At 46.3% G+C, this 225,871-nt stretch overlaps 1 protein-coding gene across 2 annotated transcripts; it reads left to right on the top strand.

The window, feature by feature from the left end:
• The first annotated feature begins 23,268 nt into the window (after positions 1-23,268).
• On the top strand, positions 23,269-135,379 carry HMCN2 (hemicentin 2). 2 transcript variants are annotated; one of them, XM_040406461.1, is made up of 90 exons: positions 23,269-23,503; positions 41,256-41,326; positions 41,409-41,567; positions 42,413-42,535; positions 45,833-46,004; positions 46,333-46,439; positions 49,974-50,094; positions 50,661-50,924; positions 51,737-51,881; positions 52,277-52,398; positions 54,546-54,812; positions 56,862-57,003; positions 58,096-58,223; positions 58,305-58,418; positions 58,505-58,654; positions 69,932-70,123; positions 70,294-70,389; positions 70,480-70,607; positions 72,775-72,919; positions 73,407-73,519; positions 73,813-73,972; positions 75,158-75,323; positions 77,434-77,561; positions 79,644-79,916; positions 79,997-80,080; positions 80,183-80,374; positions 80,460-80,590; positions 81,062-81,209; positions 81,501-81,627; positions 84,767-84,921; positions 85,170-85,448; positions 85,933-86,214; positions 86,347-86,455; positions 86,806-86,975; positions 87,615-87,769; positions 87,980-88,076; positions 88,986-89,081; positions 89,163-89,339; positions 89,447-89,598; positions 90,038-90,161; positions 90,399-90,574; positions 91,032-91,128; positions 91,219-91,338; positions 91,489-91,644; positions 91,836-92,117; positions 92,219-92,386; positions 93,211-93,324; positions 94,717-94,800; positions 95,109-95,300; positions 97,535-97,708; positions 97,872-97,985; positions 98,167-98,306; positions 98,385-98,535; positions 98,837-99,052; positions 100,430-100,543; positions 101,528-101,715; positions 101,991-102,087; positions 103,262-103,423; positions 103,879-103,992; positions 104,225-104,424; positions 104,693-104,774; positions 104,881-105,012; positions 107,803-107,946; positions 108,080-108,239; positions 111,273-111,397; positions 111,498-111,681; positions 112,777-112,874; positions 113,221-113,499; positions 113,663-113,853; positions 114,264-114,345; positions 114,458-114,594; positions 114,726-114,867; positions 114,946-115,090; positions 115,168-115,295; positions 115,460-115,630; positions 115,717-115,887; positions 116,047-116,196; positions 116,304-116,441; positions 116,971-117,092; positions 117,501-117,738; positions 117,925-117,984; positions 118,414-118,533; positions 118,866-119,000; positions 124,607-124,720; positions 125,334-125,459; positions 131,622-131,750; positions 131,855-132,172; positions 132,571-132,690; positions 132,992-133,118; positions 134,041-135,379. In XM_040406461.1, the coding sequence occupies exons 1-90, from the start codon at positions 23,269-23,271 to the stop codon at positions 134,399-134,401; spliced, it is 13,887 nt and encodes a 4,628-aa protein (XP_040262395.1). In that variant the 3' UTR covers positions 134,402-135,379. The 2 variants fall into 2 exon arrangements, with proteins under 2 accessions (XP_040262395.1, XP_040262396.1); XM_040406462.1 differs by lacking the exon at positions 23,269-23,503 and adding an exon at positions 34,959-34,986.
• Positions 135,380-225,871: the final 90,492 nt, after the last annotated feature.

Here is a 225,871-nt window from a genome sequence, read left to right as displayed (position 1 = left end):
AGATTATACAGCCACCACTAGAGGGAGCTCACTACATACAGATTATACAGCCACCACTAGAGGGAGCTCACTACATACAGATTATACAGCCACCACTAGAGGGAGCTCACTACATACAGATTATACAGCCACCACTAGGGGGAGATCACTACATATAGATATACACAGCCACCACTAGGGGGAGCTCACTACATACAGATTATACAGTCACCACTAGAGGGAGCTCACTACATACAGATTATACAGCCACCACTAGAGGGAGCTCACTACACACAGGATTAGACAGCCACCACTAGAGGGAGCTCACTACATACAGATTATACAGCCACCACTAGAGGGAGCTCACTACATACAGATTATACAGTCACCACTAGAAGGAGCTCACTACACACAGGATTATACAGCCACCACTAGAGGGAGCTCACTACATACAGATTATACAGTCACCACTAGAGGGAGATCACTGCATACTAATAAATAATAAATCCTTCTTTGGTCAGCCTCCTTTTGCTATAATTATTTACAGATCAGGTTGACAGTTTCTGTTGCATGAGGCACCCTGAATGTTGGTACTATCACGTTATCCGAGTCAATAAACCTATTCCCCTTTAAAATCTCATGGAAAATCATTTTTAGTGTAGTATGGTATTCATGCAATGTCGATGAGTCATTATGTGCAGAAGTTGGAACTGGTAATTGTCTGCAGAAGAGATAGGTGGAATGCAATATGACAGCATGATGTACAGTGAATGTGGCGCAGTGTGGGAACGCAGCTCCAGGACGAGTGGTGCACAATTCCCATTAATCTGTCTAGTTCAGGACATCGCTGCTGATTGCTCTGGGACCCAGCATTACTGAGCTGTTTCCTCTAGGCGGCCATTTCCCTATTAAAGTGTTAATAATTCATGAGCAGAATGCACTTCTATTCCTCTGCTTCACGTGACCCGATTTTGGTGCAATGCTCCCATGTGCTGTTTGTGCAGGAGGTGTCTGCTAAGGCAGGATAGAATGTAGATGAAATGCACTAACGACCCAGCCTGCGCACAGGACCGAATCCACCATCTTAGCTTTCACTTTATTCCCTATTGTGCAACGTAAGGGGGAGTAATACCGGAGGTGTCCTCTACGTATGTAACATGCATGGCACTGGGGTCTATTCTGAGCACTATATAATGTGTAAGGGTACCTTTATATGTATCGCCCGTCACTCTTTGTAAAGATCCTTTTTTTTTTTTAATACAGAGATCCAAATTCCCTGCATAGAAGTTTCATGATCATATTCCAGCTACCTGCAGCCACCACTAGGGGGAGCTTAAGAAAAAAATAATGTTCAGGGAACAAAAAAAAAGTGTGGCTTGCAGGATCGGGTCAGGACTACTTCTGGAGCACAGGAGGCGAATGCGCTTGTGCCATCTCCTTCCATGCGCTGCTGACTCTACTTTTCTCTGCATGTCTTGTTGCCTTGTCTACGGTTTCATCAAAACGAAGCGACTAAATCTGCGTCAGTGTGAAGAAATTACGTAAAAGCGCTCGTCTGTCAGTGGTACAGTCCGCATGTGGGAAATGCTACAAAGATGCAAAGATTTTTTACCAAAAGGGAGATAAGATAAGCGGGGAGGCCGCTCTGCTCCACGGTTTGGCTTCAGAGGGAACGAGACACAATTGTACGATATTTATAAATTGTATTTTTATTTGATTGGAAGTTTATTTTATTTTTTATAAATGTTGAATAAAACACATCCGTCATCAGCACTTTCCAGCTCTCCCTCCTTTCATTGCTTTCGTGTGTATGGGATGTGATGAGGTTTGGGGGAGTGACGGAGGGAGCCCGATGGGCCATTGGCTAAGAACAACCTGTTAAGTAAATGTCTAGACTTTAATTACATGTTCTGATCAATTCTCTAATCTACAGTGAGGAACAGAAGTATTTGAACACGCTGTGATTTTGCAAGTTCTCCCACTTAGGAATCCTGGAGGGTCTGACATTCACATTGTAGGGGCATTCCCGCTCTGAGAGACAGAATAAAAATAATAAAAAACATTTCAGGAAATCCCATTGTATGATTTGTAAAGAATGTCTTTGTCTTGCTGCTGAACAGAAGTATCTGAACACCTGAGAAACAGCAAGAATTCGGGCTCTCAAAGACCTGTTACTGCGCCTTTATAAAGTCCACCTCTACTCCACCCGTCTGAGCTCTGTAAAGACCCCTGTCCACCCCACAGTCAGTCAGACGCCAACTACTACCATGGGCAAGACCAAAGAGCTGTCAGAAGACACCAGAGACAGAATGGTGGACCTCCACAAGGCTGGAAAGGGCTACGGGGCAATTGCCAAGCAGCTTGGTGAAAATAGATCAACTGTTGGAGCAATTGTTAGAAAATGGAAGAGGCTAAAGACGACTGTCAGTCTCCCTCGGACTGGGGCTCCATGCAAGATCTCACCTCGTGGGGTATCACCGATGGTAAGAAAGGTGAGGAATCAGCCCAGAACTACAAGGGAGGAGCTGGTCAATGACATGAGGAGAGCGGGGACCACAGCTTCAGAGGTCACTGTCGGTAGAACACTACGCCGTCATGGTTTCAGATCATGCATTGCACGGAAGGTTCCCCTGCTCCAGTCATCACAGGTCCAGGTCTGAAGTTTACCAATGACCATCTGGATGATCCAGAGGAGGCCGGGGAGAGAGTCATGTGGTCAGAGGAGACCAAAGGAGAACTTTTTGGTCTAAACTTCACTCATCGTGCTTGGAGGAAAAAGAAGAATGAGTTGCATCCCAAGAACACCGTCCCTACTGTGAAGCATGGGGGGGGTAACATCATGCTTTGGGGGGGGGGGGGGGCTTTTCTGCGAAGGGGACAGGACAACTGGACTGTATTAAGGAGAGGATGAATGGGGCCGTTTATTGGGAGATTTTGAGCAACAACCTCCTTCCCTCAGTCAGAGCATTGAAGATGGGTAGTGGCTGGGTCTTCCAACATGACAACGACCCGAAGCGCACAGCCAGGATAGCCAAGGAGCGGCTCCGTAAGAAGCAGATCAAGGTTCTGGAGTGGCCTAGCCCGTCTCCAGACCTAAATCCAATAGAACATCTTAGGAGGGAGCTGAAACTCCATGTTGCTCGGCAACAGCCCCGAAACCTGACAGATGTAGAGGAGATCTGTGTGGAGGAGCGGGCCAAAACCCCTGTGTGTGCAAACCTGGTCCAGAACTACAGGAGACGTCCGACCTCTGGAACTGCAGACAACGGCTTCTGGACCAAATATTAACACGGATTGTCTCAGGTGTTCAGATACTTCTGTTCAGCAGCAAGACAAAGACATTCTTTATAAATCATACAATGGGATTTCCTGAATTATTATATATTTTTTTTTATTCTGTCTCTCAGAGTAGGAATGCACCTACTGTACAATGTGAATGTCAGACCCCTCTATGATTTCTAAGTGGGAGAACTTGCAAAATCGCAGGGTGTACAAATACTTCTGTTTCTCACTGTACCTCTATAGCCGTCAGCACTCTGGTTTCATGCAGAGCTCTAAAATTGTGACTACCTGCACCCGGCAATAGGGGGAGCTTGTGAACCTCATTATACATTGAATTCAATAACACAGCATACAGTAAGCTCCTGAACTCCCCCTAGTGGCGGCTGTATATTTCTGTATGTAGTAATCTCCTGAGCTCCCTCTAGTGGTCGCTGTATATATCTGTATGTAGTAATCTCCTGAGCTCCCTCTAAGGGTGACTGTATATATCTGTATGTAGTAATCTCCTGAGCTCCCTCTAGTGGTGGCTGTATATATCTGTATGTAGTGATCTCCTGAGCTCCCTCTAGTGGCGGCTGTATATTTCAGTATGTAGTAATCTCCTGAGCTCCCTCTAGTGGTCGCTGTATATATCTGTATGTAGTAATCTCCTGAGCTCCCTCTAGTGGTGACTGTATATATCTGTATGTAGTAATCTCCTGAGCTCCCTCTAGTGGTGGCTGTATATATCTGTATGTAGTGATCTCCTGAGCTCCCTCTAGTGGTGGCTGTATATATCAGTATGTAGTAATCTCCTGAGCTCCCTCTAGTGGTGGCTGTATATATCTGTATGTAGTAATCTCCTGAGCTCCCTCTAGTGGTGGCTGTATATATCTTTATGTAGTAATCTCCTGAACCCCCCCTAGTGGTGTCTGTATATCTCTGTATGTAGTAATCTCCTGAGCTCCCTCTAGTGGTGGCTGTATATATCTGTATGCAGTAATCTCCTGAGCTCCCTCTAGTGGTGGCTGTATATATCTGTATGTAGTAATCTCCTGAGCTCCCTCTAGTGGTGGCTGTATATATGTGTATGCAGTAATCTCCTGAGCTCCCTCTAGTGGTGACTGTATATATCTGTATGTAGTAATCTCCTGAGCTCCCTCTAGTGGTGGCTGTATATATCTGTATGTAGTAATCTTCTGAGCTCCCTCTAGTGGTGGCTGTATATATCTGTATGTAGTAATCTCCTGAGCTCCCTCTAGTGGTGGCTGTATATATCTGTATGTAGTAATCTCATGAGCTCCCTCTAGTGGTGGCTGTATATATGTGTATGCAGTAATCTCCTGAGCTCCCTCTAGTGGTGGCTGTATATATCTGTATGTAGTAATCTTCTGAGCTCCCTCTAGTGGTGGCTGTATATACCTGTATGTAGTAATCTTCTGAGCTCCCTCTAGTGGTGGCTGTATATATCTGTATGTAGTAATCTCCTGAGCTCCCTCTAGTGGTGGCTGTATATATCTGTATGTAGTAATCTCCTTAGCTCCCTCTAGTGGTGGCTGTATATATCTGTATGTAGTAATCTCATGAGCTCCCTCTAGTGGTGGCTGTATATATCTGTATGTAGTAATCTCCTGAGCTCCCTCTAGTGGTGGTTGTATATATCTGTATGTAGTAATCTCCTGAGCTCCCTCTAGTGGTGGCTGTATATATCTGTATGTAGTAATCTCCTGAGCTCCCTCTAGTGGTGGCTGTATATATCTGTATGTAGTAATCTCCTGAGCTACCTCTAGTGGTGGCTGTATATATCTGTATGTAGTAATCTCATGAGCTCCCTCTAGTGGTGGCTGTATATATCTGTATGTAGTAATCTTCTGAGCTCCCTCTAGTGGTGGTTGTATATATCTGTATGTAGTAATCTTCTGAGCTCCCTCTAGTGGTGACTGTATATATCTGTATGTAGTAATCTCCTGAGCTCCCTCTAGTGGTGGCTGTATATATCTGTATGTAGTATTCTCCTGAGCTACCTCTAGTGGTGGCTGTATATATCTGTATGTAGTAATCTCCTGAGCTCCCTCTAAGGGTGACTGTATATATCTGTATGTAGTAATCTCCTGAGCTCCCTCTAGTGGTGGCTGTATATATCTGTATGTAGTGATCTCCTGAGCTCCCTCTAGTGGCGGCTGTATATTTCAGTATGTAGTAATCTCCTGAGCTCCCTCTAGTGGTCGCTGTATATATCTGTATGTAGTAATCTCCTGAGCTCCCTCTAGTGGTGACTGTATATATCTGTATGTAGTAATCTCCTGAGCTCCCTCTAGTGGTGGCTGTATATATCTGTATGCAGTAATCTCCTGAGCTCCCTCTAGTGGTGGCTGTATATATCTGTATGTAGTAATCTCCTGAGCTCCCTCTAGTGGTGGCTGTATATATGTGTATGCAGTAATCTCCTGAGCTCCCTCTAGTGGTGACTGTATATATCTGTATGTAGTAATCTCCTGAGCTCTCTCTAGTGGTGGCTGTATATATCTGTATGTAGTAATCTCCTGAGCTCTCTCTAGTGGTGGCTGTATATATCTGTATGTAGTAATCTCCTGAGCTCCCTCTAGTGGTGGCTGTATATATCTGTATGTAGTAACCTTCTGAGCTCCCTCTAGTGGTGGCTGTATATATCTGTATGTAGTAATCTCCTGAGCTCCCTCTAGTGGTGGCTGTATATATCTGTATGTAGTAATCTCATGAGCTCCCTCTAGTGGTGGCTGTATATATGTGTATGCAGTAATCTCCTGAGCTCCCTCTAGTGGTGGCTGTATATATCTGTATGTAGTAATCTTCTGAGCTCCCTCTAGTGGTGGCTGTATATATCTGTATGTAGTAATCTCCTGAGCTCCCTCTAGTGGTGGCTGTATATATCTGTATGTAGTAATCTCCTGAGCTCCCTCTAGTGGTGGCTGTATATATCTGTATGTAGTAATCTCCTGAGCTACCTCTAGTGGTGGCTGTATATATCTGTATGTAGTAATCTCATGAGCTCCCTCTAGTGGTGGCTGTATATATCTGTATGTAGTAATCTTCTGAGCTCCCTCTAGTGGTGGTTGTATATATCTGTATGTAGTAATCTTCTGAGCTCCCTCTAGTGGTGACTGTATATATCTGTATGTAGTAATCTCCTGAGCTCCCTCTAGTGGTGGCTGTATATATCTGTATGTAGTATTCTCCTGAGCTACCTCTAGTGGTGGCTGTATATATCTGTATGTAGTAATCTCATGAGCTCCCTCTAGTGGTGGCTGTATATATCTGTATGTAGTAATCTTCTGAGCTCCCTCTAGTGGTGGTTGTATATATCTGTATGTAGTAATCTTCTGAGCTCCCTCTAGTGGTGACTGTATATATCTGTATGTAGTAATCTCCTGAGCTCCCTCTAGTGGTGGCTGTATATATCTGTATGTAGTATTCTCCTGAGCTACCTCTAGTGGTGGCTGTATATATCTGTATGTAGTAATCTCCTGAGCTCCCTCTAGTGGTGGCTGTATATATCTGTATGTAGTAATCTCCTTAGCTCCCTCTAGTGGTGGCTGTATATATCTGTATGTAGTAATCTCATGAGCTCCCTCTAGTGGTGGCTGTATATATCTGTATGTAGTAATCTCCTGAGCTCCCTCTAGTGGTGGTTGTATATATCTGTATGTAGTAATCTCCTGAGCTCCCTCTAGTGGTGGCTGTATATATCTGTATGTAGTAATCTCCTGAGCTCCCTCTAGTGGTGGCTGTATATATCTGTATGTAGTAATCTCCTGAGCTCCCTCTAGTGGTGGCTGTATATATCTGTATGTAGTAATCTTCTGAGCTCCCTCTAGTGGTGGTTGTATATATCTGTATGTAGTAATCTTCTGAGCTCCCTCTAGTGGTGGCTGTATCTCTATTAACACGTCTGCATGTGTTGTCCTCACCCGTTCCACAATTGTGCGGAACCGGTGCGGAGTCATTTATTCTCTATAGGGACTGAATGGATGCGGTGAGCCCACTGTGATCTCCGCATCCGCATTTCCGGAGCGCGGCCCTGATCTTCCGGTTCGCAGCTTCGGAAAAAAATCGAGCATGTTCTATTCTTGTCTGCAATTGCGGAAAAGAATAGGCATTTCTATGGGGGTGCCGGCCAGATGTATTGCTGATCCGCAATGCACTACGGACGTGTGAATGGACCTTATATCTGTATGCAGTATTCTCCTGAGCTCCCTCTAGTGGTGGCTGTATATATCTGTATGGTAGTAATCTCCTGAGCTCCCTCTAGTGGTGACTGTATATATCTGTATGCAGTAATCTCCTGAGCTCCCCCTAGTGGTGGCTGTATATATCTGTATGTAGTAATCTCCTGAGCTCCCCCTTGTGGTGACTGTATATATCTGTATGTAGTAATCTCCTGAGCTTCCTCTTGTGGTGGCTGTATATATCTGTATGGTAGTAATCTCCTGAGCTTCCTCTTGTGGTGGTTGTATATATCTGTATGTAGTAATCTCCTGAGCTCCCCCTTGTGGTGGTTGTATATATCTGTATGTAGTAATCTCCTGAGCTCCCCCTTGTGGTGACTGTATATATCTGTATGTAGTAATCTCCTGAGCTCCCTCTAGTGGTGGCTGTATATACCTGTATGTAGTAATCTTCTGAGCTCCCTCTAGTGGTGGCTGTATATATCTGTATGTAGTAATCTTCTGAGCTCCCTCTAGTGGTGACTGTATATATCTGTATGTAGTAATCTCCTGAGCTCCCTCTAGTGGTGGTTGTATATATCTGTATGTAGTAATCTCCTGAGTTCCCTCTAGTGGTGACTGTATATATCTGTATGCAGTAATCTCCTGAGCTCCCTCTAGTGGTGACTGTATATATCTGTATGTAGTAATCTCCTGAGCTCCCTCTAGTGGTGGCTGTAAATATCTGTATGTAGTAATCTCCTGAGCTCCCTCTAGTGGTGGCTGTATATATCTGTATGTAGTAATCTCCTGAGCTCCCTCTAGTGGTGGCTGTATATATCTGTATGTAGTAATCTCCTGAGCTCCCTCTAGTGGTGGCTGTATATATCTGTATGTAGTAATCTCCTGAGCTCCCTCTAGTGGTGGCTGTATATATCTGTATGTAGTAATCTCCTGAGCTCCCTCTAGTGGTGGCTGTATATATCTGTATGTAGTAATCTCCTGAGCTCCCTCTAGTGGTGGCTTTATATATCTGTATGTAGTAATCTCCTGAGCTCCCTCTAGTGGTGGCTGTATATATCTGTATGTACAGTGCCTCGCAAAAGTATTCACCCCCCTTGACTTTTTTTGTGTTTTGGTGCCTCACAACCTGGAATTAATGGATTGTTTGAGGATTTACATCATGTAATTTACAGAACATGCCGACAACTTTGAAGGACAAAATAACAGAAAAAGTCAATGTGCAGAACTATTCACCCCCCTGAAGTTAATACTTTGTAGAGCCCCTTTTGCGGCAATCACAGCTCCAGATCGCTTTGGATAAGTCTCTGATCAGTTGCCACATCTGACCTCTGGGATTTTTGCCCATTCCTCTATGCAGAACTGCTCCAGCTCCTTCATGTTGGATGTTTCTGCTTGTGAACAGCCATCTTTACGTCTGACCAACGATTTTCTATTGGATTGAGATCTGGGCTGTGACTCGGCCATTCCAACACATTTACATGTCTCCCCTTAAACCCCTCAAGTGTTGCTGTAGCCATGTGTTTGGGGTCATTGTCCTGCTGGAAGGTGAGCCTCCGTCCTAGCCTCAGATCACGCAGGTGCAGGTTCTGCTCAAGAATATCCCTGTATTTAGCACCATCCATCTTTCCCTCAGCTCTGACCAGTTTCCCATCCCCCCAGCATGATGCTGCCACCACCATGTCTCACTGTGGGGATGGTGTTCTTTGGGTGATGTGATGTGTTAGGTTTGCGCCAGAAATAGCGTTTTCTTTGATGGACGAAAACTTCAATGTTAGTCTCCTCAGACCGGAGCCCCTTCCTCCATACATTTCGGAGTCTCCCACAGGTCTTTTCACAACCTCACAACGCACCTTTCTGTTTCTAGCTGACAGTAATGGCTTCTTCTGGCCGCTCTGCCATAAAGCCCAACTCTATGGAGCGTACGTCTTATTGTCGTCCTGTGTACAGATCCTCCAGTCTCTGCTGTGGAACTCTGCAGCTCCTCCAGGGTTAGGGTTTATTCACACGTCCATAAGTAATTTGCGGATCCGCAAAATACGGACACCTGCAATGTGCGATCCGCAATTTGCGGACCACACATCACAGACACTATAATAAAAATGCCTTTTCTTGTCCGCAATTGCGGACAAGAATATGACATGTTCTATTTTTTTTTTCAAGAACGAAATTGCGGATCCCAAAAATGAGGATGCGGATCCCGGAAATGCGGATTCGCATCTGTTCCAGCCCCATTGAAAGTAAATGGGTCCGCAAATTGCGGAACGAATGCGGACCCAAATTACGGACATGTGAATGGACCCTTACCTTAGGTCTCTGTGCTGCCTATCTGATTAATGCCCTCCATGCCCGGTCCGTCAGTTTTGGTGGGCGGCCGTCTCTTGGCAGTTTTGCTGTGGTGCCATGTTTTTTCCATTTGGTTATGATAGATTTGATGGAGCTCCTGGGGATCAGCAAAGATTGGGATATTTCTTTATAACCTAACCCTGACTTGTACTTCTCAACAACATTGTCCCTTACTTGTTTGGAGAGTTCCTCGGTCTTCATGGCAGTGTTCGGTCAGTGATGCCTCTTGCTTAGGTGTGTATATGTAATGACAGGTCATGTGACACTTAGATTGCACACAGGTGACATCTTTTCACTAATCATGTGACTTCTGAAGGTAATTGGTTGCACCAGAGCTTTTTATGGGCTTCCTAACAAAGGGGGTGAATACATACGCACAGGACAATTTTCTGTTTTCTATTTCTAAATAGTTTTATTTATATATTTTTCTCATTTCACTTCACCAACTTAGACTATTGTGTTCTGATCCATCACATAAAATTCAGATTAACCCTTTCACATCCAGCGCCGTATATGTACGGTGCTGGGCGGGTGTTTAAAGATGACGCCCACTCCGGGCGCCATAGCCGTGGGTGGCCACCTGCTTCTTCTAGCAGACACCCGCGGCTAATGTCCGCAACCGGCAGTAATGCCGATCGCGGACATTTAACCCCTCAGATGCCGTGGTCAATCCTGACCACGGCATTTGAGCGCACTAAAACCGGAAGTGCTCCCTGCACAGACATCTCCACTGCGCCTGCACCGATGACCGAGATGTCTGTGCAGGCAGCGGTCAGACATTCACTGCGCCTGCGCCGAATACAGACGTGCACGGCGCAGGTGCGAGAATTTGTCCGCTGAATCAGAGGGAGGATCATATTCCAGAGGAGATGGGCGGGCTGGAGGGACGCGCTGGGCGGCATTTTGTGTGAGTAGATCGAGCCTCTAGGTGCTGAAAAGACGCCCCCATAGCACCTAGAGGCTCATTAGCATATCAATAAAAGTTCATTTTTTAGGCAGACGGCTGCACACAAAGGTATTATAATAGCATTGTTTGGTAGAGCATAGTGTCTGATAGCTAATTATGTCAAAACGAGGTGGTAGAAATCCTTTAAGCAGCAACTTTTCCAATTTCCAATATTTATGTAATTCTCAAAACTTTTGGCCACGACTGTACATACATTACTTATCCTCCTGTAAGGGACGAGCTGTACATTCCTGAATGACCCTACAACTGTACCATCACTTCATCTATCTGTAAGATTCAGAGCAAGGATTTGCCATCATTAACCACCAGAGGGCGCTCTTACTCCACAGGGGGCCACGGAATTGTCCACTAGTCCGGGCAGCTTTTGACAATGTGCATTAAGCGTCAGATGTGAGGGATGAAATGGGGGTGATCCTAAAAAAAAACTGGAGGAATCTTTAAACTTCCACCAATTCTCCTGGCCATAATCAGCCATAGATGTAATAGCCTGCTGCTTAGTGCATACTGAGAGTTGTAGTTTCGGGTTGCTGAGAAAGACCATGGTGCCTGAGGGGACCAAAAGAAGCCTCTGCCACATAAGACGACACCAGTATTATAAATGGTATGTGGGGCCCTGGAGCTTGAGGCTGCACCACAGAGACCACCACTGTCCACCAAGAAGAGGAAGATGTTGCAGACGCTTGTTGAAATGGGATTCAGAGTGGCTCCGGCTGTACAAGTAACATGGAGCCAAGCTGCAATACCTGACACAGCCTACAGACGGGAGGGGCGCTGCTTCTGGAATAGATGCAGACCTTTTTACTGATCTCCGACAAGGTCACCCCTTTCATCTGGAGTTTCAGAAACTGATGTCATGGTAAGAAGACCCCTGAGGGCTCATCTGCAGAATTAGGGGGTCAGCCCTCCTGGCTGGAAGAATCTCCTGTGATCATCGGTATTACGTCTTTCATACATTTGTGACCTAATGAACTCTGACTCCATTCTTTGAGAAGTATCAGCGCTGTGGGGGCGACCTCCGCCTGCTGTTTTCTTCTGGTGTCCCCCCAGTTCTTCTCCGGGGTCTTCTTCACGTCAGAGTCGCCCAGTCCCTGCATCTTCCTCACTCTGTGGATCCTTAGGGCCAACTCACACCGGAGGATTGTCAGGGCAGTTATCAGTTTTGGGGTTTGTAGAGGAGCCTATCATGGTGCTGGGGGTCAGAGGTGCTCACAGTGGCGGTATCTAATGGGGAACCTGTGAGGCCGATGTAAACACATCTATAGATTAGGCCGAGGCACCGGGTAATGGGGCTGAATAGAAGCATTGGGCACCAAACTTTACAGGGGTACATGCCGCTTAGCCGTTACACACTATGTCTGACTACAACTCCCATTAGACTGTCCTAGCCAGGTGGTGTAGTCTGGCAGCAGCTGTTCCTGATGGGAGTCATTATCACACACAGATGTGCACTGGAAGATAAAGGCGTGTAACCTGACATTATGTACAGACCAAAGCCGAACCTCATTTACTGGAACTGTAAAATAAAATGACCGTCCTCCGGGTGGGAACCAATGCCGACTAATCACATGATCACCGGGTCTTAGGCGGCTGGTATTACATATACAGATCACCGGGTCTTAGGCGGCTGGTATTACATATACATATCACAGGATCACCGGGTCTTAGGCGGTCGGTATTACATATATAGATCACAAGGTCTTAGGCGGTCCGTATTACATATACAGATCACATGATCACCGGGTCTTAGGCGGTCCGGATTACATATACAGATCACATGATCACTGGGTCTTAGGCGGCTGGTATTACATATAAAGATCACATGATCACCGGGTCTTAGGCGGCTGGTATTACATATACAGATCACATGATCACCGGGTCTTAGGCGGCTGGTATTACATATACATATCACAGGATCACCGGGTCTTAGGCAGCTGGTATTACATATACAGATCACAGGATCACTGGGTCTTAGGCGGTCCGGATTACATATACAGATCACATGATCACCGGGTCTTAGGCGGTCCGGATTACATATACAGATCACATGATCACCGGGTCTTAGGCGGCTGGTATTACATATACAGATCACATGATCACCAGGTCTTAGGCGGTCGGTATTACATATACAGATCACATGATCACCGGGTCTTAGGCGGCTGGTATTACATATACATATCACAGGATCACCGGGTCTTAGGCGGCTGGTATTACATATACAGATCACAGGATCACCGGGTCTTAGGCGGCTGGTATTACATATACATATCACAGGATCACCGGGTCTTAGGCGGCTGGTATTACATATACAGATCACAGGATCACCGGGTCTTAGGCGGCTGGTATTACATATACATATCACAGGATCACCGGGTCTTAGGCGGCTAGTATTACATATACAGATCACATGATCACCGGGTCTTAGGCGGTCCGGATTACATATACAGATCACATGATCACTGGGTCTTAGGCGGCTGGTATTACATATAAAGATCACATGATCACCGGGTCTTAGGCGGCTGGTATTACATATACAGATCACATGATCACCAGGTCTTAGGCGGTCCGTATTACATATACAGATCACATGATCACCGGGTCTTAGGCGGTCCGGATTACATACACAGATCACATGATCACTGGGTCTTAGGCGGCTGGTATTACATATAAAGATCACATGATCACCGGGTCTTAGGCGGCTGGTATTACATATACAGATCACATGATCACCAGGTCTTAGGCGGTCGGTATTACATATACAGATCACATGATCACCGGGTCTTAGGCGGCTGGTATTACATATACATATCACAGGATCACCGGGTCTTAGGCGGCTGGTATTACATATACAGATCACAGGATCACCGGGTCTTAGGCGGCTGGTATTACATATACAGATCACATGATCACCAGGTCTTAGGCGGTCGGTATTACATATACAGATCACATGATCACCGGGTCTTAGGCGGCTAGTATTACATATACATATCACAGGATCACCGGGTCTTAGGCAGCTGGTATTACATATACAGATCACAGGATCACCGGGTCTTAGGCAGCTGGTATTACATATACAGATCACAGGATCACCGGGTCTTAGGCGGCTGGTATTACATATACATATCACAGGATCACCGGGTCTTAGGCGGCTGGTATTACATATATAGATCACATGATCACCGGGTCTTAGGCGGTCCGTATTACATATATAGATCACCGGGTCTTAGGCGGCTGGTATTACATATATAGATCAAATGATCACCGGGTCTTAGGCGGTCCGTATTACATATATAGATCACCGGGTCTTAGGCGGCTGGTATTACATATATAGATCACATGATCACCGGGTCTTAGGCGTTCCGTATTACATATATAGATCACATGATCACCGGGTCTTAGGCGGCTGGTATTACATATACAGAACATGATCACCGGGTCTTAGGCGGCTGGTATTACATATACAGATAACATGATCACCGGGTCTTAGGCGGCTGGTATTACATATACAGATCACATGATCACCGGGTCTTAGGCGGCTGGTATTACATATACAGATCACATGATCACCGGGTCTTAGGCGGCTGGTATTACATATACAGATCACATGATCACCAGGTCTTAGGCGGTCGGTATTACATATACAGATCACATGATCACCGGGTCTTAGGCGGCTGGTATTACATATACAGATAACATGATCACCGGGTCTTAGGCGGCTGGTATTACATATACAGATCACATGATCACCGGGTCTTAGGCGGTCCGTATTACATATACAGATCACCGGGTCTTAGGCGGCTGGTATTACATATATAGATCACATGATCACCGGGTCTTAGGCGGCTGGTATTACATATACATATCACAGGATCACCGGGTCTTAGGCGGCTGGTATTACATATACAGATCACAGGATCACCGGGTCTTAGGCGGCTGGTATTACATATACATATCACAGGATCACCGGGTCTTAGGCGGCTGGTATTACATATACAGATCACAGGATCACCGGGTCTTAGGCGGCTGGTATTACATATACAGATCACATGATCACCAGGTCTTAGGCGGTCGGTATTACATATACAGATCACATGATCACCGGGTCTTAGGCGTCTAGTATTACATATACATATCACAGGATCACCGGGTCTTAGGCAGCTGGTATTACATATACAGATCACAGGATCACCGGGTCTTAGGCAGCTGGTATTACATATACAGATCACAGGATCACCGGGTCTTAGGCGGCTGGTATTACATATACATATCACAGGATCACCGGGTCTTAGGCGGCTGGTATTACATATCTAGATCACATGATCACCGGGTCTTAGGCGGTCCGTATTACATATATAGATCACCGGGTCTTAGGCGGCTGGTATTACATATATAGATCAAATGATCACCGGGTCTTAGGCGGTCCGTATTACATATATAGATCACCGGGTCTTAGGCGGCTGGTATTACATATATAGATCACATGATCACCGGGTCTTAGGCGTTCCGTATTACATATATAGATCACATGATCACCGGGTCTTAGGCGGCTGGTATTACATATACAGAACATGATCACCGGGTCTTAGGCGGCTGGTATTACATATACAGATAACATGATCACCGGGTCTTAGGCGGCTGGTATTACATATACAGATCACATGATCACCGGGTCTTAGGCGGCTGGTATTACATATACAGATCACATGATCACCAGGTCTTAGGCGGTCGGTATTACATATACAGATCACATGATCACCGGGTCTTAGGCGGCTGGTATTACATATACAGATAACATGATCACCGGGTCTTAGGCGGCTGGTATTACATATACAGATCACATGATCACCGGGTCTTAGGCGGTCCGTATTACATATACAGATCACCGGGTCTTAGGCGGCTGGTATTACATATATAGATCACCGGGTCTTAGGTGGTCGGTATTACATATATAGATCACATGATCACCGGGTATTAGGTGGCTGGTATTACATATACAGATCACATGATCACCGGGTCTTAGGTGGTCGGTATTACATATATAGATCACATGATCACCGGGTCTTAGGCGGTTGGTATTACATATACAGATCACATGATCACCGGGTCTTAGGCGGTCGGTATTACATATACAGATCACATGATCACCAGGTCTTAGGCGGCTGGTATTACATATACAGATCACATGATCACCGGGTCTTAGGCGGCTAGTATTACATATACAGATCACATGATCACCGGGTCTTAGGCGGCTGGTATTACATATACAGATCACATGATCACCGGGTCTTAGGCGGTCCATATTACATATACAGATCACATGATCCCCGGGTCCTAGGTGGCTGGTATTACATATACAGATCACATGATCACCGGGTCTTAGGCGGCCGGTATTACATATACAGATCACATGATCACCGGGTCCTAGGCAGTCGGTATTACATATACAGATCACATGATCACTAGCCATGACCCCACAGAAGCAGGAGGAGTCCTGGGGGCAGGTCTCACGTCTTGATACTTTGGGGGGCCACATACTGAGTGCACTTGTTCCCCTGGTTCAGTTCCGTCCCGGAGACGTGTTCCCTTTAGGTGCTTTTCTAAGGTTGTGATTATTGTCTTAATATGTGAAAAATGCCATAATGAGCGTCTTCTGTTTACATCTCACAGCGCCTTATCAGGGAGACGTGATGGGAGCGGCCGCAGTGTGATAGATGGGGGGAGAGAACGCAGCCAGAGGGGGAGTCATAAAAAGAGGACTGCGGAGGGGCGCCATTACACCAGAGGGTTAATATCAAGGCTAGGCAGGCAATTAAAGCCATAAAGAAGATGCGTTTCTGGCAGATATATATCACGGTGGAGAGATCGCCCACAACCTACGCCAGCCGGGCGCTGCCCGAGCCTGAGTGTTTATGGAGGGCAGCAAAAAATATTCAGAGTATTCAGAAAATGTCTCTCATATACAGAAGCCAAGTGTCTACATGTGAACCTGAAGACCTCCAGTATCACATCTGATAGGCTTAGATACACCGGCTAGCAGACCGTATCACCTCAGTGTCTACATGTGAACCTGAAGACCTCCAGTATCACATCTGATAGGCTTAGATACACCGGCTAGCAGACCGTATCACCTCAGTGTCTACATGTGAACCTGAAGACCTCCAGTATCACACCTGATAGGCTTAGATACACCGGCTAGCAGACAGTATCACCTCAGTGTCTACATGTGAACCTGAAGACCTCCAGTATCACACCTGATAGGCTTAGATACACAGGCTAGCAGACCGTATCACCTCAGTGTCTACATGTGAGCCTGAAGACCTCCAGTATCACACCTGATAGGCTTAGATACACCGGCTAGCAGACCGTATCACCTCAGTGTCTACATGTGAACCTGAAGACCTCCAGTATCACATTTGATAGGCTTAGATACACCGGCTAGCAGACCGTATCACCTCAGTGTCTACATGTGAACCTGAAGACCTCCAGTATCACATCTGATAGGCTTAGATACACCGGCTAGCAGACCGTATCACCTCAGTGTCTACATGTGAACCTGAAGACCTCCAGTATCACACCTGATAGGCTTAGATACACCGGCTAGCAGACAGTATCACCTCAGTGTCTACATGTGAGCCTGAAGACCTCCAGTATCACACCTGATAGGCTTAGATACACAGGCTAGCAGACAGCATCACCTCAGTATCTACATGTGAACCTGAAGACCTCCAGTATCACATCTGATAGGCTTAGATACACAGGCTAGCAGACCGTATCACCTCAGTGTCTACATGTGAGCCTGAAGACCTCCAGTATCGCATCTGATAGGCTTAGATACACAGGCTAGCAGACAGTATCACCTCAGTGTCTACATGTGAGCCTGAAGACCTCCAGTATCACATCTGATAGGCTTAGATACACCGGCTAGCAGACCGTATCACCTCAGTGTCTACATGTGAGCCTGAAGACCTCCAGTATCACATCTGATAGGCTTAGATACACAGGCTAGCAGACAGTATCACCTCAGTGTCTACATGTGAACCTGAAGACCTCCAGTATCACATCTGATAGGCTTAGATACACCGGCTAGCAGACAGTATCACCTCAGTGTCTACATGTGAACCTGAAGACCCCCAGTATCACATCTGATAGGCTTAGATACACAGGCTAGCAGACAATATCACCTCAGTGTCTACATGTGAGCCTGAAGACCTCCAGTATCACATCTGATAGGCTTAGATACACCGGCTAGCAGACAGTATCACCTCAGTGTCTACATGTGAGCCTGAAGACCTCCAGTATCACATCTGATAGGCTTAGATACACAGGCTAGCAGACCGTATCACCTCAGTGTCTACATGTGAGCCTGAAGACCTCCAGTATCACATCTGATAGGCTTAGATACACAGGCTAGCAGACCGTATCACCTCAGTGTCTACATGTGAGCCTGAAGACCTCCAGTATCACATCTGATAGGCTTAGATACACCGGCTAGCAGACAGTATCACCTCAGTGTCTACATGTGAGCCTGAAGACCTCCAGTATCACATCTGATAGGCTTAGATACACAGGCTAGCAGACCGTATCACCTCAGTGTCTACATGTGAGCCTGAAGACCTCCAGTATCACATCTGATAGGCTTAGATACACAGGCTAGCAGACAGTATCACCTCAGTGTCTACATGTGAACCTGAAGACCTCCAGTATCACATCTGATAGGCTTAGATACACCGGCTAGCAGACAGTATCACCTCAGTGTCTATATGTGAGCCTGAAGACCTCCAGTATCACATCTGATAGGCTTAGATACACAGGCTAGCAGACCATATCACCTCAGTGTCTACATGTGAGCCTGAAGACCTCCAGTATCACACCTGATAGGCTTAGATACACAGGCTAGCAGACCGTATCACCTCAGTGTCTATATGTGAGCCTGAAGACCTCCAGTATCACATCTGATAGGCTTAGATACACAGGCTAGCAGACAGTATCACCTCAGTGTCTACATGTGAGCCTGAAGACCTCCAGTATCACACCTGATAGGCTTAGATACACAGGCTAGCAGACAATATCACCTCAGTGTCTACATGTGAGCCTGAAGACCTCCAGTATCACACCTGATAGGCTTAGATACACAGGCTAGCAGACAGTATCACCTGTGTCTACATGTGAGCCTGAAGACCTCCAGTATCACATCTGATAGGCTTAGATACACAGGCTAGCAGACAATATCACCTCAGTGTCTACATGTGAGCCTGAAGACCTCCAGTATCACACCTGATAGGCTTAGATACACAGGCTAGCAGACAGTATCACCTCAGTGTCTACATGTGAGCCTGAAGACCTCTAGTATCACACCTGATAGGCTTAGATACACAGGCTAGCAGACCGTATCACCTCAGTGTCTACATGTGAGCCTGAAGACCTCCAGTATCACACCTGATAGGCTTAGATACACAGGCTAGCAGACTGTATCACCTCAGTATCTACATGTGAGCCTGAAGACCTCCAGTATCACACCTGATAGGCTTAGATACACAGGCTAGCAGACAGTATCACCTCAGTGTCTACATGTGAACCTGAAGACCTCCAGTATCACACCTGATAGGCTTAGATACACAGGCTAGCAGACCATATCACCTCAGTGTCTACATGTGAGCCTGAAGACTTCTAGTATCACATCTGATAGGCTTAGATACACAGGCTAGCAGACAGTATCACCTCAGTGTCTACATGTGAGCCTGAAGACCTCCAGTATCACACCTGATAGGCTTAGATACACAGGCTAGCAGACCATATCACCTCAGTGTCTACATGTGAGCCTGAAGACCTCTAGTATCACATCTGATAGGCTTAGATACACAGGCTAGCATACAGTATCACACCTGATAGGGTTACACAGGCTAGCAGACCGTATCACCTCAGTGTCTACATGTGAGCCTGAAGACCTCCAGTATCACACCTTATAGGCTTAGATACACCGGCTAGCAGACAATATCACCTCAGTGTCTACATGTGAGCCTGAAGACCTCCAGTATCACATCTGATAGGCTTAGATACACAGGCTAGCATACAGTATCACACCTGATAGGGTTACACAGGCTAGCAGACAGCATCACCTCAGTGTCTATATGTGAGCCTGAAGACCTCCAGTATCACATCTGATAGGCTTAGATACACAGGCTAGCAGACCGTATCACCTCAGTGTCTATATGTGAGCCTGCCTGCTGCCACCAATGCCCTCAGCCTAAGGGCTCATGCACACAAATGTATTTCTGTTCTGCATCTGATCTGCATTTTGTGCAGGACGGATGTCGACCCATTCACCTAAATAGGACTGCAAAAGACGTGGACAACTCGCCGTGTCCTGTCCGCATCTGTATGTGCGTTCCGTGGCCCCGCAAAAAAATAGAACATGTCCTTTTCCTATCCATTTTATAGACAAGAATAGGACAGCTCAATAGATCCCCAAAGTGCAGACCGAAAAACAGGCTACGGTTGTGTGCAAGACATCCAGCATCACACAGGATAGGATTAGATACACAGCTCAGCAGACCGTATCACACAGTATAGGATTAGATACACAGCTCAGCAGACAGTATCACACAGGACAGTATTAGATACACAGCTCAGCAGACAGTATCACACAGGATAGGATTAGATACACAGCTCAGCAGACCGTATCACACAGTATAGGATTAGATACACAGCTCAGCAGACCGTATCACACAGGATAGGATTAGATACACAGCTCAGCAGACCGTATCACACAGGATAGGATTAGATACACAGCTCAGCAGACAGTATCACACAGGATAGGATTAGATACACAGCTCAGCAGACCGTATCACACAGGATAGGATTAGATACACAGCCCAGCAGACAGTATCACACAGGATAGGATTAGATACACAGCTCAGCAGACCGTATCACACAGTATAGGATTAGATACACAGCTCAGCAGACAGTATCACACAGGATAGGATTAGATACACAGCTCAGCAGACAGTATCACACAGGATAGGATTAGATACACAGCTCAGCAGACCGTATCACACAGGATAGGATTAGATACACAGCTCAGCAGACCGTATCACACAGGATAGGATTAGATACACAGCCCAGCAGACCGTATCACACAGGAAAGGATTAGATACACAGCCCAGCAGAGAGTATCACACAGGATAGGATTAGATACACAGCTCAGCAGACCGTATCACACAGTATAGGATTAGATACACAGCTCAGCAGACCGTATCACACAGGATAGGATTAGATACATAGCTCAGCAGACAGTATCATACAGGATAGGATTAGATACACAGCCCAGCAGACAGTATCACACAGGATAGGATTAGATACACAGCTCAGCAGACCGTATCACACATTATAGGATTAGATACACAGCTCAGCAGACCGTATCACACAGGATAGGATTAGATACACAGCTCAGCAGACAGTATCACACAGGATAGGATTAGATACACAGCTCAGCAGACAGTATCACACAGGACAGGATTAGATACACAGCTGAGCAGACAGTATCACACAGGATAGGATTAGATACACAGCTCAGCAGACAGTATCACACAGGATAGGATTAGATACACAGCTCAGCAGACAGTATCACACAGGACAGGATTAGATACACAGCTGAGCAGACAGTATCACACAGGATAGGATTAGATACACAGCTCAGCAGACAGTATCACACAGGATAGGTCAGAACGGCCACGATGATCGGCAATTCAATGAAAAGACCATCCTGCTTCTCTCAGTCCCCCCCTAAAATCTGTCAACTGGGTAAACTGTCCTCGAGTGATTTAAAGAGACATGTCTAGCAGTCAACAATCTCTCACCAAGAGGTACATTGCCCAAAAGTAGCCTCTGAGAGCCTTTTTATAGGGCAGCGGGGGAAGCACTTTTACACCCTCTTGTGGTAAGACCCAGTGTCTAGTCAGACCACACCTGTAATCAGCTACATATCTGTCTGAGATAGAACTGCAGGATGAGTTTTGCAGCAATACCCGACATCTCTATCTGGGTGCGGGAGTTTTTTTGACAATGAGCGTGTATCGGTTAAACCAGTCGGTGTAATGCGACCTCTGTAACCCACATGCAGGTAAAAACCTATTTCCACTTTTTTTCATCCCTCACACAAATCACAGCACAACCACCCTGAGATGGGCACATGAGCGGCCTGCACCATCAGGTTATAATGCATCCTACTGCGTGGCATCAACATCGAAGGTGTAATAATTCACTTTACATAAACTGCACCGAGCGCAAGTATTTATCCATTTATTACAATCAGGCGCTAATTATACGTTAGAAAAATCCTGAGGCGCAACTAATCCTCCCTAATGCGATGCCTACGCCATTCTTAATCATGTAATAGATGCAAGTTGTCACAAAGGCCGACCTACTGTGAGCGTGCGCAGCTCTGTCATTATACAGGTACAGGGGAAAGGCAGCGCAGTGTGCTACGAGAACACTACGTCTCTCGGATAATCGGATTTCGAGGCGCTTTGGCACTCCAGGCAAATAACAGAGACTAGTCAGAGACAGATACACAAGGGCATCTCTAAGAGAAGGGTAGACTGGGGGGTGGTATGCGGGGTCGGATAATGGAGGGGGCACACCACTGGAGAGCATCATCTTAAAATAAAAGATTGAGCCCCCGCTTACTTGTGGCTGGGTTACTAGGAAGAGGAAGAAGTTGCACAAAGAAAATAATTTTTTGGGGGGAAATAATAGAAGCGGGACACAATGAATCGGGAGAACACGTAGGAAGGAATTATATTTACACAGTCTGAACGTCTATAAAGCTCCTTTCATTTTTCCGTCACGGCAGCCATTCATTTCCAAGCTTAGTGATTCCCGTGTCCCAGATTGTAGCTGGTCATATGTGCTAAGCCTCGCGTCCGCACGCCTAATCCACAACCTACACTCCGTGATGTTGGCTTACGTTTCTTCTTTTCTTCAACATTTCCAAAATGGCAATTTGTTAGCAATCGATTTAGGAAGATAGCACTAGACGGGCTATGGGACGGATCCGTTTATCCCGGCGCTGTTTGCTGCAGCTTTGGATGTGAATCTGCGCTACGTGACCAGTAGAAAGACTTTGTATCATGGAAAGTTCTGTGCTCGGAAAATGAGAAGAGAGGGACCCAGGGTGCTGTAAGGAGAAGCAGGGGGGTGTCCTAGCAGGATGAGGGGCATGTTCCAAATTCACCCCCTCTCAGGTATCCAGAGACTTTGGCTTCTTCTGGGCCAGCTCTGTGCAGGAGGCGGGGAGGGGTCTCTTTGTTTGCTGTAAGGGGCTGAGCTTCTCTTTCCAAAAGTTTGTAAGAAGAAGCAGTGGGGGCAGGTTTCTCCTATAAAGCTGCACTGAGGCTGCAGGAGAAAGCACCGTATAGACTGGACATGTATGCCGCAGCTCTATAGCAGCCTGGGCACACTAAGGACACAGCACTGCAAGGACCTTCTCTGCCCCATCTGGGCACATTTCGGGTGATGGCTTCAGGACATCTGTACCTTCTACTCTTCACCCTTGCCTTGGCCCAGGTGAGCTGTGGGGAGCGTCAAGACCATGATGCCCCTTCTTTAGCCTTCGTCTTTGATGTGACCGGCTCTATGTATGACGACCTCAGACAAGTGATTGAAGGAGCCAACCGGATTTTGGAACGCACTCTGACTCGCAGGACCAAAGCCATCAGCAGCTATGTACTGGTCCCGTTCCATGACCCAGGTAAGAGTGTAACTTTAGATTTGGAGTACTACAAGTCTCAGCATATCCTATTGGAGTTTTTCTGACAGGGCGTGCTAGGAGGTTGTTGCTTCTCTTTTACCTTTCGCTGTGAATGGGTTTATGCTTTATACAGTCTACACAGTTTTCTATGGTCCTTTAGATGTCTAGCATCTCTATGAGAGAGTGACCCCCTAGGACAGGGATGGCCAACCTGTGGCTCTCCAGCTGTTGTAAAACTACAACTCCCACCATGCCCTGCTGTAGGCTGATAGCTGTAGGCAGTCTGAGCATGCTGGGAGTTGTAGTTTTGCAACAGCTGGAGAGCCTCAGGTTGGCGATCCCTGCCCTAGGAGATGCATAAGCCCCCTGCACAGAACATGCATGCATGTACAGCATGCCACATTCTGAATTATTTTTCCCTTGGTACACTGCGGCAATTAGAATTCACTACTACTATATGATTAGAGTGAGAAGATTTTAGAAGCATAAACTATGGCTGAAAGTGACCACATGGTCACCACGGCTGCAGGGATTATCTATGCCCATGCAGATTATGGATCATATCAATCAAATGAACAGAGTATCTGTGCCCAGTTTACGGGCGTTTGTATATCACACACTAAGGTTTTATGCAGCATTTTTCATCCATGCGCCATTCGCTTTTTTGCAGCAAACTGCCCCATTCATGTCTATGAGACTATGCACATCTGGATTTTTTGTTGAGTGCCCGTTCCACAAATTATAAAACATGTCCTATTCTGGTCCGTATTGTGGACACGAATAGCCCTTTCTACTGATGGAAGTGATAAAAATGCGGAGCGCACATGGAAGGCATCCATATTTTGCAGATTGTGAATCGAATTACGGACACAGCTGTGTTGATGAAGTCTTAGTGTGTGGTCATCATTACATCTGAATGGCCTGTAACTTCCAACAAACATCCTTCAGTCTATAGACCGTCCTTGGACTTATGGACTCAGATACCAGTTAAGCTTCTGCACATGTTCTCGATGTAAGATCCTAAGACGTGTGTCCTGTATTCACTGGAGAACGAAGTCTCAGATCTCAGCTTCTGGGTGAAGAATATCTGCCCTGCACGTTTTACTGGGATCACCTCTGGTTACGTGGATTCCGTTTCCACATAGGTGAAGCCACTGATGGTTCCACACATATTACCAGAGATTTCTATTGTATGGCCATGTGTAATACGCTGCAATCTACTTCTCCAACCACAGATGCAGGTCAGGGAGGGTTTTATAGAAAGACAAATAATCTGTAAATCCGCGTAAACACATGGATAACGGTGAAGTGCGTCCCTTCGTCTGACAATACAATAGTGCTGTCAGGGATGCCATAACCAATCTTGTAAAAGGGTTCCCCAATATTTAATGTTCCTAGACATGAAGGAGTCGTCACCTTGTAATGTTCAAAATTATACATTTTGAAGATTGGATTTTGAAGCTGAAATGCATATGTCGAAATAAAGGGCAGCTCCACCTCTGGGGAGCCTTTCAGATAACATTACCGCATAAAGAGCAACTCCCTAATTCCCTGAACAGCCACAGGAGCAACCTAGCAGGGTTCAAGTTCCCCTGTGACCTCATGAGCAGTATGTTTTATGACCATCTTACAGCTATCAGGGCATGCTGGGAGTTGTAGTTTTTCAACAGCTGGAGGGCTAGGAGTTTGACATCCATGATCTAGATCACTGGACTCCACGTGGTAATCTGCCAGTTGTGGTGAAACCACAACTCCCAGCATGCTCAGCACAGCTGGACCCAGTGACTTAACACATGTCACCACTGAAGTCAGTCGTTGGCTGCAGTGACCCCCAGCATGCTCAGCACAGCTGGACCCAGTGACTTCACACGAGTAATATGTGACCCCTGTGGTCAGTCATTTGCTGCCGCAGTCATGTGTCCCCCAACAAATCGGGTGTTGGCGCAGGAAGACCCGAGACCTACTGCGCTCGACAGGGAGTGATTGAGCCAGAACCCTGTGTCAGAGATCATATAATCATGATTTCCCCTGCTGGGGCAGTAAAGGTCCTTGGGGTGAAAAGCCCCTTCAAAGGGGTTATCCCAGACTATAACAGACCTTTCAGAGTGACTGACCTGTGGTGGTGATCAAACTTACCTGGTCCCTGCCACTGGGTTCAGTCTCCATCACTCCAAGGCCGGCTCTTCCTCTCCCTGCCACGCTGAAATCCTGTTGACAGTGGGGGAGGGGACATATAATCGCTACAGTAAATCACTGGCCGCAGCAGTGACCTGTTCCCATTGCGTCACCTGTGCTACATGGGGAGCAGGTCACCACAGGATGCTGACTTCACTCCGGCAGGGAGGGATGAGTCAGTCATAGAGAGATGGAGACCAACACAGTCTTGGATAACCCCTTTAAGGCTACTTTCACACTTGCAGTTTGGGCGGATCAGTCATGGGCCTGCAAAAACGGATCTGTTACAATAATACAACCGCATGCATCTGTCATGAACGGATCCGTTTGTATTATCTGTAACATAGCCAAGACGGATCCGTCATGAACTCTATTGAAAGTCAATGGGAGACGGATCCGTTTTCTATTGTACCAGATTGTGTCAGAGAAAACAGATCCGTCCCCATTGACTTACATTGTGTGCCAGGGCGGATCCATTTGGCTCAGTTTCGTCAAGTGGACAGCAAAACGCTGCCGGCCACTTCCAGAGTGGAATGGTGACTGATCGGAGGCAAACTGATGCATTCTGAGCGGATCCTTTTCCATTCAGAATGCATTAGGGCAAAACTGATCCGTTTTGGACCGCTTGTGAGAGCCCTGAACGGATCTCAGAAACGGAAAGCCAAAACGCGCGTGTGAAAGTAGCCTGAAGTCTAAAGTGTAAAATGCCGGTCTTAATAAATGCAGCGCTTACAGTTTATTCACACGACCGTGTCTGATTTTCTGCTTGCAAGAAATGGATCTGTGAAATGTTTCCGTGTACACTCGCTTTTCTTTCTCATTCCCATCAATAGCTATTCTGATCTGCAAAAACAGAGAGTACATGCAGTGAGTTTCTTGGAAGAGGTACAAGGATCAGCTGAAAAAAAAAAAGAGATGTATAAAGAGCACCACTGACTTGTATGGTCCAGGTTCCATCCGTTTTAAAAATGGAAAGCACACCGAAAAAAATTCAATAAAAAAAATCGGGTTCACATCACGGTTTAGTTTTCCGTTCTTCTGATCCGTCAGAAAGAAAACGGATCCTGTATTTTAAGCATCCGTAATGCTCAGTTTCTGTCATTTCTGTCTGAGATCAGTTATGTTAGACAGAAAAAAAAAAGTCCTGCATGTAACTGGGTATAATGGATGCTTAAAATACAGGACCTGTTTTTTATGGATCAGAAGAACGAAAAACTAAACTGTGATGTGTGAGAAATCCCCCTGCACCCTTACCACTGTCCCAGCAGCATAATGTTAGGAAATATTAGGGAATTTCCATTTAAGCAGCTTCACAAAAGGTAGACCCGTGCTTTAAGTTAGGTAGTTGCACAAACCTGCATAAATAAACCTCCACACACCGGGGGAGTGCGAATACTCAAACAGCAAATGTGCTCCACACACATCTGCCTTCTCGCACTTGTGCCCTGTGATGAGCTGCTATCATCTCGGCGTGATACAAAGTGTCAAGATCAAAGGCGGCTCATTGTGTCTGTGTGTTTTGTCACTCACTGTTTGTTCCTTTGACACGGGGGTCCTTGAATCAGCTGCGGCTCGGCCCTTTATCTCTCTGAGCGGTGACACTGCTGAGCGCACACAACATGTACACCGCCTCATTCACACACATTATGCTGCTGGGCCCCATCCAATGCTGATGATGTCCAAAGAGCTAATGGCCTCTAGCAGATTGTCGTGAAGGAGACACATATACATGCAGCGATCTCCTCCAGAGTATGGGGAGGAGTGATCGCTCTTCCCCATACGGTCTCGTTGTTTACCCAGCACGATCCATGACTGAGAAACGAATAAGCATTTCGTCTGGTCATCGGCGGTGCAATTACACCGCAAGATGGTCGCTAACGATTGTTACTGGTAACACTTGTTAGCAATAATCTGTTCAGGGCCCTTAAGGCTACATCCAAACCTGCGTTATGTCATGAAGAAAGCGGGCATCCTTGCTGGAATGCCGACAGATCCCATTATAATGCACAGGCATCCGTCAGACTCCGGATGTGTACGGCCGCTCTGCCCTAACACAGATGTGGACACAGCCGTATGCAAGCTGATCGCCCAAGGGTTAATGACGGATGTCAGAGCGGGAGATTTAAGGGGAAATATCACAGTAAATATAAAGGCTTTATATCTGGTAAGTTGTTAAAGGCGATTTCCAGTCTTAGAACAAAAATAAAAGCCTCGTGACTTTCCAACATTCCTTGTGTGTGAATTCAGCACCATTACCAAGACCTCTGCTTGTTGTCAGTGATTGATATTAAGAAAACAAACCTGGCTGACCTAATACTTCTCACAGCTGAGGATTGGTTACAGTGCATGCTGTCTAGACAATCCTCTGCGAGCCAAGAACAGAAGCAGCAGAAATATCGGCATTTTCTGATAGTTTGTTACAATGTGTCTAGGGCTGCAGCTAACAATTATTTGAATAATCGATTAGTGTCGATAATCTAATCGATTAATCGGGAAAAAACACCAAAATTACAAAACAAAGAGGTTTATATGCTTTTACTTGAAAAATTATGTTCAAAGGCCATATTAAAAAAAATTGTGGATGACACTGTTATGGGGTATCTGTGGATGGCACTGTTATGGAGGGGATCTGTGGATGGCACTGTTATGGAGGGGATCTGTGGATGGCACTGTTATGGGGGATCTGTGGATGGCACTGTTATGGGGGATCTGTGGATGGCACTGTTATGGGGGATCTGTGGATGGCACTGTTATGGGGGATCTGTGGATGGCACTGTTATGGGGGATCTGTGGATGGCACTGTTATGGGGGATCTGTGGATGACACTGTTATGGAGGGGATCTGTGGATGGCACTGTTATGGAGGGGATCTGTGGATGGCACTGTTATGGGGGATCTGTGGATGGCACTGATATGGAGGGGATCTGTGGATGGCACTGTTATGGGGGATCTGTGGATGGCACTGTTATGGGGGATCTGTGGATGGCACTGTTATGGGGGATCTGTGGATGGCACTGTTATGGGGGATCTGTGGATGGCACTGTTATGGGGGATCTGTGGATGGCACTGTTATGGGGGATCTGTGGATGGCACTGTTATGGGGGATCTGTGGATGACACTGTTATGGAGGGGATCTGTGGATGGCACTGTTATGGGGGATCTGTGGATGGCACTGATATGGAGGGGATCTGTGGATGGCACTGTTATGGGGGATCTGTGGATGGCACTGTTATGGGGGATCTGTGGATGGCACTGTTATGGGGGATCTGTGGATGGCACTGGTATGGGGGATCTGTGGATGGCACTGGTATGGGGGATCTGTGGATGGCACTGTTATGGGGGATCTGTGGATGGCACTGTTATGGGGAGGCGGATCTGGGCACTGTGCACATTATGTGTCAGATGTCAGCCTAACAAGAGCTTGGTTAACATTTATTCCTACTGATACATACACATGTATGAGCTCGGCCGACTCCAAGTGTCTGTATGTATATAATGTACAGGTCAGTGCAGGTATAATGGTCTCCCGGGGTCTGTATGTATATAATGTACAGGTCAGTGCAGGTATAATGGTCTCCCGGGGTCTGTATGTATATAATGTACAGGTCAGTGCACGTATAATGGTCTCCCGGGGTCTGTATGTATATAATGTACAGGTCAGTGCAGGTATAAGGGTCTTCTGGGGTTTGTATGTATATAATGTACAGGTCAGTGCAGGTATAATGGTCTCCCGGGGTCTGTATGTATATAATGTACAGGTCAGTGCCGGTATAATGGTCTCCCTGTGTCTGTATGTATATAATGTACAGGTCAGTGCAGGTATAATGGTCTCCCGAGGTCTGTATGTATATAATGTACAGGTCAGTGCAGGTATAATGGTCTCCTGTGGTTTGTATGTATATAATGTACAGGTCAGTGCCGGTATAATGGTCTCCCTGTGTCTGTATGTATATAATGTACAGGTCAGTGCCGGTATAATGGTCTCCCGGGGTCTGTATGTATATAATGTACAGGTCAGTGCAGGTATAATGGTCTCCCGGTGTCTGTATGTATATATAATGTACAGGTCAGAGCAGGTATAATGGTCTCCATGTATATAATGTACAGGTCAGTGCAGGTATAATGGTTTCCCTGTATATAATGTACTGGTCAGTGCCGGTATAATGTTCTCCTGGGGTCTGTATGTATATAATGTACAGGTCAGTGCAGGTATAATGGTCGCCCGGGGTCTGTATGTATATGATGTACAGGTCAGTGCAGGTATAATGGTCTCCTGGGGTCTGTATGTATATAATGTACAGGTCAGTGCAGGTATAATGGTTTCCCTGTATATAATGTACAGGTCAGTGCCGGTATAATGTTCTCCTGGGGTCTGTATGTATATAATGTACAGGTCAGTGCCGGTATAATGTTCTCCTGGGGTCTGTATGTATATAATGTACAGGTCAGTGCAGGTATAATGGTTTCACTGTATATAATGTACAGGTCAGTGCCGGTATAATGTTCTCCTGGGGTCTGTATGTATATAATGTACAGGTCAGTGCAGGTATAATGGTTTCCCTGTATATAATGTACAGGTCAGTGCCGGTATAATGGTCTCCCGGTGTCTGTATGTATATAATGTACAGGTCAGTGCAGGTATAATGGTCTCCCTGTGTCTGTATGTATATAATGTACAGGTCAGTGCAGGTATAATAGTATCCCGGGGTCTGTATGTATATAATGTACAGGTCAGTGCAGGTATAATGGTCTCCCGGGGTCTGTATGTATATAATGTACAGGTCAGTGCCGGTATAATGGTCTCCTGGGGTCTGTATGTATATAATGTACAGGTCAGTGCCGGTATAATGTTCTCCTGGGGTCTGTATGTATATAATGTACAGGTCAGTGCAGGTATAATGGTTTCCCTGTATATAATGTACAGGTCAGTGCCGGTATAATGGTCTCCCGGTGTCTGTATGTATATAATGTACAGGTCAGTGCCGGTATAATGGTCTCCCTGTGTCTGTATGTATATAATGTACAGGTCAGTGTCGGTATAATGTTCTCCTGGGGTCTGTATGTATATAATGTACAGGTCAGTGCCGGTATAATGTTCTCCTGGGGTCTGTATGTATATAATGTACAGGTCAGTGCAGGTATAATGGTTTCCCTGTATATAATGTACAGGTCAGTGCCGGTATAATGGTCTCCCGGTGTCTGTATGTATATAATGTACAGGTCAGTGCCGGTATAATGGTCTCCCTGTGTCTGTATGTATATAATGTACAGGTCAGTGCAGGTATAATGGTCTCCCTGTGTCTGTATGTATATAATGTACAGGTCAGTGCAGGTATAATGGTCTCCCGGGGTCTGTATGTATATAATGTACAGGTCAGTGCCGGTATAATGGTCTCCCGGGGTCTGTATGTATATAATGTACAGGTCAGTGCCGGTATAATGGTCTCCCGGGGTCTGTATGTATATAATGTACAGGTCAGTGCCGGTATAATGGTCTCCCGGGGTCTTCATGTATATAATGTACAGGTCAGTGCAGGTATAATGGTCTCCCGGGGTCTGTATGTATATAGTGTACAGGTCAGTGCAGGTATAATGGTCTCCTGGGGTCTGTATGTATATAATGTACAGGTCAGTGCAGGTATAATGGTCTCCCTGTGTCTGTATGTATATAATGTACAGGTCAGTGCAGGTATAATGGTCTCCCGGGGTCTGTATGTATATAATGTACAGGTCAGTGCAGGTATAATGGTCTCCCTGTGTCTGTATGTATATAATGTACAGGTCAGTGCCGGTATAATAGTCTCCCGGGGTCTGTATGTATATAATGTACAGGTCAGTGCAGGTATAATGGTCTCCCAGGGTCTGTATGTATATAATGTACAGGTCAGTGCAGGTATAATGGTCTCCCTGTGTCTGTATGTATATAATGTACAGGTCAGTGCAGGTATAATGGTCTCCCGGGGTCTGTATGTATATAATGTACAGGTCAGTGCAGGTATAATGGTCTCCCTGTGTCTGTATGTATATAATGTACAGGTCAGTGCCGGTATAATAGTCTCCCGGGGTCTGTATGTATATAATGTACAGGTCAGTGCAGGTATAATGGTCTCCCAGGGTCTGTATGTATATAATGTACAGGTCAGTGCAGGTATAATGGTCTCCCTGTGTCTGTATGTATATAATGTACAGGTCAGTGCAGGTATAATGGTCTCCCGGGGTCTGTATGTATATAATGTACAGGTCAGTGCAGGTATAATGGTCTCCCTGTGTCTGTATGTATATAATGTACAGGTCAGTGCAGGTATAATGGTCTCCCGGGGTCTGTATGTATATAATGTACAGGTCAGTGCAGGTATAATGGTCTCCCGGGGTCTGTATGTATATATAATGTACAGGTCAGTGCCGGTATAATGGTCTCCCGGGGTCTGTATGTATATAATGTACAGGTCAGTGCAGGTATAATGGTCTCCCTGTGTCTGTATGTATATAATGTACAGGTCAGTGCCGGTATAATGGTCTCCCGGGGTCTGTATGTATATCATGTACAGGTCAGTGCAGGTATAATGGTCTCCCAGGGTCTGTATGTATATAATGTACAGGTCAGTGCAGGTATAATGGTCTCCCGGGGTCTGTATGTATATAATGTACAGGTCAGTGCCGGTATAATGGTCTCCCGGGGTCTGTATGTATATCATGTACAGGTCAGTGCAGGTATAATGGTCTCCCAGGGTCTGTATGTATATAATGTACAGGTCAGTGCAGGTATAATGGTCTCCCAGGGTCTGTATGTATATAATGTACAGGGCAGTGCAGGTATAATGGTCTCCCGGGGTCTGTATGTATATAATGTACAGGTCAGTGCCGGTATAATAGTCTCCCGGGGTCTGTATGTATATAATGTACAGGGCAGTCACTTCATCCCTGTATCTGAGGTGATGTCTCACTTTCCCTCCTCGTTCTCGCCCTTTTCCTCTGCAGTTTCTCTCAGGATCCTCCTGACATCGCGTCGCCTCCACTTTTCCTCACAGATTATGGCTCACAGAGAAGCTCCGCCCCCTCCTGTCACTCACTAGTATAGAGCCTTCTGATTGGTCGGTATCCCTCACATGATCATCTTGTGGTCGGTTCCGATGCTGCTGAGGTGAAGGTTTCCATAGTTACTGGCGGCGGGAAGTTCGCCTTCTTGCTTCTTTACCAGCACATACACAGGCAGAGCAGTGAGGGCTAACACTGGTATAATGGCGGCCTGGGGTCTCTATGTAATTACCTCCCAACGTTTGATAAGTCCAAGTTTGTTGCCGTGTCTAACTCCGCCCAATGACCATGTGTATCCCCCCAGTCCCGTCCAGTCTCCTGTCCCCACACAGTCAAACCCCCTCATTGCTCCATATATTTTCCCCTCATTGCTCCCTTATAAAAGTGCTGCCCCCTTAGTGCTCCATATAATATTTCCCCCTCATAGTACTTCAGCATAGTGCCCCTCCATAATACTGCTGCCCCCTCATAATAGTGCTGCCACCTCATAAAAGTGCTTTACAAAATAATGCTGCCCCCTCATAATAGTGCTGCCCCCTCATATTAGCCCCCCTCATAACAGTGCCACCCTTTAGTGCCCTCCATAATAGTACTGCCTCTTTTGTGCCCCCCCCCCCCCCCCCCCATAATAGTGCTTCCCCCTTAGTGCCATCCTTATAAGTACTTCCCTCTTAGTGCTCCACATAATAGTGCTGCCCCCTCATAATATTGCTACCAGTCTGGTGCCCTACTCATAAAAGTGCTGCTCTCCTAGTGCCCCCCATAATAGTTCTGCTTCGTTATTGCCCCCATAATACGGTTTCCCCCATGATAGTGCCGCTCATTTATTGCCCCATAATAGTGCTGCTCCTTTAGTGCCCTCATAATAGGCACTGTATGTTAGTATTGATATGGGCACTGTATGTTAGTATTGGTATAGGCACTATATGTTAGTATTGATATGGGCACTGTATGTTAGTATTGGTATAGGCACTATATTTTAGTATTGATATGGGCACTGTATGTTAGTATTGATATGGGCACTATATGTTAGTATTGGTATAGGCACTGTATGTTAGTATTGGTATAGGCACTGTATGTTAGTATTGATATGGGCACTATATGTTAGTATGGATATGGGTGCTATATGTTAGTATTGATATGGGCACTATATGTTAGTATTGATATGGGCACTATATGTTAGTATTGATATGGGCACTATATGTTAGTATTGATATGGGCACTAGTTGTTAGTATTGATATGGGCACTATATGTTAGTATTGATATGGGCACTATATGTTAGTATTGATATGGGCACTGTATGTTAGTATTGATATGGGTACTGTATGTTAGTATTGATATGGGCACTGTATGTTAGTATTGGTATAGGCACTATATGTTAGTATTGGTATGGGCACTGTATGTTAGTATTGGTATAGGCACTGTATGTTAGTATTGATATGGGCACTAGATGTTAGTATTGATATGGGCACTGTATGTTAGTATTGGTATAGGCACTGTATGTTAGTATGGATATGGGCACTATATGTTAGTATTGATATGGGCACTATATGTTAGTATGGATATGGGCACTATATGTTAGTATTGATATGGGTACTATATGTTAGTATGGATATGGGCACTGTATATTACTATAGATATGGGTACTATATGTTAGTATTGATATGGGCACTAGATGTTAGTATTGATATGGGCACTAGTTGTTAGTATTGATATGGGCACTAGATGTTAGTATTGATATGGGTACTATATGTTAGTATTGATATGGGCACTATATGTTAGTATTGGTATAGGCACTGTATGTTAGTATTGATATGGGCACTAGATGTTAGTATTGATATGGGCATTATATGGCATCTCTATTTGTGCACAGTATATAGGGCATACACCTTATTCCCGGTGTTATTGTGGACAGACTTCCCATCTATTATTAATGTAGACAGAATGGATTTAGGAGATTAGTCTTGCTTTATTTCCTCAGCTTGGCCTCTACCTCCCACGCTGAGCGGCCGCCCTATGAGTTCACCGCTCTCACTACAGTTCCGTCCATTTCCCCTGATATTCCTGCATCCTAGAAACCAAGCCAACCCAATGCAGCTCTGGTCTCTGCTACATCTGCCGTTATAATGCTGCGTGCGGGCAGTTATCAGGAGCTGTGCCCTGACTACACAGCGGTGTGCCCTCCGTCATTGTGTGCCCCTACTGTACTGTCAGCAACCAGCTGGGAACATCGTCAGTAAGTGAACTGAATGTGTATTACATGAGACCAGGAGGTAAGAAACAGAGCGATTAGGGCGGTGTGTTCTGGATGCCTGGGAGTTGCATGATGAGCAATTGCCTATCAGAATGGTATTATCAGGACCATGTCAGCGCAGGCACATGGGCCCTATGCAGCTCAGGGCTCCTGCAAGGTCTCTAAATGATCCTCCAGTATTTGGGAAAAAATGGCTGCTTTCTTCCAGAATCAGCCGCACATCATGGTTTACATCTGGTATTGCACTTCAGCTGCATTGACATAAGGGGACTAAACTGCAATACCACCCGCAACTTGTGGACTGGGGTGGTTTGTGGATGTAAGCAACCATAAATACCCTTTTACTGAATTTACAATACCCATTCTACAGCCTGGAGCCTTATATAGCCTGTTCTGTGTGACCCCGACCATAAAGCTGTCACTGTTATGGGGGGCACTGAAGGACCCTGTACCTGATTCCCTATGTCATGCTCTGCACCCTCAGGTCCTACATTAGGCATAGCACAGGGCATCAGTATTAGCCGGACTGCTAATTCAAAGAGGTTGTCTTATCAGGGCCAGACCTTGGAGGGGTAAGGTGGTCACCCTGAGACTCGCTCCCAGCATAGTAGGGTATATGGACATTATAGAAGGGGGTCGACTACCCAGGCCTCGCTATATGAACCAGAATAATTTGGAGAGAGCAACATGCCCATGTGACTACCTCGTCTCCTCTTCATTGGAGTGGGGAGTAGAGGACCCCCTTTTCCCATTAAGTGAAACCCACAGCAGTGGACCAGCCACCGATCAGTCATTTATGGTATACTGTATATATACTGTTGATATATCATAACTACTCCATAAAATTTTATTGTGGCCATTAAAATTGTCCCCCTTAGAAATGGTAGTTCCCCTTGACTAATCCCTCTGCAGCAGGTATTCCCCTTTATATAAGGCCACATGAAGTAGAACAGCCACGTGTCCTGAATACACGGCATTTATATGTGACTCATATCTGCAGTGACGTGTGAGATGCTGCAGAAAAACCATTAGTGACTGAACACTTAGACGCGGCCTGCTAAGTGCACATTATTCTGATTTCATGGAGACGTGAGGGTGACATCGGGGGACACGGCTGTGTGACCGGACGCTGCACTGCTGGGTGACCCAGGTCCAGGGATGACGTATTCAGCCCAGGAAGAGGCGCCGTAACATGGCTTGTACCATGCTAATAATACACTAATACTAATACACCATCTGCCCAGGTGTAGTCGCTGCACCATGTAAGCGACATAGCATAGAGCCTCTATAGAGGCAGGGGTATATAGCATAGAGGCAGGGGTGTATAGCATAGAGGCAGGGGTATATAGCATAGAGCCTCTATAGAGGCAGGGGTCTATAACATAGAGACTCTATAGAGGCAGGGGTCTATATCATAGAGCCTCTATAGAGGCAGGGGTCTATAACATAGAAGCAGGGGTATATAGCATAGAACCTCTAGAGGCAGGGGTCTATACCATAGAGGCAGGGGTATATAGCATAGAGCTTCTATAGAGGCAGGGGTATATAGCATAGAACCTCTATAGAGGCAGGGGTCTTTAGCATAGAGGCACGGGTATATAGCATAGATCCTCTATAGAGGCAGGGGTATATAGCATAGAGGCAGGGGTGTATAGCATAGAGCCTCTATAGAGGCAGGGGTCTATAACATAGAGATTCTATAGAGGCAGGGGTCTATATCATAGAGCCTCTATAGAGGCAGGGGTCTATAACATAGAAGCAGGGGTATATAGCATAGAACCTCTAGAGGCAGGGGTCTATAACATAGAGGCAGGGGTCTATAACATAGAGGCAGGGGTATATAGCATAGAGCTTCTATAGAGGCAGGGGTATATAGCATAGAACCTCTATAGAGGCAGGGGTCTTTAGCATAGAGGCACGGGTATATAGCATAGATCCTCTATAGAGGCAGGGGTATATAGCATAGAGGCAGGGGTGTATAGCATAGAGCCTCTATAGATGCAAGGGTATATAGCATAGAGGCAGGGGTGTATAGCATAGAGCCTCTATAGAGGCAGGGGTCTATAACATAGAGGCAGGGGTCTATATCATAGAGCTTCTATAGAGGCAGAGGTCTATAGCATAGAGCCTCTATAGAGGCAGGGGTCTATAACATAGAAGCAGGGGTATATAGCATAGAACCTCTAGAGGCAGGGGTCTAAAACATAGAGGCAGGGGTCTATAGCATAGAGGCAGGGGTATATAGCATAGAACCTCTATAGAGGCAGGGGTCTTTAGCATAGAGGCAGGGGTATATAGCATAGAGCCTCTATAGATGCAGGGGTCTATAGCATAGAGGCAGGGGTATATAGCATAGAGGCAGGGGTCTATAACGTAGAGGCAGGGGTATATAGCATAGAGGTTCTATAGAGGCAGGGGTATATAGCATAGAGGCAGGGATATATAGCATAGAGCCTCTATAGAGGCAGGGGTCTATAACATAGAAGCAGGGGTATATAGCCTAGAACCTCTATAGAGGCAGGGGTCTTTAGCATAGAGGCAGGGGTATATAGCATAGAGCCTCTATAGATGCAGGGGTCTATAGCATAGAGGCAGGGGTATATAGCATAGAGGCAGGGGTCTATAACGTAGAGGCAGGGGTATATAGCATAGAGGTTCTATAGATGCAGGGGTCTATAGCATAGAGGCAGGGGTATATAGCATAGAGGCAGGGGTCTATAACGTAGAGGCAGGGGTATATAGCATAGAGGTTCTATAGAGGCAGGGGTATATAACATAGAGGCAGGGATATATAGCATAGAGCCTCTATAGAGGCAGGGATATATAGCATAGAGCCTCTATAGAGGCAGGGGTCTATAACATAGAGGCAGGGGTATATAGCATAGAGGCAGGGGTCTATAACATAGAGGCAGGGGTATATAGCATAGAGCCTCTATAGAGGCAGGGGTATATAGCATAGAACCTCTATAGAGGCAGGGGTATATAGCATAGAACCTCTATAGAGGCAGGATTATATAGCATAGAGCCTCTATAGAGGCAGGAGTATATAACAGAGGCAGGGGTATGTAGCATAGTCTCTATAGAGGCAGGGGTCTATAACAGAGGAAGGTGTATATAGCATAGAGCAGGGGTGCACAGCCTTTTCTGGTTGGGGGCCACATTGACAGACTGAACCAATGATGAGGGCCGAAAATAAAATTTAAAGGGGCATTACCAACTGAAATACTGTATTTATGGCCTATTGAACACAGAGTATACACAATTAATGTCTAGTTACACTTCTAGAACTCCCATCTAATGGGCAAAATACATGAAGAATGCATGTGAGCAGCCACAAGACATAGGCATACATGTCTGTTACCAGATGGTTGGGGGGCCACACGGAATGGTATCAAGGGCCGCATGTGGGCCGCAGGTTGTGCACCCCTGGCATAGAGCCTCTATAAGGCAGGGGTCTATAACATAGAGGCAGGGGTATATAGCATAGAGCCTCTATAGAGGCAGGGGTCTATAACATAGAGGCAGGGGTATATAGCATAGAACCTCTATAGAGGCAGGGGTATATAGCATAGGACCTCTATAGAGGCAGGGGTATATAGCATAGAGCCTCTATAGAGGCAGGGGTATATAGCATAGCGCCTCTATAAGGCAGGGGTCTATAACATAGAGGCAGGAGTATATAGCATTGAGCCTCTATAGAGGCAGGGGTATATAGCATAGAGCCTCTATAAGGCAGGGGTCTATAACATAGAGGCAGGAGTATATAGCATAGAGCCTCTATAGAGGCAGGGGTCTATAACATAGAGGCAGGGGTATATAGCATAGAGCCTCTATAGAGGCAGGGGTCTATAACATAGAGGCAGGGGTATATAGCATAGAGCTTCTATAGGCAGAGGTCTATAACATAGAGGCAGGGGTATATATCATAGAGCTTCTATAGAGGCAGGGGTATATAGCATAGAACCTCTATAGAGGCAGGGGTATATAGCATAGAACCTCTATAGAGGCAGGGGTATATAGCATAGAGGCAGGGGTATATAGCATAGAGCCTCTATGGAGGCAGTGGTATATAGATTATATACATAGGCAGGGGGTATATAGTACAGATTCTGTATAGATAGGGGACATATAGCATAGATCCTCTATAGAGATGTTCCTTTGCTCTGTATATTATTATTATTATTTATTATTAAAGTGCCATTCCTTCCATAGCGCTGTACATATGATAAGCGGTCACATACATAATACAGACAATTGCACTAATCATGAACAAGACGGGTTACAGACTAGTACAGAAGGAGAGAGGGCCCTGCCCGTGAGGGCTTACAATCTACATGGTATGGGAGAAGGACACAGTAGGTGCGGGTGAAGTTGGTCGTGGCGGTATAGAGGCAGCAGGGTCACTGGTTGTAGGCTTGTCTGAAGAGGTAGGTTTTCAGGTTTCTTTTTAAGGATCCCACTGTAGGTGAGAGTCTGATATGTTGGGGTAGCGAGTTCCAGAGTATGGGGGATGCACGGGAGAAATCCTGGAGGCGATTGTGGGAAGAGGCGATAAGAGGAGAGAAGGAGGTCTTGTGAGGATCGGAGAGTGCGTGTGGGGGTGTATCGGGAAAGTAGCTCAGAGATGTAGGGAGGGGACAGGTTATGGACGGCCTTGTATGTATTTGTTAGTACTTTGAATTGAATTCGCTGGGCGATGGGAAGCCAGTAAAGGGATTGGCAGAGGGGAGAGGCAGAGGAGTAATAGGGTGAGAGGTCGATTAGTCGGGCAGCAGAGTTGAGGATAGATTGGAGGGGTGTGAGAGTGCTAGATGGAAGGCCACAGAGGAGAGTGTTGCAGTATAGTCTAGGCGGGATATGATGAGGGCATGTACAAGCATTTTCGCAGATTCAAAGTCTGTATAGTCTTGTGTAGTATATTTCTTTGTGTTTTCTTAGCAGGGCCAGATCAGGGTCTGTTGGGATCTTTTGTCATTTTGCATATTTAATGGCTAAATAGTACCGTCATACAGTGCTAAATATCAAAAAGAGAGGTTGAATCCAGCTTCAGCATATAAAAAGTTTTCTTTATTCGGCTTGTAGTATAAAAATCCAACAAAATGTCACATGGAGATACACAGAAAGATTGTGACGCGTTTCGGGCTGTGGTATTGAGCCCTTCTTCAAGACAATACAAAAGTGTACTAAAAACAAATGCTTTATATACCACACAAATGGATTACTCCTCCTTCTCTGATTGATTGGAGACTGTGTCCCAGACCCAGTGCTAAATATCAGTATCATAAAGTGGCCACATGACATTTCTATATTATAACTGCATATTACTGCAACTACTAATATGTTTCATTGCATAACTGCATAAAGCATATTAGTGCCATGTAGTGGACAAATAATAATGCCATACAGCACCCAAGTAATAATCCTGTATGAATTCCTAGACCTGATTATGATGGACATGGAAGTGGAGGTCTTCTAATGTTGGGGACCACAGGGCAATGTCCTCTTTTGGCCATGTTCTCATCCAGCTTTATTGGTATCAATTCCTTCCTCGGTTTCAGACCTTTGTATTAAAAACACATATTTCATATCATTTGGCAGCCGATCTGACTATGGATTCTGATCCTGTAGGGTTCAATAAGAGTTTATTAAAACATCTGGAATGCAAATGGCAAATAAAGTTTTTACAATTTGATACAGTGTGGTAAGTGAAGGCTCCTCTGGACGGCAAGCGTGCAGGACCATTCTGCTGCTGTATGGACATGTGCACTAGAGAGGGAATCCCCTTTAACTTTAGGAACCTTGTTTAAAAGGTGTTTGCAAAGGTGACCCATAGGTGCTGTAGGTCAGACCTCATGTACATAGCGTTCCACATATAAACCCTAGAGGGAGCCTCATGATTTTTGCAAAACATTCACATACCTAGCACTGGCATGTCTGGTCTTTTCATAGAAAATCAGCTGTGCCGAATATTTACTGGAAGAAGACACCTGGAGGGCTCAAGTACATAAAATATCAGCTGAGCGTAAAGGCAGAGTTATAGGCGTACAAGAACAGCAGAGAGGACAGTGTCCTGTGGACAAACCTTCATGTGAAGGGTGCATGTAGTGGCCCTCATGGGGCTTTTACACCCGGTTTAGTAATTTTCCTCCTGTTTTTTTGCTGAGGCCGCACATTTATAAGATTTACCATCTGCACACATCGTAGAACTTGTATGTGATGTGCTCAGAAATGTTGCATTCATGTTTGTAAATTTTGGCGGCAAATTTTATTTTTCTTTGCTCTTTGCAGAGATCGGACCTGTCACCATTACAACAGACCCAGAAAAATTCAAGATGGAATTGGAGGAGCTGTACGTCCAGGTAGAGTAACAGTTTCTCTCATTATAAGAATATTGTGAGCACAAGACGGGTTAAAGCTAATCTTCTTCTTCCAAATGAGCAGGGCGGGGGCGACTGTCCCGAGATGAGCGTGGGAGCTATTAAAACAGCCGTGGAGGTCTCTCAGCCCGGCTCCTTCATCTACGTCTTCACTGACGCCCGGGCCAAGGATTTCAGGAAGAAGCAAGAGGTTCTGCAGTTACTACAGCTGAAACAGTCTCAGGTTGGTGCATATAGGTGGGCAGGCACTATTAAGTGCAGGACACAGAGATCACCTGCTCCATGTAATTGTTAAAGCAGTGGGTGTGGAACCCACAGATCTGGCTTTATCCTGGCAGTCCCCTGGTATTCACCCTTTAGCCCCTATAAATACAGGGATCTGGACTTCGGTGCAGGGGAGCAACCAGACTGCTACCTCTTGGAATAGTCTCTGTGTGATTGACAGCTGATCCACAGGCATCAGAGACATTGGTGCAGGACACATAGGGATCAGGCTACAGCATAGTCAGGGACAGGTTGAGGTCAGGGTAGCCAGAGTACGAGGGCAGGCAGCAATATGGAATTCAGGCACAGGTCAGGTCAGGCAGCAAAGGGTCAGAGTGTAGAAATCGGGCTGAAGTCAGTACACAAAGAGACAAACGGATACAGCACATCTTTGCAGGAGCTACCAATCTAGACAACCTATTGCTCAGGCACCTTCCCATAGGGGAAGGTGCCCTAAGTACCCAGAGGATGGGGTGAATTAGGGTGCTATAAGAGACAGAGCACATCCCTACAGGCACAGGGATGAGGCCTTGCTGGAAGGAAGTAGGCAGCGACGACCCTGGCAGCAGGAGCACACTGCAAGGGATTAGAGGGAGGCCTACAGATCCAGGCTGCCGGAGAGGAAGAACGGTAAGTGAAGCGGTGCCCGCCCAGGAGAGCGGCGGGCATTGGCTGCTGATGTAACAGCTATTGCCAAGTGTCTTTTAGGCTGTGACTATCTGCTGTGCAGCTGGTCCAGGTAGTGGACCATTCAGGGGCAGTCACGCTTGTGGATCAAACCTTCTTTCTACCATTGTCTTGCAGGTTGTGTTTGTGCTGACTGGAGATTGTGGTGATCGGAGCCACCCAGGGTATCGTGTATATGAAGAGATAGCAGCTACCAGCTCTGGGCAAATATTCCACTTGGACAAGCAGCAAGTTAATGAGGTGAGTCCAGCAGTGCATAGGCTTTACCATATGGTACAATACAATAAAAGTCTACTTACCTGACACCTGATGGAGCAGATATTCTGATAACCCATTACGGTGCAGAAGAGCCATGAAATTTACCTAATAATCGGAAATCCAGAGTAGCAGGGTCTTCTTCATCTTGGGTCCTCATCTCCAGGGGCTCCATGTGTTGCTAATGATGTTTGTGCATCACTGGCCATGTAGGTGCACCCATTTTCAGAGCGCCCCCATCATTTTTGTGGCAGATGCTGTGGAGCACATAGAAGCCCTGAAGACAGATGAGGATCCTGGATGATTTGGATCTTTGGAAGACATCATTCCTGCTGCCATATGACCCGCTACCAAGGATTTAGTTACATCTGTGCAGAATTTCCATTTATTATGAAGACTCCGGACTAAGTGAACACTTGTTAATTAATGCTTCGTGTTAAGACGTGCATCTAATGTAATTGTCACAGACAGATCTGCAGGGGCTGCAACGAGTTTAGATGAGCAATTAAAATCACAACTCCAAAAACAAATAAAACCTCACACCTCTGGATAGGTCATCGGTATCTGATTGTGGGGGTCCACACCTGGGACCCCCGCTGATCAGCTGTTTGGAAAAGGCATCGGTGCTGCTGTTAGCACCGCGGCCTTCTCCCTGCTCGCCGAGTACAGCGCCGTACACTGTATAGTGGCCGTGCTTGGTATTGTGCTCTGCCCCATTCACTTCTATGAGGCTGAGCTGCTCCTAGGCCACGTGAACAAGGAACGTATCGCTGCTACCTTCTCAAAGCTGATCGGTGGGGTCCCAGTTGTTGGACCCCCACCGATCAGATACTGATGACCTATCCTGAGGATAAGCCATCAGTAAAAAATCTCGGAAAACCCCTTTAAGCCAGAATGGATTCAAAAGGAATGGGAAATATATAGAATAGACATATATGGGGTCATTTATCAAACTGGTGTAAAGTAGAACTGGCTTAGTGGCCCATAGCAACCAATCAGATTCCACCTTTCATTTTCCAAAGGAGCTGTCCAAAATGAAAGGTGGAATCTGATTGGTTACTATGGGCAACTAAGCCAGTTCTACTTTACACCAGTTTGATAAATGACCCCAGTACTTCTGCTGCTGAATCCACTTCTGGCTTTTACTCCAACAACTTCATCAAAAACTGGTGCAGAATATGACCCATCACATTTCCACCTCTGGATCGGCTTGCTGACATGATGACTCTATTAGCCAAAAATGGTCTGTCCAGCCTTGAACCCCTTTTAACACCTTGATTAGCCATAATTTGAATTGCCAGCCACTCTGAACGCACTCATCCAGTCTAATTGTTCCTCACGGACACTTTCATTTCCTCTCACAATCCATACTTGTAGGTTAATTGGTTTCCATGAGACGTTAACCCTGGAGGATGACCTAGGAAAATTACATTACTAGCTCCAGCCTAAAGTGTGAATGCATCCTCTGTAAGCCTGTTTGCTGGGGATTTTGGAGGCAGAGATGTAGCAGAGCTCAGGATGTCATCATTCGCATATCTTCATAGGCCCCAGTCACCCGCAGAGTTGCTTGTAGATCTGTGAGAGAGGGGGTCCCAATCAGAACATTTGCTTGCAGATATTTCCAGTTTCAGAAACTTCTCAACATGCCAAGTGGTCTATTCAGTTTGGAAATCAGCCGTGGTCCCAGCTCATAGACTCCCTGCCATGTTATCTAGGTAGAATTCAGTTTTAACAGTCAGTCCACGGGACAGGTCGTGAAGGCAGAGGCAATGCTGCCATTCTGAATGGTCTTATTGTGTGACCGCAAGGCTTCGCTAATGTCACTGCGGCCCCATTGAAGTTTGCAAAGTCACACGACATAGGGGCTATTTTACGCTGCATCTACTTTGACCAAATGCTACAAACAGAGGCGCTTTGTGCCCCCACAACACCTCCACCCCCTCAGCCCGCCTCACATCTGTTTGCTTTTTATGACAAAAGGAAAGCTGAAGCCTGTGTGTCTCCGGCCTGCTGGCGCAGTTCGCCCATATGGCTATAATTATAGATGGTGCCCTAATTCCATCACACGGTCACAGTATAGTGCTGAGTAACCATATCCGCACCCCCTACTACGGAGCGCCACGCCATGACTTTCCTCTTTTCTTTATGTATATGAATGGAGAACACACTGTTGTTGCAAAAGTAATGGCACCCTGTGTGTTTTATTTGCTCATGATAAGCCGTCCATTTCACAATAGGACGCAGATAATTGTCAATGCTGAGCTGTGATCTCTCTACTGATGGCTGTGATCTCTCTACTGATGGCTGTGATCTCTCTACTGATGACTGTGATCTCTCTACTGATGACTGTGATCTCTCTCCCGTTGGATGTGGTCACTCGCTTGATGGCTATGGTCACTTTCTTGATGGCTGTGGTCACTCTCTTTATGGATGTGGTCTCTCTACTGATATATGTAGTCACGCCCTTGATGGCTGTGGTCACTGTCTTGATGGATGTGGTCACTGTCTTGATGGCTGTGTGGTCACTTTCTTGATTGATATGGTCACTCTCTTGATATATGTGGTCACTCTCTGGATTAATATGGTCACTCTCTGGATGTGGTCACTGTCTTGATGGCTGTGGTCACTGTTTTGATGGCTGTGGTCACTGTCTTGATGGATGTGGTCACTGTCTTGATGGATGTGGTCACTGTCTTGATGGCTGTGGTCACGGTCTTGATGGGTGTGGTCACTCTTTTGATGGGTGTGGTCACTTTTGATGGATGTGGTCACTCTCTGGATGTCTGTGGTCACTCTCTTGATGGATGTGGTCACTCTCTCTTGATGGCTGTGGTCACTCTCTCTTGATATATGTGGTCACTGTCTTGATGGGTGTGGTCACTCTCTGGATGTCTGTGGTCACTCTCTGGATGTCTGTGGTCACTCTCTGGATGTCTGTGGTCACTCTCTGGATGTCTGTGGTCACTCTCTGGATGTCTGTGGTCACTCTCTTGATGTCTGTGGTCACTCTCTTGATGGATGTGGTCACTTTCTTGATGGCTGTGGTCACTCTCTTGATGTCTGTGGTCACTCTCTTGATGTCTGTGGTCACTCTCTTGATATACGTGGTCACTCTCTTGATGGATGTGGTCACTCTTGAAGAATGTGTTCACTCTCTTCATATATGTGGTCACTCTCTTTATGACTGTGCTCTTGATGGATGTGGTCACTCTGCTGGTGCACTACATATGCTTTATTATTATTATTTAGTAGGTATTATTATAATGTTTTCTGCTTTCCCAGGTGCTGAAGTGGGTGGAGGAAGCGATCCAGGCGTCCAAGGTCCATCTATTGTCCACGGATCACGAGTCGTCAGGGGAGAGACAGTGGGAGATACCATTTGACCCAAGCCTTAAAGAGGTGACCATCTCTCTGAGCGGCCCCGAGCCCCTTATTGAGGTCACCGACCCCACTGGTGAGTCCCTTCCCCGATTCTCATTCGTGGCTTGTCTATCTTAACAGTTGAACAAAAATGCATCAAGACCTGCTTGTGTGAATAAATCCTTAGGGCTGAGGGAGGGACGATGGCAGGAATTTCTCTTTCTGATCCCTTTTCTGTATTTTATTATCCACGCTTTTCTTATCATAGTTACTTTAGAAACATAACAGTGACATTTCCTGATTGGAGGCTTCCCCCAGGGCTCCATGTTCCCGTCTGGCCTCTCCTGCTGTAATCTTCATTGTGTACTTGGCGGCTATCACTGCACAGAGACAGAACTGACCCCTAATTTCTCTCCTGGCAGGAAAAGTGCTCTCCGTTAGCCAGGGGCTGGAGGAGCTGCTCAGGATCCCTAATTCAGCTCTTGTGTTGGGACTGAAGCCGACTGTGTCTGGAATATGGGTCATTAAGGTAACGTACCCTCCACTGTGTTCCCTTGCGTGTTGCCCCCGCGCGAGAGCTCAAGAGGTCCCCATACAAGCAGGGCTAAAACAGTTGTATAGGTCATCATTACTTTATAATTTGTGTTACGTGTTTCAATTTTGCACTATTTTGTTAAGATCTCTGCTCGCTTGCAGCTGATAAAAACATGCTGTCTTTACCTCCCCTCCAGAGGTAGTCCTGCTCACACAGATGAGATCTTGTTACAATGTATCCAGTCTTGTTACAATCTATCTAGTCCGGACAGTCCTGTGAGACACATGAGCAACAAAATATTCTGTCCTCATAGTTTGGTACAATGTGTCAGTGTGTTAGGGTACAGAAGATTGTCTAGACAGAACATAAATGTATCCGCTGAGAGCAGAATGAGGTCAGGACAAAGATTTACAACCTGTTCAGCTGAACCGACCATGAAGAAATCAGGGATCTCTATGATGGCCATATGTCTCTGGTCAGCTTTAGACTAGGTCTACACGACGACAATAAGTCTTGCGACAGATAGGGCACAACTACACTGCAACATTTGTCGCGTGACATTTTGTCGCACCAATGTCGCTAGACAATCTTTCTAATGATAGTCTAAGGTGTCGCAATGCGACATGCTGCTTCTGCGACGCGACAGTCGCAGTTGCAGCATGTCGCAGTGCGACACCATAGACTATCATTAGAAAGATTGTCACGCGACATTGGTGCGACAAAATGTCACGCGACAAATGTCGTCGTGTAGACCTAGCCTTACTGCCCTGCTCATGGAAATGACCTCAGAGAAATGAGCACCTTTTTTCAAAAACATTGTCCCACATTTACCAATGTGATTTCTTTGTCATAAAATGCCCCAAAATTTGGTACATTTCTGGTGCATAATATCACACCGATTTTACACCTAATTAATAATAATCCATTGCGCCTTGACTGATGAGGGGATGTGGTTTAACAGCAAAGTGGAGGTGGAGTAGCAGAAAGGGTGTGGCTGAAGATGTGACAAATTTCACTTTTTGAGGCACAATTTTGACACAAAGGAAACCATAAATGTATCATCCAGTATGACACTATGATAAAATATGTTGAAACTTTTCACACCATTTTATGTATATTCAGCAGTTTTAGTACTAAATATAAAGAAAAGTCAGCTTAAAGGGAACCTGTCACGTTGAACATGGTGTTTGAGCTGACAGCAGCATGTTATAGAGAAGGAGGTGCTGAGCAGATTGATATATCATTTTGCAGGATCAGATTCAGTATTAGGGTGGTTTCACATCTGCGTTCTGGATTCTCTTATAGCTTTCCGTTATAACATGGTTATAACGGAAAATAACGGAATCCATAAGACGGAAGTCAAAACGGAAGACTTTAGAGGCATTCAGTTTTGATCCGTCTTAATAGAAGTCTATGGGGAAGCATAACGGATCCGTCTGGGTCCCGTTATGCAAGACAGAAAACAAAGTCCTGTCGACAGGACTTTTTTCTCAGTTCTGCATAACAGAAACCAGGCGGATCTGTTATGCTTCCCCATAGACTTCTATTAAGATGGAAAGCAAAACGGAATGCCTTTTAAAGGCTTCCGTTTTGCATTCCGTCATAATACAAGTCTATGGGCAGCATAACGGATCCGTCCTTCCGTCTTATGGATTCCGTTATTTTCCGTTATAACCATTTTATAACGGAATCTAGAACGCAGATGTGAACCCACCATAAGTTGTATTTTATTAATTAGAATTCCTGCTCATTCTGGGCTTTGAAGTCCATGAGGCGGTCCTATCAGTGACTGACAGCTATCTCTGAATACCGAGCAATAGAGGGTAGGCTGTCAATCAACGATAGGACCGCTCTTCGTGATTTCAAAGCCCAGAATGAGTAGGAATTTAAATGAATAAAATACAACTGAATCTTTACCTACAAAAACTATACATCAATCTGCTCAGCTCCTCCTGCTCTATAACATTGCATTTTCATGGGAATCTGTCGCCATGATCTTGGACTATTATCTACAGTAATACATAGTTGTACTGCACATAAGGAGTCCAGATCACAATTTTTTATTTTCCTGCCTCCCCCCAGTTACTTTGCTGTCAGGGTTTATATCTGCACTATAAAACACAGTCTGGACTTTGCTAGCATAATAGAGAGGACTCATAAGCGCATGCACAGCAGTCCTGACAATGTCTTTTAATGCAGATCTGAGTGCTGACAGCGGTTGAACAGAGGGCAGTAGAAAAATAAAAAATAGTAATCTACTGTTCATGAGGCACATTTACTAACAGACTTGCGACTATTTTAGCTGTTATATAGTCGCTATTCTCCAAAATTTAGTCGCGTGGCTGTTTTTACGCTGTATCTGATAGTGGGACCGATGCTCAATGTCAGTCGGCAGCTTGGAAAGCCGCCAAAATTGTATCTTGCCTAGGAAGTAAAGCTAATTTGCTGGAGGAAGCGTGAACGCTTCATTTACAACTAACGTCATGTAAATCACCCTTTTCATATTCTGAATAGTCCATTAAAAGAACATTCGCTTTGAAATTAGCGCTTATTAGGTAATCATTCATCTAACCCAATTTTATATTAGATTAGATTTGGGCATGATTTTTATTTAATCCAAGAATTTACAATATTTTCAGTATATAATGTTGTTCCTCCCCCCGCTGATTCTAGACTGGGGGCTGTGGAAGGTGCGAGGATCTCCTCCCTCCCGGCCGCTCCTTTGATGTCTGGAATAGCTTCAGCTTGTGACTTAGTTTATTGTTACTTGGTTTTGTTCCATTTCTCTCTGTCACTTCCCCCCAAACATTGCGAGAAGGAGCTCGTTACCCTAATGAAGCTGCACAGCGGACAGGCTTGCGTCATCTACCTCACACAGACGCGCCGAGTCTTCCCCTCATTTACCCCTCGTGCCCTTCTTCTCATTCTCTGCACTTTTTTGTTTTGCAGTTTACTTTGATTTCCTTCGTTCTGATCATTCCCGTTGATCTGCCATGTTTCTCCCTTGCTGCAATTTGTTTGCACGGCGGGAACGTAGCAGATGGGACTGATTTGGAATTTCAAGGGAAGCTTTGTTCAGATTACGACACACAGTGGACTAATAAAGTTATTCAGAACATGTTGTCTCTGAATATTTCAGTTTTTGCCTTTAAATATGAAATTACAATAATCCGGGCTCAGTGTGACACTATGGGGCACATTTACCAATCCTGGCCTAAACATAGACAGTCTGGGTGCAATCTTGTTAGTAAATTTGCCTTTAATATCCTTTTTGTATCATATGTTTTGGAAAGAGGGGTAAATAAGGGCACATTCACACATGACATGAGAATACGCCACAATAGCCTACAACAGTAAACTGATTTTTAGTGGCAGAATTTTCTACAGTAAATCTGCTGCGTGAGAATATCCCCCAGTAGGTGGCCAGTGGTTGCTGTTCCTGTACAGATGCAGGTTCAGCTTTTGAAGGAGCTGTAATTCACCAGTTTCAACAGGCTGGTCACTTATATCTTTCCATATGTGTTGCAGATCGGCAGCAGCGGGCGTCACACAGTCAGGGTCACTGGGGTCAGCACCTTGGATTTCCGTGCTGCTTTCTCCACCACAGCCATTGTAGACCCTCTGAAAGTCATTGAGCGGCCAATAAGAGGTAATGAAAATCAGGTCCTACAGACATATCATGTATAGTGCACCTCTGTGCAGGCCTAGTGCATGGTGCAGTACAAGGCGGTAATAAAAACGTAATATAAGTACAGAGAAAACCATACAATACAAGACTATACAAAGAAGACAGTGAGCCCAGTGCGACTGTAATTATCTATCAACAAGCAGAATAGTGAGCGCAGCTCTGGAGTATAATACAGGATGTAACTCAGGATCAGTACAGGATAAGTAATGTATGTACATAGTGACTGCTCCAGCAGAATAGCAAGTGCCGCTCTGGAGTATAATACATGATAGATTGCAGAATCTGAGAACTGGAAAGGCTTTTCGTCAACATTAAATGGGACAAAATATATCTCACTGTGATCCTAAGATGCAAACTTCATGTCATGAAGAATATTAACTGTTTTATTTACCCAATTACACTCATTACCTGGTAAGTAGTACCATTAGGCTAGCCCTGTATACAGAACTATTTCCTCTGCATGACGTAGTTTTCCTTGTATTAGACGCCTGTTTTATGTATTATTTCCTGCTTCATCTATTTTTCAGGAATCCCCATCTCAGCCCTCATTAACTGCTCGGGCCTCACTCCTCCGGGACATGTGAACCATCTGGACCTGCTGCGAGTGTCCGGAGAATCCTACTTCTCTCTTCCGGCAGAACGTTTACCATACAAGCGCAGCAAACAGCTATGGACGGTGCCTCTATTCCAGTCGCCCAAGGGAAGTTTCTTCATGAAAGTCAATGGAACCGACCACAATGGGTACAAGTTCCAGAGGCTCTCCAATGTGGCGTACACCAGCATCATACCGGGTGAGCCCCAAACACCAAGAAAACCTATTAAATTGGACCTGCTCCCTTACATATACAGGTGAAACTTGAAAAATTAGAATATCATGCAAAAGTCCATTTATTTCAGTAATGCAAATTAAAAGGAATTGCATTAATGCAGCTTTAAATTTGAATTTTGTGAAATGGTTGAATATTCTCGGCTCAAAGTGTCACACTCTAGTCGGCTAATTAATCCATACCCCCCTGAGCAAAGGGGACCTCAAAATTGAGACTTTGGGGTTTCATAAGCTGTAAGCCATAATCATCCAAATTATAACAAATAAAGGCTTGAAATATCTCGCTTTGCATCTAATGAGTCTCATATGTTAGTTTCACCTTTTAAGTTGCATTACTGAAATAAATAAACTTTGCACAATATTCTAATTTTTCAAGTTTCACCTGTAGATCATCCCACAAATAGAACTGTTGGCCAAACTACTAGAAAACCATAATCCATCGCAGAAATCCGAGACTGGCCCATGGGTGTCTGTTACGGTTTTACATTTTGCAGGGGCCTCATCCATGTGCAAACACCTACCACAGGTTCCAGCGGTGTTAATATGGAAACTGTGCCTAAAAGAGACATACGTCCATCCACGGCTGTATGGATGGACAGCAGCATGGATTACCATTGAGAACCATGTGGACTCCACGTGGATTTTGGTGCAGAAATAGTCACAAAATCCGCTGTGTGTACAAGCCCTAGTAACGACAGTCTGGGGGTTCATATATTTAATTTCTGCCTTTTTTCCTTTATTTAGATTATGACTTGGAAATTCTTCCCTTCTTTGCAGATGTTCCTGCAGTGACAATGGCGCCACTTATCCAGGGCTACCACCAGAGGGCGCTCACCATTACGTGCTTAGTTCTTAGTGACATTCCATTCAGAGTGCGGTTCTCCAGGGATGGGGAGAGGCTCGGCGAAGAGCTGCTCTTCGCGTAAGTATAATTTCTTATTAGTGAGGACATTGGGGTTCATTTATCTTTGTATCAGTGTTTGCATGCCAGAAAACTGGAGAGATTGCATCTGAAAAATATGACTTACAAAACATGAGTCATGTTTACATTCCATTCCATTACACCGCCTTGTAGTGCAGCATGACACTCTGGCTGTTTCTACCTTACATGTTTGCTAATGTTGCTGTGAAGGCTGGATCCATGCAAGCCAAGTTTGTCCGATTAAACTTTTCACAAGCCCATAGCAGCTGATATGTACGTCTTGGGCTTCTTCTCGCTTGATACATGGCTCCCAATGTACAGTGCATCTGGACAACCAGTGGTTTTCATAATTTGCTGTGAGACTGATTTACCTGCATGGGTTTTGTAACCATTAGGGAATCGAGCAACGCCACCTTTGAGATCACATCTGCATCCGCTCGCCATGAAGGCATTTACCAGTGTACAGCCATCAGTAATGCAGGGGCAGGATTTGCTCAGACCCAAGTGTCCATTGCAGGTAAGCAGAGAAGAATATTATTGCTTCTGTCTGGCACTGTGCAGCATGATCTTACTAGTTAATGAATGTAATTCCAGAACTGCAGTGAAGACTTACCCACACAGAGCAGTAATAGAGAGGTGGCAAGTGGCGTTCTAACTGCACATGAATAGAAACCTCAGTGACAACACCCAGAACTTATGCAATGTCAGCCTTTAGTAGTTGTCACCCAGTAACTGTCACTTCTGTGTAAGGGATCATGCACACGACCGTTGCCTGTTTTGCTTTCAGCAAATTGTGGATCTGCAAAACACGGATACAGGCCGCTGTGCATTCCGGATTTTGCGGAATGGAACGTCCGGGTCATAATACAACAGTCCTATCCTTGTCCGGAATGCGGACAAGTATAGGACATATTCTATATTTTTGAAGATGCCACGGAATTGACAAACGGATGCAAACAGTACACAGTGTGTGAGAACGGGTCTGCATCTGACCTGCAAAAGATGCGAATCGGACAAAAGATACGTTTGTGTGCATGAGCCCTAAGAAACAGTAGAATCTATATATATAAAGAAGGACGTATATATGTATGTTCCTCGAAAACTCAAAAACGCAACCATCTTTTTTAACGAAACTTAGTATACACATCCCTTGCTACCTGGAAAGAAATCTTGTGGGGGTCTCAGCTCTCTAGGACGTACCATTCCTGAGATATTCCCCAAAAATTTCCTGCATTAGCCAATACAAGCCTGCAAGTTTTTCTCTTCATAGCCCAACTTCCATACAAACGGTCACATGACCCTTATCAGCCAATAGAAGCTTGCAGGCCCTTAGTCTCCACATACACACAGTTTTACTCCAGGTTTCCATAACAACACAGCCATTTTTCTTCACTACTGTAAGTCAGCTTTAGGCTAGGGCTACACGACGACATGTGTGATGCGACAATAAGTCGCACGACACATAGGGCACAACTACACTGCTACATGTGTCGCGCGACATTGATGTCGCACGACAATTTTTATAATGATAGTCTATGGTGACATGCTGTGACTGCAATGCGACAGTCGCAGAAAAAACCATCATGGATGGATTTTTTGAAACTATTGTGTCGCAGTATGTCACATGTCGCAGTGCGACACCATAGCCTATGATTATAAAAATTGTTGCGACAAAATGTCGCACGACACATGTCGTTGTGTAGCCCTAGCATTAAAGGGGCAGGGTGCTGTGAAGGTCACTGTTAAAAGGGCGTTCACTGTGGATGTTACTGTTAAGCGGGCAGGCTGCTGTGGAGGTCGCTGTTAAAGGGCGGACACTGTGGAGGTCACTGTTAAAAGGGCGTTCACTGTGGATGTTACTGTTAAGCGGGCAGGCTGCTGTGGAGGTCACTGTTACGGCAGCAGGGCACTGTGGGGTCACTGTTAAGGCAGCAGGGTACTGTGGAGGTCACTGTTAAGGCAGCGGGGTACTGTGGAGCAGTGATGGCCAGTTCGCCGTGTTCGCCGACGAACACATGTGATCTGCCATCTTCACTCCCAAGTCCGGCGATGCAGAGGTAAGTCCTTACCTGTGCCTCAACCGCGAGCCGCTCTGAAACACATGCGGTCACCGGGAGCAGGCAGTTCCGAGAACAGCCTTCATCGGACGAACACTGCGAACTGGCCATCACTGCTCCACAGTACCCCGCTGCCTTAACAGTGACCCCACAGTACCCTACTGCCTTAACAGTGAGGTCACTGTTAAGGGGGCGGGCCCCTGAGGAGGTCACTGTCAAGGAAGTGGGGTGCTGTGAAACTCACTGTTAAAGGGGCGGGCTGCTGTGAAGGTCAAAGTTAAGTAGATGGGCTGCTGTGGAGGTCCCATTTTAAAGTGGCGGGGCACTGTGGGGGGTCAGTGTTAAGGGGTGGGGGACTGTGGAGGTCACTGTTAAAGGGGCGGGGTGCTGTAGAGGTTACTGTTATGGGGGATACTGTCGATATCTTTTAACGACACACACAAACATTAAATGGAATAGATGAAATATACCCATGAGAAGCCGTGTCCTTCGGCTAGTATACTATAAAGAGGACTAAATATATTTAGCTGTAAGGTCTATATTATATTTCATAGGTTGATTACGGGTAGTTTACGTTACTGGTATTTCTCAATGTTTTTAACTGCAGATCCCCCTCCAACGATCTCGCTCCACCCTAACATCACAGTGTCAGTCGGTGACTTGGCAGTCCTCTCCTGCCAGATCCTTGGAGATGTCCGTTTCAACCTCACCTGGCAGCACCATGGAAAAGCACTGAAAGAAGGACGGTTATGGATCCTGCCAAACTCATCCTTACAGATTCAGAATGTGCAGCCTGGTGATGCAGGGCATTACCAGTGCACTGCCAGGAACAACCATGGCTCCACCATTGCCAGCGTTTGGCTTGCTGTCCAAGGTAATCTCCTGTCATTGAGACTGTTAGGGTGCATTCATTCAACATACAAAGGATCCCTCAGGAGGCTGCGACGCTATATTTTATATGCTATACGGTTCAATGATCCTAAGACCTTAGCGTGTCTTTTGCAGCCTCTCTGACTAGTAATTTTAAAAGCTTAATCTTTATTATTCACTTCTTAAAAGGACATATAAATCTTGGGAACTAACTTAAAATTCCTCAGGGAGATCAGGGTTTGGGATCCATCTCCTTTTTATTGTATATTGCGTGTTATTTGTTCAGATTGAAACTGTCAGGGCGGTATAGCAGGTCGCCCCTCGAGTTTCTTAACTCTGCGATTATACTGTATCTCACACTATCTAAATGTAAATTCCCACTTAGGGGTCCCTACCTCTAATTCCCTGAACTAAAATCGAATCCTGCATCCCTACATGTTTCGCCATATATTTCGGCGTCTTCAGGGGATGACGTGCAGGTTTAGCTTGGGGGGGGGGGGGGGATGGGCGGTAAATGGGCTTTAAACCCTCGGTTTCTGCGGGCGGGACTTGTTCGTCCAATCACGGTATGTTCTACAGATGATGGACTCCATTCCGACCAATCCATTCTCAAGTATAGGCGCTCTCTTACCTCGTCATTCGGCCCATACTGGTGACATCATCGAGGTATTGCATATACCTCGATGATGTCACCAGTATGGGCCGAATGACGAGGTAAGAGAGCGCCTATACTTGAGACTGGATTGGTCGGAATGGAGTCCATCATCTGTAGAACATACCGTGATTGGACGAACAAGTCCCGCCCGCAGAAACCGAGGGTTTAAAGCCCATTTACCGCCCATCCCCCCCCCCCCCAAGCTAAACCTGCACGTCATCCCCTGAAGACGCCGAAATATATGGCGAAACATGTAGGGATGCAGGATTCGATTTTAGTTCAGGGAATTAGAGGTAGGGACCCCTAAGTGGGAATTTACATTTAGATAGTGTGAGATACAGTATAATCGCAGAGTTAAGAGACTCGAGGGGCGAACTGCTATACCGCCCTGACAGTTTCAATCTGAATAAATAACACGCAATATACAATAAAAAGGAGATGGATCCCAAACCCTGATCTCCCTGAGGAATTTTAAGTTAGTTCCCAAGATTTATATGTCCTTTTAAGAAGTGAATAATAAAGATTAAGCTTTTAAAATTACTAGTCAGAGAGGCTGCAAAAGACACGCTAAGGTCTTAGGATCATTGAACCTGTTGGGGTGTATTCACACAGTACAACCAAGTTTATTGTAATGATTACCTCCAAGCAAAACGGCAACATTTAATCATGGCGTGAAACACAATTTGACCAGAATATGTGTATGCACCCTTAGGTTGGCAGTAAATGTAATGCAACTTTATTTTAATTAAAGGTCTTTTTCATTGTGGAATGAAAAGTTCTGCTTCTTTTGAGTACGTCTGGACTCACATTTTCTAAGTGTGCTTGTAACACGGTGCTGAACCTATGCTTGCTGTTTATTTTGCAACTTTTTGCCTGGCTATAAGGAGTAACATGCATGCAGTTATCAGGGCAGACAGCAGATGTAACCAATTTAAGAAAAAGATGGATTTATTAATAGATGCACTCTACTTAATAAATATGGCTCATTTGAGACGGTCTATAATTCCAAACATGAAATTTGCATGAAAATTTGTGCAAATCTGCTTAAAACACTATGGTGTAAACTGCTTAGTAAACATAAGTCTTTCTGTTTAAGTTTGTTGCTTGCTTGTCACTGAATGGAAACACTCACTACATTTACTCCAAAATTTTGTGCTTACAACATAGTGCACGTCTTAAGTAAATTTGGCACAAATCTCTTACATCTCTTTTTCGCCAGGCCCCATTATCTTTACACTGAAACTTAAATGCATGTCTAAAACATATAATAAATGTGCCCCATATTTTTGAAGAGAATTCTGGTGCATTCTGCTTAGTAAATCTTCCCCAGTGTTCTTGCCGCATTGTGTCACCATAGAAAATCGATTGCATTTGGTTGAATCTGTCTTTGTCCTCCAGAGCCTCCCCATATACAGATTGAATCAAGCTCCACTCAGTTGTCTTATGGAGGAGAAGTCAGGATTCGCTGCGATGTTTCTGGGTTCCCTGAGCCCCAAATATCTTGGAAACATGGGGACATCTTCCTGAACAATTACGGCAAGTAAGTGTCGCAGAAGAGTGTCAGGCACCGGTGGGAGTATGGTGATGGGGTGCTCATAATACATATTGTGCAAGGCCAAGCTTCACGCGGCGGGGTGTCTCCACATGGAGGTGCAGAAGCATTTTGGGTGGAGATGTCCTTCTTAATATATATAGATGTTATTGCCTGGGCAGGATTTTACAGGTGAATTTACACATGGTGTCAAAACGATCTACAAAATCTGCATTTAACGTAAATTCTGCTTGCTTTCTTTTGCTGCAGAATTGCTTTTGCGCGTTTTGCAATGCACTGTAATGTGAAATTCACAAATTCGTTCACAAGACCGTGTGAAGCCCGTGCCCGTGCTATGGACCGCAAATTGCGGTCTGCAATGCACGGGCACATTCCGTGGGGCAGGCGCATGGGGATTGCAGACCCATTCACTTGAATGGGTCCGCGATCCCTCCGTTCCAGAAAAAGATAGAGCATATTCTCTCTTTTTGTGGTGCGGAGGCATGGACTGGAACCCCAGAAAGCACTCCGTAGTGTTCCGTTCCATGCTTCCGTTCCGCATCTCCGGATTTGCGGACCCATTGAAATGAATGCGTCCGCATCCGTGATGCAGAATGACAACGGAATGGTGCCCGTGTATTGCGGATCTGCAAATGCGTCCGCAATACTGGAACGGGACACCAACGGTCGTGTGAACGAGCCCTTAGGCTACATGCACACGAACAAATATGTTTTGCGGTCTGCAAATTGCGGATCCGCAAAAAGAAACGGGTACCATCCGTTTTTTTTTGTGGATCCATTGTAACAATGCCTAAAACGGACAAAAATAGGACACGTTCTATTTTTTTTGCGGGGCTACGGAATGGACATACTGATGCGTACAGCACACGGCGTGGTGTCCGCATTTTTTGCGGATCCATTAAAATGAATGGGTCCGCATCCTATCCACAAAAAAAACGGACACAGAAACAAAATACGTTTGTGTGCATTTAGCCTTATAATGATATTCCAAATCTAAAACCTGCAGCACTTATAGATTACACAGCAAATACCCCATGAATGAATCCAGCATCTGACACAAAATTTCATCTCTAAAACCAGACATACGATCATTAACGGTAACATCCTGCTGATTAAGGACCCGAGCCAAGAGGATTCTGGGAACTACAGCTGTATAGCTTCTAATGCCTTAGGGACAGATGAGCAGTCATTAACCCTGACGTACAGCGGTAAGCGTTTTGATGTCTTGTCCGTTGCGATGAGCGGACATCATGAGAGTGGTGCAGTTAACCCCTGTGTCTGCTTGACAGAACGCCCTACAGCGACTGCTGTAAAATCTACAATACAAGTGGCCATCGGGGAGGACGCCGTGCTGGAGTGTGGGACTGAAGGTCTGCCTCAGCCGCTGGTCGCATGGTACAAGGGTGAGCGCTCGCTGTCTCGTACATCATATTACTGTGGTGACAGCTGAGAGGTCTCTAATAACAGAATTATTGTGCTGCCTCCTCAGGTGACAAGGAAGTTAAAGGTCCTGTCAGTGGCTCATATGGTGGGACGCTGACTCTTCAGGAGGTGACAGCCGAGGATGCCGGGGAGTACACCTGTGTCGCTTCCAATGATGCAGGGTCATCATCAGATGTCATTAAAGTGGAAGTGGGAAGTAAGTGAGATTGGTTATGAGAAGGCGTAACTTTGCGCTATTTTCAGTGTTTATTCTTATTAAAATTGTCTTTAGTTTGGAGGCCACGCCCATGTCTTAAAGGCCACGCCCACTTATCCAGTCACTTTTCACCTTTTGAGAATAACACGAATATTCGCAGTACCCTACAAATTTACCACTTGTCCTGATTTGTGACTTTTTTTGGCCACATTTTATGCCCAAAACTGCTTAGTGAATGTGGACCATTGTGGTTCTATTGCTTTACATTGTCAAGATCTCTGCTGGCTGCCTGTGAATGAAAATACCATCTAGACCTTGTCCTGCTCAAACAGCTACGGTGTATTTACAATGTATCAGAGTAAGGATATGTTCACATTTTTTTGACATGCCTATGACCAATTTGATGTATATTTACACGAGGATCCAATAGGATTTCTATCACAGATTTGCACAAGGATTGGCCCCATGGCTTTTCCATATGGTATCTGGAAGAAGAATAACATGCTCATTCTTCTTGGTGATGATTTTTTTCTGCCTAGACTTGAAAATCCACATGCATTTTTTTTTTTTATTGCATGTAAATGCACTCAAGAGGCATGTTGGTGGCAGATCTGATCAGCGCCGCAATCCTCATTAAATACGATTTATGTGAAGTATCTTAAGCGTTGAGTTTCTGCAGCAGCGGACGCTGCTTTGTGCCGCTCATCTATGTAATATCCCCGGCTCCCTTGTACAGAACAAGGAGTATAGAGGGATCAGGACCTGCCTGCATTGGCGCCCTGTTCTCCGAGCGAGGAGGAATAAGATCCTTGAAGTGGAAGTTGCCTCCATCCCTGAATAGAGACTAATTTTTATTTCTCCGCCGGCTTTCTTCCATGGCGTATTTCCTAGCACTGCTGCCTCTCTCTAAGCTGCCAGCAAATTTCCGACTTCTTGCTCCCCTCAGGGTGCATTGAGTGCGTTCAGGCCCGGGACCCTGCACTGCTATTAAACTGCTGGTGCCTTTTTGAAAGATTTGTCTGAAGATAATTACAAGGTTCTGCTTGTGACCCTTTAACCTGAGCAATGTGGATGGTAACTGAAACAAAAGCCCTACACATTTGTCTTCTTAATACACACCCTAGGCAAGGCGTCAGCAACCCCTGACAGTCCAGCTGTTGTGAAACTACAACTCCCAGCATGCATGCTTGCCTAGCTGTACTCAAAACGCCCATAGAAGTGAATGCAGCATGCTGGGAGTTGTAGTTTCAGAACAGCTGGAGATCCGGAGATTGCTGGCCCGCTCACGATTCTCGTCTGGGCCATTAATCAGGGAGATGAAACAATCATTTCTAACCAGAGCTCGCCCTTTATATAAAGTGTATCATCCTATAATATCAAGTTCAGTAACATTCAAATATGCTTCTGTGCCTTTTTCGAGATTTCTGCTTGCTGTTAGTGAAAGGCAACATTCTTGTCACCATAAGGAACAAAGACCGCTTCCACGCTTCCGTATTATTCTGTTTTGTACAATTCGCAATAAGAATCTCATAGATGTGCATGGGATCATCCTCCAGTTTGTACAGAGATCGTCCATACTGATTCTGGAAGGAATGCCAATTCTGCCATGTTCCTCCAGATTCTGTAGGTGTGGAGCTGCTCCACCCCAGAAGCATTGCCCCGCGGTTATTGTCCGCATGGTACAGCAGCACACGTGGTGTAGGGGGCTTATACAGCTGACTATACACAGCATGAGGCCTAAAGCTTCTTCTCACAGATGAGGGTTTGCTGCAGTCGTATCCAGTCTAGACAATCTTCTGCGAGCTAATCAGCCTGCACTTCCTTACCTGCACTGATACATTGTTACAAACTATTAGGGCAGGAGGGAGATTCATTCTGCCGATTCATTCAGCTCACAGAGGATTGTCCAGACTGGATACAGTTGTAATAGACCAGCAGCTGTGAGAAGTATCAGGTCTGTACAGGATTTCAGCCTCTGAATATTAGCAATAAATGTTCCCATTCACTGACAGCAAGCAGAGATCTTGAAAATAGTTAGAAATGGAAACACAAAGTGTTTTGAAAAGTTGCAGAAGATTTCATTATGTAATCGTTAATCTTTTCAGCACCTTTAGGTCATGTTCATACAGCGGAATTATCATGTGCATTTCGGCTCATATTCTGCATCAAAGTCGACATGAAGTCTATCCAAATACTGCGTCCCATTGATTTAGTGGGGAATTTGCACAGCGGTCCACACTCTCGCAGGTTTTTAACAATAATTGATGTTAATTCTTGCGGTGGATTCTGTCCTGATACCATGGCAGCGGCCACACGTGGAGTAGCCTTCTTCAGTGCACCACGGCTTTTTCTGACTCCGCGGTCTGAACGCGCCCTTACTGTGCTGTTAGATACTTGTTTGCTCCATTTTAGAGAGTTGGACTTTATGAGTCCGTTGCTCCTCCATTCTACTTGAAGGCTGTTTTCTTCCAGTAATTGAACAATGGGGATAAAAGGAGGCAGTGATGTCACCAAAGAATGTGTCTCGCGCCCTCCATCCGTGTGTGATGTCCTAATAGCCTCCTGACAATAGCGCGAGTCTTCTGTCTCATTGCTGCGTCTCGTCCATGAGGAACAGCTGGAAAATGGTTCAGAGCCTGTAATGGAAGACTTGTAACAGCATGATGAAAGAGGAAGAGCATAGCCCCGGGGAGTCAGGCCGCAGCTTTCCAGGGCCGCTGATAGATTTATAACTTACACAGTGCAGCCAGTGATGTGGGGGTGGCGCTACTTGTCTGCTGTCAATTGCTCAGCGTCTTTTGATTCAGCTGATGGCTGTAGATGTGCTGATGCTGGTTTCCTGGTAGCACAATCTCACATATTCCTGCTGGTTCAGTTTCTGATTTCTTCCTATACACCACAGTAAACAGTTAGGCCCCTTTCACACGGGCGAGAATTCCGTGCGGGTGCAATGCGTGAGGTGAACGCATTGCACCCGCACTGAATCCGGACCCATTCACTTCAATGGGGCTGTGCACATGAGCGGTGATTTTCACTCATCACTTGTGCGTTGCGTGAAAATTGCAGCAAGCTCTATATTGTGCATTTTTCACAAAACACAGGCCCCATAGAAGTGAATGGGGCTGCGTGAAAATCACAAACATCCGCCAGCAAGTGCGGATGCGGTGCGATTTTCACGCACGGTTGTTAGGAGACGATCGGGATGGGGACCCGATCTTTATTATTTTCCCTTATAACATGGTTATAAGGGAAAATAATTGCATTCGTAATACAGAATGCATAGTACAATAGTGATGGAGGGGTTAAAAAATAAAAAACAATTAATAAACTCACCTTAATCCACTTGAACGCTCAGCCTGGCATGTCTTCTTTCTTTTTTGATGAAAAGGACCTGTGGTGACGTCACTGCGCTCATCACATGGTCCATCACCATGGTGATGGGCGCAGTAACGTCATCAAAGGTCCTTTAGCCAGGTCCTGAAGAAAGTAGAAAGAAGAGGAGATCCGCTACGCGATCAAGTGGATGTGGTGAGTTAAATTTATTATTTTTAACCCCTCAATGGACATTTTACTAAGCATTCTGTATTAAGAATGCTAAATTTTCCCTTATAACTATGTTATAAGGGAAAATAATAAAGATCGGGTCCCCATCCCGATCGTCCCCTAGCAACCATGCGTGAAAATCGCACCGCATCCGCACTTGCTTGCGATTTTCACGCAGCCCCTTTCACTTCTATGAGGCCTGCGTTGCGTGAAAAACGCACAATATAAAGCATGCTGTGATTTTCACGCAACACACAAGTGATGCGTGAAAATCACCGCTCATGTACACAGCCCCATTGAAGTGAATGGGTCCGGATTCAGTGCGGGTGCAATGCGTTCACCCATGGAATTCTCTCCCGTGTGAAAGGGTCCTTAGTTGCGAATGCAGCTCTGGCTGTGACTGAAGTGTAAGACATGATGTAGGTAACAAGATAAGGATTTTTAGAGTTGTTGATTGTGATATATAGATGTTGAGCCTGTAAGCTTGTCTTACAAAGTGCACATTTCCTTAAAGATAAGTCTCAGAGAGCTGATACCTGATAAGATCTCGGTAAATCAAAGCTTGAGACACTGTATAAAGTCTCCCGACCTTCCCACCTGCAGATGTCAGGGAAATCGCTATGCTGCAGCATCAGAGCTGTAATTTCATAGTATTCCATGCTGGTTCAGGGTCTGCCCTGAGCTTATTCTGGGAAGCATACAGTCATCTAAGGCCTCATGCACACGACCGTTGTGTGTTTTGCGGTCCGCAAATTGCAGATCCACAAAACACGGATGGCGTCCGTGTGCGTTCCGCAATTTACGGTACGGACAGCCATTGATATAACTGCCTATTCTTGTCTGCAAAATGGACAAGAATAGGACAGGTTATATTTTTTTTGCGGACCACGGAACGGAGCAACGGATGCGGACAGCACACGGAGTGCTGTCCGCATCTTTTGCGGCCCCATTGAAGTGAATGGGTCCGCGTCCAAGCCGCAAAAACTGCGGCTCGGATGTGAACCAAAACAACGGTTGTGTGCATGAGGCCTAAGGCAGAAAAAACTGCCCTCCTGCATCATAAGAGCTCAGATAAGGCGTCTGCCCACAAGCCCACTGAAATCCAATTCCAATAACATACCAGCTGAATAGTGAGTGCAGCTCTGGAGTATAATCCAGGTTTAATACAAGATAACAGTGATTTAGCTCTTTATGTAGATCAAACCTCTCTCTATATTATATTTCCAGGCTGTCGGCTGCTTCCTGTGCTCATGACACAAAACCATGGATGCCAAATGGAACGTAAACTCTGCTCGGTGATACATTGTTTCTTTCACATTAGTTTAGAAATCTCTGATCATATTCCCACCGTCCTCCGCTGCCGCTGATTTTTATTTCCCACTACCGGGCGGCTGGTCCTTATTCCCGGGAGCTTTTTCTTGCAGCCCTCCTGTTGCGGTCGTTCTCCATGTCTTGTTCTTGCTAATCTCTTCCACACACTTCATCCTTGCACTTTCCTGTTTCCTCTTCCTCCTCCTGCTGTTCGTTCTTCCAGAAATTCCTGGGTCGCTGTGTCATGATCCAGCTGCCGGACTCATGTTCTCAGACGTTGAGCTGGACAACGTCACTTTCACCCCTGGTCAATCACCGCTCCTGTGTACAGGGACCGAAGGAGTAGAAACGCCAACCTGGAAGAGAACTGCGTGGGCTAGAGGCGAAACGTAAGCCTCCTGGCCTCTACTACAAAATCTGTAACCGGCCCCCCAACTATCACATGGCTTCTGATGTGGTACTCCCTCCTGTGATAAATGCGCTTGTCTTTGTGGAATGCATGTTGTGCTCTGGCGCTGACAGATGAGCAAGCGGATCCGCTGCCTGTAAACACAAGTGCGCTCATCCAGGTGATGGCGTGACATGAGACGAGGGAGCGGGACACGGGGAAATGGCTCCTGTGCTGAAAGCTGAACCCAGGGGGTCTGCTGTCAGCACCAGGCCTGGCAATTGGGGGAAGAACAGAGGCTATATAGATATAACTGCAGGTGGCAGATTGTAGTGGACGTATCACGTTGGACACAATGCACTGGACACATTACATTTGTCAGATTGCATTGGTTAGATTGCATTGGACAGATTACATGGGTCAGGTGGCATTGGTTAGATTGCATTGGACAGATCATATTAGTCAGGTACCACTGGCTGGATTGCATTGGTCAGATAGCATTGGTCGGATTACATGGTCAGATTGCATTGGTCGGATCACATTGGACAAATTACATGGGTCAGATGGCATTGGACAGATTACATGGGTCAGATGGCATTGGTTAGATTGCATTGGACAGATTACATGGTCAGATGGCATTGGTTAGATTGCATTGGACAGATTACATGGTCAGATTGCATTGGTCGGATAGCATTGGTTGGATTACATGGACAGATTGCATTGGTCGGATCACATTGGACAGATTACATGGGTCAGATGGCATTGGTTAGTTTGCATTGGACAGATCATATTAGTCAGGTACCACTGGCTGGATTGCATTGGTCGGATAGCATTGGTCGGATTACATGGTCGGATCACATTGGTCAGATAGCATGTTAGGAGTCGTAGATTTACAAGAGACGGACGTCCGCAGGTTGGAGACCCTGGTGTACTGTATATTAATACAGTCATGTAGTGTACATTACCAGCGGCGGGATACAAGTGCTGTAGCTTTCCTTCACTTCTTGACGTGAGATTGCTCTAAAAATAATTAAGGAAAATTGAAGGAACACTTTAACACCCCCCCCATCCCCCCCCCCCCCCCACTCCTGGGCCTGTTGTCAGCAAAACTTGTGTGACGGCAGATGATGGGGGGCACCGGCACTGGATTACGATGTAACACCCGGCTGCCAACTTCTCAAGCAGTTCAGAGGGGGGTGGGGGAAGCTTTGAAGCCAGACAGGAGGAAAAGACCACTCATAGTCATTACCCGCTCTATTCATTACGACCACATCATTACCTTCAGTACAGAGGGACTGCGCCGTCCCGGGGGCACTTGTGCTTTTCCCACGCTGTATATCAGATCCATTAGTAAGGAGATATTTCCAGATTAAAGATCAATGTATGTCATCCACAGTGTCCTATACCATTCTGTCAGGGAATATAGGATTAATAAATGTGGCTGTCCTCTGAATCTGGACTCCCATGTTCAGAGCTGAGAGCTCTTGCTGGGAGGGGCACCGCCATATAATATTTGTATAATATCAGCCCCCACATGCATGCTCAGTGACTGCCCTCACCATAGCTGCTGCAAGAACCCTATGAGCAGCTTCAGATTTCAGGACAATGGGGTCCACCCTGAGCTGAGCTCCTTTCCTTCCAGAGGCCCCATGATGGTGCCAGGCACTGCCTGTATGGAACATATATGAATGGCCTTAGTGCATTACATCCAGTGATTTTTTTTTCCAGAGGTTAACATCAATTTTAGATCCACCATTTTGTGTTGATTACAGTAAATCTTTATAGACATTGGAGCAGTGTTTCTGATACACAGCTCCAAACCCCATGCATAGACAGGATAATATTCTGTCGGCCTGCACCCACCACTAGAGGGAGCTCAATATATACAGATGATACAACCACCACTAGAGGGAGCTCAATATATACAGATTATACAGCCACCACTAGAGGGAGCTCACTATATACAGATTATACAGCCACCACTAGAGGGAGCTCACTACATACAGATTATACAGTCACCACTAGAGGGAGCTCACTACATACAGATTATACAGCCACCACTAGAGGGAGCTCACTACATACAGATTATACAGTCACCACTAGAGGGAGTTTACTACATACAGATATATATAGTCACCACTAGAGGGAGCTCACTACATACAGATTATACAGCCACCACTAGAGGGAGTTTACTACATACAGATTATACAGCCACCACTAGAGGGAGCTCACTACATACAGATTATACAGCCACCACTAGAGGGAGCTCACTACATACAGATCATGCATCCACTACTAGAGGGAGTTCACTACATACAGATTATACAGTCACCACTAGAGGGAGCTCACTACATAAGGATTATACAGCCACCACTAGAGGGAGCTCACTACATACAGATTATACAGCCACCACTAGAGGGAGCTCACTACATACAGATTATACAGTCACCACTAGAGGGAGCTCACTACATACAGATTTTACAACCACCACTAGAGGGAGCTCACTACATACAGATTATACAGCCACCTCTAGATGCAGCTCACTACATACAGATTATACAGCCACCACTAGAGGGAGCTCACTACATACAGATTTTACAACCACCACTAGAGGGAGCTCACTATATACAGATTATACAGCCACCACTAGAGAGAGCTCACTACATACAGATTATACAGTCACCACTAGAGGGAGCTCACTACATACAGATTATATAGCCACCACTAGAGGGAGCTCACTACATACAGATTATACAGTCACCACTAGAGGGAGTTTACTACATACAGATATATATAGTCACCACTAGAGGGAGCTCACTACATACAGATTATACAGCCACCACTAGAGGGAGCTCACTACATACAGATTATACAGCCACCACTAGAGGCAGCTCACTACATACAGATTATACAGCCACCACTAGAGGGAGCTCACTACATACAGATTATACAGTCACCACTAGAGGGAGCTCACTACATACAGATTATACAGCCACCACTAGAGGGAGCTCACTACATACAGATTATACAGCCACCTCTAGATGCAGCTCACTACATACAGATTATACAGCCACCACTAGAGGGAGCTCACTACATACAGATTTTACAACCACCACTAGAGGGAGCTCACTACATACAGATTATACAGCCACCTCTAGATGCAGCTCACTACATACAGATTATACAGCCACCACTAGAGGGAGCTCACTACATACAGATTTTACAACCACCACTAGAGGGAGCTCACTACATACAGATTATACAGCCACCTCTAGATGCAGCTCACTACATACAGATTATACAGCAACCACTAGAGGGAGCTCACTATATACAGATTATACAGTCACCAGTAGAGGGAGCTTACTACATACAGGTTATACAGTCACCACTGGGGGGAGCTCACTACATACAGATTATACAGCCACTACTGGGGGGAGCTCACTACATACAGATTATACAGTCACCACTAGGGGGAGCTCACTACATGCAGATTATACAGCCACCACTAGAGGGAGCTCACTACATACAGATTATACAGCCACCACTAGAGGGAGCTCACTACATACAGATTATACAGCCACCACTAGAGGGAGCTCACTACATACAGATTATACAGCCACCACTAGAAGGAGCTCACTACATACAGATTATACAGCCACCACTAGAGGGAGCTCACTACATACAGATTATACAGTCACCACTAGAGGGAGCTCACTACATACAGATTATACAGCCACCACTAGAGGGAGCTCCCTACATACAGATTATACAGTCACCACTAGAGGGAGCTCACTACATACAGATTATACAGTCACCACTAGAGGGAGCTCACTACATACAGATTATACAGCCACCACTAGAGGGAGCTCACTACATACAGATTATACAGCCACCACTAGAGGGAGCTCCCTACATACAGATTATACAGTCACCACTGGGGGAGGGGGGGCTACTATATAGTGTGTTATTATTTAGTACCATATAGTAGGCCTTTAGTGGTGGCTCTATGAATATGTAGGGGATTTGGAGCTCTGTATCAAAAATGGATCTCCGACCACTATAAAGATATATTACAAATTGTTGGACTTATATATGAGGATAAACATTCCCTTCAATGTGAGAAATGAGGTAAGCGGCCACCTTCTCCGTCCAGAGCCCTCCCTATAAGATACAGACCTGAGCTGCTTTTTGCAGGAGGATTGTATCTGCCATATGTTCTGGTGAGATCTGTTTGCTGTTTGCAGCGTCTATCTGTCCGTCTGCTCAGTCTCACTGTATGACGGTCGGCGAGGCCGTATCCTTTACTCCCCGGCATCTGAGATGAATTTCATGGAACCTGTCGTCGTTGGGCAGATGCCTCAATGTACGTCATATAGCCGTGTCCCTAGCGTCCATCTGCTTCAGATTTTCATCGAGCATGCTAATGGAGGGCATGAAGCCACTGACTCTATGAGGCAGGCGAAATTACTGTAAAATTGGGACACAGTCATCATCTCGGTGGTGGATCGGGCGGCGTTGCGTTACGTTTGCATTCTTTTCAAACCATCTTTTGTTCCCTTGAAGTGGAGAGAGACGAAATTGATCAAAACCACAATAAAGACGCCGTAAATTCAGCGCGCTGTGTGAGAATACCAGCCGGACATGACTGATAACAGGGAGCAATAGATTGCACTGAACTGACAAGACTTTAGAGAGGTAAATTGGGTCCGTCCATCAACACAGCCCTTACAAGGACACACAATGACATCACCCTGACAAGAAGTGACATCACCGCGTCCATTAACATCTTAAAAGCTTGTGGTTAATGAGTTACCATCTGCCCGGACGCCATGTACCCCCCACCACCCCACCCCCAAAAAGCTGTTTCAAAGGAAAACAAGAACTTTTAGGAAACTGTAATTGCAGCATACAAATAAAATCTGATTGGTCGCAGATTTAGGCCTTTTGCACACGACCGTATGTATTTTGCGGTCCGCAAAAAACGGATCCGCAAAAAATACAGATGACGTCCGTGTGCATTTCGTATTTTGCGGAATGGAACAACTCGCCCCTAATAGAACAGTCCTATCCTTGCGGACAATAATAGGACATGTACTATTTTTTTGCGGAACGGAAATATGGACATATGGAAACGGAATGCACACGCAGTAACTTCCGTTTTTTTTTTGCAGACCCATTGAAATGAACTGTTCTGCATACGGTCCGCAAAAAATTCAGAATGGACACGGAAAAAAAATACGTTTGTGTGCATGAGCCCTTGGATTTTGATCAATGCGTTGTTGCGGATTTTGGGGGTGGATCTCCTGCGGCAGTTACATGCCTCATCCACATCAATGTCTGCCTCCTGGTCATTGATGAGGGTGGACATTGGAGCCACACAATGTCCCCATGATGGGGCTGAATACCCAGATCACGACAGGCAGTGTTGTCACCGGGACACTGGAGCATAAAGTAATGAAAAATGAATAAGGGGCCCATTTGGTAGTTTTCCTGCCCCTCCCTGGGGCTGCGGATGGCATCTATACAGTTGTTTTGCCGCAGAGCCAGGACCAATCAGGTCGAGGCGAGCTGGCGGTATCCTATATTTCCCAAAATGTAGCGGTTGGCAGCGGTATACTGGAATATGATGTCATAAAAAAGGACTTTAAGAGGTAATTTACTTAATAGAATGTGTTGTTTCCCAAAGCAACCAATCAAAGCACAGGGTTTAGCATTAAGACTAATGTAAGCTGTTCTGTGATTGGTTGCGTCCTGTGTTCCACATGTGCTATTATATTTCATAAGCCCAGAGGGTTAATAAAGGAGTAAACCGATCCGAATGTGTAGTTTGGCAAAAACCATAGTGAGTGGTCATAGATGGCAGTATGTGTGTGAGAGCGCTGCTGCGCCACCTAATGGTGAGATTAGATTACTGCAGCCATACAGTTTCCATAATGCTAAAACCATATCACAGCAGTTATATATCACGTTGTGGGATGTAAAAGCGAAATCTTTGCTGTCAGGAGAATTTCAGGTTTCTCTCTCATGTCTTGCAGCACCACCACAGTTTGTGGATTTTCCTCTGGATGCAGAAGTAGATGTCGGGGGGAGTGTGCAGCTCATTTGCAGCGCTGAGGGGATCCCCTCTCCCATCGTTTCCTGGCTCCGGCAAGATGAAGGCCCAGTGCTGCCCTCTGGAACCACAGAAATCATTGACAGCCCCGGCTCAAACACAGTCCACATGAAAGGTAAGATGAGTGACCATTGGTTCATCAGCGCATTGAAATAATTATCAAATGAGTGGAAAAATTACTTGTAAATTGCATTGCAAATATATGAGCACGGATTGTGAGGTTTCAGTACTAATGGGGTGTCCTTACAAAGCCTCCAAGCCAATGTGAATGTTTCTGTGTTCAAGTTGCTAGACCGGAGGATACCGGCGTGTACGTGTGTGAGGCCAGGAACCCCTTCGGTTGGATCCAGGCTGAGATCCTGCTCACGGTCACTGGACTCGGTCAGTAAAATCCCTATATTATAATGCCAGTTCATCAGCTGTTCCCTAAATGAAGAATTTTTATAAAACTGTCCCCTTTGTATTCAACAGTGGCCCCACAGATAGCTGTGGCCCCATCTGAGATTACTGTTCTCGAAGGAGAGCCTGTGTCCCTGCCCTGCGCCGTCACTGCTGGTAACCCCCTTCCTGTGCAGCGATGGCTGAAGGACTCTACACCTGTAAGTACGCTCATACCAGGGTGTGATTGCTGGTGTCTGCCCGGCCTGACATTCCACACGCTGCACAGTTAAAGGGAAACTCTGCTGCTCAGTAACAAGAGATATGCATGAATGACAGCATTGGAGCTTCACACTCTGGTGTTGATTCATATCTAGATGAAGGGCCATACCTGACTTCCAGCACTAGTACAGCAGGGTCAGATCATATCCAGCACCCACATCAATGTCCACATCCTGTCTGGCAGCCAATTAGGATGCAGACCTTGATCAGGGGCAGACTGGCCATAGACCTTACAGGGAAATTTCCCGGTGGGTCAATGCCCAGAGGGACTCTCAAGCACTCCTCTCTGCCACAAACCACATGCCCTCCTGAATTCAACTGCTCTGGCCCACATCTAACCTCTTATGCCCCCTTCCCCATAATCGGAGAGAACTAGAGGAGGAGGACAGAAAATGGCATCTATTGATGCCCACCACAGAAGGACAGTTTTTGGGGCAATATAGTTCTGGTGAGATGATATTTTGCAGGATGGTATTGCTGACCCCGCCTATTTGTGTTGCCCTGCCTTCTGTAAATTTGGACCCTCCTACAACATGGGGCCACTTTTTAGTATTTTTTTTTTCCAGGGCCACTTTAAATTCCCAGTCCGCCCCAGACCTTGATATAGATGGTGGTTTGGATCTACACAATGTCCCATGTAATAAAGCTTAAAGGGCTTCTGTCACCCCGCAAAAGTCATTTTTTTTTTTTTTGGATAGTTACATTCCTTATAGCGCGATATAGGAGAATATAATGGTATTACTTACTTTCATGCGGCCGTTTCTTTAGAAAACAAAGTTTTATAATATGTAAATCCGGTCTCTACCAGCAAGTAGGGCGTCTACTTGCTGGTAGCCGCAGCAGAAAACCGCCCCCTCGCCGTGTTGATTGACAGGGCCAGCCGTGATCTCCTCCTCCGGCCGGCCCTGTCAGTATTTCAAAAATCGCGCGCCTGTGTGGATTCGGCGCAGGCGCTCTGAGATGAGGAGGCTCGTCTCCTCAGAACTCCCTCAGTGCGCCTGCGCCGATGACATCACCGAAAGAGAAGACGTCATCGGCGCAGGCGCACTGAGGGAGTTCTGAGGAGACGAGCCTCCTCATCTCAGAGCGCCTGCGCCGAATGAACAGAGGCGCGCGATTTTTGAAATACTGACAGGGCCGGCCGGAGGAGGAGATCACGGCTGGCCCTGTCAATCAACACGGCGAGGGGGCGGTTTTCTGCAGCAGCTACCAGCAAGTAGACGCCCTACTTGCTGGTAGAGCCCTCATTTACATATTATAAAACTTCGTTTTCTAAAGAAACGGCCGCATGAAAGTAAGTAATACCATTATATTCTCCTATATCGCGCTATAAGGAATGTAACTATCCAACAAAAAAAAAATATGACTTTTGCGGGGTGACAGAAGCCCTTTAACTAATCAATGCACAGTGTTGTCATAGACTGTGAATTATCAAGGAGGGGAGGAACTATCAAATAAAATTCAGTTCACTTGTCCGATTCTATATTTACATTCTAGCCCCACATACATTGCTCCTCTGGGCCCTGTCACCCTGCATCAGACATTGTATCAATCATTGCAAAAGACATTGTATCGATCATTGCATCAGACGTTGTATCGATCATTGCATCAGACGTTGTATCGATCATTGCATCAGACATTGTATCGATCATTGCATCAGAAATTGTAGCGATCATTACATCACACATTGTATCGATCATTGCATCAGACGTTGTATCGATTATTACATCAGATGTTGTATCGATCATTGTATCACATGTTATCAATCATTGCATCACACGTTATCGATCATTGCATCACACATTGTATCTACATTGTATCACACATTGTATCTACATTGTATCAGACCAGAATGTATTTGGCAGGTAAAGGGTTACACTGCTTCTTTCTGGACTCCTATTATTTGCTTGTCCCAGTGAATGAAATGTCACAGAGCAGTGATGTAAACTTGCCTCCAAATTGCTCATCTGCTTCAGGTATCTACAAAGCACTCACTATCCCCCTGTCTCATCTGCGCCCGTCTTTGAAGAATAAATACAAACAGGAGGCGATGGCCGCAGCTTAAGTATTTACACATGTTGACCGTTATCTCCGCTTTCCCACCAGCTGCAGTTCTTTTGGCGTCACTCTATTGATGAAGTTGGGGGACTGCGCATAGAGCCGGCCTTGAGAGAGGATTCTGGGAGCTACATGTGCGAACTCTCCAATGCTGCAGGATCAGCTAATCACAGCATCCACCTGCAGGTCCAAAGTGAGCAGACGGCTTTTCTTTTTCATTTTTTTCCTGGGGATTATATTTTTAGTTTATTAAATAGGGATTATATTTTCATGGGCAGAGGTCGGTGTGTTTGCCTATATGTGATTTGAACGTATTCAAAGCCTAAAGAGGTTTTCTACCTGAAAATCTGATTAATAACCCAAGCTGAGATGAGGACTGGCGTGGGCTGGCTGCTCCTAGCAGGGCAGGAACAAACCAGCTGCTTTACAATAGGTCTGGCAGGCAGGGAATCCCAAGCAACCTGTTCCCTATAACTCAGGTAGGCAAGGAAGATTGGCAGACCCAGCCAAGCTTTTCTCTGTCTCCCTCTGCCACAGTAACCAGATGTTTACAGCTATATGTTACAAAGGATTATCACTTTTAACGGCAGAATATAATATTGCATCAAATAAATACAAGTTAAAGTGACACGACGGCGCAGAGCCTTCTAATGTTTTCTCTCTCATTTCCATATCCTCAGTGGCTCCAACCATTGCGCCTGGACCTACGGACTATACCACCCGAGAGGGGAGGGCTGTCACATTATCATGTAACGCCAAAGGACACCCACAACCTGTGGTGACGTGGACAAAGGTAACGTTGACAATGTTATGACTCTGAATTCTGAAGTTGTCGCAATATGTTGGAGTCGACCACACCTACGCCATTTTCTCCTTCCTTTCTGCATGCCTGGGCAAACTTGGCATCAGCTGGTACCAGATTTATTTGGGGTAGAAATTATTCCACACACGTCTGGTGACAATAGAGCAACTTGAAGACAAAGGAATATCGACCATGATGAGAGTATGCAAAACGGCTATAATGTATATAAATGTGAATATTACACTTCTGTCATCGGAGCTTCTATATGTCCTCTATATTGTCAGGGTGAAGAGGTCCTGTCTCCAGAGAACGGCCATTATCAAATAAACAGGGATGGAAGCCTCTTGATTACGCTGCCCTCTGGTGCGGACACTGGTCATTACACCTGCACAGCCACAAATCAGGTGGGGGCCACTAGCCAAGTGTCACAGCTCATAGTACACAGTAAGTGTCCCCTTCATCTACCATCTCATAACTCATTGTTAGGACTATTATTTTCTACGGGGTTAGGGTACTTTCACACTTGTGGCAGAGGATTCCGGCAGGCGATCCGGCAATCCGGACGCAAACAGATGCATTTGTCAGATAGATCCGGATCCGTCTGACAAATGCATTGCAATACCGTATCCGTCTTTCCAGAAAAACGCATCCGGCATTTATTTTTTTCCACAGATTTAAAGGTCATGCGCATGCGCGGACTGGAAAAACGGATCCGTCAATGCGGAAATTTTAATGCCGAATCTAGCACTAATACATTTCAATGGAAATTAATGCCGGCATTCCGGCAAGTGTTCAGGATTTTTGGCCGGAGAGAAAACTGCAGCATGCTGCGGTATTTTCTCCGGCCAAAAAACGTAAGAGGGACTGAACTGATGCATCCTGAACGGATCGCTCTCCATTCAGAATGCATTAGGATAAAACTGTTCAGTTTTTTTCCGGTATTGAGCCCCGAGGACGGAACTTAGTGCCGGAAAAGAAAAACGCTATTGTGAAAGTACTCTACAATTGCATTTAAGGGGATAGTTGCAGAAATATCTGAGTTAGGCCTTACACACACGACCGTAGTTCGGGTCCGCATCCGAGTCGCAATTTTTGCGGCTCGGGTGTGGACCCATTCACTTCAATGAGGCCGCAGAAGATGCAGACACACTCCATGTGCTGTCTGCATCCTTTGCCCTGTTCCGTGGCCCCGCAAAAAAAATATAGCATGTCCTATTCTTGTCTGTTTTGCGGACAAGAAAAGGCATTTCTACAATGGGCCGCCCGTTCCGTTCCGCAAATTGCGGAAGGCACACGGGCGGCTTCTGTTTTTTGTGGATCCGCGGTTTGCGGACCGCAAAAAACCGAACGGTCATGTTCATGTAGCCTTAATTTTAATTTTATTGTATGGAACTCTTCATGCTAATTATACTAATTATAATAAGGCATCAGTCATTTCCAACAAATACTTTGCTTGACAATTATTGCTTTATTTGAACAGCTCACTTTGGTGGGGGCGCTGTTACGTTGATGTCTATGGAATGTATTTGCATTAGGAGTTATGAGGAGGGGTACTGCGTGCAAAAAAATAATTTTTAACCATGTTTCTTTATACTGCTTGTAAAAATCTGCCCTGCATCTTTTATTCAGCAAAGCCCAGAATAAATGTGAATGGATCACATGACCTAGGCACCCCGATCCACGTCGTAGCCGCCTTGGGAGCAGAGATCACCTTACCGTGTGATGTGCAGGGTGTGCCTCCACCCACTGTCTCCTGGAGGAAGGACTCTTTACCCCTGCCCATAGTGTCTGCCAGGTATGCCAGGTTATAAAAGTAAACTTACCAGCAACTTATCCATCAAACTATTTCAGTCCCCACATTATGTTCTTCACTCCTTCATGTCCCCTCATAACTTCAGGTCCACACATGACTAAAAAGCTCAGGATGAATTTCAGTTCACCTGCTCACACAGCATAGCCAGTACTGCTAAAGTGGCCGTATCAACTACAGGTGACCTGAGCATTGCTATGTTGCTGCCACCTATACAACAGATGTAGCAGAGCCGAATCTGTGCACTGTGTCAAATGCAATTACGTGAAACACCACAGATTTCACAACGAGCTGCAGCAACACAATCAGCACTACTACATCTCTATAGTGAGCAGAGCCCTCTCTGTCCTCTGCCTCACCCCAGCCCTACAGAACATGTGATAAAGATGTGTATACACAGCAGCCATTGCACAAATCTCTGCGAGGTGCAGCTTTGTGTGATAACTGTGTTATCTGCCTGATGAATTCCTTTAAAGTACTGTATTTTCCTGGCTAATCTCACACTGTTCTGGGAATGCGGATCAGTGGTAAGTCACCCCCCACGCCTGCAAAATATTTATCTGTAAGTACTGTAGATAAAGGTACAGGTCCAGTATTGCAGGGGTCTACACACTGTGCCCATACCACGACCTTGCTTGAATATACCTGACATGTTCTTAATGTTGAGGTCAGCAGGCGGCTGTATGGTCATTGGATACTTAGACATGGGGTGTCCCCTGTCTCTTAGAGTATAAGGGGTTAAAAGGCCCTTAACGTTCTATAAAAAAAGATGTGTAGTGACACAATGTGATATTTTTTACCATATTCCAGTTCTCTCCGAATGCAGCAGCAGTGTAAAGTATGGAGGTTTTCATTCTGGTTGTGGCAGCGTCCTGGGTCACATATAAATAAGCTTGTACCTGCTGTCTATACTGGATGTATTAATATACATATACATTATTATAAGTTTACTGACTAAGGCCTCGTTCACACATTTGTGTTCATGATGACATCCGTGACAAGATGGTTCACCTGTGACGGATCCGTGTTTGTTCCGTGTGTCCGTTTTTTTGCTCTCTATGTGTCATCCGTATTATATAGACACTGCTAGGCTGAAAATTGGTTTCCAGTTTTCACGGACATAATCATGGACAAAATAGGACATGCTCCCGTGGTGTCACCAAAGTCCCACTGTCTGTGGAAGACCACTTATGTGTGAATACACTGTGGCTAAGTGAGGGGTCCGTGGAGACCATGGACAGCGCATGTCCATGATTCACTGACATATAAAGAATTCCTAAGGAACACAATCAGAACCTCCATGCTTTACACTCCAGGCTGCATCCAAATAGATGTATACTGCAATGTTTTAGCTTTCTTTATTGAAATGTCTAAAACCAGAATCATTCCAAAGTGGAGAATCCCTTTAATTACAGGCCCTGATTTATCAAGACCAGCATGTGCATACGGCAGTCCTGATAGAGCCTGCCTCGCTGGAGGAGGCATTTAACGTATGACCAGGCACAGGCCTCGTCATAAATGACCTGCCTCCTCCGGCAGTCTGTGCTCCAGACTGGTAGCTGGTGTAGATTTCAGTCATCATTTACACCAGTTTCTGGTGTAAATGATGATGAACGTTCCGAGGCTGATGTCCCCGTCCACACCGCGTATTGAAAACTACGAAGAGCGGCATAAAAATACCAGTTGTGACTAGATTTAGGCCTCATGCACTCGGCCGTTGCAATTTGTGGTCCCCATCTGTACGGCTGCCGCAGACGGTTCCGGACCCTTTCAACTTGAATGGGTCCGTAATCCATCCGCAAGTAAAACATGTCGCATGAAGCCTTAGTTGCCGTTGTGTTTAAAGTGTTGCAAAACCAGGTTTTGTGAGTATTTAACACCAAAAACCGAGTAGGGGGAATGAAAAATGTCCCCCTTCTTGTATCTTCTAATATATATGGCAGGATAGTATGTGGCAGATGGGACAAATGCTTGCAGTGCAATTTCCTGTAAAATAGACCTCCGTGTGTGCATAGGGCTATGGTAGAGTGTGTAGATTGCAAGCTCTGAGGGGCAGCAGTGGATGTTTTGGTAAATTTTTGCTCTCTCATTACAGACATCACTTGCTGCCTTCCTGGTCTCTCAAGGTGTCAGAGCTGCGGGTGATGGACGGCGGATATTACACCTGCCTAGCGTCCAACCTCGCAGGAAACACATCGCTCACCTACAGCCTAGAAGTGCAAGGTACAAAATGCAATTGTATAGCAATTCCTTAAAACCACGGTATTACCGCAACGCTCATCTACCAGTTCCCAGCAAACCCCTCCAGCAGAATACAGGTACTGTTTATGGCAGCCTGTATAAGATCAGTGGAGTCAGGTCACAAGGCTGTCGTGATATGGTCTGACAACTCCATTCTTTACACTGCAGGCTGAATGCTTGGAGAAAAAAAACATGACAATGCAAAATAAAAGCAGGGTAGATGCAAAAAGCTTCTGAGCCCCTTTAATATTCTGAAACATTGCAGCCCTACTGAGTGTGTGGAGGTTGGCAGGACCCCATAGGAAGCAGCTATTCTTCCTCAAGGGTCATACAGAAGCCTTGAGCTGAAGATCTAAGATCCGACCGTGCAATTATCACATTACCGCTCGGGGAGTAGGATGTTTTTACAAAGGATGAAAGTGCCAAGAAGAATAGCAGAGCTATTAAACATCTGGCCTCGACCCCCTCCACCCTCTCTTCCTCCTCACAAGTTTCAGGCATGGACTTCGCTTCCTACCGATGCTGTCACCAGACGGTTAACCCATACACCCCCGAGGCCTGGAGGCTGGGCACACAGCCACCTGTCATGGCCGACCATTGGCAGTGTGTATGCAAGGGTTAAATCTCCCCTTCACTGATATCTAGTATTATTGTAGACCGTCCCGAGAGTGGACTGCAAGACGGAAGGTCTGACGCACGCCCGAACACACTCCAGACCGAGCTGTATACAAAGAGAGGAACTGACTGAGGCAACGATAACTCCTCACCTGTCAGAATTATCTCAGCAGCGATTGTCCCTCCTATCAATACTTGAGGATTATGTCAGTGTTCAAGAAGAAGCGGCATTGTATGGAAACAATAGGAAGCGTGAAGTATCAGAAAACGGCAGAACGTCTCTTTAAATAGAAAAAAACAAACAATGTCCGCCATCGAGACGTTCTCTTCCGTCAGGTTGTTAAAAACTGCATCTGGATGATAACCACTCTAGGAGCTGTATTGGCTTCCATATTGGGTTGTCACCCAGCTTTTCCAGAAACAGACATTAGAGGATAGACGCCTATAAGCAGATGTGTCTGCAGGACTCCCGCACCGAGCTCCTGTGCAGTCCGGTATTAATAGGGTTAATTGGGGAAGGGTCCATCTCTCTCCTCACAATGACAGTGTATGGGAAGGGGTCTCCTTCACTGCCTCGGTGTATAGGAGCGCAGGCAGGTGCCCTGGAGGCGGTGTACAGACGTCTGCCCGCAGCGCCCTCGTCTCCCCGCTCTTACCCTCCCCCCTCACATCCATCTACATTCCTTAAAGTCATACAAAGCGTCAATTAAATGGCTGGACCAGTGTCACGTCGATAAAGCATAACCAGTGTGCAATGAAGTTCTGCAGCTTCCCATAGACTTTAATAGACTGTTTACAAAATGTCTGCTTGCTGTCAGTGGATAGAAACATGCCCTGACCTAATACTTCTGTTTGTTACAGTTGTGTTTAGTTCATCCTCTTCGAGGTAAACAGGATAAACCTCTCCACTTTCCAGATATTTTGTTACAATGTATCAGTGCAGGTAATGTGTCAGTCTGGAGTCCAGGCTGCTGTCCTCCAGCGATCATGAGAACTGAGGTCCGATCTGAATGGAGCGGCAGTGTGTATATGTGACCACCGCACCATTCAGACGGACAGCCGAGCGCCAGCTGCCTCAGCCCCATATAACTGAATGGAGTGGTGGTCACACGTACTCACTGCGGCTCCACTTACATGGGGGACCTCTGCCCACATGGTCCCTGGGGGTCCCGGCAGTCAGACCTCCATCAATCAGACACTGGATAGGGGATGTGTTTTCTGTGCACATCGAATCTGAGCCTTTGCTATGGTATAATTGTACAGTGACATGCGTGGCCCACAGGGTCATATTGTAGAGGATAATGGAGAGTATGTAGCATGGTATATGTTTCTTTGCAGAGGCCCTCTGTACAGTGCATTGTGCACAGAGCCTAAGCTATGACATGTCAGCACACTGACACGCAGGAGGCGTTGTGTACTATACGCTAACCGTCGCTGTTTTGCTTGTAGTTCCCCCACGTGTCCACCCTGGACCTAAGCTGCTGAAGACTCTCCTGGGACGCTTGCTGGCTCTCCCCTGTGTGGCACATGGAGACCCCATGCCCAGGCTCAGTTGGTATAAGGATGGTGTAGCTTTAAGGGTAGGAGACCAGGACTCCTTGCCGGGTCCGGACGGCACCATTAGTGTTCTCGAGGTACAGATTCTGGACTCTGGTCTGTACCGCTGTGTGGCCTTCAGCAGCGCCGGAGAAGATTCCCTGGAATTCCGTCTGGAGGTTCTAGGTAAGGGTAACCTGATAACCTGCAATATGGAGACCATACAATATGGAGCCTGCAGTAACGTGACAATGTCTTTTCTATAGAGCCACCAAATTTCAAGGAGAACTCCGACATCTTGTTGGAGCATACCACACATGCGCCAGTAATTGTGGACTGTCCTGTACAAGGTGAGAAAACTGTCTACAACTGAGGATTCATCATCATCATCATCATCATCATCATACACGTTCATTATCATTATTCATCTGGTTTTGTCCTCCACCTTCCAGGGACTCCAACTCCAATGATCCGCTGGTTAAAAAATGGAGTAGTCCTCAGCAGAAACCTGCCAGGGGTCACTCAACTGGCCAACGGTTCTCTGCTGATCGAGTCGCCCGTCCCTAATAACAGCGGCGACTACATCTGCCTGGCCACGAATGAAGCCGGCTCGGCGAGGAGGAAGACTAAACTGGTGGTGTACGGTGAGGGAGCATTTCTCTAATGGCAGCTGGATCTGTATCATCCCTGCTCTGGAATGTGATAATAATCATATCATTTACTCTTCAGCCCCACCCAGGATCCTGGAGAACGGACAAGCCCAAAACATCTCACTGATGGCCAGCCAGACCTTGATATTGGGGTGTGAAGTGAATGGGGTTCCCTTTCCTACTGTAACCTGGAAAAAAGACGACAAGATTGTAAGTGACCTAATTGCAACACGTCATGGGCAATGTCTTCTGATCGTACTGTACAACATGGCTAACTCCTCATATACCATTGTAGCTGTAGGACAGTGGGGATGTCGCCACCCGGTGGTCATACTGCAGAACTACATTCATAGATGTTGGAGAATGCATGGATGCCTCTTGTGTACACTTCAGATATAGACATACATGTACGTTTTCATACGGGACATCAGGGGAGATTTCAAAGGTGGTATAATTTATATAGGGAACACCCCAAACATACAGCATTTGCATCAAAATACATATGACCCACTTCAGAACATCCTGAAATGAATAAAGACCACACACCAGACCTCTCCTTGTTCCCATGCTTCCCACCGCTCCCAGGTGCTGCGTCCGGACACACTCAGCATCTGCGGAGTGAGAAGAAGCGCGTCGGATATTTTCTAATTGCAAGGTTGATATATTCTGCTATTTTTACAGCTCACTGAGGCTCCAGGGATCAGCCTCCAATCAACAGGCCAGTCTCTCCGATTTCACCGGATACGTAAGGAAGATTCAGGGTCATACACTTGCCGGGCCGTAAACCGCGCAGGAGAGGCTCAGCGCAACTACAATGTTATGGTGTTCGGTGAGTATTTGAAAGGTTTTGACAATGATGTGTGATCTCACTTTACGAGGAAGATGCTGCCTTCAGTGGTCATATAGAAATCAGTTTCATTTTTTTAGTATGAAGCTGTAATGGCACCTCCCGGGCTGCAGGTGGCAGTGTAGCGTAGAGGGATTTTAACATCTTCATATCTAAACCTCTATTCAGACTCAATATGAAGGCGAATCTTCCATATATCGCTAAAAACTGACGAAGAATGGCTAATAGTCCAGTGTCTGTCGTTTCATGTAATTGCGCTCTTATAATTTGCAGTCCCTCCTACGATTTATGGAGCCGGATCTCTCCAGGAGCTGACTGCAAAGGAAGGAGCAGAGGTCGAGCTTCACTGTAGGACGTCAGGGCTGCCAGTGCCCCATATGGAATGGACCAAGGACGAGCAGTAAGTGGCAGCGACAACCCCTTTCTATAGTGCCATCTGGTGGCAGTTCGGCAAAAATGCAGGCTTGTATTCACAGGGGGCAAATTACGGTTACTGATCCATTCATGGGAAGATTGCTGCCTCTCGGATTCAGGAAGGGGTAACCCTCGCACACATGCTCTACATCTGGGCCCGTTCATCATCTCGCTCAATCTCTTTCCTGGGAACCTGTTCTCACTCATCAAGGTGTCATTAACGAGGTGATAGAGACGGGTCGGATCCGTGTTATATGCTGTGTGTGCCGGCTGACATATGACCAGCGCGCTCTGCACATGTGCTTCTGACTAATGCAGGAGGAGGCCATGATCTCACCATCCATCGCTGAGCTCTTTCTTTGCCTGCGACTGACGGTCCTTACTGCAGTAAATCTACTTTTTCTTCTCCCAAAAATCAGTCTGAAATCATTTGCAATTTCCTGTTATTTCTACAGAGAGCAAAAAACTTGGAGCAAAGAAGTTTCACATGTCAAAATTTGCCATCAAAAGAGTTATTTTATTTTGAGTGCGTTTCTAAAAGGCATCCATTTATACCTATGTAGGTGCTCAGTGAGGGCCATTCAATCCCTTATGGACTAGTAGGGGCCCCGGCACCTGCTGACACTTCTGCTCTGGGGCTCTCTATGTATAACACTGGCTATGAATGTGTTTTTTGAGGCGTCTGTTGGAGCAGCAGTCAATTCTCAGGATGCTTTGCCTCTATGTAATAGGACGCGCTCACAAAGGTCCGAGCAGGAGCGGACGATCGGAGTGTTCCTGGAATGACGTAGGGACTCTGCACCTGTGGGGTCTGGCAGCTGCTGCTCGCTGGGATCTGACCCTCCTTAGAAACAGCATCATGGAGTCAAAACAGAGCGGCCCTAGGGGCCCTCCTGGCAGACACGTGTCACTAAGGGCCCCTGTATAGAAAGAGGAGTGGTTGGCCGTGCAGTGCAGGGAAGCATCTGCAACCAAGATAAATCTTCATAGGCTTGAGCTATGAACGTTCCAGATTCCCGGGTGTTAGATACAGAACACCTGAAACATAAGGGAGCCGAGCATGTGACCAGGGTGGTACCCAAAACATGGAGGCCACACCGTAATGCATCACGCCTGACTGCGGAGACTGGCACATACCTCACCAAGATTAGGTGCACCTTCAGCAGTCCATGCGCCTGGCAGAAAATCTAGACCAGCCCCTGGCTGGAGTCGTTTTCGGCAACTTTTACACCCTCGACACATGTGTTGAACATGGCGCAAAAACACCAGTGTGAAAAATATTGTCGCAAAGTCACAAAAACGGGGTTGTGCGACATTTTAACGCCAAAAACTGGGGTAAAATGTGTGTATATGACCCTCAATAGGATTAGAAACACTCCTCAGCAGACAGTATCACACAGGATAGGATTAGATACACAGCTCAGCAGACAGTATCACACAGGATAGGATTAGATACACTCCTCAGCAGACAGTATCACACAGGATAGGATTAGATACACAGCTCAGCAGACAGTATCACACAGGATAGGATTAGATACACAGCTCAGCAGGGAGTATCACACATGATAGGGTTAGATACACAGCTCAGCAGGCAGTATCACACAGGATAGGATTAGATACACAGCTCAGCAGACAGTATCACACATGATAGGATTAGATACACAGCTCAGCAGACAGTATCACACAGGATAGGATTAGATACACAGCTCAGCAGGCAGTATCACACATAATAGGATTAGATACACAGCTCAGCAGACAGTATCACACATAATAGGATTAGATACACAGCTCAGCAGACAGTATCACACATAATAGGATTAGATACACAGCTCAGCAGACAGTATCACACAGGATAGGATTAGATACACAGCTCAGCAGACAGTATAACAGGATAGGATTAGATACACAGCTCAGCAGACAGTATCACACAAGATAGGATTAGATACACAGCTCAGCAGACAGTATCACACAAGATAGGATTAGATACACAGCTCAGCAGACAGTATCACACAAGATAGGATTAGATACACAGCTCAGCAGACAGTATCACACATGATAGGATTAGATACACAGCTCAGCAGACTTTATCACACAGGATAGGATTAGATACACAGCTCAGCAGACAGTATAACACAGGATAGGATTAGATACACAGCTCAGCAGACAGTATCACACAGGATAGGATTAGATACACAGCTCAGCAGACAGTATCACACATGATAGGATTAGATACACAGCTCAGCAGACTTTATCACACAGGATAGGATTAGATACACAGCTCAGCAGACTTTATCACACAGGATAGGATTAGATACACAGCTCAGCAGACAGTATCACACAGGATAGGATTAGATACACAGCTCAGCAGACAGTATCACACATGATAGGATTAGATACACAGCTCAGCAGACAGTATCACACAGGATAGGATTAGATACACAGCTCAGCAGGGAGTATCAGACAGGATAGGATTAGATACACAGCTCAGCAGACAGTATCACACAGGATAGGATTAGATACACAGCTCAGCAGACAGTATCACACATGATAGGATTAGATACACAGCTCAGCAGACAGTATCACACATAATAGGATTAGATACACAGTTCAGCAGACAGTATCACACAGGATAGGATTAGATGCACAGCTCAGCAGACTGTATCACACATGATAGGATTAGATACACAGCTCAGCAGACAGTATCACACAGGATAGGATTAGATACACAGCTCAGCAGGGAGTATCAGACAGGATAGGATTAGATACACAGCTCAGCAGACAGTATCACACAGGATAGGATTAGATACACAGATCAGCAGACAGTATCACACAGGGTAGGATTAGATACACAGCTCAGCAGACAGTATCACACATGATAGGATTAGATACACAGTTCAGCAGACAGTATCACACAGGATAGGATTAGATGCACAGCTCAGCAGACAGTATCACACATGATTGGATTAGATGCAGTGATTTAGCAGACAGTATCACACATGATTGCTTAGATACACAAAATCAGAAGATCACTGTGCCTGGCAGTAGTCTGGTACAACCAGTCTTTGCCTACATGATGTACTTTGTATTTATTGCATGTTAATCTCCATCTGATCTCTTTGCTGCAGGCCGCTGGCACCTGGAGACTCTCAGATTCAGCTCCTTGAAGGCGGACAGGTGCTCAGAGTGAACAGCACGAAGCTGCAGCACCAGGGCAGATACCAGTGCCTGGCATTTAATCACGCAGGGCAACAAGTCAAGGGCTTCAGCCTGAAGATCCTCAGTAAGTTTCCACCAAAAACTCCTCAGTGTTAGTCTGCCACCTGCTGGACACACAGCGAATTGCATGCTGCGGTCTTCCCACAGATATAGAGGCATAAAAGTAAAACGCAGCAGAATTCAGCATCAGTCAGACCTGATAAGTGCCCGATTATCAGACTTATTCATAGAAATGTCATAGATATGTATGATAAAAATCATAGAAAAAAATGGGGCTATATTACTCAAATCTGTCTCTTGTTCCCTCCATAGCTCCCCCCACAGTCTGGTCATCCAATGAGACAACGTTAGTGGCCTCTCTGCTCCACGGCTCTGTAGAGCTGAAGTGTGAAGCAAAGGGATCTCCACCTCCAAGCATCACCTGGTTCAAGGACAAACGCCCTATTGTGTCCAGCCCCAAATCCACTTACAGGGATGGCGGAAGAAGCCTGCAGCTGAGCCGGGTCCAGATCTCTGATGCCGGGTCGTACACCTGCAGAGCCAATAACCCTGCGGGCACCGTAGAAAAGTCTTATCTGCTGGAGGTTTATGGTATGTGCATTCTCCAGAGCCTATGGAAAGGATTCTCCACTGTCAAAGCAACTGCATCCACTTTCTGATCGTGTTAGCAAACTTTCTGATATACCATGTGTTTTAATTTTTAACCCTTTTTAAGACCTCTGCTTGCTGACAGTGGATGGAATAGTTATTGTTTACATTTACAGACTAAAAACCTCTCCTGACCTAATACTTGTCACAGGGAAGATTTACTGAAGTTACAATTGTGTCTTCTGTGAGCTAAATGCATCAGCACAATTGTCTCGTTTGTTACAGCGTATCAGTGCAAATAAAATTCTCAGCTTGAGTAGCATTAGGCCTGGCTAACGCTCCCTTTCACTGACAGCAAGCAGAGATCTTGAAAATGGTAAAGAACTGAAACATATAGTCTATGAGAAAGCTGCAGAACTTTTCATTCTTCAATCATTTATTAGGTTAATTAAACTGCTCAAATGTCCTTCTCTTCCTTCCCGTTAAGTTTCCCCTCATATCGAAGGAGCAGGAGAGAAACCACTGACCATTAAGGCCACTTTGGGACGCCCTTTGGACTTGGAGTGCTCGGCCACTGGTCACCCTCCTCCCATCCTGTCCTGGCTGAAAGATGGACTTATGGTGTCTGAGAGAGATGGAGTGCAGATTAAAGATGGAGGCCGGACACTGCATTTTTCGGCACTAACAGAAAGTGCTCAGGGGGACTACACTTGCATAGCCATCAGCCTGGCTGGAGAGACCACCCTACGATACTCTGTGGATGTTCTCAGTAAGACATGGGGCTCAGACTGTGGGGGGAGGGTGTCACATCTGCACAGGGCATACACCTGCATTGACATTCCTGGAACTTTTCTATGTTGCTGTAAACTACTTTCTAACTAAGTTTCTTATGTCTTGCCAGTTCCCCCAAATGTGCAGATCGGTGACGGTTCAGGACAAGTCACTGTGACAGTAAATGACGCCCTGGATCTGTCCTGTCTTGTGACCGGACACCCAACTCCTAGAGTGTGGTGAGTGCAGGTCTCAGTGTCACCTACGCCAGTGCCAAATGTAACCTCAGTATTTCATGCCACTAAAGCTGCAGTCTCTCAGTATTCTCTGCAGTCAAAGCTATTGCTCCCTGTTATCAGTAGTTTCAGATAATATGCCCCTGAATGGTGCGGCCCGGCTAAGGTAAGGACATGCAGATTACTGCTAATTGCTGTGCCTGTACTTGCCATGGTTTCAGATTAAGGTACAGGTACAGCCCCCTAATTAGCGGTAATCTGCATCCGCACCGTGTAGAGTCTCCCTTAAACGTTGGTTCATTGACTTCTCTCTGATTCTGCCAGTAACCGATGCCATCTTTGTTCTGCCGCAGGTGGTTGAGGAATGGCTACCCGGTCGCAGATCAGGATGGACTGGAGGTATTAGATGGCGGCAGCACCTTGGCGATCCGTCTGATTCAACCAGGACATGGCGGGAGATACTTGTGCAAAGCAGAGGGTGAAGCTGGGGTGGCAGAGGCGGCCGTGGATGTGCTGGTACACAGTAAGACATCCTCATTCTCACTGGGACTCTGCTGGGGGAGCAGTATTATACAGAGTGCCATATGCACGGAGTTCCGTCCTAGGGGCTCAATACCGGAAAAGAACTGATCAGTTTTATCCCCAAGCATTCTGAATGGGGAGTAATCCGATCAGGATGTCTTCGGTTCAGTCACTTAACGGCGTTTTGGACGGAGGAAATACCGCAGCATGCTGCGTTATTATCTCCGTCCAAAATTCCGGATCAGTTGCCGGAATGCCGGATCTGGCATTATTTTACATTGAAATGTATTAGTGCCGGATCCGGCATTAAAAATACAGCAATGCCGGATCCGCCCTTGCGGTCTGCACATGCGCAGAAAGAATATATAACGGATCCATTTCTCCGGGTGACATCCGGAGAGATGGATCCGTTCTTGCAATGCATTTGTAAGACGGATCCGGATCCGTCTACAAATGCTGTCCGTTTGCATGCAGATTGCTGGATCCGGCAGGCAGTTCCGGCAACACTCTGCCGCAAGTGTGAAAGTAGCCTTAATCAGCAGGAGGTTTCGTACAATGTAATCCAAGGTCAGAGGTCTCCAGTTCATCTATTCTGTAGGTGACCATATACAGTGAACATCTGCTCCTTCTTTTATTCCAGAGCTCCCATTGGTCACTATTACTGGCGGCAGCAGCGTATCTGCAAAACTGCGGGAGCCTGTGACCCTGGAGTGTGATGTGTCAGGTACCCCACCCCCAGCAGTGACCTGGTGGAAGGACGGACTGCAGGTAGACGCACAGGGATCCAAGCTGCAGGTAAGTCTCCTGTGTGTGCCTTCTGGATACAGGCTCCCCATCTGCTGTGCATTTTTTGTCTTAAAATATTTGCAGTTTAAAGGTTGAGTCATAAAAATTCATATTCAGAGCAAACAGTTCCAGGATCCATTACTGTGACTCTTCAGCCTTGGAAATCAGATGAATCACATCCTCTGTGTGTGAACTGTAACATAAGCTGTTCTCTGACAGATCCAGGCGCTGTCCATTGATGATGAAGGTGTCTATACGTGTGTGGCTGCAAACGAGGCCGGAGAGGGAAGACGGGATGTGCTGCTGAACGTCCTGGGTGAGTGACGGACTACTGTATCACACAGGATAGGATTAGATACACAGCTCAGCAGACAGTATCACACAGGATAGGATTAGATACACAGCTAAGTAGACAGTATCACACATGATAGGATTAGATACACAGCTCAGCAGACAGTATAACACATGATAGGATTAGATACACAGCTCAGCAGACAGTATCACACATGATGGGCTCAGATACACAGCTCAGCAGACAGTATAACACATGATAGGATTAGATACACAGCTCAGCAGACAGTATTACACAGGATAGAATTAGATACACAGCTAAGTAGACAGTATCACACATGATTGGCTCAGATATACGGCTCAGCAGACAGTATAACACATGATAGGATTAAATACACAGCTCAGCAGACAGTATAACACAGGATAGGATTAGATACACAGCTCAGCAGACTGTATCACACATGATAGGATTAGATACACAGCTCAGCAGACAGTATCACACAGGATAGGAATAGATGCATAGCTCAGCAGACAGTATCACACAGGATAGGATTAGATACACAGCTCAGCAGACAGTATCACACAGGATAGGATTAGATACACAGCTCAGCAGACTGTATCACACAGGAGAGGATTAGATACACAGCTCAGCAGACTGTATCACACAGGATAGGATTAGATACACAGCTCAGCAGGCAGTATCACACAGGATAGGAATAGATGCATAGCTCAGCAGACAGTATCACACAGGATAGGATTAGATACACAGCTCAGCAGGCAGTATCACACAGGATAGGAATAGATACATAGCTCAGCAGACAGTATCGCACAGGATAGGATTAGATACACAGCTCAGCAGACAGTATCACACATAATGGGCTCAGATACACTAGCAGTTCTCATTTTCCGGTATATGTGTCCATTATTACTCCAGTGCCTCCTAATATTGAGCCTACTGATGTGAACCATACAGCGGTGGAGAACTTCCCGGCTTCCTTGGAGTGTCTGGTGTCAGGAAGTCCTTCGCCCGGTAAGCCATAGAAAATGATATAAATTAGTATATAAAGTAAATGTCAGTAGGGACTGAGAACTGACGTGTCTGTCTTGACAGTTGTGTCCTGGTACAGAATGGGGCAGCTGCTGTCTGCTATGCCTGGTATCACCCTGCTAAATGAGGGCAGGACCCTACAGATTGAGAGAGTGAGTAACTCTGAGGCTGGAGAATATGTCTGCGTGGCATCTAACTCTGCCGGCAGCAGTGAATTGCTCTACACGCTGGAGGTTCATGGTGAGTGTCTTAAGGTCAAACTGTCTGCAATGGCTTTACTTGGGGTCTGTGTCTTTCATTTGGAGGACAGTGCATCTCGCCATTTACTCTTTATTTCTTTCCTTTAGTGCCAGCCCGGATTGTATCCATGATGGAGCTGGCCACCTTCCTGGTGAACGAGCAGGTCTGGCTGGAATGTAATGCCACAGGTTTTCCAGAACCGTCTCTCATGTGGTTGAAGGATAAAGTTCCTGTCTCCACAGCAAGTGCTGGACTGCGGGTCAGTATTGATACCACTCCATAGGGGTTGCTGGGTGTCACTTCTACACGGAGGGCATCAATTTGTCCTCAATATCAACACCTAGTGGTGGAACTGTGAACTACAAGTGTAAATTAGTTTGGTATAGAACTTCTTGGGGCAGTTTTTGATGTGTTATTTTTTTCAAGCCAAAGCCAGAAGTGGCTTGGAATGGAATGAGAAATGTAAAAGAAAGGCTTATACTTCTCCTTCCTGCTGGATCCAGAGTCTGAAACACCTGCCTTAAAAAGCTGTGTTTGATACCGGCCTTAGATTAGTAGGAAAATGACTGATAAAAGAGCAATAGTCTGCAAGTACTGTGTATCTGAGCCAGTAGTTATTATAATCTGAGGTGTATAAGTAAAAGCTGCTTTGCTTCTGTCATATTTGTGGCATTGATCTTTTCTTCCTCTATCATTAGATTTTGGAGCAGGGAAGAATTCTGTCCATATCTGCAGTTCACGTGTCAGACTCTGGGATATACACCTGTGTAGCTGTGAATTCTGCAGGCGAGGACAGCCAGACCACAGATCTGCAGGTGTTCGGTAAGCATGTAGCATCACATATTACTGACTCCATAGGAGTTAAAATCAGATGATAATGAAACATAATGTATACTACCCCACGTACAGAGGCATACAAATTAGCTGGTACTTTCATATCATATTCATATCATAGGTATATTACTGTATCATGGGTCTCCTGGGGACGTAAGTCCCATATATAACCTGGACAGTCATTTCTGCTTCTGTCATTGACATTTATTAATTTCCTTTTTGCAGTGCCCCCAAGCATCCTAGGAGAAGAGTTTAATATTTCAGTCACCGTTAACCAGCTCATCAGTCTGGAATGTGAGAGCAGCGCCATCCCACCCCCAACCATCACCTGGCTGAAGGATGGACGGCCGCTCCCTAAAAGGGCAGGGATCAGAGTGACCGGGAATGGACGTTACCTGCAGGTGAGGATAAGAGTGTAGTGCTGTGCTACTGTATCACACATGATAGGATTAGGTACACAGCTCAGCAGACAGTATCACATATGGTAGGATCAGGTACAAAGGATCTGCAGACAGTATCACACATAATAGGATTAGATACACAGCTCAGCAGACAGTATCACACATAATAGGATTAGATACACAGCTCAGCAGACAGTATCACGCATAATAGGATTAGATACTTAGCTCGGCAGACAGTATCACACACTGTAGGATTATATACAGACATCTGCAGACAATATCACACATAATAAGATTATATACAGCATCTTAGCAGACGGTATCCAGATGCTAGCTTAGATACCGTGGCCCTGCCACATGCTATCCTGGTTGATCATGGTCCGTGGTGTGCTACATCTGTTATTACTGTGATCCGCATCTGACCTCTGTTATAATGTGAGTTTTCATCTCCTTGTAGATTGAGCAGTCTCAGCTGCGGGATGCGGGACGATACACCTGTGAAGCCTCCAATGACGCTGGACGCTCCGAGAAGCATTATAATGTCATCATCTGGGGTAAACACCGTACAGATGTAGATGGGAAACAGTATGCAATGGGGACAAAGTGCAATTGTTCCTATATCTTCTTATTTTTCTCTGTTCTAGTGCCTCCTAATTTCCCAGCTTCCCCAGAGTCTCCCATGTCGGTGATTGAGGGGCAGCCAATCAGCTTTGCCTGTGAGTGTCAAGGGTCTCCACCCCCAGTACTCACCTGGATGAAGAATGGTAAGTGTTGGTGCCCATGATGCAATGTTAAGGGCCACACTCTGGATGATACCGCATGCTGGTTTTATGACTTTACACCCCATTTACTACAGTGTAAAATTATGCAATGGCCAAAATGCTACAAAATCTCAATCTCCTGCATGTTTCCAGGGTTCCCCATCGAGGAAAAGGAACATGCTCAGGTTTCCGCAGGGGGAAGATTGCTGCAAATCAGCAGGGTCCAAGTGTCCAATGAAGGAGTATACAGCTGTGTGTGCAGCAATGAGGCCGGGAGCAGCCAGCGAGATTACGTCCTGGAGATCTACGGTAAGTGTCAGGGGACATTTAGCATCATCCATTCTTCTTTTCTAATAATCTCCTCCTGTTCTGTCACGACTTTGATTTCTGTAGTTTAGGTCAGTGCCACGGCAAATTAATAATCCAGACTGGATTACCAGACGAATGCTGAACCATTCATGGAAATCATTCTGTAATCCCTCTCTCATCTTCATCACCAGCTTTGCCTGTCATAGCCGGGAGCAGCCATGTACCCCAGCAGGTTTCAGCCACAAGGGGCAGCCAGATCACCCTGGAATGTATCATCAGTGGGAAGCCCACACCATCGGTGACATGGCTCAAAGATGGCTTCCCACTGGGCAGCGGACCAGACCTGATCTTGAAGAATAAAGGTCAGCAACTGACCATAACCCGCGCACAACCGCCTCATTCAGGACGCTATGTCTGTGTGGCCGTGAATGCGGCTGGACAGACAGATGTGAAATATGACCTCATGGTGCAAGGTAAGTCTCCTGTACAGCTAACGTCTGAGGAGTGGAATAACAGATGCTCCTGTCCTGCTGACGTCCACGGCTTGTTAATCTGTGTTTCTTATTCCATCCAGTTCCACCTGAACTTGCAAACTCGCTGACAGAGTCCCAGAACTTGTCAGTCATCCTGCACAGCACCATCACCCTCATCTGTGAAGCCAATGGGATCCCTCCTCCAACCATCACATGGTACAGAAATGGCGCCCCACTGACCCCACTGGGGACCACTCACGTGCAGTCAGGTAATTGTCTACTGTCTGGTGTCCACAAGCTGAAGATGTGGTTTGTGTATTGCACTGAAGGGATTATGTACATGTAGATGGCTTATGCGGCTTCTGTTGAGAAAGGCACAGACAACCTCTGCCCGACAATGGTGATGGGAGGTTAGTAATAATCTCTCAGGGAAAACAAGACACGGGCGCTGAAGTAGTCAAGTAGATGTCTCTTTATTAATTCAACAAATGAGTTTACCGTGAAACGCATCATTTGTTGGATCAATAACGAAACTTCCAAACTACTGGCTGGGGCCAGTGACTTCTTTTGCACAACTGGGGGTTATTTCTAGCCTCCCTCTCTACATCACCGATTTGGCATCTGGAAATTTCCCTGACATGGTGGCCAGCCATTCCGAGGGTCACCCGCACCACGCTCATTGTTGTTATGCCCTGTCATAACGGCACAGGGTGAGAGTCCAGTCGTAAGCCCTGCCTTTCACACTGACTTTTGCAACCTAGCAATACCACTCCATGTGGTGCCCTGGGTTGTGTTTTTTTTGTTTTTCCAGCACGTCTGTCCCACAATGGGTCCCTGAATACAGCTCTCCCTTTCCATAAGGTCTGCATTATTAGAAACCAGGGAAGGTGTGAGTCAGATTATAGGGTGGAGGTGTAGAGGTTTAGACCAATCTTTCATATCTCCTCCAGTGGATGGGTAGTGGGATCGCACTGGGCATTTTTGACCCCAAATGTCTGTATACAATGGAAGTGGCCCACTTCTATGCACACTCCTGATTGTACTACCAGTAGTGTACTTGCCTATGTAATGAATAGTATGTGTCTGCATCTAGGAGGTCGGGTCCTCAAAGTGTCACATGCACAAAGAGAAGATGGCGGAGTCTATACCTGTGTGGTCTCCAATGCAGCAGGAGAAGCCAGGAAGAAATTCAATGTCGATATCTTAGGTACGTGTCATAAAATCTGTCTGTCTGATGTCTGCAGTGCCCATAGACATGTACATGATAACTGGACCAAATTCTATGACCTAAAGATGATGAGACCAAAATACACTCCCCCTGACCTATACGATTATATACAGCTCAACAATGAAAGGAAAAGTTGTGGAATTCTGGAAATCACAGGATCTGTAGACATGTTAATGATAGAAAAAATAAATAAATTCAAAACATCTGGATTTATTCAGTTCCACGTGCAGAAATCCACACACTTCCACGTTTTGGCAGCTATCAGTGAGGTTTTTAATGGTTGTCTGAGGAATATCCTGCCACACTGAATGCATTTGGGCACGCAAATCATCAAGATCCGCTGCTAACAGCTCATTCCCGACTAATGACATCACAGATGTGCTCGATGGGAGACAGATGCGGAAATGCTGAAGGCCATGTTAGCTCATCTAGGCCATACAGGTTGCTCACAACATGAGCAACATATGGCCTCCGTGGCATTGCTCAGTGGTCTCCAGACCGATCTCTGGCTATCATTGGGTCCTAGTCACAAGCAGGACTCATCATTGCAGAGGGCAGTCCTCCATTGCCGTCTTACTGTGCACCATGATAGCCTTTGAGAGAGGTGGCCTGAGGTCAGTGGACACCTGTAGCTGGACGTCTGGCTCGTAGCCCAGTGTGATGCAGACGCCTTCTGATGGTTTGTGTAGACACCATTTGCCGCCCTAGGCTTGGGATGTGACAGTTTAACTTGCAGCAGACAATGGATCACAACACGCCATTCTTCTAATCAGACGATCCGTCCGGGCAGAGGTTCTCCTCTCTGCACCTCTTGCTGTCCTTCCAGATCGTCGTTATTCCCCCAACCACCGGGACACGCGACGTTGAACATAACTAACATCTCAGCCAAGGACCTGCTGGAGTGATAAACCAAGGTCTGTCAGTGACAAGTGGAAATAATTGGCACATCAGCTTCACACACGACCTGATCTGATTTGTGAGGTTTCATGTGGATAAAACTTTGCTTTAATCCGGCTTTTATACCCCGCCCACATGCCACAGATTGGAGCTAGGCGCTGGAAAATGTCATCATCTGCAGAGCATATCAACCTGCTACTTCCTCTATTTGCATAACTTTACAGCTTGTCCTTCTTGGTGCTGCAATTTCAATGTTGAGGAGTGTATGTCAGTGCTACCATGGCTAGCAAGACAGCTTTGACCTATGGAGAGCATAGACGATTATCTGGATGCTGTAGGGACTGTGCACCGCCAGGAAGCCTGGGGGACTGCGTGACCAATGATACTGGCTGACAGAGGAAGACAACAGCACATAGAAGTAGTGTAAGAAAGGTTATAGAAATTTGCTCCAATACTGTTCCTTATGTTTTGCAGTGCCACCCACCATAGGTGATGAAGACGACAACAATTTCCGAGTAGCAGAAGGTCGGCCCATTCGTCTTCGCTGCCGGGCTTCAGGTAATCAGGTGTTTTATTTTTTTCAATGTGATAGTAATCAGCCATGACTGAAAGGCGAGTCTTTAGCCGTCAGTAAAGTGCATGCTGCCTAGAAATTTCCTGCATCTAGGTCCATTCTCCTTCCATTGTGGTTCCCAAAAGTTTGCACAAATTTATGACAAGTTTGGACCCATTTTATGCACCATGGGGTTCAGAAACTTTTGCTCACATCCCCTACACCATTTTCTGTGTTTATTACTTCTCTGCCACTTTGGATATTACAATTGGGTGCTGACATTTGGGACTCACTGTCGTGTTTTGCATATCAGGACACCCGGTGCCCAGAATCTCCTGGTTCAGAGATTCCCAGCCAGTTCATAGCGGAGACGGCATCCTTATCTCACCGGACGGCTCTGAGTTGCTCATAGAGGCTGCCAGTGTCTTCACTGCAGGACATTACAGCTGTCTGGCGGTCAATCCTGTTGCTGAGGCGAACAAATATTTCATACTAACCGTTTTAGGTAAGTTTACATTGTGTTTGTGCGAACCTGTGGGTGTATGATGAAGACTCATTCACACAAGAGAACAGAAATGCCGAGATAAATAGGGACACAAGTAACTGATTGTATTCACCACTGGATTCTCATATATGTACACAGTGATTGCACCAGCAGAATCGTGAGTGCAGCTCTGGAGTATAATACTGGATGTAACTCAGGATGAGTACAGGATAAGTAATGTATGTACACAGTGAGTGCACCAGCAGAATAGTGAGTGCAGCTCTGGAGTATAATACAGGATGTAACTCAGGATCAGTACAGGATAAGTAATGTATGTACACAGTGACTGCACCAGCAGAATAGTGAGTGCAGCTCTGGAGTATAATACAGGATGTAACTCAGGATCAGTACAGGATAAGTAATGTATGTACACAGTGACTGCACCAGCAGAATAGTGAGTGCAGCTCTGGAGTATAATACAGGATGTAACTCAGGATCAGTACAGGATAAGTAATGTAATGTACACAGTGACTCCATCAGCAGAATAGTGAGTGCAGCTGCGGAGTATAATACAGGATGTAACTCAGGATCAGTACAGGATAAGTAATGTATGTACACAGTGACTGCACCAGCAGAATAGTGAGTGCAGCTCTGGTGTATAATACAGGATGTAACTCAGGATCAGTACAGGATAAGTAATGTATGTACACAGTGACTGCACCAGCAGAATAGTGAGTGCAGCTCTGGAGTATAATACAGGATGTAACTCAGGATCAGTACAGGATAAGTAATGTATGTACACAGTTACTGCACCAGCAGAATAGTGAGTGCAGCTCTGGAGTATTATACAGGATGTAACCCAGGATCAGTACAGGATAAGTAATGTATGTACACAGTGACTGCACCAGCAGAATAGTGAGTGCAGCTCTGGAGTATAATACAGGATGTAACTCAGGATCAGTACAGGATAAGTAATGTATGTACACAGTGACTGCACCAGCAGAATAGTGAGTGCATCTCTGGGGTATAATACAGGATGTAACTCAGGATCAGTACAGGATAAGTAATGTATGTACACAGTGACTGCACCAGCAGAATAGTGAGTGCAGCTCTGGAGTATAATACAGGATGTAACTCAGGATCAGTACAGGATAAGTAATGTAATGTACACAGTGACTCCATCAGCAGAATAGTGAGTGCAGCTCTGGAGTATAATACAGGATGTAACTCAGGATCAGTACAGGATAAGTAATGTATGTACACAGTGACTCCACCAGCAGAATAGTGAGTGCAGCTCTGGAGTATAATACAGGATGTAACTCAGGATCAGTACAGGATAAGTAATGTATGTACACAGTGACTGCACCAGCAGAATAGTGAGTTCATCTCTGGGGTATAATACAGGATGTAACTCAGGATCAGTACAGGATAAGTAATGTATGTACACAGTGATTGCACCAGCAGAATAGTGAGTGCAGCTCTGGAGTATAATACAGGATGTAACTCAGGATCAGTACAGGATAAGTAATGTATGTACACAGTGACTGCACCAGCAGAATAGTGAGTGCAGCTCTGGAGTATAATACAGGATGTAACTCAGGATCAGTACAGGATAAGTAATGTATGTACATAGTGACTGCACCAGCAGAATAGTGAGTGCAGCTCTGGAGTACAATACAGGATGTAACTCAGGATCAGTACAGGATAAGTAATGTATGTACACAGTGACTGCACCAGCAGAATAGTGAGTGCAGCTCTGGAGTATATTACAGGATGTAACTCAGGATCAGTACAGGATAAGTAATGTATATACACAGTGACTGCACCAGCAGAATAGTGAGTGCAGCTCTGGAGTATAATACAGGATGTAACTCAGGATCAGTACAGGATAAGTAATGTATGTACACAGTGACTGCACCAGCAGAATAGTGAGTGCAGCTCTGGGGTATAATACAGGATGTAACTCAGAATCAGTACAGAATAAGTAATGTTTGTACACAGTGACTGCACCAGCAGAATAGTGAGTGCAGCTCTGGGGTATAATACAGGATGTAAGTCAGGATCAGTACAGGATAAGTAAAGTATGTACAATATATACGCATATGACTCCACCTGCAGAATAGTGAGTGCAGCTCTGGAGTATATAATAATTTATATAATATAGTCCATGTCAGTATGAATGGCCCCTGATAACAAGGACTTTTTATTCCGCTTACCTGACTGTTCTCTGTTCTTCATGTCATCCTCTCACACAGTGAGCCCCACTATTTCTGGAAACCTTGATGATGGAACCAATGAAGACGTCATCGTCATTGTTAATAACCCATTGTCTCTCATCTGTGAAGCTCTGGGATTCCCAATACCTACTGTGACCTGGCTAAAAAATGGGCAACCATTCCAAGAATCTGACAACGTGAAAATGATTCCAGGTTTACACTGCATTTACTTTCTAGTGATAACATGCATCCATTTAATTCTGTATTTATGTCAGACAGTGGGGACCCCCAATCTCCACGTTATTGGGGGGCCCAGTGGTCAATCTGTATAGTGAAACAGAAAGGCTTTGCTATTTTGCATTTTTCTCTTCTACAGGAGGTCATGGTCTGCAAATCTTGAATGCCCAGAAAGAAGATGCCGGTCAGTACAGATGCCTGGTAACCAATGAGATTGGAGAAGCCGTCCGGAATTATGAAGTGAAAGTTTTCAGTGAGTTCTTACGTTACTTACCAAGAAATGGCCCAATAATGGAGGTTCTGGTTTCCCCAAGTATAGTTTGTCACCATTTACAAGACTAGGTTTATGCAGCTTTTCAGTTTCTATTCATTGACAGGAAGAAAAAAAATTTAGAATTTTTCACCACAGTGCCTAACTAATCTTCTCGCCTTAGTTCCTCCACAAATCACCAGGGAAGCCGGGGAGAGTCACGGCACCAAGGAAATAAAAACAAAGGTGAACAGCACTTTAACCCTTCAGTGCGAGTCTCGGGCGGTGCCTAAACCCATCATACACTGGTATAAGGATGGACAGGTCAGACATCTTCTTAGGTATATACCACCCCTATGTGTGCACAGTTTATATTGAACACAATGATGTTTTATGTTACAGCTGCTGGAAAGCTTTGCTACAGTGCAGATCTTAGGTGATGGACATGTCCTCCAGATCCAGCCTATCCACTTCTACGACTCCGGGCGCTATACATGTGTGGCCACAAATGTCGCAGGAGAAGATGAGAGAGAATTTACAGTGAATGTTCAGGGTTAGTTTCAGCAGCTTTATATCTTGAGGGGGTGCAATTACTTTTTCAATATAGGCTCCTCCCCTCAGTCTATATGTCACAGTTTCCTATTAATCATCTTTCTCACTCGCTTGCAGCTCATAATCTGTCTCTTCTTGTAATTCAGATCATCTTGCCCTGACTTCCTGCTGAGCTTGTGCTTATACACAGCAGCTAATCAGAACAAGTAGATCTGCAGTGTAAAGTACTGAGGAACAGAGCAGCAAGAGATGGATTTTACACTCTGACCTGTTTTCATTATTTTATGCTACTTCTCTTCTAGTGCCACCAATATTTCACAGGCCCGGGGCCCCCAGCGCTGCATTTGAAGTTGCGTACCGAGAGGATGAGGAGGAGGAGCTTACAGAACATAGGGAGGTTGTTGCCTCCAATCCCATCTCTTTATACTGTGACACGAATGCCATTCCACCCCCAACACTGACCTGGTACAAGGATGGAAAACTGGTCTCTGAATCTGATGGGACACTTGTGCTGCTAGGTAAGAGGGGCAGATACAGCAATATCTATAATGAAGGGAACTCTTGGAAAATGGCCCTGTGGTTATTCCCATCTCTGTCATGAAAGGCTGAGATGGGAAAACCCCATTTTTATACACCCTGTGAGGTAATTCTGGGTTTACATGGTGGTCCTCAATTCAGGAGCCTCATCTCGTGGTCAGAGTGGAGATCAAATACAAAGAGTGTATCATGCTCTTTCCTCTCCTGCATTATTAGGCAGTGTGAATGGTCGTTGTGCATTACTTACTTTCACCTGTGGTGGCGCTGCAGGGAAACTGAACACTTAGGCCCCTTGCAGACGAGCGTTCCTCCCGCAGCAAGTCTGCATTGCTCGAAATCACTGACCAAACACTGACGTGTGAATGAGGCATAAGGCCCCTTGCAGACGAGCGTTCCTCCCGCAGCGAGTCCACAACGCAGCTCCCGGCCTGACCTCCCAGCGCTGATGGGGGTCACATAGCATTATATTTATTTATGATGCTATGTAACCCTTACAGTTCTGGAATGTATTGGATAACACTGGCATAATGCTGCCAGTGTTATCTAATACATTCCAGAACTGTAAGGGTTACATAGCATCATAAATCAATATAATGCTATATAAATCCCGTCAGTGCAGGACCTTGTTTTCCGTCTTGCATAACGGGACCCAGACAGATCTGTTATGCTTCCCTATAGACTTCTATTAGGACGGAAAGCAAACAGAATGCCTTTTAAAGGCTTCCGTTTTGCATTCTGTCTGGGCATTCCGTTATTTTCCATAACCATGTTATAACGGAAAGCCATAACGGAATCCCTAACGCTAGTGTGAACCCACCCTTAGACAGGTCCCTGGACAATAAGCTGATCACAAAGGTGAGAACCCCTTTAATCATGGGTGGACTGAGAACTAAAAGTGGCCCCTCATGTTGTAGGCGGGTCCAAATTGACAGAAGGCAGGGCCAATATAAGTAGGCAGGGCCAATATAAGTAGGCAGGGCCAGCAATAATGTAGCGCAGCACAAAATACTGCCCCAGCAGAATCATATACACAGTGCAGCATACAATACTGCTGCCCCAGCCACAGCATTCAACTCTATCACTATCCTGATGATGGCAATAGAGTTGAAGCACTTTCTTCTGCCAGCCAGAAGCATTGCTGCTTGCATTAATTAATGCTGAGAGCATCAGATCGTTAAGTATTTAACCAGGCATCTGCCTTTAATGCATTTTGCCTGAAATTTATGGGAAATTAATCCCTGGATATCACTAGAATATAAGATGCTGGTTGCTAGGGACGTGCTGTCTGACAAGACCTTTGAAAAAGGGTCTGATTTGTATTTAATCCCCACAAATTTGCAATGATCTATTGATTTCAGATGGGCGCATTCTGCAGATCCCAGTCTCCCATGCAGAGCATGCTGGGAAATACACATGCGAGGCGACTAATGAAGCCGGAAGAGACAGATTGCATTATGAGCTTGTGGTTCTGAGTGAGTGAAATACAAATCTCCAAGTCTCTGACTGTACCTTCTCTCATTTCCAATTTATCCTATCATTTATATGATGCAATGAGGACCATGAGATGAACCTATTAATGTCCGTGTCCCATAATTACTCTTCAGCTCCGCTTACATTTCATATGTGATGGTCATGCTGTCGAGTAAGTATGTTCGTGAAGAGAGTTATCAGATATGCATTGCGTCTTTTACACATGGATATCCTTCCTGACCTGCCCTCATCTTACACCATTTGACTATGGCCTCATGCACATGGCCGTTGTTTTGGTCCGCATCCGAGCCGCTGTTTTGGCGGCTTGGATGCGGACCCATTCACTTCAATGGGGCCGCAAAAGATGTGGACAGCACTCCGTGTGCTGTCCGCTGCTCCGTTCCGTGGCCCCGCAAAAAAAATATAACATGTCCTATTCTTGTCCGCACTTTGCGGACAAGAACAGGCAGTTATATGTAAAGGCTGTCCGTGCCTTTTCGCAAATTGCGGAACGTGCACGGACGCCATCCGTGTTTTGCGGATCCGCGATTTGCGTACTGCAAAACCCACCACAGTCATGTGCATGCGGCCTATGGCATAGGTGCCTTCCTCGTGTAGGATCCTGTTTAGTCACATTCTGATTATTGCTGGACATTGGAGATCTTCCCAGCATCTAACTCCTTGAGATACTGGACCCTCAAAATACAGGAAGTTTAGTGTGAATTGGTCTCTATATGTGAGGTCCCTCTGCGCTTCCTCTTCACCCAGGCTACCATATTCTTGTCCACTTGACATTGACCACTGCTTTTGTCTAATTTGCTTTGTTGCTATTACAATACACCTGTATTTGGTGGGGGTCCATACCCGCCTTTATGGCTTAGCCTTTGCCAGTTGTTGTACGACCTGTTTTGCATCTGATATAGTTTACTCTTTTGTACAGTAAGCAAAAACAAAACCTAATAAAAACCATTAAACTTTCTCTTCAGCTCTGCCTGTTATGCTCGGAGAGGTGGACGCACTGATTCAGGAGGTCTCTGTTATATACAATGAAACAGCCGAGTTACACTGTGACGCTACAGCTATCCCCCCACCAACCATCACATGGCTAAGGAATGGACAGACCCTGACCACTGCTGACAAGTATGAAGTCCTGGAGGAGGGACGAAGGCTACAGGTACGACCAGAATACATGTTCAGAGACGAGGCTGTTACTGTAGTAGAAAGGATATGGATCTAATGACAACCTCCCAGACGTTATATACAGACTGGTTGTCAGCAGTAATAGATGTGATGTGTGTCATTTTAGCTGCCAATTTGCAGATATAATAAAGCTGAGTCTCAGTATTGTCCAGCCACACTGAGGGCATATAGAGCTGTATGTCCAGGCAGTATGTTCACAGTGTACTCCTTCCTGTGATCACACTGGTGTCTTATTTTCTGTCCTTACAGATCCACTCAGTGAAGGTGACAGATATAGACAGCTATGTGTGTGTGGCAGAGAACCCAGCTGGATTTGCGGAGCGACTCTTCACCTTGATGGTTCATGGTAAGAATGGCGCTGCAGGAGCGTCGTGTACTGTAACCGTGTACATCTGGACAGCAGAGGACATGACTGGTGGCCGCTCTTCTGCAGCTCCCAGATCTAGAGCATTTGGTTTTCTGCAAAGGGGTATCGTTAGGCCCGGGAGAATTCAGAATTCCTTTATAATAATTAGATTTTTATTTATTTATATTTTTTATTCTTTTTTATTGAAGTTTTTAGTTACAATCAATAAATCTAAATGTTAGATTTTTTTTTACAAGCCTTTTTGGCATCGTAGTCCCTTGTTCTTTTTTGTCGAATACATACATATAAATTTAACGTATAACAAATTTAAGTTATAAAACAAAAATATATATAAATATATAACAATGATATTAAGACATAGGTGTAATAAATGTACTGTTACATTTTGTGTATTATTTATATACATAATTACACATTTTATAGATGTTATTTTATAAATGTTCTAAACATTTAGGGGGTCATTTACTAAGCTGATATAAGCCCAAATTAGGCGTATTTCAGGCGCAGATGGTGGCACAACGGTTAGTTGCGCTGCTATATGCGACTTCACCCCGCTCATGCCAGGTCTAAAATTATGGGCGGGGAAGGGGACAGGCTGGCAGGCCCGTCTCATTCATCATTTTCTATGCCTGTTCTAGGCATAGAAAATGGTCTAAATGTAAGACAGCTAGGAAGCTCAGAAGCTGGCTTACATTTAGCACTGGTGCTGGATCTGTCGAAGTTGTGGAGGGGCCGGCGCCTGTTCATAACTTCAGCGGATCCACCACCAGCTCACAGAGTCAAGACCGGCGTCTAAAACTTAGGTCTTAATAAATGTGCCCCTTAGTTTCCCTAGGGTGTCTTTTAATTTTTCTACATTGTACCATTTTGTGTGTTGGAATGAAATTAAAAAGATTTCACTGACCGTTCATTCACCATTCTGAGTTATAGGAAGGTCAGGTAATTATCGAGAATTTCCAAAAAATCCACTGCTGTCTACAGCAGCCTGCAGCCGTGAGACGTATTGGGCCAGGACAGATATACAGCCTGTTGACGTTAATACTTGAGGTTTCCAGTCACTAATGGCTTACATGAAACTGAAACACAAAGTCCCTTAGAAAGTTGCAGAACTGTATCATACAATGGTTCAGCCTCATTTCTCTTGACTTTTTAGTTCCTCCCAGAATACTTGGGGCCAGAAGTGAGAACATCAGCGCTGTCCTGCATAGCTCCATCTCCCTGGTGTGCGACGTGCAGTCTCATCCATCTCCAGAGGTGACCTGGTACAAAGATGGACAGATCCTTCTCCCTGGCAAACGATTCCTCATCATGCCTGGTAATAGATTATCACATTACGTGTTGTGTTGCCATAATCACCGAACCCTCCATGCACTCAGATGCTGCTGTGGATGATGTTACCATCTGATGGGGTGCACAATATAGAGGATTTGGGCCTATTTGATACACAGATTTACAGCTGGAAATATTGCAAACCAAAGCTGTAGAATAATATAAAATGAGTTGTGTTATTGACAAGTCCTTTCCATATGCTGTATAGGGCTATATGGAAGGAATAGGGGGGGTTGACTGATCACAACCCCCTCGGTGAGCCAGGGCAGTGGCCATGTTCTGGGGGTCTTACATGCCCAGTTATTACATGCAGTGGTGCAGTCAGCTCATGTGTCCGTGTATGCTGCATCCTTCTGCCTCATTTTACTGCTTGTGTCTCTTGTTTCTAGTCTTTCTCGTAGACACTGTAGTCATATATTAATCTTCTTGTTCATTCTTCAGGGGGACAGGTCTTACAGATTGCTCGAGTTCAGCTCTCCAACCAGGGAATCTATATGTGCAAAGTGCAAAATCCAGCAGGATCTGCAGAGAAAATGATCCACCTGACGGTCTATGGTAAGTAATAGACACCGAAGCTGTATAGCCGATATAATCTCCAGTACAGAGATGGATCTGCTTATCTTCTTTGTGGAAGAGGATCGTTTAGTCCCCTTCCCAAGACATAGGGGCCACAGTGAGATTACACCCCCTGCTTTTCCAAACCTTCTCATTCATTTGTAAGATTTCTGTGATATTTATTAAATTAAACTGATCCGATAATATGTAAATGATGTGTTACTGTATCCAGCCCCTCCAAGTATCAAGCAGCCACCATCTGGGACCCAGGAGGCCACACTTCACCTTGGAGGCACCTTATCATTAGTGTGTGAGCCTGATACCGTAAGGGAGTCCACTATTACATGGTATAAAAACGGGCAACCACTCCTCGGGGGCAGCAGCGTCTTCATCCAGGACAACGGTCAGAGGCTGGAAATCCGGAACGTGCAGGTGAAGTCCTAAAGCTTACTTATATTAACATACAGATGATAAAGGTTCTGCTACTATACTACACTTTACTACAATGTCTGCTGAAGGGAGACATTGTTGTTTAGATTTAGAAGGTGACAACCGGTCATGACTCCTGTTCACACAGCTGCTGGACTTAGATGACAGTTCTAATAAATATTTGCATCTATTTGAGTCGCACATTTCTAAAACTGTTATTTTCTGCCTGAATTAAAGCAAGCAGAGATATTTATTGTTATTTATTTTTCAGGCATCAGATAAAGGACTTTACACCTGTAAGATGACCAACCTGGCCGGAGAAGCTGAGCTGAGCTACACAGTGGTCATACAAGGTGAGTGAGTGCAATGTATCATGGCTGGTATGTCCCTCCGGTCTGTGAGGTGTCTCCTGGAGATGGCACTACCTTTGACATCTGTGATTCCTCTCCTTGTTTGCAGTGCCCGCATCCATCACTCATCCACAGAATGAGACCATCCAACTGATAATCGGGAATTCCATCGTCCTGTCCTGTGAGGCTGAAGGCTCCCCAGCTCCCAGGATCACATGGTTCAAAGACGGCAAACCTCTAGGTAAATACATAAAGATGGTCAGTTATGGACTATCAAATACGGAATGCTTAGATACATCAGCTCAGCAGACACTGTCACACAAATTAGGTTTACATATAGCAGTTCAGCAGACAACACCACACATGAAAGGATTAGATACACAGCAGAGCAGACAGTATCACACATGAAAGGATTAGATACACAGCTCAGCAGACAGTATCACGCATGAAATGATTAGATACACAGCTCAACAGACAGTATCACACATGATAGGATTAGATACACAGCTCAGCAGACAGTATCACGCATAATAGGATTAGATACACAGCTCAGCAGACAGTATCACACATGAAAGGATTAGATACACAGCTCAGCAGACAGTATCACGCATGAAAGGATTAGATACACAGCTCAACAGACAGTATCACACATGATAGGATTAGATACACAGCTCAGCAGACAGTATCACGCATGAAAGGATTAGATACACAGCTCAACAGACAGTATCACGCATGAAAGGATTAGATACACAGCTCAACAGACAGTATCACACATGATAGGATTAGATACACAGCTCAGCAGACAGTATCACGCATGAAAGGATTAGATACACAGCTCAACAGACAGTATCACACATGATAGGATTAGATACACAGCAGAGCAGACAGTATCACACATGATAGGATTAGATACACAGCTCAGCAGACAGTATCACAAATGATAGGATTAGATACACAGCAGACAGTATCACACATTCAGATATAGTGGCTCAGCAAACAGCATCAGAAATGATAAGCTTAGATGCAGCAGCTCAGCAGACAGTATCACACACAATAAGATTAGATACAGTAGGTCAGCATAAATCAACATTTAGTTGTGGAAATTTTATATGTGAATAGTATTTTTTCAATCTCATCCTTTCTGCTGCTACTTTTTTCACAGTTAATTTTCTGCACGCAGCTCCACTGCAGAAAATATGCACCATATATATATATATATATATATATATATATAATATGGCTTAAAAGAGATAGGACTGCACTCCAGATAAAGTGAAAAATCAGTGGAGCTTTATTCACCCATAACTTTGGCAACTTTGCGACTAAGCAAAGTTGCCAAAGTTATGGGTGAATAAAGCTCCACTGATTTTTCACTTTATCTGGAGTGCAGTCCTATCTCTTTTAAGCCGTATTGTTGGGGTACTGCCGCTGCCCTTGTGGATTTTGCACCCGACTCTCGGTGGTGCTCCCGCTGGATTTTCTTCAATATATATAATATGTATATATGGTGCGGATTTTCTTATACATACATGGGTGGCATTACCTACTTATTACCTATACATACAATTATCCCATGGGTTGTAATTGCTCCGTATATTATTGTATAATTTCCTGCATACCGTATTTTTCGTTTTATAAGACGCACTTTTTTTCCCTCCAAAGTGGAGGGAAAAAGTCACTGCGTCTTATAAAACGAATGCGATTCAAATTAGGTGGCCATTAAACTGTTGGGTGGGCTGGCGGCTTCACTGAAGGTTTCTGCCTCCAGCCCGCGCTTCCTTTACAAGACCGCACCAGGTATGGGCAGGCTGGCGGCTTCACTTATTATGCTCCGCTGCCGCCAGCGCCCGGGACGGGAGCCCTCAGCTCCAGTAAGTAAAAGTGTCCCCTCCTCCAGCAGCCAGCCCGCACGTCCGGTGCGCACCTGGCACCGGAGTCCTCACATCCTGTAAGTGAACATTTTTCCCCCTTTCCCCTCCTCCAGCAGCCAGCCCGCACGTCCGGTGCGCACCTGGCACCGGAGTCCTCACATCCTGTAAGTGAACATTTTTCCCCCTTTCCCCTCCTCCAGCAGCCAGCCCGCACGTCTGGTGCGCACCCGGGACCGGAGCCTGCAGCTCCAGTAAGTATTATCTTCTCCGTTCTCCCCCCTCTCCCCTCCAGCTGCTGCCGGGGGCACTGACCTGAGCTCCAGGGTCCCGGTCTTCTCGTCTATGTGCTGGATGCCTGTCACACTGTGCGCTCCAGCGCCTCTGTTATTGTGCCTGCCAGCCCTGCTTCTCTCTGCTCATACATCCCCCATGTACTGCAGTGTATGAGTGGATTGCTATGGATGAGGGGGGTTATAGTATTTAATATAAACACTGTCCAGGGACTGTTCTGTAATTGGCATGTGTTTATATTAAATATGACTATAACCCCCCTAATCCATAGGAATCCACCCATGTACTGCAGTATATGAGTGGATTCCTATGGATGAGGGGGGTTATAGTCATATTTAATATAAACACATGCCAATTACAGAACAGTCCCTGTATAGTGTTTATATTTAATCTGACTATAACTCCCCTCATCCTTGAGAATACACCAATGTACAGTACATCAGTGTATTCTTTAGGATGATGGGTGTTATAATCACATAAGTGTCATCCACAGATCCCCCAAAACAGTGTCATCAACAGATCCCCTATAACAGTGTCATCCACAGATCCCCCATAACAGTGTCATCAACAGATCCCCATAACAGTGTCATCCACAGATCCCCCATAAGTGTGTCATCCACAGATCCCCTCCATAACAGTTTCATCCACAGATCCCCCATAAGTGTGTCATCCACAGACCACCAATAGTTCAAAACCCACCAAAAGCACACCTTTTGGTTGAAAATATTTTTTTTCTTATTTTCCTCCTCAAAAACCCAGGTGCGTCTTATCATCAGGTGCGTCTTATAAAGCGAAAAATACGGTATATCCTGGCACCGGGGTTTCTATAATCAGAAGGACAATGTTTTCCCTCGCTCTTTTACTTGCAGAATACGCCAGTCATTTGGGGGTGATCATAACTGGAAGCCGATTACAGATCAACCGTGTACAACCTGCACACACTGGACAATACACCTGCATAGCACAGAACCCGCTGTCTGAGTCTCACAAGGACTTTCTGATGCTGGTACAAGGTAACAACGCAATGCGATAAGTGACGTGTTCATATATCACGATGTATATTTTAAATACGCATATAACATTTACATATGTTTCTTCTTGTGATATTTTTATTATTCTTCTGCATGAATTATCTGTATTTTGCAGTGGCCCCAAGAATTCTTGGATCTGACCGGCCCAGTGAGCGGATTATCCAGGTCACACAGGAGGTAACACTCGAGTGCCAAGCTGAGGGCACACCACCACCCCAGATATTTTGGCTGAAGGATGGGAGACCCCTAGATTCCCTTGGTTTTCCAAATGTCCAGTGAGTATATTGAGTTCATCTTAAAAGGGCTGATCAGTTTTATGCATGTAAATAACTATAGTTATAAAAAAATAACTATATTATTTCTGCAAATTACCTGTTATTACTCTGCATATTTCTGCTTGCTGTCAGTGACTGCAAACGCTCTTGCTTACATTGATAGACTTCATATGATGAGCTTGTCACAATGTATCAGAGGATCAAGTAAAAATGATTATACTGTAATCTGAGGCAGAAGAGATGTGATGCTGCCGATGTGTTTGGCTCACAGGGAATTGTCTACACCAGGGGTCAGCAACCTTCGGCACTCCCTTCTCTATTCCAGTTCGCTGCTGTCTCCCTTCTCTATTCCAGTTCGCTGCTGTCTCCCTTCTCTATTCCAGTTCCCTGCTGTCTCCCTTCTCTATTACATTTCGCTGCGGTCTCCCTTCTCTATTCCAGTTCGCTGCTGTCTCCCTTCTCTATTCCAGTTCGCTGCTGTCTCCCTTCTCTATTCCAGTTCCCTGCTGTCTCCCTTCTCTATTCCAGTTCGCTGCTGTCTCCCTTCTCTATTCCAGTTCCCTGCTGTCTCCCTTCTCTATTCCAGCTCCCTGCTGTCTCCCTACTCTATTCCAGCTCGCTGCTGTCTCCCTTCTCTATTCCAGCTCGCTGCTGTCTCCCTTCTCTATTCCAGTTCGCTGCTGTCTCCCTTCTCTATTCCAGTTCGCTGCTGTCTCCCTTCTCTATTCCAGTTCCCTGCTGTCTCCCTTCTCTATTCCAGCTCGCTGCTGTCTCCCTTCTCTATTCCAGCTCGCTGCTGTCTCCCTTCTCTATTCCAGTTCTCTGCTGTCTCCCTTCTCTATTCCAGTTCGCTGCTGTCTCCCTTCTCTATTCCAGCTCGCTGCTGTCTCCCTTCTCTATTCCAGCTCGCTGCAATCTCCCTTCTCTATTCCAGCTCGCTGCTGTCTCCCTTCTCTATTCCAGTTCGCTGCTGACTCCCTTCTCTATTCCAGTTCGCTGCTGTCTCCCTTCTCTATTCCAGCTCGCTGCTGTCTCCCTTCTCTATTCCAGTTCTCTGCTGTCTCCCTTCTCTATTCTAGCTCGCTGCTGTCTCCCTTCTCTATTCCAGCTCGCTACTGTCTCCCTTCTCTATTCCAGTTCGCTGCTGTCTCCCTTCTCTATTCCAGCTCGCTGCTGTCTCCCTTCTCTATTCCAGCTCGCTGCTGTCTCCCTTCTCTATTCCAGTTCGCTGCTGTCTCCCTTCTCTATTCCAGTTCGCTGCTGTCTCCCTTCTCTATTCCAGTTCCCTGCTGTCTCCCTTCTCTATTCCAGTTCCCTGCTGTCTCCCTTCTCTATTCCAGCTCCCTGCTGTCTCCCTTCTCTATTCCAGTTCCCTGCTGTCTCCCTTCTCTATTCCAGTTCCCTGCTGTCTCCCTTCTCTATTCCAGTTCCCTGCTGTCTCCCTTCTCTATTCCAGTTCCCTGCTGTCTCCCTTCTCTATTCCAGCTCGCTGCTGTCTCCCTTCTCTATCCCAGCTCGCTGCTGTCTCCCTTCTCTATTCCAGTTTGCTGCTGTCTCCCTTCTCTATTCCAGTTCGCTGCTGTCTCTCTTCTCTATTCCAGCTCGCTGCTGTCTCCCTTCTCTATTCCAGCTCGCTGCTGTCTCCCTTCTCTATTCCAGTTCGCTGCTGTCTCCCTTCTCTATTCCAGTTCGCTGCTGTCTCCCTTCTCTATTCCAGTTCGCTGCTGTCTCCCTTCTCTATTCCAGCTCGCTGCTGTCTCCCTTCTCTATCCAGTTCGCTGCTGTCTCCCTTCTCTATTCCAGTTCGCTGCTGTCTCCCTTCTCTATTCCAGTTCCCTGCTGTCTCCCTTCTCTATTCCAGCTCGCTGCTGTCTCCCTTCTCTATTCCAGTTCGCTGCTGTCTCCCTTCTCTATTCCAGTTCGCTGCTGTCTCCCTTCTCTATTCCAGTTCGCTGCTGTCTCCCTTCTCTATTCCAGTTCCCTGCTGTCTCCCTTCTCTATTCCAGTTCCCTGCTGTCTCCCTTCTCTATTCCAGTTCCCTGCTGTCTCCCTTCTCTATTCCAGTTCCCTGCTGTCTCCCTTCTCTATTCCAGTTCCCTGCTGTCTCCCTTCTCTATTCCAGTTCGCTGCTGTCTCCCTTCTCTATTCCAGTTCGCTGCTGTCTCCCTTCTCTATTCCAGTTCCCTGCTGACTCCCTTCTCTATTCCAGTTCGCTGCTGTCTCCCTTCTCTATTCCAGTTCCCTGCTGACTCCCTTCTCTATTCCAGTTCGCTGCTGTCTCCCTTCTCTATTCTAGCTCGCTGCTGTCTCCCTTCTCTATTCCAGTTCGCTGCTGTCTCCCTTCTCTATTCCAGTTCGCTGCTGTCTCCCTTCTCTATTCCAGCTCGCTGCTGTCTCCCTTCTCTATTCCAGCTCGCTGCTGTCTCCCTTCTCTATTCCAGCTCGCTGCTGTCTCCCTTCTCTATTCCAGCTCGCTGCTGTCTCCCTTCTCTATTCCAGCTCGCTGCTGTCTCCCTTCTCTATTCCAGTTCGCTGCTGTCTCCCTTCTCTATTCCAGCTCGCTGCTGTCTCCCTTCTCTATTCCAGTTCGCTGCTGTCTCCCTTCTCTATTCCAGTTCGCTGCTGTCTCCCTTCTCTATTCCAGTTCGCTGCTGTCTCCCTTCTCTATTCCAGTTCGCTGCTGTCTCCCTTCTCTATTCCAGTTCGCTGCTGTCTCCCTTCTCTATTCCAGTTCCCTGCTGTCTCCCTTCTCTATTCCAGTTCGCTGCTGCTGTCCCATAGACGTACATCGGAGAGCAGGAAGAGAGAAGGGACGGCACGTGCACAATGTGCGCCCCGTCTCCTCATACGCCGGGTGTCAGACCGCCGCCGATCTGATATTGATGACTTATCCTGAGGATTGGTCATCAATATTAAAGCCCAGAGAACCCCTTTAAGGTTTTTACTGCTGAGCCCGACAAAGACTAATAAATCAGGTTGTTAGGACTGAGCATACACTTACTTGTTAGTTAATTATCTGCACTGCTTATCCAGGCTTTCTCCAGATGGACATTCCTTGGTCCTCACCTCCGTCAAAACCTCTGACTCGGGTCGCTATTCGTGTCTGGCTCGGAATATTGCAGGAGAAGACACACAGGTTTTCATCTTGAACGTTCTCGGTCAGTAAGATGATCGTTTATGTGGGTGCAATTATTGGGGAGAATTAGAAAATTATTTTATTTCTAAAGTCTTGTGTGTTTTTTTCCTTGGTATTTACAGCCCCCCCAGTGTTTGAATCTGGCACCAATGTCTCTGAGACTCTCAGCAGTGCGCCTGGATCACAAGTGTCCCTCGAATGCCATGCCAGTGGCTCCCTGCCCATGCAGCTGACCTGGCTGAAGGATGGAAATCTGCTGCCTGCTTCTCGCTTCCTCAGAATCTCTTCAGGAGGACGTGTTCTTCGGTTAGGAATTGCATTCGGCTGCACAATGAGGCACATATACTGTAGCAGTGATGGCTAACCTCTGGCACTCCAGCTGTGGTGACACTACGACTACCAACATGCTCCATTTATTTCTATGGAGTTCTGAGAACAGCCAAGCAAGTTTACATCTTGGGAGTCATACTTTTACCACAGCTGGAGTGGCAGAGGTTAGCCATCACAGTACTATAGTGTCTGTGCCTGTTTTTAGCTGTAAAAATGCTGTTTTAGACTTTCTTTTTTTTTTTTGGTGCGTTACTCCCCATTTTGCCTAAAAAGTGGCACTTCCATGGAAACATGTGCCTACTTTCAGCTCACTTGCATAACATTTACATACTAATTAGACAAGTCTTAGTGAATATGAACCTGTCATATTGAAAAAGAACCACCAGAAGTCAGACTAATAGCAATACGCCGAGTCTAATTCATAAAGTGCTGTGAGACTTTTAATAAATAGTAGGCAAAAGAAAGACAGGCAAGCTTGATAAATGTGCCCCAATGTCTCTACATACCAGGGTTAGGCCTCATGCATAAGAAAGCATGTATTTTGTGGTCCGCAAACTATGGATACTTGCTGTGGGCATGCTGCATTTTATTAATAGAAAAAACGGACAAGAATAGGAGATTTTCTATAATTTGCAGAATGGCCGCATAGATGCGAATGCGCATGGATGACATCCTTTATGGACCCAGAGAAATGAATGGGTCTGTGTGTGAACCACAAAAATTTGTGGATAGGACATGGACCCAAACAATGGTTGTGTGCATGAGGCCTTAGAGTGCTGTCACACACAGCTATTTGTGGCAGGTTTTGGAGCCAAAGCCGTGAGTTGGAAGTAAATGAGAAACACTGTATAAAGGGAGGTGTTAAACTTCTCTTTCCTGCTGAATCCATTTCTGACTTTGGCTCTAAAAACTGCATAAAAAGTGGCCACAAAATGCTGTGTGATAGCACCGTTACCAATGTGCACCATACAAGGATCCACAAAACTCTGCTTACATGCATGGACAGTCCACCTAAAAGCGCCATGTGTTGCATAGCCCTTTGTGATACGTAGTTTTTCTTTTCACTGGCAGGATATCCCATCTGCAGGTTTCAGATGCAGGTGTTTACACTTGTCTGGCATCTAGCCCTGCTGGAACCGCAGAGAAGAGCTTCACCCTTCTGGTAGAGTGTAAGTACTGAGCCGTGCATGTAACTGTAGATGCTGTATGTTGCCTTCAGTCTGTAGAACAGATGTGTTAGAGCGCGGCAGTCATAATTCTGCTTGATGTTATTGACTGTGCGCATGCGGGAGACTGGTTATTTCTTCCTGTATCAGAGGACTCTGTGTGCAGTGATTGATGTACTGTAAAGAAAAACTTCCAGAATGCATGCCTGGAAACGACCTAGAGCTGGCACTATTGCAGGGGCAGAGGCGAGCGGTCCAAGATACCCATTACACATCCATGACCCTATGTTTTACCAGATCTGCCATCATTCATGGCACATGTATCTCAATATTTCTATGTTATTTTCAGCGCTGCCAGTGGTGGAGCGTTCGGAGAGCACAGAGGAGGTCACTGCTATTCAAGGATCATCTGTCACATTCACTTGTGAAGCTCACGGGTCACCATTACCTTCACTGTCATGGGAGAAAAATGGCGAGCCTCTGAATCTTCAGAGTAACCTCCTGCCCAATGGGCTGGGGACCCGATTCCACCTGGAGTCCGTCCATGCTGGGGATTCTGGTCTGTACTCCTGCACAGCCCTGAATGCAGCCAGGAAGGTCAGCAAACACTTCCGTCTCATAGTGCTGGGTAAGGACATTGGAGAAACCATTACAATATCTGTTCTGGACTACATTCGTTTCTGCATCCAGCACCTTAGATGGATAATTTTGCATTGCACCCTCTGCCTTATTGTATCTGGGATGTGAATTATATAGTGCTGTGACCAGCGTTTCCATGTTCTGTATCCTAGAACCTCCAAGGATCGAGGGTCCAGCTCATCCAATAGAAGTTGCTGTTGTTGTGGATGAACCTTTGGAACTGATGTGCAATGCAATAGGGTTTCCTGCCCCAGAAATGACCTGGGAGAAAGATGGGCGCCCTTTATCACGACCAGACTTGCTTGCAAAAAACGGGACTGTCCTAAGGATCGACAGAGTGAAGGTACGAAGACCAGTGTCATTACTTCTTAGGTCATGTTTTGTGCTCCCTTAAACCCTCATGTGCAGTACCTGTGTGAGGGGTGGTCGAGGCTCAACTCTTTGCTGTACAGAAGCTAGAATTATATGACATAGAATATCTTAATGGGGGGCATGCTAGTCAGGACCTTACTACTCACTCCTCCTCTCCCCGTGCATGTGAGCGGCATTTGATTATCACACTCTAGAGCCAATGAACGGTAAAACTGTGTGAACAGTCCTGGAGGGTTGTAGTGAAGACTTTCCCATGAAAGTATCTGCATTTCACATAACATAGCTCTCTTATTACTGACCTTGTGGCATGTACCCAGATATATGGCGACACGTCCTGAGAATGTAAAGGATGTAACGATATATTGTAATATATTCCCCTAGGTTGAAGATGCTGGAATCTATGTCTGTGTGGCTACCAGCGCAGCTGGAAGAGACTCCCGGGCGACCAGGGTGCGACTGAAAGGTGAATTGTCTTGCAGTGGATTAAAATATCTTGTGCATACACAGAACACTTCCACAGGTTGTATGGGATATGTCTAATCCTTTAACTAACATGATGTCTTCCTTCTTTGCAGTTCCTCCCAGTGTCATTGGTCCCGAAGAACCCCGCTCACTCTGGGTGTCCATTGGAGGACAGATGGTCCTGGAGTGTAGGGTGGAAGGAGATCCTGTTCCAACTATTCAGTGGTTTAGAGGAGATACCCCCCTCCAGGTATAATGGAGTTGATTGATAGTAAAGGCTTTGCGTTGAGTCCTGCCATGTCCTGGGGAGCTAAGTGGGCTCATTAGGTTAGATTGTTTCTAGACATAATATAATTGATGCATTATATCCTATACTTTCAGATGGACAGACGGGTCCAGATTCTGTCTAAGGGCCGTTACATTCAGATTCACAGCCTGCAGGCCTCTGACAGTGGGGAGTACACCTGCATCGCCTCAAATCCAATAGGCACCACCAGCCTGAAGTTTATTGTGGAGATACAAAGTAAGCGATTACATTATTTGTATAGCGATGTCTTGTATGTTCGTGGTAGAGATGTTCATGTGATACTTTACATTGTAGTTGTGCCGTCCATCTTGCCTGGACCTTCTGTGGTCAGTGCCTCTGTCAACCAAACAGCCGTATTGCCGTGCTGGGCTGAGGGGCTTCCCCAACCAACCGTGACATGGAAAAAGGATGGGGGTCTGCTGTCCGTGGAGACGTCCAGGTAATGTATCCCAACCTCTGAGAGTTCTCCACCGATTGTCTCATATAATACTAAGGAGTCTTCACCTCTTCTATCAGACTGGAGTTTCTGAAAGATGGCTCCTTGCGCATCCCACAAACCCTTCTACAGGATTCTGGATATTATCTCTGTACAGTCGCTAATTCGGCAGGAATGGCTCGTCGCGGGGTAGAACTACGAGTTTACGGTAAATGAAAACCTATGTAGATGTTCCATTACTTCTACTGATCAAGGGTTTCTTCACGGTTTCCATCATAGATGGCTGCATCATTATTCCTTCACTGAAACGTAATCGTTCCTTTTCATGTCACTGGTGTGATGACGGCCATGTTGTACCTTTGCTCCTAACAGTTAATGGTGGCTTCTCAGAATGGCAGGATTGGGGACCTTGTAGCAGGACCTGTGGCCAGGGAGTACAAGAAAGAGTCCGGATGTGTAATAACCCCCCTCCAGCCAATGGAGGAAGAGCCTGCATGGGAAGAGACGTGGACGTGAGAGCCTGCAGTCTGCCACCCTGCCCAGGTGCTCCTTGGACACTGCTGAGTGGCACTTGATTGATTTACTATCTAATGCAATTTACTGATTCATTTCTTTGCCCTGTTTTTTAGTGGATGGAGGGTGGACTGGCTGGAGCAGTTGGTCGCAGTGCTCAGCACCCTGTGGTGAAGGATCCAGACAGCGCACTCGTTCCTGCTTCTCCCCTCCCCCCCAAAATGGAGGAAAAACCTGCTTTGGGAAGGACGCGGAAACAGAGACATGTTTGCTGCCACAATGTCGAGGTATCACTGTCTCTCAAGAAGTGTTGGAAGTGTGGATTTATATACATCTGGAACAGAACGTTTCCATCCACAGGCAGCAAGCCAAGATCTTGGAAATGTTAATTTTGAAACACAACATTTATCAGAAAGATTTCATGATACATTGATTGTTTTTCTCAGCTGTCGCCTCACGAGTACGGGCCAGTCTCATTGGCATTGTAAATGATCAAGATTTCGGACTCTCGTCACTCAGCGCCAACATGACGGAAAACCCACAGACCAGAGCCACCACTATCAGCAGCATCATTGAAAACATCCCGCCTTCCATAGGTATGTGCACCTTATTTCTAACTAGCCGAGCTGTGGAGACGTCCACACATTCATGCATCTGCTTTATGTGAACACCGAATGTGAGAATTCTCTATGTCACTCTCCAGGACCCCTGATGAAAGTGCTGATTTCACTGAGTGCCCCCCTCTATTGGTCTGCTGCATTCCCCTCTGATGGCACCATTAATGGTTTCAGCCTCACCAAAGGAGTCTTCAAGAAAGAATCTCAGGTGGAGTTTGCAACAGGTAAGTCATCACCCTCTGTAATTACATCTTACTAGAAGGAAACCTCTGTGTGGAGGAGTCGTGTACATTACATAGCTGTAGAATGAACGCTCATTCAGCCATTCTGGACCCCTCCATACACATACATGCTGGGTTTTGCCTCGTGTATATGTATTTTCAGTAGGGAGAGGCGAGGAAGCTGCTGCCAGACACCTGTCCTCTTCAGACTCCTTTGTCACCCTCCACCTTTATCTCCCTCATGGCTCCCCTGTCTCCCCTCCAGACTTTTTTTTGCTATCCACTTATCTTCCCTGTGAACAAAGTATCAGACATGTAGTAATCTAACAGCCCAATCTGTCTCTCCCCAGTATCTATCATCGGGGTACCCTCATATACGTTAGGTGGTTGGCCGTCCTCACATAATAAGCAGGATTGGTTGACGTTCATCTAAGTGTATGCTCTTCTTTACTACTGTCTATATTATAAAGCTTTACTTACAGAAAACCCCTGTGAGATAAGAACGTCGTTCATAATCACTTCTGTGCTTTAGGAGAACAGCTCCGCATCACTCATATAGCGCGAGGGCTGGACGCCGACGGCACCATGTGGTTCGATATTGTGATCAATGGATTTGTGCCAGAATCTCTTGCATCTTCTGATATAGTCCTTCAGGTAATGATGACATCATGAGCCCAGGATTGTGGGGGACGGGGCGCGACCAAATAGGGGGGTCTCGGCTTTTGCAGTATATTGGGTGTCATCTTATAACAAGCCGCGCACCTGTGTTGGCAGACATAATCATGACTAGAAAGTAAACTGGAATGTTTCTATTCATTGACTGTAAGCGGAAAATGGTGAGGAAAAAAACACAGTATATAAACTCCCTAAAAGCAGACAAACCCTTCAATCCATAACAAGAGGAACATATAAGCTCTGTGGAGATGTGGCCCTTAATAGGATTTAGAGCCAGGGCCCCACCCCTCTTCCCCGTGATACAAGTCCCCAGTACCAACCACTGCTGCAGTCCCACTATAACCTCCTTGGATCTAATGTACAGCCTTGTGTCTATCTCTTCCCCAGGAATTCACTGAGACCTATGTACAGACTGGAGCCGGACAGATCAACGCTTGGGCTTCACCGACCTTCACTAAGGACGGCAGTTTTCTGTCCCTTCGCTGTAACCACACAGTGGAGTACAATCCAAGCCTGGGCCGTCAGATGAAGAACACCCAGAGGCTGCACATCAACTCCATCCGATCCTCCTACCTTCCCGAACTGGAGGAACTGCAGTTTCAGCTCACGGCTTCACTTCAAGGAGGTAAATGAGCCGCTCGCTTCACTCTCCATTTTACATCGTTCTCCAGTTGAATGCAGGCTGCAGTGTAAAGAACTGAGGTTTTTATTCTGGTTGTCATGAGTCATGTCTATATGCGTCCATGTGAAAAGGGTCAGTACTGATCAGTCGTTAATACTTGTGGATCACGTCTTGTTTTTACTCTTCCAGGTTTGAATGGGGGAGCGTGTCCTGCCGGCTTTGTTCAGTCTGGAGACTCCTTCTGTACAGGTAAGGGCTTTGTATACAGAGATGTTGGGTGTTATCCTGCAATCTATCAATAGCAAGAGAGCAGTGTCTTCCCAGTGAGGGCCGCATCCATCCTGAGCATCTGGACTAATCAGGATCCACTGTTACTAACCTAAGTACTGTAAAATGTATGTAATCTAGAATTACATAGGACCTGATAGGGGACAGATTATCAGAAGTTCCAGATTATTGGACAGTCATACAATACATGAATAAAATTCACATGTGAAGGGACAGAACCTTCAAAACACAACATAAAATGACATCAGAATGAAGCGTAAAACCAATCTCTGCTTCACGGCTCCGTCCTCTGCTCATTTCCACCTTCCATTACAGTTCTGGATTATCAGACACTGAATTTTAGGAATACCTTGTAATGGAGGCATCTTAATGCTTTGCCCTCTCTCCTAGACATAGATGAGTGTGACCTCCGCCGCCCTTGCTCTCACACCTGCCAGAATATCCTGGGAGGCTTCAGCTGCTCCTGTCCCACAGGTTACACGCTGGCACTGGATAACCACAACTGCCGAGGTGAGTACCATGAGAGTTATACCTGCTGCAAACCTAATATGGCTCATGACGTTCTGTGCTTGCTGGCAGGAAATAGAAACATTCCTATTCACATACACAACATTGGTCCTGATACACTGCAATGAACCCTGCCCCTCTGTAGCTTGCACATGAGCAGAGCATGTTTTCAGTCTCTACATGTAAACAAGGCTGATATCATTCTCTGAAAGTAAGCAGAGATCTTAAACATGGACAAGAAATAAGAAACAGAAGATTATTAGAAAGATGCAGAACACTGTTTTTAATTTTTCACATTTATTTATTAATTTTTTGCACATTTTTTCTTCTTATAGATCTGGATGAATGCAGACTAGGAAGTCACCAGTGTCCCTCCGGCCAAGAATGTGTCAACACGCCCGGATCGTATCGCTGTCTTCTGCGCTGTGGACCCGGCTTTCGACCGAACGCTGAGGGGACATCCTGCGAGGGTATTAACCAGTGAAGGACAGAATTAGATTTTAGGGGGACAGCCAGCTCTAATAACAAGTGGAGGGGCTGCTGATGAAAAATAGTCTCCATTTACTACTTATGTATCTACAGGAATTATTTATTTTACTTATTTATGTAGAGCTGACATATTCCACAGCGCTGTACAGACATTCTCATCCCTTATATATCACTGACATATTCCACAGCGCTGTACAGACATTCTCATCCCTTATATATCACTGACATATTCCACAGCGCTCTACAGACATTCTCATCCCTTATATATCACTGACATATTCCACAGCGCTGTACAGACATTCTCATCCCTTATATATCACTGACATATTCCACAGTTCTGTACAGACATTCTCATCACTTATATATCACTGACATATTCCACAGCGCTGTACAGACATTCTCATCACTTATATATCACTGACATATTCCACAGCGCTGTACAGACATTCTCATCCCTTATACATCACTGACATATTCCACAGCGCTGTACAGACATTCCCATCACTTATATATCACTGATATATTCCACAGCGCTGTACAGACATTCTCATCCCTTATATATAATAAACATATTCCACAGCGCTGTACAGACATTCTCATCACTTATATATCACTGACATATTACACATCGCTGTACAGACATTCTCATCCCTTATACATCACTGACATATTCCACAGCGCTGTACAGACATTCCCATCACTTATATATCACTGACATATTCCACAGCGCTGTACAGACATTCTCATCACTTATATATCACTGACATATTCCACAGCTCTGTACAGACATTCTCATCACTTATATATCACTGACATATTCCACAGCGCTGTACAGACATTCCCATCACTTATATATCACTGACATATTCCACAGTGCTGTACAGACATTCTCATCACTTATATATCACTGACATATTCCACAGCGCTGTACAGACATTCTCATCCCTTATATATCACTGACATAATCCACAGCGCTGTACAGCTATTAGCATCACTTATATATCACTGACATATTCCACAGCGCTGTACAGACATTCTCATCCCTTATATATCACTGACATAATCCACAGCACTGTACAGACATTCTCATCAGTTATATATCACTGACATATTCCACAGCGCTGTACAGACATTCTCATCACTTATATATCACTGACATATTCCACAGCGCTGTACAGACATTCTCATCACTTATATATCACTGACATATCCCACAGCGCTGTACAGACATTCTCATCCCTTATATATAATAAACATATTCCACAGCGCTGTACAGACATTCTCATCACTTATATATCACTGACATATCCCACAGCGCTGTACAGACATTCTCATCACTTATATATCACTGACATATTCCACAGCTCTGTACAGACATTCTCATCACTTATATATCACTGACATATTCCACAGCGCTGTACAGACATTCCCATCACTTATATATCACTGACATATTCCACAGTGCTGTACAGACATTCTCATCACTTATATATCACTGACATATTCCACAGCGCTGTACAGACATTCTCATCCCTTATATATCACTGACATATCCCACAGCGCTGTACAGACATTCTCATCCCTTATATATCACTGACATATTCCACAGCTCTGTACAGACATTCTCATCCCTTATATATCACTGACATATTCCACAGCGCTGTACAGACATTCTCATCACTTCTATATCACTGACATATTCCACAGCGCTGTACAGACATTCTCATCACTTATATATCACTGACATATTCCACAGCTCTGTACAGACATTCCCATCACTTATATATCACTGACATATTCCACAGCGCTGTACAGACATTCCCATCACTTATATATCACTGACATATTCCACAGCGCTGTAAAGACATTCCCATCACTTATATATCCCTGACATATTCCACAGCGCTGTACAGACATTCTCATCACTTATATATCACTGACATATTCCACAGCGCTGTACAGACATTCTCATCACTTATATATCACTGACATATTCCACAGCGCTGTACAGACATTCTCATCACCTATATATCACTGACATATTCCACAGCGCTGTACAGACATTCTCATCACTTATATATCACTGACATATTCCACAGCGCTGTACAGACATTCTCATCACTTATATATCACTGACATATTCCACAGCGCTGTACAGACATTCTCATCCCTTATATATCACTGACATATTCCACAGCGCTGTACAGACATTCTCATCCCTTATATATCACTGACATATTTCACAGCGCTGTACAGACATTCTCATCCCTTATATATCACTGACATATTCCACAGCGCTGTACAGACATTCTCATCCCTTATATATCACTGACATATTCCACAGCGCTGTACAGACATTCTCATCCCTTATATATCACTGACATATTCCACAGCGCTGTACAGACATTCTCATCACTTATATATCACTGATATATTCCACAGCACTGTACAGACATTCTCATCACTTATATATCACTGACATATTCCACAGCGCTGTACAGACATTCTCATCACTGATATATCACTGACATATTCCACAGCGCTGTACAGACATTCTCATCACTTATATATCACTGACATATTCCACAGCGCTGTACAGACATTCTCATCACTTATATATCACTGACATATTCCACAGCGCTGTACAGACATTCTCATCCCTTATATATCACTGACATATTCCACAGCGCTGTACAGACATTCTCATCCCTTATATATCACTGACATATTCCACAGCGCTGTACAGACATTCTCATCACTTATATATCACTGATATATTCCACAGCACTGTACAGACATTCTCATCACTTATATATCACTGACATATTCCACAGCGCTGTACAGACATTCTCATCACTGATATATCACTGACATATTCCACAGCGCTGTACAGACATTCTCATCACTGATATATCACTGACATATTCCACAGCGCTGTACAGACATTCTCATCACTTATATATCACTGACATATTCCACAGCGCTGTACAGACATTCTCATCCCTTATATATCACTGACATATTCCACAGCGCTGTACAGACACTCATCCCTTATATATCACTGACATATTCCACAGCGCTGTACAGACATTCCCATCACTTATATATCACTGACATATTCCACAGCGCTGTACAGACATTCTCATCACTTATATATCACTGACATATTCCACAGCACTGTACAGACATTCTCATCACTTATATATCACTGACATATTCCACAGCGCTGTACAGACACTCATCCCTTATATATCACTGACATATTCCACAGCGCTGTACAGACATTCTCATCCCTTATATATCACTGACATATTCCACAGCGCTGTACAGACATTCTCACCACTTATATATCACTGACATAGTCCACAGCGCTGTACAGACATTCTCATCCCTTATATATCACTGACATATTCCACAGCACTGTACAGACATTCTCACCACTTATATATCACTGACATATTCCACAGCGCTGTACAGACATTCTCATCACTGATATATCACTGACATATTCCACAGCGCTGTACAGACATTCTCATCACTGATATATCACTGACATATTCCACAGCGCTGTACAGACATTCTCATCCCTTATATATCACTGACATATTCCACAGCGCTGTACAGACACTCATCCCTTATATATCACTGACATATTCCACAGCGCTGTACAGACATTCCCATCACTTATATATCACTGACATATTCCACAGCGCTGTACAGACATTCTCATCACTTATATATCACTGACATATTCCACAGCGCTGTACAGACATTCTCATCCCTTATATATCACTGACATATTCCACAGCGCTGTACAGACATTCTCACCACTTATATATCACTGACATAGTCCACAGCGCTGTACAGACATTCTCATCCCTTATATATCACTGACATATTCCACAGCACTGTACAGACATTCTCACCACTTATATATCACTGACATATTCCACAGCTCTGTACAGACATTCTCATCACTTATATATCACTGACATATTCCACAGCGCTGTACAGACATTCTCATCACTTATATATCACTGACATATTCCACAGCGCTGTACAGACATTCTCATCACTTATATATCACTGACATATTCCACAGCGCTGTACAGACATTCTCATCACTTATATATCACTGACATATTCCACAGCTCTGTACAGACATTCTCATCCCTTATATATCACTGACATATTCCACAGCGCTGTACAGACATTCTCATCCCTTATATATCACTGACATATTCCACAGCGCTGTACAGACATTCTCATCACTTATATATCATTGACATTTTCATCACTTATATAGAGCTCTCATATTCCACAAAGCTGTACAGACATTACCATTGCCCACTATCACCAGTGGGGCTCACATTCTAGATTCCCTATCAGTCTGTCTTTGGAGTGTGGGAGGAAACCAGAAAACCTGGAAGAACCCCACGCAGACACAGGGAGACTACAGACTCCATGCAGATGTTGCCCTTGGTCGGATTTGAACCTGGGACCTCAGTGCCAACCTCTGAGCCACCATGCTTCTGCTGCATGCAGGGTTGATGGCTATGAATTCTGTACCCTTCCCCCCTCTACATAGAAAAATATCAGTAGTCAAGTGTTGCTGGCAGTGAATGGAAATAATCGCTGTTCACATACATAGGCTCCTCACGTCCAGTTGATTCAGAGGCCGTTGTATCAGAGCTCTCTCTCTTGTAACAAGCCCTGTGCTTCTGTTAGACAACTTTAGCAGCTGCATGCAACTGAAAACCTGCACGGCCACGGCGGCCAGTGTCTGTATGATTTTGAAGGTATCTCTTTTTTTTATCTGCAGAATCGTGCTGCCATGGGTGGGAGAGGTTGGGTCATATGCGGCAGCAGCGTCGTCTAAATCCAGCCTCAGGATGCTATTACACATGCACAGTTCACTATTAATTGTTGGCTGCGTCTGGACATGAGATTATGTTAGCTTGCAAGTCCAGCAGTCCGCCAATTAGCAGTAAACCATGGGCGCTACTTGTGACCACTTAGGAACCTTTTACACGGGCCGAGGATTTATCAGGAATGAAGATTCCTACAAATGCTCATTCCTAATAACTCACCTGTGTAAAGGTGCCGCTGGACACCCTGCAAATGGGTAAAAACAATGGTATGTCAGGCGACCACACCTTTCCTGCAGCGCATTGCTGTATAAACAGGGGATGTGCTGCCGACAATGCACTAAGTGAATGGAGGATGAATGATCTTTATAACGGTCATTTGTCCCCCATTCATATTGTATCCAGCTGTGTGAAAGGCCCTTTTATATCGGTGCTTGTTTCTAGCTGGCATCGGCCAATGTAAGAGGACACTTACACCCATAGCACCCTTTAATTGTAAACATGAATGTTTCTGTTCACTGACAGCAAGCAGAAATCTTGAACATAGAGAGGGATTGAAGCATAAAATGGATGTGAAAGTTGCAAAACTTTAAGCTCATCTCCTATTAGTGAGAGTTAGAGTTAGTGGTGGTAAGGGCAGCATCTAAACTGGCACTGCCCTACGTATGAGTCACCACCATGTCTGATTGTGTTGTACCCTGAATTGTTCTTTCTTCTAGATGTCGACGAGTGCAGCCAATCATCTCCCTGCCAGCAGCGGTGCCTGAACACCATTGGCTCGTACCACTGTGCATGTGACCCCGGCTATGAAATGAAAGGCACCCGGTGTATAGGTGAGTGGGGTTCCTGCTTGGATCCATGACCACAGTATCCCATATGCTGTCCCCATCAGGTTTTCTGCTTTCATTGATGTAAGACTTTTTGCTTTCAGTGAATATAAACACTTTTTTATATCCACATCCTGACCCAATACTCCTCACAGCTGAGGGTTTGCTACAAATGTATCCAGTCAAGACAATCCTCTGTGAACTGCACACTTCAGCAGCACACGTATTTCTACTGTCCTTATAGTTTGCTACAATGTGTCAGGGCAGGTACAATGTTTTTTAATCTGGAGCCCAAGCTGTTTACCTCAGTCTTGACTAGACTGGATACAACTGTAACAAACCCTCAGCTGTGAGTATTCATATTCGATCAGCACAGTTTTCTGCTGTTGGATTCTGGTTGCAGTATTTTGCATTGAATTTCATATAATATCAAAATACCACTTTAGTTTTTTTCTCCTGAATCATGTTACATAGTTATATAGCGGTTTTTTTTAACATTAGTTACATAGCTTTTTTAAAAGGGCCATCAGCTTACCCGACCTGTTCGTCCTGAGAATGTAATTTGTTTATTATTATCCATGCCCATTGGGACTTAATCGTCTGCTCTCATTGCTGTCAGATATAAATGAGTGTCTTCGAGGAGTTTGCCTGCCTCAGCAACAGTGTAGAAATACCCTTGGAAGTTACCAGTGTATCGACAACTGTCCAGCGGGGACCACGCGATCAGAGTCTGGAACCTGCAATGGTGAGTGGAGGCTGTGAGAAATAACAGCAGTTTTCTTAGATGCCCTAATATTTAGTTATTATCACAGACAAAGCCCCCTAGTGTAGTACTACAGATAACAGAGGCATCGCTCTCTAGTGTAGTACTACAGATAACAGACATCGCTCTCTAGTGTAGTACTGCGGATAATAGACATCGCTCTCTAGTGTAGTACTACAGATAACAGACATCACTCTCTAGTGTAGTACTGCGGATACTCTCTAGTGTAGTACTGCGGATAACAGACATCGCTCTCTAGTGTAGTACTGCGGATAACAGACATCGCTCTCTAGTGTAGTACTACAGATAACAGACATCGCTCTCTAGTGTAGTACTGCGGATAATAGACATCGCTCTCTAGTGTAGTACTACAGATAACAGACATCGCTCTCTAGTGTAGTACTGCGGATAACAGACATCGCTCTCTAGTGTAGTACTGTGGATAATAGACATCGCTCTCTAGTGTAGTACTACAGATAACAGACATCACTCTCTAGTGTAGTACTGCGGATACTCTCTAGTGTAGTACTGCGGATAACAGACATCGCTCTCTAGTGTAGTACTGCGGATACTCTCTAGTGTAGTACTGCGGATAACAGACAATCGCTCTCTAGTGTAGTACTGCGGATAACAGACAATCGCTCTCTAGTGTAGTACTGCGGATACTCTCTAGTGTAGTACTGCGGATAACAGACATCGCTCTCTAGTGTAGTACTACAGATGACAGAGGCATCGCTCTCTAGTGTAGTACTGCGGATAACAGACATCGCTCTCTAGTGTAGTACTGCGGATACTCTCTAGTGTAGTACTGCGGATAACAGACATCGCTCTCTAGTGTAGTACTGCAGATACTCTCTAGTGTAGTACTGCGGATAACAGACATCACCCTCTAGTGTAGTACTGCGGATACTCTCTAGTGTAGTACTGCGGATAACAGACATCGCTCTCTAGTGTAGTACTGCAGATACTCTCTAGTGTAGTACTGCGGATAACAGACATCACCCTCTAGTGTAGTACTACAGATAACAGACATCGCTCTCTAGTGTAGTACTGCGGATACTCTCTAGTGTAGTACTGCGGATAACAGACATCGCTCTCTAGTGTAGTACTGCAGATACTCTCTAGTGTAGTACTGCGGATAACAGACATCACTCTCTAGTGTAGTACTACAGATAACAGACATCGCTCTCTAGTGTAGTACTACAGATAACAGACATCGCTCTCTAGTGTAGTACTGCGGATACTCTCTAGTGTAGTACTGCGGATAACAGACATCGCTCTCTAGTGTAGTACTACAGATAACAGACATCGCTCTCTAGTGTAGTACTACAGATAACAGACATCGCTCTCTAGGGTAGTACTGCGGATTACAGGCATCGCTCTCTAGTGTAGTACTACGGATAACAGACGTCGCCCTCTAGTGTAGTACTACAGATAACAGACATCGCTCTCTAGTATAGTACTGCGTATAACAGGCATCGCTCTCTAGTGTAGTACTACGGATAACAGACATCGCTCTCTAGTGTAGTACTGCGGATAACAGGCATCGCTCTCTAGTGTAGTACTGCGGATAACAGACATCGCTCTCTAGTGTAGTACTACAGATAACAGACATCGCTCTCTAGTGTAGTACTACAGATAACAGACATCACTCTCTAGTGTAGTACTGCGGATACTCTCTAGTGTAGTACTGCGGATAACAGACATCGCTCTCTAGTGTAGTACTACAGATAACAGACATCGCTCTCTAGTGTAGTACTACAGATAACAGACATCGCTCTCTAGTGTAGTACTACAGATAACAGACATTGCCCTCTAGTGTAGTACTACAGATAACAGACATCGCTCTCTAGTGTAGTACTGCGGATAACAGACATCGCTCTCTAGTGTAGTACTACAGATAACAGACATCACTCTCTAGTGTAGTACTGCGGATACTCTCTAGTGTAGTACTGCGGATAACAGACATCGCTCTCTAGTGTAGTACTACAGATGACAGACATCGGTCTCTAGTGTAGTACTGCGGATACTCTCTAGTGTAGTACTACAGATAACAGACATCGCTCTCTAGTGTAGTACTACAGATGACAGACATCGGTCTCTAGTGTAGTACTGCGGATACTCTCTAGTGTAGTACTACAGATAACAGACATCGCTCTCTAATCTAGTACTACAGATAACAGACATCGCTCTCTAGTGTAGTACTACAGATAACAGACATCGCCCTCTAGTGTAGTACTACAGATAACAGACATCGCTCTCTAGTATAGTACTGCGGATAACAGACATCGCCCTCTAGTGTAGTACTGCAGATAACAGACATCGCTCTCTAGTATAGTACTGCGGATAACAGACATCGCTCTCTAGTGTAGTACTACAGATAACAGACATCGCTCTCTAGTGTAGTACTGCGGATACTCTCTAGTGTAGTACTGCGGATAACAGACATCGCTCTCTAGTGTAGTACTACAGATGACAGGCATTGCTCTCTACTGTAGTACTGCGGATAACAGACATCGCTCTATCGCTCTCTAGTATAGTACTGCGGATAACAGGCATCGCTCTCTAGTGTAGTACTACGGATAACAGACGTCGCCCTCTAGTGTAGTACTACAGATAACAGGCATTGCTCTAGTGTAGTACTACAGATAACAGACATCGCTCTCTAGTGTAGTACTGCGGATAACAGACATCGCTCTCTAGTGTAGTACTACAGATAACAGGCATTGCTCTAGTGTAGTACTGCGGATAACAGGCATCGCTCTCTAGTGTAGTACTGCGGATAACAGACATCGCTCTCTAGTGTAGTACTACAGATAACAGACATCGCTCTCTAGTGTAGTACTGCGGATAACAGGCATCGCTCTCTAGTGTAGTACTACGGATAACAGACATCGCTCTCTAGTGTAGTACTACGGATAACAGATGTCGCTTTCTAGTGTAGTACTACAGATAACAGACATCGCTCTCTAGTATAGTACTGCGGATAACAGGCATCGCTCTCTAGTATAGTACTGCGGATAACAGGCATCGCTCTCTAGTCTAGTACTACGGATAACACAGACATCGCTCTCTAGTGTAGTACTACAGATAACAGGCATCACTCTCTAGTGTAGTACTACAGATAACAGACATTGCTTTCTAGTGTAGTACTGCAGATAACAGACATTGCTTTCTAGTGTAGTACTGCAGATAACAGACATCGCTCTCTAGTGTAATACTACTGGTAACACAGATATCGCCGTCTAGTGTAGTACTACAGAAAACAGACATCCCCTCCTAATGTAGTACTACAGATAAGACATCGCTCTCTAGTGTAGTACTATAGATAACACTGCTCTCTAGTGTAGTACTACAGATAACAGAGGCATCGCTCTCTAGTGTAGTACTACAGATAAGACATCGCTCTCTAGTGTAGTACTACAGATAAGACATCCCCTCCTAGTGTAGTACTACAGATAACCGAGGCATCGCTCTCTAGTGTAGTACTACAAATAACAGAGGCATCGCTCTCTAGTGTAGTACTACAGATAACAGACATCGCTCTCTAGTGTAGTACTACAGATAACAGACATCGCTCTCTAGTGTAGTACTACAGATAACAGACATCGCTCTCTAGTGTAGTACTACAGATAAGACATCCCCTCCTAGTGTAGTACTACAGATAACAGACATCGCTCTCTAGTGTAGTACTACAGATAACAGACATCGCTCTCTAGTGTAGTACTACAGATAACAGACATCGCTCTCTAGTGTAGTACTACAGATAACAGACATCGCTCTCTAGTGTAGTACTACAGATAACAGACATCGCTCTCTAGTGTAGTACTACAGATAACCGAGTCATCGCTCTCTAGTGTAGTACTACAAATAACAGAGGCATCGCTCTCTAGTGTAGTACTACAGATAACAGACATCGCTCTCTAGTGTAGTACTACAGATAACAGACATCACTCTCTAGTGTAGTACTACAGATAACAGACATCGCTCTCTAGTGTAGTACTACAAATAACAGAGGCATCGCTCTCTAGTGTAGTACTACAGATAACAGACATCGCTCTCTAGTGTAGTACTACAAATAACCGAGGCATCGCTCTCTAGTGTAGTACTACAAATAACCGAGGCATCGCTCTCTAGTGTAGTACTACAGATAAGACATCCCCCCTAGTGTAGTACTACAGATAAGACATCCCCTCCTAGTGTAGTACTACAGATAACAGACATCGCTCTCTAGTGTAGTACTACAGAAAACCGAGGCATCGCTCTCTAGTGTAGTACTACAGATAACAGAGGCATCGCTGTCTAGTGTAGTACTACAGATAAGACATCGCTCTCTAGAGTAATATATAGAGTGTGAACTGTGTCCTGTGAATTGCGTACTTTGTGTCGTGTAGGGTTAATTCTTCCCTGAGCCTGTGTCTGATTACCAGGTGGTCAGGGCTCTTATCACCCTGCTGTTTAGACCTGTGTGTCCTGGGGTTCAGTCTGTCTCCACGAATGCTGTGTGCAGGGTGCATGCTCCTGACCAGTGTGGTCAGCCTGGTTATTCATCAATGTCTCCATGTCCTAGGCCAATGGTGGCGTACCTATGCCACGGGTGCCAGAGGGGGCACTCAGAGCCCTCTCTATGGGCACCCGCAAAGTCTATAGTTTACCAATATGCCTTAGACCTTTCCCGCATTCTCCAGCGCAGGGCGCACTATGTACGGCACAGGCAGCGCAGGGCGCACTATGTACGGCACAGGCAGCGCAGGGCGCACTATGTACGGCACAGGCAGCGCAGGGTGCACTATGTACGGCGCAGGCAGCGCAGGGGGCACTATGTACGGCGCAGGCAGCGCAGGGCGCACTATGTACGGCGCAGGCAGCGCAGGGCGCACTATGTACGGCGCAGGCAGCGCAGGGCGCACTATGTACGGCGCAGGCAGCACTATGTACGGCGCAGGCAGCGCAGGGCGCACTATGTACGGCACAGGCAGCGCAGGGCGCACTATGTACGGCACAGGCAGCGCAGGGCGCACTATGTACGGCACAGGCAGCGCAGGGCGCACTATGTACGGCACAGGCAGCGCACTGAATGCAGGCAGGATATCCTAGCTAATGATAAAGTACATGGAAGATATACTATACTGGACTGTAGTATTCAGGGAAAATTGTTGGCACTTTACTATAAATAAGTGGGTTTTGGGTTGTAGTTTGGGCCCTCGGTCTCTATAAGGTTCACCATCACTGTCCTAGTCTGTTTGGGAACACCATGCTCCCCATTCCGCATGGGTTCCAGGCTATGTACCACGTTTCTATGTTGCTGTGTCTCAGTATGTTTTATGTTACTATGTCTTCGTTTGTCCTCATCGGTCTGCGTGCACCATGCATCAGTTCCGCATGGGTTCCTGGCAATGTTCTTATCTTTCCATGTTCGCCATGTTCCGTGTATGCTTTTTTTCATGGGTTCCTGGCTGTGGTTCTCTCCATTATCCTGTATCCTGGTCTTCTCTCTGAACAGTGTTCTGTTTTCTGTGCCTGCATTGCTGGTGCCTTGCTCCAGCATCTGTTTCCTTGCAGGTCAGCTGCCAAGTGTACCGGGACCATCCCAGGAGGTGGCGGTCCGGTTGCCCCCCTACAGCGAAGACCAGATCCCTGTATAGGGATTAAAGGGTGAAAACCAGAGGGGGGCACTGGAATAAGTCAAACCGGTCACTCTGCCCAGTGGTCACTTCTGCCAGTGATCGTACAGCGTGCTCTGCTAGGTTATCCGCTGTTCATCCTGGTTACGGTTCCTTCCGGGCCTGGTTTATTCAGATTGTTTGTTGGTGTTTTCATTTTGGCTTCCTTCCTGTGGTGTCTGTTCTGCAAGCACTGGAGATGTTCAGGGGCTCTCCTGATCGACTCTGTTGTGATGTCTCCAGGGGTTCTAGTGACCCCCGAACATGACAATATGATGACATTAATTGGCACGAATTATGGATCGATAAACAAAGCGGCGATCGTTAGCTGTAATAACCTAGCATTAGGCAATCACTCGTCTGTGTAAAGGGTCGGCTCACCTGGAGAACTTGTATGGTTGCTGCTGGTGGAGATCAGTCCAGCAATGTCCAGTATCTGCAGTCCGATGGATTGGTCACCGTTTCTCCTTTACTTTCCCAGATGTAGATGAATGTCGCGATGGGTCCCACATGTGTCGCTACAACCAGCTGTGTGAGAACACCATGGGGGGATACCGCTGCACATGTCCGCGGGGGTACAGGTCCCAGGGTGTCGGGAGACCGTGTCTAGGTAAGTCTAATGACTGGAAGGAGGGGCGGATTCTCTGAGGCCTTGGGTTTTGGAGAATGTACACAATGTCGTACTCTGAAATCTTCACTTTTCCTTGCGCCTAGATATAAATGAGTGCCAACAGGTGCCCAGACCCTGCGCGTATCAGTGCCAAAACCTAGCCGGCAGCTACAAGTGCCTGTGCCCGCCTGGCAAACAGCTTCTAGGGGATGGACGCTCATGTGCAGGACTGGAGAGGCTGGGCAATAGCTCCGGCATTGGTATCACTGGAGCCCAGTTTGAGCGACCGATAACCAATGGACGTATTCACGGGAACAATGTCTACACCTGGCTGTCCTTCAGCCAAAACGGCAACCTCATCGGCCAAAGCAGCACGGGCCGGTGCCAGACGGGATTTATCCGCAGGAACGGGGCTTGTACAGGTAAATAGAGAGATCTGTGGTAGGGCCCATGCACATGACCGTATTTATGGGTCCGCATCCGTTCCGCAATTTTGCAGACCCATTAATTTAAATGGGGCCGCAATAGATGCGGACAGCACCCGTGTGCTGTCCACATCTGCACTTCCGTTCTTGTCCTTTTCTTGTCTGTAATTGTGGACAAGAATAGGCATTTCTTCCATAGGACTGGCGATGTGCGTTCTGCAAAATGTGAAATGCACATGGGCTGGTATCCGTGTTTTGCAGATCTGCAATTTGCGCACCGCAAAACACATACAGCCGTCTGAATGGGCCCTTATTCTGAGCGATACGTAATATAATAGAAATTATTATTCATGTGGGGGGAGGTCAGGGGCTCACGTTCTGTTCCCTTTCTCCAGATATCGATGAATGCCACCAGCGGAACCCCTGCCAGCACGAATGCCGAAACACAGAGGGCAGCTACCAGTGTCTGTGCCCATCAGGGTACCGGCTGCTGCCCAACAACAGGAACTGCCAAGGTAAGTGCCAAAGAATCAGTGCAGCCCATTGCGCCAGAGCCCCATGTGTGATTATCGGAGAGAAGCCAGGAGTGCATGTAACCGGGAAAGTGATCCACAGTAGTACAGAGTATTTCAGGTAAGACGTGTACAGATCTTGTGAGAGGTCACAGACAGAGTTAAAGGATCATCCAGCAGCACAGAGTATTTCAGGAGACGTATTACATATTGCACTCCTTTCCTTCTACTTATACCTTGTTGTAAGCTGAGATGATGGATGATTAATAAGTATTGTAATCTTTACTCTGCCCTCATTCTCCAGACATTGATGAATGTGCAGAGCAGAGGATCAGCTGTGGACCCAACCAGATGTGTTTCAACACCAGAGGAGGCTACCAGTGTCTGGACACCCCCTGCCCTGCGACGTACACAAAGGGCCCCAGCCCAGGGTAAGACCCACAGCGTCTGCACAAAACTTTGCTCTGCTGCTTTACATTATGAAAAGTGACAGGCTTGCTGACTGTTTCCAATAACAGTCAGCAGAATACTGAGTGCAGCTCTGGAGTATAATACTGGATGTAACTCAGAATCCGTACAGGATAAGTAATGTATGTACACAGTGACTGCACCAGCAGAACAGTGAGTGCAGCTCTGGAGTATAATACTGGATGTAACTCAGAATCCGTACAGGATAAGTAATGTATGTACACAGTGACTGCACCAGCAGAACAGTGAGTGCAGCTCTGGAGTATAATACAGGATGTAACTCAGGATCAGTACAGAATAAGTAATGTATGTACACAGTGACTGCACCAGGAGAATAGTGAGTGCAGCTCTGGAGTATAATACAGGATGTAACTCAGGATCAGTACAGGATAAGTAATGTATGTACACAGTGACTGCACCAGCAGAACAGTGAGTGCAGCTCTGGAGTATAATACAGGATGTAACTCAGGATCAGTACAGAATAAGTAATGTATGTACACAGTGACTGCACCAGGAGAATAGTGAGTGCAGCTCTGGAGTATAATACAGGATGTAACTCAGGATCAGTAATGTATGTACACGGTGTCTGCACCAGCAGAATAGTGAGTTCAGCTCTGGGGTATAATACAGGATGTAACTATGGATCAGTACAGGATAAGTAATGTATGTACACAGTGACTGCACCAGCAGAATAGTGAGTGCAGCTCTGGAGTATAATACAGGATGTAACTCGGGATCAGTACAGCATAAGTAATGTATGTACACAGTGATTGCACCAGCAGAATAGTGAGTGCAGCTCTGGGGTATAATACAGGATGTAACTCGGGATCAGAGAGGATTAAATAATAATGGGAAATGATGAATTGTCGCTCCCTCCTCCTATAGGATCTGCTATCGCCGGTGTCTCACAGACTGCAGTTCGGGCGGCCCTTATACCTTGCAGTACAAGCTTCTGACCTTGCCTTTCGGGATACCTCCAAATCAAGATGTTGTCCGCCTCAGTGCCTTTTCCGAAGGTGGTGTGCTTCAAAACCAAACCAGCTTCACGGCCCTGGAGCAGAATTCGGGCAGCCCCTTTGCTCTCCGTGATGATGGAGGCCATGGTATCATCTACACCTTGCGCTCACTGGACACTTCAGGGATTTACCGACTAAAAGTGCAAGCGGCGTCTCATAGTGAACAGCAGGGGTTACGGTATCAGAACGTCTTCATCATTTACATCTCTGTCTCTCCATATCCTTACTGATCCCAAAGCCACAAGCTGGACAGTCAAAAACCTATTGAACTGCGACCATGGAGCCACCGTCTGAATACTCCCGACCTCCTCCATGTAAAATCTAGTAACTGACTGATGGTTTTTATTTTATATACAGTGCCAGTAGCAATAATGGGTCCTGCCCAGACTGTAAGGTGCCCGCCCTCTCCTGCCAGTCATTGAGACTATTAATATGTGCCAGTCATAGGACTGGGGGTCGGGCACCTCCCTGCAGCAGACGAGGCTGCCCTCCAATGATGGCGGGCATTTGGTGCTATTGTAAATCCTGCATTCAGACCCTTCTACACAGTGATGGAGGTAGACAGTACATGTGGAGCTCTTGATACTGCTGCTGCTGACACCCGTGCCTCTCTCAGGGAGTTTTTATGTCTTTCTGTGCACACAGCCCACCCCCCCTTTACTAGGTCGTGTCATCACTCTGTACCTGCACAGAATAGAAGGGCCCTTGTACATTTACTAATGTTGCTCTGGTTCTCTGGGGTAGCCTTCTGCAGGTACAACCGACCCAGAGGAAAGAGGGTGAGGGGATGTCTGAGGAAGACCCTTTACTTCTCATGCACCTCAAGGAAGCTGCATGGGCTGCACGCCCCATAGGAGCCCAGTGGAGAAAGGGTCCCATAACTGTCCTACAGTGTTCACCAAGCTGTGGCTCTCCAGCTGTTGTACAACTACAGCTCCCATCATTCCAATGCTTCGACAGCCTGCAAGCTATCAGGGCATGATGTCAGTTGTAGTTATGCAACAGGTGGCGAGCCACAGGTTGGAGATACCGTTATGTAGTAGGGGACTAGGCATTGCTGCAAATCAGGGAGTGGGGGCACTGGTCTATGTTATGGGGGGGGTGCAGGACAGGAATTCATTTTAGTAATTATACTAAGTGTATGAGACTTCTGGCGAATGCATTACATTATTTACTGATGGATTATTTATTTTTATGTCCCAATAAAGTATTTTATACGGTTTGTTACTGTAACGGATCTCCTGGCACCCGGGTACCTGCGTTGAGAGTGCTCCTAGTGCTCCCCGAGGACTCCAAGCACTCCGCTCTACACCAAAACCACCACAGGAACCAGGAACAGCTCTTACAAGAGCTAGTAGTTATAGCCAGGGGAGTATAGCAAATCTTCAGCGTATAGCAATCCCCAGTGTCGATCAGTTACCCAAACACCAGCCTCAACATGATGAAGGGTAAAACAAGAACTCTTTATTGAACACACAGCATTGACTTATATACACATGACATGGCAGCCAATCCTGTACAGTTTAAACACAAAACTAACCCTATTCAACAAACACAATGGCATTGTCTTTGACGCAATTAACTAACACAATGGCATTGTCTTTGACGCAATTAACTAACACAATGGCATTGTCTGTGACACAATTAACTAACACAATGGCATGGTCTGTGACGCAATTAACTAACACAATGGCATGGTCTGTGACGCAATTAACAAAATACAATTACCAAACATAATGGGCTAACTTAATCACTCACAGGCAGAAAACACACATTTTTCCCAAAACACAGAAAACACCTCAAAACCCCACATATCCCCATAATGTATACATCCATGGATAGTGTACAGCGCTATGGAATGAATGGCGCTTTAATAATAAATAATAATAATAATAATAGCTCTGATCTGGGTGAACAACATATCCAAAAATCACCCAGATCCGAGCAGGGGTTCCCGAATTCCATGGAAGTCACATTTGGCCAACCGCAAGCATGGCTTTCCTGCCCAAAACAGTTCCACAGATTTAAGCTGTGCGGCCGGTCTGTCTTCTTCTTAAAAGTTAGTGTATGGGCCATAATCCTGAGGCAAGAAGCTGGCAAACAGGCCCCTCCAAAACCCAGTGGCGAGGTTAGTTTCGCCACACATCTCCCCCTCCCAAGGAAGACTAACCAGATACCTGACCTCACGCCGGTCGGTATTTGAGTTAGTCTGGCAGTCCACCCACAACCAAATACTGGACCTGTTGAATTTGGTAGCCTGTCTCTGTCCAGTGAGTCCACCAAGGTTATGTTGGTAGCTGATACTCCCGGTCTCTGTGTTGCTCCCTGGCTTGGGGTGGAGGTTGCTTTGTGGGCAGGGATCAGCGGTACTCTGCCCTGGTGCCAGCGCTACCACGGAAGAAGCCTGGTTGGAGCCTGGTTGTTGGAGGGGGGAAACCGACTGTCTCCCCTTTGGATACCCAGCTCTGCTGCTGGAGGGGGAGACCAACTGTCTCCCCTTTGGCTAAACAGCCCTGTTGTTGGGGGACAGGACCGACTGTCCCTACCCCTGTGCTGTAAGTGCAGAGACCACGGTCCCATCTGCACTATTGTGGGGGCTTACTGTCTCCCCCTGGTAAGTTAAGCTGCCGCTGGGGAGAGGGGGTAACGAGCTCTTCTCCCATACATACTTCCAGCCGCTGGGGAGGGCGATCGACCGTCTCCGCTCCCAATACAGTATCCAGCTGCTGGGGAAAGGAGACTGGGCTCTCTATTCCCTGCTGGACACTCTGCTGCTGGGGGACAGGACCGACTGTCTCTGCCCCCTGTAACTCAGCCTGCCGCTGGGGAATGGAGACTGGGCTCCCAATTCCCTGCAGGACCGGTGGAGAGACCTCGGTCCCATCTCCACCAGCCCCCTGGGGTTCTTCCCAGTAAACCTCCACAATATCTTCCCAGCTGAAGAGGTCTGGATCCGGGTCTGTCACTCTGCTCTCCTGCTGAGCCTTCTCACTGGAGTGGAACAGCTGCTGGTAGTCCTGTTCCAGCTCCATCTCCCGGGTCACCAGGTGGACCAGGTCCTGCTCAATCTCATGAGTGTCGTCCCAGTCATACCTGCTCTCCCTCCATTCCAAGAGATCACAAAACCGGCTTGTGTAGGGCGCCCAAACTCCAGCTCTGAAAAAGTCTCCCATAACAAGCCAGGACCATCAAACTCCTCTCCCTCTGGCTTGTCATGCTCAGCTGTCCTGGGTAGGTACTGTGCCCCATACCACCAGAGCGCCTGGTAGGCATCTTCCAGCAACAGCTCCCGCCATGCTAGGAGTTCCAATTCCTTTACCCATTCCTCCCGGGGCTGCTCTCCCAGGAAGGGCATCCGCAGGGCTACTCGCTTCTGCAACTGCTGGTCTTCTGTGGAGTGTCTCGTCCCGCATATACTCCACAATACCCAGTGCCTGGTACCAGATGCCTTTGCGGACTGCATCTCGGTCATCCATGACACCCTCATCGTACTCCACTGCTGTTTCCATTCTGGTGCTGTCAGGGTCGCTGTACTGGGACATGCGTTGCCCTCAAATTATAAAATCCATGGAATGGAGTCTCCTGTAGCTGTCCTTCTGGCTGTGGGAACGATCCCGCCGCTTGCCACCAATGTAAAGGATGCTCCCAGTGCCTCCCGAGGACTCCAAGCACTCCGCTCGACACCGACACTACCACAGGAACCAGGAACAGCTCTTACAAGAGCTGGAAGTAATAGCCAGGGGAGTATACACGTATAGCAATCCCCACACATGAGACGAGGCTCTATGTTGAATGTAAAACAGGAACCCTTTATTGAACACACAAGCACTGACTTATATACACATGACATAGCAGCCAATCCTGTACAGTTTAAATACAAAACTAACCCTATTCAACAAACACAATGGCATTGTCTTTGACGCAATTAACAAACACAATGGCATTGTCTGTGACGCAATTAACAAAATACAATTACCAAAACACAATGGGCTCTGCCGTGATACAATTACCAAACATAATGGGCTAACTTAATCACTCACAGGCAGAAAACACCTCAAAACCCCACATATCCCCATAATGTATACATCCATGGATAGCTCTGATCTGGGTGAACAACATATCCAAAAATCACCCAGATCCGAGAAGGGGTTCCCGAATTCCATGTAAGTCACATTTGGCCGACCGCAAGCATGGCTTTCCTGCCCAAAACAGTTCCACAGATTTAGGCTGTGCGGACGGTCTATCTTCTTCAAAGTTAGTATATTGGCCATAATCCTGAGGCAAGAGACTGCAAACAGGCCCCTCCAAAACCCAGTGGCGAGGTTAGTTTCGCCAGAGTTACACAAATCGATGTCCATATTATTACATTGTGACTGACTCCCCCCCCCTCGAGTACCAGCTCTGTAATTTCTGGACTCCTTATACACCTACCCATTATAAGCTCTCATTCTCCCGCAGAGCTGCTTCCTACCCCAGGAAAATGAGGGTTAGCGCCACGCCGTCAGACACGTGACCACGCACTGCAGCAGTGACTCCTGGGATTAGATTTGGATGTGAATGGAGAAGAAAACACCATGTTGGTCTCAGAGAGAACTGCTTGTGGAGTCTTTCACCTCTGCTCTTTCCACCTGCAGTTGATCCCTCAGTCTCGCACACCCAGCAGAATGACCAGTCTGATTTACCATTTTCGACTCCACTTTATGGGTGGAAAATGGTCTTAAACTACACCAATAAGGGAGCCGGCGGGACCAAGCGCCTCTACATAACTTAGGTGCATCCGCCGCCAGCGTAGGGGGATTATATAAGGGGGACCGGCATATAAACAGTCTTAATAAATGACCCCCTCCGTTTTCAGGGAATGCTCCCCGGGAAAAAGGTATGCAAAGTATTTCCTGACAAACAAACCAAAGAATCTTGTAAAAGGTGAGTGACCCCACCTGTAGGGTGCCCCCACCTGTAGAGTGACCCCACCTGCAGGGTGCCCCCATCTGTAGGGTTACCCCACCTGTAGGGTGACCCCACCTGCAGAGTCACCCCACCTGTAGGGTGACCCCACCTGCAGAGTCACCCCATCTGTAGGGTGCCCCCACCTGTAGAGAGACCCCCACCTGCAGAGTCACCCCACCTGCAGAGAGACCCCCACCTGCAGAGAGACCCCCACCTGCAGAGAGACCCCCACCGGTAGACAGCGGTTTCATGGTTCTCGCCCCTCGTCAGTACACAGCAGGGGCCAGTTTGGCCGGATGAGATGCCTCAGATGCAGCTCAGGGGCTACGTGTTCTAATTTAAAAAAAAGGGGTATGGAGATGAATTTTTTGTGTCTTATGGCGGCTCACCAGTCATCCAGCACCCGGCTCCGTACTGATGAGGGGGAAAACCTGAAGCCGCGCTACAGATGGGAGAAGTCTCTGGTTTGGTCGACATGTCCCCTTCATGAAGATTGGTGCTTCTACTGCCAGCGTTGTTCTGGTCTGCAGTGACGTGAGATGCACCACCATTAGGACGCCCATCTTTCTCAGCAGGTCCATGGGCCCGAATCTGAAACCTGTGCCAGCCCCAGTTATCTGACGTTTAGGGAAAACAAGCCTTACACAAAACTGTGTGACTTATTTGCCGCCACTATGTGGTGCAGGGGGGCTTGAAAACTCTCCCCCTAAGTCTCCATATACCCCCTGGATCTTTTCAGTAAGAACCAGAAGCCCCCTAAGGCATCTGCCCCTATGTACCCGGCTTGAAGCAGCTGTTTCCAGGTGGGTTGTACTTCCTACTGGATGCCACTAGGGGGAGCTCACTGCATATTTATAGAGCTCCCTCAGTGATTACTGTCTGTGCAGTGAGTGCCCCCTAGTGGTGGCTATGATATGACAACTAAGATCTAATATATTCTAAGAACTAAAACTATACATATTAATATATATTTGACAGGGTGAGCGACATTTTGTGTTTCGTTATGGGGAGCTGGAATTATTGTAAACCTGCAAAACAATAGCAAATACCAAACAGCAATAGAAATGCTGAAGTGCAAACAATACAATAAATTCAATACAAAAAGTGAATTCTGCAGTTGATATGCATTGATTTTTTTCAGAAAAGTTTTGTAGTAGATAACATAATAAGATGCTACTAAAATTCTAGAATATTAATAATGCATATAAATCAATGATAGATTAATACATAGATTTTTTTTAAATGTTATAGACAGTGGCGTACATAGAGAAGTAAGGGCCCCATAGCAAGGATCAAACCAGGCCCCACACAGGACAGGAGGGTTTCCGCCTAAAACCCTTTCATTGATCCTTGGGCCATTTTTTTCACTTCCTCCCTTGCTAAAAGTTGTTCCTTTAGAGGATAGAGTCCTAACCAAGTTTTCACCCCCAGTAGAAGAGGGGATGATCCCAACTAAGACCGGGCCCCCTCATTCCCTGGGCCCCATAGCAGTCAGATGGTCTGCCGCTATGGTAGTTACGCCCCCGGGTTATGGGCCGTTTATCCATTTAAGCCTATGGCCTTTTCTGGAGCTCACATGGTGTTGTCTTACCAGTATGTCACCACAAGATGGCAGTGCTGTGTTACCGTCCCAGCCATTCCCCACTCTCCTGTCAGGCTGGTAAGTAGGCTCAGGAGCCCCTTGAACTTTCTCACCTTTGCCCTGTATCTGCTCTTTAACTGGAGGATGGGGGAAGTGCTGGGATCTTGGCTTCATTGCAGTTTCCAAATCTCTTCCTTGTGGTGGACTGTGTCCCTGAGGAAGAATATGCTTCTCCTCGGTCATGTAAGGAATGCAACTGATGCTGGAATGTGGTGGGGAATTCCTGATTGCACCAAGGAGCTGCTGCAGGATCCTCCGATTTCTTCTCCGCGCCTTACCTGGCCGCAATGCGGAGACATCAGAAAAACGCATCAGAGACGCCTGAGAGCGCCATAAATATTCCGGAGAAAAGACAGTACTTCACACCGCCCTATCTTATATGAAGGATGGCCTTATGCCTATCCCATGCATGCTTAACCTCCTTCACTGTATCTGCAGTTACCACTTCTGCAGGAAGGCTATTCCATGCATCCACTACTCTCTCAGTAAAGTGATACTTCCTGATATTACTGTTAACCCTTTGCCCCTCTAATTTAACACTTTGTCCTCTTGTAGCAGTTTTTCTTCCTGTAAATCTTCTCTCCTCTTTTCCCTTGTTGATTCCCTTTATGTATTTAGCAGTTTCTCTCATCTCCCCTCTATACATGTTAAGGTCCTTTAATCTTTCCTGGTAAGTTTTATCCTGCAATCCATGTACTAGTTTAGTAGCTCTTCTCTGAACTCTCTCCAAAGTATCAGTATCCTTCTGGAGATATGGTCTTCAGTACTGAGCACAATACTCCAGATGAGGTCTCACTAGTGCTCTGTAGAGCAGCATGAGCGCCCCCCTCTGTCTACTGGTAATACCTCTCCCTATACACCCCAGCATTCTGCTAGCATCTCCTGCTGCTCTATGACATGGTCTGCCTACCTTTAAGTCTTCTGAAATAATGACCCCTAAGTCCCTTTCCTCAGATACCGAGGTTAGGACTGTATCACTGATTGTATATTCTGCTCTGGGGTTTTTACGCCCCAGGTGCATTATCTTGCACTTATCGACATTACATTTTAGTTGCCAGATTTTTGACCATTCCTCTAGTTTTCCTAAGTCCTTTTCCATTTGGTGTATCCCTCCAGGAACATCAACCCTGTTACAGATCTTTGTGTCATCAGCAAAAAGACAAACCTTACCATCGAGGCCTTCTGCAATGTCGCTGATAAAGATATTAAACAATATGGGTCCCAGAACAGATCCCTGAGGTACCCCACTGGTAACAAGACCATGGTCTGAATATACTCCATGGACTACAACCCTCTGTTGTCTGTCCCTCAGCCACTGCCTGATCACTAATAGGATTAGATACAAGGCTCAGCAGACAGTATCACACAGGATTAGGATTAGATACACAGCTCAGCAGACAGTATCACACAGGATAGGATGAGATACACAGCTCAGCAGACAGTATCACACATAGTAGAATTAGATACACAGCTCAGCAGACAGTATCACACATAGTAGAATTAGATACACAGCTCAGCAGACAGTATCACACAGGATAGGATTAGATACACAGCTCAGCAGGCAGTATCACACAGGATAGGATTAGATACACAGCTCAGCAGACAGTATCACACAGGATAGGATTAGATACACAGCTCAGCAGACAGTATCACACAGGATAGGATTAGATACACAGCTCAGCAGACAGTATCACACAGGATAGGATTAGATACACAGCTCAGCAGAGAGTATCACACAGGATAGGATTAGATACACAGCTCAGCAGACAGTATCACACAGGATAGGATTAGATACACAGCTCAGCAGACAGTATCACATATACTGTTTAAATCTGTTGTTTTCCCATAAATCAATAGTACAAGAAAAAAAAAAAAAATAAACTTAGTAATTTCTATTCTTAGTAGAACTCCCTGCCCCCACTTCGTCTTGAACTGATCATTCACTCTTAATTCACTGGTAAAATCCATCTTCGAAAAGATAGAGGGGAGAAGGGATTCTGATTTCACTGAGAGATCAGGTTACAGCTGCCATGTATGTAGGGGGCGGCTGCACAGACAGAGACTCTGCTGCTTCTAGTCAGTCTTCTGTCGGACCCCAGGGCTGGATTCACAGCTACACATGGCCGCTATATAAAGTCCTCCATGCTCGGCTTCTGATTGTGGAGCAGGATCTCCTCTTCTGTAAGGGAGACATCATAGCAGCTAGCCGAGCTCAAAGCAGATGCACCATTAGATATACTGTATAGTACAGTCATATAGTGCATGTAAACCGTGCGATTCCTCGGGTACGCACATGGCAATTTATTCTGTACACATCAGATTAACGTCAACCAAATCTGAAGATGTCGTCAGGACTGGTGGCACCAGAGTCTTCCATCAGGGCATCAGAAGGCAGATTTCTTGTGGATTTCAGCATGCCCAATCCTATTCCTCCTACCACCCGAGGTGTTTCACAGCAGCTCCTGTAGAGCGCACATGCATGCTTGGCTGACTGGTAATAAACAGTGAAGAGTCAGCTTGTCTGATGCAGAATTTCGGGCCCAGACTTGGAGAACCTGTCAGACATCTGGAGGTGTTTTATAGAAGGTGTAAACTGTGAGACAGATGAAGTGTCAGCAAGAAGATTGAGAGTGACAAGCCGGTGATTACCTCACTCCTAGAGAGACAGGAGATAAGACAGAAGAGACTGCAGCTCCTCAAAGCTCCCTAATCCTCCACACTTACTAGACAGAAAACAAATGCCAGAGGAGCGCAGCTCCGGCTGTCAGATAGAAGAAAGGCTTTGAAGTTATTTTAAATACTGGAGAGCGAGATGATTGCAGAATGTTCATCTGATATATCCACTGCAAACCATATGTCTCCTGCCTCAAACCTGGGCGGGATTGGCCAAGCTCTATTCTGGTACATAGGGGCGGTATTATAGTAGTTATATTCCTGTACATAGGAGCAGTATTATAGTAGTAATATTCTGGTACATAGGAGCAGTATTATAGTAGTAATATTCTGGTACATAGGAGCAGTATTATAGTAGTTATATTCTTGTACATAGGAGGCAGTATTATAGTAGTTATATTCTTGTACATAGGAGCAGTATTATAGTAGTTATATTCTTGTACATAGGAGCAGTATTATAGTAGTTATATTCTTGTACATAGGAGCAGTATTATAGTAGTTATATTCTGGTACATAGGAGCAGTATTATAGTAGTTATATTCTGGTACAATAGGAGCGGTATTATAGTAGTAATATTCTGGTACATAGGGGCGGTATTATAGTAGTAATATTCTGGTACATAGGAGCAGTATTATAGTAGTTATATTCTTGTACATAGGAGCAGTATTATAGTAGTTATATTCTGGTACAATAGGAGCGGTATTATAGTAGTTATATTCTTGTACATAGGAGCAGTATTATAGTAGTAATATTCTGGTACATAGGAGCAGTATTATAGTAGTAATATTCTTGTACATAGGAGGCAGTATTATAGTAGTTATATTCTTGTACATAGGAGCAGTATTATAGTAGTAATATTCTGGTACATAGGAGCAGTATTATAGTAGTTATATTCTGGTACAATAGGAGCGGTATTATAGTAGTAATATTCTGGTACATAGGGGCGGTATTATAGTAGTAATATTCTGGTACATAGGAGCAGTATTATAGTAGTTATATTCTTGTACATAGGAGCAGTATTATAGTAGTTATATTCTGGTACAATAGGAGCGGTATTATAGTAGTAATATTCTGGTACATAGGGGCGGTATTATAGTAGTTATATTCTTGTACATAGAAGCAGTATTATAGTAGTTATATTCTTGTACATAGGAGCAGTATTATAGTAGTTATATTCTTGTACATAGGAGCAGTATTATAGTAGTTATATTCTTGTACATAGGAGGCAGTATTATAGTAGTTATATTCTTGTACATAGGAGCAGTATTATAGTAGTTATATTCTTGTCCATAGGGGCAGTATTATAGTAGTTATATTCTTGTACATAGGAGGAGTATTATAGTAGTTATATTCTTGTACATAGGAGCAGTATTATAGTAGTTATATTCTTGTACATAGGAGCAGTATTATAGCAGTTATATTGTACATAGAGGCAGTATTATAGTAGTTATATTCTTGTACATAGGACCAGTATTATAGTAGTTATATTCCTGTACAGAGGAGCAGTATTATAGTAGTTATATACTTGTACACAGGAGCAGTATTATAGTAGTTATATACTTGTACACATGAGCAGTATTATAATAGTTTTATCCTTGTACATAGGAGCAGTATTATAGTAGTTATATTCTTGTACATAGCAGGCAGTATTATAGTAGTTATATTCTTGTACATAGGAGGCAGTATTATAGTAGTTATATTCTTGTACATAGGAGCAGTATTATAGTAGATATATTCTTGTACATAGGAGCAGTATTATAGTAGTTATATTCTTGTACATCGGAGCAGTATTATAGTAGTTATATTCTTGTACATAGGGGCAGTATTATAGTAGTTATATTCTTGTACATAGGGGCAGTATTATAGTAGTTATATTCTTGTACATAGGAGGCAGTATTATAGTAGTTATACTCTTGTACATAGGAGCAGTATTATAGTAGTTATATTCTTGTACATAGGAGGCAGTATTATAGTAGTTATATTCTTGTACATAGGAGCAGTATTATAGTAGTTATATTCTTGTACATAGGAGGCAGTATTATAGTAGTTATATTCTTGTACATAGGAGCAGTATTATAGTAGATTTATTCTTGTACATAGGAGCAGTATTATAGTAGATTTATTCTTGTACATAGGAGCAGTATTATAGTAGTTATATTCTTGTATATAGGAGCAGTATTATAGTAGTTATATTCTTGTACATAGGAGCAGTATTATAGTAGTTATATTCTTGTACATAGGAGCAGTATTATAGTAGTTATATTCTTGTACATAGGAGCAGTATTATAGTAGTTATATTCTTGCACATAGGAGCAGTATTATAGTAGTTATATTCCTGTACATAGGAGGCAGTATTATAGTAGTTATATTCTTGTATATAGGAGCAGTATTATAGTAGTTATATTCTTGTACATAGGAGGCAGTATTATAGTAGTTATATTCTTATACATAGGAGCAGTATTATAGCAGTTATATTCTTGTACATAGGAGCAGTATTATAGTAGTTATATTCTTGTACATAGGAGCAGTATTATAGTAGTTATATTCTTGTACATAGGAGCAGTATTATAGTAGTTATATTCTTGCACATAGGAGCAGTATTATAGTAGTTATATTCCTGTACATAGGAGGCAGTATTATAGTAGTTATATTCTTGTATATAGGAGCAGTATTATAGCAGTTATATTCCTGTACATAGGAGGCAGTATTATAGTAGTTATATTCTTATACATAGGAGCTGTATTATAGTAGTTATATTCTTGTACATAGGAGCAGTATTATAGTAGTTATATTCTTGTACATAGGAGGCAGTATTATAGTAGTTATATTCCTGTACACAGGAGCAGTATTATAGCAGTTATATTCTTGTACATAGGAGCAGTATTATAGTAGTTATATTCTTGTACATAGGAGCAGTATTATAGTAGTTATATTCTTGTACATAGGAGCAGTATTATAGTAGTTATATTCTTGTACATAGGAGCAGTATTATAGTAGTTATATTCTTGTATATAGGAGCAGTATTATAGTAGTTATATTCCTGTACATAGGAGCAGTATTATAGTAGTAATATTCTGGTACATAGGAGGCAGTATTATAGTAGTTATATTCTTGTACATAGGAGCAGTATTATAGTAGTTATATTCTTGTACATAGGAGGCAGTATTATAGTAGTTATATTCTTGTACATAGGAGGCAGTATTATAGTAGTTATATTCTTGTACATAGGAGTAGTATTATACTAGTTATATTCTTGTACATAGGGGGCAGTATTATACTAGTTATATTCTTGTACATAGGAGCAGTATTATAGTAGTTATATTCTTGTACATAGGAGCAGTATTATAGTAGTTATATTCTTGTACATAGGAGCAGTATTATAGTAGTTATATTCTTGTACATAGGAGGCAGTATTATAGTAGTTATATTCTTGTACATAGGAGGCAGTATTATAGTAGTTATATTCTTGTACATAGGAGTAGTATTATACTAGTTATATTCTTGTACATAGGGGGCAGTATTATACTAGTTATATTCTTGTACATAGGAGCAGTATTATAGTAGTTATATTCCTGTACATAGGAGGCAGTATTATAGTAGTTATATTCCTGTACATAGGAGGCAGTGTTATAGTAGTTATATTCTTGTACATAGGAGCAGTATTATAGTAGTTATATTCTTGTACATAGGAGGCAGTATTATAGTAGTTATATTCTTGTACATAGGAGCAGTATTATAGTAGTTATATTCTTGTACATAGGAGCAGTATTATAGTAGTTATATTCTTGTACATAGGAGCAGTATTATAGTAGTAATATTCCTGTACATAGGAGCAGTATTATAGTAGTTATATTCTTGTACATAGGAGCAGTATTATAGTAGTTATATTATTGTACATAGGAGCAGTATTATAGTAGTTATATTCTTGTACATAGGAGCAGTATTATAATAGTTATATCCTTGTACATAGGAGCAGTATTATAGTAGTTCTATTCTTGTACATAGGAGCAGTATTATAGTAGTTATAATCTTGTACATAGGAGCAGTATTATAGTAGTTATATTCTTGTACATAGGAGGCAGTATTATAGTAGTTATATTCTTGTACATAGGAGCAGTATTATTGTAGATATATTCTTGTACATAGGAGCAGTATTATAGCAGTTATATTCTTGTACATAGGAGCAGTATTATAGTAGTTATATTCTTGTACATAGGAGCAGTATTATAGTAGTTATATTCTTGTACATAGGAGCAGTATTATAGTAGATATATTCTTGTACATAGGAGCAGTATTATAGTAGATATATTCTTGTACATAGGAGCAGTATTATAGTAGTTATATTCTTGTACATAGGAGTAGTATTATACTAGTTATATTCTTGTACATAGGGGGCAGTATTATAGTAGTTATATTCTTGTACATAGGAGCAGTATTATAGCAGTTATATTCTTGTACATAGGAGCAGTATTATAGTAGTTATATTCTTGTACATAGGAGCAGTATTATAGTAGTTATATTCTTGTACATAGGAGGCAGTATTATACTAGTTATATTCTTGTACATAGGAGCAGTATTATAGTAGTTATATTCTTGTACATAGGAGCAGTATTATAGTAGATATATTCTTGTACATAGGAGGCAGTATTATAGTAGTTATATTCTTGTACATAGGAGCAGTATTATAGTAGTTATATTCCTGTACATAGGAGCAGTATTATACTAGTTATATTCTTGTACATAGGAGCAGTATTATAGTTGTGACATTCAGGCGCTAAGTGTCAGTGCTATATAGTGGCAGCGGTCTCCTGGGATTGACATTTTTCTTCTCTTCCATTTACCTTTGTGTTGGTGAAGTTCTCTGGTGTCCTGATTAACATTCTGGAGATTTAGAACTTTTTGTGCAGTTTGATAATGAATGAGGTCGGGGAAGAGAGGAATGATTGTACATTGTAAATCCTGGAGATTTGGGATGAAGTGTTGGCTGATCTGCCATGTTCTGCAGTTTGGGATTTCATTCCTGGGTTTTTCACCTGAAGCGTTAATGTAAAGCTTTGGTTTGTAACCCCTTCCACTGTTACATTAGGGGATTGCACTATAGGCTGTTCCTTTATATGGATTATACAAATTGTATATCTCGTCATAAGCATTAAAATTATCCTCTGTGAACTAAACAAGTCATCGGCACAAATCTCTCCCATTGTCATTGTTTTATACAGTGTATCGGTGCAGGTAAAATCTAGTGCACACAATTCTGTCTGACTAGGTGTCTTTTTACAGCGCAAGTTTCCTGCCAGTAAGGAATGCGAATCGATTGATGAGCAATCATCACTGTATGTGGATGGGCAATTATTATTGGAGGAGAAGACTGCTATTGAATGCAGCGATCTCCTCCACAGTATAGGGAGCAGTGATTGCTAATGCCATCGCTCGTCCCTATACAGAAGGGCTCCTTCATGACATCCTCCTGCTCATCAGTGGAGGAGACACATTCACATGCAGCGATCTCCTCCACAGTATAGGGAGCAGTGATCACTAATGCCATCGCCCTATACAGACTTGTTTGCCGGCAGCAGATGGTGATTACACGGCACAATCTGTTGCTGGAGAATGACGATCAGATGACCCGAGCATTTCGCGCCTTCATCAGGCGGTACATTTACACCGCCAGATAATCACTAATGAGCGTTCCTATGAACATTCGGCAGCGATTATCTGACGGATTCTTGGCCCGTGTAAAGGGCCCTTAAAAGATGCACTCAATGATTTGCTTATTTGTCGGCTGAACGCTGGACGTGTTTACACGGGGCAATGACTGGGTACATACACACGGTGATTAGGAGCAATGGGGGCGTTGCCGTTACACCTAGAGGCTCTGCTCTCTCTGACAGGATCAGGTGCGATCACATTTACACTGCCTGCTCCTGTCAAAGTGCAGCAGTTGCAGAGAGAGCAGAGCCTCTAAGTGTAATGGTAACGCCCCTGTTGCTCCTAGAGGCTCATTTGCATATATTAAAGCATCACTTTTCTCAGCAGTGCGGGCAAATATGAACACGGGACCAACACGGATGTCTTCAGCTGCCGGGAGCACATGTCACAGGTCAGCCGGTGTCAGAGGGACGAATCTCAGATCCACATAACACAATGCAATGGTAACTCCCCTGTTACCTCTTTTTCCTGCTCTGCTTTGTTCTGTGTCAGTCTTCACTGTAGCTATGGCATTGTGTTCATGAATCAGGGAGTGCTATAGACATGTCCCAGATAGGTGAGTGACATCAGTAAGCAGCTGTCACCTCTGGGGCGGACAGGACACTATCGGGTGGGTCATGTGAAGAATACGCAGCGACAAGCGGAGTCCGTGATAGAAGAGTTTTTCTTGTTTCTTCTTAAGTTGTTAAACGACTTGTAGAAGAGAGAACCTGAGGTGAGAGATCAGGGAGGAAGAAGGCGCTGCATTGATTTAAAGTTCTCACCTGAAGGAGACGTTTGCAGAAAATCTATATTGTGAAACTGGCTAAAGGTCCCTGTTGACCCCAAAAAAGGAAATCTGCGGTGGACAACATGTCCAATAGAGCGCCCCTCACCCCTCACCCAAAAAAGTGCTGCTAAAAATGTGAAGTAAAAGAAGCATCGCACTTGTTGACTCTTCTGCTTATGCTGACCAGAGAAGATGCACGGTCATCTCCTCAAACACTCTGTGCTGCTGGGGACCCCATTTCTTGCACCATGTCATTATCATCCTCTGACTTCTGATAGCCTCAGCACACTCCTCTCCTGAAATCCTCTGTGCTGCTGGGGACCCTGCTCCTTCCACTATGTAACGCTCAGCCTGTGACCTCCACAAGATCAGCACACTCCTCGCCTGAAATCCTCTGTGCTGCTGGGGACCCTGCTCCTTCCACTATGTAACTCTCAGCCTGTGACCTCCACAAGATCAGCCCACTCCTCTCCTGAAATCCTCTGTGCTGCTGGGACCCTGCTCCTTCCACTATGTAACTTTCAGTCTGTGACCTCCACAAGATCAGCACACTCCTCTCCTGAAATCCTCTGTGCTGCTGGGGACCCCCGCTCCTTGCACAGTGTAAATAAAGTAATCTCCTGAAATACTCTGTGCTGCTGTAAATACTCAATAAACATATAGTCCTATATAACTAGTCCCCCCTATATGCAGGCTGCTGCCCCAGGGGACAGTTATATCTGCCATAATAAAACGCTGAGCTTCTTATTAAATTATCCTTAATAATCAGATGGAGACTTTGGAATTTCTGACACATTAAGAAGAAGATTTTTGGATTTACAAAATTTAGCCCAAATCTAATCCTATTACAACGTGAAGAGTGGGAATAAGGCGCCGGTGACGTCCCCGGACACCATGAAACGGTTAATGGCAGATAAATTCCAGGCAGAATTCTCCGGCCTATTTTCCTGAAGTCTTCGGCAGTCGGATAACAATGGCTTTTCTCTTCTGTCCTACATAAATACGGCTGGATCTTACGTGACGCAGCCTCCTTTGAAGTCCCTTCATTTAAATGCAAGAATTCTCCACGAGCTTGTGAGGCGTCCGTCCCTCCGGGAAGAATCTGTATCGATCAGCGACAGCCGAGAGTAGATGGATTAACTCTCACCCCGAACCACGTGCCTTAAATTGGGGCGAAGATGACAAAGTATCTTAAAGGGACACAAATCCTAAATTTAAACCCATGTGACCTTAAGTAATCCTATAGACGGACCCATTGTGACACTGTACCATAAGCCTGAGGAGAATGAGGGCAGTAGTAGCGAAGGCTCAGCCCACTGATGCTGCCAGAGAAATTCACCCGTCTTACGACTGCGATCAGGGGCGTCAGATCTCACAGCCCCCCCCCCCCCCCCAGTGAGACGTCTAGCAGATTTATGCCTCGTCCACTTTCGCAGACTTCTGTGCCGCAAAAATAGGAACAAGTGCTTCATAAATATGACGCTCGCTCTGGACGCCATATTTCTAAATAGGAATAATTAAAATCTTCATTTATATGGCGCCAACATATTCCGCAGCGCTTTATACGCAAAGGTTTCATGTACAAACAAAATGATACGTTACATAGCAACAAACAAGTCAACAAAAGGAATGAGGGCCCTGATGACAAGAGCTTACAATCTAAGAGGGATTACAATGACACAGAAGGTAAAAAGGGCTTGTTTTGTACAACCAGACAACTGGCACAAAACAGATAAATCTTCCCCCACAAACAGCTCTAAATTCTCCACATTATATTATAAAATTTGCCGCCCGCAGACACCACTAGGGGGAACTCAGTGCATTAGAAGGTATACAGTTACCATTGAACTGAGTGGAAGCTGTGTAATTTATTTACACTGAGCTCCACCTAGTGGGGACTGAAGGAAAATGTAGGGGATTTCTGTCAAGAACAGAAAAAGAAGTTCATGACCAAGATCCCAATCACCCCAAACTCCCCCCCCCCCCCCCCAGAAATGGCTGATAACAGGGGGCAATAGACTGTATTCTCCTGTCCTACAGTCATCCTCTCCCCTGAAATGGCTGATAACAGGGGCAATAGACTGTATTCTCCTGTCCTACAGTCATCCTCTCCCCTGAAATGACTGATAACAGGGGGCAATAGACTGTATTCTCCTGTCCTACAGTCATCCTCTCCCCTGAAATGGCTGATAACAGGAGGCAATAGACTGTATTCTCCTGTCCTACAGTCATCCTCTCCCCTGAAATGGCTGATAACAGGGGGCAATAGACTGTATTCTCCTGTCCTACAGTCATCCTCTCCCTGAAATGGCTGATAACAGGGAGCAATAGATTGTATTCTCCTGTCCTACAGTCATCCTCTCCGCTGAAATGGCTGATAACAGGGGCAATAGACTGTATTCTCCTGTCCTACAGTCATCCTCTCCCCTGAAATGGCTGATAACAGGGGGCAATAGACTGTATTCTCCTGTCCTACAGTCATCCTCTCCCCTGAAATGGCTGATAACGGGGCAATAGACTGTATTCTCCTGTCCTACAGTCATCCTCCCCCTGAAATGGCTGATAACAGGGAGCAATAGACTGTATTCTCCTGTCCTACAGTCATCCTCTCCTCTGAAATGGCTGATAACAGGGGGCAATAGACTGTATTCTCCTGTCCTACAGTCATCCTCTCCCCTGAAATGGCTGATAACAGGGAGCAATAGACTGTATTCTCCTGTCCTACAGTCATCCTCTCCCCTGAAATGGCTGATAACAGGGGGCAATAGATTGTATTCTCCTGTCCTACAGTCATCCTCTCCCCTGAAATGGCTGATAACAGGGGCAATAGACTGTATTCTCCTGTCCTACAGTCATCCTCTCCCCTGAAATGGCTGATAACAGGGGGCAATAGACTGTATTCTCCTGTCCTACAGTCATCCTCTCCCCCCCTGAAATGGCTGATAACAGGGGGCAATAGACTGTATTCTCCTGTCCTACAGTCATCCTCTCCCCCCCTGAAATGGCTGATAACAGGGGGCAATAGACTGTATTCTCCTGTCCTACAGTCATCCTCTCCCCTGAAATGGCCGATAACAGGGGGCAATAGACTGTATTCTCCTGTACTACAGTCATCCTCTCCCCTGAAATGGCTGATAACAGGGGGCAATAGACTGTATTCTCCTGTCCTACAGTCATCCTCTCCCCTGAAATGGCTGATAACAGGGAGCAATAGACTGTATTCTCCTGTCCTACAGTCATCCTCTCCCCTGAAATGGCTGATAACAGGGGCAATAGACTGTATTCTCCTGTCCTACAGTCATCCTCTCCCCTGAAATGACTGATAACAGGGGTCAATAGACTGTATTCTCCTGTCCTACAGTCATCCTCTCCCCTGAAATGGCTGATAACAGGAGCAATAGACTGTATTCTCCTGTCCTACAGTCATCCTCTCCCCTGAAATGGCTGATAACAGGGGGCAATAGACTGTATTCTCCTGTCCTACAGTCATCCTCTCCCCTGAAATGGCTGATAACAGGGGGCAATAGACTGTATTCTCCTGTCCTACAGTCATCCTCTCCCTGAAATGGCTGATAACAGGGAGCAATAGATTGTATTCTCCTGTCCTACAGTCATCCTCTCCGCTGAAATGGCTGATAACAGGGGGCAATAGACTGTATTCTCCTGTCCTACAGTCATCCTCTCCCCTGAAATGGCTGATAACAGGGGGCAATAGACTGTATTCTCCTGTCCTACAGTCATCCTCCCCCTGAAATGGCTGATAACAGGGAGCAATAGACTGTATTCTCCTGTCCTACAGTCATCCTCTCCTCTGAAATGGCTGATAACAGGGGGCAATAGACTGTATTCTCCTGTCCTACAGTCATCCTCTCCCCTGAAATGGCTGATAACAGGGAGCAATAGACTGTATTCTCCTGTCCTACAGTCATCCTCTCCCCCTGAAATGGCTGATAACAGGGGGCAATAGACTGTATTCTCCTGTCCTACAGTCATCCTCTCCCCTGAAATGGCTGATAACAGGGGGCAATAGATTGTATTCTCCTGTCCTACAGTCATCCTCTCCCCTGAAATGGCTGATAACAGGGGCAATAGACTGTATTCTCCTGTCCTACAGTCATCCTCTCCCCTGAAATGGCTGATAACAGGGGGCAATAGACTGTATTCTCCTGTCCTACAGTCATCCTCTCCCCCCCTGAAATGGCTGATAACAGGGGGCAATAGACTGTATTCTCCTGTCCTACAGTCATCCTCTCCCCTGAAATGGCTGATAACAGGGGGCAATAGACTGTATTCTCCTGTACTACAGTCATCCTCTCCCCTGAAATGGCTGATAACAGGGGGCAATAGACTGTATTCTCCTGTCCTACAGTCATCCTCTCCCCTGAAATGGCTGATAACAGGGAGCAATAGACTGTATTCTCCTGTCCTACAGTCATCCTCTCCCCTGAAATGGCTGATAACAGGGGGCAATAGACTGTATTCTCCTGTCCTACAGTCATCCTCTCCCCTGAAATAGCTGATAACAGGGAGCAATAGACTGTATTCTCCTGTCCTACAGTCATCCTCTCCCCTGAAATGGCTGATAACAGGGAGCAATAGACTGTATTCTCCTGTCCTACAGTCATCCTCTCCTCTGAAATGGCTGATAACAGGGGGCAATAGACTGTATTCTCCTGTCCTACAGTCATCCTCTCCCCTGAAATGGCTGATAACAGGGAGCAATAGATTGTATTCTCCTGTCCTACAGTCATCCTCTCCCCTGAAATGGCTGATAACAGGGAGCAATAGACTGTATTCTCCTGTCCTACAGTCATCCTCTCCCCTGGAATCGCTGATAACAGGGGGCAATAGACTGTATTCTCCTGTCCTACAGTCATCCTCTCCCCTGAAATGGCTGATAACAGGGGGCAATAGACTGTATTCTCCTGTCCTACAGTCATCCTCTCCCCTGAAATGGCTGATAACAGGAGGCAATAGACTGTATTCTCCTGTCCTACAGTCATCCTCTCCTCTGAAATGGCTGATAACAGGGAGCAATAGACTGTATTCTCCTGTCCTACAGTCATCCTCTCCCCTGAAATGGCTGATAACAGGGGGAATAGACTGTATTCTCCTGTCCTACAGTCATCCTGTCCCCTGAAATGGCTGATAACAGGGAGCAATAGACTGTATTCTCCTGTCCTACAGTCATCCTCTCCCCTGAAATGGCTGATAACAGGGGGCAATAGACTGTATTCTCCTGTCCTACAGTCATCCTCTCCCCTGAAATGGCTGATAACAGGGGGCAATAGACTGTATTCTCCTGTCCTACAGTCATCCTCTCCCCTGAAATGGCTGATAACAGGGGGCAATAGACTGTATTCTCCTGTTCTACAGTCATCCTCTCCCCTGAAATGGCTGATAACAGGGGGCAATAGACTGTATTCTCCTGTCCTACAGTCATCCTCTCCCCTGAAATGGCTGATAACAGGGGGCAATAGACTGTATTCTCCTGTCCTACAGTCATCCTCTCCCCTGAAATGGCTGATAACAGGGGGCAATAGACTGTATTCTCCTGTCCTACAGTCATCCCCTCCCCTGAAATGGCTGATAACAGGGGGCAATAGATTGTATTCTCCTGTCCTACAGTCATCCTCTCCCCTGAAATGGCTGATAACAGGGGGCAATAGACTGTATTCTCCTGTCCTACAGTCATCCTCTCCCCTGAAATGGCTGATAACAGGTGGCAATAGATTGTATTCTCCTGTCCTACAGTCATCCTCTCCCCCTGAAATGGCTGATAACAGGGGGCAATAGACTGTATTCTCCTGTCCTACAGTCATCCTCTCCCCTGAAATGGCTGATAACAGGGGGCAATAGACTGTATTCTCCTGTCCTACAGTCATCCTCTCCCCTGAAATGCCTGATAACAGGGAGCAATAGACTGTATTCTCCTGTCCTACAGTCATCCTCTCCCCTGAAATGGCTGATAACAGGGGGCAATAGACTGTATTCTCCTGTCCTACAGTCATCCTCTCCCCTGAAATGGCTGATAACAGGAGCAATAGACTGTATTCTCCTGTCCTACAGTCATCCTCTCTCCTGAAATGGCTGATAACAGGGAGCAATAGACTGTATTCTCCTGTCCTACAGTCATCCTCTCCCCTGAAATGGCTGATAACGGGGGGCAATAGATTGTATTCTCCTGTCCTACAGTCATCCTCTCCCCTGAAATGGCTGATAACAGCGGGCAATAGACTGTATTCTCCTGTCCTACAGTCATCCTCCCCCTGAAATGGCTGATAACAGGGGGCAATAGACTGTATTCTCCTGTCCTACAGTCATCCTCTCCCCTGAAATGCCTGATAACAGGGAGCAATAGACTGTATTCTCCTGTCCTACAGTCATCCTCTCCCCTGAAATGACTGATAACAGGGGGCAATAGACTGTATTCTCCTGTCCTACAGTCATCCTCTCCCCTGAAATGGCTGATAACAGGAGCAATAGACTGTATTCTCCTGTCCTACAGTCATCCTCTCCCCTGAAATGGCTGATAACAGGAGCAATAGACTGTATTCTCCTGTCCTACAGTCATCCTCTCCTCTGAAATGGCTGATAACAGGGGGCAATAGACTGTATTCTCCTGTCCTACAGTCATTCTCTCCCCTGAAATGGCTGATAACAGGGGGCAATAGACTGTATTCTCCTGTCCTACAGTCATTCTCTCCCCTGAAATGGCTGATAACAGGGGGCAATAGACTGTATTCTCCTGTCCTACAGTCATCCTCTCTCCTGAAATGGCTGATAACAGGGAGCAATAGACTGTATTCTCCTGTCCTACAGTCATCCTCTCCCCTGAAATGGCTGATAACAGGAGGCAATAGACTGTATTCTCCTGTACTACAGTCATCCTCTCCTCCCCTGAAATGGCTGATAACAGGGGGCAATAGACTGTATTCTCCTGTCCTACAGTCATCCTCTCCCCTGAAATGGCTGATAACAGGAGGCAATAGACTGTATTCTCCTGTACTACAGTCATCCTCTCCTCCCCTGAAATGGCTGATAACAGGGGGCAATAGACTGTATTCTCCTGTCCTACAGTCATCCTCTCCCCTGAAATGGCTGATAACAGGGGGCAATAGACTGTATTCTCCTGTCCTACAGTCATCCTCTCCCCTGAAATGGCTGATAACAGGGGGCAATAGACTGTATTCTCCTGTCCTACAGTCATCCTCTCCCCTGAAATGGCTGATAACAGGAGCAATAGACTGTATTCTCCTGTCCTACAGTCATCCTCTCTCCTGAAATGGCTGATAACAGGGAGCAATAGACTGTATTCTCCTGTCCTACAGTCATCCTCTCCCCTGAAATGGCTGATAACGGGGGGCAATAGATTGTATTCTCCTGTCCTACAGTCATCCTCTCCCCTGAAATGGCTGATAACAGCGGGCAATAGACTGTATTCTCCTGTCCTACAGTCATCCTCCCCCTGAAATGGCTGATAACAGGGGGCAATAGACTGTATTCTCCTGTCCTACAGTCATCCTCTCCCCTGAAATGCCTGATAACAGGGAGCAATAGACTGTATTCTCCTGTCCTACAGTCATCCTCTCCCCTGAAATGACTGATAACAGGGGGCAATAGACTGTATTCTCCTGTCCTACAGTCATCCTCTCCCCTGAAATGGCTGATAACAGGGAGCAATAGACTGTATTCTCCTGTCCTACAGTCATCCCCCCCCCTGAAATGGCTGATAACAGGGAGCAATAGACTGTATTCTCCTGTCCTACAGTCATCCTCTCCTCTGAAATGGCTGATAACAGGGGGCAATAGACTGTATTCTCCTGTCCTACAGTCATCCTCTCCCCTGAAATGGCTGATAACAGGGGGCAATAGACTGTATTCTCCTGTCCTACAGTCATCCTCTCCTCTGAAATGGCTGATAACAGGGGGCAATAGACTGTATTCTCCTGTCCTACAGTCATCCTCTCCCCTGAAATGGCTGATAACAGGGGGCAATAGACTGTATTCTCCTGTCCTACAGTCGTCCTCTCCAGAGTTTAAGCTGCCATTGGGATACATTGGGTAAGACTGTTAACCCTCGGAAGTCATTTTCTCTGTCATTGCTGACAGATGGGTGATGTTGGGACGCCCTATGTTTGGGGTGGGGGCTCTCTGCTGCGCCTATACCTCTGATCCCTCAGTTTCCACTGATGCGGTATGAATATGTATAGGACCGACAGCTCTGGCGGTGCGGATTCCTAGGAGCGATGCGTTCTCCGTGAGGTTCCTTAGCAACCATGGAAAATGTTTGGAAGGCCGAATTTCTTTTTTTTCGGTATGGTAAACAGATTTTTTTTCTGCAGTTCATTTAATCAGAGTCTTGGCGTCTGCGCTGAGTATGACCTAATTTTATTCATCATTATTTTATGTAAAGTTCAGGCGATTTTTGTTTTTTTTAAGACGAATATAAAAGGTTTAATTCTTTAAAAGTTTCCATACGGCAGACGTTTCCACGGCTTTATGAGCCCAAAATAAACTTCTCAAGCCTCTAATGGCGCATTATTAACTCCTCTGCAAATTAGTGGAAAAAGAGGGACGACTGCGTCGCGGTGAAGAGGACATTAGCCGATTACCATAGTAATTAACTCCCATTAGTCCGGGATGGCAGGGAGTAGTTAATTAAGAGATTGCCATAGTTCTAACGTGACTAACGATGTCTGTGACTTATTAGCCGCCCCTTCACTGCAGGATAAATCACTGGTTTTATAGGGGGCGAGCCCATTGTAAAATATCGGCCCCCTGGCAATAAGCATGGAGGGGCCCCCGGGGGCCATCTGATGACGGCAATCTTAGAAGCACATGCAAACAATTTCTGAAAACTGTAATACAACTCGACACTGTAGGTCATGGTGCCTAGCGGTATATACAGGCACTATACGGTACTGTATATAGAATGATAGTTCCCTGGTGGGACGGTGGTATATTCATTATTGCCATGACGCAGTGATAGGAGATCCTAGTCTATACTGACCAGTGGCATGTATAATGATTGTACTCGGTGGTACGGTATATTGCACTATATTGAATGGGGTGATCTATAAGTATATAGGGTTCACAGTCTATGATGCCCTATGACGATGTATAGTGTATTTATTCCCTGGTGGCCTAGTGTTACATTCCTCAAACAATCCCTGATACTGAGTGACATGTTCGGAGCGGTGTACCAGTGGTATCTACAATACCAAGGCCCAGATACGTTCTTTATTCCTTCAGGACTCGGTAGTCCCTGGTAGTCCATGACATGTGCAGAGCCTGGATCAGTAATACACAGGCTATAAAAACCAGTGTTATGTATAATAGAGTAACAAGGTCCAATATATATTGGCACAATGGGTTTTTGTCCCCTGGTGGCCCAGTGGTACATGCATTAAACAATCCCTGGTAGTCCTTGATATGTGCAGAGCCTGGATCCATAGTACACAGGCTATAATGACCAGAGCACTGTAATACCGGGCCCCTCCTGCCCACTGGTATGTGGCTGATTTCCCCCTGTGGTCCAGGTTTATATTCATCATCACAGATTCCCCGACTCCCTCCTGAACTCCATGACCTGATGATTTATTTTTACAGCTTCCAGTCCCTGCGGACTGACATATACAGCTTCCAGTCCCAGCGGACTGACATATACAGCTTCCAGTCCCAGCGGACTGACATATACAGCTTCTAGTCCCAGCGGACTGACATATACAGCGCCCAGTCCCAGCGGACTGACATATACAGCTTCCAGTCCCAGTGGACTGACATATACAGCTTCTAGTCCCAGCGGACTGACATATACAGCGCCCAGTCCTAGCGGACTGATATATACAGCGCTCAGTCCCAGCGGACTGACATATACAGCCTCCAGTCCCAGCGGACTGACATATACAGCACTCAGTCCCAGCGGACTGACATATACAGCTTCCAGTCCCAGCGGACTGACATATACAGCTTCCAGTCCCAGCGGACTGACATATACAGCGCTCAGTCCCTGCAGACTGACATATACAGCGCTCAGTCCCTGCAGACTGACATATACAGCGCTCAGTCCCTGCAGACTGACATATACAGCTTCCAGTCCCAGCGGACTGACATATACAGCCTCCAGTCCCAGCGGACTGACATATACAGCTTCCACTCCCAGCGGACTGACATATACAGCGCCCAGTCCCAGCGGACAGACATATACAGCGGACTGACATATACAGTTCTCAGTCCCAGCGGACTGACATATACAGCTTCCAGTCCCAGCGGACTGACATATACAGCGCTCAGTCCCAGCGGACTGACATATACAGCGCTCAGTCCCAGCAGACTGACATATACAGCGCTCAGTCCCTGCAGACTGACATATACAGCGCTCAGTCCCTGCAGACTGACATATACAGCTTCCAGTCCCAGTCAACTGACATAGTTTCCAGTCCCAGCGGACTGACATATACAGCTTCCAGTCCCAGCGGACAGACATATACAGCTTCCAGTCCCAGCGGACTGACATATACAGCGCTCAGTCCCTGCCCTGCAGACTGACATATACAGCTTCCAGTCCCAGCGGACTGACATATACAGCGCTCAGTCCCTGCCCTGCAGACTGACATATACAGCTTCCAGGCCCAGTTGACTGACATAGTTTCCAGTCACAGCGGACTGACATATACAGCTTCCAGTCCCAGCAGACTGACATATACAGCTTCCAGTCCCAGCGGACTGACATATACAGCTTCCAGTCCCAGCGGACTGACATATACAGCGCTCAGTCCCAGCGGACTGACATATACAGCGCTCAGTCCCAGCGGACTGACATATACAGCGCCCAGTCCCAGCGGACTGACATATACAGCGCTCAGTCCCAGCGGACTGACATATACAGCTTCCAGTCCCAGCGGACTGACATATACAGCTTCCAGTCCCAGCGGACTGACATATACAGCTTCCAGTCCCAGCGGACTGACATATACAGCGCTCAGTCCCAGCGGACTGACATATACAGCGCTCAGTCCCAGCGGACTGACATATACAGCGCTCAGTCCCAGCGGACTGACATATACAGCCTCCAGTCACAGCGGACTGACATATACAGCTTCCAGTCCCAGCGGACTGACATATACAGCTTCCAGTCCCAGCGGACTGACATATACAGCTTCCAGTCCCTGCAGACTGACATATACAGCTTCCAGTCCCAGCGGACTGACATATACAGCTTCCAGTCCCAGTCGACTGACATAGTTTCCAGTCCCAGCGGACTGACATATACAGCTTCCAGTCCCAGCGGACTGACATATACAGCGCTCAGTCCCTGCCCTGCAGACTGACATATACAGCTTCCAGGCCCAGTTGACTGACATAGTTTCCAGTCACAGCGGACTGACATATACAGCTTCCAGTCCCAGCAGACTGACATATACAGCTTCCAGTCCCAGCAGACTGACATATACAGCTTCCAGTCCCAGCGGACTGACATATACAGCGCTCAGTCCCAGCGGACTGACATATACAGCGCCCAGTCCCAGCGGACTGACATATACAGCGCTCAGTCCCAGCGGACTGACATATACAGCTTCCAGTCCCAGCGGACTGACATATACAGCGCTCAGTCCCTGCAGACTGACATATACAGCGCTCAGTCCCTGCAGACTGACATATACAGCGCTCAGTCCCTGCAGACTGACATATACAGCGCTCAGTCCCTGCAGACTGACATATACAGCTTCCAGTCCCAGCGGACTGACATATACAGCCTCCAGTCCCAGCGGACTGACATATACAGCTTCCAGTCCCAGCGGACTGACATATACAGCTTCCACTCCCAGCGGACTGACATATACAGCGCCCAGTCCCAGCGGACAGACATATACAGCGGACTGACATATACAGTTCTCAGTCCCAGCGGACTGACATATACAGCTTCCAGTCACAGCGGACTGACATATACAGCTTCCAGTCCCAGCGGACTGACATATACAGCTTCCAGTCCCAGCGGACTGACATATACAGCTTCCAGTCCCTGCAGACTGACATATACAGCTTCCAGTCCCAGCGGACTGACATATACAGCGCTCAGTCCCTGCAGACTGACATATACAGCTTCCAGTCCCAGTCGACTGACATAGTTTCCAGTCCCAGCGGACTGACATATACAGCTTCCAGTCCCAGCGGACTGACATATACAGCGCTCAGTCCCTGCCCTGCAGACTGACATATACAGCTTCCAGGCCCAGTTGACTGACATAGTTTCCAGTCACAGCGGACTGACATATACAGCTTCCAGTCCCAGCAGACTGACATATACAGCTTCCAGTCCCAGCAGACTGACATATACAGCTTCCAGTCCCAGCAGACTGACATATACAGCTTCCAGTCCCAGCAGACTGACATATACAGCTTCCAGTCCCAGCGGACTGACATATACAGCGCTCAGTCCCAGCGGACTGACATATACAGCGCCCAGTCCCAGCGGACTGACATATACAGCGCTCAGTCCCAGCGGACTGACATATACAGCTTCCAGTCCCAGCGGACTGACATATACAGCTTCCAGTCCCAGCGGACTGACATATACAGCGCTCAGTACCTGCAGACTGACATATACAGCTTCCAGTCCCAGTCGACTGACATAGTTTCCAGTCCCAGCGGACAGACATATACAGCTTCCAGTCCCAGCGGACTGACATATACAGCTTCCAGTCCCAGTTGACTGACATAGTTTCCAGTCACAGCGGACTGACATATACAGCTTCCAGTCCCAGCAGACTGACATATACAGCTTCCAGTCCCAGCAGACTGACATATACAGCTTCCAGTCCCAGCGGACTGACATATACAGCGCTCAGTCCCAGCGGACTGACATATACAGCGCCCAGTCCCAGCGGACTGACATATACAGCGCTCAGTCCCAGCGGACTGACATATACAGCTTCCAGTCCCAGCGGACTGACATATACAGCTTCCAGTCCCAGCGGACTGACATATACAGCTTCCAGTCCCAGCGGACTGACATATACAGCTTCCAGTCCCAGCGGACTGACATATACAGCGCTCAGTCCCAGCGGACTGACATATACAGCGCTCAGTCCCAGCGGACTGACATATACAGCGCCCAGTCCCAGCGGACTGACATATACAGCGCTCAGTCCCAGCGGACTGACATATACAGCGCTCAGTCCCAGCGGACTGACATATACAGCGCTCAGTCCCAGCGGACTGACATATACAGCGCTCAGTCCCTGCAGACTGACATATACAGCTTCCAGTCCCAGTGGACTGACATATACAGCGCTCAGTCCCAGCGGACTGACATATACAGCTTCCAGTCCCAGCGGACTGACATATACAGCTTCCAGTCCCAGCGGACTGACATATACAGCTTCCAGTCCCAGCGGACTGACATATACAGCTTCCAGTCCCAGTGGACTGACATATACAGCGCTCAGTCCCAGCGGACTGACATATACAGCTTCCAGTCCCAGCGGACTGACATATACAGCTTCCAGTCCCTGCGGACTGACATATACAGCTTCCAGTCCCAGTCGACTGACATAGTTTCCAGTCCCAGCGGACTGACATATACAGCTTCCAGTCCCAGCGGACTGACATATACAGCGCTCAGTCCCAGCGGACTGACATATACAGCTTCCAGTCCCAGCGGACTGACATATACAGCTTCCAGTCCCTGCAGACTGACATATACAGCTTCCAGTCCCAGTCGACTGACATAGTTTCCAGTCCCAGCGGACTGACATATACAGCGCTCAGTCCCTGCCCTGCAGACTGACATATACAGCTTCCAGGCCCAGTTGACTGACATAGTTTCCAGTCACAGCGGACTGACATATACAGCTTCCAGTCCCAGCAGACTGACATATACAGCTTCCAGTCCCAGCGGACTGACATATACAGCGCTCAGTCCCAGCGGACTGACATATACAGCGCCCAGTCCCAGCGGACTGACATATACAGCGCTCAGTCCCAGCGGACTGACATATACAGCTTCCAGTCCCAGCGGACTGACATATACAGCTTCCAGTCCCAGCGGACTGACATATACAGCGCTCAGTCCCAGCGGACTGACATATACAGCGCTCAGTCCCAGCGGACTGACATATACAGCGCCCAGTCCCAGCGGACTGACATATACAGCGCTCAGTCCCAGCGGACTGACATATACAGCGCTCAGTCCCAGCGGACTGACATATACAGCGCTCAGTCCCAGCGGACTGACATATACAGCGCTCAGTCCCTGCAGACTGACATATACAGCTTCCAGTCCCAGTGGACTGACATATACAGCGCTCAGTCCCAGCGGACTGACATATACAGCTTCCAGTCCCAGCGGACTGACATATACAGCTTCCAGTCCCAGCTGACTGACATATACAGCTTCCAGTCCCAGCGGACTGACATATACAGCTTCCAGTCCCAGTGGACTGACATATACAGCGCTCAGTCCCAGCGGACTGACATATACAGCTTCCAGTCCCAGCAGACTGACATATACAGCTTCCAGTCCCAGCGGACTGACATATACAGCGCTCAGTCCCAGCGGACTGACATATACAGCGCCCAGTCCCAGCGGACTGACATATACAGCGCTCAGTCCCAGCGGACTGACATATACAGCTTCCAGTCCCAGCGGACTGACATATACAGCTTCCAGTCCCAGCGGACTGACATATACAGCGCTCAGTCCCAGCGGACTGACATATACAGCGCTCAGTCCCAGCGGACTGACATATACAGCGCCCAGTCCCAGCGGACTGACATATACAGCGCTCAGTCCCAGCGGACTGACATATACAGCGCTCAGTCCCAGCGGACTGACATATACAGCGCTCAGTCCCAGCGGACTGACATATACAGCGCTCAGTCCCAGCGGACTGACATATACAGCGCTCAGTCCCTGCAGACTGACATATACAGCTTCCAGTCCCAGTGGACTGACATATACAGCGCTCAGTCCCAGCGGACTGACATATACAGCTTCCAGTCCCAGCGGACTGACATATACAGCTTCCAGTCCCAGCGGACTGACATATACAGCTTCCAGTCCCAGCGGACTGACATATACAGCTTCCAGTCCCAGCGGACTGACATATACAGCTTCCAGTCCCAGCGGACTGACATATAAAGCTTCCAGTCCCTGCGGACTGACATATACAGCTTCCAGTCCCAGCGGACTGACATATACAGCGCTCAGTCCCAGCGGACTGACATATACAGCGCTCAGTCCCAGCGGACTGACATATACAGCTTCCAGTCCCAGCGGACTGACATATACAGCTTCCAGTCCCTGTTCCTCATTGGTGCATACAGTTGTCAAATATATAATTTGCAGCCACAGAACATATAATTAGTAGTTTCCCAAATTGTAGATATTCGAGTTATTGAAGCAACATTTGCTGGACGTTCCCCGATGCCCCTGGAAGCGGTCCTGTACAGCGAGTGGCCGCGGGGCGCTTCTTTATTGTATCTAGCAATGCTCATGGCGTATTTCTTCCCAGAGCAGGATCAGCAGGACACCACCGCCGCCCTCCGCGCCTCCCAATTCATAAATTCATCACGATTTTCCCAGGATGTCATTTTTGGCAAATGATCCCCATGCATGCCTCTCGCTAATGGAGCGGTGGCATCCTGACCCCAGGAAATCCAGGGGCCAAATGAAAACACAGAGCCGGGTTCAAGGCTGGGGCTGTGAACTCCAGATTTCATGGTGGGGTCGGCCCGGGGTCGGAAGCCATTCTGTGACGAACACTCGCTTCTATTTAAATCCTTTCATGTAAAAGGGAAATGGAGAAGCAAAGTGGGAAAAGGTCACGTCGTAGAGGTCTGTGCGGTGCGCGGCCTACGGGGAGCGGCCGAAAATATTAAGGGACAATCACCGCTGAACGTGTGATGGACAGACCTGCATTTAACCCCATCAATATGGACCCGATCTGGGAGCTCAGCGAAACCTGCGGCTCCAGATGGTTTAATATTGATTTCCAAAAAAAATGTAAAAAAAGTGAGGCCGAAATTGTGACCACGACGAAAATTTGAGATGGAATCTTTTACAATTGATGCACCCTGAATATAACGCAGCGGGGTCATTAAAGGGGTTTCCCGAGATTTTTATATTGATGACCTATCTTCAGGATCGGTCATCGGTATCTGATCGGTGGGGATCTGACACCCGGGACCTCCACCGATCAGCCTCCAATGTGGCCTTCTCTTAGGTCAGTGACGAGACGGTCATCAGCATCTGATCGGTGGAGGATCTGACACCCGGGACCTCCACCGATCAGCCTCCAATGTGGCCTTCTCTCTGCTTCTCTTAGGTCAGTGACGAGACGGTCATCAGCATCTGATCGATGGGGATCTGACACCCGGGACCTCCACCGATCAGCCTCCAATGTGGCCTTCTCTTAGGTCAGTGACGAGACGGTCATCAGCATCTGATCGGTGGAGGATCTGACACCCGGGACCTCCACCGATCAGTTTCCAATGTGGCCTTCTCTTAGGTCAGTGACGAGACGGTCATCAGCATCTGATCGGTGGAGGATCTGACACCTGGGACCTCCACCGATCAGCCTCCAATGTGGCCTTCTATCTGCTTCTCTTAGGTCAGTGATGAGACGGTCATCAGTATCTGATCGGTGGGGATCTGACACCCGGGACCTCCACCGATCAGCCTCCAATGTGGCCTTCTCTCTGCTTCTCTTAGGTCAGTGACGAGACGGTCATCAGCATCTGATCGATGGAGGATCTGACACCCGGGACCTCCACCGATCAGCCTCCAATGTGGCCTTCTCTTAGGTCAGTGATGAGACGGTCATCAGCATCTGATCGGTGGAGGATCTGACACCCGGGACCTCCACCGATCAGCCTCCAATGTGGCCTTCTCTCTGCTTCTCTCAGGTCAGTGACGAGACGGTCATCGGTCATGTGGCCCAGGAGCAGCTCATAGAAAATGGGGCTGAGTGCGATTCCAAGCACGGCCACTATACAATGTGCGGCGCTGCGCTTGGTGAGCGCGGAGATGACCGCCGATGCGTTCTCCAACAGCTGATCGGTGGGGTCCCGGGTGCCAGACCCCCACTGATTGGAGGATAGTTCATCAGTTGGAAAGCTCTTTTAACCTCAAGCACTGCAGCTGTTGTGAAACTACAACTCCCAGCATGCGCCGTTCACTTCTATGGGGTTTCTGAGAACAGCCTCACAATGGCTATTGCAGACCCCGATACAGAACTTCTCTCCATTCCTGGCCCCTGAGACGCAGAAGCCACGTGTCTTCCTGTGACTTGTGGGTCACGTTTGATATGTTATAGGGCCAAGATGGGCCCCAGACTTTCCTCCGAGTCCGTCTCGCCTCCTGTCCTGCAGAGAGCGCTCTCTCCCCTCCTTCTAGAGATCGCGGGGGTCTCAGCGCTCAAAACCTTTGATACGTCCCTATAACATCAAGCACAGGGACCCTTTAAGGACCCTTTAATAAATGGATGGATATAATTCCTGCCGGACGCTGGAGTCGCTTTATATCCCATAAAGTCCTGCAGAGGATCCGGACCACCCTTAAAGGGCGCGACCACTTACCTCTGGATCTCTTCTGGGGCTTTCCTTTCTACAAAAACACATTGGTTGAACTTGATGGATTCATGCTTTTTTTTAACCGTATTAACTATGTAACGTCTGGAGGCGCTGCTACAATGATGCCTCAGGGAAGTCCGCGCCGTACGCAATGGTCAGAAGCAGTCCGGCAGGTAACCCCAGAAGTGGCGCAGCCAGGGGTGCACCTAGCCCTTCCCCTTCCCCCCAATGCCAATTTCTTAACCTAACCCCTTTGCCACAGTGAAAGCGCTCACGGCCCGTGGCCCTTCCGCTGCCGCCCTCTGCCCCCACCCGGCCTCATCGGTGGCGCAGCCGCGGTTTAGAGAAGACGCCCGTTAGATTATCTTTCGGCGACAAGCTTTCTTGCAGTCGTGATCGGCACCGATCACAGGGAAAATGGCGCTGCTGGAGGTGCGATAACTGGGAGATAATGGGACAGTCTCTTTGCTCATCAGGGGTTAATCCCGCCATGTAATGGCGGCTCCAGCGGGAGACCGTTGCTGTTTTTATTGGAGCCGTCAGATGGATGTGTTTTGCTTTCTCGTGGGCCTCTTACCGCCATGTGCTATTCATTACGGCAGATTCTTCATGTTTTCGAGCTGCACAGTTTGCTTCTTCTGTTAGGACATATTTGCCTCGCAGCCAATGATAAGTGCAGCTATTAATGGGAGCGGAGCGGCGCGGGGCACAGTCGCCCTCGCTGGACGGATCGGGTGATTGGACTTATTTAAGGCTTCGCTGGGGGAGACGCAGAACGCATTCAAGGTTGTTTTGCAGTTTTACTGTGAAGTGCATTCCTGCTGAGCCGGACCTCCTGAGACTGGGAACGCGGGGCGGCGCAGATTTAGGATGACCTGACAGGAATTTAAAGGGCATGATGGGAATGGGGAGGATTAACCCTCGCACGCCATAGAAAACTCTATCAGCTGCAGGTGATGAGATCCCTTAGAAAGTACAGTTATTCACACACAGGCCTTGCCCGTGCTGTGGACCACGGATTGCGGTCCGCAATGCACAGGCACCGACCGCGTGGCCGCCATCTGCAGATACAGACCCATTCACTTGAATGGGGTCCGCAATCCGCCCCACAAATAAATAGTGCATGCACTACTTTTCTGCGGTGGCGAGGCACAGACCGAACACCCACGGAAGCCTCTGTTCCGCACTGCACGGTATCACCCGGATTGCAGACCCATTCAAGTGAATAGGTCCGCATACGTGATACGGGGTGCAGGATGCAATATGGGCATGGCCTGGCAACGGCCATGTGTATGAGCCCTAGGGTCAACTGGCCGTACTACGACACCATAGACTATCATAGAGACATGTCGCAATGTAGTAGTATCCTTTATGTCGCCGTGTAGCCCTATAGAGTCTAATCATTCATCCTTCCTGTAATCATCTCTCTTGTGCTTATACATAGCAGATAATCTGAATAAGCAGAGCTGCAGGGTAAAGCACAGCCTCTGTAAGCGGATATCAGACTACAGCTACATTCACGCGACCGTATGAAGGAGTCCGCATCCGTTCCGCAAAATTGCGGACCCATTCATTTCTATAGGGTCGCAAAAGATGCGTACAGCACACCGCTTGTTGTCCGCATCCGTTGCTCTGTGCCGCCGCCCCGCCAAAAAAAATATAGAACATGTCCTATTCTTGTCTGCAATTGTGGACAAGAATAGGAATTTTCTATGATAGGCGGCGGCGGCATGTGCGGTCCACAAATTGCGGAACTCACATGGGCCAGTATCCGTGTTTTGCAGATCCGCAGTTTCGTGCGAATGTAGCCTACGTCAACAGACATGCAGTAGATATACCGGAGAAAACAAACAGCAGGAGGGGGTTAGATCAATTTACAGATAATTAAGATCACCGTGACAAGCCCTTCAACCTCCGAATATACTGCATAGACTTAGTACATGAGCTGGGAGAGAACCTGAGCAGGCCTAATACTTCTCACAGCGGAGGGTTTGCTACTTTAGTATCCAGTTCAGACAATCCTGTAATGTCTCCTTCCGCTCCTGATAATTTGATACAAGATTTGTTACAATGTATCCATTTTATAACACTTGTCAGTCTGGAGTCCAGAGGATTGTCTAGCCTGGATACAACTGTAACAAACCCTCAGCTGTGAGAATGATTCAATCTGTACCGGCCTTCAGCTTCTGGACATCCACAACATTTCTCTCATTAAGGCCTCATGCACACGACCGTATGTATTTTGCAGTCCGCAAAAAAAACAGATCCACCAAAAATACGGATGACGTCCGTGTGCATTCTGTATTTTGTGGAACGGAACGGCCGACCCCTAATAGAACAGTCCTGTCCTTCTCCGTAATTTGGACAATAATAGGACATATTCTATTTTTTGCAGAACAGAAATACGGACATACGGAAACGGAATGCACATGGAGTAACTTCCATATTTTTTTTGCGGACTCATTGAAGTGAATGGTTCCACATACGGTCCGCAAAAAGAAGGGAATGGACACGGAAAGAGAACACAAAAGGTCAATTTTCACCAATATGCCTGTTTCTCGAATCTGTCAAGAAAATGGTGCATTTCTTAAGTGTTTTCAGACTTGCTAAAAGGGGTGGCACTTAATGGAAAGGGGCGTGGCTTCACAGAAAAATGGGAGGGTCTAAAATGCAAAACAATGCGTCATATGGCGTGACCAGATGGTCAGTAAAGATGTCCATAAAGGATCTGCGGTTTTTTGCTCTTTGTGTGTTATCTGTATTCCATGGACACTGCTGAAAATTATTTCCCAGAGCATCTCCTACCAGTGATACGTGAAAACCACGGACCAAACATGGAGGCCATCTGTGTTGTGCCCCTGGTTTTCCATGAACGATATACTCTCAAGTGCGTTAGGATCCGTAATCACAGGCAACAAAAGGACATGTTTCCCTGGTGTCACCATAGACCCATGGTCCGTGGAAAACCATTGACAGGGGTGGGCTGGCCATAGACCTTTACAGGGGTGACAGTATATTGTGCTGCACTGCGGTATCTGGTTCTGCTGGGGCAGTATATTGTGCTGCACTGTGGTATCTGGTTCTGCTGGGGCAGTATATTGTGCTGCACTGTGGTATCTGGTTCTGCTGGGGCAGTATATTGTGCTGCGCTGTGGTATTTGGTTCTGCTGGGGCGGTAGATTGTGCTGCACTGTGGTATTTGGTTCTGCTGGGGCAGTATATTGTGCTGCACTGTGGTGTCTGGTTCTGCTGGGGCAGTATATTGTGCTGCACTGTAGTATCTGGTTCTGCTGGGGCGGTATATTGTGCTGCACTGTGGTATCTGGTTCTGCTGGGGCGGTATATTGTGCTGCACTGTGGTATTTGGTTCTGCTGGGGCGGTATATTGTGCTGCACTGTGGTATCTGGTTCTGCTGGGGCGGTATATTGTGCTGCACTGTGGTATCTGGTTCTGCTGGGGCAGTATATTGTGCTGCACTGTGGTATCTGGTTCTGCTGGGGCGGTATATTGTGCTGCGCTGTGGTATCTGGTTCTGCTGGGGCAGTATATTGTGCTGCACTGTGGTATCTGGTTCTGCTGGGGCAGTATATTGTGCTGCACTGTGGTATCTGGTTCTGCTGGGGCGGTATATTGTGCTGCACTGTGGTATCTGGTTCTGCTGGGGCGGTATATTGTGCTGCACTGTGGTATCTGGTTCTGCTGGGGCGGTATATTGTGCTGCACTGTGGTATCTGGTTCTGCTGGGGCGGTAGATTGTGCTGCACTGTGGTATCTGGTTCTGCTGGGGCGGTATATTGTGCTGCACTGTGGTATCTGGTTCTGCTGGGGCGGTAGATTGTGCTGCACTGTGGTATCTGGTTCTGCTGGGGCGGTATATTGTGCTGCACTGTGGTGTCTGGTTCTGCTGGGGCGGTATATTGTGCTGCACTGTGGTATCTGGTTCTGCTGGGGCCGTATAATGTGCTGCACTGTGGTATCTGGTTCTGCTGGGGCGGTATATTGTGCTGCACTGTGGTATCTGGTTCTGCTGGGGCGGTATATTGTGCTGCACTGTGGTATCTGGTTCTGCTGGGGCGGTATATTTTGCTGCACTGTGGTGTCTGGTTCTGCTGGGGCGGTATATTGTGCTGCACTGTGGTATCTGGTTCTGCTGGGGCAGTATATTGTGCTGCACTGTGGTATCTGGTTCTGCTGGGGCGGTATATTGTGCTGCACTGCGGTATCTGGTTCTGCTGGGGCGGTATATTGTGCTGCACTGTGGTGTCTGGTTCTGCTGTGGCGGTAGATTGTGCTGCACTGTGGTATCTGGTTCTGCTGGGGCGGTATATTGTGCTGCACTGTGGTGTCTGGTTCTGCTGGGGCGGTATATTGTGCTGCACTGTGGTATCTGGTTCTGCTGGGGCAGTATATTGTGCTGCCCTGTGGTATCTGGTTCTGCTGGGGCGGTATATTGTGCTGCACTGTGGTATCTGGTTCTGCTGGGGCAGTATATTGTGCTGCACTGTGGTATCTGGTTCTGCTGGGGCAGTATATTGTGCTGCACTGTGGTATCTGGCTCTGCTGGGGCAGTATATTGTGCTGCACTGTGGTGTCTGGTTCTGCTGGGGCGGTATATTGTGCTGCACTGTGGTGTCTGGTTCTGCTGGGGCGGTAGATTGTGCTGCACTGTGGTATTGCTGTGAATACACACATTGAAGTCAATGGATAGGTGGCCGTCTGTAGAGACTGGGGCCCCAGGCGCCTTCACAGAAATCCATGGACTTGCTGCCAAAACAACCCCATTCAGGTGAATTGAACAGATTTTTCAGTTGAAGAAATTTCTGCAACAAAATGGTGTGTGAACGCGGCCTAATGGTGAATCTGGGCCGACATGGATTCAGACGGTTGGAAGCCTCCTTTAGTCTATGATGAAGCCCTGATGGGCCGGGGCCGGGGTTGTGTTATAATTTACTACAGTTATTACTTCCTCTTACAATCGCCTTTCCGGAGAAAATGACTTACAAGGTAATTAGCGGATCCCTGTCCCGTGTGTCGCCCCCTATTGGGTGCTCCCTGGGGGTGGTGGTCAGTGGAGTGGACCCCCGCACCTCTGGATTATTTTACAGACGCTCCGTCCAGCAACTGAGCGCCAGCCCAGTAAGTCACAGACCTATGGCGGGTGGCGGGGGCAGGGTGCCTACACCAGTGGTGTAACTGGAGAGACATGGCATCATCCCAACGGTCGCCATCCACCCCCATGGCACACACGGGTGACAGGCCGCTGTTTTATTAGTCCTCAACTCCGTTCACTGATTATTATACTTAATATGTAAATTAGCCCTTTGGTGCAATGTGGGCATCACCATTGCTCTTGTTGCACCCAAGCTCACCTTATTTCTGTGGGTAGCTCCTCCCTCTCTGCTTTGATTAACAGGGCCAGGCAGTGGCTGCCCACAGAACTGAGTAGAGCTTGGGTGCGACAAGAGCAATGGCGACGCCCTCATTGCACCAAAGGCCTTATTTATAGATTAAGAAAAAGAATAATAACTCGGGAACGGAGCCTCTGATCAAGAAAATAAAAAAATAAAAACAGCGTTTCAATCAGGAGGACCACAGCTACGCGTCACTGCAGACAGCTGGGGACAGGCTCCCTTTAAGAGAGATCAGAAGAATCATGACCACGCGCCTGCCTCAGTCTTCTGCACCCAATCAAATTAAACTGCGTATCCAGCCATATCCGCTGATTCTTGTCCAGGGTAAGAGCACGGTGTGCCAAAACCCCTAAACATTAACCTACTGGATACCTGCAGCCACCACTAGGGGGAGCTCACTGCATACAGCTTATACACGGACCTCAATAACACGATGCAGGAAGCTCCTGAGCTCCCCCTACTGGTGGAGGAGGGCAGGCAGAATTGTAAAATTGAATTTTATGGCTCTGCAGGAATTGCGTTCATTAAAAATTTGGGGATTTATTTATTTTGATGTTATTTACCTAAAAAGAAAGGCGGCATAGTTCCAGGTGCCGATACTGTTCTGTGTTGTTTGGTGGCCCCTGGTAAGGGGAGCCCTTCACAGGGGGCACCATTCCCGATGCAGTGTGTAATGCCTGTACAATTCTCACACCACCGCACCATCGAAAAGCCATAATATTAAATCCAGCAATCGCGAGGTTAAACCTGACTGTCATTATAATATTATACTATTACAGTGAGCGGTGGGGAACCATTCCCAGAGTCAATCGCGATTATTCTGAATGGTGTCATACGCCACGAGACACTACAGTCTGCAAACATTGAAAAGCTGCCACGCTGTGATGTGGTAATAGCACAACAATCCACCTGTTCTCAGGCGTCTCTGTGAGACCCACACACTGCCGAATGAGGAGGGAGACGTAGCAGAGCTGACCGAGCTGAGCACATGAGCCGCACGGCTACTCCCATCTTATCTGCCATATACAAGGATGGAAGTATAAAAACACTGAGCCTGTGCCAGCTCACAAACACATTACTGCTGCACCGAAGAGGAGACTCCGTATCGTAGATGATGACAGTGATACTAATTCCTTCTGTTACTGATACTGAGAAAATTCTGAGCCCCACAGCTACAAATTCTTATCCACAGGAGCAGTATTATAGTAGTTATAGTCTTGTACATAGGAGGCAGTATTATAGTAGTTATATTCCTGTACATAGGAGGCAGTATTATAGTAGTTATATTCCTGTACATAGGAGCAGTATTATAGTAGTTATATTCTTGTACATAGGAGCAGTATTATAGTAGTTATATTCTTGTACATAGGAGGCAGTATTATAGTAGGTATATTCTTGTACATAGGAGCCGTATTATAGTAGTTATATTCTTGTACATAGGAGCAGTATTATAGTAGTTATATTCTTGTACATAGGAGCAGTATTATAGTAGTTATATTCTTGTACATAGGAGCCGTATTATAGTAGTTATATTCTTGTACATAGGAGGCAGTATTATAGTAGGTATATTCTTGTACATAGGAGGCAGTATTATAGTAGTTATATTCCTGTACATAGGAGGCAGTATTATAGTAGTTATATTCTTGTACATAGGAGCAGTATTATAGTAGTTATATTCTTGTACATAGGAGCAGTATTATAGTAGTTATATTCCTGTACATAGGAGGCGGTATTATAGCAGTTATATTCTTGTACATAGGAGCAGTATTATAGTAGTTATATTCTTGTACATAGGAGCAGTATTATAGTAGATATATTCCTGTACATAGGAGCAGTATTATAGTAGTTATATTTTTGTACATAGGAGCAGTATTATAGTAGTTATATTTTTGTACATAGGAGCAGTATTATAGTAGTTATATTCTTGTACATAGGAGGCAGTATTATAGTAGTTATATTCTTGTACATAGGAGCAGTATTATAGCAGTTATATTCTTGTACATAGGAGCAGTATTATAGCAGTTATATTCTTGTACATAGGAGGCAGTATTATAGTAGTTATATTCCTGTACATAGGAGGCAGTATTATAGTAGTTATATTCTTGTACATAGGAGCAGTATTATAGTAGTTATATTCTTGTACATAGGAGGCAGTATTATAGTAGTTATATTCTTGTATATACAGTGTCTTGAAAAAGTACTAGTGAAAAGAAAATGATACACGGTTTTTAACATTTTTAATAAAGAAAAATCTGGAAAGTGGGGCGTCCATTTGTATTCAGCGCCCTGAGTCAATACTTTGTAGGACCAGTTTTTGCTGCCAGTCCTTTGGGGTCTGTCTCTATCAGCTTTGCTCATCTAGAGGATGACATTTTTGTCCCTTCTTACTGTGCAGAAGAGCTTGCGCTCAGTCAGATTGGATGGAGAGCATCTGTGAACAGCAATGCTCAAGTCTTACCCCAGGTTCTCAATGGGATTTAGGTCTGGACTTTGGGCCATTCTAACACATGAAGATGCTTTGATCTAAACCCTTCCATTGTAGCTCTGGCTGGATGTTGAGGGTTGTTGTCCTGCTGGAAGGTGAGCCTCCGCCCCAGTCTGAAGTCTTTTGCAGCCTCTACCAGGTTTTACTCCAGGATTGCCCTGTATTTAGCTCCATCCATCTTCCCATCACCTCTGACCAGCTTCCCTGCTGAAGAAAAGCCTCCCCAGGATGATGCTGCCACCGCCATGTGCCATGATGGTGGGTTCAGGGGGATGTGCAGGGTTAGTCTTCTTCCGCATGTAGGCCAAAATGTTCAACTTTGGTCCCATCTGACCGGAGCACCTTATTCCACACGTTTGCTGTGTCCCCTCCATGGCTTGTGCCTTACTGGACTTCTTATGGCTGCTTTCAAAAATGTCTTTCTTCTCGCCACTCTTCTATAAAGTCCAGATTTGTGGAATACACGACTAATAGGACAAATTCTCCCACCGGAGCTGTGGATCTCTGCTGCTCCTCCACAGTGACCACGGGCCTCTTGGCTGCTTCTCTAATAACTGCTCTACTTGGTGGACGGCCATGTCTCGTAGGTTTGCAGTTGTGCCATACTCCTATTTTCTGATGATGGACTAAACAGTGCTCCGTGAGATGTTCAGATCTTGGGATATTTATATATTTTTTTGTTTTTTCTGGGATATTTTTTTAGAACCTAACCCTGCTTTACACATCTCCACAACTTTATCCTTGACCTGTCTGGTGTGTTCCTTGATGCTGTTTGATCACTAATGTTCTCTAACAAACCTCTGAGGCCTTCACAGAACAGCTGTAGTTATACTGAGAAGACATCACACACAGGTGGACGCGATTTACTAATGAGGTGACTTCTGAAGGCGATTGGTCACACTGGATTTTATTTAGGGGAGGCTGAATACAAATGCACGCCACACTTTCAGATTTTTATTTATAAAAAATTTTGAAAACCAGGTATCATTTTCTTTTCACTTCTTGATACTTGCTCCAATAAAATACATTTAAGATTGTGGGTGTAATGTAAAAATATTTTGGAAAAGTTCAAGGGGTATGAATACAAGGCACTGTATGTTTTGCTGGAGATTTCTGTATCAGAAAAATAAAGCTCTTAACCTATAAATATATATTTTAAAACCTTGACATTTTAATAGCAGCCAAACGACTGTTCTCTTTCCCCCTCGGCAGTAGTAGTGCTCCCTGGAGCTATGGATAAGGCATCTAGGAGCAACCAGTCTGCCTCAGGTAACAGGCCTTTATTACCGGGCTGAACTGAAGGCAGGGACAGGCCGCTGAGGGTTAAAGGGGTATTCCTGTTACAACAAGTTTTCCCCTGTCCAGTGGGGGTCTGATCACACCAGTCATCAGGATGGGGGTCCCATGCCCCCCGTTTGACTGCAACGATGGTCAAGCATGCTCCATCTGAGCGCTGTACGAGGCTATCCTCAGCAGTCCCAGGGAAATGCATGCACAGCCTGTGTTCTATTGAAACAGGAGCATGGGATCCATTTTTGTAATTAGTGGGGGTCCGGTAGGCAGACCCCCACTGATCTAGCAGTGACCTATTCATTGGGTAGAATAGAACTTGTTCTAACCAGAATACCCCAGACCAGCCGCAGCACCCACGATCATTGATAATGGCAATGGGTTGGGGGGCAATCATACCCCCTGCCCTGTATATACACCCACATCCCAGTGCCCCGTCCCTTCTACCGGGCAATGCTAGCAGCCCCTGGAAAGCACGGAGTTAAAAGAAAAGCAGCCACCAAATGTCATTTTCCCAGCAGGAAAACAAGCCCGAAATAGCCTGGCATAGCCGAGGATGGCAGTGACAGAGCCAGGAGTGTTTTGTGCCCGCTCCTCTAAATGCTTCAACACTTAGCGCTGCACAGACAGAACGAGGGAGATGGGACTGAAAAAAACAGAAAGTACAGAGCGCCATTCAGAGTCAGAAATAGACCGCCGCGCTCCAGCGTTCCGTTTGCTGGTAATTTCTATTGACGGCAGCTCTCGCCGCGCACAGACCTGTTTACTGTATCCAGCAGGAACATTGTGTATTTTTTCCCATTTATCTTCAGGGTCATCAATATTTTAACTCCCTCGAGACAACCCTCTTCAGTCCCACCATCCGTCCTTCCTCTGGGGGCAGCACAACGTATCGGTGCCAACCAGCGAGGCTTCACGTAGAGTCCAGCATAGCCCGCAATTTGCGCTCCTCAATGCACGGGCGCCGTCTATGCGGCTGCCGCAGATGGATCCAGACCCATTAAACTTGAATGCGTTCGTGATCCGTCCGCACTGCAAAAAAAAAAAAAATATATATATATATATATATATATATATATAGAACAAGTTCTATTTTTTTTTGTGGACGGAGAGAAACCCAAAGTGCTTCCTCGGGGTCCCGCGCTTCCGTTCTGCACCGCAACTTTCCGGATTGTGGAACCCATTTGCAGGCCGCAATAGGGGCAAGGGCCGTGCGCATGAGGCCTTAGTGCTTATGCACACATCTGTGTCTGTATTGTGGATGCAAAAACTCAGACCGCACTGCATCCGAATTTTGCATCCACAAAGGTCAGAGTTCAGGATGGGTCTCAGGTGGGGGGGGGGGGTTTACACCATAGTTGACTTTTTTTTAAATTAATTTTCTATGCCAGGGCACAGAAACCTCTGGCACTCCAGCTGTAGGAAAACCACAAATCCCAGCATGGTCCATTCACTTTTATGGGAGTTCCGAGAACAACCAAGCAAGCATGCTGGGAGTTGTAGTTTCACCACAGCTGAGGTCCCCTATTCTATGGAATGAATCAGTGTAAGGGCTCATGCCCGTATTGCAGCCCACAGACAGTGGGTCCGCCCTGTACCAGCATCGGCCGAGGCAGACCCATTCGATTGAATGAGTCGGCAATCTGAAAGAGATGGTTGAAGGATGGAACTGAGCACGTGCGGCCACTTCCCTGAGGTGGGTAGAGAAATTAGGAAAAGAAGAAACAGCAGGGGGCGCTATACAGCTGCATTTCATTCAATTACCTGCAGTTCCTCAAATATTCAGATCCCGGAGCCGTTTTGGCAAATGCAGAATATTTTTCATGGGACATCCCCTTTAAGATGAATGTGGAGCAAATCATAATGGTCAGATTTTTGTCCTGTGATTATAATATTTAGGGAATTCATCTCCTCGCTCCCATATTACATTTTTGGCGGAATTTCTATTTACAATAATAATCGATACAAATTCTTCCTGCAGATGTCGGTGTATTCCGGACATCCCATTACATTGTGATAAACAGGAGCGCTTCGCTGCAGACAGACCTGCTGCTTGTGGGGTCCCATCCGTCTGACAAGGTCGGCGCCTTCTGTAATCACAGACCACAATCTTCTGTCCGTGAGCGGGGTCAGACTGCACGCGGCCGCCATCTTCTCTTCTCATTGTATCTGCCTTCTACATCATTACAGTATCCGTCCTCGTGTTCTGTAATAGAATTACAATGTCAGGTTGTATATCACAGTATCTATGGTAGACGTTACTGTATAGGGAAAAAGAGGGGGCCCGGGGCCCTACGGACAATGGACTATGGACGCTTAGGCCCTGTTCATACGGCATCACTAGATGCCAGAAGTTTAGTGCAGATTCCACTCCAAAAAGCCGTCGCCTTTAGCACTGAATTGGAACACACTTCCGTCCGTGCAGCCAGCGGTTTAAAGAACGGACATGTTATTTCTTGGTGCTGTATCCAATGGGTGAATCCCTGGTGGTCAAGTGCAGGGAAGGGGAGATCTCTGAATCCCTGGTGGTCTAGTGCAGGAAGGGGAGATCTCTGAATCCCTGGTGGTCTAGTACAGGGAAGGGGAGATCTCTGAATCCCTGGTGGTCTAGTGCAGGAAGAGTAAATCTCAGAATCCCTGGTGGTCTAGTGCAGGAAGAGGAAATCTCTGAATCCCTGGTGGTCTAGTGCATAAAGGGGAGATCTCTGAATCCCTGGTGGTCTAGTGCAGGAAGGGGAGATCTCTGAATCCCTGGTGGTCTAGTGCAGGGAAGGGGAGATCTCTGAATCCCTGGTGGTCTAGTGCAGGGAAGGGGAGATCTCTGAATCCCTGGTGGTCTAGTGCAGGAAGAGGAAATCTCTGAATCCCTGGTGGTCTAGTGCAGGAAGGGGAGATCTCTGAATCCCTGGTGGTCTAGTGCAGGGAAGGGGAGATCTCTGAATCCCTGGTGGTCTAGTGCAGGAAGAGTAAATCTCAGAATCCCTGGTGGTCTAGTGCAGGAAGGGGAGATCTCTGAATCCCTGGTGGTCTAGTGCAGGAAGGGGAGATCTCTGAATCCCTGGTGGTCTAGTGCAGGGAAGGGGAGATCTCTGAATCCCTGGTGGTCTAGTGCAGGAAGAGTAAATCTCTGAATCCCTGGTGGTCTAGTGCAGGAAGGGGAGATCTCTGAATCCCTGGTGGTCTAGTGCAGGGAAGGGGAGATCTCTGAATCCCTGGTGGTCTAGTGCAGGGAAGGGGAGATCTCTGAATCCCTGGTGGTCTAGTGCAGGAAGGGGAGATCTCTGAATACCTGGTGGTCTAGTGCAGGGAAGGGGAGATCTCTGAATCCCTGGTGGTCTAGTGCAGGGAAGGGGAGATCTCTGAATCCCTGGTGGTCTAGTGCAGGAAGGGGAGATCTCTGAATCCCTGGTGGTCTAGTGCAGGAAGGGGAGATCTCTGAATCCCTGGTGGTCTAGTGCAGGGAAGGGGAGATCTCTGAATCCCTGGTGGTCTAGTGCAGGGAAGGGGAGATCTCTGAATCCCTGGTGGTCTAGTGCAGGGAAGGGGAGATCTCTGAATCCCTGGTGGTCTAGTGCAGGGAAGGGGAGATCTCTGAATCCCTGGTGGTCTACGGCAGTGAATGGAGTTTATAGTATGTCTGGTGATCTATTGCAGTAAGGGTGTCCTAGTGATGTAGGGCAGTGAAATGGTTAACATCAGCGTACCTGCTGCTCTAATGTAGAAAAAGGGTTAATGTCAATATCCCTGGTGGTCTAGGACAGTGAAGGGGTTAAGGTCAGTATTTCCAGTCCAAGGTGAGTACCCAGAGGCCCCACAACATCCTCAGATCCCATGTCCGAACAGCTCTCATACTAACCCTCAATCCCGGAAATGGCCCATCTCATATTTGTGCCATAATTTGCCATGGACAAGTGGGTGGAGCGCGGTGGATTTGATCTTCTGGCGGGTGGACTGCTTAGAAATCTGCGCCGACAGACATTATCCTAGGGGTCTGTTCACACCAAACTTTTTGGGCGCTGATTTTGGTACATTTTACACATAGAATCTGCTCCAAAAAGCTCGCCCCATTCATTTCAGTGGGAAGCGGCTCTTGTTACAAAGAAGCCACGGGCTGTGTCTTATCTCCTATCGAAATGATTGGGAAAAAACGGTCCCGTACACGTCTGGGTTTTTTAGGAGCAAAAATTCTGATTAAAACTGCGCAAAAAACACCATAAAAAGCCCGCTTTTAAAGTCAGGATGAATTCCGCACTGATTTTAATATCCGTCATGTGAACGTACTCTAAGGCTTATTTTACATGAGTGCTCAGGAGAAAAACGGACGGCTTCGCTCACAAGTTCCATCAGTTTTGTCTGTCATTGTGTTCACCTAAAGAATAACCCTCAGCATCTCCAAGCGACCCTCAGTGAAAACGAAGCATCCGGAGGCTTCCGTTTTTCATGGAGCCACGGCGGCGTAAAAAACGCGCACTATGGGGCATGCTTGCAGGACCTTGTATCCCTTCAAAAACGTCTGACGCAAATGGCGAAAACTGATACAAACTGAGCACAAAATAACGCATCCGCGATCTTCCAACAGATCAACGTCGATGCGAGCGCCCCCTAATCCTGAAGTCTGCTAATCCGGCACCCGTCTGCTCCTCCAGATATTCGGATTCTTCTGTATTTTTCCTGTCCTATGAAATGCGCCGCGTCTTTGACTGCGCTGGGAGTGATGGTTTCCCTCCTCTCCGCCTGGTTTCCTGATCATAGCCCCCCAGGTCTACAGCGCTCTGACAAAGACCTTTTATTTCCTTTCCAGAGAAAGCTGCTGTTTGTGGCTCCCGCTCCAGCGCCGAGAGCGCGCCGTGCCCTGCGGATGAGGAAAAAACACACAAGACGCCTCCAAACAATTTATATTTTTCTTGGGGGAAAAGCATAACATAAGCGAGAACAGAAGAATGTGCTGTGGATCCGCTGCCAAGCTGCGCTGCTCCTTCTTGTGTCATTATATATAACGGGGGCGTGCCAGCCTCCCGGGGTACCGTCTAGTTCTGACTCCATGCCAAGTCTTATGCCCACTGCCGACCCCCGCTGTGCCGCCGACCCCCGCCTTTTTATCGATTGCCTCCTGGGTGAGGGTGGGAGTAATGAGGTCACACAGAGCCGCAGTGCGCGTCCCGGCGAGCACGCTTTATTACAGGCCTGTTGATCGCCCCTGCTGTGGAGACAACGCCTGACAGGAAGGCATGCTGGGAATAAAGCCCTTTTCCGGGCTGGAAAAACAAAACAGACGCATTTACTTTGAAATCAGCGACCGCCGTGCAGCCGCGCTGTGTTAGTTTACATGTTGCTGCGAATGACAGCTTTATACACCGCGGGACCGAGCTAGCAAGTGATTATTAATACCCGATTCAGAAGAAGCATGGAGCAAAGCCCGGATTATCCGGTCTTAAAGGGACCCTAAAAGCTCATTCAGACAGAGATGAAGCAGCAATTTCCTTAATGGGGCGGGGAAGGGGGGGAGAAGAGCTGTTCTAGGCACAAGATCTGGTAGTTGGGAGGGGGGGGGGGGGACAACTTCTCTCGCTTCTAAGAAAGTCTCATTGCCTTTTCTATTAGTCACTACTAGAAGGAGCTCAGTGTACAGAGATGTGACAGCGTCAACCGAGCCAAGGAGCTCCCTCTAGTGGTGGCCGTAGGCAAACAGTTTTATTATGTAGGGTGTTAACAGGACAGATTTCTCTGCATCGTATGTATGAATACACTGAGAAATATGGTGATCAGAAGAAGGATGACTGTAGGACAGGAGAATACAGTCTATTGCCCCCTGTTATCAGCCATTTCAGGGGAGAGGATGACTGTAGCACAGGAGAATACAGTCTATTGCCCCCTGTTATCAGCCATTTCAGGGGGGAGGATGACTGTAGGACAGGAGAATACAGTCTATTGCCCCCTGTTAACAGCCATGTCAGGGGGGAGGATGACTGTAGGACAGGAGAATACAGTCTATTGCCCCCTGTTATCAGCCATTTCAGGGGAGAGGATGACTGTAGGACAGGAGAATACAGTCTATTGCCCCCTGTTAACAGCCATGTCAGGGGGGAGGATGACTGTAGGACAGGAGAATACAGTCTATTGCCCCCTGTTATCAGCCATTTCAGGGGAGAGGATGACTGTAGGACAGGAGAATACAGTCTATTGCCCCCTGTTATCAGCCATTTCAGGGGAGAGGATGACTGTAGGACAGGAGAATACAGTCTATTGCCCCCTGTTATCAGCCATTTCAGGGGAGAGGATGACTGTAGGACAGGAGAATACAGTCTATTGTCCCCTGTTATCAGCCATTTCAGGGGAGAGGATGACTGTAGGACAGGAGAATACAGTCTATTGCCCCCTGTTATCAGCCATTTCAGGGGAGAGGATGACTGTAGGACAGGAGAATACGGTCTATTGCCCCCTGTTATCAGCCATTTCAGAGGAGAGGATGACTGTAGGACAGGAGAATACAGTCTATTGCTCCCTGTTATCAGCCATTTCAGGGGGGAGGATGACTGTAGGACGGAGAATACAATCTATTGCTCCCTGTTATCAGCCATTTCAGAGGAGAGGATGACTGTAGGACAGGAGAATACAGTCTATTGCCCCCTGTTATCAGCCATTTCAGGGGGGAGGATGACTGTAGGACAGGAGAATACAGTCTATTGCCCCCTGTTATCAGACATTTCAGGGGAGAGGATGACTGTAGGACAGGAGAATACAGTCTATTGCCCCCTGTTATCAGCCATTTCAGGGGGGAGGATGACTGTAGGACAGGAGAATACAGTCTATTGCCCCCTGTTATCAGCCATTTCAGGGGAGAGGATGACTGTAGGACAGGAGAATACAGTCTATTGCCCCCTGTTATCAGCCATTTCAGGGGAGAGGATGACTGTAGGACAGGAGAATACAGTCTATTGCCACCTGTTATCAGCCATTTCAGGGGAGAGGATGACTGTAGGACAGGAGAATACAGTCTATTGCCCCCTGTTATCAGCCTTTTCAGAGGAGAGGATGACTGTAGGACAGGAGAATACAGTCTATTGCCCCCTGTTATCAGCCTTTTCAGAGGAGAGGATGACTGTAGGACAGGAGAATACAGTCTATTGCCCCCTGTTATCAGCCATTTCAGGGGAGAGGATGACTGTAGGACAGGAGAATACAATCTATTGCTCCCTGTTATCAGCCATTTCAGGCGAGAGGATGACTGAAGGACAGGAGAATACAATCTATTGCTCCCTGTTATCAGCCATTTCAGGGGAGAGGATGACTGTAGGACAGGAGAATACAATCTATTGCTCCCTGTTATCAGCCATTTCAGAGGAGAGGATGACTGTAGGACAGGAGAATACAGTCTATTGCCCCCTGTTATCAGCCATTTCAGAGGAGAGGATGACTGTAGGACAGGAGAATACAATCTATTGCTCCCTGTTATCAGCCATTTCAGGGGAGAGGATGACTGTAGGACAGGAGAATACAATCTATTGCTCCCTGTTATCAGCCATTTCAGGGGAGAGGATGACTGTAGGACAGGAGAATACAGTCTATTGCTCCCTGTTATCAGCCATTTCAGGGGAGAGGATGACTGTAGGACAGGAGAATACAATCTATTGCTCCCTGTTATCAGTCATTTCAGGGGAGAGGATGACTGTAGGACAGGAGAATACAGTCTATTGCTCCCTGTTATCAGCCATTTCAGAGGAGAGGATGACTGTAGGACAGGAGAATACAGTCTATTGCCCCCTGTTATCAGCCATTTCAGAGGAGAGGATGACTGTAGGACAGGAGAATACAGTCTATTGCTCCCTGTTATCAGCCATTTCAGGGGAGAGGATGACTGTAGGACAGGAGAATACAATCTATTGCTCCCTGTTATCAGCCATTTCAGGGGAGAGGATGACTGTAGGACAGGAGAATACAGTCTATTGCTCCCTGTTATCAGCCATTTCAGGGGAGAGGATGACTGTAGGACAGGAGAATACAGTCTATTGCCCCTGTTATCAGCCATTTCAGGGGAGAGGATGACTGTAGGACAGGAGAATACAGTCTATTGCCCCCTGTTATCAGACATTTCAGGGGAGAGGATGACTGTAGGACAGGAGAATACAGTCCATTGCCCCCTGTTATCAGCCATTTCAGGGGAGAGGATGACTGTAGGACAGGAGAATACAGTCTATTGCTCCCTGTTTTCAGTCATTTCAGAGGAGAGGATGACTGTAGGACAGGAGAATACAGTCTATTGCCCCCTGTTATCAGCCATTTCAGGGGAGAGGATGACTGTAGGACAGGAGAATACAGTCTATTGCTCCCTGTTATCAGCCATTTCAGGGGAGAGGATGACTGTAGGACAGGAGAATACAGTCTATTGTCCCCTGTTATCAGCCATTTCAGGGGAGAGGATGACTGTAGGACAGGAGAATACAGTCCATTGCCCCCTGTTATCAGCCATTTCAGGGGAGAGGATGACTGTAGGACAGGAGAATACAGTCTATTGCTCCCTGTTTTCAGCCATTTCAGAGGAGAGGATGACTGTAGGACAGGAGAATACAGTCTATTGCCCCCTGTTATCAGCCATTTCAGGGGAGAGGATGACTGTAGGACAGGAGAATACAATCTATTGCTCCCTGTTATCAGCCATTTCAGGGGAGAGGATGACTGTAGGACAGGAGAATACAGTCTATTGCCCCCTGTTATCAGCCATTTCAGGGGAGAGGATGACTGTAGGACAGGAGAATACAGTCTATTGCCTCCTGTTATCAGCCATTTCAGGGGAGAGGATGACTGTAGGACAGGAGAATACAGTCTATTGCTCCCTGTTATCAGCCATTTCAGGGGAGAGGATGACTGTAGGACAGGAGAATACAGTCTATTGCCCCCTGTTATCAGCCATTTCAGGGGAGAGGATGACTGTAGGACAGGAGAATACAGTCTATTGCCCCCTGTAATCAGCCATTTCAGGGGAGAGGATGACTGTAGGACAGGAGAATACAGTCTATTGCCCCCTGTTATCAGCCATTTCAGGGGAGAGGATGACTGTAGGACAGGAGAATACAGTCTATTGCCCCCTGTTATCAGCCATTTCAGGGGAGAGGATGACTGTAGGACAGGAGAATACAGTCTATTGCTCCCTGTAATCAGCCATTTCAGGGGAGAGGATGACTGTAGGACAGGAGAATACAGTCTATTGTCCCCTGTTATCAGCCATTTCAGGGGAGAGGATGACTGTAGGACAGGAGAATACAGTCTATTGCTCCCTGTTATCAGCCATTTCAGGGGAGAGGATGACTGTAGGACAGGAGAATACAGTCTATTGCCCCCTGTTATCAGCCATTTCAGGGGAGAGGATGACTGTAGGACAGGAGAATACAGTCTATTGCCCCCTGTTATCAGACATTTCAGAGGAGAGGATGACTGTAGGACAGGAGAATACAATCTATTGCCCCCTGTTATCAGCCATTTCAGGGGAGTGGATGACTGTAGGACAGGAGAATACAGTCTATTGCTCCCTGTTATCAGCCATTTCAGGGGGGAGGATGACTGTAGGACAGGAGAATACAGTCTATTGCCCCCTGTTATCAGCCATTTCAGGGGAGAGGATGACTGTAGGACAGGAGAATACAGTCTATTGCCCCCTGTTATCAGCCATTTCAGGGGAGAGGATGACTGTAGGACAGGAGAATACAGTCTATTGCTCCCTGTTATCAGCCATTTCAGGGGAGAGGATGACTGTAGGACAGGAGAATACAATCTATTGCTCCCTGTTATCAGCCATTTCAGGGGAGAGGATGACTGTAGGACAGGAGAATACAGTCTATTGCCTCCTGTTATCAGCCATTTCAGGGGAGAGGATGACTGTAGGACAGGAGAATACAGTCTATTGCCACCTGTTATCAGCCATTTCAGGGGAGAGGATGACTGTAGGACAGGAGAATACAGTCTATTGCCCCCTGTTATCAGCCTTTTCAGAGGAGAGGATGACTGTAGGACAGGAGAATACAGTCTATTGCCCCCTGTTATCAGCCTTTTCAGAGGAGAGGATGACTGTAGGACAGGAGAATACAGTCTATTGCCCCCTGTTATCAGCCATTTCAGGGGAGAGGATGACTGTAGGACAGGAGAATACAGTCTATTGCTCCCTGTTTTCAGCCATTTCAGAGGAGAGGATGACTGTAGGACAGGAGAATACAGTCTATTGCCCCCTGTTATCAGCCATTTCAGGGGAGAGGATGACTGTAGGACAGGAGAATACAATCTATTGCTCCCTGTTATCAGCCATTTCAGGGGAGAGGATGACTGTAGGACAGGAGAATACAGTCTATTGTCCCCTGTTATCAGCCATTTCAGGGGAGAGGATGACTGTAGGACAGGAGAATACAGTCCATTGCCCCCTGTTATCAGCCATTTCAGGGGAGAGGATGACTGTAGGACAGGAGAATACAGTCTATTGCTCCCTGTTTTCAGCCATTTCAGAGGAGAGGATGACTGTAGGACAGGAGAATACAGTCTATTGCCCCCTGTTATCAGCCATTTCAGGGGAGAGGATGACTGTAGGACAGGAGAATACAATCTATTGCTCCCTGTTATCAGCCATTTCAGGGGAGAGGATGACTGTAGGACAGGAGAATACAGTCTATTGCCCCCTGTTATCAGCCATTTCAGGGGAGAGGATGACTGTAGGACAGGAGAATACAGTCTATTGCCTCCTGTTATCAGCCATTTCAGGGGAGAGGATGACTGTAGGACAGGAGAATACAGTCTATTGCTCCCTGTTATCAGCCATTTCAGGGGAGAGGATGACTGTAGGACAGGAGAATACAGTCTATTGCCCCCTGTTATCAGCCATTTCAGGGGAGAGGATGACTGTAGGACAGGAGAATACAGTCTATTGCCCCCTGTAATCAGCCATTTCAGGGGAGAGGATGACTGTAGGACAGGAGAATACAGTCTATTGCCCCCTGTTATCAGCCATTTCAGGGGAGAGGATGACTGTAGGACAGGAGAATACAGTCTATTGCCCCCTGTTATCAGCCATTTCAGGGGAGAGGATGACTGTAGGACAGGAGAATACAGTCTATTGCTCCCTGTAATCAGCCATTTCAGGGGAGAGGATGACTGTAGGACAGGAGAATACAGTCTATTGTCCCCTGTTATCAGCCATTTCAGGGGAGAGGATGACTGTAGGACAGGAGAATACAGTCTATTGCTCCCTGTTATCAGCCATTTCAGGGGAGAGGATGACTGTAGGACAGGAGAATACAGTCTATTGCCCCCTGTTATCAGCCATTTCAGGGGAGAGGATGACTGTAGGACAGGAGAATACAGTCTATTGCCCCCTGTTATCAGACATTTCAGAGGAGAGGATGACTGTAGGACAGGAGAATACAATCTATTGCCCCCTGTTATCAGCCATTTCAGGGAGTGGATGACTGTAGGACAGGAGAATACAGTCTATTGCTCCCTGTTATCAGCCATTTCAGGGGGGAGGATGACTGTAGGACAGGAGAATACAGTCTATTGCCCCCTGTTATCAGCCATTTCAGGGGAGAGGATGACTGTAGGACAGGAGAATACAGTCTATTGCCCCCTGTTATCAGCCATTTCAGGGGAGAGGATGACTGTAGGACAGGAGAATACAGTCTATTGCTCCCTGTTATCAGCCATTTCAGGGGAGAGGATGACTGTAGGACAGGAGAATACAATCTATTGCTCCCTGTTATCAGCCATTTCAGGGGAGAGGATGACTGTAGGACAGGAGAATACAGTCTATTGCCCCCTGTTATCAGCCATTTCAGGGGAGAGGATGACTGTAGGACAGGAGAATACAGTCTATTGCCCCCTGTTATCAGCCATTTCAGGGGAGAGGATGACTGTAGGACAGGAGAATACAGTCTATTGCCCCCTGTTATCAGCCATTTCAGGGGAGAGGATGACTGTAGGACAGGAGAATACAGTCTATTGCCCCCTGTAATCAGCCATTTCAGGGGAGAGGATGACTGTAGGACAGGAGAATACAGTCTATTGCCCCCTGTTATCAGCCATTTCAGGGGAGAGGATGACTGTAGGACAGGAGAATACAGTCTATTGCCCCCTGTTATCAGCCATTTCAGGGGAGAGGATGACTGTAGGACAGGAGAATACAGTCTATTGCTCCCTGTAATCAGCCATTTCAGGGGAGAGGATGACTGTAGGACAGGAGAATACAGTCTATTGTCCCCTGTTATCAGCCATTTCAGGGGAGAGGATGACTGTAGGACAGGAGAATACAGTCTATTGCTCCCTGTTATCAGCCATTTCAGGGGAGAGGATGACTGTAGGACAGGAGAATACAGTCTATTGCCCCCTGTTATCAGCCATTTCAGGGGAGAGGATGACTGTAGGACAGGAGAATACAGTCTATTGCCCCCTGTTATCAGACATTTCAGAGGAGAGGATGACTGTAGGACAGGAGAATACAATCTATTGCCCCCTGTTATCAGCCATTTCAGGGGAGTGGATGACTGTAGGACAGGAGAATACAGTCTATTGCTCCCTGTTATCAGCCATTTCAGGGGGGAGGATGACTGTAGGACAGGAGAATACAGTCTATTGCCCCCTGTTATCAGCCATTTCAGGGGAGAGGATGACTGTAGGACAGGAGAATACAGTCTATTGCCCCCTGTTATCAGCCATTTCAGGGGAGAGGATGACTGTAGGACAGGAGAATACAGTCTATTGCTCCCTGTTATCAGCCATTTCAGGGGAGAGGATGACTGTAGGACAGGAGAATACAATCTATTGCTCCCTGTTATCAGCCATTTCAGGGGAGAGGATGACTGTAGGACAGGAGAATACAGTCTATTGCCTCCTGTTATCAGCCATTTCAGGGGAGAGGATGACTGTAGGACAGGAGAATACAGTCTATTGCCCCCTGTTATCAGCCATTTTGTAGTCCAGAAAAGGTACACCAGATCAGACTAAGACAACAATCAGAGAAATGACATCATTGCCATCACCAATCCTGATAATCCATGCAGGAGGTGGGATATTTTTGAGAAGTGGAAGGACTTGACAACAATTAAAAATGCTGTTTTCAGGACTTGTTTTTCTCTGAGCCCCTATTTTTGGCCGCTCATGCTTGCTGCCCCTGCCTCATATACAGCTCCATCCCCTGTTACTTTAGCTGGGAATTAAGGAGCAGTCACAGAACATCGGCTGCGCCTCCAGCCGCCCCAGTATCATTTGTCCATTACGTCCCCGCACCAGTACATGAATGTAGGTTGTGGAGCAGAACAACAACTAAAAACTGCGCTGGAAGTGACTTTCCATAAATTTTTCACAACTTTTTCTTTTCCTGTTTGAATCAGATATAAATTCATTTGGCAAAAACAGGACGACTGACTCAAAAATTCTGTTCCCAGATTAACAAATCTGAGGATGATTCAGCCGTCGGAGGGGTAGAGCGCCCGGTGCCCGTCTGCCTGGGAGCGGCTTCTTTTTGTTTCGTTTTTTGCCTCCTTCAGAGGTAGAGATGTTTTCCCCATTTACAGAGCCCTTATTGTTAGGAGCCGAGCGGTGCACAGGCTGAACTAGATGGACAGGTGTCTTTTTCCAGCCTTATAAGCTTTGTTACACGGTAACGGGGGTCGCTGATCACATGTTCTCTATATTAGATTAGCTGTAATCCTGTGGGGTCTATAGGGTGTATCAGACAGATCAGGCAAGCGACTGTCGGGAGGGAAACGTTCCTTACTGGCAATCGCCTGCTTGTCATTACACGCAGAGATCTCCTCCTCGGTATATGGAGGAGCCATCGTTATACCATCGCTCGTCTCCATACGGAGTGTTTGCCAGTAGTAGATGGTGGTTACACGGCATGACCGGCCACCGGCAAACACCGGAAACAATCATCTTTAACCTGTTGAAAGATTTGGATTGCCCGATGAACGAGCGTTTGCCACAGAGGACACATTACATGGTGGCACAGAGGGCACACTACATAAGGGGCACAGAGCAGGAAAGCACAGTCTAGAGGCACAGAGCATTGAGGTACAGTATACAGAGAGAGGCACAGCACATAGGATGAGGGGCAAAGGGCATAGAACATGGAGACACAGAGCAGGCATCACTATATAAGGGGCACAGAGCAAAAGGGCACACAGAATGGGGGGCAAAGAGCATGGTGGCACAGAGAGCATAAGGGGCACAGAACATGTATCTATATAAGCATGCACAGCGCATGAGAGCATGTGGCACAGTATGGGGGGCACAGAGCATATGGCACAGTATGAGGGCACAGAGCATTTGGCACAGTATGGGGGGCACAGAGCATATGGCACAGTATGGGGGGCACAGAGCATGTGGCACAGTATGAGGGCACAGAGCATGTGGCACAGTATGGGGGGCACAGAGCATGTGGCACAGTATGGGGGGCACAGAGCATATGGCACAGTATGGGGGGCACAGAGCATGTGGCACAGTATGAGGGCACAGAGCATGTGGCACAGTATGGGGGGCACAGAGCATATGGCACAGTATGGGGGGCACAGAGCACATGGCACAGACTGTGGCACTATCTATAGGGGTCACTACCATTAAAGTGCTTGCCCACTTCCCAGTCACCGCTGACCACTGTGTTTGTGAGATGGCTGTATGGCGCTCACTATTAAAGCCTTTGCTGATGTTCTAACACAATGATAGAAATGGCGGCAGCTCTCACCTCGGACTTTAATCCACGGAAGAAAGGCCAGAACGGGGCCTAATACAATATCCAATAGAAAGAGAGAATCCGGCTTCTTGTGGAGTAAAAAATAGTTCTTTATTGGCTCATCATATAAAATCCACCAAAATCACAGGAAACCGGTGCAGTAACATGTTTCGGGCTCCAGAACCCGGCCCTTCATCAGGACATAACACACATAATAAAACCATTCCTGTTTATGTAGCACAAGGTCCGACCCCCTCTAATCAGCAAAGTGTCCGCACCTGGAGCCTGGAGTGGGAAGAACCATTCAGCGGTCCAGGGGAGGAGATCCAGCATCACAGGTGACGCATACACATAATGAACATATCCTAGGCACCTGCGTTAGGTGCGGATCCGTCTGCCATCCGCACAGACGGATCCGCACAGACGAATGCAAGCAATGGCATCCGTTCAGAATGGATCCGTCCGTATTCTATGTAAAAAAGTTAGTCAGACAGATTGTTAGTCAGACGGATCCGTCCCGACCCCACACCCATGTTTGTTGATGTTCTGCACCATTTTCTATACTTCTTTGTGCTGTCCATGTGGAGGTCCTGTCCATAAAATGGCTGCTGATGGAGGGTCATGTAACCGGACACATCGCTCAGTCTCCTCCACTCTAATACACTGCACTAAACTCCCGACAGCGCAGGTGCGAGGAGATGTGGAGGAGATTTGCCTGGTCACATGACCTTATATCAGCAGCCGTTGTACAGCGTTAGCTCTGCTTTCTTTTCTCCATAAATTAAGTTACATTTTAGCGTCCTTAATTCCCTATGAGGGTTGACGAGGTGCGTGGAGGGGGGCGCCAAAAAGACTCCTGGAAGGCCAGGCCTGACCCCATAATCTGTCCATTAGGTCAGAATCTGGCACATTCAACATGTCGACAGCTTCCCCCTGACTTCAATGTAAGAGAACTGCCCGTGTGCAGACACCGCTTTTATTCAGCAGCGTCTCGTCCACCCGGCGTCCCCTGGTTTACGCCAGGTGTAAATGTCCCGGCCCCCGACACTCCTATGTGTCAAACACTGTGCATAAATGCCAGTGCAACAAGATATTGGACAGTGTGCGTTTGTAGCGGTCTATAGCTTGGCCTGCAGTTCTGTACGGTTTTCAGCCGCATTGTGATGGCGCTAAAGCTGCCACGTCTGTTCCTGCCGTACACATTATCATCCAGCGTAGATTAGGGGTCATTGTACTAAAAGGAATGGCGTTCAGCTCCTCTCCGGTGGACGCTGATGATCCTGACGTCTCATCAGTCCGGGAAGCGCTCGATGGGTGGAAATTTCCCAGTGGCTGATTGGGAAGAGAGTAGCGTCGCTGTGACAGGAGAAGACGCATAGAGACCTTCTGGAGTGGGAATCCATCGTGTAAAGCTGAAATCAATAGCCATAACTAATATTGATGATGATTACCCGCCTCCTGCTGCCCGGCCGCGCCAAATGAATGATGTTAGAGAGGTATTAGCGGCTGGACGACGCACAAGGGAAAAACGCGGATCCTCCAGATCCAAAGGGGAGAGAGAAAAAACAAACAAAAGAATATTATAGTCTCCAGTGCTTCTCTGGACAAGGCCTCATGCACACAGCCGTTGGGCGGCCGTTCCGTACATTGGGGACCGCAATTGCACGGGCAACATCCGTGCAGCGGGCTGGACCCATTTAACTTGATCCGTGGTCTGTCCGACATGTCATATTTATTTGCGGTGCGGAACAACGGAAATAAACACCACGGAAGCACTCCGCAGTGCTTCCGGTGTTCCGTGACTCCGTTCCGCATCTCCGGAATTGAATGGGTCTGCATCCATAATGCGGGGTGCACACTGCCGGCAGCAGTGGATTGCCGACCCACCATTTGCAGGCCGCAATACGGCCATGGCCGTCATTGTCCTGTACCCCGAGTGTCAGTGTCATTATCCTGTACCCCGAGTGTCACCGTCATTATCCTGTACCCCGAGTGTCAGCGTGTCATTATCCTGTACCCCGAGTGTCAGCGTCATTATCCTGTACCCTGAGTGTCAGTGTCATTATCCTGTACCCCGAGTGTCAGCGTCATTATCCTGTACCCAGAGTGTCAGCGTCATTATCCTGTACCCTGAGTGTCAGTGTCATTATCCTGTACCCCGAGTGTCAGTGTCATTATCCTGTACCCCCAGTGTCAGCGTCATTATCCTGTACCCAGAGTGTCAGCGTCATTATCCTGTACCCCGAGTGTCAGTGTCATTATCCTGTACCCCGAGTGTCAGCGTCATTATCCTGTACCCTGAGTGTCAGCGTCAGTATCCTGTACCCCGAGTGTCAGCGTCATTATCCTGTACCCAGAGTGTCAGCGTCATTATCCTGTACCCCGAGTGTCAGTGTCATTATCCTGTACCCCGAGTGTCAGTGTCATTATCCTGTACCCGAGTGTCAGTGTCATTATCCTGTACCCCGAGTGTCAGAGTCATTATCCTGTACCCGAGTGTCAGTGTCATTATCCTGTACCCCGAGTGTCAGTGTCATTATCCTGTACCCCGAGTGTCACCATCATTATCCTGTACCCCGAGTGTCAGCGTGTCATTATCCTGTACCCCGAGTGTCAGTGTCATTATCCTGTACCCCAAGTGTCAGCGTGTCATTATCCTGTACCCCGAGTGTCAGCGTCATTATCCTGTACCCCGAGTGTCAGCGTCATTATCCTGTACCCCGAGTGTCAGTGTGTCATTATCCTGTACCCCGAGTGTCAGCGTCATTATCCTGTACCCCGAGTGTCAGCGTCATTATCCTGTACCCCGAGTGTCAGTGTCATTATCCTGTACCCCGAGTGTCAGCGTCATTATCCTGTACCCCGAGTGTCAGTGTCATTATCCTGTACCCCGAGTGTCAGCGTCATTATCCTGTACCCCGAGTGTCAGCGTCATTATCCTGTACCCAGAGTGTCAGCGTGTCATTATCCTGTACCCCGAGTGTCAGCGTCATTATCCTGTACCCAGAGTGTCAGCGTGTCATTATCCTGTACCCCGAGTGTCAGCGTCATTATCCTGTACCCCGAGTGTCAGCGTCATTATCCTGTACCCCGAGTGTCAGTGTGTCATTATCCTGTACCCCGAGTGTCAGCGTCATTATCCTGTACCTCGAGTGTCAGCGTCATTATCCTGTACCCCGAGTGTCAGCGTCATTATCCTGTACCCCGAGTGTCAGCGTCATTATCCTGTACCCCGAGTGTCAGCGTCATTATCCTGTACCCCGAGTGTCAGTGTCATTATCCTGTACCCCGAGTGTCAGTGTCATTATCCTGTACCCCGAGTGTCAGCGTCATTATCCTGTACCCCGAGTGTCAGCGTCATTATCCTGTACCCCGAGTGTCAGTGTGTCATTATCCTGTACCCCGAGTGTCAGTGTCATTATCCTGTACCCCAAGTGTCAGTGTCATTATCCTGTACCCCGAGTGTCAGTGTCATTATCCTGTACCTCGAGTGTCAGTGTCATTATCCTGTACCCCCAGTGTCAGTGTCATTATCCTGTACCCCGAGTGTCAGCGTCATTATCCTGTACCCCGAGTGTCAGCGTCATTATCCTGTACCCGAATGTCAGTGTCATTATCCTGTACCCCGAGTGTCAGCGTCATTATCCTGTACCCCGAGTGTCAGTGTCATTATCCTGTACCCGAATGTCAGTGTCATTATCCTGTACCCCGAGTGTCAGTGTCATTATCCTGTACCCCAAGTGTCAGTGTCATTATCCTGTACCCCAAGTGTCATTATCCTGTACCCCGAGTGTCAGCGTCATTATCCTGTACCCTCAGTGTCAGCGTCATTATCCTGTACCCCAAGTGTCAGTGTCATTATCCTGTACCCCGAGTGTCAGCGTCGTTATCCTGTACCCCGAGTGTCAGTGTCATTATCCTGTACCCCAAGTGTCAGCGTCATTATCCTGTACCCCGAGTGTCAGCGTCATTATCCTGTACCCCGAGTGTCAGTGTCATTATCCTGTACCCCGAGTGTCAGTGTCATTATCCTGTACCCCAAGTGTCAGCATCATTATCCTGTACCCCGAGTGTCAGCGTGTCATTATCCTGTACCCTGAGTGTCAGTGTCATTATCCTGTACCCCAAGTGTCAGCGTCAATATCCTGTACCCCGAGTGTCAGCGTCATTATCCTGTACCCCGAGTGTCAGCGTCATTATCCTGTACTCCGAGTGTCAGCGTCATTATCCTGTACTCCGAGTGTCAGTGTCATTATCCTGTACTCCGAGTGTCAGCGTCATTATCCTGTACCCCGAGTGTCAGCGTCATTATCCTGTACCCCGAGTGTCAGCGTGTCATTATCCTGTACCCCCAGTGTCAGTGTCATTATCCTGTACCCCGAGTGTCAGTGTCATTATCCTGTACCCCCAGTGTCAGTGTCATTATCCTGTACCCCGAGTGTCAGCGTCATTATCCTGTACCCCGAGTGTCAGCGTGTCATTATCCTGTACCCCGAGTGTCAGCGTCATTATCCTGTACCCCGAGTGTCAGTGTCATTATCCTGTACCCCGAGTGTCAGTGTCATTAACCTGTACCCCGAGTGTCAGCGTCATTATCCTGTACCCCGAGTGTCAGTGTCATTATCCTGTACCCCGAGTGTCAGTGTCATTATCCTGTACCCCGAGTGTCAGCGTCATTATCCTGTACCCCGAGTGTCAGCGTCATTATCCTGTACCCCGAGTGTCAGTGTCATTATCCTGTACCCCGAGTGTCAGCGTCATTATCCTGTACCCCGAGTGTCAGTGTCATTATCCTGTACCCCGAGTGTCAGTGTCATTATCCTGTACCCCGAGTGTCAGTGTCATTATCCTGTACCCCGAGTGTCAGTGTCATTATCCTGTACCCCGAGTGTCAGTATTACACAGTGTGCAGCCCCCACGAGGTCTAGAAGCCCAGGTTGTAGTTCTGTGACGTCCAGTTCTAGGACATGCACAATAACCGCATTTCGCTCGGTCCCTCGAGATGTACCGTACTGAGCTCCTTATTCTTGAGTCTTCTATAACTTCTGGGAGCGGCAGTAAAGCGGAGGGGTGTCCTGTTAATGGGGTAACATTACTCGACAGGTGATTGCCATTTAATTAGATTTTCAAATTACACATTCTCTATCCAAACCCCATAGTTACATTTAAAACTAAAATCAATTAGTGGATGAAAATTAACGAGGCCGATCCACCTGTTCTAGTTTGCACTTACTCACTGCACCGACTAGAGGATGCTTACTTTGTGTTTTCTCCTTCCAACGTAATCTACAGAAACAACTCTGAAAATGTAGAAGAAAGTGAACATAAAAGGGGCACTAAAAATTAAAGCTGATCTCCGGGATTTGAAAAAAAGAAATCACCAGTAATGCCTGGATCTGGTAACATTCTGCAGCATTTCATGAAGTATGCAATGCTTCCAGTAATCCGCCATGCAAAGTCCGAGGATGTGCAATGACTGCGTCCATTCAAGTTATTCATCTAGAATGAGACCTCTATGTTGTTTCTTAGCCCCATTCTCTTGCAGGCGAGTCACTCTATTCATTTTAAGTTTGGTGAGAGGAGGACACTTGAATTACTGCAGAAATGGTGCGGCTAAAACATCTTACCAAAAGATAGACTGACATCTGTGCATGTGTAGAATGAACTGGCTACTTAAATGGGACAAATGGCAGCGAATGGGACTAAGCCGCAATCCCCTGCAAGCTGCTACTAGTAGACGGCCTCCAGTGTAAGCAATGAAGAAAATCCCTTTAATAAAGTAATGCGCTTACAGCAGCCTCTGCACGTTTCATGCACGCACTCTCTGCAGGGGGAGGGGGGAGGGGAAAAAGTGGCTAGTGTAATGTGAGCTAGCTTCAGGTGGGGTTCAGCTATTTACACCGGTCTTAGCTCCCCCCTAAGCTGACGTAAGATTTGGCTAATTATGACAAAATGTGCAACTCGTCATAATTAGGCGCACTTGGAGTCGTTTTTGTCTACTTTTTTGCGGTGCGGACAGTCGGATGCGGATTCTTACGGCTCATGCACCCTAACAATGATGCATTTTCCTTTACTGGAGGACAGGGGCCATGTTTTTTAAAAAAAAATTCATGCAAACCCTTTTGAAAAATTCGGAACTTTTTTGCTCTTTGCAAATGAATTGTGTGTAGCGGGTAAACGACGTATTTATGTGCAACCTACATACAAGGAAACCACGTCTGAGCTCTAACAAACAGAAGATAAAAATCCACCTGTAACTATGTGTTTCCTGACACAGGCTGTGATTTTTGGGGCCCCTGGTTTTGCAGGGCAGGTTTGTGCTGCTTGGCGTTTAGAAAGAAATAACAGCTATTTTCTGCAGAATTCCCCGGAGGGAATGAGCTCAGCAGCCAATCACATTATATATGTTGTCTCAAGCAGCGAGAGGGGAACTCGGCCTGATGCTTATTGAGATCTATTGCTTCCCTTAAGCCTAATTGTCTGCAGTGGCTCTGGATCTTTTTAGCAGTTTGGATAAGTGGAGTTAAGACAAATGGTAATGACCAGCAGAGCATTGTCCTTCTCTAGACACAATGGGCTAATATATGGGAAGATGTGCGGAGATAGCCAGATGTCAGCACCCGCTCCCTCCATCCACAATCGCACGATTATCTGGAACCAAATAATAAGGACAAATAAAATAATTCTAATAAATAAAGTGAATGAAACAACAATATAAGATAAAAAGGATTTCATTTATAAATAAAACGTTGGATTCCTTGGATTCCTGAAAGCTTTTATGGTTTCCTTTATTCATAACATTTGTATGGCCTTTGTTTTGCCGCTATAGATGCCATTCATTCTTTGCCGTTCTGTAAATATTTTTGGCGGCTGCATATTTGTGACATTTGTTTATTGTACGCTTTACACTTTTCTGTTTTTTTTGCTTCTATAGAGAAAAGGAAAGCAGAAAAATGTCCAGAACTACGACGTCCATAAATGACAAAACCTCTCAGACGCACAAAGGCGATAAAAAAAGAAAAACATGAAAAAATACTTTCAAATAATTTATCAAGAGGGGACTATGAGTCCGTGTCACATGTTCTATAAATTTGTCTTATCCTCAGGCCTCATGCACACGACCGTATGTATTTTGCTGTCCGCAAAAAATACGGATGATGTCCGTGTGCATTCCATATTTTGCCTAACGGAACGGCTGGCCCCTAATAGAACAGTTTTATCCTTGTCCGTAATGCGGACAATAATAGGACATGTTCTATTTCTTTGCGGAACAGAAATACGGACATACGGAAACGGAATGCACACAGAGTAACCTCCATTTTTTTTTTGCGGACCCATTGAAATGAATGATTCCGCATACGGACATGGAAAGAAAATATGTTCGTGTGCATGAGGCCTTAAAGGGGTATTCCAGTTGTTTAGGAGATAACTATTAAATCGATGGGGGGTCCTACCCCCTAAAATAGCGGAGCAGGCAGTCGCACATTCATTTCTATGCGAGTTCCGGAGATAGCCGAGTACAGCGCTCACTGATATAATGGATGGAGAAATCCAGCTGTGGCTGCAGCGACAGCGGCTCTTCGTGCCTATGGGCAGCGTTACTGTGAGGGCGGCTGCTTCTCGGGATCAGCACAGTATTAGGGCTCATGCACATGACTATATGTATGGATGGATCCACAAAAAATCATCCGTATGACATCCATATTGAATTTTATTTATCAGTTTTTTTTTGCGGATCCATTGTAACAATGCCTATCCTTGTCTGCAAAACGGACAATAATAGGACACGTTCAATCTTTTTTGCGGAATGGCCATGCGGACATATGGAAATGGAATGCAGACTTTTCCGTTTTTTTGCTGTTCCATTGAAGTGAATGGTTCCACATATGGGCCGCAAAAACAACAGAACGGACACAGAAAAAAAATACGCTCGTGTGCACTTATGCAAATGACTATGCATTTTGCGGTCCTCAAAACACGGATCTGTGTGATATCTGTATTGCATCCATTTTTTTGCAGATCCATTGTAACAATGCCTGTGCTTGTCCGTTATGCGGACAATAGAAGGACATGTTCTATCTTTTTTGCGGAATGGCCATGCAGACATACGGATAAGGAATGCACATGGAGTCATTTCCGTTTTTTTGAGGACCTGTTGAAGTGAATGGTTCTGGCAGACGGGCCGCAAAAAAAACTGGAGCGGACACTGAAAAAAAATACAGTCGTGTGCATGAGCCCTTATAGTGCGAGCTGCCGCGTTATTATGTAAATCACGTACTGATGAAGGCGATGTTGGCGGGTAGAGTAACTTATCCCTGCACCCCAGGGGTGGGCTCAGCCGCAGACCCCCAGGTGAATTTCTCCAATGTTCCCTCACTATGAGGGGCGACTGCCTCCCGTGGAATTAAGGATCCATTACCGGTATCATCTGTTTCCGTTACTTTACCAGACCCTTCCATTGCTCAGATCTGACTGCGAACTGTTTCACATCTTGGAAGATGAGCGGACAATCTCCACTGGCATGGAACAATGACTTGTTTTACCGCCCCGGGTTTGTTTGGCTTGTAACTGTCAGTGCTCGGGCCCTCGCGCCGGTTCACTAGACGGAAAATTGCCTCCGAACAGTGAAACATAAAATGGGGATAGAGGCGGTCAGTGCGCTGACATCTGCTCGGACCCTTCTTCATGCCTGTTTACTGTTCAGACGACGTCTCACGAGATCACCCGGGTGTGTGACAATTAATACGAGAGGGATACATTAGTAACGAAGACACAGTGATACAATGTATCAACCATTAGAAACAAGAGTCCTCTCTGTGACCCACTTTCACTATTGTGCCTGAATTGTAGCATCATTTAGGGCATCTCAGTCCACTGTGCCTCGTCTTACCTGCTTAGGCTGCAACTGATTTTGTGCTAAAATTTTGCAAAAAATTTTGAATTTTAAAGGGAATGCCTTTATTCCCGCCAGTTAAAACAAGATAGTGACAAACATCCTTATTTCCGAATCTGTTTTTATTTTTAAATTTTATTTCCAAGAATGATTCTGGGGGCGGCCATCTTGCCTGAACTGTTATTAACAGCATTTACAGAATTGCTTTACAGCAGCCACCATGGGCCACAGACACAATGGACAGGAGTGGACCTCATCGACTTCTATATGAGAGTTTTCTAGGCCTGACCTGTGCAGAGGTCAGGAGGGAGCAGATAAGCTGTGATATCACCTATTGTGAATGGATGGGTCCTGTCTTATCTATACAAAAGTGATACCCATCACTGTAATCCTACCTGTGATGACAATGAGATGACTGCTGAAAAGTGATCTGTACAGACTAGCAGGTGTCACCAGGTTTAGTGGTCAGTATAGGATTTTCAATTATAGATAGTGACATGGAAAATTAAAATTAACATCACCAAAAGTTCTGAAAAAAATATGTTTAACATGAAAATTTGATTTAAACAATAGATCATTTTCGGATGACACTTGGTGGGTGAGGCGCAGTGGATTATTCTTTTTTCATAAATATGTTCAAAATGAGATGCGCCAAATTGTTAAAAAAAAGGGGATCATTTTAGCACAAATTACCCAGGAATTCAGGTGCAGCCACAACAGTAAGGCCTCTTGCGCACGAACGGTACGTATTAGGTCAGGATGCGTTCAGGGTGCGTTCAGGAAAACTTGCACCATTTCGCAAGCAAGTTCAGTCAGTTTTGTTTGCGATTGTGTTCAGTTGTTCAGTTTTTTTTCATGCGGGTGAAATGCGCCTTGATGCATTTTTCACGCACGTGATAGAAAACTGAAGGTTTACAAACAACATCTCCTAGCAACCATCAGTGAAAAACGCATCGCATTCGCACTTGCTTGCGGATGCGATGTGTTTTTCACGCAGCCCCTTTCACTTCTATGGGGCCAGGGCTGCGTGAAAAACGCAGAATATAGAAAAACAATGCTCATGTACACAGACCCATTGAAATGAATGGGTCCGGATTCAGTGCGGCGCGGGTGCTATGGGTTCGCATCACGCATTGCATCCGCACAAAAAACTCGCTCGTCTGAAAGGGGCCTGAGTGTAGGCCATAGAGTGAGCTGACCGATAGCTGGTATAAAGTTAGACATTGGGTCCAGCCTGCCCCGAATCTATCCTCCAGCCTGCCCCGAATCTATCCTCCAGCCTGCACCGAATCTATCCTCCAGCCTGCACCGAATCTATCCTCCAGCCTGCACCGAATCTACCCTCCAGCCTGCACCGAATCTATCCTCCAGCCTGCACCGAATCTATCCTCCATCCTGCACCGAGAAATTTTCACCACTTTTCAAATTTTCACCGGGCCGTAGAGTTGACGCTGTCAGCGGAGCAGGCGGATATAGGCATTCGGTATCTGGTATCTGGCTATGAGGCACATAGCGCCAGAGTAATATATGGGGGGAGGTGATATCAGATATTAATATAGGGACCAGGGAAGGACGGACGACCAGATGGACATGAAATAGATATAAGCAGCTTCTCTGACCACAGGCAGCTGTATAGGACGAGACGTATTATGGCGGGCTCATCGTGTCGCCCTGGGTGGGGTGTGAACCGGCCTCGCTCAGAGGAAACAGAATCTTGAGTTTAATTGGTAACAATTTCAGCACAGATTAGACAAGGACGGATGACTCACAGGACTCGATTCCGTCCTGCGCTCCGGCCCCCTCCTTCCCCTGCTCACAGATGTCAGTGGAAGCCGCTCATCTGTCTATGCTGCGCCAGCCGCTGAATTCCCCCAACGCTCTCTTGTCACGCAAGTTTTAAGGACCCAAGTTCACGATTTGCAGCAGACAACCGGGAAATTCATCACAGGCGACCAGCAAAGCAAAAACAAGTAGCAGGGAGCAATCAGGCAGATATAAAGCGGGATCATTTTACATTCCGCCATCTCCCTGACATATCCGCTCGCATTATTTAACCCCTTGCACGACAATGCAACTCGTTTCCCAAATATAATGTTATGACTGGATCCCAGCCCATCGGCCGCTGTATATTCAGAGCTGCACACGGTTCCTTTCAAAAAAAATTACAATGTTAACATTTGAGTTTTTAAATCATCCAGGAAACGCTGAGTGACAAGGACTATGACTCCCACAGGAGCTGTTCTCGTCAGGGTTCTGGGAAAGCTGGGTAATATCATGGAACGGGCACCATCCAGCTTTCCCGGATAAAGATATGGAAGCAGTGACTGAAGAGCATTTGTAAAGCATGAGGAGGTCCCATGGTCGTGGACACAAATCCAGGTCATTGTGTTATTGAGATGCTATGATTGAAGGGTAGAGGTTATCCAGCGCAGAGCCCTATAGCTAGAGATTTGTAGAACTAGAACCCCTGGCATTTATAGTTCTAACACCATAGAATATACAGCTTCCCTGGTTCTGGGGCTCGTCTTACCTTGTGCGATGCCATAGGCTGCAGCCCCGGACCATCAGAGACGCTGGCGATTGACCTGCGCGCTGATAACAAGCTGGACGCTCCCTCTCCTCTTGAGGCCACAGGACACGAGGCTTATGGTTTCCCAAAAGAATTTCAAATTTTGATTCATCCGACCACAGAACAGTTTTCCAATTAGCCTCAGTACATTTTAAATGAGCTTTGGCGCAGAGAAGACGGCTGTGTATCTGGATCGTGGTGACATATGGCATCATACGGCTTTAACTTACATTTGTGGATTTCACTGTGAAGTGTGTTCACAGCCGGTGATTTCCGGACGTGTTCCTGAGCCCATGCAGTGATTTCCGGACGTGTTCCTGAGCTCATGCAGTGATTTCCGGACGTGTTCCTGATCCCATGCAGTGATTTCCGGACGTGTTCCTGAGCTCATGCAGTGATTTCCGGACGTGTTCCTGATCCCATGCAGTGATTTCTGGACGTGTTCCTGATCCCATGCAGTGATTTCCGGACGTGTTCCTGATCCCGTGCAGTGATTTCTGGACGTGTTCCTGATCCCATGCAGTGATTTCCGGACGTGTTCCTGAGCCCATGTAGTGATTTCCAGATGTGTTCCTGATCCCATGCAGTGATTTCCGGACGTGTTCCTGATCCCATGCAGTGATTTCTGAACGTGTTCCTGAGCCCATGCAGTGATTTCTGGACGTGTTCCTGATCCCATGCAGTGATTTCCGGACGTGTTCCTGATCTCATGCAGTGATTTCCGGACGTGTTCCTGATCTCATGCAGTGATTTCCGGACGTGTTCCTGATCCCGTGCAGTGATTTCTGGACGTGTTCCTGATCCCATGCAGTGATTTCCGGACGTGTTCCTGATCTCATGCAGTGATTTCCGGACGTGTTCCTGATCTCATGCAGTGATTTCCGGACGTGTTCCTGAGCCCATGCAGTGATTTCTGGACGTGTTCCTGAGCCCATGCAGTGATTTCTGGACGTGTTCCTGAGCCCATGCAGTGATTTCTGGACGTGTTCCTGAACTCATGCAGTTACTTCTGGACATGTTCCTGATCTCATGCAGTGATTTCCGGACGTGTTCCTGAGCTCATGCAGTGATCTCTGGACGTGTTCCTGATCTCATGCAGTGATTTCCGGATGTGTTCCTGATTTCATGCAGTTACTTCTGGACGTGTTCCTGATCCCATGCAGTGATTTCTGGACGTGTTCCTGAGCCCATGCAGTGATTTCCGGACGTGTTCCTGATCCCATGCAGTGATTTCCGGACGTGTTCCTGAGCCCATGCAGTGATTTCTGGACGTGTTCCTGATCCCATGCAGTGATTTCCGGACGTGTTCCTGATCTCATGCAGTGATTTCTGGACGTGTTCCTGATCCCATGCAGTGATTTCCGGACGTGTTCCTGATCTCATGCAGTGATTTCCGGACGTGTTCCTGATCCCATGCAGTGATTTCCGGACGTGTTCCTGAGCCCATGCAGTGATTTCTGGACGTGTTCCTGAGCCCATGCAGTGACTTCTGGACGTGTTCCTGAGCCCATGCAGTGACTTCTGGACGTGTTCCTGATCCCATGCAGTGACTTCTGGACGTGTTCCTGATCCCATGCAGTGATTTCCGGACGTGTTGCTGAGCTCATGCAGTGATTTCTGGACGTGTTCCAGAGCCGATGCAGTGAATTCCGGACGTGTTCCTGATCCCATGCAGTGATTTCTGGACGTGTTCCTGAGCCCATGCAGTGATTTCCGGACGTGTTCCTGAGCTCATGCAGTGATTTCCGGACGTGTTCCTGATCCCATGCAGTGATTTCTGGACGTGTTCCTGAGCCCATGCAGTGATTTCTGGACGTGTTCCTGAGCCCATGCAGTGATTTCCGGACATGTTCCTGAGCCCATGCAGTGATTTCTGGACGTGTTCCTGAGCCCATGCAGTGATTTCTGGACGTGTTCCTGAGCCCATGCAGTGATTTCCGGACGTGTTCCTGAGCCCATGCAGTGATTTCCGGACGTGTTCCTGAGCTCATGCAGTGATTTCCGGACGTGTTCCTGAGCCCATGCAGTGATTTCCGGACGTGTTCCTGAGCCCATGCAGTGATTTCCGGACGTGTTCCTGAGCCCATGCAGTGATTTCCGGACGTGTTCCTGAGCCCATGCAGTGATTTCCAGATGTGTTCCTGATACCATGCAGTGATTTCTGGACGTGTTCCTGAGCCCATGTAGTGATTTCCAGATGTGTTCCTGATCCCATGCAGTGATTTCCGGACGTGTTCCTGAGCCCATGTAGTGATTTCCAGATGTGTTCCTGATCCCATGCAGTGATTTCTGGACGTGTTCCTGAGCTCATGCAGTGATTTCTGGACATGTTCCTGAGCCCATGCAGTGATTTCCAGATGTGTTCCTGAGCTCATGCAGTGATTTCCGGACGTGTTCCTGAGCTCATGCAGTGATTTCCGGACATGTTCCTGAGCTCATGCAGTGATTTCCGGACATGTTCCTGAGCCCATGCAGAGATTTCCAGACGTGTTCCTGAGCCCATGCAGTGATTTCTGGACATGTTCCTGAGCCCATGCAGTGATTTCCAGACGTGTTCCTGAGCCCATGCAGTGATTTCAGGACATGTTCCTGAGCCCATGCAGTGATTTCCGGACATGTTCCTGAGCCCATGCAGTGATTTCCGGACGTGTTCCTGAGCCCATGCAGTGATTTCCGGACGTGTTCCTGAGCCCATGCAGTGATTTCCGGACGTGTTCCTGAGCTCATGCAGTGATTTCCGGACGTGTTCCTGAGCCCATGCAGTGATTTCTGGACGTGTTCCTGAGCCCATGCAGTGATTTCCGGACGTGTTCCTGAGCCCATGCAGTGATTTCCGGACGTGTTCCTGAGCCCATGCAGTGATTTCCGGACGTGTTCCTGAGCCCATGCAGTGATTTCCAGATGTGTCCTGATACCATGCAGTGATTTCTGGACGTGTTCCTGAGCCCATGTAGTGATTTCCAGATGTGTTCCTGATCCCATGCAGTGATTTCTGGACGTGTTCCTGAGCTCATGCAGTGATTTCCGGACGTGTTCCTGAGCCCATGCAGTGATTTCTGGACGTGTTCCTGAGCCCATGCAGTGATTTCCGGACGTGTTCCTGAGCCCATGCAGTGATTTCCAGATGTGTCCTGATACCATGCAGTGATTTCTGGACGTGTTCCTGAGCCCATGTAGTGATTTCCAGATGTGTTCCTGATCCCATGCAGTGATTTCTGGACGTGTTCCTGAGCTCATGCAGTGATTTCTGGACGTGTTCCTGAGCCCATGCAGTGATTTCCAGATGTGTTCCTGAGCTCATGCAGTGATTTCCGGACGTGTTCCTGAGCTCATGCAGTGATTTCCGGACATGTTCCTGAGCTCATGCAGTGATTTCCGGACATGTTCCTGAGCCCATGCAGTGATTTCCAGACGTGTTCCTGAGCCCATGCAGTGATTTCTGGACATGTTCCTGAGCCCATGCAGTGATTTCCAGACGTGTTCCTGAGCCCATGCAGTGATTTCCAGACGTGTTCCTGAGCCCATGCAGTGATTTCCGGACATGTTCCTGAGCCCATGCAGTGATTTCCAGACATGTTCCTGAGCCCATGCAGTGATTTCCGGACGTGTTCCTGAGCCCATGCAGTGATTTCCGGACGTGTTCCTGAGCTCATGCAGTGATTTCCAGATGTGTCCTGATACCATGCAGTGATTTCTGGACGTGTTCCTGAGCCCATGTAGTGATTTCTGGACGTGTTCCTGAGCTCATGCAGTGATTTCTGGACGTGTTCCTGATCCCATGCAGTGATTTCTGGACGTGTTCCTGAGCTCATGCAGTGATTTCCGGACGTGTTCCTGAGCCCATGCAGTGATTTCTGGACGTGTTCCTGAGCTCATGCAGTGATTTCCGGACGTGTTCCTGAGCCCATGCAGTGATTTCCGGACGTGTTCCTGAGCCCATGCAGTGATTTCCGGACGTGTTCCTGAGCCCATGCAGTGATTTCCAGATGTGTCCTGATACCATGCCGTGATTTCTGGACGTGTTCCTGAGCCCATGTAGTGATTTCCAGATGTGTTCCTGATCCCATGCAGTGATTTCTGGACGTGTTCCTGAGCTCATGCAGTGATTTCTGGACGTGTTCCTGAGCCCATGCAGTGATTTCCAGATGTGTTCCTGAGCTCATGCAGTGATTTCCGGACGTGTTCCTGAGCTCATGCAGTGATTTCCGGACATGTTCCTGAGCTCATGCAGTGATTTCCGGACATGTTCCTGAGCCCATGCAGTGATTTCCGGACATGTTCCTGAGCCCATGCAGTGATTTCCAGACGTGTTCCTGAGCCCATGCAGTGATTTCTGGACATGTTCCTGAGCCCATGCAGTGATTTCCAGACATGTTCCTGAGCCCATGCAGTGATTTCCGGACATGTTCCTGAGCCCATGCAGTGATTTCCGGACATGTTCCTGAGCCCATGCAGTGATTTCCAGACGTGTTCCTGAGCCCATGCAGTGATTTCTGGACATGTTCCTGAGCCCATGCAGTGATTTCCGGACGTGTTCCTGAGCCCATGCAGTGATTTCTGGACATGTTCCTGAGCCCATGCAGTGATTTCCAGACGTGTTCCTGAGCCCATGCAGTGATTTCCGGACATGTTCCTGAGCCCATGCAGTGATTTCCAGACAAGTTCCTGAGCCCATGCAGTGATTTCCGGACGTGTTCCTGAGCCCATGCAGTGATTTCCGGACGTGTTCCTGAGCTCATGCAGTGATTTCCGGACGTGTTCCTGAGCCCATGCAGTGATTTCTGGACGTGTTCCTGAGCCCATGCAGTGATTTCTGGACGTGTTCCTGAGCCCATGCAGTGATTTCTGGACGTGTTCCTGAGCCCATGCAGTGATTTCCAGTACAGAATCTGCCTGTTTTTATTGCAGTGCCGCCTGAGGGTCCGTACATCATGGGCATCCAATACTGACCGTGGCCCACATGGACTTCTCCAGATTCTGCACATCTTGTGATGATATTCTGTACTGTATGTAGATGGTTGATATTCAAAGTCTTTTTACATTAAGGAACATTTTTCTGAAATTGTTCCACAATTTTTAGATGCACTTTTTTGGGCAGATAGATGACCTCGGCCCCTCTAACACGCTCCTTTTATGCCCTGTCATGTGACCTAGTACCAGTTTGCTCCTCCCACTGGTTTTAATTAATACCACTTACTATTCCAGCCCGTTGTTTCCCCCGATCCCAGCTTTCTTGAGATGCATCAAGTTCTAAACAGGTTCATTTATGTCTCACTTTCTGATATGTTCTATAATCTGCAAATAAAATAGGAGTCTATAAGATGTGCAAATCATTGCATTAAATTTACATTCATTTACAGCCTCCCCATTGGGGTTGTATTACATAGAAAGACAGACAGGTAGACATTAGATAGATAGATAGATAGATAGATAGATAGATAGATAGATAGATAGATAGATAGATAGATATGAGATAGATAGATAGATAGATAGATAGATATGAGATAGATAGATAGATAGATAGATATGAGATAGATAGATAGATAGATAGATAGATAGATAGATAGATAGATAGATAATAGATAGATAGATAGATAGATAGATAATAGATAGATAGAGCGATAGATAATAGATAGATAGATAGATAGATAGATAGATAGATATGAGATAGATAGATAGATAATAGATAGATAATAGATAGAGAGATAGATATGAGATAGATAGATAGATAGATAGATAATAGATAGATAATAGATAGAGAGATAATAGATAGATGGATAGATAGATAGATAGATAGATATGAGATAGATAATAGATAGATAGATAGATGATAGATAGATATGAGATAGATAATAGATAGATAGATGATAGATAGATAGATAGATATGAGATAGATTATAGATAGATAGATAGATAGATAGATATGAGATAGATAGATAGATAGATAGATAATAGATAGATAATAGATAGAGAGATAATAGATAGATGGATAGATAGATAGATAGATAGATATGAGATAGATAATAGATAGATAGATAGATGATAGATAGATATGAGATAGATAATAGATAGATAGATGATAGATAGATAGATAGATATGAGATAGATTATAGATAGATAGATAGATAGATAGATATGAGATAGATAGATAGATATGAGATAGATAATAGATAGATAATAGATAGAGAGATAGATATGAGATAGATAATAGATAGATAGATAGATAGATAGATAGATAGATAGATCGATAGATGATAGATAGATAGATAGATATGAGATAGATAGATGATAGATAGATAGAATAACATACATAGATATACCCAGTCCAGTTGTCATTGTTTTTAATAATTTCTAGGAGTAATAAGAGAAGGATTGCACAACATAGAAAACAAATGATGCTTTAGAATCATTAGATTATGGGAAATTAATTAATTTGCTGCCCTGCCCGGAGAACTGACGGCTCCACCTCAAGCTTTAGTTATGGCCCCTGTAGAGCAGATGTCGGGCCCTCCAGCTGTCAGCGACGCTCTCCATTTCATTATCATGAGTGCAGTCATATGTTCATTATAGAAGGTAATTGAGGTTGACCGGTCGGCGGACGCTCTCCCTGCGCCTTAGGCCTGGAGGGGGGGGGGGGGGGGGGGGTAAGGCGTCCTGTACGTTTTCTAATTCACTTGAGTTTTCCATGATGTCTTCACCTAGAGGGAGCGGCCATGTCTGATTCTAATCCCGTACATCACGGCATTGAGAAGGAATCTCGCCCTCCTGCACCCGGGGGCACATACTTCATCTAATGTTATCTTTGTGTCGTTTTACAATGGCGGATAATGCAGACGTATTTTCCCTTCTCATAAAAGGAGTTGTCATTTAAGAGCAGGTGTTAGACAGAGAGGATTATGGGAGAGGAAATAAAATAACCAGACAGGGTAGATGTAGAGCCGGCGTCTGCCCCTCCGCCAACGCTGCGGCGTATTATGATCAGGAGGTCACCGAGGTCACAGCTCCGCCCTGCGATAATATACGTAGGATGACTGCGAGAAGTACGGCCCATACATATATATAATGTCATGTAAAGGTCTGCCAACAGCACCTCCAGCCTCCCTCCATCCTGATGACGCGTAATGGTCGGTTGCTTAGTAACCACAAGACACTATGTTGCAAATGCAAATTACAGACAGTAAATTAAATTGCCGAGATAGATCTCTTAGTAAATAGAAGCTTCTTCCTCCAGACGGAGTCGTCTTCAATCTCGCTGGATGCTCTCAAAGGAAGAAGAAGCTTTTCTTATATGGAAGGTGCAGCCAAAGAGAAGCTAGAGAGGACTGTATAGAGAGAAGAGCTGAACATAGAGCAGGAGGAGCTGAGCAGATTATATATAATGATCCTGTCACCATGTAATCTGCAGGCAGCGTGTTATAGAGCAGGAGGAGCTGAGCAGATTATATATAAAGAGAATCTGTCACCATGTAATCTGCAGGCAGCGTGTTATAGAGCAGGAGGAGCTGAGCAGATTATATATAGAGATCCTGTCACCATGTAATCTGCAGACATTGTGTTATAGAGCAGGAGGAGCTGAGCAGATTATATATAAAGAGAACCGGTCACCGTGTAATCTGCAGGCAGCGTGTTAAAGAGCAGGAGGAACTGAGCAGATTATATATAAAGAGAACCTGTCACCATGTAATCTGCAGGCAGAGTGTTATAGAGCAGAAGGAGCTGAGCAGATTATATATACAGAGAACCTGTCACCGTGTAATCTGCAGGCAGCGTGTTATAGAGCAGGAGGAGCTGAGCAGATTATATATAAAGAGAATCTGTCACCATGTAATCTGCAGGCAGCGTGTTAAAGAGCAGGAGGAACTGAGCAGATTATATATAAAGAGAATCTGTCACCATGTAATCTGCAGGCAGCGTGTTAAAGAGCAGGAGGAACTGAGCAGATTATATATAAAGAGAACCCGTCACCATGTAATCTGCAGGCAGAGTGTTATAGAGCAGAAGGAGCTGAGCAGATTATATATACAGAGAACCCGTCACCATGTAATCTGCAGGCAGAGTGTTATAGAGCAGGAGGAACTGAGCAGATTATATATAAAGAGAACCTGTCACCATGTAATCTGCAGGCAGAGTGTTATAGAGCAGAAGGAGCTGAGCAGATTATATATACAGAGAACCCGTCACCGTGTAATCTGCAGGCAGAGTGTTATAGAGCAGGAGGAGCTGAGCAGATTATATATAAAGAGAACCTGTCACCATGTAATCTGCAGGCAGAGTGTTATAGAGCAGAAGGAGCTGAGCAGATTATATATAAAGAGAACCTGTCACCATGTAATCTTCAGGCAGCGTGTTATAGAGCAGGAGGAGCTGAGCAGATTATATATAAAGAGAACCTGTCACCATGTAATCTGCAGGCAGAGTGTTATAGAGCAGGAGGAGCTGAGCAGATTATATATAGAGATCCTGTCACCATGTAATCTGCAGGCAGCGTGTTATAGAGCAGGAGGAGCTGAGCAGATTATATATAAAGAGAACCTGTCACCGTGTAATCTGCAGGCAGTGTGTTATAGAGCAGGAGGAGCTGAGCAGATTATATATAAAGAGAACCTGTCACCATGTAATCTGCAGGCAGTGTGTTATAGAGCAGAAGGAGCTGAGCAGATTATATATAAAGAGAACCTGTCACCATGTAATCTGCAGGCAGTGTGTTATAGAGCAGAAGGAGCTGAGCAGATTATATATACAGAGAACCTGTCACCATGTAATCTGCAGGCAGCGTGTTATAGAGCAGAAGGAGCTGAGCAGATTATATATAAAGAGAACCTGTCACCATGTAATCTGCAGGCAGTGTGTTATAGAGCAGAAGGAGCTGAGCAGATTATATATAAAGAGAACCTGTCACCATGTAATCTGCAGGCAGAGTGTTATAGAGCAGAAGGAGCTGAGCAGATTATATATAAAGAGAACCTGTCACCATGTAATCTGCAGGCAGCGTGTTATAGAGCAGGAGGAGCTGAGCAGATTATATATAAAGAGAACCTGTCACCATGTAATCTGCAGGCAGTGTGTTATAGAGCAGAAGGAGCTGAGCAGATTATATATAAAGAGAACCTGTCACCATGTAATCTGCAGGCAGAGTGTTATAGAGCAGAAGGAGCTGAGCAGATTATATATACAGAGAACCCGTCACCATGTAATCTGCAGGCAGAGTGTTATAGAGCAGAAGGAGCTGAGCAGATTATATATAAAGAGAACCTGTCACCATGTAATCTTCAGGCAGCGTGTTATAGAGCAGGAGGAGCTGAGCAGATTATATATAAAGAGAACCTGTCACCATGTAATCTTCAGGCAGCGTGTTATAAAGCAGGAGGAGCTGAGCAGATTATATATAAAGAGAACGTGTCACCGTGTAATCTGCAGGCAGCGTGTTATAGAGCAGGAGGAGCTGAGCAGATTATATACAAAGAGAACCTGTCACCATGTAATCTGCAGGCGGCGTGTTATAGAGCAGGAGGAGCTGAGCAGATTATATATAAAGAGAACCTGTCACCATGTAATCTGCAGGCAGCGTGTTATAGAGCAGGAGGAGCTGAGCAGATTATATACAGAGAACCTGTCACCGTGTAATCTGCAGGCAGCGTGTTATAGAGCAGGAGGAGCTGAGCAGATTATATATACAGAGAACCTGTCACCGTGTAATCTGCAGGCAGCGTGTTATAGAGCAGGAGGAGCTGAGCAGATTATATATAAAGAGGACCTGTCACCATGTAATCTGCAGGCAGCGTGTTATAGAGCAGGAGGAGCTGAGCAGATTATATATAAAGAGAACCTGTCACCATGTAATCTGCAGGCAGCGTGTTATAGAGCAGGAGGAGCTGAGCAGATTATATATAAAGAGAACCTGTCACCATGTAATCTGCAGGCAGCGTGTTATAGAGCAGGAGGAGCTGAGCAGATTATATATAAAAAGGACCTGTCACCATGTAATCTGCAGGCAGCGTGTTATAGAGCAGGAGGAGCTGAGCAGATTATATATAAAGAGAACCTGTCACCATGTAATCTGCAGGCAGTGTGTTATAGAGCAGGAGGAGCTGAGCAGATTATATATAAAGAGAACCTGTCACCATGTAATCTGCAGGCAGTGTGTTATAGAGCAGGAGGAGCTGAGCAGATTATATATAGAGATCCTGTCACAATGTAATCTGCAGGCAGCGTGTTATAGAGCAGGAGGAGCTGAGCAGATTATATATAGAGATCCTGTCACCATGTAATCTGCAGGCAGCGTGTTATAGAGCAGGAGGAGCTGAGCAGATTATATATAAAGAGAACCGGTCACTGTGTAATCTGCAGGCAGTGTGTTATAGAGCAGGAGGAGCTGAGCAGATTATATATAAAGAGGACCTGTCACCATGTAATCTGCAGGCAGCGTGTTAAAGAGCAGGAGGAATTGAGCAGATTATATATAAAGAGAACCTGTCACATGTAATCTGCAGGCAGTGTGTTATAGAGCAGGAGGAGCTGAGCAGATTATATATAAAGAGAACCTGTCACTGTGTAATCTGCAGGCAGTGTGTTATAGAGCAGGAGGAGCTGAGCAGATTATATATAAAGAGAACCTGTCACCATGTAATCTGCAGGCAGCGTGTTAAAGAGCAGGAGGAACTGAGCAGATTATATATAAAGAGAACCTGTCACATGTAATCTGCAGGCAGTGTGTTATAGAGCAGGAGGAGCTGAGCAGATTATATATAAAGAGAACCTGTCACATGTAATCTGCAGGCAGCGTGTTATAGAGCAGGAGGAGCTGAGCAGATTATATATAAAGAGAACCTGTCACTGTGTAATCTGCAGGCAGTGTGTTATAGAGCAGGAGGAGCTGAGCAGATTATATATAAAGAGGACCTGTCACCATGTAATCTGCAGGCAGCGTGTTAAAGAGCAGGAGGAACTGAGCAGATTATATATAAAGAGAACCTGTCACATGTAATCTGCAGGCAGTGTGTTATAGAGCAGGAGGAGCTGAGCAGATTATATATAAAGAGAACCTGTCACTGTGTAATCTGCAGGCAGTGTGTTATAGAGCAGGAGGAGCTGAGCAGATTATATATAAAGAGAACCTGTCACTGTGTAATCTGCAGGCAGTGCGTTATAGAGCAGGAGGAGCTGAGCAGATTATATATAAAGAGAACCTGTCACCATATAATCTGCAGGCAGCGTGTTATAGAGCAGGAGGAGCTGAGCAGATTATATATAAAGAGAACCTGTCACCATGTAATCTGCAGGCAGTGTGTTATAGAGCAGAAGGAGCTGAGCAGATTATATATAAAGAGAACCTGTCACCATATAATCTGCGGGCAGAGTGTTATAGAGCAGAAGGAGCTGAGCAGATTTTATATACAGAGAACCCGTCACCATGTAATCTGCAGGCAGAGTGTTATAGAGCAGAAGGAGCTGAGCAGATTATATATAAAGAGAACCTGTCACCATGTAATCTGCAGGCAGTGTGTTATAGAGCAGGAGGAGATGAGCAGATTATATATAGAGAGAACCTGTCACCGTGTAATCTGCAGGCGGTGTGTTATAGAGCAGGAGGAGCTGAGCAGATTATATATATATAAAGAGAACCTGTCACCATGTAATCTGCAGGCAGCGTGTTATAGAGCAGGAGGAGCTGAGCAGATTATATATAAAGAGAAACTGTCACCATGTAATCTGCAGGCAGTGTGTTATAGAGCAGGAGGAGTTGAGCAGATTATATATAAAGAGAACCTGTCACCGTGTAATCTGCAGGCAGTGTGTTATAGAGCAGGAGGAGCTGAGCAGATTATATATAGAGAGAACCTGTCACCGTGTAATCTGCAGGCAGCGTGTTATAGAGCAGGAGAAGCTGAGCAGATTATATATAAAGAGAACCTGTCACCGTGTAATCTGCAGGCAGCGTGTTATAGAGCAGGAGGAGCTGAGCAGATTATATATAAAGAGAACCTGTCACCATGTAATCTGCAGGCAGCGTGTTATAGAGCAGGAGGAGCCGAGCAGATTATATATAAAGAGAACCTGTCACCATGTAATCTGCAGGCAGCGTGTTATAGAGCAGGAGGAGCTGAGCAGATTATATATACAGAGAACCTGTCACCGTGTAATCTGCAGGCAGCGTGTTATAGAGCAGGAGGAGCTGAGCAGATTATATATAAAGAGAACCTGTCACCATGTAATCTGCAGGCAGCGTGTTATAGAGCAGGAGGAGCCGAGCAGATTATATATAAAGAGAACCTGTCACCATGTAATCTGCAGGCAGCGTGTTATAGAGCAGGAGGAGCTGAGCAGATTATATATACAGAGAACCTGTCACCATGTAATCTGCAGGCAGTGTGTTATAGTGCAGGAGGAGCTGAGCAGATTATATATAAAGAGATCCTGTCACCGTGTAATCTGCAGGCAGGGTGTTATAGAACAGGAGGAGATGAGCAGATTATATATAAAGAGAACCTGTCACTGTGTAATCTGCAGGCGTGTTATAGAGCAGGAGGAGCTGAGCAGATTATATATAAAGAGATCCTGTCACCATGTAATCTGCAGGCAGCGCGTTATAGAGCAGGAGGAGCTGAGCAGATTATATATAAAGAGAACCTGTCACTGTGTAATCTGCAGGCAGGGTGTTATAGAACAGGAGGAGATGAGCAGATTATATATAAAGAGAACCTGTCACCATGTAATCTGCCGGCGTGTTATAGAGCAGGAGGAGCTGAGCAGATTATATATATAGAGAACCTGTCACCATGTAATCTGCAGGCAGCGTGTTATAGAGCAGGAGGAGCTGAGCAGATTATATATAAAGAGATCCTGTCACCGTGTAATCTGCAGGCAGCGTGTTATAGAGCAGGAGGAGCTGAGCAGATTATATATAAAGAGAACCTGTCACCATGTAATCTGCAGGCAGTGTGTTATAGAGCAGGAGGAGCTGAGCAGATTATATGTACAGAGAACCTGTCACCATGTAATCTGCAGGCAGCGTGTTATAGAGCAGAAGGAGCTGAGCAGATTATATATATATAGAGAACCTGTCACCATGTAATCTGCAGGCAGCGTGTTATAGAGCAGGAGGAGCTGAACAGATTATATATAAAGAGAACCTGTCACCATGTAATCTGCAGGCAGCGTGTTATAGAGCAGGAGGAGCTGAGCAGATTATATATAAAGAGAACCTGTCACCGTTTAATATGCACGCAGCGTGTTATAGAGCAGGAGGAGCTGAGCAGATTATATATAAAGAGAACCTGTCACTGTGTAATCTACAGGCAGCGTGTTATAGAGCAGGAGGAGCTGAGCAGATTATATATAAAGAGAACCTGTCACCGTGTAATCTACGGGCAGCGTGTTATAGAGCAGAAGGAGCTGAGCAGATTATATATAAAGAGAACCTGTCACCATGTAATCTGCAGGCAGCATGTTATAGAGCAGGAGGAGCTGAGCAGATTATATATAAAGAGAACCTGTCACCGTGTAATCTGCAGGCAGCGTGTTATAGAGCAGGAGGAGCTGAGAAGATTATATATAAAGAGAACCTGTCACCGTGTAATCTGCAGGCAGCGTGTTATAGAGCAGGAGAAGCTGAGCAGATTATATATAAAGAGAACCTGTCACCGTGTAATCTGCAGGCAGTGTGTTATAGAGCAGGAGGAGCTGAGCAGATTATATATAAGAGAACCTGTCACCGTGTAATCTGCAGGCAGTGTGTTATAGTGCAGGAGGAGCTGAGTAGATTATATATAAGAGAACCTGTCACCGTGTAATCTGCAGGCAGCGTGTTATAGAGCAGGAGGAGCTGAGCAGATTATATATAAAGAGAACCTGTCACCATGTAATCTGCAGGCAGCGTGTTATAGAGCAGGAGGAGCTGAGCAGATTATATATAAAGAGAACCTGTCACCGTGTAATCTGCAGGCAGTGTGTTATAGAGCAGGAGGAGCTGAGCAGATTATATATAAAGAGAACCTGTCACCGTGTAATCTGCAGGCAGTGTGTTATAGTGCAGGAGGAGCTGAGCAGATTATATATAAGAGAACCTGTCACCGTGTAATCTGCAGGCAGCGTGTTATAGAGCAGGAGGAGCTGAGCAGATTATATATAAAGAGAACCTGTCACCATGTAATCTGCAGGCAGAGTGTTATAGAGCAGGAGGAGCTGAGCAGATTATATATAGAGAGAACCTGTCACCATGTAATCTGCAGGCAGTGTGTTATAGAGCAGGAGGAGCTGAGCAGATTATATATAAAAGATAGATAGATAGATAGAATATAAATAGATGGATAGATACATACTGTAGATAGATTGACCTGTCAATCAGTTCAACTAAAAATGGTGTGTTTGACTGACAGTATATTAATGTATGTGAAGTGTCGGACCCCCTCTGATCAGATATTGATGGCCTATTGTGAGGATAGGCCATCATTCGTGTTACACTGGAGAACCCTTTTAAGAGTCACTAGTAATCTATGACTTCCTCTCCTTCAATATTGTCTCCATATTTCAGACAAAATCAGTACCATCTAATTAAATCCAGGGCAACAGCGTGAGATGAGGAGCACTCCAAATCTCCATGGAAAAACCTTTTAAGAATAATAAACAAGGCACTCGAACGAAAAGATGATCATTACCTCTTATTTATGAAAGTCTGCTCCCAAGTATCAGATGTTCTTCACTACGACCCTCTGATAGAACATTAAAGTTTGTTTATTTGCCCGCTGTTCCATGTCTCACTCATCTAAAGGACCAGGACTGCAGATAAATAGTAGAGGAGTGTATACAGCGATTAGCTGCAGTTACATAAACCACCTGTACCATCTGTGTGTGCTGACTCTCCAGTGTAGTCCTATAAGATGGAGCTTCACACTGCTCTCCTTGCCTCCTGCATGTAAGAGCTGACAAGTGGTAGATATGACATGGCAGAAAGAGCATAGGAAACCATGGAGATCCTGCAGTGTGATGGGACAGCAGTTCTGTGTCACTGATCTGTCATGGCCGCCCTTACACTGTGCAGTGTGGGGAGGAAATGTAGGATGGCTGACAGCCCACAAATCACATATCAACTAGAGCAGGTATACACAAGATCTGATTCTTCAGTAATGGCCTAACCTGCACTACACAGGCAAAGAAAAATAATCCCAGAGTGCTAAGGCTATAGACGCCTGTGTCTGCAGAGTGTACGATGGAGAGCACTCTGCCGGGGTCTGACGGCTCTCTCTGCTCTCCCCCTCCCTTCTCTCAGTGCTGCAGAAAGTATCAGGTAGGGCAGGAGGTTGTACACGGCAGATGGATGTAGAGAAGGGTTGAAGAAACCAAGGAGGGACTCTCCGATTCAGATATGGGGCATGGGGCTTAGGAGGTGCGGCCTCCCTTCGTTATTTACCTGCTCGCCATTGCATCTGCAGCGGCGAGCAGAAGTCGTATCATTCACTTCTATGGACGGCTTGTTACTTTTCAAGTGTATATTACAGAGCCGTCCATAGAAGTGACTACTACAGAGCCGTCCATAAAAGTGACTACTACAGAGCCGTCCATAGAGGTGACTACTACAGAGCCGTCCATAAAAGTGACTACTACAGAGCCGTCCATAAAAGTGACTACTACAGAGCCGTCCATAAAAGTGACTACTACAGAGCCGTCCATAGAGGTGACTACTACAGAGCCGTCCATAAAAGTGACTACTACAGAGCCGTCCATAAAAGTGACTACTACAGAGCCGTCCATAGAGGTGACTACTACAGAGCCGTCCATAAAAGTGACTACTACAGAGCCGTCCATAAAAGTGACTACTACAGAGCCGTCCATAAAAGTGACTACTACAGAGCCGTCCATAGAGGTGACTACTACAGAGCTGTCCATAGAGGTGACAACTACAGAGCCGTCCATAAAAGTGACTACTACAGAGCCGTCCATAAAAGTGACTACTACAGAGCCGTCCATAGAAGTGACTGCTACAGAGCCGTCCATAGAGGTGACAACTACAGAGCCGTCCATAAAAGTGACTACTACAGAGCCGTCCATAGAGGTGACTACTACAGAGCCGTCCATAAAAGTGACTACTACAGAGCCGTCCATAAAAGTGACTACTACAGAGCCGTCCATAAAAGTGACTACTACAGAGCCGTCCATAGAGGTGACTACTACAGAGCTGTCCATAGAGGTGACAACTACAGAGCCATCCATAGAAGTGACTGCTACAGAGCCGTCCATAAAAGTGACTACTACAGAGCCGTCCATAAAAGTGACTGCTACAGAGCCGTTCCTAGAAGTGACTACTACAGAGCCGTCCATAGAGGTGACTACTACAGAGCTGTCCATAGAGGTGACTACTACAGAGCTGTCCATAGAGGTGACTACTACAGAGCTGTCCATAGAAGTGACTGCTACAGAGCCGTCCCATAGAAGTGACTACTACAGAGCCGTCCATAGAGGTGACTACTACAGAGCTGTCCATAGAGGTGACTACTACAGAGCTGTCCATAGAAGTGACTACTACAGAGCCGTCCATAGAAGTGACTGCTACAGAGCCGTCCCATAGAAGTGACTACTACAGAGCCGTCCATAGAGGTGACTACTACAGAGCCGTCCATAGAGGTGACTACTACAGAGCCGTCCATAGAAGTGACTACTACAGAGCCGTCCATAGAAGTGACTACTACAGAGCCGTCCATAGAAGTGACTGCTACAGAGCCGTCCCATAGAAGTGACTACTACAGAGCCGTCCATAGAGGTGACTACTACAGAGCCGTCCATAGAGGTGACTACTACAGAGCCATCACAGAGGTGACTACTACAGAGCCGTCCATAAAAGTGACTGCTACAGAGCCGTTCCTAGAAGTGACTACTACAGAGCTGTCCATAGAGGTGACTACTACAGAGCCGTCCATAAAAGTGACTGCTACAGAGCCGTTCCTAGAAGTGACTACTACAGAGCCGTCCATAGAAGTGACTGCTACAGAGCCGTCCCATAGAAGTGACTACTACAGAGCCGTCCATAGAGGTGACTACTACAGAGCCGTCCATAGAGGTGACTACTACAGAGCCGTCCATAGAGGTGACTACTACAGAGCCGTCCATAGAGGTGAATACTACAGAGCCATCCATAGAGGTGACTACTACAGAGCCATCCATAGAGGTGAATACTACAGAGCCGTCCATAGAGGTGAATACTACAGAGCCGTCCATAGAGGTGAATACTACAGAGACGTCCATAGAGGTGAATACTACAGAGCCATCCATAGAGGTGAATACTACAGAGCCGTCCATAGAGGTGAATACTACAGAGCCGTCCATAGAGGTGAATACTACAGAGACGTCCATAGAGGTGAATACTACAGAGCCGTCCATAGAGGTGAATACTACAGAGCCATCCATATTAGAGAATACTACAGAGCCATCCATAGAGGTGAATACTACAGAGCCGTCCATAGAGGTGAATACTACAGAGCCATCCATAGAGGTGACTACTACAGAGACGTCCATAGAGGTGAATACTACAGAGCCATCCATAGAGGTGACTACTACACAGCCGTCCATAGAGGTGAATACTACAGAGCCATCCATAGAGGTGACTACTACAGAGCCGTCCATAGAGGTGACTACTACAGAGCCGTCCATAGAGGTGACTACAACAGAGCCATCCATAGAGGTGAATACTACAGAGCCGTCCATAGAGGTGAATACTACAGAGCCATCCATAGAGGTGACTACTACAGAGCCGTCCATAGAGGTGAATACTACAGAGCCATCCATAGAGGTGACTACTACACAGCCGTCCATAGAGGTGACTACTACAGAGCCGTCCATAGAGGTGAATACTACAGAGCCATCCATAGAGGTGACTACTACAGAGCCGTCCATAGAGGTGACTACTACACAGCCGTCCATAGAGGTGACTACTACAGAGCCGTCCATAGAGGTGACTACTACAGATCCGTCCATAGAGGTGACTGCTACAGATCCGTCCATAGAGGTGACTACTACACAGCCGTCCATAGAAATGATTGGGACGGCTTCTTGTAATTACACTGATCACCGCTGCGGATGCGATGGCACAGCGTGCGCCTTCTCTACAACCATCTGATCGGTGGGAGTCCCGGGTGTCGGACCCTCGCTGATCTGATATTAATAAAAATAACTTGGACAACCCCTTTAACTGATGAACTATCCTTTGGATAGGTCAGTGGTGGCGAACCTATGGCACGGGTTCCAGAGGCGGCACTCGGAGCCCTCTCTGTGGGCACCCGCACCCTGGAAAAAGTCTGTGGTGTACCAATATGCCTTAGACTTTTCCTGCCATTTATCAGCACAGGGCGAGCTATGAACGGCACAGGCAGCGCAGGCGCACTATGAACGGCACAGGCAGCGCAGGCGCACTATGAACGGCACAGGCAGCGCAGGCGCACTATGAACGGCACAGACAGCGCAGGGCGCACTATGAACGGCACAGGCAGCGCAGGCGCACTATGAACGGCACAGTCAGCGCAGAGTGCACTATGGACGGCACAGGTAGCGTAGGCGCACTATGAACGGCACAGGCAGCGCAGGCGCACTATGAACGGCACAGGCAGCGCAGGCGCACTATGTACGGCGCAGGGCGCACTATGTACGGTACAGGCAGCGCAGGCGCACTATGAACGGCACAGGCAGCGCAGGCGCACTATGAACGGCACAGGTAGCGCAGGGCGCACTATGAACGGCACAGGCAGCGCAGGGCGCACTATGAACGGCACAGGCAGCGCAGGCGCACTATGAACGGCACAGGCAGCGCAGGCGCACTATGAACGGCACAGGCAGCGCAGGGTGCACTATGAATGGCACAGGCAGCACAGGGCGAGCTATGAACGCCACAGGCAGCGCAGGCGCACTATGAATGGCACAGGCAGCGCAGGCGCACTATGAACGGCACAGGCAGCGCAGGCGCACTATGAACGGCACAGACAGCGCAGAGTGCACTATGGACGGCACAGGCAGCGTAGGCGCACTATGAACGGCACAGGCAGCGCAGGCGCACTATGAACGGCACAGGCAGCGCAGGCGCACTATGTACGGCGCAGGGCGCACTATGAACGGCGCAGGCAGCGCAGGCGCACTATGAACGGCACAGGCAGCGCAGGCGCACTATGAACGGCACAGGCAGCGCAGGGCGCACTATGAACGGCGCAGGCAGCGCAGGGCGCACTATGAACGGCACAGGCAGCGCAGGCGCACTATGAACGGCACAGGGTGAGCTATGAACGCCGCAGGCAGCGCAGGGCGCACTATGAACGGCACAGGCAGCGCAGGCGCACTATGAATGGCACAGGCAGCGCAGGGTGCACTATGAATGGCACAGGCAGCACAGGGCGAGCTATGAACGCCACAGGCAGCGCAGGCATACTATGAATGGCACAGGCAGCGCAGGCGCACTATGAACGGCACAGGCAGCGCAGGCGCACTATGAACGGCACAGGCAGCCCAGGGCGAGCTATGAACGGCACAGGCAGCGCAGGAGCACTATGAACGGCACAGGCAGCGCAGGGCACACTATGTACGGCACAGGCAGCGCAGGGCGCACTATGAACGGCACAGGCAGCGCAGGAGCACTATGAACGGCACAGGCAGCGCAGGGCGCACTATGAACGGCACAGGCAGCGCAGGGCGCACTATGAACGGCACAGGCAGTGCAGGCGCACTATGTACGGCACAGGCAGCGCAGGGCGCACTATGTACGTCACAGGCAGCGCAGGGCGCACTATGAACGGCACAGGCAGCGCAGGGCGCACTATGAACGGCACAGGCAGTGCAGGCGCACTATGTACGGCACAGGCAGCGCAGGGCGCACTATGAACGGCACAGGCAGCGCAGGCGCACTATGAACGGCACAGGCAGTGCAGGCGCACTATGAACGGCACAGGCAGCACAGTCGCACTATGAACGGCACAGGCAGCGCAGGCGCACTATGAACGGCACAGGCAGCGCACTGAATGTAGGCGGCTATTATAGCTAAATGATAAAGTACATGGAAGACAGACTATACTGGACTGTAGTATTCAGGGTAAATTGCCGTTTTGGGATAAATAAGTGGGTTTTGGGTTGCAGTTTGGGCACTCGGTCTCTAAAAGGTTCACCATCACTGGGATAGGTCATCAGTATCTGATCGGTGGGGATCGGACACCCGGGACCCCTGCCCATCAGCTGTTTGAGAAGACACCGGCGTTCCTGTGAGCGCCGCAGCCTTCTCCGCGCTCACCAAGCACAGCGCGCACATTGGATAGTGGCCGTATTTGGTATCGCACTCAGCCTCATTCACTTCTATGGGGCTGAGCTGCTCCTAGGCCACGTGACCGATGACCATGATGTCACCGGCCTAAGAAAAGCAGAGAGAAGGCCGCGAATCTACTGCCTTCTCAAACAGCTGATCAGCGGGGGTCCGGGGTGTCAGAGCCCACCAATCAGACACTGATGACCGATCCAGAGGAATATGCACCGATACACCCCTGCAGTGCTGGATAATAATAGTGAAGAGCCGATGGAGAACATATTCCAGTGTGACCTGACTGACTGCAGGGGCCGGGCCCTCCTTCTAAGGGGCCCTTCATCACGCCTCTGCTTCCTGTCACTTAAGTAACCATTACCGTATAATGTCTGCAAAGTCAAATGATTTTATCAACTTTCGATTGTTTGAGATAACAACTTAGAGGAGGAAAAACTGTAGAAGAAGATGTGAAGGAATAAACGATTATACAAAGTAGATCCAATCATCTCCGGTGACATCGAAATGACATCGAACAGCAAAACAATCCCTGAAATGAGCCGCTTAATACATGAAGAACTCGCCTCTCTCTGCACAATTACAAAGTAAACTTCTGAAAACTGAGAAAGCAGCCGGCGGCAGACGGCGGCAGACGGCAACCGCTCTCTGCGCATTCACCACAATCGTTTTCTTAGATAAGTCCCAAATTCCTAAATGAGAAAAAAACACTTTTGTACCCAGATTTCTGTCTGCAACTGGGGGCATTATTACAGCTCATACGCAGGACTTACAGGGAGGTGACCAACCTTCGCCCCTCACACCGTGACTTACCTTACACAGCTATGGAATCACCACAAGGGGCGCTTTTTTATGCAAAATAATTTTATTTGAATTTTTGTCTGTTTTTCGTTTTCATTTTTCGGCAGTGCAATATCACTGAAAATGAGGTCACCGCTGATCTCTAGTGAACGGATAGGCGGTATTCTCAGTGATGTCACCGCTGATCTCTAGTGATGGATAGGCGGTATTATCAGTGATGTCACCGCTGATCTCTAGTGATGGATAGGCGGCATTCTCAGTGATGTCACCGCTGATCTCTAGTGATGGATAGGCGGCATTCTCAGTGATGTCACCGCTGATCTCTAGTGATGGATAGGCGGCATTCTCAGTGATGTCACCGCTGATCTCTAGTGATGGATAGGCGGCATTCTCAGTGATGTCACCGCTGATCTCTAGTGAACAGATACGCGGCATTCTCAGTGATGTCACCGCTGATCTCTAGTGAATGGATAGGCGGCATTCTCAGTGATGTTACCGCTGATCTCTAGGGAACAGATACGCGGCATTCTCAGTGATGTCACCGCTGATCTCTAGTGAATGGATAGGCGGCATTCTCAGCGATGTCACCGCTGATTTCTAGTGAACGGATAGGCTGCATTCTCAGTGATGTCACCGCTGATCTCTAGTGATGGATAGGCGGCATTCTCAGTGATGTCACCGCTGATCTCTAGTGATGGATAGGCTGCATTCTCAGTGATGTCACCACTGATCTCTAGTGATGGATAGGCGGCATTCTCAGTGATGTCACCGCTGATCTCTAGTGATGGATAGGCGGCATTCTCAGTGATGTCACCGCTGATCTCTAGTGGTGGATAGGCGGCATTCTCAGTGATGTCACCGCTGATCTCTAGTGATGGATAGGCGGCATTCTCAGTAATAATAATTATATATGTACAGCTGGTATAAGTTATACATCTTCTTGTATATAGTGAAATGGAGCATGCTGGTATAACCCGGGCATCTCCTGTATATAATTATATATGTACAGCTGGTATAACCCGGGCATCTCCTGTATATAATTATATATGTACAGCTGGTATAACCTGGGTATCTCCTGTATAGAATTATATATGTACAGCTGGTATAACCTGGGCATCTCCTGTATAGAATTATATATGTACAGCTGGTATAACCTGGGCATCTCCTGTATATAATTATATATGTACAGCTGGTATAACCTGGGCATCTCCTGTATAGAATTATATATGTACAGCTTGTATAACCTGGGCATCTCCTGTATATAATTATATATGTACAGCTGGTATAACCTGGGCATCTCCTGTATATAATTATATATGTACAGCTGGTATAACCTGGGCATCTCCTGTATATAATTATATATGTACAGCTGGTATAACCTGGGCATCTCCTGTATATAATTATACATGTACAGCTGGTATAACCTGGGTATCTCCTGTATATAATTATAGATTTACAGCTGGTATAACCTGGGCATCTCCTGTATATAATTATACATGTACAGCTGGTATAACCTGGGCATCTCCTGTATATAATTATATATGTACAGCTGGTATAAGTTATACATATTCTTGTATATAGTGATATTGACCATGCTGGTATAACCTGGGTATCTCCTGTATATAGTTATATATGTACAGCTGGTATAACCTGGGCATCTCCTGTATATAATTATATATGTACAGCTGGTATAACCTGGGTATCTCCTGTATATAATTATATATGTACAGCTGGTATAACCTGGGTATCTCCTGTATATAATTATATATGCACAGCTGGTATAACCTGGGTATCTCCTGTATATAATTATATATGTACAGCTGGTATAAGTTATACATATTCTTGTATATAGTGATATTGACCATGCTGGTATAACCTGGGTATCTCCTGTATATAATTATATATGCACAGCTGGTATAACCTGGGTATCTCCTGTATATAATTATATATGTACAGC

The sequence above is a fragment of the Bufo bufo genome, chromosome 8, assembly GCF_905171765.1.
Source record: "Bufo bufo chromosome 8, aBufBuf1.1, whole genome shotgun sequence".
Lineage (NCBI taxonomy): Eukaryota > Metazoa > Chordata > Amphibia > Anura > Bufonidae > Bufo > Bufo bufo.
Note: the sequence above shows the minus strand (reverse complement) of the source record. Positions and strands in the feature narration are given on the sequence as shown.

Bases quoted from the DNA above. Each gene is read 5' to 3' on its own strand.
- HMCN2 (XM_040406461.1), top strand. From the start codon at position 23,269: ATGGCTTCAGGACATCTGTACCTTCTACTCTTCACCCTTGCCTTGGCC. The intron at 87,770-87,979 runs GTAAGTCTCCTG...GTTCTCTGACAG, and splicing joins CACAGGGATCCAAGCTGCAG to ATCCAGGCGCTGTCCATTGA. The intron at 112,875-113,220 runs GTAAGTACTGAG...TGTTATTTTCAG, and splicing joins CTTCACCCTTCTGGTAGAGT to CGCTGCCAGTGGTGGAGCGT.